Here is a 255,027-nt window from a genome sequence, read left to right on the forward strand (position 1 = left end):
TTGGGACCTCATAGACGGTGAGTGGCCACATTACCCGGGGGAGAAGTCCAAACTGTAGGCACCAAAGCTTGAGCTTCCCAGGCAGTAGGGTCTTGTTGATGTTCTCAAGACCGTCGGCGATGTCCTGCCTTACTTGCTGCACTTGATCTTTATCCCGGAGGTGTCAGGACCCGGTGCGAGAAACAGTCACTAAATAATTGGCAGAACCCAGAAGATGAGGCAGACACAGCAGTACTAGAGATGGTGGTTTAATAAAAAATAGATATCCTCCAAAATACAACGAAAAATCCACAAAGTGGTAAAAAACAGCAGGGAAAAACAAACCTCAAAAGACTACTCAAATAATAAACAAGAACAAAACCAGAGAACCTCTGGAAAATCCAACAAGAGAAAAGTCTATATAAAACAAGGCTTGGGCTGGGGCTGGGTGCTAACTACAAACACTGAGCAAGGAACTAAGGAACACACAGGGTTTAAATACTAACAAGGGAATGACTTACAGGTGCAAACAATAATTGGAGCAAGAAAAACAAAAGGTACAAAAAAGGTGCAAGGGGGACATCTAGTGAACAAAACCTGAACAGTCCTGGCCAAAACCTGACAGAATCCCCCCCCTAGGAACGGCTCCTGACGTTCCTACCAGCCTTCTCAGGGTGGAGGACCCTGAACTGACGAATGAGGTCAGGGTCCAGTATGTCCTTGGCAGGAACCCAGGAGCGCTCCTCGGGACCGTAGCCTTCCCAGTCCACCAGATACTGCCAGGACCGCTGCACCTGGCGGGAATCCAGTATCCGATGGACGGTATAAGCCGACTGGCCTCCGATGATACGGGGCGGAGGGGGAGGTCTGCCTGCCGGGATAAGGGGAGAAAAAACAACAGGTTTTAATAAAGAAATGTGAAACGTGGGATTAATTTTAAGGGATCTGGGTAAGTGCAGGCGAAAAGTAACGGGGTTCACTTTTCTGGCAACCTTAACCCTTTCATGCGTGAGTTCCAAATATCTCTAACCGTCGCCCCAGCGTGAGTTTTTTTATGCACGTGATGTTAGAACGTTCTCTCCATTCCAGAATGTGATTGATACGTAACAGTACATTTTATCCGCGCTGCCCTCAAACCAAAGCACGCAGCCTGTTTATATTTATAGGCTGTTTCAACTTCAATTTCAAATTATTTTCTAACAAGTTTTTATTTTCTAAAAACAGTTTGAATTTAGGTGTGTTCCGCCTCCTCATTCATTCACATAAAAATAGTAATTTTTACTTTTGCGGACAATTACATTTTTGGGACATTTCTGACACGGACAAAATTCCCCCAAGCACTTCCCAATTGTTTGTGCAGTTCACGTCTGCAGACATTTGCTCATCTCCCGTCAGAACATGATCTGCACACGTGTTCACATTTTCTATCTGTTGCCCTCATTGCAGTCATTGTTTTCGTTAATAATAATAACTTTGGAAATGTGTGCGTTTCTATCAAAGTAAGTGCATTATTACGTTGTAATAGTTTCTGTATGTCGTTTCTATTGTAGTGTACTGTATGTATGGAGCATAATATATTTGTGTATATTCTTTATAACCGCGGACACGTGAGGTAACGTTACTCATTTTATAACCTTTATGGTGTTATAGTCAATCGTGCTTATGTAGCTACATTATTCTATTAGCTCTGTAAAACAATGCTAATTGCGTCAGAGAAGTACTATCTTGTGTTGTATTTTGAAGCTACATGGCCTTATGACTCCCAAGTGACGCAGCGGTCAAAGGCACAGCACATCAGTGCTACAGGCGTCACTACAGACTCCCTGGTTCAAATCCAGGCTGCGTTTCTATCAAAGTAATTGCCTCATTACGTTATAATAGTTTCTGCTGTAGCTCACTGTATGTATGGATCATAATATATTCCTTATAACCGCGGACACGTGAGGTAACGTTACACATTTTATAACCTTTATGGTGTTATAGTCAATCGTGCTTATGTAGCTACATTATTCTATTAGCTCTGTAAAACAGTGCTAGTTGCGTCAGAGAACTATTAGCTTGTGTTGTATTTTGAAGCTACCCTGACCTTATGACTCCTGAGTGGCGCAGCGGTCTATGGCACTGCATCTCAGTGCTAGTGGCGTCACTACAGACACCCTGGTTCAAATCCAGGCTGTATCACAACTGGCTGTGATTGGGAGTCCCATAGGACAGCGCACGATTGGCCCAGCGTTGTCCGAGTTTGGCCGTTGTAGGCCATCATTGTAAATAATAATTTGTTTTTAAATTACTTGCCTAGTTAAATAAATAAAAAAATATGACCATGGTTTGTTTATTTGGTCTATTCAGCATAGCTCTGTTCTGCCCTGCCTTGCCCCCCTGTGGAGCTCAAAAGTTAGTTTCTTAATGCAATAAACTATTTTTTATAGCAGTGTTTATTATGTTACTTCTTTGTAGTATTGTTTTATTGCTATATCCTTATATTGTATTCTAATTAATAATTCCTCTTTCTTCTGTACTTTCAGAAACCACAAACATTATTTGACAATATCATAACTGGAGCTGGACATCTTTGGAGCAGAAGAATGAGGACAGCTTTTGTATGCTAACGTACACTCCTTAACAGTCTTACTGGATGAAAAGACAGCAAGAAAACACATATGCCAATATGTAATAGTCGTCTATTTTATTGCAGTATTGGTAGTTGGTTCAACAACTTGTTATACTAGAGGACAAAAAACTGAAAATGCATAACCCATATTTAATATTCATGCAGTGACTGAACAACTGCATTTCCCCCCCCCCCCCCCCCCCCACCTCTGAAGGCATAGTATCATGGCAGTCAGTCACTTATTGCTGCAGATGTGCTCAATAATGCTTGAGCATGTGATACTCCTCAAAGCATGGTGAAATACATAGAGGTGTATCACAAGCTAAACACATGTATTTTGTCATCTTCCTCTGCTTACTTCTCCTGGTGCCAGACAGGCAGACTTTGCAGTGCCTCCTTGTGCGACTACCTTGAGCAGCAGTTTGAGGGACTTTGCAGGGAAAATGCCGTGCAGTAAGGCGTAGGGGATTGTTTACAGCAGGACGACCCCCAGTGGATGGGCGCCGAGGGGTGTGGTGCTCCTCCAGAAGCTCTCTCATTAGGTTCTCTCTGTATTTTTGGTAGGTAATTACTTTACCTAAGAGGGAGTGGGGAGGATGAAGAAAGTTAGAGGATGATGAGGCAGTGGGTAGGTGGGTGAGATATTGTCACTATAATTGCATAATGGATTTGTATGTGAACTGTACATCCAATTACAAAAATAGCTTGTTCAGTAATCATCTCACCTGTTAGTTGGCGGTGAACTATGCTGCCATTGAGGGCAGCAGTGTCGATCAGATGGAAAAATATCTTCTTATACCACTTGGTTGTTTTCCGAGTGCATTCCACAAAGCTGTTTATCATGTCCGCCTTATCCACTGCCCCCATTTTGAGGTTATAGTCGAGCACACAATCTGGTTTGATCTTTCTCTCTCCAGTCAGGTGATCCACCTTCCCTGTGGCCGACATGGTTGCTGTATGGACAGTGGAGAGGACATGGACATCTCTTTTGTCATGCCACTTTACTGCCAGCTGTTGACCATTCTCCTGGAACTCCACCTCCCCTCTCTGCATCTTCCTGCATCCGAATCCTGGCATCCCCTTCCTGTTCGACCTGACTGTGCCACAGGCCCCTGTGCTGTTGGAGAGCAGATGCTGGAAGAGTGTGGGACTGCTGTACCAATTGTCCACGTACAAAGTGTGTCCCTTGCCGAGATGAGGAGCCAGCATGGTCATCACTACGGACCCGGACACCCCAAGCCCCTCATAATGTTTGATGTCAGTGGTGGACCCTGTGTAAACTATAATATCCTGGACAAATCCTGTCTTCACGTCGCACATGACAAAGAACTTGACTCCAAACCTGTGCCTTTTGGAGGGAATATATTGACGGAACGCCAGCCTACCTTTCCATAACATCAGGGACTCATCAATGCATAGGTCCTTGTATGGCACAAAGACCCGACCAAATGCTGATGTCAGGCTGGTTAGAACATTTCTTATTTTGTATAACGGGTCACTTAAGATGGCAGTAGCATTGTTGACGAAATGCAGGCATCGCAGCAGAACTAGGAAGCGGTCTTGGGAAAAGAGGGTGGCAAAGAAGGGAGTTGCAAACATAGGATCTGTGCTCCAGTATTCTCTTAGGGAGTTCTTCTTTACTATCCCCATGAGGAGGACTGTCACCAGGAAGGTATACATTTCACTAATTGTGGTTGTCACCCATTTAGCGAGTTTCCCCCTCACTCCTGGCTCTCTCTTCTCCTGTAGCTCCAAGGCATAGCGATTGGTCTCCTCTACTATGTCTCCCACCAGCTCCTCTGTCAGAAACAACTTGAAGCACTCTGCCTCAGTTGGAAATGGCAAGGGGCGTTGCACTCCAGACTGGGACTCGTCAAAGCAAACAGCAGGGCCAGGAGGGGTGAAATGACTGGTGGCCTTCCAGCTACCACAAAACTCCTGTACTTCATCCACTGTCGGTCTGCCTCCATCACCACCAGCATCTTCAAAGGGAACTGGTACTTCGTCAGTGGACAAGGGAAATTCAGATTCAGGGTTCTCAATGGCTACAAGGTTGGGGGCAGCTCCTCACTGTCACTGTCAGAATCTGATTCCTGACTTTCATACTCAGACTCATTGTCAGAATTTAAAAAAATCTCCAGAATTTCCACATTTGTGAGTTGTCTCCTTTTGAAAGACATTGCTAATGCTACAGCTTAGCTCACTATCTACATACATAAACAACAACACTGACTCAGAGTGAGAGGGTACGTGTTTGACTACCGGCACGCGCCACTTGTATCAATAAATCACTATCAGAAAATGTTTTGTGTGGCAATTATTTGTGTATTTACGGTTTTATTGACATGTTTTCAATTCTAGGTGACAAATCATGCATTCCGATTCTTGCACAGATTGTAATGGGCACATATTATGTGTGTAAAATATTTTTTTTTAAGGTTGTACTGATTATGATGAGCTAAGCTAATTCCAGCTGTGTAGCCATGTTTGTTGACATACAATGCATTCTGGGTTTCACGTAATCGTCTGTTTGACCAAAGATGTTATAACAAAATGAGGTGAGTAAGAGTTCACAAATTCTTTGAGGACTTCCGGAAATGAATGGTGGGATGTGAACGACGGTAGATGACACACCCCTTCAACATGCATACTATAAACAGACCAAACTCATCTCGTCTTCTCTTATTATCTTCGGTTTCTGTGAGGAAAAATGCATGGCTGCGCGCTGAAACTAATCATCGGATTACTTTCGATTTCTATAAAGTGTTTTACCTAATTATTTCGATCAATGGTGAGCTCACCCGTGATGTGATTAATTATACATAGTAATTGCTATTAGCTAATTCATATTGTAGTTTATGTCAGCCTAGAGTTAGAAAATATGACTGCTTGTGTTGGGTCAATCTTTCCTCAGTTAGCGCTAGGACTATTGTAGCCTACATTTTCCCGGTTAGGATGATTGTGTTATGCTATATATACTTCTGTGAATATCTGAACATTGAATCCAAAAAATAAACTGCTCACATTCTGGACATAACTTTGTAAGGACTGTGTTTGTGTAAATAGTTTCTGAAAAAAGTGTGGCCAGCTCAAACGCTGATTGTTGCGTCATTCGAAACTGGCCGTTCTAAACGAGCCTTCTAAATGAGTGTTCTAATCACACGGGTGTGATCGTACGCTTCAGGGACCACTGTAGAACGATCACACCCGTGTGATGGTACGTGTGAAAGGGTTAAAGGGACCGATGAATTTCTGGGACAGTTTGCGAGACTCCACCCGTAGGGGTAAATTCTTGGTTGAGGGCCATACTCTCTGGCCGAGGCGCAGGGTAGGCCCGGGACGGCGACGTCTGTTGGCTTGTTGTTGGTACCTCTGTGAGGAACGCAGAAGATTAAGACGGGCCTTCTTCCACGTAAGCCGACAGCGTCTGATGAACCTCGAGGCTGAAGGCACACTGACTTCTGCCTCCTGGTCCGGGAACAATGGAGGAGCATAGCCAAACTGACACTCGTGCGGGGACATACCAGTGGAGGAGGAGCACAAGGTGTTGTGCGCGTACTCGGCCCAAACCATGAAGGACGACCATGTGGACGGGTTGTTGGAGACCATACATCTGAGGGTGGTTTCCAGCTCTTGATTCATCCTCTCGGTTTGGCCATTGGACTCCGGATGGTACCCTGAAGATAGACTGGCAGTGGCCCCTATGAGTTGGCAGAAGGCCTTCCAAAACCTTGAGGCGAACTGGGGACCTCTGTCAGAAACCATATCTTGCGGAATGCCGAAGACTCGGAACACATGGTTAATCACCAACTCAGCCGTTTCCTTGGCAGAAAGTAACTTAGTCAAGGGAACGAACCTGGCCGCCTTAGAAAACCTGTCGATGATGACTAGGATAGTTGTATTACCATGGGACGGAGGAAGGCCAGTAATAAAGTCCAATGAGATATGGGACCAGGGTCGGTGGGGAATAGATAGAGGGTGAAGGAGTCCTTGAGGGCGGAGGTGAGAAGATTTGCCCTGGCAGCACACGGAACAGGCCTTGACGAAAGTGGCAACGTCTTCTTTTATGGTGGGCCACCAGAACTTACGCTGGATGAACTCCAAGGTGCGACCTACGCCCGGGTGACAGGTGAGGCGAGAGGAGTGCCCCCACAGAAGGACTTGGGACCTTGCTGCCTTGGGAAAAAACAACAACCGATTGGCAGGACCTCCTCCAGGGCCCGGTTCGATGGCTTGGGCTTGTTTCACGGTATCCTCCACTTGCCACGAGATCGGAGCCACGATCTTAGCGGCCGGAAGGACAGTCATGTCAGTATCTTCTCGAATGGCAGGAGAGTAGATTCGTGACAAGGCGTCCGGTTTGAGATTCTTCGACCCGGGTCTATAGGTGAGGATAAACTGAAATCGGCTGAAGAAAAGAGACCATCGAGCTTGTCTGGAGTTCAACCGCTTCGCCTGCTGGATATACTCCAGATTGTTGTGGTCCGTAAGCACTTGAAACGGTTGAGAAGCCCCCTCGAGCCAGTGTCTCCATTCCTTCAATGCCATCTTAACCGCTAGGAGTTCACGATCCCCCACATCGTAATTCCTCTCGGCCGGGGTAAGCCGGTGAGAGAAGAAGGCGCAAGGATGAAGCTTCTTGTCTTCACCCCTCTGAGACAGGACAGCTCCAACCCCAACCTCTGATGCGTCTACCTCCACCACAAAAGGTTCATCCGCCGTTGGTAGTGTCAGAATGGGAGCAGAGAGGATGCGCTGCTTGAGTCCTTGGAAGGCCGTCTCAGCTTCTCTTCCCCACAGAAACCTTGTGTTGCCATCCTTGGTTACAGCTGAGAGAGGGGCTGCCACCGAGCTGAAGTTCTTGATGAACTTGCGGTAAAAGTTGGTGAAGCCCAGGAAACGCTGAACTTCCTTAACGGACTTGGGGGTGGGCCAATCCGCTACCGCCCCTACCTTCTTGGGGTCCATCTGGACTCGACCGGGTTCCACTACAAATCCCAGGAATTGTACTCGGGAGGAATGGAATTCACATTTTTCCGGCTTCACGTACAAATGGCTGTCAAGGAGGCGTTTGAGTACTTGTCTGACATGCTTAGTGTGTTCTTGAAGGGAGCTCGAAAAGATGAGGATGTCATCCAAGTAAACAAACACGAAGATGTTAAGCATATCCCTAAGCACATCGTTTATGAGCGCTTGGAACACAGCCGGAGCGTTGGTCAGGCCGAAGGGCATCACCAAGTATTCGTAGTGACCAGTAGGCGTGTTGAAAGCGGTCTTCCACTCGTCACCGGGTTTGATCCGCACAAGATGGTATGCGTTCCGCAGGTCAAGCTTAGTGAAGACAACTGCTTCCTGGAGCAGCTCAAAGGCTGTGGCCATAAGGGGTAGCGGGTAGCGGTTACGGACGGTTATGGCATTAAGTCCCCGGTAGTCGATGCAAGGACGTAATCCCCCGTCTTTTTTGGCCACAAAGAAAAACCCTGCTCCCGCCGGCGAGGTGGATGGACGCATGAGGCCTGCTGCCAGAGCGTCCTTGATGTAGGTATCCATAGCAGCTCGTTCGGGAGGAGATAGGGAAAAGATCCGACCCCTGGGGGGACAGGTGCCCGGAAACAGGTCGATGGGGCAATCGTAAGGTCTATGGGGTGGTAGTTTGGTGGCCCTCTGTTTGCTAAATACCGGTTTGAGGTCATGGTAACACTCGGGAACTCGGGACAGGTCGATGGATTCTAGAGACTCGGGAGGGGAACTCGGGGAACTTGGGAAGATACAAGTGGCTTGGCACGTAGGACCCCACTGCTTGATAGTGCCCACAGACCAGTCGATGTGAGGGTTATGGCTGTGAAGCCAGGGGTATCCAAGGACGAGAGGGAACTCGGAACACGAGGTCAGATGAAAGTTCATCACTTCCTGGTGTTGGGAAACTGAAAGTCGCAAGGGAGTAGTGACACGAGTGACAAGTCCAGATCCCAAAGGGCTTCCATCCAACGTAGTAACCCTTATGGGGTCACTTAGAGGTTCAGAGGGACCGCCATTCTCCTTCGCCCAGACACCATCCATGAAGTTACCTGCGGCTCCAGAGTCTACCAAGGCTTGAAGGGGAAGCTCGTGGTTGTCCCAGGAAAGGGTAACTGGAATGAGCAGGCGGGAGTTGGATGGATGGGAGGAGGTTATGTTACCCGTTACAGTCCTCCCAGGCCTGCACGGGAGAGTGCCTTTTCCCTGGAGCCCGGGACACGTGGAGAGGAAATGGCCCGGTTTGCCGCAATATAGACAGCATCGCTCCCTCATCCGGCGGTCTCTCTCAGCCTGGGAGATGCGTCCAACCTGCATGGGTTCCGGTGGAGTCAGTGAGGATAAAGGTGGAGACTCGGAGCTGGGACCGATAGGAGCTAGGGTGAGAGATCTACGGTTGAGCTCTCTCTCTCTCAGACGCTGGTCTATGCGTGAAGCCAACTTGATCAGGGACTCGAGGTTGTCTGGTGGTTCCCGAGTGGCCAGTTCATCTTGGATGGTGTCGGAAAGACCCTTCAAAAAACACACTGTGAGCGCCTCGTCATTCCAGCCACTCACTGCTGCCACCGTGTGGAACTGGATGGCATAGTCCATCACGCTGCGCCGACCTTGGCGGAGAGTCAGGAGCTGTTTGGCTGAGTCAGGACCGCTGGTAGGACCTTGAAACACTCGCTTGAATTCTTCAGCAAAGGTAGAGTAGCTGGCACAGCAGGGACTTTGGGCATCCCACACAGCAGTAGCCCAGGCTAGGGCTTTTTCCGACAGCAGGGTGATAATATATGCTATCTTGGAGCGGTCGGTGGGAAACGACGAGGGTTGCAGCTCGAAGGAGAGAGAACATTGGGTGAAAAACCCCTTACAAACACTCGGATCACCTGAGAACCGTTGGGGAGGCGGCAGACGAGGTTCAGCCAGGGGGTTAACTGCCACGGGCACTTGAATCTGATGAACTGGAGCAGAAGCGGTTGCAGGAGAAAGTTGATCAGAAATCTGCTTTATGGAAGTCATCATCTCCGACAGAAGTTGAGAATGTCCAGCCAGTAAGGCCTCTTGCTGAACCAGAGCAGCTTCGTGACGTTGGACAGTCCCCTCGTGGTGGGACAGCATGGGAAAAAAGTCCTGGGTACTGGCTGCCTCTGGGTTCATATTAATGGCTCAGTGTTTCTGTCAGGACCCGGTGCGAGAAACAGTCACTAAATAATTGGCAGAACCCAGAAGATGAGGCAGACACAGCAGTACTAGAGATGGTGGTTTAATAAAAAATAGATATCCTCCAAAATACAACGAAAAATCCACAAAGTGGTAAAAAACAGCAGGGAAAAACAAACCTCAAAAGACTACTCAAATAATAAACAAGAACAAAACCAGAGAACCTCTGGAAAATCCAACAAGAGAAAAGTCTATATAAAACAAGGCTTGGGCTGGGGCTGGGTGCTAACTACAAACACTGAGCAAGGAACTAAGGAACACACAGGGTTTAAATACTAACAAGGGAATGACTTACAGGTGCAAACAATAATTGGAGCAAGAAAAACAAAAGGTACAAAAAAGGTGCAAGGGGGACATCTAGTGAACAAAACCTGAACAGTCCTGGCCAAAACCTGACAGGAGGCTTTCGTTGTACCATCTACCCAGGCTCTTGACGGTTGCTCAGACATCTCCAATGCAGAACCTCACATCTTTAAGCTGTCCCTTGACTATGGAGATGCTTCGAGATTTGCTTGGCTTGATTTTCATCCGGGCCCACTTGATGTTATCCTGCAGTTTTGCAAGTAGCCGCCTGGTGCATGCTGCAGTGGTGGTCAGTGTAGTCATGTCATCCATGTATGCTCGGATAGGTGGGAGACGAAGCCCTTCCTTAGTTCTCTCACCGCCGACCACCCATCTCGATGCCCTGATGATGACTTCAATGGCCATAGTGAAGGCCAGAGGTGAAATTGTACAGCCATTATGCCTACTTCCAAGCGCTGCCATGTTGTTGTGAAGTCAGGTGTTGTGAAACACAATTGCAGGTCTTGGAAATAGGCCTTTACCAGTGTAGTGATGGGTTCTGGTACGTGGAAAATTTTGAAGGATTCCCAGAGGAGTTCATGGGGAACTGAGCCGAAGGCACTGGCCAGGTCGAGGAAGATGACATGTCCTTCTTAGCTGTTTGGATCTGGTGCCAAATCATACTAGTATGTTCCAGGCAACCAGAGAAACCAGGAATGCCTGCTTTCTGTACAGATGTATCAATGTACTTGTTCCTTTCCAGGAAAGTGGACAGCCTCTGTGCTATTATACTGAAAAAGATCTTCCCTTCGACGTTGAGAAGGGAGATCGGTCGGAATTGACTGATGTCTGTTGAATCCTTCTCTTTCGGGATTAACACACCACCAGCCCTTCGCCATGCCTTTGGTATTATTTCCTTCTGCCACACTATCCTCATGAGCCTCCAAAGAAAGCGTAGATCATCCGGGGCGTTCTTGTAGAGCTTGTATGGTATTCCATTAGGCCCAGGAGCCGAGGCCGCTCTTGCTCGTCGGACAACGTTCTCTACTTCCTTCCATTTTGGAGGGTCAGTGTCCAGATTGAATTCTGGTGGTTGAATAGGTGGGATGTCATGTTGGATGATTATCTGCTCATGCCTTTTCGTGTCCTGGTGGACCTTTTCCAGATGTTCTTCCAGTTCTGGCTTTGGAGTTTTTAGGATTCCGCACTTTTCCTTTGCGAAGAGGTCTTTGACAAACTTAAAGGGGGTTTTATAGAACCGTGTTCTTGAGTGATCCTTCTTCCTACGAAGTTTCCTTAAGTTTTCCGCTCTTCGCAAGGTTGCCATCCGAAAATTGATGTCTACTTGGAGTAGCATGAGACCTTCTCTCTCTGCATCAGAGGCCTTCTTCCACTGCTTTCTCAGCTGTCTTCTCTCTCTGACAAGTATCTCGATCTCTTGCTGCCTCCTAGATTTGGCTGGCGCGGGTGGTGTCTTGCCACTTCTCCTTTCGTTTACTCCAAAGCGCTCTTCTCCGTAGTGGTAGATAATGTCTCCCATCCTTTCAAGCTTTTTCTCTGCTGTTCCTACTTGTTGTTCCAAGAGTTTTGTCAGGTCGTTATTGATTGTTTCCCACTCTCTCTTTTCAACAGTTTTGGGCCACTTCACACTCGGTCTGTGCCCTTTGATCTTTTCCTCTTTTAGAGGTCTCTGTGGTTGGGTGAGTTCATCCACCGGCATTTCTGAGCTTGTGTTATCCTTCTCCGTTACAGGGGTGCTGATGCTCTGCGAACTTTGGTTTGCGCCCCGTCGCTGTGCTGCATTCGACTGATTTGACTGGCTGCTTCGTAAGAAGTACTGGTCAATGCGAGGTCCCTGTCTCTGCTCTCCCAAGCACCTTTTCCTCCCTTGATGGATCCTTAACCCCCTTGCCGATGTTACTCTCTCCCAACCACAGCTGCACACCTGAAGTGTGTGTCCTGCTGCTGTTATGGTTGTCTCATGTGCTGTGTTCCTACTCGTAGTCGTTTCCGTTCCTGGGTCCGTAGCTGTGTGATCAGTCGTTGAGCCATCTTGCTCCCCAGGTCTCACAGGCTCTAGGGGTATGTTCCTTTGTTGACTTTCAGTAGCACTTAGCGGGTGTCTCCAACATACTGAAGCAGCGTCGGAGACTGCCAAAATGGGTAGCTAGCCCATGACAGCCCCAGTGGGGTCTATTCCCTCCGGTCAGGTCTATTTTCTAATCCATGAGATATTGTAATGGCATTTTAATGTCTCTTACATCTACCTATACAACCTGGTCTCAGAGCATTTCGTATTATCCTGTAAGTAAATCCGAATGACTCCATTTAGTATGATATGTTACATTTCAAATGCTTTGTACTAATTTATGGATGTCTATCATCCATTTTGAAGAAGATGTTAATAATTACATTTTGTATAATATTCTAAGATTTTGCAAAACATACAATATGTTATGAATTTGCAAAACATACAATATGTTATGAATTTGCAAAATGTATGATATGTTACGAATTCCAATTTGTTGTGGCTGATGCTAGCTAGGTGACTAGGTGGCTAACACTAACGTTAGTTAGCTGGATAACATTAGCTAGACTCTGGGTTAGGGTTAAGAGTTAGGTTAGATTGTTAAGTTTAGGATTAGGCAAGGTTTAGCAAAAAGGGATAAGGATATGTTTTAAGTAACTTTCTGTCTTATGTAACCATACCAAACAAAACATGTCATGCTAATTTTAGTGTCCCGGATTTACATTTACTATGTTAAGTCTAGTCTATGAGACTAGGCTGACATTTAAAGCTGAATTGGAAGAGGTAACTTTATTGACATAAAAACTACGATTATCAACATCTGCTACCACTAGTCTTTGTAGTATCAAGGAGGTAGTGAGAAGGTTACTGTGTCAATTTTAAAGAGGTGTTGTATAATGTACAGACAGGTGTATGTGTAAGTATGTTTTTGTAAAGGGGTTGTGTATCCTGTTGTCACAGTGGGCCTCAGAGCACAGTAGTACACAGCAGAGTCAGACAGCTGCAACCTCTGGATCGTCAAGGGGACTGATTTGGAGTTGGAATCTAGATCAGCATGAAATCTCTCCTTGAACTCAGTAGCATTGCCCCCAGTTCCAAATTTGTGCCGCATAAGCATATACTTGGGGTAGTCGTTTGCTCCCTGTTTGTACCAGAATAGATATGGACTTGGATCGTCTGTTTCATAATGACAGACAAGTGTTATTTGTCCTTCTTCAGTAGCCGTCTCAACTCCTTTTGGCTGTAACACTCTGTCTCCTCTGCATTCTGGAGAGAAATTAAATAAGTTGAAAAAGATAGGGTGTTTGATGATTTATACCCATTTAATCATTGGGAGCATATAAAGTGAGCAACTGTCTCTATTTTTCATGACAACATAAAGGGATAATTAAAGCAATGGCAGTAAGCAAATCAAAAAATTGTTATCATACCCCAACAAAATGCAGAAAGAACCAGAATATTCTTCAGCCAAGATTCCATGTCTACTGTGAGAAGGGTAGGTAAGGAGAGAGAAAACACACTTGTATGTGTCAAAAGCTTTTGAAACCACTTCTTTAACTCTGCCTTAGGAAGCATTAAGGAGGAGCTTCCACTAGGCTCTCTAAGAGTCTTACATCACACTATCAAATAGTTTTTGTAATGAGGCTGTATATCCTGTTGTCACAGTGGGCCTCAGAGCACAGTAGTACACAGCAGAGTCAGACAGCTGCAACCTCTGGATCATCAAGGGGACTGACTTGGAGTCTGCATCGAGATGGGCATCAAATCTATCCTTGAACTCAGTGGTATTTTTACTTCCAAAAGAAAAACGTCCCAGCATGAACTCTGGGAAGCCATGTAATTCATGTTTGTACCAGAACAGGTAGAGATCCTTCATATTAACTGCATCAAATCGACAGCCCAGTGTGACCTGTTCTCCCTCAGTAGCAATCACATCTCCTGGTGGCTGAATGACTGAGTCATCTCCTCTGCATTCTGGAAAATAATGTAATACACATTTGTATTAGGAGGAAAATAATCAAGCGGCATGATTGAGTGAATAAAAAAGTGTGAATCTAATACTGGTAGTATTGTACTGAAAAATATGTTTGAAAAGAAAGGGATTCGAGCAAAGGCAGTAAACAAATTAGAAAAATAATATTATAATACCGTAACAACATGCAGCAAGAATCAGTAAATTACTCAGCCAGGGTCCCATGTCTGCCAATGTGAGATCAATGGGAGAAGAGTAAAACCACTCTGATGTAGCTAGGCCGTGATGACACCATGACATCTTCCCTCCTCCTCTTTTTCTGTATTGTCAAACATTGAGAATCCTGTGACAAGCACTCTACAGAGCAAAATGTGATATTCAGCCTGGAAACAAACCTCTTCTTGAACTCATCACTATTGCTCCCTTCTGAATAACGATCTCTTCTCAGGACATACTGAGGAGAGTTCCTAGTTAACTTCTCTAGGATAGGTGGGACGGTAGCGTCCCACTTGGCCAAAATCCAGAAGGCTACCTGAAATGTTTGACCCAAGTTAAACAATTTAAAGGCAATGCTACCAAATAATAATTGAGTGTATATAAACTTCTGACCCACTGGGTATGTGATGAAAGAAATAAAAGCTGAAATAATTCATTCTCTCTACTATTATTCTGACATTTCACATTCTTAAAATAAAGTGGTGATCCTAACTGACCTAAAACAGGGAATTTTTACTAGGATTAAACATGTCAGGAATTGTGAAAAACTGAGTTTAAATGTATTTGGTTAAGGTGTTTGTAAACTTCCGACTTCAACTGTATATATAAAAACAAATACTTTTAGACTTTTACTCAAGTAGTAATTTACTGGGGGACTTTCACTTGAGTCATGTTCTATTAAGGTATATTTACTTTTACTGAAGAATGACTGTCACGCCCTGACCGTAGAGAACTTTTTATGTCTCTATTTTGGTTTGGTCAGGGTGTGATTTGGGTGGGCATTCTATGTTCCTTTTTCTATGATTTGTATTTCTGTGTGTTTGGCCGGGTGTGGTTCTCAATCAGAGGCAGCTGTCTATCAATGTCTCTGATTGAGAACCATACTTAGGTTGCCTTTTCCCACCTGTATTGGTGGGTAGTTGTCTATGTGTAGTTGCATGTCAGCACTCAGTTATTTATAGCTTCACGGTCGTTTTGTTGTTTTGTTAGTTTGTTCAGTGTTTCATTCGTTAATTAAAAAAGAATGTATTCACATCACGCTGCGCCTTGGTCTCCTCTCTTTGACGAACGTGACAATGACAATGTAGTACTTTCTCCACCACTGTCACCATGTAGACTATGATGCAAGGGTTGTCTCAAGATTTGGTCCAGAAAATAAACTTCTCACACCTGCCTGGAGTTAATCAAGTAGAAAACTGCCAGCCTCATAATCCTGCTTCTTCTAATGTGTTTCATTATTTGTACCAACTGAAGCTAGGGTTAGGGTTCATTCTAGGGTTATATTCAATTCAGTAGGTAGACAAGAATCCTGGTTTCATCTGTACTGGGCAGATGTCAGACATCGTGTATGGCGGCATGTAGGCGAGCTGTTTGCTGATGCCAACGTCGTGAACAGAGTGCCCCATGGTGGCAGTGGGGCAGTATGGTATGGGCAGGCATGAACACAATTGCATTTTATTGATGACAATTTGAATGCACAGAGAAACCATGACGAGATCCTGAGGCCCAGTGTTGTGTCAATCAACCACCATCAACCGCATGTTTCAGCATGATAATGCACAGCCCCATGTCGCAAGGATCTGTATGCAATTCCACGAACTGAAAATATCACAGCTCTTCCATGGCCTGCATACTCACCAGGCATGTCACCTATTGAGCATGTTTGGGATGCTCTGGATCGATATGTGTGCTCCAGTTCCCTCAAATGTCCAGCATCTTCGCACAGCCATTGAAGAGAAGTGGGACAATATTCCAAAAGCTAAAAAAAAACAGCCTGATCAACTCTATGTGAAGGAGATGTGTTGCACTGCATAAGGCAAATGGGGTTCACACCAGACACTGACTGGTTTTCTGATACTACTTTCTTTTTAAGGTATCTGTGACCAACAGATTCATATCTATATTCCCAGTCATGTGAAATCCATTGATTAGGGCCTTATGAATTAATTTCATCTGACTGATTTCCTTATATGAACTGGAAAAGCTTGTGTTTATATTTTTGTTCAGTGTGTAAAATAATTGCAAATTGTGAATACAAGAAGCACAAAAATAATATGCAATTGTGACAAGAAAGGGTTAAAACATAATGAATGTATATTCTGTTTGGTGGGGGAAATTATTCTACAACACAGACACCTGTAGTGTTGACATGCTGCATGAATCATTTAAAAGAAAAGGAGCAAATTGATAATTCTTTACTGACACCTATTGACTCTCACCAGTAACTTACCCTTGAAAATACAAGCAATGTCAAGGTTTCACCTTGTTGGGCAGAATGTTGAACACTAGATGGAACTATTGTATCATTATTAGAAATAGATTTGCTTTTGAGTGGTCAGAGAATAAAGACACTAGTTCTTCTGAGTGGCATTGGAAGTGGCTAGAGTCTTCAGAGGTGTAAGGATAATTAGGAGTATGAAACTAAGGTATTTGATGCAGTGCTACTCCATTCATGTAATAATAATAATGAAGAAACAAGTTAGAAATTAATAACTGATCCTGACATGAAGTTAGGGATAGAGTTATGGGTAGAATAGAGGTGTTTAGAGTTTAGGACTGTCGTTTCTTTGGCTATGCCGGATTAAGTGTTATGACATAAAATACTTTCTCTGTAATTAATATTACTTGATTGAACTAATCATGTAAATGTAATTAACTAGAGAGGAGGGGCAACACAAAATAATATTTATAGAGCTGTTATCTTCCGAATAAACTCTTAACTTGTGAGGTTACTAATCCTCTTACTGAGTGTTGCTGGGCTGACATGTGGTATTGGTACTGGTACTCAAGGGGTCCAGTTGTCCTACCGATTTATTCTGAAATGTTATCCTACAGGAATACATGATTAGAGCATTTTACTAGTTGTCTTGTAGTGACTACTTCACATGGCAAGGAATGATTATTGTTGCCATTTGTTTTGGAGGTGGACAAGTCCACTGGACTTCCTTTACGACCAGTGTGGTACACCTCAGTACTACCTTAGATGTGTTCTAAGATAATCCCCGTCTAGGGGCCTGTCTGCTCCTCACTGTTCTCAAAGGGCAGTTTACAACTAGATTTGATTTATGCTCTGGCGGCCTCGTACGGTGTTGTCCGTAGTCTCGACCCCCTCCACCGGCCTCGATAAGGCTCGTCATGGGTCTGGGCTACTATTCCCCCCTTTGTGTCTCGGGACCCCCCCACCAGCATGTGGTGTTGGTATCCGAGGCGCAAACGAAAGGTTCGGACCCTATGTACGAGATGTCAGTGGCCGCGTTATTATGAGAATGGCTGTAACCTTTCAACCAAATCTCCTGGTGTTTGTGCGTCAACACCCTCAGTGGCTGTCGAGGTCTGTCAGTCACCACCGCGTCCGCGTGTGGCAACCTCTTCAGTACCTGCAAACTGAGACGAGGATATCGGTCTGTGATATCGCAAAGTGTTTCACCAGTGGGAGTCATCGGGTCAGTTGCTGGACTGACGCCATTAGTGTCATTGTAAGGGTTGACAGTCCCCCACAAAGCGGAAGGTGTGTCATCGGAAGCAGAGTATACTCTGTGCATCAATGTTTTTCTTGCTGCGACGGCCGCAGTGCTTGCGGAAGTGTCTGAAGGGCAAGAGAAGTTCATCTCAACTACCGTATTGCATGACTGCAAGGAGGAGGGAAGTTGCTCATTCACAGAGACAGCTGGCTCGAAATCATGAAAATAATTGTCAATCAGATTGGCTGATGGAATGTGTCGAGATATCGTAATATCTCCTTGGATCGGATTCTGCACCAAGTGTTTTCTAAACGTCTTTTTCCCCAGGGGTGCTTTCGACAGATACCCCTTGTGAATGACTGCGTTGCAGCTAGCGTTAGGGAAAGACAGTGTCGTCGGTGGAGAAGGCACTGTAGCCTGTGACCATACCTGGTTGGTTTTCCAATCCATCAATGGGAGTAACCGATCCATCAAGTCTGCTCCAAGTAGCAGGGGTACAGTTTCGAGGCTGGTAACATACACAGGGTGGACGAGCAATACGTCCTTGAAGTGTAGTTTCAGCATGACTCTCAATGTGAGAGGCGAGGTAGTCTGAGTGACCCCTCGAAGTGTAGTGTCGCATTGTTCCACTTTTAACCTCTACCGCTTCTCTCTCCCGGATCCGGGATCCTCCTCATCAAAAAAGCTGACAAGCCTAGCCTAACGGGACAGGGATATCATATAATATAATTTTCATGAAATCACAAGTCCAATACAGCAAATGGAAGATAAACATCTTGTGAATCCAGCCATCATTTCCGATTTTTAAAATGTTTTACAGCGAAAACACAATATGTATTTCTATTAGCTAACCACAATAGCCAAACACACAACCGCATATTTTCACCATGTTTCCACCGCATAGGTAGCTTTCACAAAACCGACAAAATAGAGATAAAATTAGTCACTAACCAAGAAACAACTTCATCAGATGACAGTCTATAAAATTCAATTAATTATTCAGTGTATTAAAAATGGACAAAATATCCTTCAAAGTAATATTACTCCAGTCTCCAGTAATTGTTAGGTGACCTAAACTGGGATATGCTTAACACCCCGGCAGTCCTACAATCTAAGCTAGATGCCCTCAATCTCACACAAATCATCAAGGAACCCACCAGGTACAACCCTAAATCCGTAAACATGGGCACCCTAATAGACATTATCCTGACCAACTTGCCCTCCAAATACACCTCTGCTGTCTTCAATCAAGATCTCAGCGATCACTGCCTCATTGCCTGTATCCGCTATGGGTCCGCGGTCAAACGACCACCCCTCATCACTGTTAAACGCTCCCTAAAACACTTCTGCGAGCAGGCCTTTCTAATCGACCTGGCCCGGGTACCCTGGAAGGATATTGACCTCATCCCGTCAGTTGAGGATGCCTGGTCATTCTTTAAAAGTTACTTCCTCACCATATTAGACAAGCATGCTCCGTTCAAAAAATGCAGAACTAAGAACAGATATAGCCCTTGGTTCACTCCAGACCTGACTGCCCTCGACCAGCACAAGAACATCCTGTGGCGAACTGCAATAGCATCGAAGAGCCCCCGCGATATGCAACTGTTCAGGGAAGTCAGGAACCAATACACGCAGTCAGTCAGGAAAGCAAAGGCCAGCTTTTTCAAGCAGAAATTTGCATCCTGTAGCTCTAACTCCAAAAAGTTCTGGGATACTGTAAAGTCCATGGAGAACAAGAGCACCTCCTCCCAGCTGCCCACTGCACTGAGGCTAGGTAACACGGTCACCACCGATAAATCCGTGATAATCAAAAACTTCAACAAGCATTTCTCAATGGCTGGCCATGCCTTCCTCCTGGCGCCTCCAACCTTGGCCAACAGCCCCCCCCCCCCCGCTGCTACTCGCCCAAGCCTCCCCAGCTTCTCCTTTACCCAAATCCAGATAGCAGATGTTCTGAAAGAGCTGGAAAACCTGGACCCATACAAATCAGCTGGGCTTGACAATCTGGACCCACTATTTCTGAAACTGTCCGCCGCCATTGTTGCACCCCCTATTACCAGCCTGTTCAACCTCTCCTTCGTATCATCTGAGATCCCCAAGGATTGGAAAGCTGCCGCGGTCATCCCCCTCTTCAAAGGGGGAGACACCCTGGACCCAAACTGTTACAGACCTATATCCATCCTGCCCTGCCTATCTAAGGTCTTCGAAAGCCAAGTCAACAAACAGATCACTGACCATCTCGAATCCCACCGTACCTTCTCCGCTGTGCAATCCGGTTTCCGAGCCGGTCAAGGGTGCACCTCAGCCACGCTCAAGGTACTAAACGATATCATAACCGGCATCGATAAAAGACAGTACTGTGCAGCCGTCTTCATCGACCTGGCCAAGGTTTTCGACTCTGTCAATCACCATATTCTTATCGGCAGACTCAGTAGCCTCGGTTTTTCTAATGACTGCCTTGCCGGGTCACCAACTACTTTGCAGACAGAGTTCAGTGTGTCAAATCGGAGGGCATGTTGTCCGGTCCTCTGGCAGTCTCTATGGGGGTACCACAGGGTTCAATTCTCGGGCCGACTCTTTTCTCTGTATATATCAATGATGTTGCTCTTGCTGCGGGCGATTCCCTGATCCACCTCTACGCAGACGACACCATTCTGTATACTTCTGGCCCTTCCTTGGACACTGTGCTATCTAACCTCCAAACGAGCTTCAATGCCATACAACACTCCTTCCGTGGCCTCCAACTGCTCTTAAACGCTAGTAAAACCAAATGCATGCTTTTCAACCGTTCGCTGCCTGCACCCGCACGCCCGACTAGCATCACCACCCTGGACGGTTCCGACCTAGAATATGTGGACATCTATAAGTACCTAGGTGTCTGGCTAGACTGCAAACTCTCCTTCCAGACTCATATCAAACATCTCCAATCCAAAATCAAATCTAGAGTCGGCTTTCTATTTCGCAACAAAGCCTCCTTCACTCACGCCGCCAAACTTACCCTAGTAAAACTGACTATCCTACCGATCCTCGACTTCGGCGATGTCATCTACAAAATAGCTTCCAATACTCTACTCAGCAAACTGGATGCAGTTTATCACAGTGCCATCCGTTTTGTTACTAAAGCACCTTATACGACCCACCACTGCGACCTGTATGCCCTAGTCGGCTGGCCCTCGCTACATGTTCGTCGTCAGACCCACTGGCTCCAGGTCATCTACAAGGCTATGCTAGGTAAAGTGCCGCCTTATCTCAGTTCACTGGTCACGATGGCTACAACCACCCGTAGCACGCGCTCCAGCAGGTGTATCTCACTGATCATCCCTAAAGCCAAAACCTCATTTGGACGCCTTTCCTTCCAGTTCTCTGCTGCCTGCGACTGGAACGAATTGCAAAAATCTCTGAAGTTGGAGACTTTTATCTCCCTCAACAACTTTAAACATCTGCTATCCGAGCAGCTAACCGATAGCTGCAGCTGTACATAGTCCATCGGTTTATAGCCCACCCAATTTACCTACCTCACCCCCCCATACTGCTTTTATTTATTTACTTTTCTGCTCTTTTACACACCAGTATCTCTACTTGCACATGATCATCTGATGATTTATCACTCCAGTGTTAATCTGCTAAATTGTAATTATTCGATTTATTGCCTACCTCCTCATGCCTTTTGCACACATTGTATATAGATTCTCTTTTTTCTACCATGTTATTGACTTGTTTATTGTTTACTCCATGTGTAACTCTGTGTTGTTGTCTGTTCACACTGCTATGCTTTATCTTGGCCAGGTCGCAGTTGCAAATGAGAACTTGTTCTCAACTAGCCTACCTGGTTAAATAAAGGTGAAATAAAAAATAAAAAAATTACATTGGATATGTAATTGGATATGAAGAATAGCATCAATCTCACCCATATATTAAAATTGATCCCAGTAACATGCTGGTACGTGTTATTTGACACAAGTAGAGTTATGACAGAATGACTCGCCTGGTTTCTCACTGTCAGCTATAAAAGGCATTTCCTTACCTCTGCCTCAATTATGTAACACGTTCCCTTAAAAAATGGCACACAACACAAAGTACTGTACACATCCACGTGCACACACAGTGTTTTTGTAAGGGAGCTGTATATCCTGCTGTCACAGTGGGCCTCAGAGCACAGTAGTACACAGCAGAGTCAGACAGCTGCACCCTCTGGATCGTCAAGGGGACTGATTGTGTCTTGTCATTTAGCTTTGCATTGAATCTCTCCTTGAACCCTGCAGCATTGTCTCCAGATCCAATAGAAAAACAGCTCAGCATATGTTTAGGGAAGTCATTGGCTTCTTGTTTGTACCAATAGATATATGCTACATTTTAGCACTAGTGGTGTTATACACTGCTCAAAAAAATAAAGGGAACACTTAAACAACACAATGTAACTCCAAGTCAATCACACTTCTGTGAAATCAAACTGTCCACTTAGGAAGCAACACTGATTGACAATAAATTTCACATGTTGTTGTGCAAATGGAATAGACAACAGGTGGAAATTATAGGCAATTAGCAAGACACCCCCAATAAAGGAGTGGTTCTGCAGGTGGTGACCACAGACCACTTCTCAGTTCCTATGCTTCCTGGCTGATGTTTTGGTCACTTTTGAATGCTGGCGGTGCTTTCACTCTAGTGGTAGCATGAGACGGAGTCTACAACCCACACAAGTGGCTCAGGTAGTGCAGCTCATCCAGGATGGCACATCAATGCGAGCTGTGGCAAGAAGATTTGCTGTGTCTGTCAGCGTAGTGTCCAGAGCATGGAGGCGCTACCAGGAGACAGGCCAGTACATCAGGAGACGTGGAGGAGGCCGTAGGAGGGCAACAACCCAGCAGCAGGACCGCTACTTCCGCCTTTGTGCAAGGAGGAGCACTGCCAGAGCCCTGCAAAATGACCTCCAGCAGGCCACAAATGTGCATGTGTCTGCTCAAACGGTCAGAAACAGATTCCATGAGGGTGGTATGAGGGCCCGACGTCCACAGGTGGGGGTTGTGCTTACAGCCCAACACCGTGCAGGACGTTTGGCATTTGCCAGAAAACACCAAGATTGGCAAATTCGCCAATGGCGCCCTGTGCTCTTCACAGATGAAAGCAGGTTCACACTGAGCACATGTGACAGACGTGACAGAGTCTGGAGACGCCATGGAGAACTTTCTGCTGCCTGCAACATCCTCCAGCATGACCGGTTTGGCGGTGGGTCAGTCATGGTGTGGGGTGGCATTTCTTTGGGGGGCCGCACAGCCCTCCATGTGCTCGCCAGAGGTAGCCTGACAGCCATTAGGTACCGAGATGAGATCCTCAGACCCCTTGTGAGACCATATGCTGGTGCGGTTGGCCCTGGGTTCCTCCTAATGCAAGACAATGCTAGACCTCATGTGGCTGGAGTGTGTCAGCAGTTCCTGCAAGAGGAAGGCATTGATGCTATGGACTGGCCCGCCCGTTCCCCAGACCTGAATCCAATTGAGCACATCTGGGACATAATGTCTCGCTCCATCCACCAACGCCACGTTGCACCACAGACTGTCCAGGAGTTGGCGGATGCTTTAGTCCAGGTCTGGGAGGAGATCCCTCAGCCACATCATCAGGAGCATGCCCAGGCGTTGTAGGGAGGTCATACAGGCACGTGGAGGCCACACACACAACTGAGCCTCCTTTTGACTTGTTTTAAGGACATTACATCAAAGTTGGATCAGCCTGTAGTGTGGTTTTCCACTTTAATTTTGAGTGTGACTCCAAATCCAGACCTCCATGGGTTGATAAATTTGATTTCCATTGATAATTTTTGTGTGATTTTGTTGTCAGCACATTCAACTATGTAAAGAAAAAAGTATATAATAAGAATATTTCATTCATTCAGATCTAGGATGTGTTATTTTAGTGTTCCCTTTATTTTTTTGAGCAGTGTATTAACAACTCAGTGTTATCAGTCCTCCTTCTGTAGCAATCAGACTTCCTTGTTGCTGGTGAACATGGTCTCCTGTGCACTCTGGAAGACAAAAAAATATAAAGTGAGTGATAACGAAATATAAAAAAATTAAAATGAGATAGATGATGATTATATAAACCAATGAGAAAAAAGGTTCCATCATACCGAAGCAGAATGCATCAGGAACCAGCCAGATGATCAGACAGAGTACCATGGTTATACAGAACACACTGAGAGTGAATGTGAGTTACAGTAAGAGATAGAGATCCTCTCTCTCTCTTCCATGTCCATCTCAGCCTGTATATCACCATCAACTGACAGACATGAAGGAGGAGCCTGTTCAGAGACAGGAGAGATTGTAAAGAAATGTATGGGTCAATATTACCTCGTTAATATTAGATATAAGCACTCATTGCAGTACATTAGCCAAAGTGAAAAGCTCACATAAACTGAAAAGTAGGTAAAGCAATTGTCAAATACCTACATGTTCCGTGAAGTGAGTAAGATAAACATATATTTGTTGAGGTGAAAACGTACACATATTGTATTTTCTGGATTGTCAAGGGAACTTACTTTGCTGTGAAATTCAGACGGGCATCAAAGCTCTCCTTGAACTCAGTAGCAGTTCCCTTAACTCCAAACCTATCCCTTCTCTGCATAAACATGGGGTTGACATTTGCTAGTTGTTTGTACCAGAAGAAATATGGTGATTGATTAGTTGTATCAAATAGACAAGTGAGTGTTGTTGGTTGTCCTTCTATGACCATTACATCTTCCGTTGGCTGTGTTACATTCTGTCCTGCTCTGCACCCTGAAAAGAAAGATAAATATATCTTCAAAACATATATTAATAATGTATATAAATAAAATAAACAAATGCACAGAAAGAGACAGATGAACAGAGTGATGTTATACCAAAGCAGCATGCAGCCAGAACATGCAGGATCAGCCAATTTCTCATGACAAGTCAGTCAGTTTGAAGTGGAAAAGGTAAGGAGCAGAACAATGTTGATCTATCTATCACAGAGCTTTGACACCCTCTGTCCTACTGTTGATGCTTCATGTTGTTCTGTATTACATGCAGTAGTAGACCGTGGGGAGGTGTCTGTCTGTATGGCATCCTCTGATTCAGGGGTGTGTGTGCTTTGTTAGGTTGTCCCCTTCAGGTTGACTTTCATACTACACCACCAAGCTGTGTGATTTGTGAATAGGAGTAACTACAAACAATAATATTGTTGCACGTTGTCATATTCCCAAGTGTTTATCCAGCCAATATTTTAAAAAACTGCCTACGGTAAGAGAAATTGAAGACTAGTGATTGAAGGGTAAAGAATACATCTTTCTCACAGTTTTTTTTCTCACAATTGAATATGAAGACAGAGAAACACTAGACCACCTGGGGATTTCACACAGTGCAGGTGTGACCACAATTCTCTGATCTAAATTTGTATGATTTAAAATTGTGGGTTGATGTTTAATAATGATCCACAGAACAACAAAGCATTTTGTTCTGCAGGTTTTTGTACAGTGTCTTATATGTATCACTGTGTATAAAAATACTGGTTATAACAATCGCTGAGAGCACAGTAGTAGAAAGATGAATCTGTCAAGGTTAGGTGGGTTATGATCAGTTCAGTTGGTGTCCGGGAGGTTGCAGATGGTTATTTCTGATCAAGGATATGTTCACTACCGCTCTTGTATATGGCAGCTTTATACACAGCCTGGTCTCATAGACTAGACGTACCATAACAAATGTTAATCCGGAACAAAAGTAGGGTGGTTTGTCAGGTGGATAGTTGGGCATATATCTTGAATGCCTAACCACCCAAAAGTTGTGAGTTCGAATCACAACAGTGAAGAGGCGACTCCGGGATGCTGGCCTTCTAGGCAGAGTTGCAAAGAAGAAGCCATATCTCAGACTGGCCAATAAAAATATAATTTTAAGATGGGCAAAAGAACACAGACACTGGACAGAGGAACTCTGCCAAGAAGGCCAGCATCCCGGAGTCGTCTCTTCACTGTTGACGTTGGGACTGGTGTTTTGCGGGTACTATTTAATGAAGCTGCTGTCGTGGAGAATTGTCTAAGAAATATAACACTCTTACAAGAACTTGTGAATTCAATATAGACTTTAATACAAAGTAGCAAAAATGAGCCCTTCCATGGAAGGACCCTATCACAAATGTAACAGAGCCGAGCCTCTCCATGGAAAGAGACTAAATTCTCATATTACAGAGTCCTGCCTTTATAGGATTCTGTCTTTGCATAACGTATAGAGTCCCCTCCCTCTATATGAAAATAGCTTCCCTTGACCTTTCTCCATTATTTTCTTTTCATCTCAGAGCTTGCTTGTTCACGCCCACTAACGCTCATATCTGCTTTTGGTTAGGTTATAATGATGTCAGAACCCTTTTCACATCCTAAAAATAATATATATCTATCATGCTTATGTTCCATCTGTTGGTCAGTTGGCTAACACCCTCCTTTGCGTGTCCTTCTGGCATTGATATGTCCAGCTGTCCTAAGTGCCTATGGTTTTGGCCTTTGTACTCATGTTCGTTCAGCTCAATGTAATCTTTGGTATGTTGCCCTTTTCAGAAATAGCAGATGCACTAGGTGTCATCTTCTCCTCCTATTGTCCGATGGACATATGTCCTTGCTACTTCAGTATAGCATCTGCCCCTATATATATTACACTAGCTCCCACACTGCCAGTTGAGGACTTGTGAGGCGTCTGTTTCTCAAACTAGACACTCTAATGTACTTGTCCTCTTGCTCAGTTGTGCGCCGGGGCCTCCCATTCCTCTTTCCATTACTGGTTAGAGACAGTTTGCTCTGTTCTGTGAAGGGAGTAGTACACAGCGCTGTACGAGATCTTCAGTTTCTTGGCAATTTCTCACATGGAATAGCCTTCATTTCTCAGAACAAGAATAGACTGACGAGTTTCAGAAGAAAGTTCTTTGTTTCTGGCCATTTTGAACCTGTAATCAAACCCACAAATGCTGATGCTCCAGATACTCAACTAGTCTATAGAAGGCCAGTTTTATTGCTTCATTTATCAGAACAGCAGTTTTCTGCTATGCTTACATAATTGAAAAAGGGTTTTCTAATGATCAATTAGCATTTAAAAAATTATAAACTTGGATCAGCTAACACAACGTGCCATTGGAATACAGGTGTGATGGTTGCTGATAATGGGCCTATGTACGCCTATGTAGATATTCCATTCAAAATCAGCCATTTCCAGCTACAATAGTCATTTACAACATGAACAATGTGTACACTGTATTTCTGATCAATTTGATGCTATTTTAATGGTCAAAAATTTGCATTTTGTTCAAAAATAAGGACATTTCTAAGTGACCCCAAACGTTTCAATGGTAATGTATATAAAACATGTGTGGGGGGCTTGCCTGTTTTGCATGTTATTTGGCATTAATACATGACACATGTCAGTTTCCTAACAATGTAAAAAAAAAATATATATAATTGAGTTAATAAAGCCGCATACAAACATCTCTTTTTTGTTTTCTTGAGTAAGGCAGCTCCAAAATGCAGGTGTTTCAGCCTAGCTCAGTGCTTTCTGTGGTGGTGGGGCATGTCAGCAGAAAATAGGAACATTGCGTCGTGATTGGCTTAGTGTTCTGTCACTCATGGGGACCTTACGCAATCGCCAAGCTTCAGTCCTTGTTAAGGGTAGACATTCAACATTTCTGCCCTTTGTGTCCTGCCATAGAGATATATTACAAGTGCCCTTCCAAGAAGGCTCAAGGTCATTGGCCACAGAAATGACGTCAAATCACGTTATATGTACAGTAGCTTTGACTGGACTGATCATGTCACATCTTACTTTCACAATCTTAGCTAGCAGTCATCATCATTAATCAAGTCTACTTGCAAATCCTTTTAATCCTTGTCATATGAAGAGAAATAATGAAGAGAAAATATAGATAAAACGTAACGGTTTTCATCGGCAATTGGACATAAACATTACACAACAATTTGGAGATTGCAAATTCAACAATGAATGGTTTGTTAGGAATCGGTGACAGTGGCTAACTGCAAACATTGCAACTAGGAAGTAAGGAATAAACAGCTCAAACTAGGAAAATACATTTTGAACGGTCATTCAACTCGGAATTGTAAATCCGGCACCTTTCTCTTTGATGACAATATTTGCCCACGAAGGACCGCCGCGCCACTTTCCTGTTCAAACACATCACAACAACTTGAGTCCAAAAATGTCTTATGCTGCTTCATAAATGATGTAGGATGCCAGAGAGATAGGTATACTGGAAGTGTGGTGGAGGTGTTGAAGGTTTATTTTACTAAATCATGTTACGAATGTTTAGAATGTTTAGCCATATGAAAATATTCTGATATTCATTACATATTTATTTCATTTCCAAATATAAAATCTGGTCACTGGTAGTTGAACATGCAAATAACTTTCATATTAAAAGAAGGGAATATAATGGATGGAAGATAAGATCTATTCAGACGCAGGTTCTAGGGGTTCTAGGGGTCTCAGATTCAGGTTATCTGTGTTTCTATTGTCAAGATTAGTTTTTGTATTGTTTTTCTGAGGTTTCCTGTCACTGTGGGCCTCAGAGTACAGTAGTACAGAGCAGAGTCTGTCACTTCAGCAGAGGAGATCTCCAGATCCACACGGTGTTCCTCTTTTTCATGTGTGAGGGTCCATTTTGTGCTATCAGTGTTGGTTATGATCCCAGAGTAGTCCACTTTGAGGAACTGTGGAGAGGATCCAGGGTGCTGGAGGTACCATAACAGACAGGAGAGTTTAACACTACTACCCTGCATAATATCCACTACATCTCTGTCTAGAGCAATTACGTCTTCAACACTTGTACCTGTAAAAAGAAAAACATTAATTACTGAGTCAATGTAGACAGTGTACAGTAGTGGATATACTGTACACTGTCTACATTGACTCAGTAATCCATGTTTTTCTTTTTCGTGGGCACTTGTTGGGCACTTCGTGGGCACTTGGTGTTTCAAAGTGTATTATCGCTAGATTATGGTAATACCATATTGTAATGAATACTGGACAGTGTACATTCTGTTAGTACACATTCGGTTAATGGAGAGTGAATTCTTACCCACAAGTGCACAAAAACAAGACTGAATAGAGCAGCATCATAGTCACTGGGTGTTAGACAGAGACTTCTCTGTAAAATGATCTTCTCTTGGAACATTCACTCTCTGGTTGAATCAGTTCCTCTCATTACATGTTATGTATAAAACTAAGCTCCTCCTCTTGACCCAATAGAATGGGTGCATGTTGACTACACTTGATGGCACTATTGTCAAATGAAACTTGGAACTACAGAGTTGAAATACTCTCTCAGGCGATGTTAGGTTTTTGTACAGTGTTTCTGAGTTTCCTGTCACTGTGGGCCTCAGAGCACAGTAGTACAGAGCAGAGTCTGTCACTTCAGCAGAGGAGATCTCCAGATCCGTACGGGTCTTCTCTTTGTTCAGTTTACCAGAGAAGCGAGAGTCAAGAGAATCAGCTCTATGTTCAGTCCCAGTGGAGTCCAGGATGAGCAGAAGGTATTGGGGAGCTGATCCTGGAGACTGTTTATACCATAGTAGACTGTAGGCTGAGGAGTAGTTGCATGAAAGAAGAACATTACTACCCACTTCTGCATACACTTCATGTTGGTTTGGCTCGATAGTCTGCTCATAACTGCCTCCTGCAAATGGGAAGAGATGAACATTGAGTCATTTTTTTATATATTTTTTTATTTATCGTTGTAATTTTCAAAACAGAAAACATGACACTACTTTGAAAGCCATAACTTACCTATTACTGAGAACGTAATAATTGACCAGATGAACAACATGGCAGGGGTTGGAAGTCAAACTGACTAATATCACAACAGAAGCTGAATCCTCTAAACCAACTTCATCTGCAAGGTTCACAGTTGATAATTTCTGCTTAGTTTACCTACAAGCTCCACCCCAAAGTACAGTTGCTATAAAGATGCTCAATGTTTCCTCTTCTCTCTACTTCTCTCTTGCCCTCTCCTCTCATTTGTCCTCTCTTCAGCGATACTGCATCTCTCATTCCCTCTACTGGGTAGTGTAGAAGGTAGATTCCCTCCATTTTATTGTATGAATCCCATATGAAAGGATTTTTTACAGTGAATCTGGGGTTCCTGTCACTGTGGCTGTCATGGCGTAGTACTGTAGTACAGAGCAGAGTCTGTCACTTCAGCAGAGGAGATCCCCAGATCCACACGGGTTCTCTCTTCATTCAGATTATTAACAGACAGTCAAGGGTCTTAAGGTTTAGCTCTAAATACAGAGGGGTCTGAGGTGACTGTAGTGAAGAGGACAAATTGCGGTGCTGATCTGGGATATTGACGATACCATTGAAGATAGTCTATTGAGCCAGAGTAGTTACAAGACAGTGTAACACTGCTTCCCTCCATGCCATGTTCTGTCTCTGAAGTTGGTTTTATGTCATTTTCATAACCACCTACTGTAATAAAGTTACGTTTAGATAAACATTTTCATATCATGGGAATGTATTACATACTCTGTGTCATATTCAATACATGTGAAAAGATAATCAGTCATTTACATTTTTTTGAGGAAGTGCTATTTTCAAATAACACTTGACAGTTACATTGAATAAAGTAAAAGTATGTAATGTAAGACTAATACTCACCAACAAGTGTAGAGAGGAGAAACACTGGGTAGAGAAACATGGTGATGGGTGTAACAGTGTTATCAGGAGGCAGAACTGAAGACATCCCACTGTTACAGTCAGTTAGAGGAGAATCATCTCTCCACCTCTCATCTTAGCTCCTCCTATTCAGTAAATGGACCCACATTACATCAACATTATCATCTGTGATGAACAAATATGGCTTAATTGATGGATTACCATGAACATGATCTCTGATAATGTGTATGCAGATGCTTGCCTATTTCATGGTGTTACTAGTAGGTGTTAGGCTCTGATTCTCAGAGTAAGACACTGAACGGACATCATGAAAGCTTAAGCTCTCCTGTAACTATAGTGAAGGCAGATAGTCTGCTGTGGTACAGACAGTACCCTGGATCAGGTCTGCAATGCCTTTACCTCGTAACAACTAACAATAAGGTGAGAGGTAAATCCACAAGACTTTAGACTGTCTGTTAATCTGCATGAAGAGAGAACCTGTGTGTATCTGGAGATCTCCTCTGCTGAAGTGACAGACTCTGCTCTGTACTACCGTGCTCTGAGGCCCACAGTGACAGGAAACCCAGAAACACCACAAAAACCGGACTGCAATAAAGTCCTATGTTAGATGCTGGACTAAACTTGGAACATTGTTATACTCAGCAGTATAGTATCTGAGGAGTGAAAGAGACTGATTTTTACATCAGAAGTTAATGGTTATCTGTAGGAGCCAGATGGCTTTGGAATGTGTTGGGTGGACGGGAGGAAGTCACAGGATTGCTATAGGGGATACGGGTGGAGATGTTTGGATTAGGCATCAATGGGGTCTGATCCCCTTAAGGGAGGAACAATGGTTTATTACCCTACCACTTTGTCTTCCTGTCAAACCATAAAAGATGTAAGGATTGGAGAGGAGGAGTGCCTAAATTGGAGTATATACTATATACTTGTGGTGGTGATAAAATTGTTTTGTCTGAATTCTGCTGTATTGACCCTCTGGGCAGAATAAACTTGGTTAACCTTTCTAGCCCCAGCGTTCCGCTAGCGGAACTCCTCCCACATTCCACTGAAAAGGCAGAGCGCGAAATTCAAAAAATATTTTTTAGAAATATTTAACTTTCACACATTAACAAGTCCAATACAGCTAATGAAAGATACACATCTTGTGAATCCAGCCAACATGTCCGATTTTTTAAATGTTTTACAGGGAAAACACAATATATATTTATGTTAGCTCACCAACAAATAGAAAAAAGCACAGACATTTTTCACAGCACATGTAGCATGCACAAAATCAACCAAACTAACCTAGAACAAACCAAAGAAACCAAGAAACAACTTAATCAGATGACAGTCTTATAACATGTTATACAATAAATCTATGTTTTGTTCGAAAAATGTGCATATTTCAGGTATAAATCATAGTTTACATTGCGGCTACAATCAGAAATTGCACCGAAAGCACCCAGAATAATTACAGACACCAACGTGACATACCGAAATACTCATCATAAAACATTTCTGAAAAATACATGGTGTATAGCAAATGAAAGACAAAGATCTTGTGAATACAGCCAATATTTCCGATTTTTTTAAGTGTTTTACAGCGAAAACACAATATAGCATTATATTAGCATACTACAATAGCCTACCACACTACCGCATTCATTCATCAAGGCACGTTAGCGATAGCAATAGGCACGTTAGCGTTAGCGAATAAACCAGCAAAAGATATTAAATTTCACTAACCTTCATAAACCTTCCTCAAATGACAGTCCTATAACATCAGGTTATATATACACTTATGTTTTGTTCGAAAATGTGCATATTTAGAGCTGAAATCCGTGGTTATACAACGTAGCATAACGTAGCATAACGTGCTAACGTAGCATCTGTTTCCCAGAATGTGCGGATATTTCTATTAGACTCTCACCTATTCTGACCAAATAGCTATTCATAAACATTACAAAAAAATACATGTTGTATAGGAAACGATAGATCCATTAGTTCTTAATGCAATCGCAGTGTTAGAATTCTAAAAATATCTTCATTACGACATAAGACTTAGTTATGGTAAGGGAATAACCAAAACCTGAGCGCAAAGCTACTAGTACACAGTTCGACAGATATATATGAAATAGCATCACAAAATGGTTCCTACTTTTGCTGATCTTCTATCAGAATGTTGTACAAGGGGTCCTTTGTCCAGAACCGTCTTTGTTTGGATTCAGAATGTTCTTTTTCCCTCTTGAATTAGCAAGCGGAACACCCACAACATTCCACTGAAAAGGCAGTGCGCGAAATTCAAAAATATTTTTGGGGAAATATTTAACTTTCATACATTAACAAGTCCAATACAGCAAATGAAAGATAAACATCTTGTTAATCTACCCATGGTGTCCGATTTAAAAAATGATTTATAGTGAAAGCACAACATATGAATATGTTAGGTCAGAGCCAAGTTACAAACACACACAGCCATTTTTTCAGCCAACAATAGGAGTTAGAAAAAGCAGAAATATAGTTAAGAATAATCACTAACCTTTGATTATCTTCATCAGATGACAGTCATAGGACATCATGTTATATATGTATTGTGTGTTTTGTTTGATAATGTGCATATATATATAAAACAAATCTCAGTTTACATTGGCGCGTTACGTGCAGTAATGTTTTGATTCCAAAACATCCGGTGATTTTGCAGAAATACTCATAATAAACATTGATAAAAGATGCAAGTGTTTATTCACAGAATTAAAGATAAACTTATCCTCTATGCAACCACTGTGTCAGATTAATTTTTTTTACTTTATGGAAAAAGAATAATCTGAGAACGGCGCTCAGAGCACAATCCAGCCAAAGAAATAGCCGCCATTTTGCGCCAACAGAAGCTACAAAAACACTATAAATATTCACTTACCTTCGAATAACTTCATCAGAAGGCACTCCCAGGATTCCCAGTTCGACAATAAATGACTGAAAAGTTCCATAAAGCCCATCATTTAGCCACTTGTTGTTAGCATGTTCAGCCCAGTAATCCATTTTCATGACGCACGAGCAATCCCTCCAGACAAAAACTCAAAAAGTTCCGGTACAGGTCGTAGAAACAAGTCAAATGATGTATGCAATCCATATTTAGGATGTTTTTAACATTAATCATCAATAAGGTTCCAACCGGAGAATTTCATTGTCTGAAGAAAGAGCATTGGAACGAGAGCACTCTCTCTCGTGAGCGCGCACAATGAGACCGATCATTTCTGAAGACCACTCAGTAAAATAGCTCCTATGAGCCCCTCCTTTATAGTAGAATCATATAACCAGAATCTAAAGACGGTGACATCTAGTGGAAGCCCTAGGAAGTGTTTGCTCATCCATAACTTAAAGGGATATCATTTGGCACTGTTTTGAAAATCGAGTTCTCACTTCCTGTTTGGATTTCTTCTCAGGTTTTTGTCTGCCATATGAGTTCTGTTATACTTACAGACATAATTCAAACAGTTTTAGAAACTTCAGAGTGTTTTCTATACAATAGTAATAATAATATGCATGTATTACCTTCTGGGACAGAGTAGGAGGAAATTCCGTTTGGGCACGCAATTCGTCCAAAGTGGAAATGCTGCCCCCTGTCCCGAAGAAGTTTTAACTCTGATACCCTCTAAATACTCCTCATGGCTGGTTGGAGTAATATCATCCTGTAAAGTATCACATGTGAAGGAGAAGAAAATAAGCATAAGACTAAACATGAAAACCTCTTATTTTATATTTGAAACAGCCCAATATTTACGAATGAAATAATGCCAATCATTGTGGAAATTCCTTGACATAAAACCTTACTTACCAACAACTGCTGAAAACAGCAAGATTGAAGTGAGCAACATCATGGTGTGTGTGACAGAAAATGCAGCTACAGCACAGGGGTTAACTATAGATGTGTAGCTAGTGTTGGGATCCTTGAAATGTCTGATATGCAGTGTATTGTGATATGTGATATTCAGTGCACTGTGATATGTGATATGCAGTGTACTGTGATATATGATATGCAGTGTACTGTGATCTGCAGGATGTGATATGTGAAATGTAATGTATGGCTGCTGTCTGTTTGTTCTGCAACTACCTCCACTGTCAGGAGGAGCCACCTGCTCATCGAAATAGAGGTTAGTGTAGTGCTGAGGTGAGGTGACGCCCTCAATAGAAGATAGGGAGCTATGCTGTATATCTTGTTGATTGAAATGGTATTGATTGGGGTGAATAAGGACTGATAATGTGAACTTCTTTAAGTGTTAAGGTTTTGTAATCCTGAGTTGGAAAAGACAGATAACAATTAGATCTGAAACAGTTCACAATAAGGATTGTTATCCCCTGCTTCTGTACATTTGTTTTACAGTGTCTCTGGGTTTCCTGTCACTGTGGGCCTCAGAGCACAGTAATACAGAGCAAAGTCTGTCACTTCAGCAGAGGAGATCTCCAGATCCACACTTTCAGCTACTTGGTCAACATGAACTGACAGTCGAGGATACAATGGTTCCTCCTTTAAAAGTTGCAAGCTTGCACCGCGGGACTTAGAGGTACCCAGCGTCACAGCTTCAATGCTCCAGACCACCACAAGGGTGAGTTAGACCACTCATCATGCATTTGGGTCCCAACGTTTATATATGACCAGTCATATCAAGTGGTTCCAATAAAGAATTTTGACGCGAGCCACCCTTGTCTTGTGGCGTTCTTCAACAAAGATGGCAGACAAAATATTACAGTGGAACCAGATGTAATTGTTATAACGTCATAACGAGTCAAGCAAAAAATTTACAATTGAGAGGAATATGCTAGTTCATTTAGAGACAAACATTTATGCATATTTTTTTGTCATGAAGTTAATTTACGAAAATCGCTATTTAGCAAGTTATCGCTAGCTAGTGTTAGGAGAATACATTTTTTAATTTGTGTTGTTTAATGTTTTAGGGACTCCTGAGAACCAGCAAACCAGGCTGTCGTCTTGTGAAACAGTGGATGTAAAGAATCTAGCTTGCTGAAGCATTTACTGCAAATTGAATGTACAATTGTGTAAATTTGCCTTGTAATGCAGCTGAAGTAACATAGCTAGCTAACTATTTACTTGCTTATTGTGTAGTGGAGGATAAAAATAACTGTATGCCTATAGATGTGTAGCTAGTGTTGGGGTTCGTTCCTTGTTCCTTGTCAATCATTGGCTCATTGGTGAAATTAGTATTCAGACAATATCTTTAATTAAATCATTCAAAAACCTTTATTAATGCAATTGCAGACAGAAGTTGACAACAGGAACATAGCACACATGTTTCCGAGTTAGTTCTGCAAAATATAAAAGGGTCTGAGTTGTTTTATTATGCCTACAGTCAAATATCTTAGTGATGTCACTGCCTACGTCATTACCTTCTACTCATGAGACCAAACCCATGCCTACACAGCTATATCAACAAGAGTTTCAGTGTTATCTAAAAGCTCAGTAGTAAATTTCCACTCCCCAAGTTGATTTATAATTGAATGTCTGACTAGTCTCTTATCTCTTACACTCCCCTGCAGAGTTCTGTCTTCACAGTCACACATTTCTCAGACAGTTTCTTCATAAGAGGCAGAGAGACTAGAAAAGTACTGTGGAACAATATTAAACCTCATAATGTATATATATTGTTAATCTGTAGTCTATGACCCTATAAATGTAAGAAGGGAGGGGTCTTATAACTATTAATACAACATAAGCATAATCAATTATTATAATACATCAAACATTTGGTACTGCCCCTATCATGACCCCAAGGTGAACCCGACGTTTCCCCCTTTGAGACTAATTAGTCTCACAGCTTCGATCATAATATTCTCCTCTGAAATCAAATATATTAGGCAAATCCCCCAGATCCATTTGATCCCAGGGATGGCCTGCTAAAGGGAGAAACAACTTCTGAGGTTCCTGAAATGCTGGTGGGGGTGGGGTGAGTCTGTCTATACTTCCATTCCTCCTGAGTCCTGGGAAGAACCACATGAGTTGAATAAACAATGGGATTAAGAGAAACCAGAAATGTACCAGTCTCACCTTCAGCACGATTTGGATCAGCTTCCACCAACACCATCCCTCCAGCATGTTCAAGAGCAGTTATAGTCATGTTCTTAGAAACAGTGTTTATTGAAATAACATACTTTACGATGATATTGTCACATTTATCAAATAAAATCAAAGCCGGAGATAGTAGCCGTCTATAACGACAGCTTTTCAGAAGGCAATCCCAGGTCCCTCCTCGCGCTTTCCAGGAAACAGGAAATGGGTGACACGTCATGCCAAGAGCTTTTATTCCACCTCAGACCAAGATAAACACTCCATTTCTTCTCTCACTGCCTCTTGACATCTAGTGGAAGGTGTATGACGTGCATGTATACTAATACATATCATGCCCATTTATAGGCAGGCCCTAGAACAGAGCATCGTTTTCAGACTTTCCACTTCCTGGTCAGGAAGTTTGCTGCCAAATGAGTTCTGTTTTACTCACAGATATAATTCAAACGGTTTTAGAAACTAGAGAGTGTTTTCTATCCAATAGTAATAATAATATGCATATTGTACGAGCAAGAATTGAGTACGAGGCCGTTTGAAATGGGCACCTTTTATCAGAGCTACTCAATACTGCCCCTGCAGCCCAAACAGGTTAAAGTGACTAGTGATATATTTATTACATACATTTTTCCATTATTAAAGTGGCTACAGATGAGTCAGTATGTTGGCAGCAGCCACTCAATGTTAGTGATGGCTGTTTAACAGGCTGATGGACTTGAGAAAGGAGCTGTTTTTCAGTCTCTCAGTCCTCACTTTGATGCACCTGTACTGACCTCGCCTTCTGGATGATAGCGGGGTGAACAGGCAGTGGCTCATGTGGTTGTTGTCCTTGATGATCTTTTTGGCCTTCCTGTGACATCGGGTGGTGTGGGTGTCCTGGAGGGCAGTTATTATTCTTACCTACAAGTGCACAAAAACAAGACTGAATAGAGCAGCATCATAGTCACTGGGTGTTAGACAGAGACTTCTCTGTAAAATGATCTTCTCTTGGAACATTCACTCTGAAACATTGCTTTCAACTCTAAAATGACTTGTTTACAGTATTTGAACATCCCCTCTGTGTGGTTGATGCTGGTTTTTCCATTACTATGTACACAATACTAAATATTACTTTTTCTAAATTCATCTAAGTAACACTACTAGGCCAACTCTAAAAATAAAACAATGGTCTATTATCTAATCTGTGACATATTGTAATGGCATTTTAATGTCTCTTATGTCTACATTTACAACCTGGTCTCAGAGCATTTTGTATTATCCTGTAAGTAAAGCCGAACCAGTCCATTTAGTGTGATATGTTACATTTCAAATGCTATGTACTCATTTGTGGATGTCAATTTGAAAGCATACAATATGTTATTAATTTGCAAATTGTACAATATGTTATGAATTTGCAAAATGTATGATATGTTACCAATTCCAATGTGTTGTGGCTGATGTTAGCTAGAGTAGTTGACTAGGTGGCTAACACCAACGTCAGCTAGCTGGCTAATGTTAGCTAGATTAGGGGTTAGGGTTAGGAGTTAGGTTAAAGGGTTAAGGTTAGGATTAGGGGAGTGGTTATCTGAAAGGGTTAAGGATTTGGCTTAAGTAACCTTCTGTCTTAAGTAACCATAACAAACATAACATGTCATGCTAATTTGAGTGTCCCGGATTTACATTTACTATGTTACTTCTAGTCTATGAGACTAAGATGACTTTTAGAGCTGAATTGGAAGAGGTAACTTATTGGCATAAAAAATTACTTACTCTACAATCATCATTATCATTGCAATGATTATCATCATCTGCTACCACTAGTCTTGGTAGTATCAAGGAGGTAGTGCTAAAGTTACTGTGTCAATTTCAAAGTGGTGCTGTATACTGTACAAACAGGTGTATTGTCATTGTGTAGCTCAGTATGTTTTTGTAAAGGGGTTGTATATCCTGTTGTCACAGTGGGCTTCAGAGCACAGTAGAACACAGCAGAGTCAGACAGCTGCACCCTCTGGATCGTCAAGGGGACTGATTTGGAGTTGGCATCTAGATCAGCATGAAATCTCTCCTTGAACTCAGTAGAATTGTCCCCAGTTCCAAATTTGTGCCGCTTAAGTATATACTTGGGGAAGTCATTTGCTCCCTGTTTGTACCAGAATAGATATGAACTTGGATCGTCTGTTTCATAATGACAGACAAGTGTTATTTGTCCTCCTTCAGTAGCCGTCTCAACTCCTTTTGTCTGTAACACTCTGTCTCCTCTGCATTCTGGAGAGAAATTATACACGTTGAAAAAATAAAGGCTGTTTGATGATTTATACCCATTAAATCATTGGGAGCATATAAAGTGAGCAACTTTCTCCAGTTTTCATGACAACATAAAGGGATAATTAAAGCAATGGCAGTAAGCAAATCAAAAAATGTATCATACCCCAACAAAATGCAGAAAGAACCAGAATATTCTTCAGCCAAGATTCCATGTCTACTGTGAGATGGGTAGGTAAGGAGAGAGCAAACACACTTGTATGTGTCACCACTTCTTTAACTCTGCCTTAGGAAGTATTAAGGAGGAGCTTCCACTAGGCTCTCTAAGAGTCTTTTATCATACTGTCAAATAGTTTTTGTAATGAGGCTGTATATCCTGTTGTCACAGTGGGCCTCAGAGCACAGTAGAACACAGCAGAGTCAGACAGCTGCAACCTCTGGATCATCAAGGGGACTGACTTGGAGTCTGCATCGAGATGGGCATCAAATCTATCCTTGAACTCAGTGGCATTTTTACTTCAAAATGAAAAACCCCCAGCATGAACTTTGGGAAGCCATTTACTTCATGCTTGTACCAGAACAGGTAGAGATTATTAGTATTAACTGCATCAAATTGACAGTCCAGTGTGACCTGTTCTCCCTCAGTAGCAATCACATCTCCTGGTGGCTGAATGACTGAGTCTTCTCCTCTGCATTCTGGAAAATAATGTAATACACATTTGTATTAGGAGGAAAATTATCAAGCGGCATGATTGAGTGAATAAAAAAGTGTGAATCTAATACTGGTAGTATTGTACTGAAAAATATGTTTGAAAAAAAGAAAGGGATTCGAGCAAAGGCAGTAAACAAATTAGAAAAATAATATTATAATACCGTAACAACATGCAGCAAGAATCAGTAAATGACTCAGCCAGGGTTCCATGTCTGCTACTATGAGATCAATGGGAGAAGAGTAAAACCACTCTGATGTAGCTAGGCCATGATGACAGCATGAAATCCTTCTCCCCTCCTCTTTTTGCACATTGTCAAACATTGAGAATCCTGTGACAAGCACTTTACAGAGCAAGATGTGATATTCAGCCTGGAAACAAACCTCCGCTGGAACTGAATAAAGATCTCTTCTCAGGACATACTGAGGAGAGTTCCTAGTTAACTGGATGTAAAAGAAGAGATCAGGAGATGTAGTACTAGTAGTGTAGTTACAGCTGAGTGTTACCAGTCCTCCTATAGGGGCAGTAATATGTCCACTCTGCTGGTCAACAGACTCTTCACCTCTGCAATCTGAAAAAATATATTTTGTGGTTTTATAATTGTCACGTTCCTGACCTGTTTTCCTTTGTTTTGTATTTGTTTTAGTTGGTCAGGGCGTCAGTTGGGTGGGTTGGTCTAGGTTTGATTTTCTATGTTGGGATTTTGTGTTCGGCCTGGTATGATTCTCAATCAGAGACAGCTGTCAATCGTTGTCCCTGATTGAGAATCATACTTAGGCAGCCTGGGTTTCACCTGTGTTTTGTGGGTGTTTGTTCCTGTGTCAGTGTTTGGGCCACACAGGACTGTTTCAGGTTAGTCACGTTTGTTGGTTGTTGTATTTTGTAGTGTTTGTTGTTTTCCCATTAAAATATGAATACTTACCAATCCGCATCTTGGTCCGATCCATGCTCCTCCTCGTCTGAGGAGGAGAACGACTACGACAGCCGTTACAGAAACACCCACCATAACAGGACCAAGCGGATTGGAGAAGGAAGGCAAGTACAACAGCAATGGGGAAAAGAGGAATGGACTTGGGAGGAAATCCTAGACGGGAAAGGACCCTGGGCAGAGCCAGAGGAGTGTCGCCGCCCCAAAGCGGAGCTGGAGGCAGCGAAAGCGGAGAGGAGGTTTTATGAGGCGAAAGCAAGGCAGAGCGGCTGGAAGCCCGAGGGGCTCACCCAAACATTTCTTGGGGGGGGGCTAAAGGGGAGTGTGGCGAAGCCGGGTTGGATACCCGAGCCAACTCCCCGGGCTTACCGTGGAGTGAGAGGGCGTCGTACTGGTCAGACACCGTGTTATGCGGTGGAGCGCACGGTGTCCCCAGTACGCGTGCTTAGCCCAGTGCGGGCTATTCCACCATGCCGCACTGGGAGGGCTAGGTTGGGCATCGAGCCGGGTGCCATGAAGCCGGCCCAACATATCTGGCCTCCAGTACGTCTCCTCGGGCCGGCGTACATGGCACCAGCCTTACAGGTGGTGTCCCCGGTTCGCCTGCATAGCCCAGTGCGCGCTATTCCACCTCGCCGCACTGGCAGGGCTACGGGGACCATTCAACCTGGTAAGGTTGGGGAGGCTCGGTGCTCAAGAGCACGTGTCCTCCTTCACGGTCCGGTATATCCGGCGCCACCTTCCCACCCCAGCCCAGTACCATCAGTGCCGACACCACGCACCAGGCTTCCAGTGCATTTCCAGAGCCCTGTTCCTCCTCCACGCACTCTCCCTGTGGTGCGTGTCTCCAGCCCAGTGCCTCCAGTTCCGGCACCACGCACCAGACCTACTGTGCGCCTCAGCAGGTCAGAGTTGGCCGTCTGCTCAACGCCGCCTGCGCTGCTTGCCTGCTCAGCGCAGCCTGTGTCTGAACTGCCTGCCTTCCCAGCGCTGTCTGAACTGCCTGCCTTCCCAGCGCTGTCTGAACTGCCTGCCTTCCCAGCGCTGTCTGAACTGCCTGCCTGCCCAGCGCTGCCCGTCTGTCCCGAGCCTTCAGAGCCGTCCAGCCAGGACCAGCCAGAGCCGTCCAGCCAGGACCAGCCAGAGCCGTCCAGCCAAGACCAGCCAGAGCCGTCCAGCCAGGACCAGCCAGAGCCGTCCAGCCAGGACCAGCCAGAGCCGTCCAGCCAGGATCAGCCAGAGCCGTCCAGCCAGGATCAGCCAGAGCCGTCCAGCCAGGATCAGCCAGAGCCGTCCAGCCAGGATCAGCCAGAGCCGTCCAGCCAGGAGCTGCCAGCCAGCCAGGATCCGCCGGAGCCAGCCAGCCAGGATCCGCCGGAGCAAGCCAGCCAGGATCAGCCGGAGCCTTCCGCCAGCCAGGATCCGCCGGAGCCTTCCGCCAGCCAGGATCCGCCAGAGCCTTCCGCCAGCCAGGATCCGCCAGAGCCGTCCAGCCAGGACCAGCCAGAGCCGTCCAGCCAGGACCAGCCAGAGCCGTCCAGCCAGGATCAGCCAGAGCCGTCCAGCCAGGATCAGCCAGAGCCGTCCAGCCAGGATCAGCCAGAGCCGTCCAGCCAGGATCAGCCAGAGCCGTCCAGCCAGGAGCTGCCAGCCAGCCAGGATCCGCCGGAGCCAGCCAGCCAGGATCCGCCGGAGCAAGCCAGCCAGGATCAGCCGGAGCCTTCCGCCAGCCAGGATCCGCCGGAGCCTTCCGCCAGCCAGGATCCGCCAGAGCCTTCCGCCAGCCAGGATCCGCCAGAGCCTTCCGCCAGCCAGGATCCGCCAGAGCCTTCCGCCAGCCAGGATCCGCCCCTCAGTCCGGTGCTGCCCCTCAGTCCGGTGCTGCCCCTCAGTCCGGTGCTGCCCCTCAGTCCGGTGCTGCCCCTCAGTCCGGTGCTGCCCCTCAGTCCGGTGCTACCCCTCAGTCCGGTGCTACCCCTCAGTCTGTTACTGCTCTTTGGAATAGTGGGATTGACATGGAGGGTGGATATTGGGAGGAGGCCACGGAAGCGGGGGTTGACTATGGTGGGGTGGGGACCACGACCAGCGCCAGAGCCGCCACCGTGGACAGACGCCCACCCAGACCCTCCCCTAGACTTTGTTCTGGTGCGCCCGGAGTTTGCACCTTAAGGGGGGGGTTCTGTCACGTTCCTGACCTGTTTTCCTTTGTTTTGTATTTGTTTTAGTTGGTCAGGGCGTCAGTTGGGTGGGTTGGTCTAGGTTTGATTTTCTATGTTGGGATTTTGTGTTCGGCCTGGTATGATTCTCAATCAGAGACAGCTGTCAATCGTTGTCCCTGATTGAGAATCATACTTAGGCAGCCTGGGTTTCACCTGTGTTTTGTGGGTGTTTGTTCCTGTGTCAGTGTTTGGGCCACACAGGACTGTTTCAGGTTAGTCACGTTTGTTGGTTGTTGTATTTTGTAGTGTTTGTTGTTTTCCCATTAAAATATGAATACTTACCAATCCGCATCTTGGTCCGATCCATGCTCCTCCTCGTCTGAGGAGGAGAACGACTACGACAGCCGTTACAATAATACATAATATGCAAAGGTTCATAGAATGTAGAAAGGAGAAACACTATACCGTACCAAAATAACATGCTGCCAGGATAAGAAAAGTATTCCTAAGCCAATGTGCCATTATGATTCATGTATAGAGGAAGAATAGACTGTTATAGACTTTATGGTCCATCCGCTGTAGGAGTGCTGCAGTAGAGGAGAAGCTTATTGTATATTCAATTATTTAGTTAAACAGCAAGAGGGATTCCTTGTTAAATTTGATATATTTTGAAAAATGAAATATCTAATTTACATAATGTTGTCTTCTTATACAAGTCATTTGAAAATTACATTTGAGGTAATCTGACAAATACAATAAAATTAAAATATAATATATTTGTTATATCCACTGGGGATTTGCAACAAAATCAGAAAGAAAGGCACAGTCTACAGTAGCATATGGATCAGTCCAATATAGACCTGGGCTATGCTGCCCAATGCCACAAATAGTTATCCTTACTATGCATTAATACCCTCTTCAGTCTAAGCCCTGTCTTATCTGAGGGAGGGGGGTTGTCCTAAGCTACATGGAATTATTTTAAGAAGGTCATAAGAAGCAACATTTAGCTATTTGATTTAGAATTTTAAGATCCCTTGAAGTATAAAAAAAATATAAGACAAAAATATTTGAATGAAATGTTTTCTTTGGTCTTGCTGCAATTAGCCCACATAATGCATTGACTAACACTACATGGAACAAAATATACAGTAGTCTGTCAAATAAATCAAAAGGAAGTTTGTTCTGAACTGTCTGTCCTATATCTGAGACATATAAGAAAGATCAGGATTTATAATTTTTTTATGGTTTTTTTTGGTACTAAAAAGTCTCCAAATATACTGTACTTCCATTTCTTTTTCAACTGGTACCGTGGGACCTTCAGATGAGTCTTGAGGCCCGTGGGCATCCTAGACCAAAACAACTGACATATACGTTTTCGTGAGTTTCACATTTGTTCGTGAGTCTCACCTTTACACGAGGGGTTATATTAGTGTGTAGCCCAAACTGTTCTGACGCTACAGACAGAAGTTGGCAGATAGGCTGTACCGACTTCAGACGAGTCCCAAGACGCTTGTGTGGGCCATAGAGCAAAATGGACAACACCAGTGTGTTCTCCAGAGTCATCTCTTTCCATAGAGGGGTCATACTAGTTTGTAGGCCATTCGGACGCTACAGATGATTTTGTGAGAAGACCCATTAGTCTCATGGTCTGACAAACATTGTTCTAGCTCTGTAACCTTTCACTGCAGACACATCAAATATAGGGTTTTTTAAAACACTATTCAAGTCAACTGATGATTGGTTTTATGATTGAAACCAATGACTGACCCTGGATGCAACCATGATCATAATCCCTGTCTCTGCAGTGCATATTAACGTAAATGATGGGCAATGACATCACCATGCAGTGGTGTAAAGAATTTAAATATCTACTTAAGTCATTTTTGGGGGGTATCTGTACTATATGATTTCTATTTTTGACAACATTTACTTCGCTACATTCCTAAAGAAATAAATGTACTTTTTAATCCCTGACACCCAAAAGTACTCGTTACATTTTGAAGGCTTAACAGGACAGGAAAACGGTACAATTCACACACATCCCTGATCATCCCTACTGCCTCGGATCTGGCGGACTCACCCAACACAAATGTTTTGTTTGTACATTATGTCTGTGTGTTGGAGTGTGCCCCTGGCTATCTGTAAATTGAAAAAATATTATAATTGTGCCGTCTGGTTTTCTTAATATAAGGAATCTGAAATTATTTAAACTTTTTTTTAAACTTTTGATACTTAAAGTATATATTAAAACCAAATACTTTTAGACTTTTACTCAAGTAGTATTTTACTGGGAGACTTTCACTTGAGTCTTTTCTATTAACCTTTCACGAGCCTCTACCCCGGGTCCGGGATCACCCCCCACCCCCCCACACACTGATTAGCATAGCTAACATAGCTTCACAAGTAGATAGTAGCATCTAAATATCATTAAATCACAAGTCCAAGACACCAGATGAAAGATACAGATCTTGTGAATAAAGCCACCTTTTCAGATTTTTAAAATGTTTTACAGGGAAGACACAATATGTAAATCTATTAGCTAAACACGTTAGCAAAATACACAATTTCTTTGTCCACCATTTTTTCTCTCCACCAGTAGCTATCACCAATTCGGCTAAACTAAGATATTGATAGCCAATAACCAATAAAAAACCTCATCAGATGACAGTCTGATAACATATTTATGGTATAGGATAGGTTTTGTTAGAAAAAAGTGCATATTTCAGGTAGAAATCACAGTTTACAATTGCACCGACCATCACAACTCGACTAGAATTACTATAGAGAGCAACGTGTATGACCAATTTACTCATCATAAAACATTTCATAAGAATAGACAAAGCATAGCAATGGAAAGACCCAGATCTTGTGATTCCAGACAATATTTCAGATTTTCTAAGCGTTTTACAGCGAAAACACAATAAATCGATAAGTTAGCATACCACATGTGCAAACGTTACCAGAGCATCGATTCAAGCCAAAGAGAGCTATAACGTAATCATCGCCAAAATATATTAATTTTTTCACTAACCTTCTCAGAATTCTTCCGATGACACTCCTGTAACATCATTTTACAACATACATATAGAGTTTGTTCGAAAATGTGCATATTTAGCCATACAAAACCGTGGTTATACAATGAAAATACTAGCAAATCAAGGCTCAAAATGTCGGACGTCATCTTTCAGAGTGATCTAGTTTAATCGAAAGCTAATCATATACTTGACTAAAAAATACAGGGTTGACAGGAATCGAAAGACAAATTAGTTCTTAATGCAACCGCTGATTTACATTTCTAAAATTATCCTTACTGTGCAATACAGGGTTCGCCAAGTGAAGCGATAACAAACAAAATGGCGGATTATGCGTTTAAAATATTTCGACAGAACAACGATTTATCATATTAAATATTTCTTACTATGAGGTGATTTTCCATCAGATTCTTGGGCAATGTATCCTTTCTTGGGTCTAATCTTCTTTTGGTCGATAGATGTCCTCTGTCCTTCGAAATGTCCACTAACATCGACCGAGACCCCGAAACGTGACCAAAGCTTCAAAGTGCACGACAAAGAAATTCCTCAAAATCGCACTAAACGGATATAAATTGCTATAAAACGGTTCAAATTAACTACATTATGATGTTTTTAACAACTATAACGACTAAAAACATGACCGGAGAAATATCACTGGCTAAACAACCATTTGGAAAGAGGCAAGCCCGATGTCCATCTTGCGTAAGACGCGCGAAGGAAAGGACGGTACTTCCACGTTTTCTTGTTTTATAGTGGCTCTGATTGTGCAATCGACTCCATTCAAAGCGTGATGACGTACTGACACCCAGAGGAAGACGTAGGCAGTGTCGGTTTCTCCATAGCATTTACAGGCACCTTAAAACCGACCCCAGATCAGGGGTCAAAATTTCTGAAATCTGACTCCCTGTCAGGAAAAGTGCTGTAGAAGTAGTTCTGTACCACTCAGAGACAAAATTCCAACGGCTATAGAAACTAGAAAGTGTTTTCTATCCAATAATAACAATAATATGCATATTGTACGATCAAGAATTGAGCACGAGGCAGTTTAATTTGGAGACCAAAAAATGCTAATGCGGAACAGCACCCCCTATAGTTGCAAGAAGTTATTAAGCTGTCTTTACTTTTACTCAAGAATGACAATTGGGTACTTTTTCCACCACTGCCACCATGTAGACTATGACGCCATTCAGTCTCTAGATTTGGTCCATAAAATATACACTACAGTTCAAAAGTTTGGGGTCACTTAGAAATGTCCTTGTTTTTGAAAGAAAAGCATATTTTTTTGTCTATTAAAATAACATCAAATAGATCAGAAATACAGTGTAGACATTGTTAGTGTTGTAAATGACTATTGTAGCTGGAAATGGCAGATTTTTTATGACATATCTACATAGGCGTTGTTACGTTCCCCCGTTTCTGTGTTGTAGTTTGTGTATTTGAGTGTGTGTTTCAGGAGATGGCTTCCTGAATTCTGATTCCTGATTGGTCGACTCCATGGCTAATTGGAACTGACCCCACCCCCTCGTCAAGATGCAGCTGTCTCCAATTAACCATTTCTTCTGAAGCTATATAAGCCAGTGTTCTGTTGCTCAGAAGAGAAAGTAGAGAGAGAATTCGATTGTGATAGAGAGAGAATTCGATTGTGATAGAGAGAGAATTCGATTGTGATAGAGAGAGAATTCGATTGTGATAGAGAGAGAATTCGATTGTGATAGAGAGAGAATTCGATTGTGATAGAGAGAGAATTCGATTGTGATAGAGAGAGAATTCAATTGCTGAGAGCGGTGTTGGTCGGTTTTCAGGGAGCTGAGGGTTATATATAGTGTTGGTTGTTTCTCAAAGAGATTTGGTATGTACTATGTTAGTTGTTGCTGAGGGAGCTGATTGGTTATGTCTGTTGTGTTATAGGACGCACTGTTTTGATGATTGAAATTGTTTGTTATTCTGTTTCATTTGTTCCCAGGGGGTAACGGGAATGCACCTAGGGAGTGCTTAGGCAAGAGGCCCGCGGGCATACATATACCCGTAGTATATTCACTGTCTAGGCACACTAGGTAAGACCTGGGCGGACCACCCCCTGTATTTTGGTTAGGGCACCAGGTGGTGTTAAATTAGGTAAGTAGTGGGTAGGTAGGAGAGGGGGCTTTGACATTTACTTTCTTTGCTTTGGTTCCGTCCAGCCCCTTTTCCCCATATTACCGTGTGACGGAATAAATTCCTTGTAAACGGTACCACTCTCTCTGCCTTTGTCATCCTTACTCGCACCTACAGTCCATACCTTTCACTTCACGGAGAGTTTAGTTGTAGCAGGGTGTTGCGTTCCCTCTTCATAGAGGCGTGCGTAACAGCCGTACAGAGGCCCATTGTCAGCAACAATCACTCCTGTGTTCCAATGGCACGTTGTGTTAGCTAATCCAAGTTTATAATTTTAAAATGCTAATTTATCATTAGACAACCCTTTTAAATCATGTTAGCACAGCTGAAAACTGTTCTGAATAAAGAAGCAATAAAACTGGCCTTCTTTAGACTTTTTCTTTAGTATCTGGAGCATCAGCATTTGTGGGTGCGATCCGAGGTTCAAAATGGCCAAAAATAAATACCTTCTTCTGAAACTCATCAGTCTATTCTTGTTCTGAGAAATGAAGGCTATTCCATGTGAGAAATTGCCAAGAAACTGAAGATCTCGTAAAACGCTGTGTACTACTCCCTTCACAGGATAGCGCAAACTGTCTCTAACCAGAATAGAAAGAGTGGGAGGCCCCGGTGCACAACTTAGCAAGAGGACAGGTACATTAGAGTGCCTGGTTTGAGAAACGGACGCATTACAAGTCCTTACCTGGCAGCTTCATTAAATAGTACCCGCAAAACACCAATCTCAATGTTAACAGTGAAGAGGCGACTCCGGGATACTGGCCTTCTTGGCAGAGTTTCTCTTTCCAGTGTCTGTGTTCTTTTGCCCATCTTAATCTTTTCTTTTTATTGGCCAGTCTGAGATATGGCGTTTTCTTTGCAAGTCTGCCTAGAGTTAATCAAGTAGAAAACGGTCTGCCTCATAATCCTTCTAATGTTTTTCATTATTTGCGCCAACTGAAGCTAGGGTTAGGGTTAATTCTAGGGTTATGGTCAATTCAGTAGGTAGACAAGAATCCTGGTTTCAACTGACTGATATCCTTATATGAACTGTAACTCAGTAAAAGCTTTGAAATAGTTGAATGTTGCATTTATATTTTTGTTCAGTGTATAAATGAATTGCAAATGGTGAATACAAGAAGCATAAACAGAATATGCAATTGTGACAAGAAAGGGTTAAAACATAATGAATGTATATTCTGTTTGGTAGGGAAATTCTACAACACAGACACCTGTAGTGTTGACATGCTGCATGCATCATTTAAAGGAATAGGAGGAATTTGATGATTCTTTACTGACACCTATTGACTCTCACTAGTAACTTACCCTTGAAAACTTGCCCAAGCAATTTCTAGGTTTCACCTTGTTGGGCAGAATATTGAACACTAGATGGAACTATTGTTTCATTATTAGATATACATTTGCTTTTGAGTGTTCAGAGATATAATTCTGTAGTTCTTCTGACTGGCATGGAAGTGAATAGAGTCTTCATAGGTGTAAGGAAACTTAGGAGTATGAAACTAGTGTATTTGATGCAGTGGTACTCCATGTTATACTTCATTATGAAGAAAATTGTTTGAAATGAATGTCTGATCTTGACATGAAGTTAGGGTTATGGTTTTAGGACATATTCATTCTACTGCCTGTTAAAAACGTTCTCCCTGTAATCAGATGTTATAGGTTTTTGTACAGTGTCTCTGGGTTTCCTGTCACTGTGGGCCTCAGAGCACAGTAGTACACAGCAGAGTCAGACTGCTGTAACCTCTGGATCGTCAAGGGGAATGATTTTGATGCTGATTTAAATGTAGTTAAATTGAGATGGGCATCGAATCTCCTCTGGAATTCAATGGCATTATCTGATCCGAAAGTCGCCCGCCTCAGCATATACTTTGGGAACTCATCAGCTCCCTGCTTGTACCAGAACAGGTATGAATTTGTATCTAGAGTATCAAATTGACAGTCCAGTGTGACCTGTTCTCCCTCAGTAACGATCACATCTCCTGGTGGCTGAATGACTGAGTCTTCTCCTTTGCATTCTGGAAAATAAAGTAATACACATTTGTATTAGGAGGAAAATAATCAAGCAACATGATTGAGGAAATAAAAAGTATGAACTGTGGTTGTATTGTAGTGAGAAATATATTTTTGATAAAAGAAAGGAATGAGAGCAAAGGCAGAAAACAAATCATTAAAATAATATTATAATACCATAACAAAATGCAGCAAGAATCAGTAAATGACTCAGCCAGGGTTCCATGCCTGTTACTGTGAGATCAGTGGGAGAAGAGTAATACCACTCTGATGTAACTAGGCAAAGATGAGAGGATGAAATCCTTGTCTCCTCCTCTTTCTGTGTATCGTCAGCTTTTGAAATTGTCTTAACACTCTAACCTGAGTGTTTGTACAGTGTCTGAATCTCTTGTTGTCACATTGAGCTTCAGAGCACAATAGTACACAGCAGTCAGACAGCTGCAACCTCTGTATCGTTAAGGGGACAGAGCTAGATGTGAAATTGAACCTGGAATCAAACTCTTTGAACGTATCACTATTGCTCACAGTAACATATCCACTGCTGGTCAACAGCCCCTTTGCAATCTGAAAAAGTAGTTATATCAGTTTACTTATAATTTTTTATAAAAATTAATAGGCCAAGATTCAGACAAAGAGAATAGGCACTATATGTCACGCCCTCCAGGTGTTGCCCATCTTCCCCACTTATCCTCTGGGTATTAACTTCTTTGTGATAGAGGGCAGCATTTTCACTTTTGGATGAATAGTGTGCCCATAGTGAACTGCCTCCTACTCTGTCCCAGATGCTAATATATGCATATTATTATTACTATTGGATATAAAACACTCTGAAGTTTCTAAAACTGTTTGAATGATGTTTGTGAGTATAACAGAACTCATATGGCAGGCAAAAACCTGAGAAAAAATCCAAACAGGAAGTGAGAATTCTGAGGCTGGTCGATGTTCAACTCATCGCCTATTCAATTCCCTGTAAGATATGGATCTGTTTGCACTTCCCAAGCCTTCCACTACACGTCAACAGTCGGTAGAACGTGGAATGAAGCCTCTACTGTGATGTTGAGCCGGATCGGAGGTGTTTCAGTCATTGGTCTGGCAGAATGCCAGTTCCTGGTCACGCGCATTCCAAATGATATCGTCTTGCTTTCCATTACCTCTAGAGACACAAAGGAATTCTCCGGTTTGAACGTTATTGGATAGGTATGATAACAACATCCTGAAGATTGATTCTCTACTTAGTTTGACCAGTTTATTCGACCTGTAATATAACTTTTTGAAGTTTTCATCTCGAGTTCGCCTGCATCTGCGCGCGCGTTCTGTTGACTCCAACATGGCGGAGAAATGTTGTTATTTTTGAGCGCCGTCTCAGATTATTGCATGGTGTGCTTTTTACGTAAAGTTTTTTTTAATCTGGCACAGCGGTTGCATTAAGAACAAGTGTATCTTTAATTCTATGTAAAACATGTATCTTTCATCAAAGTTTATGATGAGTATTTCTGTTATTTGACGTGGCTCTCTGTAATTACTCCGGATATTTTGGAGGCATTTCTGAACATGGCGCCAATGTAAACCGAGATTTGTGGATATAAATATGCACATTATCGAACAAAACATACATGTATTGTGTAACATGATGTCCTATGAGTGTCATCTGATGAAGATCATCAAAGGTTAGTGATTAATTTTATCTCTATTTCTGCTTTTTGTGACTACTATCTTTTGCTGGGAACATGGCTGTGTTTTTCTGTGGCTATGTACTGAGCTAACATAATCGTTTGGTGTGCTTTCGCCGTAAATCCTTTTTGAAATCGGACACTTTGGCTGGATTTACAACAAGTTTATCTTTAAAATGGAGTGAAATACTTGTATGTTTGAGGAATTTTAATTATGAGATTTCTGTTGTTTGAATTTGGCGCCCTGCACTTTCACTGGCTGTTGTCAAGTCAATCCCGTTAACGGGATCTCAGCCATAAGAAGTTTTAAAGCTACTCTAGAGTCCGTGAGTTATTTACTCTGAAAAATAAGAACCTAACACATGTATACGGGTAAAAATTTAAGATTGAACCTATTTTGGTTAACTTTAGCTAGCTGTGACTTAAAAGTTGCTGTTAGGTAGACAGGTGGAGTTTGATGGCAGGCTTGCTAATGTTACTCTATGGATTAGGATTTTAGTTCATTTTTTTAGCTTGCTAATGTTAACATTACATGTCGAAACAAAAGACCCCATTTTAAAGCTTGCTGTTAGCTAGCAAACGTTAGCGGAGGTTAGATGGCTGGCTTGCTAGCTAACATTAACCTTTCACGAGCCTCTACCCCGGGTCCGGGATCACCCCCCACCCCCCCCCACACACTGATTAGCATAGCTAGCATAGCTTCACAAGTAGATAGTAGCATCTAAATATCATTAAATCACAAGTCCAAGACACCAGATGAAAGATACAGATCTTGTGAATAAAGCCACCATTTCAGATTTTTTAAATGTTTTACAGGGAAGACACAATATGTAAATCTATTAGCTAAACACGTTAGCAAAATACACAATTTCTTTGTCCACCATTTTTTCTCTCCACCAGTAGCTATCACCAATTCGGCTAAACTAAGATATTGATAGCCAATAACCAATAAAAAACCTCATCAGATGACAGTCTGATAACATATTTATGGTATAGGATAGGTTTTGTTAGAAAAAAGTGCATATTTCAGGTAGAAATCACAGTTTACAATTGCACCGACCATCACAACTCGACTAGAATTACTATAGAGAGCAACGTGTATGACCAATTTACTCATCATAAAACATTTCATAAGAATAGACAAAGCATAGCAATGGAAAGACCCAGATCTTGTGATTCCAGACAATATTTCAGATTTTCTAAGCGTTTTACAGCGAAAACACAATAAATCGATAAGTTAGCATACCACATGTGCAAACGTTACCAGAGCATCGATTCAAGCCAAAGAGAGCTATAACGTAATCATCGCCAAAATATATTAATTTTTTCACTAACCTTCTCAGAATTCTTCCGATGACACTCCTGTAACATCATTTTACAACATACATATAGAGTTTGTTCGAAAATGTGCATATTTAGCCATACAAAACCGTGGTTATACAATGACAATACTGGCAAATCAAGCCTCAAAATGTCGGACGTCATCTTTCAGAGTGATCTAGTTTAATCGAAAGCTAATCATATACTTGACTAAAAAATACAGGGTTGACAGGAATCGAAAGACAAATTAGTTCTTAATGCAACCGCTGATTTACATTTCTAAAATTATCCTTACTGTGCAATACAGGGTTCGCCAAGTGAAGCGATAACAAACAAAATGGCGGATTATGCGTTTAAAATATTTCGACAGAACAACGATTTATCATATTAAATATTTCTTACTATGAGGTGATTTTCCATCAGATTCTTGGGCAATGTATCCTTTCTTGGGTCTAATCTTCTTTTGGTCGATAGATGTCCTCTGTCCTTCGAAATGTCCACTAACATCGACCGAGACCCCGAAACGTGACCAAAGCTTCAAAGTGCACGACAAAGAAATTCCTCAAAATCGCACTAAACGGATATAAATTGCTATAAAACGGTTCAAATTAACTACATTATGATGTTTTTAACAACTATAACGACTAAAAACATGACCGGAGAAATATCACTGGCTAAACAACCATTTGGAAAGAGGCAAGTCCGATGTTCATCTTGCGTAAAACGCGCGAAGGGAAAGGACGGTACTTCCACGTCTTCTTGTTTTATAGTGGCTCTGATTGTGCAATCGACTCCATTCAAAGCGTGATGACGTACTGACACCCAGAGGAAGACGTAGGCAGTGTCGGTTTCTCCATAGCATTTACAGGCACCTTAAAACCGACCCCAGATCAGGGGTCAAAATTTCTGAAATCTGACTCCCTGTCAGGAAAAGTGCTGTAGAAGTAGTTCTGTACCACTCAGAGACAAAATTCCAACGGCTATAGAAACTAGAAAGTGTTTTCTATCCAATAATAACAATAATATGCATATTGTACGATCAAGAATTGAGCACGAGGCAGTTTAATTTGGAGACCAAAAAATGCTAATGCGGAACAGCACCCCCTATAGTTGCAAGAAGTTAACTTACATGTATGAAGTGTGTATAACGTTTGTATCTGGAATTTGTCTTTCAGCATCAGTAGAACACGCCTGACTCTCCTCCACCACTCTTACAAGGAGAATGGTCTAATGCTTTCCATCAAGAAGAGAGCTGGCCCAAGCAAGCAAATGTTACACCTGAAGCATGAGGACTTGCAGCGAGTGGTGAACTTCATCAACAACTACGCAGAGGACAATGCAATAGTATTACCAGGACGCCACCCAGGACACAAACACTTTGGTGGATAGCTGCTGCCATCCCATGTGACAAACGCAGCAGTGTGACGTCTCTACAAGGAATCTATGACAACACTTGGTATGTAAAGCATAAACACATTTTGATTATTTAATTGACCTCCAACATGATTGGCACTACTTTTATTGATCTCACATTTTTTTCTGTATTTACCAGAGGTAAGTGTAGTCAGGCTGTCTTCCTTCAGGAGAAAAATGCTGCCCCACATCTCAAGCACCAAGCTGAGGACAGACCTGTGCTGGCAGAGCCAGAGGAACAACTATCAGGTCTTCAGATCTGTCAGTCTTCCAGAAGCTGTTAAGTCAGCCAAGCTGAAGAAGCAAGAGCAGCATCTCCTGATCGTTCAGAATGAGCGGCCTGTCTAAAAGAAGATGGTTGCTGACTGCAAGACCACCTGTCAAGACCTGCAGTTGTCTCTGGGGGCCCCTACTGAACCAGCAATCAAAGACATCAGGATGCATTTCAGCTTTGATTAAACTCAACAAGTAAGCAAAATGTTGTCCTTTATACAGATTAACCCTTGTGTTGTCTTAAGGGTAAAAAATGACCCGCCACTATGTTTCAGAGCAGAGAAAAACCCCTAAATGATAGTTTTTCAACTTGAAATGTGATTACTTTTCCTAGAGTGACCCCAACATTACTAAAAGTGAAACATCGCCTTTGTTCATATTTCCATTGAAGCTGTACACCACCAGGGTACAAAGATTGTTTTAGGGTCATTTTTGACCCGGCAGTTATAACATAATTTACACACGACAAAAACCACAAAGAACAGTTTGAAAGAACAGGCCTGAGCTCCCCCCTGCACTCCTCGCAACAAGGGGAGAGGCCTTCTCATCAAAGTTTGCCTTCACCCCCACCACCACTCTAGTTTCTTACCTCCCAAAGCGGAACAAGAATGTGGTCCTCCTGAGCATACTGCACAAAACATCTGAGATCAGTGATCGTGAGGACAGGAAGCCAGCCACCATCCTGGACTACAACCACAACAAAGGAGGCGTGGACAACCTGTACAAGGTAATTGGAACTTACAGCTGCAGGAGGATGACTGCCCGCTGGCCCCAGGTCATCTTCCATAACATCATTGATGTGTCCTCATACAACGCCTTCGTGATATGGAACAAGATCAACCCTACCTGGATGCCTGATAAGCGGAACATGAGGAGGGTGTTCCTGGAGCAGCTGGGAAAGGCACTTGTAACCCCACACATTCAAAGAAGGGAGCGCCTCCCCCACACAGCAGCCTCTGCAGCGCTTGTGAAAGCTGTTCAGGGGGCTGAATCTTGTCCAGATCCACCTGAGGCTGCAGCTGGGGCAGGCAAAGGGAGAGATGCCAATTCTGCCCCACAAAGAAGGACTGTAAAACAAATCTGAGAAAAACATCTGCAAAGTCCATGTACACAAACTTGCATACTGTCCTACATGTGCTAATTAGAGTTGATTGATTTATGTTCTTCACATTTTTGTTTTGTATCTATTATCTTATTTAATTCTTATTTATTTCCATTGTTTATACACCTTGTGGGTGGGGGCAATGATAAAAAATAAAAAAAAGACTATATTTTTTGTTGAATTCCTATGTTGCCAAAAAAGTTCAAGACTGTTATTGTCTCCCCTCAATAGAATGGATTCAAAACTACTATCTGCACATTTCTGCTACTTTCTTAGTCTAGGAAAGTGCTATCTCTTGCTACAAAAAAATATGTTTACACCTATGCAGTACCTTTAGCAATAATGATAATAATAATAAACCTCTACTTCAGTAAAGAAAACAATTATGATAGGTGTGTTGTAATACAAATGAGTGGTGTCCGCTGATTAAATGCAGTTTTTCTGCATTGTGAAGAGGGAAAACCAGATATTCACAAAGTTTATGATGAATGACAAGTTGTTTCTTCATGCAGAATAGATTTGGGTTTTGATATTCAATAAACCTGCTTTATTTTAGAGATTTAGTGAAGGCGGGTAATTTATAACCCTTAGGACTAGGGGAGTATATAGAATGTTAAGACTACACAAGGGTTAAGGACATAGATGGATAGATAGATATACACTCAACAAAATATATATATATATACAGTTGAAGTCAGAAGTTTACATACGCTTAGGTTGGAGTCATTAAAACTTGTTTTTCAACCACTCCACAAATGTCTTGTTAATAAACTATAGTTTTGGCAAGTCGGATAGGACATCTACTTTGTGCATGACACAAGTCATTTTTCCAACAATTGTTTATAGACAGATTATTTCACTTACAGTGAATTATATCACAATTCCAGTGGGTCAGAAGTTTACATACACTAAGTTGACTGTGCCTTTAAACAGCTTGGAAAATTCCCGAAAATTATGTCATGGCTTTAGAAGCTTCTGATAGGCTAATTGACCTATTTTGAGTCAATTGGAGATGTACCTGTGGATGTATTTCAAGGCCTACCTTCAAACTCAGTGCCTCTTTGCTTGACATCATGGGAAAATCAAAAGAAATCAGCCAAGACCTCAGAAAACAAATTTTAGACCTCCACAAGTCTGGTTCATCCTTGGGAGCAATTTCCAAACGCCTGAAGGTACCATGTTCATCTGTGCAAACAATAGTTAGCAAGTATAAACACCATGGGACCACGCAGCCGTCATACCGCTCAGGAAGGAGACGCGTTCTGTCTCCTAGAGATTGCAATTCCAGAACAACAGCAAAGAACCTTGTGAAGATGCTTGAGGAAACAGGTACAAAAGTATCTATATCCACAGTAAAATGAGTCCTATATCGACATAACCTGAAAGGCCACTCAGCAAGGAAGATGCCACAGCTCCAAAACTGCCATAAAAAAGCCAGACTACGGTTTGCAACTGCACATGGGGACAAAGATCGTACTTTTTGGAGAAATGTCCTCTGGTCTGCTGAAACAAAAATAGAACTGTTTGGCCATAATGACCATCGTTATGTTTGGAGGAAAAAGGGGGAGGCTTGCAAGCCGAAGACAACCATCCCATTCGTGATGCACGGGGGTGGCAGCATCATGTTGTGGGGGTACTTTGCTGCAGGAGGGACTGGTGCACTTCACAAAATAGATGGCATCATGAGGCGGACAATTATGTGGATTTATTGAAGCAACATCTCAAGACATCAGTCAGGAAGTTAGAGCTTGGTCGCAAATGGGTCTTCCAAATGGACAATGACCCCAAGCATACTTCCAAAGTTGTGGCAAAATGGCTTTAAGGACAACAAAGTCAAAGTATTTGAGTGGCCATCACAAAGCCCTGACCTAAATCTTGTAGAACATTTGTGGGCAGAACTGAAAAAGCATGTGCGAGCAAGGAGGCCTACAAACCTGATTTAGTTACACCAGCTCTGTCAGGAGGAATGGGCTAACATTCACCCAACTTATTGTGGGAAGCTTGTGGAAGGCTACCCGAAACGTTTGACCCAAGTTAAACAATTTAAAGGCAATGCTACCAAATACTAATTGAGTGTATGTAAACTCCTGACCCACTGGGAATGTGATGAAAGAAATAAAAGCTGAAATAAATCATTCTCCCTACTATTATTCTGACATTTCACATTCTTACAATAAAGTGGTGATCCTAACTGACCTAAGACAGGGAATTGTTACTAGGATTAAATGTCAGGAATTGTGAAAAACTGAGATTAAATGTATTTGGCGAAGGTGTATGTACACCTCCGATTTCAACGGTATATATATATATATATACACTGCTCAAAAAATTAAAGGGAACACTTAAACATCACAATGTAACTCCAAGTCAATCACACTTCTGTGAAATCAAACTGTCCACTTAGGAAGCAACACTGATTGACAATAAATTTCACATGCTGTTGTGCAAATGGAATAGACAAAAGGTGGAAATTATAGGCAATTAGCAAGACACCCCCAATAAAGGAGTGGTTCTGCAGGTGGTGACCACAGACCACTTCTCAGTTCCTATGCTTCCTGGCTGATGTTTTGGTCACTTTTGAATGCTGGCGGTGCTTTCACTCTAGTGGTAGCATGAGACGGAGTCTACAACCCACACAAGTGGCTCAGGTAGTGCAGCTCATCCAGGATGGCACATCAATGCGAGCTGTGGCAAGAAGGTTTGCTGTGTCTGTCATCGTAGTGTCCAGAGCATGGAGGCGCTACCAGGAGACAGGCCAGTACATCAGGAGATGTGGAGGAGGCCGTAGGAGGACAACAACCCAGCAGCGGGACCGCTACCTCCGCCTTTGTGCAAGGAGGAGCACTGTCAGAGCCCATCTACTTTTTAACTCCTCGCAAGTGTGGCTTGTTTGTTCACTGAACATAAATGCTTTATTTGACAATTATGTTTGAGTGTTGGAGTGTGCCCCTGGCTATCCGTCAAAAAATATAGATATAATAACAAATTGGCCCGTTTTGTTTAAGAATTTTGAAATTATTTATACTTTTACTTTTGATTCTTTTGAAGTACATTTTAGCAATTCCATTTACTTTTGATACTTAAGAACATTTTAGAAATTCCATTTACTTTTGATACTTAAGTATTTTTAAAACCAAATACTTTTAGACTTTTACTCAAGTAGTATTTTACTGGGTGACTTTTACTTCAGTCATTTTCTAATAAGGTATCTTTACATCTGGACACTTTCTGTTTACCTGGAATTTTTCATTATTGTAGGCTACTACCACTTTTAGTCTTAATCTTTACTGCACTACTCACTATATAGCACATGACCTAGCATGTGAATCATTAAAGAGATGGGTGTGGCTGGCTTAAGAGGGTGTGAATAATGCTGATTTGGTATAGACAAAGGAGAGCTCTCCAGTAGGCACAAAAACATTCAAAGGCCCTTTTTCTCAAAAGTGAAGTACAAGATACAAGTGTATCAACTTTCAAAGCAGAATGACTTTCCCATTGTTCCTCAAAAATGCTGTGTAAGATATACCATTTTGTAGCTCTGACTCTCTACTTTTTACCAATATAAAAAATTAAAAAATATAAAAAAAATATAAAAAGAAATGTTGCTACATAGACCGAATCCAGGTAGTGAGTCACAAATGTTTGAGAGGAATGGGAGATTTGATATAGGCCGATAATTGGGGGTTTTTGAGTCAAGGTTTGGCTTTTTCAGGAGAGGCCTTATTACTGCCACTTTTAGTGAGTTTGGCACACATCCGGAGGATAGGGAGCCGTTTATTATGTTCAACATAAGCACAGGAAGCTCTTTCAGTAGTTTATTTGGAATAAAGTCCAGTAGACAGCTGGAAGGTTTAAAGGCCATGACTATTTTTGTGAAGGATTCGGGGGATACAGGATTAAACGACTTGAGTGTCTCCATTGATCCAAGGGCCTGGCAGTTATGTGCAGACTCAGGACAGCTGAGTTTAGGAGAAATAGCCATATTCAAGGAGGAGTCCATAATTATTTTTCTAATGATCATGATCTTTCATCGAAGAAGTTCATAAATTCATCACTGCTGAAGCTTGCTTCAAGGCTTGGGTATTTTCTGTATACCAGGTAGCTATTTTCTTGTTACACATTTTTTTTGTTTTCAACGGTGCGACTGCATATAGGGTATTACGCAAGGTTAAGTTTAGATCCCGGTTAGGTGGTTAACTGATTTTTGTACTCCGACATCCTTGGGTAGGTGGAGGGAGTCTGGAAGGGCATCAAGAAATCTTTGCGTTGTCCAAGAATTTAACACATGGTTTTTGATAATCCTTGGTTGGGGTCTAAGCAAATTATTTGTTGCGATTGCAAACATAATAAAATGGTGGTCCGATTATGAGGGAAACATTTAAATCCACAATATCTATTCCACGGGACAAAACTAGATCCAAGGTATGATTGCGGCAATGTGTAGGTCCTGAGACATGTTGGATAAAATGCGTTGAGTTGATGACGGCTCCGAAAGCCCATTGGAGTGGGTCTGTGGACTTCTCCATGTGAATATTGAAGTCACCAAAAAAAAAAATATTATCTGCCATGACTACAAGGTCCGATAGGAATTCAGTGAACTCAGTGAGGAACGCTGAATACGGCCCAGGAGGCCTGTAAACAATAGCTATAAAAAGTGCTTAGGTAGAATGCATTGGTTTCATGACTAGCACCACAAAAGACGAAAAAGCTGGTATTTTCTTTTTTTAAATTGAAAAATGCTATAAATTTTTTTTAGAAACACCTCTGCCTTTGTGGGATAAGCGGGGCTATGGTCACTAGTGTAACCAGGAGGAGAGGCCTCATTTAACTCAAAACATTCATCAGGCTTGGAAGTGAGGGATCTAACATTAAGTAGTCCTAGGTATTATCAAAGTCTCTTAAAAAATGACAGGGATGGAGGAGGTCTTTATTCCAGTGAGATTGCTAAAGCAAACACCGCTATGTTTAGATTTTCCCAACCTAGATCGAGGCACAGCCACGGTCTGAATGGAGAAAACTAAGCTGACTGCACTGACTGTGCTAGCGACAGACTCCACTAAGCTGGCAGGTTGGCTAACAGCCTGTTGCCTGGCCTGCACCCAATCTAATTGTGGAGCTAGAGGAGTTAGAGCCCTGTCTGTGTTGATAAATAAGATGAGAGCACCCCTCCAGCTAGTATGGAGTCTGTCACTCCTCAGCAGGCCAGGCCTGGTCCTGTTTGTGGGTGAGTCCCAGAAAGATGGCCAATTATCTACAAAATGCATCTTTTGGGAGGGGCAGAAAACAGTTTTCAAGCAGCGATTGAGTTGTGAGACAATATATCTATACTCTCTACACTTGCCAGTTTTAGCCATCTTCAGATGAGCCTTTATGTCGGTATCCCTGCCTCCTGGTAAACAGTGTATAATCGTTGGATGATTCTTTTTCAATCTAATCTTGCGGGTAATGGAGCCGCCAATGACTAGGGTTTTCAATTTGTCAGAGCTAATAGTTGGAGGCTTCAGCAGCTCAGACTGCATAACGGATGTAGGAGAGGCCTGAGAAGGCACATCCTTTGACTCCGACTCGTTGCTTAATGGGGAAAACCGGTTGAAAGCTTCTGTCGGCTGATTGAGCGACACCGTTTGAGCATGCTGACAGCATTTCTTTCCAGAAGTCTTGAGAAAATTGTTGGAACTGTGTTGGGGGATAAATACTACTATATGCATTTACTTGTGGCCATATGTTGTTTCATCCTTTCCTACACTTAAACTGCCCTTGCCTAATGATTGCGTTTTAAGCTGAGATTGCAACTCGGCTATCCTCACCATAAGATGATTGTTCTCCTGCATTTTATGAGTACAGCAACTGCAATTAGAGGGCATAAAGTTAATGTTACTACTTAGCTTTTTTGTCTGGTGGAGGTCCTAGAGAACCATGTCCAGATAAACCTTCCGGGGTGAAAAAGTTGAACGAAAGAAGTAGAGTGAGGACGAGCAGAGTCTGTCACTTCAGCAGAGGAGATCTCCAGATCCACACAGTCGGTATGAATCTAAGCTGACATGCGAGAAGGGACCGTTTTCTGGACATACCTTGATATGGTGATGAAACTCTGGTTTAGACCTAGGATACAGACTATACCACTGTATATTGTTTACAGAGCAAGTGTAGCTGCAGGATAGTGTGATGGTATCACCCTCCACACCACCTACCATAGTCTTAGTGGAATTCATGTAATCTTCAAAACTACCATCTGTCAGAAAAGGAAATACGTGGCTATTTTTGATAGTCAACTATCAAATATATTCTGGATTTGGAATTAAAATGGTCAAATTGAATGCAGCACTCACAAACAAGAACTTTCAGGCAGAGTTGAATATCTCTCTCTATAGTAATCTTTCAGTCTTGCTGATTGGAGAAAATGTTGTAGCTTTACCTACTGCCAAAGACAGGGGGTGGTGAACAACCAACTTTTTTCTGTATGTGCAATGCAATCCTTGTTTAATGTACGTAATATACATTAAAATAATGTATTTAGTTTGAACGAATCCAGACCATTCATTTTATACTGCATTATCAAGAAAAAGTGAATTAATGGCAGCAGCTAATGGGAATCCATAATAAATACAAATACAAATGTAGAAATTAAGCTAGATTTAGGGTTTGAGTTATGGCTCGGGTTAGGATTGGTCTGGGATGTGGATCAGGGTTTGGCTACAATAGAGTTCTGGACATATTAATTAATGTGCCTGTTGATAACTTTTTCCCCGCATTCAGTTTTTGTACAGTATTTCTGGGTTTCCTGTCACTGTGGGCCTCACAGCACAGTAGTACAGAGCAGAGTCTGTCACTTCAGCAGAGGAGATCTCCAGATCCATACGTTTGGCCTTTTTGTCATGATTTAGAGTGAACCCTGGTGTTTTCCCAGGCATATATTCCATAACCAGTAACTGTGGTGCTGAATTCAGATAATGTCGATACCATTGAAGATAGTTGCCAGAGGAGTAGTTACAAGAGAGAGTAACTCTGTCCCCGTCCAAAGCCAGCACTGCATCAGTGTAGGGTGTTAATACCTGTGGAGAACTGAGACCTGTAAGACATAATATTATACATGATGTAATACTCTACACACACCTTGAAAAATGAATTGATTTCAAATGCAGATTAAAGAGAAAACATTTTCAAAGTAAAAAAACATGTATCCTCATGTCTTGCATCATCTTTATATTCTTTGATTTGAAAAATAAATACACCTTAACATAAAAACACTCAGTTTAAATGAAAATGTAATTACTTACCTATCAAGTCAAAGAAGATTAAAAGTGAACAGAACAACATTGTCGATGGCAGGATGTGTAGAATAAGCACCAGCTGCTGATGAAAAGCACAGCATCAACTGGCTATAATCATCATGGTAGTATCATGTTTTATCTTGAGTCATAATCTAATCCTGAGTTGTATACTCTAGCTCCTCCTACTGACTATGTAGAATCAAACAAAAAGGTGTCATGTAGATTTGAAAGCAGTTTACAAATTATTTATGCAAGAAACTCCATTTGATGGTGCTGTGGTCAAACAAAAGATAGCAGATGTTTGTAAAACCACAAACTGACAGGTCTGTATTCTGCCAATTGCTGAGTCAGTGACTTATGTGTCACTGTGGACATTACAACACAGCAATACAGAGCAGAGTCTTTCCTCTCAGCAAAGGAGATCGCCAGATCTTCCCAAGTTTTCCCTTTATTACTTTCTACAGTGAGGCGAGGGTGCAGAAAGTAAAATAATTGTGTGGATAAATGCCATACTGTATCTGAGGTTAGATGCTAGGGATAATTTCCAACACAGTTTTTAAAAGGAGAATATATTATCATGAGTAAACCCCACCCCTGCCCTAAAATATGCATAAGAAGAGTTTATCGTGAGCTGTCAGGTTTTTGTACAGTGTTTCTGGGTTTCCTGTCACTGTGGGCTCTATGGCACAGTAGTACAGAGCAGAGTCTGTCACTTCAGCAGAGGAGATCTCCAGATCCACACGTTTAGCCTTTTTGTCATGATTTAGAGTGAACCCTGGTGTTTTTGCAATCATATGTTCCATAACCAGTAACTGTGGTGATGATTGTGGATATTGTCGATACCATTGAAGAGTGACACCAGAAGAGTAGTTACAAGAGAGAGTAACTCTGTCCCTTTCTGAAGCCACTTCTACATCAGTGTAGGGTGTTAATACCTGTTCAGAACTGAGACCTGTAAAACATAAAACACATATAACATTTAATACTTTAAAACCACATTGAAGATTGAATAAATTCTGAATGCAGTGTATGCATTTGGAATTTATTCAATCTTCAAAGATAAAAATGTTGTGCATTATCTTCACATTCCTTGATTTGAAAAATAAATACACCTAAACATAATCACACTCAGTTTGAATGAAAATGTAGTTACTTACCTATCAAGTCAAAGAAGAGTAAAAGTGAACAGAACAACATTGTAGATGGCAGGATGTGTAGAATAAGCACCAGCTGCTAATGAAAAGCACAGCATCAACTGGCTATAATCTACATGGTAGTATCATGTTTTATCTTCGTAATCTGTAATCTAATCCTGAGTTTTATAGTTTTAGCTCCTCCTACTGAAGATGTTGAAACAAATATATTGTATAGGTACATTTACTGACATCTCCACTTGATGGCGCTGTGGTCGAACAAAAATAAATCAGATGCATGTAAATCTATAACTAACTGACAGGCGACAGGTCTGTGTTCTGCTGAGTGCTGAGTCAGTGAGTTAAGTGTCACTGTGGACATCACAGCACAGCAATACAGAGCAGAGTATCTCACTTCAGCAGAGGAGATCTCCAGATCCGCACACACCTTCTCTTTGTTCAGTTTAACAGGGAGGAGAAGGTAGGGAGGTTTAGCTCTCACTACAGTCCTAGAGGCATGGAGGATGAAGAGGTAGATTTGGGAATCCTGGATACTGTTTATACCACAGTACACTGTATGCTGAGAAGTTGCAGGAAAGCTGAACATTACTATCCTCATCTTCATACACTTCATGTTGGTTTGGCTGGATGGTCTGCTGAAAACTGTCACCTACAAATGTGAAGAGGTGATGGATAAATTACAAGGTAGATGTATTTTAAATTATTAAAGATCTTGGTATTTACTCAAAAATCCAATAAACTATACATTAGCCTAAAACATGTACTTAATAGAATGACAGGAATACAGTAATTTACTAACCTGTTGCTACACAAAGTCAAATAAAAATTGTTTTTACCTACAGTACTAAGCCACACCCCTGCACTAAAAAATGAATAAGAGGAGTTGATCGTGAGCTGTCAGGTTTTTGTACAGGGTTTCTGGGTTTCCTGCCACTGTGGGCTGCAAGGCGCAGTAGTACAGAGCAGAGTCTGTTACATCAGCAGAGGAGATCTCCAGATCCACACGGGTTCTCTCATCGTTCAGTTTAGCAGTCATTCTTGGGTATGGAGGAGTAGCTTCCACTACACGTGGAGTTGCAGTGTCTGTGAGGAGGAGGAGGAATTGGGGTGCTGATCCAGGGTACTGTCTGTACCACTGAAGATTATTAGCCTTTACTGTATAGTTACAGGAGATCTTAGCTCTGCTACCCTCTAAATAATACTCCTCAGGACTGGTTGGAGTAATATCATCCTCTAAAGTATCACCTACAAGGGCTGAAATCAGTAGAATATAACAGAGTAGCATCATGGTCTATGTTACAGATCAGACATACATGTGTTATTTAGAAAACAGCAAAGCCAAAACACTGGTTTGACTTTGAAATGATAAGTAGGCATATACAATGTTGCTCCTCCTCTTTACATAGGTTTTTAAACACACCCACCAGGTTTCCTGTCAAAAAGAAAAACCTTGAGATGCACCATCTCCTGTAGGTCATGTCATGTACGTATAGAATGTGTCAGGTTAGGTTTTTGTACAGCGTTTGTAGGTTTCCTTTCACTGTGGGCGTCAGTGCACAGTAGTACATAGCAGAGTCTTTCTCTTTAGCAGAGGAGATCTCCAGATCCACACAGTTCTTCTCAGCATTCAGTTTCACTGACAGTCGAGGATCCAGACCTGGAGCCCGTGATGGAGACCCAACACCATGCAGGATAAGCAGGATATACTGAGGAGGTGATCCAGGGTCCTGGCGATACCATTGAAGAGAGACTGCAGATGAGTAGGTGCATGAAAGTGTAATATTGCTACCTGTTGGTGCATACACCTCCTCTCTGATAGGCTCAATGGTCTGACCATTACTGTCACCTACAAAATATGCAAAATATGTTATTATTCTATTATTACTCTGTTATAGATCTATTTTTAACGCATCAACATTTTTGATTCAAAATAACACCAATAAAAATGTTTATGATTAAAGTAGTTTACTTACATGCAAGTACTAAAAGCAAAATGAATGTGGGGATTGACATTTTTGGATGAAACTGAAAGTTCAAATCATAGCACACAGCACAACAAGATTTGTGTATACTAAAGTAACATCCTCCTCCATCTAGTTTTGAATGGACCATCTCTTCTCAGACCTTTGAAGCCCCACCCCAAAATACAGAGAGTTGTCAGATGAGCAGAAGTAACAGCAGACTTCTTGCTGCTGCTTGATTCACTGTCACATCCTCAAAATGCCAGGCTGCATTGAAATATGAGTACCTTAGTCTCCCTCTATTGGATATTAGATAAAACTGTGTGTCATGCCTTGACCGTAGAGAGCTTTTTATGTCTCTATTTTGGTTTGGTGAGGGTGTGATTTTGGTGGGCATTCTATGTTAATTTTTTATGTTTTGTATTTCTTTGTGTTTGGCCGAGTGTGGTTCTCAATCAGAGGCAGCTGTCTATCGTTGCCTCTGATTGAGAATCATACTTAGGCAGCTTTTTCCCACCTGTGTTTTGTGGGTAGTTGTTTTCTGTTTAGTGTTTTGCACCTGACAGGACTGTTTCGGTTTCGGTTATTCACTTTGTTATTTTTGTTTAGTGTTCAGTTTAAATAAAAAGTAATGAACACTTACCATGCTGCGCTTTGGTCCGATTCCTCTTCATCCGATGACGACATCCGTTACATTGTGTTATTTATCTCCAAATATTTTCTGGATTTTAGGGCAACAGAGTTGCTTGATGCAAGATATTAATTTATTCAACATGAGGCGTTCATTCATTCACAGCTTATGTTGTTTTCCTATTTAAACCTACAATCTAAAGTATAAATCAGCAACATCATCAGATAGCCATTAAAAATCATTTTCGGTGTATTTGTGTTTTGTCTATTCTAGGTAATGATGAAATTCAAAATGAGCTTGATAACTTTTTACACTGTTTTTTTGTTCAGGTTTTGGGACAGTGTGTGAATGTTTCCTGACACTGTGGGCTGCATGGCACAGCAGAGGAGATCTCCAGATCCACAAGGGTTCTTATTACACTAGCACTCTCTATAGTACATTAGACAAAGTGTAAAGCCTACACGTCTAGCTCATATGATATGATTAGCCTAAAGGAATTTACAATGACTTAAATGTTCCAAGAAGTAAGTATGATTCATTTATTTCTTTAAATTTAAAAAGTTGAAAAACATACAGATATTCTATTATAATTCATGTACAACCACTCATGTAACCTACAGAGTTTCTAATTCAGGTCTACTACTGTACATAAAGTATATTAAAATACGTGAACCAAAAACACATTTTTACGTGAACCAAAAACACATTTTTTGGTACCTTGCAACGACTTAGCTAACCCTTCCCCAACCCATCCACCTCGCCGGCGGGAGCAGGGTTTTTCTTTGTGGCCAAAAAAGACGGTGGATTACGTCCTTGCATCGACTACCGGGGTCTTAATGCCATAACCGTCCGTAACCGCTACCCGCTACCCCTTATGGCCACAGCCTTTGAGCTGCTCCAGGAAGCAGTGGTCTTCACTAAGCTTGACCTACGGAACGCATACCATCTTGTGCGGATCAAACCCGGTGACGAGTGGAAGACCGCTTTCAACACGCCTACTGGTCACTACGAATACTTGGTGATGCCCTTCGGCCTGACCAACGCCCCGGCTGTGTTCCAAGCGCTCATAAACGATGTGCTTAGGGATATGCTTAACATTTTCGTGTTTGTTTACTTGGATGACATCATCTTTTCGAGCTCCCTTCAAGAACACACTAAGCATGTCAGACAAGTGCTCAAACGCCTCCTAGACAGCCATTTGTACGTTAAGCCGGAAAAGTGTGAATTCCATTCCTCTCGAGTACAATTCCTGGGATTTGTAGTGGAACCCGGTCGAGTCCAGATGGACCCCAAGAAGGTAGGGGCGGTAGCGGATTGGCCCACCCCCAAGTCCGTTAAGGAAGTTCAGCGTTTCCTGGGCTTCACTAACTTTTACCGCAAGTTCATCAAGAACTTCAGCTCGGTGGCAGCCCCTCTCTCAGCTGTAACCAAGGGTGGCAACACAAGGTTTCTGTGGGGAAGAGAAGCTGAGACGGCCTTCCAAGGACTCAAGCAGCGCATCCTCTCTGCTCCCATCCTGACACTACCGACGGCGGATGAAACTTTTGTGGTGGAGGTAGACGCATCAGAGGTTGGTGTTGGAGCTGTCCTGTCTCAGAGGGGGGAAGACAAGAGGCTTCATCCTTGCGCCTTCTTCTCTCACCGGTTTACCCCGGCCGAGAGGAATTACGATGTGGGGGATCGTGAACTCCTAGCGGTTAAGATGGCATTGAAGGAATGGAGACACTGGCTCGAGGGGGCTTCTCAACCATGTCAAGTGCTTACGGACCACAAAAATCTGGAGTATATCCAGCAGGCGAAGCGGTTGAACTCCAGACAAGCTCGATGGTCTCTTTTCTTCAGCCGTTTCCAGTTTATCCTCACCTATAGACCCGGGTCGAAGAATCTCAAACCGGACGCTTTGTCACGAGTCTACTCTCCTGCCATTCGAGAAGATACTGACATGACTGTTCTTCCTGCCGCTAAGATCGTGGCTCCAATCTCGTGGCAAGTTGAGGATACCGTGAGACAAGCTCAAGCCATCGAACCGGGTCCTAAGGGAGGTCCTGCCAATCGGTTGTTTGTTCCCAAGGCAGCAAGATCCCAAGTCCTTCTGTGGGGGCACTCCTCTCGCCTCACCTGTCACCCGGGCGTAGGTCGCACCTTGGAGTTCATTCAGCGTAAGTTCTGGTGGCCCACCATAAGAGAAGACGTTACCACTTTCGTCAAGGCCTGTCCCGTGTGCTGCCAGGGCAAATCTTCTCACCTCTGCCCTCAAGGACTCCTTCACCCTTTATCTATTCCCCACCGACCCTGGTCCCATATCTCGTTGGACTTTATTACTGGCCTTCCTCCGTCCCATGGTAATACTACTATCCTAGTCATCATCGACAGGTTTTCTAAGGCGGCCAGGTTTGTTCCCTTGACCAAATTACCTTCTGCCAAGGAAACAGCTGAGTTGGTGATTAACCATGTGTTCCGAGTCTTTGGCATTCCGCAAGATATGGTTTCCGACAGAGGTCCCCAGTTCGCCTCAAGGTTTTGGAAGGCCTTCTGCCAACTCATAGGGGCCACGGCCAGTTTATCTTCAGGGTACCATCCGGAGTCCAACGGCCAAACCGAGAGGATGAATCAGGAGTTGGAAACCACCCTCAGATGTATGGTTTCCAACAACCCGTCCACATGGTCATCCTTCATTGTTTGGGCCGAGTACGCGCACAACACCTTGTGCTCCTCCTCCACTGGTATATCCCCGCACGAGTGTCAGTTTGGCTATGCTCCTTTATTGTTCCCGGACCAGGAGGCAGAAGTCAGAGTGCCTTCAGCCTCGAGGTTCATCAGACGCTGTCGGCTTACGTGGAAGAAGGCCCGTCTTAATCTTCTGCGTTCCTCACAGCAGTACCAGCGACAAGCCAACAGACGTCGCCGTCCCGGTCCTACCCTGTACCCCGGCCAGAGAGTATGGCTCTCAACAAAGAACTTACCGCTACGGGTGGAGTCTCGTAAGCTGTCCCAGAGATTCATCGGTCCCTTTAAGATTGCCAGGAGAGTCAATCCCGTTACTTTTCGCCTGCACTTACCCAGATCCCTTAAGATCAATCCTACATTTCACATTTCTTTATTAAAACCTGTTGTTTTTTCTCCCCTTATCCCGGCAGGCAGACCTCCCCCTCCGCTCCGTGTCATCGGAGGCCAGTCGGCTTATACCGTCCACCGGATACTGGATTCCCGCCGGGTGCAGCGGTCCTGGCAGTATCTGGTGGACTGGGAAGGCTACGGTCCCGAGGAGCGCTCCTGGGTTCCTGCCAAGGACATACTGGACCCTGACCTCATTCGTCAGTTCAGGGCCCTCCACCCTGAGAAGGCTGGTAGGAACGTCAGGAGCCGTTCCTAGGAGGGGGATTCTGTCAGGTTTTGGCCAGGACTGTTCAGGTTTTGGTCACTAGATGTCCCCATTGCACCTTTTTTGTACCTTTTGTTTTTTCCTTGCTCTAATTATTGTTTGCACCTGTGTGTCGTTCCCTTGTTAGTATTTAAACCCTGTGTATTCCTCAGTTCTTTGCTCAGTGTTTGTATGTTAGCACCCAGCCCCAGCCTTGTTGTGAAACATATATTTCTCTTATTGGATTTTCCAGAGGTTCTCTGGTTTAGTGCTTGTGTATTTTTGAGTAGTCTATTGAGGTTTGTTTTTCCCTGCTGTTTTTACCACTTTGTGGAGTTTCTTTGTATTTTGGAGGATATCCATTTTGTGCCTCTTGGCTTTATTTTTGGACGTGGTGGATTTTTATTCTTTGCCTGAAGATCTTGTCCTTTTATTAAACCACCATCTCTAGTACTGCTGAGTCTGCCTCATCTTCTGGGTTCTGCCGACTATTAGTGATTGTTTCTCTCACCGGGTCCTGACAAAAGTGGAGTCGCAATTCAACGGCTCAGACACGAGACGTATGTGGCAGGGTCTACAGACAATCATGGACTACAAAAGGAAAACCAGTCACATCGCGGACACAAACGTCTAGTTGCCAGACAAGCTAAACACGTTCTTTGCGCGCTTTGAGGATAACACAGTGCCACTGACTCGGCCAGCTACCAAGGACTGTGTGCTCTCCTTCTCGATGGCCGAATTGAGAAAGACATTTAAACGTGTTAACCCTCGCAAGGCTGCCGGCCCAGATGGCATCCCTAGCCGCTTCATCAGAGCATGCGCGGACCAGCTGGCTGGTGTGTTTACGGACATATTCAATCAATTCTTATCCCAGTCTGCTTCAAGAGGGCCACCATTGTTCCTGTTCCCAAGAAAGCGAAGGTAACTGAGCTAAATGACTATTGCCCCGTAGCACTCACTTCCGACATCATGAAGTGCTTTGAGAGACTAGTCAAGGATTATATCACCTCCACCTTACCTATCATCATAGACCCACTTCCATTTGCTTACCAGTCCAATAGGTCCACAGATGGTGCAATCACCATCACACTGCACACTGCCCTATCCCATCTGGACAAGAGGAATACCTATGTAAGAATGCTGTTCATTGACTATAGCTCAGCATTCAACACCATAGTAACCTCCAAGCTCGTCATTAAGCTTGAGGCCCTGGGTCTCAACCCTGCCCTGTGCAATTGGGAATTGGGTCCCGGACTTCCCCCAGGTGGTGAAGTTAGGAAACAACATCTCCACTTTGCTGATCCTCAACACTGGTGCCCCACAAGGGTGTGTGCTCAGCCCCCTACTGTCCTCCCTGTTCACCCATGACTGTGTGGCCATTCACGCCTCCAACTCAATCATCAAGTTTGCAGATGACACAACAGTATTAGTATTGATTACCAGCAATGACGAGACAGCCTACAGGGAGGAGGTAAGGGCTCTCGGAGTGTGGTGTCAGGAAAACAACCTCTCACTCAACGTCAACAAAACAAAGGAAATTATCGTGGACTTCAGGAAACAGCAGAGGGAGCACCCCCCTATCCACATCGATGGGACAGCAGTGGAGAAGGTGGAAAGTTTTAAGTTCCTCGGCATACATATCACTGACAAACTGAAATGGTCCACCCACACAAACATCATGGGGAAGAAGGTGCAACAGCGCCTCTTCAACCTCAGGAGGCTGAAGAAATGTGGCTTGTCACATAAAACCGGTAGGGATATCCTTGGGATATCCTTGTCTCAGTATGTAAAAAAAAAAATATATATATATATATATATATAATAAAAATGTAATAAAATGTATGCACTCTACTGTAAGTCGCTCTGGATAAGAGCGTCTGCTAAATGACTAAAATGTAATGTAAAATGTAAAACCCTCACAAACTTTTACAGGTGCACAATTGAGAGTATCCTGTCGGGCTGCATCACCGCCTGGTACGGCAATTGCACAGCTCACAATCGCAGGGCTCTCCAGAGGATGGTGTGGTCTGCACAACGCATCACCGGGGTCAAACTACCGGCCCTCCAGTACACCTACAGCACAGAATGTCACAGGAAGGCCAACAACAACCATCCAAGCCACTGCCGGTTCACCCCACTATCATCCAGAAGGTGAGGTCAGTCCAGTTGTATCAAAGCTGGGACAGAGAGACTGAAAAACAGCTTCTATCTCAAGGCCATCAGACTGTAAAACAGCCATCACTAGCACAGAGATGCTGCTGCTTACAGACCGACTTGAAATCATAGGCCACTTTAATAAATTGAACACTAGTCACTTTAATAATGCCACTTTAATAATGTTTACATATATTGCATTACTCATCTCATATGTATATACTGTTATTTACTATATATTGAATCTTAGCCTATGCCACTCCGACATAGAGCACAGTAGTACAGAGCAGAGTCTGTCACTTCAGCAGAGTAGTTCTCCAGATCCACACTGGTCTTCTCTTTGTTCAGTTTACCAGAGAAGTGAGAGTCAAGAGAATCCGCTCTCTGTCCAGTCCCAGTGGAGTGCAGGATGAAGAGGAGGAATTGGGCTGATCCCGCATACTGTTTATACCACAGTACACTGTATGCAGAGGAGTAGTTGCAGGAAAGTTGAACATTGAAACCCTGCTCTCCATACACTTCATGTTGGTTTGGCTCGATAGTCTGCTCATAGGTGCCACCTGCAAATGTGAAGAGATGAACATTGAGTATTGTTTTCATTGAAATAAAAATGTATTGTTGTAATTTTCAAAACAGAAAACATGACACTACTTTGAAAGCCATAACTTACCCATTACTGAGAACATAATAAGTGACCAGATGAACAACATGGCAGGGGTTGGAAGTCAAACTGACTAATATCACAACAGAAGCTGAATCCTCTAAATCAGCTTCATCTGCAAAGTTTTCAGTTGATCATTTCTGCTTAGTTTACCTAAAAGTGTATCTACAAGTTGCTTTAAAAATGTTCAATCTCTCCTCTTCTCTCCTCTCCTCTAATCTCCTCTCCTCTCCCCTAATTTGCCCTCTCTTCAGTGATACTGCATCTCTCATTCCCTCCACTGGGTGGTGTAGGAGGCAGATTCCCTCCATTATTGCTTCAAATCAAATCAAAATGTATTTGTCACATGTGACGAATACAACAGGTGTAGGCCTTACTGTGAAAAGCTTACTTTCAAGACCTTAGCCAACAATGCAGTTCAAGAAATAGAGTTAACCTTTCAGTGATACCCATCCCGGATCCGGGAGCATCCTCATCAAAAAAGCTGACTAGCATAGCCTAGCCTAACGCGACAGGGATATCATATAATATACTTTTCATGAAATCACAAGTCCAATACAGCAAATGAAAGATAAACATCTTGTGAATCCAGCCATCATTTCCGATTTTTAAAATGTTTTACAGCGAAAACACAATATGTATTTATATTAGCTAACCACAATAGCCAAAGACTCAACCGCATATTTTCACCATGTTTCTACCGCATAGGTAGCTATCACAAAACCGACCAAATAGAGATATAATTAGTCGCTAACCAAGAAACAACTTCATCAGATGACAGTCTTATAACATGTTATACAATACATTTATGTTTTGTTCGAAAAATGTGCATATTTGAGGTATAAATCATAGTTTTACATTGCAGCTACCATCACAAATAGCACCGAAGCAGCCAGAATAATTACAGAGAGCAACGTGAAATACATAAATACTCATCATAAAACATTTATGAAAAATACATGGTGTACAGCAAATGAAAGATAAACATCTTGTGAATCCAGCCAATATTTCCGATTTTTTAAGTGTTTTACAGCAAAAACACAATATATATTTCTATTAGCTCACTACAGTAGCCAAACACACAACGCAATTTACTCCCCGCGAAAATAGCTTGCACAAAACCGACAAAATAGAGATAAAATGAATCACTAACCTTGAACAAATTCATCAGATGACAGTCTTATAACATCATGTTATACAATACAATTATGTTTCGTTCGAAAATGTGCATATTTAGAGCTACAAATCCAGATTATACATTGTGAATACGTAGCATCGATTCACCAGAATCTCCAGAGATATTTTGGACACTCACCTAATCTGACCGATCTGACCAAAGAACTCATCATAAACTTTACATAAAAATACTTGTTGTATGGCAAATGAAAGATACACTGGTTCTTAATGCAACCGCCGTGTTAGATTTAGGCAGGCCCTGAAACAGAGCCCCATTTTCAGAATTTTCACTTCCTGTCTGGAAGTTTGCTGCCAAATTAGTTCTGTTTTACTCACAGATATAATTCAAACAGTTTTAGAAACTTGAGAGTGTTTTCTATCCAATAGTAATAATAATATGCATAGTGTATGATCTAGAATAGAGTACGAGGCCGTTTAAATTGGGCACGATTTTTTCCAAAGTGAAAATATTGACAAGAAGTTAAGGAAATATTTACTTAATAAACTGAAGTGAAAAAAAGTAAAATAATCTAGTCAAATCTAAAAGTAACACAAGAAATGACATAACAATAACAAGGCTATATACAGGGGCTACGGGTACCGCTTCAATGTGCAGGGGTACAGGTAATTTGATGTACTGGGCCGTACACACTACCCTCTGTAAATCAAATCAAATCAAATGTATTTATAATCCCTTCGTACATCAGCTGATATCTCAAAGTGCTGTACAGAAACCCAGCCTAAAACCAGAAACAGCAAGCAATGCAGGTGTACTAGCACGGTGGCTAGGAAAAACTCCCTAGAAAGGCCAGAACCTAGGAAGAAACCTAGAGAGGAACCAGGCTATGAGGGGTGGCCAGTCCTCTTCTTGCTGTGCCGGGTGGAGATTATAACAGAACATGGCCAAGATGTTCAAATGTTCATAGATGACCAGCATGGTCAAATAATAATAATCACAGTGGTTGTCGAGGGTGCAACAGGTCAGCACCTCAGGAGTAAATATCAGTTTACAGTTCATAGCCGATCATTCAGAGTATCTCTTCTGCTCCTGCTGTCTCTAGAGAGTTGAAAACGGCAGGTCTGGGACAGGTAGCACGTCCAGTGAACAGGTCAATGTTCCATAGCCGTAGGCAGAACAGTTGAAATTTTATTACGTTTGCAATCGCAACAAATAATCTGCTCAGACCCCAACCAAGGACCATCAAAGTGCTATAAATTCTCAGACAACACAAAGATTCCTTGATGCCCTTCCAGACTCCTTCTGCCTACCCAAGGACGTCAGAGGACAAAAATCAGTTAACCACCTAACTGAGGAACTCAATTTAACCTTGCGCAATACCCTAAATGCAGTTGCACCCCTAAAAGCTAAAAACATTTGTCATAAGAAACTAGCTCCCTGGTATACAGAAAATACCCGAGCTCTGAAGCAAGCTTCTAGAAAATTGGAACGGAAATGGCGCCACACCAAACTGGAAGTCTTCCGACTAGCTTGGAAAGACAGTACCGTGCAGTATCGAAGAGCCCTCACTGCTGCTCGATCATCCTAACTAAAAAGCAGCATTCCCCAAGTGAGGATGGCTTTCACTTCAGCAGTAATAAATTCATGAACTTCTTTGAGGAAAAGATCATGATCATTAGAAAGCTAATTACGGACTCCTCTTTAAATCTGCGTATTCTTCCAAAGCTCAGCTGTCCTGAGTCTGCACAACTCTGCCAGGACCTAGGATCAAGAGAGACACTTAAGTGTTTTAGTACTATATCTCTTGACACAATGATGAAAATAATCATGGCCTCTAAACCTTCAAGCTGCACACTGGACCCTATTCCAACTAAACTACTTAAAGAGCTTTAGTAAAGAGCTTTAGACTGTAGTGTAGAGGAGGAATTGGGGTACTGATCTTGGATATTTTAATTGGAGTGGGTCTAGGGTTTTCGGCATGAAAACTGTAATATCTTATGTTTCACCGAATCGTGGCTAAATGACGACATGGAAAACATTCAGCTGGCGGGTTATACGCTGAACCGGCTAGATAGAACAGCACACTCCGGTAAGACAAGGGGGGCGGTCTGTGTATATTTGTAAACAACAGCTGGTGCACGAAATCTAAGGAAGTCTCTAGATTTTGCTCGCCTGAAGTAGAGTATCTCATGATGAGCTGTAGACCACACTATTTGCCAAGAGAGTTTTCATCAATTTTTTTCATGGCTGTTTATTTGCCACCACAGATGGACGCTAGCACTAAGACTGCACTCAGTCAGCTGTATAAGGAAATAACTAAACAGGAAACCACTCACCCAGAGGTGACGCTACTAGTGTCCGGGACTTTAATGCAGGGAAACTTAAATCAGTTTCACCTAATTTCTATCAGCATGTTAAATGCACAACCAAAGGGAAAACAATTCTAGATCACCTTTATTCCACACACAGAGATGCGTACAAAGCTTTCCCTCGCCCTCCATTTGGCAAATCTGACCATAATTATATCCTCCTGATTCCTGCTTCAAACAAAAATTAACACAGGAAGCACCAGTGACTCGGTCTATAAAAAAGTGGTCAGATGAAGCAGATGCTAAACTTCAGGACTATTTTGCTAGCACAGACTGGAATATGTTCTGAGATTCTTCCGATGGCATTGAAGAGTACATCACATCAGGCACTGGCTTTATCAATAAGTGCATCGAGAACGTCATCCCCACAGTGACTGTACACACATACCCCTACCAGAAGCCATGGATTACAGACAACATTCGCACTGAGCTAAAGGGTAGAGCTGCCGCTTTCAAGGTGCGGGACTCTAACCCGGAAGCTTATAAGAAATCCTGCTATGCCCTGCGACGAACCATCAAACAGGAAAAGCACCAATACAGGACTAAGATTGAATCTTACTACACCGGATCCGACGCTCGTCGGATGTGGCAGGACCTGCAAACTATTACAGACTACAAAAGGAAGCACAGCCGCGAGCTGCCCAGTGACACGAGCCTACCAGACGAGATAAATCACTTCTATGCTCGCATCGAGGCAAGCAGCACTGAGGCATGCATGAGAGCATCAGCTGTTCCAGACAACTGTGTGATCACGCTTTCCATAGCCGACGTGAGTAAGATCTTTAAAGAAGTGGTTTCACAAGCTCATGACACATATGAGTGTGTTTGCTCTCTCCTTACCTACCCATATCACAGTAGACATTTTGGCTGAAGAAACTTCTGATCCTTGCTGCATTTTGTTGTGGTATGATAACTATTAATTCATTTATTTTCTTACTGCCTTTGCTCCAATCCCTTAATTTTTTAAAATATCCATTTCTGTATAATACTAGTATTAATTTTATGCATATTTTTTCCCTCAATCATGTTGCTTGATTATTTTCTCCCTTAATGGAAATGTGTATTACATTATTTTCCAGAATGCAGAGGAGAAGAATCAGTCATTCAGCCACCAGGAGATGTGATCGCTACTGAGGGAGAATAGGTCACATTGGACTGTCAATTTGATACTGTGTACAGAAATCCAGACCTGTTCTGGTACAAGCAGGGAGCTAATGATTTCACAAAGTATTTGCTGAAGCGGGCTACTTCTGGATAATGCCATTGAATTCCAGGGGAGATTCGATGCCCATCTCAATTTAACTCAATTTAAGTCAGCATTAAAATCAGTTCCCTTGTCATTCAAATGTCAATAATTAAGTTGATTTCTAAAAAGTCTTAAAAAATAAGCTTCAATCACTTTTATTAAATTTCTTCCTCTGCAGCAATGGTATCCGGAGATAGTGGGACTACTAACAAGGAGGAGTACACCCCCCAAATGAGGGTGAAACAGAGACTCTGAGAGGATGTACAACAACTAGTACATTCATAAATGACTTGTTTTAGATGAGCTTGTTGGTAATTTCCTGACCAAATCAAATCAAAGTTTATTTGTCACATGCGCCAAATACAACAGGTATCTCTTACTGAAATGCTTACTTACAAGCCCTAACCAACAGTGCAATTTTTAAGTAAGAAAATAGGTATTAGGTAAACAATAGATACGTAAAGAAATATATATTTTTAAATCTGTAAAATGACAGTGAAAATAACAGGTGGTACCGGTACAGAGTCAATGTGTGGGGGCACCGGTTAGTCAGGCTAATTGAGGTAATATGTACATGTAGGTATATTTAAAGTGACTATGCATAGATAATAAACAGAGAGTAGCAGCAGCGTAAAAGAGGGGGTTGGCGGGTGGGGGGGGGAACAATGCAAATAGTCTGGGTAGCCAATGTGTGTGGGCACTGGTTAGTCGGGCTAATTGAGGTAATATGTATATGAATGAATAGTTAAAGTGACTATGCATAGATGATAAACAGAGAGTAGTGTAGCAGCAGCGTAAAATATGGGTTGTTGGTGGTGGTGGGGAGGTAGGGGGGGCACAATGCAAGTAGTCCGGTAGCCATTTGATTACTTGTTCAGGAGTCTTATGGCTTGGGGTTAAAAGCTGTTGAGAAGCCTTTTGGTTCCTGACTTGGCACTCCGGATTTGCATGCCATGCGGTAGCAGAGAGAACAGACTCTTTTTTAGGGCCTTCCTCTAACATTGCCTGCTGTAGAGGTCCTGGATGGCAGACAACTTAGCCCCTTGTGATGTTCTGGGCCGTAGGCACTACCCTACGTAGTGCGGTCGGAAGCCAAGCAGTTGCCATACCAGGCAATGATGCAACCAGGCAAGATGATCTGGATGTTGCAGCTGTAGAACCTTTTGAGGATCTGAGGACCCATGCCAATCTTTTCAGTCTCGTGAGGGGGAATAGGTTTTGTCGTGCCCTCTTCACAACTGTCTTGGTGTGTTTGGACCATACTAGTTTGTTTGTGATGTGGACACTAAGGAACTTGAAGCTCTTAACCTGCTCCACTTCAGCCCCGTCAATGGGAATGGAGGCGTGCACTGTGCTCCGTTGCCTGTAGTCCACGATCAGCTCCTTTGTCTTGATTACGTTGAGGGATAGGTTGTTATTCTGGCACCACCCGGCCAGGTCTTTTACCTCCTCCCTATAGGCTGTCTCGTCGTTGTCGGTGATCAGGCCTACCACTGTTGTGTTGTGTGCAAACTTAATGATGGTGTTGGAGTCGTGCCTGGCCATGCAGTCGTGGGTGAACAGGAAGTACAGGAGGGGGCTGAGCACGCACTCCTGAGGGGCTCCAGTGTTGAGGATCAGCGTGGCAGATGTGTTGCTACCTATCCTCACCACCTGGGGGCGGCCCATCAGGAAGTCCAGGATCCAGTTGCAGAGGGAAGAATTTAGATCCAGGATCCTTAGCTTAGTGATGAGCTTTGAGGGCACTATGGCGTTGAACACTGAGCTGTAGTCAATGAATAGCATTCTCACGTAGGTATTCCTTTTGTCCAGGTGGGAAAGGGCAGTGTGGAGTGCAATAGAGATTGCATAATGTGTGGATCTGTTTGAGCGGTATGCAAATTGGAGTGGCTCTAGGGTTTCTGGGATAATGGTGTTAATGTGAGCCATTACCAGCCTTTCAAAGCACTTCATGGCTACAGATGTGAGTGCTATGGGTTTGTAGTCATTTAGGCAGGTTACCTTAGTGTTCTTGGATACAGGGACTATGGTAGTCTGCTTGAAGCATGTTGGTATTACTCAATCAGGGACAAATTGAAAATGTCAGTGAAGACACCTGCCAGTTCGTCAGTACGTGCCTGGAGCACACGTCCTGGCAATCCGTCTTGCCCAGTGTGCTTGTGAATGTTGACCTGTTTAACTTCTACAGGATCGGTGGGTCCCCCACAGGACAGTTGAGCTAACGTAGGCTAATGCTATTAGCATGAGGTTGTAAGTAACAAGAACATTTCAAAGGACATTGACATATCTGATATGGGCAGAAAGCTGCTTCCATCTAGTGGCCAAAATCTAAATTCAGCCTGGGCTGGAATAATACATTATGGCCTTTCACTTGCATTTCAAAGATGATTGTACAAAAAATGTATTATCTTTTACCAGATCTAATGTGTTTTTTCTCCAACATTAATTTCACATTTCCACAAACTTCAAAGTGTTTCCTTTCAAATGGTATCAAGAATATGCATATCCTTGCTTCAGGTCTTGAGCAACAGGCAGTTAGATTTGGATATGTCATTTTAGGCGAAAATTGGGAAAAAAGGGTCAGATCCTTAAGATTAACTCTGCCTTAGGAAGCATTGAGGACGAGCTTACACCAGGCTCTCTAAGAGTCTTATATAACACTATCAAATTGTTTTTGTAAGGGGGTTGTCCTGTATATTCTGTTGTCAAGGTGGGCTTCAGAGCACAGTAGTACACAGCAGAGTCAGACAGATGTACCCTCTGGAACATCAAGGGGACTGATTTGGTGATGGAATTGAGATCGGCATCAAATCTCCACTTGAATCTATCATCAATACCCCCTGGTCCAATTACATCCTTCTGCAATACATATTCAGGGTAATCGTTGGTGGATTTAATGTACCAGAAGATGGAGCTGATTAACTGGTGTTATATTTACAGCTGAGAGACACATCTTCTCCTTCATAAGCAGTCACTTCTCTCTTCAACTGAGTAACTCTGTCTGCTCCTCTGCATTCTGGAAACAAAGAAGAATGCCTTGGGACTTTAAGGTTCTATATGACATTTTTGTGGAAAATATGTTAGCCACATCATATCTAATTGATCTTTGGATGGTTCTTCATGGTCTGTGTAGTCAGATTTTTGAAAAAGTTAATTTTAAGTTTAAAAAAATGTAAGCTAGGATGTTCTATCTGCATAAACCCATTTCAACTTGGTGCTATAAGGCTCTATCTGCAATCCAATCACAAGCCTGAGCAAATAAAGACGGACCAATCAGAACACGTCTTTGCCATTTCTCTCTAAGTATGGTCTAAGCTGATCTGGCCAGCAATAATGGCATGCAAGCAAAATAACAACACTGTCAGAAGTCTTGAAGTAAATGATGTTGTCACATGGTTGTTCAGTGATGATAGTAATTTGCCTGATGATCATCATACATTTCCTAATCTATTTGATTAGGTGTTACTACTCTAACTTGGTCAAATAGTATTATCATATTATTTATGTATTCAAATAGCTACAGTTTTTTTAACTGAACATGTCTAATTCAGAAGTGTCAGATAGAACCAAGATTGACATTTCAGAGGAGTAAGGTTATGTCTGTAATTGCAACACCCTAAAAAAACTGACTTACAAATGTCTCAGGATTTTGATACTCTGCACTTTAGGTACCTTTAAGGTGATAATGTTAATGGATTATGAAAGAAGAATACATTCTAAACAGTTCTGAGATCTCGAATGTGAAAACTTTGATGCTGAATTACTTTGCCTTGCGCAGAAAGAATCTTAAAGTCCCATGGTCACAACATGTCAGGATTCCAGTGACATCAGGGTATTGAGAAAAAGATCATGAGAGCCGTAACCTACCAAAGATAAATGCAGCAAGAAGAACAGAGGTCCACAGTCAATGTCCCATAATTATCATAGGATACAAAGAGCAAGACACACTGATGTTACAATATAGAAATGGGTGTGCTCGCTTGATTCCTGTCTTAGTGGCAGCACAGGCCTAGACCATGCAGAACAGAACAGAGGGCATGAGCAAATACTGTAAACAAGTCATTTTAGAGTAGAAAGCAACACTTACTTGGTAATGTGGCCTCTTTGTGGTTGATGCTGGCTTTTCCATTACTCTGTACACAATACTGAATATTGCTTTTTCTCAATTCATCCAAGTAACACTACAAGGCCAACTCTAAAAATAAAACAATGGTCTATTTTCTAATCCATGACATATTGTAATGGAATTTTAATGTCTCTTACATCTACCTTTTTTTTTCTTCCCCCCCACAGATCTTTTGCCTGACCTTCGGCTAGCAAGGTGCCTGAGAGCTGTGACTGCGCCAAGGGTAACACAATGTGTGTTGTCTCTTCGTGTGCAGGGCAAATAAAAAGGATTTCAACTAGCAGACCGTCAGTTGTGGCAGCGTCCTAAGTAAAAGTACACAACGCAGAACGAACCACGCTAAAAAAGATCTTTCTAAAGTAGAAAACAACACTTTCTTGGTAATGTAGCCAAATTGTGGTTGATGCTGGCTTTTCCATTACTCTGTACACAATACAGGATATAATGTAGCTTTTTCTAAATTAATCTAAGTAACACTACTAGGCCAACTCTAAAAATTAAACAATGGTCTATTTTCTAATCTATGACATTTTGTAATGGCATTTTACTGTCTCTTATGTCTACATTTACAACCTGGTCTCAGAGCATTTCGTATTAGCCTGTAAGTAAAGCCAAACCACTCCATTGCGTATGATATGTTACATTTCAAATGCTATGTACTAATTTGTGGATGACAATTTGAAAACATACAATATGTTATTAATTTGCAAAATGTACAATATGTTATGAACTTGCAAAATGTATGACATGTTACGAATTCCAATGTGTTGTGGCTGATGTTAGCTACAGTAGTTGACTAGGTGGCTAACACTAACGTTAGCTAGATTAAGGGATAGGGTTAGGAGTTAGGTTAAAGGGTTAAAGGGTCACTATGATTATCATCATCTGCTACCACTAGTCTTGGTAGTATCAGGGAGGTAGTGAGAAAGTTACTGTGTCAATTTCAAAGTGCTGCTGTATACTGTACAGACAGCTGTATTGTCATTGTGTAGCTCAGTATGTTTTTGTAAAGGGGCTGTATCTCCTGTTGTCACTGTGGGCTTCAGAGCACAGTAGTACACAGCAGAGTCAGACAGCTGCACCCTCTGGATTGTCAAGGGGACTGATTTGGAGTTGGCATCTAGATCGGCATGAAATCTCTCCTTGAACTCAGTAGCATTGCCCCCAGTTCCAAATTTGAACCGCATAAGCATATACTTGGGGAAGTCGTTTGCTCGCTGTTTGTACCAGAATAGATATGGACTTGGATCGTCTGTTTCATAATGACAGACAAGTGTTATTTGTCCTTCTTCGGTAGCCGTCTCAACTCCTTTTGGCTGTAACACTCTGTCTCCTCTGCATTCTGGAGAGAAATTATATGCGTTGAAAAATAAAGGCTGTTTGATGATTTATACCCATTAAATCATTGGGAGCATATAAAGTGAGCAACTTTCTCTATTTTTCATGACAACATAAAGGGATAATTAAAGAAATGGCAGTAAGGAAATCAAAAAACTGTATCATACCCCAACAAAATGCAGAAAGAATCAGAATATTCTTCAGCCAAGATTCCATGTCTACTGTGAGATGTGTAGGTAAGGAGAGAGCAAACACACTTGTATGTGTCAAAAGCTTTTGAAACCACTTCTTTAACTCTGCCTTAGGAAGCATTGAGGAGGAGCTTCCACCAGGCTCTCTAAGAGTTTTATATCACAAAAACAAATCGTTTTTGTAATGAGGCTGTATATCCTGTTGTCACAGTGGGCCTCAGAGCACAGTAGAACACAGCAGAGTCAGACAGCTGCAACCTCTGGATCATCAAGGGGACTGACTTGGAGTCTGCATCGAGATGGGCATCAAATCTATCCTTGAACTCAGTGGTATTTTTACTTCCAAAAGAAAAACGTCCCAGCATGAACTCTGGGAAGCCATGTAATTCATGCTTGTACCAGAACAGGTAGAGATCCTTCATATTATTAACTGCATCAAATCGACAGTCCAGTGTGACCTGTTCTCCCTCAGTAGCGATCACATCTCCTGGTGGCTGAATGACTGAGTCATCTCCTCTGCATTCTGGAAAATAATGTAATACACATTTGTATTAGGAGGAAAATAATCAAGCAACATGATTGAGGAAATAAAAGTATAAACTTAACACTGGTTGTATTGTAGTGAGAAATATATGTTTGATAAAAGAAAGGAATGAGAGCAAAGGCAGAAAACAAATAATTAAAATAATATTATAATACCATAACAAAATGCAGCAAGAATCAGTAAATGACTCAGCCAGGGTTCCATGCCTGTTACTGTGAGATCAGTGGGAGAAGAGTAATACCACTCTGATGTAACTAGGCAATGATGAGATGATAAAATCCTTGTCTCCTCCTCTTTCTGTGTATCGTCAGCTTTTGAAATTGTCTTAACACTCTAACCTGAGTGTTTGTACAGTGTCTGAATCTCTTGTTGTCACATTGGGCCTCAAAGCACAATAGTACACAGCAGAGTCAGACAGCTGCAACCTCTGGATCGTTAAGGGGACAGAGCTAGATGTGAAATTCAACCTGGAATCCAACCTCTCTTTGAATGTATCACCATTGCTCGCAGTAACATGTCCACTGCTGGTCAACAGCCTCTTTACCTTTGCAATCTGAAAAAGTAGTTATATTCGTTTATTTATAATTTTTTATAAAAATTAATAGGCAAAGATTCAGACAAAGAGAATAGGCACTATATGTCACGCCCTGATCTGTTTCACCCGTCCTTGTGTTTGTCTCCACCCCCTCCAGCTGTTGCCCATCTTCCCCACTTATCCTCTGGGTATTTAAACCTGTGTTTTCTGTCAGTCTGTGCCATTTCATCTTGTTTGTCAAGCTTACCAGCGTTGTCCTGTCAGCTCCTGTCTTTTCCCAGCCTCTGTTTTTCCTCGTCCTCCTGGTTTTTGACCCTTGCCTTTCCTGACCCGCCCACCTCTGGTACCTCTGTCCCTGAGCCTGCCTGCCTGCTGTCCTGTACCTTTTCTCCACCTCTGGATTACTGAACTCTGCCTGACCCTGAGCCTGCCTGCCGTCCTGTACCTTGCTCCTACTCTGGATTATCGACCCCTGCCTGCCTTGACCTGTCATTTGCCTGCCCCTGTTGTTACAATAAACATTGTTACTTCACACAGTCTGCACTTAGGTCTCACCTTGATCCGTGATACTATACCGTACCAAAATAGCATGCAGCCAGGATAAGTAAAGTATTCCTAAGCCAAAGTACCATTATGAATAATGTATATAGTAAGAATATACTGACCACCTTTACTCCACACACAAAGCTCTCCCTCGCCCTCCATTTGGCAAGTCTGACCACAATTCTATCCTCCTGATTCCTACTTAAAAGCAAAAATTAAAGCAGGAAGCACCAGTAACTCAGTCAATAAAAAAAAGTGGTCAGATGAAGCAGATGCTAAACTGCAGGACTGTTTTGCTAGCACAGACTGGAATATGTTCCGGGATTCTTCCGATGGCATTGAGGAGTACACCACATCAGTCACTGGCTTCATCAATAAGTGCATCAATGACGTCGTCCGCACAGTGACCGTACGTACATACCCCAAGCAGAAGCCGTGGATTACAGGCAATACCCGCACTGAGCTAAAGCGTAGAGCTGCCACTTTCAAGGAGCAGGACTCTAACCTGGAAGTTTATAAGAAATCCCGCTATGCCCTCTGATGAACCGTCAAACAGGCAAAGCGTCAATACAGGACTAAGATTGAATCGTACTACACCGGCTCCGACGCTCGTCGGATGTGGCAGGGCTTGCAAACTATTACAGACTACAAAGGGAAGCACAGCCACGAGCTGCCCAGTGACACAAGCCTGCCAGACAAGCTAAATTACTTCTATGCTCGCTTCGAGGCAAGTTACACTGAAACATGCATGAGAGCATCAGCTGTTCCGGATGACTGTGTGATCACGCTCTCCGTAGCCGATGTAAGTAAGACCTTTGAACAGGTCAACATTCACAAGGCGGCAGGGCCAGACGGATTACCAGGACGTGTACTCTGAGCATGCGCTGACCAACAAGTGTCTTCACTGACATTTTCAACCTGTCCCTGACTGAGTCTGTAATACCAACATGTTTCAAGCAGACCACCATAGTCCCTGTGCCCAAGAACACTAAGGGAATCTGCCTATGCAGAAGACACATTTCAGTTGAATACATTCAGTTGGACAACTGACTAGGTATCCCCCTTTCTCTTTCCCTTTCCTTTAAATGACTACCGACCCATAGCACTCACATCCGTAGCCATGAAGTGCATTGAAAGGCTGGTCATGTCTCACATCAACACCATTATCACAGAAACCCTAGACTCACTCCAATTTGCATACAATTTGCATACCGCCCCAACAGATCCACAGATGATGCATTCTCTATTGCACTCAACACTGCCCTTTCCCACTTGGATGAAAGGAACACCTATGTGAGAATGCTATTCATGCTATTCAACACCATAGTGCCATCAAAGCTCATCACTAAGCTAAGCTGTTTAGCTGGGACTAAACACCTCCCTCTGCAACTGGATCCTGGACTTCCTGACGGGCCGTCTCCAGGTAGCAAGGGTAGGTAACAACACACCCGCCACGCTGATCCTCAACATGGGGGCCCCTCAGGGGTGTATGCTCAGTCCACTCCTGTACTCCCTGTTCACTCATGACCGCATGGCCAGGCACGACTCCTACACCATCATCAAGTTTGCCAATGACACAACAGTGGTAGGCCTGATCACCCACAACGATGAGACAGCCGAGAGGGAGGAGGTCAGGGACCTGGCCGTGTGGTGTCAGGACAACAACCTCTCCCTCAACATGATCAAGACAAAGGAGATGATTGTGGACAACAGGAAAAGGAGGACCGAGCACGCCCCCATTTTTATTGATGGCCTCCAACCGCAAGGCACTACAAAGGGTAATACGTACGGCCCAGTACATAGCTGGGGCCAAGCATGCTGCCATCCAGGACCTCTATACCACGTGGTGTCAGAGGAAGGCCCTAAAAATTGTCAAAGACTCCAGACACCTTAGTCATGGACTGTTCTCTCTGCTACCGCACGGCAAGCGGTACCGGAGCGCTAAGTCTAGGTCCAAAATAATTCTTAACAGCCTCTACCCCCAAGCTATTAGACTCCTAAGAGCTAATCAAAGGGCTACCTAGACTATTTGCAATGCACCACATCCCTCTTTTACGCTGCTGCTACTCTCTGTTTATTATCTATACATAGTCACTTTAACTCTACCTACATGTACATATTACCTCAATTACCTCAACTATCCGGTGCCCCTGCACATTTACTCTGTACCGGTAACCCCTGTATATAACCTCGCTATTGTTATTTTACTGCTGCTGTTAAATGTTTTGTTACTTTTATTTTCTATTTTCTATTTTTTATTTATCCTTTTTTACTGAACACTTCTTTTTCTTAAAACTGCATTGTTGGTTGAGGGCTTGTAAGTAAGTATTTCACTGTAAGGTCTACACCTGTTGTATTCAGCGCTGTAAGGCGTGCTTAACTTCACTAGGGTAGCGGGCAGCATTTGGAATTTTGGATGAAAAGCGTGCCCAAATTAAACTGCCTGCTACTCAGGCCCAGAAGTTAAGATATGCATATAATTAGTATATTTGGATAGAAAACACTCTAAAGTTCCCAAAACTGTTAAGATAATGTCTGTGAGTATAACAGAACTGATATGGCAGGCAAAAACCCGAGGAAAATCCAACCAGGAAGTACTATTATTTTGAAAGGCTGTTTTTCCATTGAAAGTCTATCCACCATACAAAGACTTAGGACCCAGTTCACGAGCTCCATGGCTTATTCTACATGTGGCCAGTCTTTAGGCATTGTTTCAGGCTTTTTCTCTGAAAAATGAGGAAGATACAGCACTTTCAATCAGTGGACAGTGGAAATTTCCAGACATCAGCCATGCGCCTGATCGGGAACGTGCCTTTCTTGTTTCTCTTTTCCTATTGACGAAGCTTTTCTCCGGTTGAAATATTATTGATTATTTATAACAAAAACAACCGGAGGATTGATTTTAAACATCGTTTGGCATGTTTCTACAAAATTTTATTGTACTTTTAAAAAACTTTTCGTCTGGACTTAGTGCACGTGCCATGTGCATTCGGATTACTGGACAAAACGTGCAAACAAAAAGGAGGTTTCTGGTCATAAAGAGGGACATTATTGAACAAAACAAACATTTATTGTCTAACATGGAGACCTGGGAGTGCCACCAGATGAAGATCATCAAAGGTAAGTGATTCATTTTAATGCTATTTCTGACTTTTGTGAGCCCTCTCCTTGGCTGGAAAATGTCTATATGGGTTTCTGTAGCTAGGCGTTGACCTAACATAATCGCCAAGTGTGCTTTCGCCGTAAAGCTGTTTTGAAATCTGACACAGCGGTTGCATTAAGGAGAAGTTTATCTTTATTCGTATGTTTAACACTTGTATCTTTTAGCAATGTTTATGATGAGTATTTCTGTTATTTGATGTGGCTCTCTGCACTTTCACCGGATGTTTGTTTGAGACAATGCATTTCTGAACATAACGCGCCAATGTAAACTGAGATTTTTGGATATAAATATGAACTTTATCGAACAAAACATACATGTATTGTGTAACATGAAGTCCCATGAGTGCCATCTGATGAAGATCATCAAAGGTTAGTGATTCATTTAATCGCTATTTCTGACTTTTGTGATCCCTCTCCTTGGCTGGAAAATGGCTGTATGGTTTTCTGTGACTAGGTGCTGACCTAACATAATGGCATGGTGTGCTTTCGCAGTAAAGCCTTTTTGAAATCGGACACTGTGGTTGGATTTACAAGAAGTTTATATTTAAAATGGTGTATAATACTTGTATGTTTGAGGAATTTTAATTATGGGATTTCTTTTGTTTTGAATTTTGAAGTTGTCGAGGTGGGAGGTTATCGTCCCACTTGTACCAGAGAGGTTAACTGGTGGCAGGGAAGTCAAACGCAGGAGAGCAGAACGTGGTGAATAGCCGGAGCAGTTTAATATATTAAACTAACGGCACATAAAACAACAAACACATGGGTACAAAACCCGTAGAGCACCAGAAACACATAGCACGAATAACTTACAAATAAACAATTCCCGACAAGGACATGGGGGAAACAGAGGGAACATATACAACATGTAATTATGGAATTGAAACCAGGTGAGTGTGAAATCAAGACAAAACAAATGGAACATGAAAAATGGATCGGCGATGGCTAGAAGACCGGTGACGTCGACCGCCGAACACTGCCTGAACAAGGAGAGGAACCGACTTCAGCAGAAGTCGTGACAGTACACCCCCCTTAACGCACGGCTCCAGCAGCGCGCCGACACCGGCCTCGGGGACGACCCGGAGGGCGAGGTGCAGGGCGATCCGGACGGAGGCGGTGGAAATCCCGCAGCACAGAAGGGTTCAACACGTCCTCCTCCGGAACCCAGCATCTCTCCTCCGGACCGTACCCCTCCCAGCCCACGAGGTACTGAAGGCCCCTCGCCCGACGTCTCGAATCCAGGACGGATCGAACGGAGTACGCTGGGGCCCCCTCGATGTCCAGAGGGGGCGGAGGAACCTCCCGCACCTCAGCTTCCTGGAGCGGGCCAGCCACCACCGGCCTGAGGAGAGACACATGGAGAGACACATGGAATGAGGGGTTAATGCGGTAATCGGGGGGAACCTATAACATACTTCGTTCACTCTCCTCAGGACTTTAAATGGCCCCACAAACCGCGGACCCAGCTTCCGACAGTGCAAGCGAAGGGGCAGATTCCAGGTCGAGAGCCAGACCCGGTCCCCCGGTGCGAACAACCAGGGCCTCACTGCGGTGACGGTCTGCGCCAAATTTCTGGCGCAGCACGGCGCGCTGAAAATGGACATGGGCGGCGTCCCATGTCTCCTCCGTGCGCCGGAACCAGTCATCCACCGCAGGAGCTTCGGTCTGACTCTGATGCCAAGGAGCCACAACCGGCTGATACCCCAACACACACTGGAAGGGAGAGAGGTTAGTGGAGGAGTGGCGGAGCGTTTTCTGGGCCATCTCTGCCCAGGGCACGAAATCTGCCCACTCCCCTGGCCGGTCCTGGCAATAAGACCTCAGAAACCTACCCACATCCTGGTTAACTTCACTAGGGTAGGGGGCAGCATTGGGAATTTTGAATGAAAAGCGTGCCCAAATTAAACTGCCTGCTACTCAGCCATAAAAGCTATAATATGCATATAATTAGCAGATTTTGATAGAAAACACTCTGAAGTTTCTAAAACTGTTTGAATGATGTCTGTGAGTATAACAGAACTCATATGGTAGGCAAAAATCTGAGAAAAAATCCAACCAGGAAGTGGGAAATCTGAGGTTTGTAGTTTTTCAACTCTTTGCTTATCGAATACACAGTGTCTATGGGGTCATATTGCACTTCCTAAGGCTTCCACTAGATGTCAACAGTCTTTGGAACCTTGTTTGAGGCTTCTACTGTGGAGTGGGGGCGAATGAGAGGGGATTGAGTCAGAGGTCTGCCAGAGAGGCATGAGCTGACCACGCGCGTTCACGTGATAGTTAGCTTGCGTTCCATTGCATTTCTGAAGACAAAGGAATTCTCCGGTTGGAACATTATTGAAGATTTATGTAAAAAATATCCTAAAGATTGATTCTATACATCGTTTGACATGTTTCTACGGACTGTAACGGAACTTTTTGACTTTTCTTCTGCACCTAGTGATCGCGCCTCATGAATTTTGATTACTGGGCTAAACGCGCAAACAAAAAGGAGGTATTTGGACATAAATGATGGACATTATCAAACAAAACAAACATTTATTGTGGAACTGGGATTCCTGGGAGTGCATTCTGATGAAGATCATCAAAGGTAAGTGGATATTTATAATGCTATTTCTGACTTCTGTTGACTACACAACATGGCGGATATCTGTTTGGGTTGTTTTGGTCTCTGAGTGCTGTACTCAGATTATTGCAAGGTGTGCTTTTTCCGTAAAGTTTTTTTGAAATCTGACACAACGGTTGCATTAAGGAGAAGTGGATCTAAAATTCCATGCATAACAGTTGTATCTTTTAGCAATGTTTATTGTGAGTATTTCTGTAGATTGATGTGGCTCTCTGCAAAATCACCGGATGTTTTGGAACTACTGAACATAACGAGCCAATGTAAACTCAGAATTTTGGATATAAATATTAACTTTACCGAACATAAAATACATGTATTGTGTACCATGAAGTCCTATGAGTGTCATCTGATGAAGATCATCAAAGGTTAGTGATTCATTTTATCTCTATTTCTGCTTTCTGTGACTCCTGTCTTTGGCTGGAAAAATGGCTGTGTTTTTCTGTGACTTGGCTCTGACCTAACATAATCGTTTGGTGTGCTTTCATCGTAAACCCTTTTTGAAATCGGACACTGTGGCTGGATTTACAACAAGTGTATCTTTAAAATGGTGTAAATTACTTGTATGTTTGAGGAATTATAATTATGGGATTTCTGTTGTTTTGAATTTGGCGCCCTGCACTTTCACTGGCTGTTGTCATATCGATCCCGTTAACGGTGTTTTAACGAAAAGATAACAATGAGTCTTTCCCACGATGACGACAGGTGTCTGTAGTACAGCCAGCCAGCACTTGCGGAATCCACGCAATAAAAAGGAACACAAACTTGTAAAAAGGCTAACCGCATCGTGGAATCCTTAGCAACAAAACTTTAGTTCGGATTAAAATCGATTTAATGGAAATGTTTTTCCCCTAACACTTACCTTAACCCTATAACAAACTCCTAAACTTAACCCTAACCCTAACCCCTAACTCTAACCTAGCTAGCCACCTAACTAGAGTTTCCAACATATTATACGTTTTGCGAATTTGTTACATATCATACGTTTGGCAAATTGGTAACATATAATACAAATTGTATTTCTTAACATATCATACAATATTGGGTATCTCGGATTTACATACAGAATAATATACATTTCTCTGAGACCAGGTTGTTATACAGTAGAAACTGAGGAGCCTGGTTAGAATAATGCCGGTACCAGTAAAAATCAACATAATTTCTGCTTATATCAAATTAGCAGCTCAGAATCATAGGTATTCCCTCTGTACTGATAACTTTGTGCTTTCGAGGAGTAATGTGATCCCCAGCAATCTGTCCTGTAAAGAGAATATAGAAACAAAAGCAATTAAAATAAGTTAAAAAAGTAATTAACATCAACAAAACATCCTCACTTACAAAATGTTTAAGGTTCACCTGTACAAAATGTAGAGAACATCCAGATCAAAACAGGTAACATCCTAATTCATCGACTATATGCTGGACCAACTAACTCACATAAATATGACTCCTGTAATCATATGTACAGTTTGAAAAGGATAATTCCTGTAGATCCTCCCAGACAAGATGGCGCCGACAGATAAGGCTGCCGTGCATCTAGCTCTTAGGAAACTATTTTATATGTTATTTCTTACATTATTAGCCAAGAATTGTTTTTGTGTCATTACATACAGCCGGGAAATTTATTTGGATATCTGAGTGTCGCTAACTCCCCAGCAATACCATCATTACGACCAGGAATACGACTTTTCCGAATCAGATTATTTGTTCATACCCCCCAGGGCTATTGAACTGATTCCAGAGGCTGATCAAAAACAACGCCGGTGGAGAAGAGGTACTTGGAGTGGACTTCTAGTGAGACTCAGGAGGCGCGCACACCACCCACCGCTTCCGAGTATATTACTCGCTAATGTTCAGTCTCTGGATAATAAAGTTGACGAGCTCAGGGCAAGGTTTTCCTTCCAGAGAGACATCGGGGATTGTAACATACTCTGTTTCACGGAAACATGGCTCTCTCGGGATATACTGTCTGAGTCAGTACAGCCAGTTGGGTTCTCAGTTCATCGCGCAGACAGGAATAAATAAGGACGGGTGTGTATGTTTCATGATTAACTACTCATAGTGTGATTGTGATAACATACAGGAACTCAAGTACTTTTGTACACCCAACATAGAATACCTCACAATCAAATGCTGACCATATTACCTCCAAAGAGAATTCTCTACGGCCGTGTATATTCCCCCTCAAGCCGATACCATGACGGCCCTCAAAGAACTACAATGGACTTTATGCAAACTAGAAACCACATATCCTGAGGCCTCATTTATTGTAGCTGAGGATTTTAACTTCTCACGAGTCACCAACCCTGATCCGGTAGCACCCCCCAACCCACCCCACTGAGTAGCATAGCTAGCATAGCGTCACAAGTAACTTGTAGCATCTAAATATCATTAAATCACAAGTCTAAGACACCAGATGAAAGATACAGGTCTTGTGAATAAAGCCACCATTTCAGATTTTTAAAATGTTTTACAGGGAAGACACAATATGTAAATCTATTAGCTAACCACGTTAGCGAAGGACACGATATTTTTACCAGGCAGATTCGGCTAGGCGCCCACGGCCAGTTCACATGCACAACAGATATGATATAACATCGTAAATTGGGTCTTACTATGGCTGATCTTTCATCAGAATGTTGATCAAAGTGTCCTTTGTCAAGATGAGTCGTTGGTTCCGTTCAGAATTGTTCCTTGCCCACTCCATTTAGCACAGGTACCGGTCGAGTGGCACGGATTTCTCAAACGTAAATACAATCCGACAACGGAACACCGCAAAACTCCCGGAAAAATTCAAATAATCTGATTAAACTATATTGAAAAAACATACATTACGATGATATGGTCACATGTATCAAACAAAATTCGACACGGAGATAGTTTGCATACATAACGCCAGCAAAACAGTACACAAACGCAGCTCAAATTCGAGCGATTCAGTAAACCGGAAGTTGTCGGTCACGCCAAAGAAATGGGTCCTATTTCACGTCAGTCCCAGATAAACAAAGAATTTCTCCTCTGACGTCCTCTTGACAACCAGAGGAAGGCGAATGAAGTGTGTTTCTGGTCATAGGGGGCACGACCATATATAGGCAGAGCTTTGAAGCCAGCATAACACATCTTGATTTTATGTTCTTGGTCATGGAAAGTGCTGTGGAATGACTTCTGTATCACTCAGAGACAAAATTGAAACGGTTTTAGAAACTAGGGATTGTTTTCTTTCCAATGGTATTATTTATATGCATATAGTAAGAGCAATAATTGAATAAGAGGCAGTTTAATCTGTAGAGCAAATTATGCTAATGCGAAAATAGCACCCCCTGTATTCTCAAGAGGTTTTTAACAAAGGAAATTTGCAAAAAATTAAACCAAATTTCTATCAAGAGTGCGTAGTGCGTACGGCCCAGTACATCGTTGGGGCCAAGCTTCCTGCCATCCAGGACCTCTATACCAGGCGGTGTTAGAGGGAGGCCCTAAAAATTGTCAAAGACTCCAGCCACCCTAGTCATATACAGGTAGATGATTAGAGATATGGTCAACACAATTTTCTCTGACACCTTTATACAGTAGGTACTGAGGTGCCTGGTTAGGGTATTGTTGGTACCAGTAATGGTAGATGTTACTGCTGCTTGTTTCATATGTACAGCTCAGAGACACTGGTGATCCCTCAGAGAAGCTTTTGACATTGTCTGAACAACACTCTACCCTGAGTTTTTGTACAGTTACTGAATCTCCTGTTGTCACAGTGGGCCTCAGAGCACAGTAGTACACAGCAGAGTCAGACAGCTGCAACCTCTGGATCGTCAAGGGGACAGAGCTAGATGTGATATTCAGCCTGGAATCAAACCTCTTCTTGAACTCATCACTATTGCTCCCCTCTGAATAACGATCTCTTCTCAGGACATACTGAGGAGAATCCCTAGTTAACTGGATGTACCAGAAGAGATCAGGAGATGTACTACTAGTAGTGTAGTTACAGTTGAGTGTTACCAGTCCTCCTTCAAGGGCAGTAACATGTCCACTCTGCTGGTCAACAGCCTCTTCACCTCGGCAAACTGAAATATAAATATTTTTTGATTTTATAATACATAATAAGCTACGTTTCAGAGAATGAGAATGTAGAAAGGAGAAGCACTATACCGTACCAAAATAGCATGCAGCCAGGATAAGTAAAGTATTCCTAAGCCAATGTGCCATTATGATTCATGTATAGAGGAAGAATAGACTGTTATAGACTTTATGTTCCATCCACTATAGCTGAGAAGTCTCATTATTGTGGGGCTCTGCAGTATGGGAGGAGCTTATTGTATATTCAATTGTTTAGTTGAACTGCTTGAGGGATTCCTTTTTAAATGTGATATATTTGGTACCATGAAATGTCTCCTTTAAAGAATGTTATCTTCTTCTCCAAGTCCTTTAAAAATTCTAATTTGGCAGTTGTTGTTGGCCTTGGAGAAATATATGTTATATTCAGGCCAAATTGAACTAATCTGACAAATTAAATTAAATCATATCCAGTAAGTGTTTGCAACAAAATCAGAAAGAAAGGCACAGACCACAGTAGCCTATGAACCAGTTCAATATAAAGCTGGGTTATGCTGCCCAATGCCACAAACAGTTATCTTTACTACAGTAATCATTTAAAACAGTAGTCAAGTCAACTGATGATTGGTTTTATGATTGATACCAATGATTGACAGGGGATGCATCCATTATCATCATTCCTGTCATCATAGTGCACATTAACATTAATGATGGTCAATGGCATCACCATGTATCCTATTACACATGGGTTGTAGTCTCTCCATTTGGTCCATAAAATAAACCTCTCATTCCTGCCTGGAGTTAATCAAGTAGAAAACTGCCTGCAGCATAATCCTGCTTCTCCTAATGTGTTTCATTATTTGTGCCAGCTGAAGCTAGGGTTAGGGTTCATTCTAGGACCATGGTCAATTCAGTAATGGACATGAAGCTACGGTTAGAATTGAGCTAGAGCCGACCTTAACGTTGACCAACCCTTGGCACTGTTTTTATATTTTATAGTTATTAAATGCACTCTTACAGTTAATTACATTTCTAGTGTTGATTTTATTAAAGTGTCTGTGTTGTTGTATGTGTCTGATGCACTGCTTCAGCCTTTAAAGTAAATGCCTCAAGGGAACATATGGAATTGTATATTAGCCCTATATTATATATTGTTCTACACAATTTAGTAATAAATACAGTTGACTCTGCCTGCATGCACTTTGGAAAACCACAGTCTGTTCATATAAAATAAATGCAAATTGTTAATACAAGAAGCACAAACAGAATATGCAATTGTGACAAGAAAGGGTTAAAACATAATGAATGTATATTCTGTTTGGTTGGGAAATTATACATCACAGACACCTGTAAAGTGTTGGCATGGCGCATGAGTCATTTAAAGGAATAGGAGCAATTAGATGAGACTCCACTGACACCTATTGACTCTCACTTGTAACTTACCCTTGAAAATACAAGCAATGTCAAGGTTTCACCTTGTTGGGCAGAATGTTGAACACTAGATGGAACTATTGTATCATTATTATACATAGAAAAACCTTACCACTGGACTTCATAACTGTGGAGGGCAGTCTATAGGAGGAGCACAGACAAAGAAGATCTGTCATATAACTGATTGGGACACTGTAAAGTCCATGGAGAATAAGAGCACCTCCTCCCAGCTGCCCACTGCACTGAGGATAGGAAACACTGTCACCACCAATAAATCTAGGATAATAGATCATTTCAATAAGCATTTTTCTACGGCTGGCATTGCTTTCCACCTGGCTACCCCTACCCTGGCCAACAGCTCAGCACCCCCTGCAGCAACTTGCCCAAGCCCCCCCGCATCTCCTTCACCCAAATCCAGACAGCTGATGTTCTGAAAGAGCTGCAAAATCTGGATCCCTACAAATCACCTGGGCTAGACAATCTGGACTCTCTCTTTCTAAAATTATCAGCCGAAATTGTTGCAGCCCCTATTGCCAGCCTGTTCAACCTCTCTTTCGTATCGCCTGAGATCCCCAAAGATTGGAAAGCTGCCGCGATCATCCCCTTCTTCAAAGGGGGAGACACTCTAGGCCCAAACTGTTATAGACCTATATCCATCCTGCCCTGCCTTTCTAAAATCTTCGATAGCCAAGTTAACTAACAGATCACCGACCATTTAGAATCCCACCATTCTGTATACATCTGGCCCTTCTTTGGACACTGTGTTAACAAACCTACAAACAAGCTTCAGTGCCATACAACACTCCTTCCGTGGCCTCCAACTGCTTTTAAATGCTAGTAAAACTAAATGCATGTTCTTCAATCAATTGCTGCCCGCACCCGCCCACCCGACTAGCATCACTACTCTGGACGGTTCTGACTTAGAATATTAAGCATCTTACATTAAGCATCTCCAATCCAAAATTAAATCTAGAATCAGCTTTCTACTTCGCAACAAAGCCTCCTTCACTCATGCTGCCAAACATACCCTCGTAAAACTGACAATCCTACCGATCCTTGACTTCGACGATGTCATTTACAAAATAGCCTCCAACACTCTACTTGGCAAACTGGATGTAGTCTATCACAGTGCCATCCGTTTGTCACCAAAGTCCCATATACTACCCACCACTGCGACCTGTATGCTCTCGTTGGCTGGCCCTCACTACATATTTGTTTCCAAACCCACTGGCTCCAGGTCATCTATAAGTCTTTGCTAGGTAAAGCCCCGCCTTATCTCAGCTCACTGGTCACCATAGCAACACCCACCCATAGGACGCGCTCCAGCAGGTATATTTCACTGGTCATCCGCAAAGCCAACACTTCCTTTGGCCGCCTTTTCTTCCAGTTCTCTGCTGCCAGTGACTGGAACAAATTGCAAAAATCCCTGAAGCTGGAGTCTTATATCTCCCTCTCTAACTTTAAGCATCAGCTGTTAGAGCAGCTTACCGATCACTGTACCTGTACACAGCCAATCTGTAAATAGCACACCCAACTACCTCATCCCCATATTGTTATTTATCCTCTTGTTATTTTGCACCCCAGTATCTCTACTTGCACATCATCATCTAAACATCTGCACATTGTCATCTGCCTCTATGGCCTATTTATTGGCTTACCTCCCTATTCTTCTACATTTGCACACACTGTACATAGATTTTTCTATTGTGTTATTGACTGTACGTTTTTTAATGTGTAACTCTGTGTTGTTGTTTTTCTTTTGCTTTACTTTATCTTGGCCAGGTCGCAGTTGTAAATGAGAACTTGTTCTCAACTGGCCTACCTGGTTAAATAAAGTAATAATAAAATAAAATAAAAAAAGAGACAGAGAACATCTCTGTGGTTGTGGCTGAAGAGTGAGAAGCAGTGGACGATCCACCTGGCTCACTTGGGCCTGATCAACCCGTCCTTCAGGAGGTGTAATGGGAGGCACATGCAGGATAAGAAGGTTCCTCATTTGAAGACCAGCCAGGAGCTGCAGAAATAGCTGTTTGTGAGTAAATATAAAGAAAACCATTTATACTCTACTTTCACTTTGCTGACCGCATTTAAATGTTGAGGAAGTTCTGAGAATAAAGACACTAAATCCTCACCTGAATAATGAATTAGTATACTATTGTGAAGCATAGGGTGGATGTAACTCTCACCCCCGCAGAGATACAACGGGTTCAGGGATGGAGAGAGCAGGAGGCCAAGAAGACGGAGAGTCGACGGGACGGGACGGGAAGAGGAATAGGAGGGAGAGAGCTGAGAGACGTCGCAGCCAGCAGAGGAAGGAGATAAGTTACATCCATCCCATGTTACACGACAATATGTGCAAACTTTAATTCCTTTTCATATCTATTGAGCGAGACCAAAACAGTGTAAGAGCCTTTTTATGTTTGCCTGGCCTAAAACAGACAGATACGTAGCTTTAGCTACTGTATGTTTATGCTCTTCTTAAGAGTGCAGTACATGTATTTACCACCAGAGGACCAAACCACTGAGCAGGTCCATGTTGAGAGCAATGATGTCATATAATGTATGCATACTATATGTATATGATGTGGTTAAGAGTCCTGACTGTAGCAGAATAGGAATATGCATCAAATTAACATAATATGTCAATGCTCAAATCAAATTAAGGACAGGTGAAACATTTGACTCATAAGCTTTATTTACAGGAGACATTAACATCATTCATTAGTGCTTTGGTGTCTAAAAACAAAGTAAGGGTTACACACAAGTTTAATAAAGATACTGGATAAACTCCTGCTGATGTGGTCCCTGCTGAGGTTTTGTACAGTGTGTGTAGGTTTCCTGTCACTGTGGGCCTCACAGCACAGTAGTACAGAGCAGTCTGTCACTACACCAGAGGAGATCTCCAGATCCAAATGTTTTTTCTCTTCATTCAGTTTGACAGATATTCAAGTGTTCAAAAGATCTGCTTTCTTTATAAACTCTGTACCTTTTATTTATTTTATTTTTTTATTTCACCTTTATTTAACCAGGTAGGCTAGTTGAGAACAAGTTCTCATTTGCAACTGCGACCTGGCCAAGATAAAGCATAGCAGTGTGAACAGACAACACAGAGTAACACATGGAGTAAACAATAAACAAGTCAATAACATGGTAGAAAAAAGAGAATCTATATACAATGTGTGCAAAAGGCATGAGGTAGGCAATAAATCGAATAATTACAATTTAGCAGATTAACACTGGAGTGATAAATCATCAGATGATCATGTGCAAGAAGAGATACTGGTGTGCAAAAGAGCAGAAAAGTAAATAAATAAAAGCAGTATGGGGGGTGAGGTAGGTAAATTGGGTGGGTAGTTTACAGATGGACTATGTACAGCTGCAGCGATCGGTTAGCTGCTCGGATAGCAGATTTTTAAAGTTGTTGAGGGAGATAAAAGTCTCCAACTTCAGAGATTTTTGCAATTCGTTCCAGTCGCAGGCAGCAGAGAACTGGAAGGAAAGGCGTCCAAATGAGGTTTTAGCTTTAGGGATGATCAGTGAGATACACCTGCTGGAGCGCGTGCTGCGGGTGGGTGTAGCCATCGTGACCAGTGAACTGAGATAAGGCGGCACTTTACCTAGCATAGCCTTGTAGATGACCTGGAGCCAGTGGGTCTGACGACGAACATGTAGCGAGGGCCAGCCGACTAGGGCATACAGGTCGCAGTGGTGGGTCGTATAAGGTGCTTTAGTAACAAAACGAATGGCACTGTGATAAACTGCATCCAGTTTGCTGAGTAGAGTGTTGGAAGCTATTTTGTAGATGACATCGCCGAAGTCGAGGATCGGTAGGATAGTCAGTTTTACTAGGGTAAGTTTGGCGGCGTGAGTGAAGGAGGCTTTGTTGCGGAATAGAAAGCCGATTCTTGATTTGATTTTGGATTGGAGATGTTTGATATGAGTCTGGAAGGAGAGTTTGCAGTCTAGCCAGACACCTAGGTACTTATAGATGTCCACATATTCTAGGTCGGAACCGTCCAGGGTGGTGATGCTAGTCGGGCGTGCGGGTGCAGGCAGCGAACGGTTGAAAAGCATGCATTTGGTTTTACTAGCGTTTAAGAGCAGTTGGAGGCCACGGAAGGAGTGTTGTATGGCATTGAAGCTCGTTTGGAGGTTAGATAGCACAGTGTCCAAGGAAGGGCCGGAAGTATATAGAATGGTGTCGTCTGCGTAGAGGTGGATCAGGGAATCGCCCGCAGCAAGAGCAACATCATTGATGTATACAGAGAAAAGAGTCGGCCCGAGAATTGAACCCTGTGGTACCCCCATAGAGACTGCCAGAGGACCGGACAACATGCCCTCCGATTTGACACACTGAACTCTGTCTGCAAAGTAGTTGGTGAACCAGGCAAGGCAGTCATTAGAAAAACCGAGGCTACTGAGTCTGCCGATAAGAATATGGTGATTGACAGAGTCGAAAGCCTTGGCCAGGTCGATGAAGACGGCTGCACAGTAATGTCTTTTATCGATGGCGGTTATGATATCGTTTAGTACCTTGAGCGTGGCTGAGGTGCACCCGTGACCGGCTCGGAAACCGGATTGCACAGCGGAGAAGGTACGGTGGGATTCGAGATGGTCAGTGATCTGTTTGTTGACTTGGCTTTCGAAGACCTTAGATAGGCAGGGCAGGATGGATATAGGTCTGTAACAGTTTGGGTCCAGGGTGTCTCCCCCTTTGAAGAGGGGGATGACCGCGGCAGCTTTCCAATCCTTGGGGATCTCAGATGATACGAAGGAGAGGTTGAACAGGCTGGTAATAGGGAGTGCGACAATGGCGGCGGACAGTTTCAGAAATAGGGGGTCCAGATTGTCAAGCCCAGCTGATTTGTATGGGTCCAGGTTTTCCAGCTCTTTCAGAACATCTGCTATCTGGATTTGGGTAAAGGAGAAGCTGGGGAGGCTTGGGCGAGTAGCAGCGGGGGGGGCGGGGCTGTTGGCCAAGGTTGGAGTCGCCAGGAGGAAGGCATGGCCAGCCATTGAGAAATTCTTGTTGAAGTCTTCGATTATCACGGATTTATCGGTGGTGACCGTGTTACCTAGCCTCAGTGCAGTGGGCAGCTGGGAGGAGGTGCTCTTGTTCTCCATGGACTTTACAGTATCCCAGAACTTTTTGGAGTTAGAGCTACAGGATGCGAATTTCTGCTTGAAAAAGCTGGCCTTTGCTTTCCTGACTGACTGCGTGTATTGGTTCCTGACTTCCCTGAACAGTTGCATATCGCGGGGGCTCTTCGATGCTATTGCAGTTCGCCACAGGATGTTTTTGTGCTGGTCGAGGGCAGTCAGGTCTGGAGTGAACCAAGGGCTATATCTGTTCTTGGTTCTGCATTTTTTGAACGGAGCATGCTTGTCTAATATGGTGAGGAAGTAACATTTAAAGAATGACCAGGCATCCTCAACTGACGGGATGAGGTCAATATCCTTCCAGGGTACCCGGGCCAGGTCGATTAGAAAGGCCTGCTCGCAGAAGTGTTTTAGGGAGCGTTTGACAGTGATGAGGGGTGGTCGTTTGACCGCGGACCCGTGGCGGATACAGGCAATGAGGCAGTGATCGCTGAGATCTTGATTGAAGACAGCAGAGGTGTATTTGGAGGGCAGGTTGGTCAGGATAATGTCTATTAGGGTGCCCATGTTTACGGATTTAGGGTTGTACCTGGTGGGTTCCTTGATGATTTGTGTGAGATTGAGGGCATCAAGCTTGGATTGTAGGACTGCCGGGGTGTTAAGCATATCCCAGTTTAGGTCACCTAACAGAACAAACTCTGAAGCTAGATGGGGAGCGATCAATTCACAGATGGTGTCCAGGGCACAGCTGGGAGCTGAGGGGGGTCGGTAGCAGGCGGCAACAGTGAGAGACTTATTTCTGGAGAGATTAATTTTTAAAATTAGAAGTTCGAACTGTTTGGGCATAGACCTGGAAAGTATGACAGAACTTTGCAGGCTATCTCTGCAGTAGATTGCAACTCCTCCCCCTTTGGCAGTTCTATCTTGACGGAAAGTGTTATAGTTGGGTATGGAAATCTCAGAATTTTTGGTGGCCTTCCTAAGCCAGGATTCGGACACGGCAAGGACATCAGGATTGGCAGAGTGTGCTGAAGCGGTGAGTAAGGCAAACTTAGGGAGGAGGCTTCTGATGTTGACATGCATGAGGCCAAGGCTTTTTCGATCACAGAAGTCAACAAATGAGGGTGACTGGGGACATGCAGGGCCTGGGTTTACCTCCACATCACCCGAGGAACAGAGGAGTAGTAGGATGAGGGTGCGGCTAAAGGCTATCAAAACTGGTCGCCTAGAGCGTTGGGGACAAAGAATAAAAGGAGCAGATTTATGGGCGTGGTAGAATAGATTCTGGGCATAATGTGCAGACAGGGGTATGGAGGGGCGCGGGTACAGCGGAGGCAAGCCCAGGCACTGGGTGATGATAAGAGAGGTTGTATCTCTGGACATGCTGGTCTCAATGGGTGAGGTCACCGCATGTGTGGGGGGTGGGACAAAGGGGGTATCAGAGGTACGGAGAGTGGAACTACAGGGTCCATTGCAAACCAAAACAATGATAATGATAACTAGCCTGAACAACAGTATGCAAGGCATATTGATATTTGAGAGAGACATACAATAAGGCATAAAGTGATTGCAGGTCTTGATTGGGAGAGCTAGCTAAAACAACAGGTAAGATAACAGCAGCAATAACAGGGTGCTAGTCTAACACAGCAACAACAGGTAAAAATGGCGACGACTAGGCAGAGAGGGTCGGATTAACTACACACAGATCCTGAGTTAAAGCACAGAGCCGACAGATAAAACACAAATAAACAGAATGGAGTACCGTGAATTAATGGACAGTCAAGCATGCATCAGCTATGTAGCCAAGTGATCATAGTGTCCAGGGGGCAGCCGTAGATGGAGCAGGGAGGCCTCCACTAAGCTAGCACGCGGCGTTTAAAGTTAGTAGCCCGGGGGGTGGTCTGCTCAGACGGAGGGGGTCTGCTCAGACGTGGTCGTGTCGACAGAGAATCCAGAGAATCCAAGCCGAATGGCGAAAGAGAGGTTGTGAATTGTAGAATTGTGTTTGCTAACTGGTGCTAGCTTCGTGGCAGTGGCGCTAACTGCGCTAGCTGCAAGCTAGCTGTGAGGATCAGAAGTAGTGGCTCAGGGATTACGGCAGGAATCCGGCGTTGTTGTCGAGAGACAGTCCGATGCTGGTAAATTGGTGAGTAATATCCAGGCTAATAACAGGGCTGGTGTCTGTGCGGAAGGTAAAAGCTACTAGCAGCGGCAAAAAAATGGCTAAATTAGCTTGTAGCTGATTTAGACCAGTTGTGATGGATTGGCAGGGCTCTGTGTCGGCAAAAAAAAGGTCCAGTCCAATTGGCAAAAGAGGTATTGTAGCCCAAGAATTCGCTGGTAGACCTCTTCGGCTAGCCGGCAGATGGGCCTAGCTCGAGGCTAGCTCAAGGCTAACTGGTGCTTGCTTCGGGACAGAGGTGTTAGCCAGTAGTAGCCACTCGGTTGCAGCTAGCTAGCTGTGATGATACGGTGTAATTGTCCAGAGCTTGCGTCAGGAATCCGGTGATGTGGTAGAGAAAAAGCAGTCCTATATGCTCTGGGTTGATATCGCGCTTGCAGACTGGCAGGTATTGGCCCGGTATTGAAGCTGGCTGTGTCCGAGTTAAGGGCGAAGACCGCAGCAGTGGCTAACTGACTACTAGCTAGTAGCTAGTTATCTGGCTAGCTTCTGATTGGGGTTACGGTTCTAAAGTATAAAAAAATAGCAGGTCCGTACCACATTGGGTGAGGCGGAATGTAGGAATGTATATTCAGTTCCTAGATGGAAAGTGAAATTAAAATATATACGAAATGTATACGAAAAATACGAATACTATTTACACGGGACAAGACAAGACAAAGACACATCCGACTGCTACGCCATCTTGGATTATTGAAATGTACAGGAGGAACTCTGGCCTTTGTGCTGTGTGTTGGTGATTCCAATAGAATTCATCACCCACAGTAGCTGTTCTGGTGTAGTAACAGGGGATCTCTCTAAACAGTACTCTTCTTTCTTGAGTAGAGTGAGGTCCTCACAACTGACACCTCATAGATAATGGTTTTAAAACACATACATTAAATTGCTCATCAAGTCAACACGGGACTTCTCCTCATTCAGTCTACCAGTGTGTCGTGGAGTCGTAATGGATGTATTCTGTACATACATGCTGCTTTGTTGGATCAAAAGAAGACATTCTGGTCTGGATCCGGGGTATTGACGGTACCATTGTAGATTATTAACGTTGCCCTTGTAGTTGCAGGAGAGAGTGATGTCTGTTCCTTGGAGAGCATTGACTTCAGGTTTCACTGGAGTTATTGTTTCCTGCTCCATACTATCACCTGCAACAACATAAGTATTGTCATTAAGTTCATGTAAATCCGAATTAAATTGAACGGTCAATGGAAAATATCTGGATTAGATATCCCTATCACGTAAAGACATGTAAAGAGTAAGAATATAAACTGTTAGGTATTACAACCATTTAGTTTTCAAAATATGATTTGGTTTAAGATGAGAACTCAGCACTCACCTACAAATGCAGAAAGGGAGCAACAGTAATATGAGTGACATCCTGACACAGACTAGATAAACCAACTGAGAGATAAGACAGTGAGAGAGCTGAGTATATCCTCTACAAAGACATCCTCATGGTTGCAGGTATACCCAATCTATACCAGTGTTTGACTATGAGGCCCCTCCTCTGATAACTGGATATGTAGCTCTTCTTCTGTGGTTTGTGGTTAAGGGTTTTTAGTTCCTGTTTGTCTCCTCCTCAGTTTATTTTAGACGTAATTTCTATCTGGAAATATCTAGGGAATGCTATTGTTTAATTTTCTATTTTTTAGATCCACAATACTATACCATGCTATACCATATGCACTATCTGCAAATAAAACGTATAATATAAATGTTATAATATTTGATCACTCTTGATAAGGATTAAGTTAATTTGTGTGTCAGACTGGCTTCTTTTTGTGTGACGAAGTTGTGTTTCCTGTCACTGTGGGCTCCAGGGCACAGGAGTATCAATCAATCAATCACATATATTTATAGAGACCTTTTTACAACAACAGTTGTCACAAAGTGCTTATACAGAAACCGAGCCTAAAACCCCAGAGAGCGAGCAATGCAAATGTAGAGTCACAGTTGTTAGGAAAAACTCTATAGAAAGGCAGGAAATTAGGGAAAAATCCAGAAGAACCAGACTCTGAACAGGTCAGGGTTCCATAGCCGCAGGGAAAACAGCAGACACTGGGTCAGCGGCACAACCAGGTGGACTAGGGATGACGAGAACCAGGAGTCTTCAGGCCATGTAGTCCTGAGGCATGGTGCTAGGGTCAGTCCCCACACCACCAAGGCATATCAACAGGCCACTAACTTACTACCCTGAGACAAGGCCAAGTATAGCCCACGAAGATCTCCCCACCGCACAAGCCAGAGAACAGGACGGATGGAAGAGCGCGAGAAAGCCAGTGACTCAGCCCCCCCTAATAGAGTCAGAGGCAGATAATCCCAGTGGAGATAGGGCAGCCGGCTGGGCAGAGCAAGGGTGGGTTGTCACTCCAGTGCCTTGCTGTTCCTCTTCTCACCCCTGGGCCAGACTACATTCAATCATAGGACCTACTGAAGAAATTAGTAGTCAGTAAAGACTTAAAGGTTGAGATCAAGTTTGTGTCTCAGATGGATCGGCAGACCATTCCATAAAAATGGAGCTCGCTAGGAGAAAGCCCTGTCTATAGCTGTTTGCTTAGAAATTCTAGTAACAATAACGAGTCCTGCGTCTTCTGACCATAGCATACGTATAGGTATGTAAGGCGGAAGCAAATCGGTGAGATTGGTAGGACCAAGTCCATGTATGCTTTTTAAGTTAGCAGTAAAACATTGAAATCAGCCCTAGACTTAACAGGAAGCCAGTGTAGGGAGACTAGCACTGGAGTAATATGATCAAATTTTGGGGTTCTAGTCAAGATTCTAGAAGCCGTATTTAGCACTTAGCTGAAGTTTATTTAGTACCTTATCCGGGTAGCCGGAGTGTAGAGCATTACAGTAGTCTAATCTTGAAGTGACAAAAGCATGGAATAGCTTTTCTGCATCAAATTTGGACAAAACATTTCAGATTTATGCAACGTTATGAAAATGAAAAAAGGCTGCTCTTGAAATATTTTTTATAAGTTCGTCGAAGGAGAGATCAGGGTCCAGAGTAACGCTGAGGTCCTTCACAGTTTTATTTGAGAAGACTATACAGCCGTCGAGATTCAATTTCAGATCTGAGAGCAGATCTCTTTGTTTCTTGGGACCTCGAACTAGCATCACTGTTTTGTCTGAGTTTATAAGTAAGACATATTCCGCCATCCACTTCCTTATGTCTGAAACACAGGCTTCCAGGATAGGACATTTTGGACATTTTGTTTCACCATGTTTCATCGAAATGTACAGCTGTGTGTTGTCTGCATAGCAGTGAAAGTTGACAGAGAGTTCCCGAATGACATCACCGAGAGGTAGCATATACAGTGAAAGCAATAGTGGTCCTAGAGTGGAACTTTGAGAAACACCGAAACGTACCATTAATTTGTCAGAGGACAAACCATCCACAGACAAACTGATACCATTCCGACAGATAGGATCTAAACAAGGCAAGAACTTGTCTGCGTAGACCAATTACGGTTTCGAATCTTTCCAAAAAAATGTGGTGATAAGGTCTAGGAGCACGTTGAAAGACGCTGAGCCTTGGTCTGATGCCATTAAAATATAATTTACCACTTTCACGAGTCCATTCTCAGTACTGTGATGGGGTCTAAAACCAGACTGGAGCATTTCACATACCTTATTTGTCTTCAGGAAGGCAGTGAGTTGCTGACCAACAGCTTTTCAAAAATGTTTGAGAGGAATGGGAGATTTGATATAGGCCATTCGTTTTTTAAATTTTCTGGGTCAACGTTTGGCTTTTTCAGGAGAGGCTTTATTACTGCCACTTTTAGTGAGTTTGGTACACATCCGGAGGATAGGGAACTGTTTATTATGTTCAACATAGGAGAACCAAGCACAGGAAGTTGCTCTTTCAGTAGTTTAGTTGGAATACAGTCCAGTAGACAGCTGGCAGGTTTAAAGGCCATTACTATTTTTGTGAATGATTTGAGAGATACAGGATTAAAAGACTTGAGTGTTTCCATTGATCCGAGGGTCTGTCAACTGAGTTTTGGAGAAATAGCAAAATTCCGTAATTTGTTTTCTAATGATCATGATCTTTTCATCAAAGAAGTTTGAATTCATCACTGCTGAAGTGAAAGCCAACCTCGGGGAATGCTTGGGGAATGCTGCTTTTTAGTTAACTTTGCTACAGTATAAAAAATACATTTGGGAATATTTTTATTCTCATTCAGGTTGGAAAAACAGGCTGATCGGGCAGCAGTTAGGGCTTTTCGATATTACACGGTAATGTCTTTCCAAGCTAGTCGGAAGACTTCCAATTTGGTGGAGCGCCATTTCCGTTCCAATTTTCTGGAAGCTTGCTTCAGGGCTCAGGTATTTTCTGTATACCAGGGAGCTAGTTTCTTGTGACATTTTTGTTTTGTTTTTAGCGGTGAGACTGCATCTAGGGTTTACGCAAGGTTATATTTAGAGCCCTGGCTAGGTGGTTAACTGATTATTTTACCCCAACGTCCTTGGGTAGGTGGAGGGAGTCTGGAAGTGCATCAAGGAATCTTTGGCATGTCTGGGAATTTATTGCGCAGCTTTTGATAATCCTTGGTTGTGGTCTAAGCATTTCATTATTTGTTGCGATTGCAAATGTAATAAGATGGTGGTCTGATAGTCCAAAATTATGAGGAAAGACATTTAGATCCACAATATCTATTCCACAGGACAAAACTAGATCCAGGGTATGATGCATAAGTCCCGAGACGTTAGATAAAATCCACTGAGTTGATGATGGTCCGAAAGCCGTTTGGAGTGGGTCTGTGGACTTCTCCATGTGAGTATTGAAGTCACCAAAAATGTAAATATTATCTGCCATGACTACAAGGTCCAATAGGAATTCAGGGAACTCAGTGAGGAACGCTGTATACGGCCCAGGATGCCTGCAAACAGCACAGTGGCTTGCGAAAGTATTTTGTATTTTGGGGGGTTTGTGTCATTTGATTTACACAACATGCCTACCACATTGAAGATGCAAAATATTTTGTATTGTGAAACAAACAGGAAAAAGACTAAAAACTGAACTTGAGCGTGCATAACTATTCACCCCCCAAAGTCAATACTTTGTAGAGCCACCTTTTGCAGCAATTACAGCTGCAAGTCTCTTGTGGTATGTCTCTATAAGCTTGGCACATCTAGCCACTGGGATTTTTGCACATTCTTCATGGCAAAACTGCTCCAGCTCCTTCAAGCTGGATGGGTTCCGCTGGTGTACAGCAATCTTTAAGTTATACCACAGATTCTCAATTGGATTGAGGTCTGGGCTTTGACTAGGCCATTCCAAGACATTTAAATGTTTCCCCTTAAACCACTCAAGTCTTGCTTTAGCAGTATGCTTAGGGTCATTGTCCTGCTGGAAGGTGAACCTCCATCCCAGTCTCAAATCTCTGGAAGACTGAAACAGGTTTCCCTCAAGAATTTCCTTGTATTTAGCGCCATCCATCATTCCTTCAATTCTGATCAGTTTCCCAGTCCTTGCCGATTAAAATCATCCCCACAGTATGATGCTGCCACCACCTTGCTTCACTGTGGGGATGGTGTTCTCGGGGTGTTGAGATGTGTTGGGTTTACGCCAGACATAGCGTTTTCCTTGATGGCCAAAAAGCTCAATTTTAGTCTCATCTGACCAGAGTACCTTCTTCCATATATTTGGGGTCTCCCACATGCCTTTTAGCGAACACCAAACATTCTTTGCTAATTTTTTTCTTTAACTTCTTACGGCTGAAATCCCGTCAACGGGATTGATTTGACAACAGCCAGTGAAAGTGCAGGGCGCCAAATTCAAACAACAGAAATCTCATAATTAAAATTCTTCAAACATACAAGTATTATACATTTTAAAGATAAACGTGCTGTTAATCCCACCCCAGTGTCCGATTTCAAAAAGGCTTTACGACAAAAGCATACCATGCGATTATGTTAGGTCAGCGCCTAGTCACAGAAAAACACAGTCATTTTCCAGCCAAAGAGAGGAGTCACAAAAAGCAGAAATAGAGATAAAATGAATCACTAACCTTTGATGATCTTCATCAGATGGCACTCATAGGACTTCATGTTACACAATACATGTATGTTTTGTTGATAAAGTTCATATTTATATCCAAAAACCGCGTTATGTTCAGTAATGTTTTGCCTCCATCAATTTACAGAAATTGCCACATCAATTTACAGAAATACTCATCATAAACTTTGATAAAAAAATACAAGCGTTATGCATAGAATTAAAGATATACTTCAAAAAAGTTATATTACAGTTCGTAGAAACATGTCAAACGATGTATTGAATCAATCTTTAGGATATTTTTTATCATAAATCTTCAATAATGTTTCAACCGGACAATTCCTTTGTCTTTAGAAATGAAAAGGAACAGAGTTCGTGCTCACGGCCGTGCACATGACTAAACTAATGGCTTTCTGCCAGACCCCTGGTTCAAACAGCTCTTATTCGCTCCCCCTTCACAGTAGAAGCCTGAAACAAAGTTCTAAAGACTGGTGACATCTAGTGGAAGCCGTAGGAAGTGCAATCGGACCAAACTTTACACTGTATATTGGATATCATTTGAAAAACTACAAACCTCAGATTTCCCACTTCCTGTGTTACGTCCATTGTTGGAATGAGATCAAGGTGCAGCGTGGTAGGCGAACATCTTACTTTATTTTAAAATTAACACCAAAACCCAACAAAATACAAAACGAACGTAACGTTCTGCAGGCTAATACAGCAACTAACAAAATCAAGATCCCACAAAATAAGGTGGGAAAAAGGCTGCCTAAGTATGATCCCCAATGAGAGACAACGATAGACAGCTGCCTCTGATTGGGAACCATACCAGGCCAAACAAAGAAATAGGAAAACTAGATTGCCCACCCAAATCACACCCTTGACAGTACACCCCCCCCCCCCCAAAGGTGCGGACTCCGGCCGCAAAACCTGACTCTATGAGGGAGGGTCCAGGTGGGCATCTAGCCTCGGTGGCGGCTCCGGTTCAGGGCGTAGACCCCGCTCCGCTCGCTGATCGTTCCGCCTCCGTGGAACCGGACCGTGGATCGTCGCCGGTGGCTCCGGAACATAGATCGTCGCCGGGGGAACCAGACCGTGGATCGTCGCCGGGGACTCCGGACCGTGGATCATCGCCGGGGACTCCGGACCGTGGATCGTCGCCGGGGACTCCGGACCGTGGATCGTCGCCGGGGACTCCGGACCGTGGATCGTCGCCGGGGACTCCGGACCGTGGATCGTCGCCGGGGACTCCGGACCGTGGATCGTCGCCGCAGGCTCCGGACCGTGGATCGTCGCCGGAGGCTCCGGACTGGGAACTGTCGCTGGATGTTCCGGACTGGGAACCCTCGCTGGAGGCTGTGAACCGCAGACTGTCGCTGGAGGCTCTGGATTGCCGAACCGTCGCTGGAGGCTACGGACTGCCAACTGTCTCAGGAGGTTCCGGACTGGGGGCGCTCGCTGGAGGTTCCGAACTGTGGGCCGTCTCAGGAGGTTCTGGACTGTGGACCGTCTCAGGAGGTTCCGGACTGTGAAACGTCGCCGGAACTCTGGACTGGAAACTGTCGCCGGAAGCTCTGGACTGGGAACTGTCGCCGGAAGCTCTGGACTGGGAACTGTCGCCGGAAGCTCTGGACTGGGGACTGTCGCCGGAAGCTCTGGACTGGATACTGTCGCCGAAAGCTCTGGACTGTGGAGGCGCACTGGAGGCCTGAAGCGTGGGACCGGTACAGGTGGCACCGGGCTGATGACACGCACCTCAGGGCGAGTGCGAGGAGGAGGCACAGGACGTACTAGACTGTGGAGGTGCAATGGAGATCTGATGCGTGGGACCGGTACAGGTGGCACCGGGCTGATGACACGCACCTCAGGGCGAGTGCGGGGAGGAGGCACAGGACGTACTGGACTGTGGAGGCGCACTGGAGACACAGTACGTATGGCCGGCGCAGGATATACTGGGCCGTGGAGGCGTACCAGAGGTCTGGAGCGTAGAGCTGGCACAACGCGTCCTGGCTGGATGCTCACTTTAGCCCGGCAAGTGCAGGACGCTGGCACAGGACGCACTGGGCTGTGAAGGCGCACTGGCGACGCAGTGCGTAGAGCCGGCGCAGGATATACTGGACAGGGGAGACGCATTGGAGGTCTGGAGCGTAGAGCTGGCACAACGTGTCCTGGCTGGATGCTCACTTTAGCCCGGCAAGTGCGGGACGCTGGCACAGGACGCACTGGGCTGTGAAGGCGCACTGGCGACACAGTGCGAAGAACCGGCGTAGGATATTCTGGACCGAGGAGGCGTACTGGAGACCAGGAGCGCTGAGCCGGCACAACCCGTCCTGGCTGGGTGCTCACTTTCGGACGGCAAGTGCGAGGAGCTGGCACAGAACGTACCGGGCTGTGGATGCGCACTGGAGACACATTGCGTATCTCCGCAAAAGATGGTGCCTGACTGGTCCCACGCTCCTCACGGCGACTGTCTTGCTCCAGACACCAAACCATCCACTCTACCTCATCACTCCCCTCAACTATCTCCCAATACTCCTCTTCGCTCTCAAACTCGGCCCTTGGCTTCGCCGACCAACCCGTGTTACACAGCCAGTGTAGCTGCATGTTTTGGCTGGGTATGGTTCTGAATCAGGGACAGCTGTCTATCGTTGTCTCTGATTGGGAATCATACTTAGGCCGCCTTTTTTCCTTTGTATTTTGTGGGTAGTTATCTTTGTTAGTGGCACCATAGCCCTAGTAAGCTTCACGGCCGTTTCTTTGTTTCTTGTTTTGTTGGCGACATTTACATAAATAAAGGAAAATGAACACTCACCACGCTGCACCTTGGTCCGGTCATTTCCACCTTTCAGACGAGAGTGACAATTGCATCAAGTTTATGATCAGTGATTAGTTCATTGACTATGACTGCCTTGGAAGGGAGGGATCTAACATTAAGAAGTCCTAGGTATTACCACAGTCTCTTAAAAAATGACAGAGATGGAGGTCTTTATTCCTGTGAGATTGCTAAGGCGAACACCGCTATGTTTATATTTTCCAGACATAGATTGAGGCACAGCCACGGTCTGAATGGGGAAACTGTGCTACGGTCTGACTGTGCTTGCAACAAGACTCCACTATGCTGGCAGGCTGGCTAGCAGCCTGCTGCCTGGCCTACACCCAATCTCATTGTGGAACTAGAGGAGTTAGCCCTGTCTATGTTGATAAATAAGATGAGAGCACCCCTCCAGCTAGCATGTCTCTCCTCAGCAGGCCAGGCTTGGTCCTGTTTGTGGGTGAGACCCAGAAAGAGGGCCAATTATCTTCAAATTCCATCTTTTGGGAGGGGCAGAAAACAGCTTTCAAGCAGCAATTGAGACTCTGCTGTGGAGCTCATCACTCCCCCTAACTGGGACAATTACTTGATGCTGACTAATTTTTCTGGCTAATTCACACACTGAAACTATGTTGTGCTTGGTGACCTCTAACTGTTTCATCCTAACATCGTTGGTGCTGATGTGGATAACAATATCCCTATACAGTCTACACTCGCCAGTTTTAGCCCCAGCCAGCACCATCTTCAGATGAGCCTCTATCTCAGTAGCCCTGCCCCCTGGTAAACTGTGTATGATCGCTGGATGATTCTTTTTCAATCTAATCTTGCGGGTAATGGAGACGCCAATGACTAGGGTTTTCAATTTTTCTGAGCTAATAGTGAGAGGCTTCGGCGGCTCAGCCTCCTTAACAGGTGGAGGAGGGACCTGAGAAGGCACGGCCTTTGACACCGACTCGTTGCTTAATGGGGAAAACCGATTGAAAGTTTCTGTCGGCTGAATGAGTGACACCGTTTGAGCATGCCGACAGCATTTCTTTCCAGAAGCCTTGAGAAAATTGTTGGGACTGTGTTGGGGGATTAATACCGCTATCTGTACTTACTGGTGGCACAGATGCTGTTTCATACTTTCCTACACTTAAACTGCTCTTGCCTAATGATTGCGTCTGAAGTTAGGATTGCGACTCGGCTATCTTCACCATAAGACGATTGTTCTCCTGCATTTTATGAGTACAGCGACTGTTTTTAGAGGGCATAAAGTTAATGTTACTACTTAGCTTTTTTGTCTGGTGGAGGTCCTAGAGAACCATGTCCAGATAAACCTTCCGGGGTTCAAAAAGTTGAATGAAAGAAGTAGAGCGAGGACGAGCAGAGTCTGTCACTTCAGCAGAGGAGATCTCCAGATCCATTCGGTCGGTATGAACCTAAGCTGACATGTGAGAAGGGACAGTTTTCTGGACATACCCTGACATGGTGATGAAACTCTGGTTTAGACCTAGGATACTGACTATACCACTGTAGATTGTTTACACAGCCAGTGTAGCTGCAGGATAGTGTGATGGTATCACCCTCCACACCACCTACCATAGACCTAGTGGAATTAATGTCATCTTCAAAACTACCATCTGTCAGAAAAGGAAAAACATGTAGCTATTTTTGATAGCTTTTTTGACAACTATAAAATGCATTCTAGTGTTCCAATTAAAATGGTCAAATTGAATACAAAACTCACAAACAAGGACTTACAGGCAGAGTTGAATATCTCTCTCTACTGCAATCTTTCAGTCTTGCTGATTGGAGAAAATGTTGTAGCTCCACCTACTGCCAAAGACAGGGGGTGGTGAACAACCAACTTTGTTTCTGTGTGTGCCATGAAATCCTTGTTTAATGTACGTAGTAGCATTGATGCATTTATTTTGAACGAATCCAGGCCATTCATATTATACATTCATTATCAAGAAAAAGTTAGAAATTAATAATGAATGTAGAAACGAAGCTAGAGTTAGGGTTAGAGTTAGAGTTATGACTAGGGTTAGGATTGATCTGGGATGGGATGGGGATATTAAGAAAGGGTTAGGTTTAGGTTTAGGGTCAGGGTCAGGGTTTGGCTAAAATAGTGTTCTGGACACATTAATTCATGTGCCTGTTGATAACTTTTCCCCCGCATTCAGATGTTCTAGGTTTTTGTACAGTATTTCTGGGTTTCCTGTCACTGTGGGCTTCAGAACACAGTAGTACAGAGCAGAGCCTGTCACTTCAGCAAAGGAGATCTCCAGATCCACATGTTCCACATGATTCGCTGTAGTCAAACAAAAGATAGCAGGTGTTTGAAAAACCACAAACTGACAGGTCTGTATTCTGCTGAGTACCGGATGTTAGTCCCTGAAGCGGTCCGGTCCTCGGTCCTGGAGTGGGCCCATTCCTCCAGGCTTGCCTGCCACCCAGGCTCCCGGCGGACCCTGGCCTTTGTGCGACAACGCTTTTGGTGACCTACCTTCGGCCCAGATGTTTGTCTGCCGCTGTGGTCGTACCTGGAAGAGAGCCCGGTCGGCCCCTCTCAAGACCACCTTTAGGTATCGACGACAAGGGGATCGCCTCCGGACCCCGGCTCCCCGGTATTGTCTCGGGCAGAAGGTATGGCTGTCCATCCGTGATCTGCTTCTCTGGGTGGAATTCCTCAAACTCTCCCCCCGGTTTATCCTTTCCCCATCTCCAAGGTCATTAGCCCCTCTGCTGTTCGTCTTCTGTTGGCCTGTACCCTCCGTATACATCCCACTTTTCATGTTTCCAGAATTAAACCCATGTCTCACAGCCCTTTGTCTCCTGTTTCCATGCCCACCCCTCTCGCCCATCTCATCGATGGCCAACCGGCGTACACGGTGAGGCATCTACTGAAGTTTCGACCTCGGGGCAGGGGGTTCCAGTACCTGGTTGACTGGGAGGGTTATGGCCCGGAAGAGAGGTGTTGGGTCCCCGCTAGGGACATCCTGGACGCAGGCCTCATCGCGGATTTCCAATGCCGGCAACCCGCTCAACCAGGTATGCGCCCAGGTAGGACGCAAGGTGGCATCCCTAGAGGGGGGCCCTTCTTCACCACACTGTCTGCGTGGGTGGAACATTTCAGTTTGTCAGTGATGTGTACGCCGAGGAACTTAAAACTTTCCACCTTCTCCACTGCTGTCCTGTCGATGTGGATAGCGGGGTGCTCGCTCTGCTGGTTCCTGAAGTCCACGATCATCTCCTTTGTTTTGTTGACGTTGAATGAGAGGTTGTTTTGCTGACACCACACTCCGAGTGCCCTCACCTCCCCTGTAGGCTGTCTCAACATTGTTGGTAATCAAGTCTACCACTGTTGTGTCGTCTGCAGACTTGATGATTGAGTTGGAGGCGTGCATGGCCACGCAGTCATGGGTGAACAGGGAGTACAGGAAGGGACTGTACACGCACCCTTGTGGGGCCCCATTATTGAGGATCAGCGAAGTAAAGATGTTGTTTCCTACATTCACCACCTGGGGGCGGCCCGTCAGGAAGTCCAGGACCCAATTGCACACGGCGGGGTTGAGACCCAGGGCCTCTAGCTTAATGATGAGCTTGGAGGGTACTATGGTGTTGAATGCTGAATGCTATAGTCAATGAACAACATTCTTACATAGGTATTCCTATTGCCCAGGGCAGAGTGCAGTGTTATAGCGATGGCATCGTCTGTGGATTTATTGGGGCGGTAAGCAAATTGAAGTCGGTCTAGGGTGACAGGTAAGGTGGAGGTGATATGATCCTTGACTAGCATCTCAAAGCACTTCATGATGACAGAGGTGAGTGCAATGGGGTGATAGTAATCTAGTTCAGTTACCTTTGCCTTCTTGGGTACAGGAACAATGGTGGCCATCTTGAAGAATGTGGGGACAGCAGACTGGGATAGGGAGAGATTGAATATGTCCGTAAACACACCACCCAGCTGATCTGCTCATGCTCTGAGGACGCGGCTAGGGATGCCGCCTGGGCCGGCATCTTTGCGAGGATTAAAACGTTTAATGTCTTACTCACGTCGGCAACGGACAAGGAGAGCCCACAGTCCTTGATAGCAGGCCGCGTTGGTGGCACTGTATTATCTTCAAAGCGGGCAAAGAAGGTGTTTAGTTTGTCTGGAAGCAAGACGTCGGTGTCCGAGACGTGGCTGGTTTTATTTTTGTAGTCTGTAATTGTCTGTCGATACCATAGAAGAGTTTTAACTTAGATGGTGTAGTTGCAAGCCAGAGTAACTGTGTCCCTTTCTGAAGCCACTTCTATATCAGTGTAGGGTGTTATTACCTGTTCAGAACTGAGACCTGTATGATTATGATTATAACACATATATTATGTTAATACTTTAAACCCACATGGAAAATGTAATTAATTCCAAATGCAGTGTAAAGGTAAAAAATTTAAATTCTTGGATTTGAAAAAGAAATACACCTAAACATAATCACATTCAGTTTGAATGAAAATGTAGTTACTTACCTATCAAGTCAAAGAAGAGTAAAAGTGAACAGAACAACATTGTAGATGGCAGGATGTGTAGAAGAAGCACCAGCTGCTGATGAAAAGCACAGCATCAACTGGCTATAATCTACATGGTAGTATCATGTCTTATCTTGAGGATTCATAATCTAATCAAATCAATAGATAGTATAGAATACAGTATATACATATGAGATGAGTAATGCAAGATATGAAAACATTATTAAAGTGGCATTATTCATAATCTGATCCTGAGTTTTATACTCTAGCTCCTCCTACTGACTATGTTGAAACAAATGTATTTTATATGTACATTTAATAGCAGTTTAAAAATTATTTATGCACTGAATACTCCACTTGATGGTGCTGTGGTCAAGCAAAATACATCAGATGCATGTAAATCTATAACTGACAGGTGACAGGTCTGTGTTCTGCTGAGTGCTGAGTCAGTGAGTTAAGTGTCACTGTGGACATCACAGCACAGCAGTACAGAGCAGAGTATCTCACTTCAGCAGAGGAGATCTCCAGATCCGCACACACCTTCTCTTTGTTCAGTTTAACAGGGAGGAGAAGGTAGGGAAGTCTAGCTCTCCGTGCAGTCCTAGAGGCATGGAGGATGAAGAGGTAGATTTGGGAATCCTGGATACTGTTTATACCACAGTACACTGTATGCTGAGGAGTTGCAGGAAAGCTGAACATTACTACACTCCTCTCCATACACTTGGTTTGGCTGTATGGTCTGAAGAAAACTGTCACCCGCTAATGTGAGGAGGTGATGGATAAATCACAAGGTAGATGTATTCGAAATTAGGAAAGATCTTGGTATTTACTCTAAAATCCCAAAAAAATACAGATAAACTATACATTAGCCTAAAAAATGTAGTCAAGAGAATGACAGGAATACAGTCATTTACTAACTTGTCAGAGCAGAAAGTAAAATAACTGTGTAGAGAACCATCATATTGTAGTTGAGGTTATATACTGGAGTGAAGTCCAACAGTTTTTTAAAAGATAATTTATTTTCATGAACCTACAGTAGGACGCCCCACCCCTGCGCTACAATATGCATTAGAGGAGTTTATCATGAGCGGTCAGGTTTTTGTACAGTGTGTCTGGGTTTCCTGTCACTGTGGGCCTCAGAGCACAGTATTACAGAGCAGAGTCTGTCACTTCAGCAGAGGAGATCTCCAGATCCACACTGGTTCTCTCTTTATTCAGATTAACAGGCAGTCAAGGGTCATCAGGTTTAGCTCTTATTACAGAGGGCTTTGAGGTGACTGTAGTGTAGAGGAGGAATTGGGGTGCTGATCTGGGATATTGACGATACCATTGAAGATAGTCTACTGAGTCAGAGTAGTTACAAGACAGTCTAACACTGCTTCCCTCCATGCCATGTTCTGTCTCTGAAGTTGGTTTTATGTCATTTTCATAACTGCCACCTGTAATAAAGTTAAGATTAAATTAACATTTTCAGTTGGTGGGAAATTATTACATACTATGTGTCATATTCAATACAAGTGAAAAGATAATCAGTCATTTACATTTCTTCTAGGAAGTTCTATTTACAAATGACACTTGACAATAAACAAAAAGTATGTAATGTAAGACTAATACTCACCAACAAGTGCAGAGAGGAGAAACACTGGGTAGAGAAACATGGTGATGGGTGTAACAGTGTGTTATCAGGAGGCAGAACTGAAGACATCCCACTTTTCCAGTCAGTTAGAGGAGAATCATCTCTCTACCTCTCATTTTAGCTTCTAGTCAGTAATTGGACCCACATTACAGCAACATTATAATCTGTGATGAACAAATATGACTTAATTGATGGATAACCATGAACATGATCTCTGATTATTTTGTATTCAGATTCTTGCCTATTACATGGTGTTACTAGTAGGAATTTATTACAGTCAGGTTTTTGTAGTGTTTCTGGGTTTCCTGTCACTGGGGGCTTCAGAACACAGTAGTACAGAGCAGTCTGTCACTTCAACAGAGGAGACCTCCAGATACACACGTTCGGCCACTTTGTCAACGTTAACGGTCAAAGCTTGTGTGTCATTTTTCCAAGTTTGTAAGGAAGTAATTACACATTATCAATACTGTAACTACACATTATCCTTACTGTTAAATTAATTTGACTTACCCACAAATGTAAAAAAAAGAACAAGGTGGGGCCTCCCGAGTGGATCGCAGTGCTTGAGGTGTGACTACGGACCCGGGGTCGATGCTAGGCTATGTCACAACCGGCCGTGATCAGGAGTCCCGTAGGGCGGCGCACAATTGGCTCAGCGTCATCCGGGTTAGGGGAGGGTTTGTCCGGGGGTGCTTTACATGGCTTATCGCGCTCTAGTGACTCCTTTTGGAGGGCCGGGCGCCTGCAGGCTGACTTCGGGCATCAGTTGAACAGTGTTTCCTCAGACACATTGGTGCAGCTGGCTTCTGGGTTAAGCAGGCGGGTGTTAAGAAGCACAGTTTGGTGGGTTGTGTTTCGGAGGACGCATGACTCGGCCGTCGCCTCCCGAGCCAGTTGGGGAGCTGCAGCGATGAGACAAGATTGAAATTGTGTTGCAAAAGGGGGTAAAACACAAAATATATATGTATATAACAAGCTTAGGAAAGACCTTCATGCCATTTTGAGAGTCTAATTTTCATTCTCATACTAGCTCCTCCTCTAAACACAACACAACTTATTTTTCAGAGGATCATCTGAGGTGAATGAATAACAGGAATAAAAATGCATTTTCAAATGATTTGGTTTCCATATTGATAATATTCTCTGATTTGTATAGAATTTCCCCTATTATGCTAAATGTGTTTTTACTTACTCTAAATACAGTTGTTACCACAATAGGAGGTTGTATATCCTGTTGTCACAGTGGACCTCAGAGCACATTAGTACACAGCAGAGTCAGACAGCTGCAATCTCTGGATCGCCAAGGGGACTGATTTTAATACTGATTTAAATGTAATTAAATTGAGATGGGCATCGAATCTCCCCAGGAATTCAATGGCATTATCTGATCCGAAAGTCGCCCGTTTCAGCATATACTTTGGGAAGTCATTAGCTCCCTGCTTGTACCAGAACAGGTATGCATTTGTATCCACAGTATCAAATTGACAGTCCAGTGTGACCTGTTCTCCCTCAGTAACAATCACATCTCCTGGTGGCTGAATGACTGAGTCTTCTCCTCTGCATTCTGGAAAATAATGTAATACACATTTGTATTAGGAGGAAAATAATCACGCAATATGATTGAGGAAATAAAAAATTATGAAATTAATAGTAGAAGTATTGTACAAGGAGAGTCCCTAGTTAACTGGATGGACCAGAAGAGATCAGAAGATGTACTACTAGTAGTGTAGTTACAGCTGAGTGTTACCAGTCCTCCTTCAAGGGCAGTAACATGTCCACTCTGCTGGTCAACAGACTCTTCACCTTTACAATCTGAAAAATTTATATTTTGGGGTTTTATAATACATAATAGGCTAAGGTTCAGAGAATGACAATGTAGAAATGACAAGCACTATACTGTACCAAAATAGCATGCAGCCAGGATAAGTAAAGTATTCCTAAACCAATATGCCATTATGATTCATGTATAGAGGAAGAATAGACTCTTATAGACTTTATGTTCCATCCACTGTAGCTGAGAAGTCTCATAATTGTGGGGCTCTGCAGTATGGGAGGAGCTTATTGTATATTCAATTGTTTAGTTGAACTGCTTGAGGGATTCCTTGTTAAATGCTGCCTTTCTCCGGTTGATTTAGTTTGATATAATATATCATTATAAGATCACATTCTAAAAAATATATATACGTCATGCTTCCAAATATTACTTGGAAGCATGATTAGAAGCATGAAATATCTATTTTCTTAATGTTATTTTCTCCATGTCATTTGAAAGTTCACATTTTCTGTTGTTTTGGGCCTTGGAGGAAAAAAAAATATGTTAGGGCAAAATTGAGCTCATCTGACAAATATAATGAAATCATATATCCACTCATTTGAGGATTTGCAACAAAATCAGGAAGAAGGCCACAGATCACAGTAGCCTGCTATGGACCAGTCCACTATAGACCTGTGCTATGCTGCCCAATACCATAATGAGTTAACTTTAAGATGCATTTAAAACAGTAGACAAGTCAACTGATGATCGGTTTTATGATTGAAACCAAAGATTGACAGGGGATGCAATCATTATCTTCATCCCTGTCATTTCACCGCACATTAACATTAATGATGGTCAATGGCATCACCATGTATCCTATTACACATGGGTTGTTGTCTCTCCATTTGGTCCATAAAATAAACCTCTCATTCCTGCCTGGAGTTAATCAAGTAGAAAACTGCCTGCAGCATAATCCTGCTTCTCCTAATGTGTTTTATTATCTCCTGAAGGTGAACCTCCGAGGGCGCACTGTACTGTATCATATTAAACCGTCACTGGACAAGTGTAACATCAAAAAAGTGTCGCGCAGAATCCAGGGCAATCACAAGTGGTCGAGAAAGAGTGGGGGGTGGGACCACTGACTTAACAGGACTGCGCACACCAGAACTCTGTAGGAGAGAAGTTCTTCACAAAGGTCCAGCGTTTGGGCGCAAAAGGGTGGATTCTTTCAGATCGGGCTCTAGCATAGGACTGTCTCCCTCTCCCAGAGATCGACAATCATCCATGAGTTTTGATCAGGAGCACTCACAACCGGGGACAATGGCCGGCGTTCAGGCGGGAACACTTGGCTTCCCATCTGAATCGTTGTGCGTAAAGTACGGGGAATTTTTAAAACACACCGCTGCCGCCGCAGCAGCCGCTGAGAGCAGTGGTGGGGAGCAGAGTCAGGATGATGACAGTGATGGCATTGGCAGGAGTGACATGGTGCTTTTTCCCGAGGAAAGGCTCATGGCATCAATGGCCAAATGTGACGCAGGTAAGAAACACAAAGAGCAGAAAGTGCTGCGGCTGAACATTAACGCCCGTGAGAGGAGGAGGATGCATGACCTGAACGACGCGCTCGATGAACTGAGGTCGGTGATCCCCTACGCGCACAGCCCGTCCGTACGGAAGTTATCCAAAATAGCCACTTTGCTCCTCGCCAAAAACTACATCCTCATGCAAGCGCAAGCACTTGAAGAGATGAGAAGACTTGTCACTTATCTTAACCATGGACCCGGCGTTACCGCGGCGAATACATCTGGTGCACCCCGATTGGGGCTCTATGACCAGCAGACAGGATACCCGTTCTCTGCTGGGACTCCAGACCCTTTCCATAGCAATGCAAATCTCTTTAATAAACACTTCAACCATAAACCTTGAACAGTTGTGGCTGACGACACTAACAGGGGACTTCAAGCTTCGTGCACACAACTGAATTGATGGGACCAGCGTGACTGACTGAGAAGTAACCACATTACCAAAATATGGATTCTTACTGTATATGATGATGTTATATATTTCATGGTGATTATGTATCGAAATAGCTGTTGTTTTTGCAACACCAAACGAAATGACAGCTCCATAACATGGTCAAAATGGTGAGGCTAATTTGTCTTTAACAAATTATAATGCAAGTCCAGTCTATTTATTTGACCATTATGTAGGCCTTTATTAATTTTATTCAGTTTGAATCGATGATGTTCGATGAATAAATTGTATTGGTGATATAATAGAGATGTTATGGTCTATATTTCTGCATTATATTCTAAATCGTGTATGTACAACCACACTTAACATCTGAAAGTCACAATTTATCAACAATTTATTTCCATTAATTTAAGATTGTTATTAATTGTCTTGTTTAAATTTCCCCAAAATACAATGTAAAAACTGAGCCATATAGCCTAACAAACATAAATGTTTTTTTTTCAGTAGCAAGGAAAACAATATGCTCAAACAAGGATCGGCAAGTCAAAGCCACAGTGAGGTTGTCAAACAAAACAATTAGTCTTTGATCATAGTTGATAACCTTGCAGACTCCAATGACCCCATTAAAAGAATATAGGTCACTTTTAGGTAAAAATGTATGAATACAATTACAGCCATGTGCAGGACTGGTTGGTTAGGTTTTAATGTATTTGATTTCATGAATAGTAAATAGTAAGTATCCTGTTAGTGTCTTGAAATAGGAAAGACATTTGAATGTATAACTTTAAATGGTCAGTTATTGTTATTGAAACATTATACGAATAAATATGTCATCAGAAATGTTTAGGGACCCCACCATCTAATACATAAAGCTATGATCACATTGTGCTTTACCCTGTAAAATAGTTAAACTATTGTATTCAACTACTGTACTGTAGGATACAGCTTATGTAATAATATAAGCAAGGCATAATAATAAACATTTGTATTTTATTTTAATACAAGATATGGTAATCGTTTTTAACAGCAAAAACGGCTAACTATATCTAATTATTGGCTCATTATGTCCTATGGAATAAAACAACAAAAGGTTCCTAGCTGGCAGATTCACTAGCCTTACCCACAGATGGAGCTTGCCTATATAACAAATTGACAAATTAGCAAGTCAATAACTTCTCGTGTGAATAACCATAGAGTTAACATCAGTCTATGAGAAAATAGTCAAATACATGGGTGCGTCTCAAATGGCACCCTATTCCCAATATAGAGCAGTACTTATGACCCTATGGGCCCTGGTCTAAAATAGTGCACTAGGTGGGGAATAAATAGGGTACCGTTTGGGATGCATCCTATGAGAAAATAGTAAAAATCCATATGAGCTGCATGGGGCTTAGCCCTTATTCTTCCTTTATACAGAGGTCCCCCTCTTCCTCTCTGGCCTGACGTGGTCTGTAGTAGATCTGGACGTCTGTGGCAGGGAGCAGGATACCCAGGCCAGCACGGCTAGAGTCCAGGGAACACGGCTCCTGCCCCTCCACAACCTCCATGTCAAAATGAAGCAGCAGCAGAGATAGGAACTGCTTTATCTCATTCACAGCAAGGTACCTTCCTGGGCACTTAGTGGAGCCCGAGCCAAATGGCATCCGGTAGTACTTCAGCTTCTGGCCGTCCTTATAGAAGTCCGTCTTTTCTTTTCCGTCTTCAACGTATCGGTCAAACTTGTACATCTGTTGGACGGGTAATAAATAATATGTTTCTAGTTCATTATTTTCGGGATTATTATTATTTGCCTGATCCCAGATCTTTTTATGCTCTTGCCAACTCCATTGATGTCATTGTCAATCCAAACCAAGTTCATGTTTGGCATGACAAGGAGTGACAAGGAGTTGGCATGATAGCACAGACTGGCACTCAGGCTATTATTATTTTCGACCTCCTATATTTTAAAGCTCCTTCACCCCAAAGGGGTGATATAACAAAGGGTCATATTTTATGTTTATTGCATATTCCAGGAAAGATTCCATTTTGTTCAGTCACAGATCATGGCAAGATTATCACCCATCACACCCTGATTACATTAGCATGCATGTTGTGACCTTCTGAAGGCCAGTGTGTGGATTCAATCACTCACAGTCCATGCATGCTTCTCATTAATCTAACCTGGGGACAAACACACACACACATGCACGCACACACACATGCACACACACACACATGCACACACACACACAAATAGCAGGTGGTGTGGGTGGTGGAGGGAGGCACTACAGTAGAACATACACAACTCCCAGACCAGACTAGACACAGTGAAGAAAGCCTACAGCTTCTCTAGAACGCCCACAGAATTCTGAGGTCTTCTTTACCTCTGGATTCTCGTAGATCTCGGGGTCCATGTGCATGCTCTGGGGATACAGGGAGATGATATCTCCTTTCCTCACTCCGATGGAGCGCTCTCCCTCCAGCCGCAAGCTGAAGTCCTCCTGGGCCACACGGATGTTCATGGAGGCTGAAGACAGCCGCAGACTCTCGTTTATGGAGCTCTCTGAAAACAGAACACAGAACAGTTCAGTTAGACACCATGGGTTTATGTTTTATAGCTACCAACATTGCCATGGGTTTTATTCTGGCCAATCTGTTCTTTTTGGGTTTTTTTACCTTGAGTGGCCACAATAGTACTGACTCACTACATACATGTACTCACACAGAAGAGAAAGCTTGGAGACTTGAAGGCTATTAGTTAGCAATATGAACTGCTCTAGCAAAATGGCTAAAGCACAAGCTGAGTAACCAAGTCATACATAGCTTTGTTTCCACATGTATCCATCAAGGAATCCTGACTAGCAGTGTTTCATTAAAACCATTACAATCTTAACCGAGACAAGACATATAGGTCAAAAAAGAGAGAAGATTCCAAAATGTAACTAAGGACTCATCCAACCCCCTATCACTTATAAGAACAAACAGATGTGAAACGGATATTTGACTGTCTTCCCCTGAGGAGATGAAATTGTCAGTAGTGTGTGTGTGTGTGAGAGAGAGAGCGAGAGAGAGAGAGAGCCACAGCCAGCCTAGACTAGTGGCATTTGTCCCTGAGCATGCAGTTGTCAGAAGAGATGAGGCTACAGTCAGCATGGTGGGTGCAGCAGTGTGATCTAATGTGACAGGTACAAAGTCTGGAGGGATCCTTTTGAACTGGCTTCATTACTACAATCACAGACACTGGTTTGTTGGGGGTGGGACAGGACGATTTGCCCTAAATTGTACACAGAGCCACACATAGAACACCTGCCACTATACAGTAGCAGTGTGATAAGAAGACCTATGGGTATATATGTATGCATAGTCAGCTATACAGAGGATTGGAGGGCCTCTACCATAGACAACTGAAATCTGTCTGTACTAGTTGGGGCTGAGCCAAAAAGACCACTTATTCAAATCAAGGAGGAATACAATTATACATTCTATCAGTCATAAAATGCTGAGGACAAATTGGACACTACGCAGACAGACCTAACAACGATACACCACAATTATAACCTACCCAGATAAAGTAGGCAAGAATGATAAGCCAGATATAGCAGAATACAATGAAACCTTACCAAGATACAGTAGGCTGTCCAGCTGTTCTCGGGTGAAGGTGATGTCTCGGTTGTGGTCTGCTTCTAGTCCTGAGACCTTCAGGACACAATGGATCTCCTCACGCACTACTGCAAGGGCCTCTGGGTGTGTCAACAGGTAATACATGGCCCAGAAGGTGGCTGGAACTGTGTTTCCCACCGATGCCCATAGAATGGCAAAATGATGAGCTGTGGCAGGTACAGAGAAGAGAGTCTATTAGTTAGGTTTGGGAGGTTCTGGTTGAAGTCAAAGTAGCACGTTATGTTGTAGGTGTATAGAGATGCCGCTACATGGTAATACCATATTGTTCCTACAGTTATTACTGTGTAGGTATAAGTGTATATGGTAAAGTTAAGGGTAATGTCGGGTATACACTACACAATTTCGCCACGATCTTTCCGTCCCAGACATATTTTCATGATCGGGGTGAAATCCTATGAACTTGGGCTAGGATCAGTACGTCAGCAATAATTTCCTTTATTTTGGGCAGACCTGCCTAATTCATACTTGAACATCTTTTTTGTGTTTAATAGGCTAAACTACACATTCTGTTAACATATGACCACCAAAGTGCTCTGTCTTGCAATTTGCGGTCTACGACATTTCAGATTTACATATGATAATTTTTCACAAAGAAGTTTGGATGTAAGTGAACTACTTTTTCAAAGTAATTTCAGTTAAGTAAAATATATGTTTCTTAAGGGTAGCTTTAGTGTAGCTTAACCAGTGTTGTGTATTCATGGATGACAAGGGATGCCAGGCTTCACCAAAACATTTACCAAAAAAACAAACAAAGAAACATACAAAATCATGTATCTTTCATCTCTCTGTGTTTCATAAATTTACTTCAATTCCCAAGAGGCTGAATGTATCTCACTGGAATTAACATCAAAACAGCACCCCTCTGTCTCAGTATGCGTAGCTCATCTATCTGATGCGTTCTGGTCAAAAAGAGTATGACATTGTTGCCGCCCGTAGCATTGAATGCAAGGGAAGCCAACAAGCATTTGGCCTCCTTTGATAAAAAAAGAAAACAATTATAGCCAATCAGCGTTGAGGTAAACTGAGTGAGCTCAACTGTGAATGGTCCTGATGTACCAAAAAAAAGTGTAAAGGGAAGCCAGTTTGGATTTCTCTTCACACCAATCACATCACATCAAAAGAAAAATGTCATTGTCCCTTCCCTAAATTAGCCATGGATATAGATAGGAATTTGGACTTGTGGTTTTACTTAATTCTCCGTACTGGCCAATGATTATAACGGCGATTCTGAACCAACAGTAAATTCATACATTGTGCCCCTGGTCTGAGAGGATGGATGTTCAACATGTAGCTAGATATAGTAGCTTAATGTTAACAAGCTGGCCTGGCGCCTCGTTGCCTATGAAAGGATGTTAGGCTAGCGAACAAGCATTTTAGCCAGGCAGCCTAGTACAACAAAAACTAAGAGCGTATACTGTACGAGTCATAGACCGTTTAAACAACATGAAAGACGAGGATGGTATTGGCGTTTTTCTACCAGTAGGGTAAGTCAACATGTTTTTTCTACTTGAAAGGGAAAGGGAAAGGGGGATAACTGAACACACACACACACACACACACAGAGAAATCAGTGCCATGGGACAGCCACATCCGAAATTAGTGCCACGGACAGCCATATGATATTAAGCTTACGTCGATTGGACTAAAACATTTTTTTTTACCAACTTTTAGTAGTCACTGTATTAGACTAATTATACGTGAATAGATGATGTTGAAATGTTGTAGTCGAAATGCTTCTGGAATAGTGAAGACAGCGCCTGTTTCTTTGAATCTTGCGGTAACTCTCCCTGGTTCTAAATCAATAGTTGTTTAGTAGTCTGAAAATGTCGGAAACATTAACTTGCTGGACCATGCTGTAGGTCATGTAACTGTTTGTTACATGTAATATGTTTTGTGGACTTCACCGGATAGATGTTGCTCTCCGGTTTTGTGATGAAACAAAGTTGTGGTTAAATTTGTTCTGCCATTATGTCTTCTTATTGTCTCGGCCTTAGGCCTATATATCACGGTGGCAAGGCATATTACCGAGATGGATTAACATATTCAAATGTAGGAAGTAAGGTAAAGTACATCACAGAAACATATAAATAAGCCTAGGTACTACAGTATATCGGCTGTGTATACCTGCTTTATCTACGTCTCCCATGCAGTCATACTGTTCAAACAGTGCTGCTCTTTCCTTTATGAACCCAGACGTGTTGGACCATGTAGACATCCTCTGAGGGTGGAAGTAGTTGATGAGTTTATCCCGGATGGTCTTGGTTCCTCCCAGCAAAGAGATGGGGATCCTGGCGATGAGGAGGGGGAACATGTTGTCGAACTTGACAAAGTCCTGTCGGAGCGTCACCATTCCGCTGTGTCTATTGGTGTGGGCAGGCTTGCCATACATGGTCAGGAATGTAGCCTCAAACATGACCGAATTGCAGAACTGGTACATACTTTCAGTCCTCCACTCGCTCTCCCCATCCAGGTAGTCTTTATGGAACACAAGCATGAGATTTCCCATCATGCTCTCTGTCAGGTTATCGAGGTTGTCGCCCTGCAGAAGGCGGAAGGACCTCTGGATGTGCTCGTCCATTCCGGGGAACTTGCCGCTCCTGACAGGGGGGTAGCCGAACGTCACGGGGGCCACTTGGTCAGAAAACTCATGGAAGTCCAGCTGTTTGCCATGTTTGATGACATACGGATACAGCAACGGGTTCATTATAAACGTCATGTATTTACCTGTGGAAATACGAGGACAGGATTGTATTTCAATAGACAAGAAACACGTGTACTGTGTAAAACTTTACTGTTTTAAAAGAGCATTATGCCATAAGTAATAAGCATAAGTAATAAGCGCAATAGAAAATATAGATTTTGTCAACCATTTCAGTAACATAAATTTGCTTCTTTTTGGAACTACAATATTTTAAAATCTATAATAAATCATTAGTATCCCTCACCAGCAATCAGCACAGTAAATACATCTCCATGTTGCTCCTTATGTTCTGCAAGAAATCCATGTGCATTCTTTCGAAACTCCAAAGCCTTCCCAAGGAATGGAATCCAACCATTTACAAGTGGAGGCTCCCCATCTCTCCTATAAAAGATATAAACAACATGTCATATCATCAACAAATATATGCATCCAAAATCTTTCAGGCGAAATAAGAGATAAAGCATTGATCTATTGGTTTCAGATACAATATAAATGAGATCTTATGGACAAAGGAACTGGTAACAGAAACAAGGCGTAGGCATGTGATTGAGCGTCTCCCAAACCTTCAAGCTGGACTCGTATCAGCTATCACCAACATCTATTCTCTTTTAACACATATACAGTGTAACAGACAAATACAGCAGATGCTGGGTGGCAAGGTTTAAAGGAAGAATTTAAAGACCGAGAATTGAGCACAAAGACACGACACAATCAATCAAATGTATTTATAAAGCCCTTTTTACATCAGCCGATGTCACAAAGTGCTATACAGAAACCCAGCCTAAAACAACAAACAGCAAGCAATACAGATGTAGAAGCACGGTGGCTAGGAAAAACTCCCTAGAAAGGCAGGAACCTAGGAAGAAACCTAGAGAGGAACCAGGCTCTGAGGGGTGGCCAGTCCTCTTCTGGCTGTGCCGAGTTGAGATTATAACACAGAGCATCATCTCAGACAAAATTTGATGACAGAGCATGAATCACTCCCTTACAAATTGTATCCAACTCAAACAGCTATAAATAGCTGTAGGGTTGCGAAATTATTACAAATTCTGTGGTTTTCCAAAAATCCTGGTTGGATGATGCCAGATTTCCTGCTTATTCCCCCCTGATTCCAGGAAACCTCCAACTGGGATTTCGGGAAAACCAGTGATTTTTTTTAAGGTTCCCGCAATTTTGCAACCCTAACCCTTAAGTGAATACAGATGGAAGACAATTACAAAGAAGGCAACATGGGAGTCCTGCATAGCAATATAATCGCTTAGTGATTACAGGAAGAGTAGGCTGGTTATTTTCCCAGGGAAATGTAACACTGTACATCTAACACTGCTCTGTTCACACACACACACACACACAGTCACACACACACACACACACACACACACACACACACACACACACACACACACACACACACACACACACACACACACACACACACACACACACACACACACACACACACACACACACACACACACACACACAGGTCCTTCAGAACACATCAAATCAAAGTTTAATTGGTCACATACACAGTTAGCAGGTGTTATAGCGGTGCAGGGCAATGTTTATGTTACTAGCTCCTAACAATGCAGTCAAATGTCAAATGTCAAATGTACAAAAAAACACACAGAAAAAATGGCAAGAAATCAAGAACGGCGGGCAAATCCAATGAACAACCCCAATAGCACTCTAGCAGTATCAAAATGCAATCTATACATATGTACACCGGGGGAATTTACACAAGATGAACTAAGAATGACATGTACAGCAGTACATATATTAGTTTGAGCTATGTCAAGAATCCAGTATATAAATAAATATGAAGTGTGAATAAACAAAATAAAATGTAATAAACTAAAATACAATGTACAGTAGTAGATATATTAGAATAAGCTATGTCAGGGATAGAGTATTTAAATACTGTGTAGCAGGATTACAAGATTATGTTATATTTATCAAATCAAATTGTATTAGTCACATGTGCAGAATACAACAGCAGTAGACCTTACAGTGAAATGCTTACTTACAAGCCCCTAACCAACAATGCAGTTTAAAAAATATGAATAAGAAATAAAAGTAACAAGTAGTTAAAGAGCAACAAAATAACAATAACGAGACTATATACAAGGGGTACCGGTACAGAGTCAATGTGCGGGGGCACCGGCTAGTCAATGTAATTGAGGTAATATGTACATCTAGGTAGAGTTATTAAAGTGACTATGCATAGATAATAACAGAGAGTAGCAGCGGCATTCAAAAAAAAGGGGGGGGGGGGGATGCAAATAGTCTGGGTAGCCATTTGATTAGATGTTCAGGAGTCTTGTGGCTTGGGGGTAGAAGCTGTTTAGAAGCCTCTTGGACCTAGACTTAGTGCTCCGGTACTGCTTGCCGTGCAGTAGAAGAGAGAAAGTCTATGACTAGGGTGGCTGGAGTCTTTGACAATTTTTAGGGCCTTCCTCTGACACCGCCTGGTATAGAGGTCCTGGATGACAGGAAGCTTGGCCCCAGTGATGTACTGGGCCGTACGCACTACCCTTTGTAGTGCCTTGCGGTCAGAGACCGAGCAGTTGCCGTAACAGGCAGTGATACAACCAGTCAGGATGCTCTCGATGGTGCAGCTGTAGAACCTTTTGAGGATCTGAAGACCCATGCCAAATCTTTTCAGTCTCCTGAGGGGGAATAGGTTTTACCGTGCCCTCTTGCTTGGACCATGGTAGTTTGTTGGTGATGTGGACACCAAGGAACTTGAAGCTTTCAACCTGCTCCACTACAGCCCTGTCGATGAGAATAGGGGCGTGCTCGGTCCTCCTTTTCCTGTAGTCCACAATCATGAGGGGTCCTGTGTTGAGGATCAGCGTGGCGGATGTGTTGTTAACTACCCTTACCACCTGGGGGCAGCCCATCAGGATCAGTCCAGGATCCAGTTGCAGAGGGAGGTGTTTAGTCACAGGGTCCTTAGCTTATTGATGGGCTTTGAGGGCACTATGGTGTTGAATGCTATCAATGAATAGTATTCTCACATAGGTGGTCCTTTTGTTCAGGTGGGAAAGGGCACCAAATGGTTGTTTTATGAAATAGAATAAGGTTCTTAGGACTCTCTCGCTCCCTTTCTGAGTTAACTGAGAGGAGTCTTTTGAAGCTTGATCTGGCAACTGTTAAAGAGATGGTTTCCACTCTAGCTTCCTGCAGTTAGTCTGGGCGTAGAGTCAAGGAAAATGGGTTTTGCTAGAGATAGCATGACCTGACAATGACTTGATTGATAAAAACCTAAAAGCTGGCATTCCATAGACAAACTAAGCCGGGTTGTGGGTAAAACACCATCCTGTATAGATAACCAAGGTGGCTTATGGGAGTTGAAACCAGTCTGACTAAGCATGTTTAGGTCCTATATAACATCTGCTTTTTCCTTATCAGTTAAGCACTCGGCAACGCACTTCAGAGTGTGGGGTCGACGGTTTCATTATTGCAATAATAAATCGATATTAAATAAAAATGATTGTTTGAAGAAATGACCAAGTCTCTCTCAGTACTGAATTTCCACAACAATACACAGTGTGAAATGGGAAGTGACCAGTGGTTCAATGCCTTTACAACATGGGACAGCAGAGTGGGCTGTGAGTGTGTGTTGGTGTGTATGTGCGTTACATTACATGACAGACACACACTGGACACCCCTTAAATTATATTAACTCCACTCAAACGCTAAGCAAAGAACATCCTCTCTCCTTTTTTGTGGATAATCTTGCAGTAGTGGACAGAAAACTGTAATACAAACTGAGCAGATTCAGAAAGCTATTATCAAATATTTGTTCAATGATTTTTGAAGCTTAAGGATATGGTTACCAATCAGGGTTTATTTGACCAGTTCGAGGTTGAGCTGGCGAGACATTTGCTTATATAGTCTAAAGCCACAGGGTGTGTACACAAGACTATTAGCATACAGTAGCTGAGTTAGGGGCACAATGTTACCCCTCATCTTCTCCCATATTTGCCCTATAGACACACAATGTCAGTGGGTCATTATACTGATAAAATAGAGGCAGCACTGTATGGTGCAGTATACTACAAAGTATTGTGTCATTGAAAACGAATACATAGGCTAACTGTTACCATAGATTTCAACATCATTCCTGTCCTGTACTTGTTTTTGGAAACACAAAACACATAACGTCTTATGCAGGAAAATACTGTATCTAGAGCTGACGTGGTGCAGCACAGAGCACAGTGTCCTGTGTCACAAAATAATGCATGAGAATCAACAAAACAATACTAATCTGTGCAATGTCAGTGCTAAACTAACTCATGTGTGTGCTTATCCATCCAAGGGATAATATTCCATTTCTCCTGCTAGTGTGTGGAGAGAGCTGGTCATGAGAGACGATCTGCTATTTGTGAGGCCTCAAACTGACAAGTCTCAGCCCAGGCTTGCTTGTTGTTGTGCTTGTGCCCCCACCTAGTCCACACTGCCGCCTGCCTGCCAGCCACTTGTCAGAAGCAATCAGGGAGGCTGATAGTGTCTGCCAGCAGTGAGCACATTTGGAGAGGACAGCATCAGAATAAGGGCCCCATGCGTCAGTAACAATATAACAACAGATGCCCACACTGCAGCAATGAGTGTTTATCAATTAGACCTGTCATTTGTTATACTTCACATTAAACAAAATAAGATGATACTGTATGTAGAATATGGAATCCCATTTACCTTTACTGTTGAGGCCCCATTTGCTAGGAAGTTGCAACCCATTACTAAGTAATGTTGCAATCAGCTTGCAGGGGCAACAAAATGCAATCCATAACATGTTTGTAACGCTCGTCGTTAGGTGGAAGAGAGGAGGACCAAGGCGCAGCGTGGTAAATGTTCATGATGCTGAATTTTAATGATGATCCAACAAAACAGAACACTGACAAAATACAAAACAACCAAAACGACGTGAACAGACCTGAACTTGAGAACACATAAAACATGAACGCACGAACAGGAACAAACGAACGAAACAGTACCGTGTGGCGAACAAACACAGACACGGCAACAATCACCCACAAACAAACAGTGAAAACAGTCAACCTTAATATGGTTCCCAATCAGAGACAATGACAAACACCTGCCCCTGATTGAGAACCATATTAGGCCAAACAAATGAACCCAACATAGAAACACATAACATAGAATGCCCACCCAGCTCACGTCCTGACCAACTAAACAATACTGAACAGAGAAAATAAGGTCAGGAACGTGACAATGTTCCTCTTACACAAGATCATCAACAGCAAGGTACTTCCCTTTTGCATAGATAAGAAGAGCGTGGTGGGGTGGGGAACACTGGGGATGATGACTATACTCAGCAGACCTGGGTTCAAATACTATTTGAAATAATTTTAAATACTTTATCTGCGCTTGATTGAGCTTGTCTGGCACAATTTAACCAATAGAATAGTTCCAAAACGGTAAACCCCACCATCTGGCACTACAGGCAGTCTAGACTCTAGAGCAAAAGCTCAAAGAATTCAAAAGATTTCAAATAGTATTTGAACCCACCAGGTCTGAACCTCAGTGACTGCCTCTCTGGGAGTTCACCAGCCATTGCAAACAATGCTGAAGGAAATTCCTTTAGAGACTGTGTTTGTGGCTGACCTACTTCTCACAGAGAACACAGTAGGTTTGCAGCCCAAAATGGCACCCTATTCCGTTTATAGTGCAATACTTTTGACACGGCTATTGCACGGCTCTGGTCAAAAATAGTGCACTATAGGGGCTAGGGTGCCATTTGGGACGAACACAGGGTTTGCAGTGCCATGAACTCGCAGTAACAGCAGCAAATGGAACTTAACAAGACATTCATTAACTGCATCCTACTATCTTATCAAGGGGAAGTAATAAAGGTATTTAAGATTATGAAAACTATGTTCTAAGAGCAAACAACACTGAAGAAAAGGTAAAGGACTGTTTGTTTGGATATAGCTACACTCAGTGGCATACATAGGCTACACTGTCATAGTATTTTTAACAATGTAAATCTTCGGTCTAATTGGGAAAACATCTCTCACCTATCTGGCCGTTGGCCAATGCAGATTTTATAATTCCTAAAATAACGCATTTCATTTCAGCAAATTTGTACACGTCACATTTATGGTTGCTACATTGTTACAACATTGTCACAACTTTTCACATGAAGTTGCACGTTATAAATTGTTGGCTATAGTTACACTAGTTATTAGTTATATAAAAAAAAGTTGTAACAATGTAGCTAAAACTCAAGAAACAACCATCTAGGATAAGCTGTACGAAAGAAAGTCGTATCTATTTAATTGAGGCAATCTTCTTCATGTTCTTACACAACAGTTTGGTAACCTTTGTGCAAATAATCTCTTGCATGAACGCTATACAAATAATTGTTGTGGTTTTAAGGACCTTGAACAACTATCAGCTCAAAGTGTTTAGGCGAAAGTTATATTCCTAAACAGTAACGCGAACACCACAAACTTCAAATAAACTCGGAATTCATCCACCACTTGCCTTGTTCTGCTGAACCGCACGCTGATTAAGTAGAGTGCCAAAAAGCCAAACAACAAAGGTAAAACAAACTCTAACATTTCCTTGGGAGATGATAAGACGTTCCACAATAGGGAAAACTTCGGAAAGTTGTAAATCAATAGTTGTAATCGATAGTCGAAGTTAACTGCTCTCCTTCATATTGCCACAGTTCGGGTATGGTCACGTGGGCGCGCTGTTTATGACATGACCACTATCTATTGCTAACCAGACCTGTGTTATGCCGGACGATGTAGCTTTTATTACAGGAAGTACAATCGTTCAAAGAGTTGAGTAATGAAGCAATGCTGTTGAGCAACAGTGTGAGAAAATAAATCAAACGTGGCATTCAAAGCGCAGTTCAAGACATGTTCCAGATGGATAGTTTTTTGCAGTCTCTAAATGGTAGCATTCATTCCATGCACACACACCCTTCTATCTTGTTGCTGCATATGCTCAAACAATGTCTAAATAATTGTTGCTTAGGGCCCCTAGCCTACCTGCCTTGCCTACTAATGTAAACAAATACAAAAATGAGACATAATAGACATGTCACCATCAATGCACAGTTACTGGAGGCTTGCTATCTGATGAAAATGTCCCTTCCGTTTGACTCAGATGAATCTTAACTTTATATAGGCTTTACTCTCGATTAACCCAGAACTAAAATATTGCCTAGTTTGGTCAGATCTGTCCACAAGAGATTATACAGGCTTCAACCCTTCAACAACTACCATTGATTCACCACATACTGTGCAGTATCTCATCATTGATGTCTAAGTATGTTGTGTTGTGCTCCATGTAAAATTGTAATATCCATTTCTCTATGAAGAAAGAATTACAGAGAATACAGAAGTGATGCCAACATCATACAGTTCAATGTATGATGAAGCTCCAACTGACTAAAGGCCATGGTAAACTGTAAGGGCATATACTGTTAATTTTAACAAAGTCCACACCTTCCTGAAATGCTTCTCTGTAACACCATGTCTAGACAAACATCCTTGAAAACCTGAGAAAGAATGCTTTCAGTGCCGGAAATGTACACATAACAAAAGAGCCTGTTCTCCATTGTCTCAAACAAACACCTAGATACAGATTATTAGGATTATTAGGCCTACTAATATGGCCTACTAACTACTGCAACTAATCAGGGCAGGAAGTATGTCATCAGCACACCTCATATGATTAATATAATTCAGATTAAGGTTGCAAATATTTTGCAATAAAGAAATTCACTGGTTTCCAAGAAATCATGGTTGAAAGATTCAGGATTTCCAGTTTATTCCGTCCTAATTCTGGAAATCCAGGGAATTTATTGAAAAACAAATTGCAACCCTAATCCAGATACCCAGTCTGCCCTACAGGCTCTCTATTAGCATTATAATGAAGAGCATCGATTTCAGACCATGTGCATTTATATAGTCTTATTAGAGTTAACATTGCTTGTGTCCCAAATGGCAACCTATTCCCTTTGTAGTTCACTACTTTTGACTAGGGCTCTGCACTTTGTGTCCCTCTTATCATGCTGTTTCTAGTTTCCAGGAAAGTGTCCTCTGTGCTGAGGGTGGTGAGGAGCAGTGTTGATGGTGTATTTCTTATAAGAATACATTTCTCCTCATTACAATCTGCAGTGATCTCGTCTCTCTAAATATAAATTCTCCAATAATAGTCCTGTAAAAACGTACAAAATTGTGCAGATTCAATTGATATCTCTCTCTGTTTGCCATTTGTACAGTAGATTAAGTTAATACAAGAATAGCAGGGAACATGTCCTGGCAAACAACATGACAAATCAGAACACATTCAAACACTGTTCATGTTGTTAGTGAGTAGTAATCTCTCGTCTCGTGAACAAATTCTCGTTGCCAGTGAAATGGCAAGAATCCGTCAAGAAAAACACTATTTTCACACAACTTCAATACTGCTATGACAAAGTTACTTTATCATGGCAGGTTAGGAGAATTAGGTTAAGGTTAGGAAAAGAGTTAACATGCTGACCACACTGCTCGCGTCGTGCCAACGAGCTTTGCGTTGACAAGCGCTAAAATAGAAGTCAGTTCTATTTGTGACACTGAATGCGGTGCAAGTCCTGCCTCTCCCATCTCCTCATTGGTTTATAGAAGCAGATACCCACGTGCCATCTCCTCATTGGTTATACCCACGTGGGTGATTGAAAGATGAACTGAGTTCGGTCAGTTGTCATGGTAACTATGAAAGTTAGATGCCAATCACCATATAAAGTCCAAAGAAGAAAAAGCCTGGAAGGAGGAGAGATGACTAGAAACGATTCGGTTGACCGTTTTATGTGTGGATTAATTGTCAAGTAGAGGACCTTGTGCGTTTCTGGTAAAATAACAACTCAACGTTTATATCCCAAGACAAATTAGCTAGCAACTGCAAGCAAGCTAGCTAAATTGCCATAAATGTTTAATGCTTTTTGACCTGTCCCCAAATAAATATAATTGGTTCAGAGTTTGTTTTGATATTTCAACCTGCGTGTCATGATCGAGTTTGGTGTTGGGGGACAAAATCTATTTGCGCACGATGGCGCACGCGTGCGGCCGGTTTGGGTACGGTGTTATTAGGGTTAGCGAAAATGCTCTCCAAATCTGCTACGAAAATCACTTCCGGACGTAGCTGTATCGAAGTGGCGTGAAAAGAGTATGTCCCAGTCTGTCAAGGCTCACATAGAATTTGAAGTCTTTTTAGAGAGTATTAAACACAATGTTCTCCCTCCTAAAATGAGTCAGGTGTTAATAACACACTGATACCTAAGCCTAAAAAAGAAGTGCTGCTTATCGATAACTGGCATCCAATTTTTCTTCTTAATAATGACTATAAGATAATTTAATTATTATAAGATAATAATTAAAGAAGTCCTGGATGCAATCATTGATGAAACACAGTCTGGCTTTATGAGGAACAAACATATTTCTAACAATATCAGACTAGTATTAGACATACTTGACTACCTAATAACCGAGGATAGCTTCATATTATTTTTAGATTTTTATAAAGCATTTGACACAGTAGAGCATCAGTTCCTCTTCCACTCCCTCGAGAGACTTGGCTTTGGGGATTTTTTCTGTAAGGCTATTAAGACTCTCTATACAAATGGTAACAGCTCTATCAAATTGAAATATGGCACCTCACCAAGATTTGAGTTAAAGAGAGGAATTAGGCAAGGTTGTCCTATCTCTCCGTACCTGTTTTTATTAATCACCCAACTTCTTACAAATTCTTTAAATAATAGATAAATTCTTTAAATAAATAATAGTACAAGGTATTTCCATAGCTGGTAAAGAAATTATTATAAGTCAGCTGGCTGACGATACTACACTTTTTCTGAAAGATGCTAACCAAATTCCCATATCGATAAATGTGATACAATCCTTTTCCAAAGCATCTGGTCTATATCTTAACATTAATAAATGTGAACTCATGGCTGTCAAAGATTGTGTGACACCTTCATATTATGGTATTCCAGTAAAAGAAGAACTTGCATATTTAGGCATAACCATTACAAAGGATCAGAAATCTAGAGGCTTACTAAATTTTAACCCTCTTATTTACAAAATCCCAGAAGAAGCTAAATCAATGGCTACAGAGGGACTTATCTTTAAAAGGAAGAGTCCTAATAACCAAGGCTGAAGGTATCTCTAGACTAACATGTGGCGCTCTATCTTTATATCTTGACAGTAAAATAAGCAAGGAGATATACCAGATGCTTTTCAACTTTCTGTGGAGAAACCGTACCCATTACATTAGGAAAACTGTTGTAATGAACACTTATGAGAATGGTGGGCTACATTTTCTGGACTTTACTACCTTAAATAATACTTTTAAGATCAATTGGATAAAACAATTCCTAAGAAGACCCACTTCTATGTGGAATTTTATTCCTCATCATGTCTTCTCTACTTTTGGTGGCCTTAACGTCATGTTTGTTTGCAATTATAATATTGACAAAGATCCAGTGAAACGTTCTGCTTTTCATTGGCAGGTTTTCTTATCATGGTCCTTAATTTATAAGAATAATTTTTCTCCACACAGATATTATATATGGAATAATCGGGATATATTGTATAAAAATACTTCTTTGTTTTTAGAATATTGGTTCCGAAATAATATCCTATTGGTGAGCCAACTGGTAAATGCAGAGGGTCTTTTACTCAGTTATATACTCAGGAATTCTTATCACTTTACAAGGTCCCTGTAACACCGAAAGATTTTGCAATTGTTTTAGATGCAATTCCCTCAGGTGTTGCTTTATTATTCAGGAACGGGTCAAGACCTGACCCTCAGAGCCTACCTTCCGTTGACCCTGCTGACTCATCAGGGAAAGATTTGTTTCTCTTTTGGTCCATTCAACAACAGAGCGATACGAACCTTGTTTCAGCAGGATGTTGTATCTATGTCATGCCTTATTGGATTGGATTTATTGATAATATCTGTTGGAAAAAAGTTTTGATGTTGCCACACACATACCTACTTGTTAACAAAATTAAGGAAGTTTCCTTTAAAATTATTCATAAATATTATCCCGCCAACCACTATATAAAGAAGTTTAAGGAAAACATCAACTCTAATTGCTCCTTTTGTAATGACCACCCAGAAACAGTGTTGCATCTTTTTTGGCATTGTATTCATGTAAGAAAACTGTGGCAAGACATCAGTAGATTTATAATTGAACACATTTATGAAGATCTTACACTATTGTGGAGAGATGTACTGCTTGGATTCTTTACCTACGATAGAAATAAGCTGAAACATTTTTATGTAATTCATTTCATTATTCTTTTGGCCAAATTTCATATTCACAAATGTAAATTTACAAACACCACATTTTCTTACCTTACAAAGGGAAATTGAACTGTATTTTAAGACAATTAAATACTCTACTAACAAAAAAGCTGTTAGAATAATAAGTGTATAATAAGTGTACCTTAAGGTCCTTGTGTAATGTGATATTGTACCCCCTAGCTCAATTGTCTTTTGTATATTATTTATATATACTTGTGTTCCCACATGTACTTCCTATATTGATTTGTTGTTAATAAAAATATATATATAATTTAAAAGGCTCACAGAATTATGTGTTTACGTGCAGCAGTAGTGGGAGTTGTGTAGATGGAAAAAAGCTGTCCTTGAAACAGTCTTGATATGTTCGTCAAAAGAGAGATCAGGGTCCAGAGTAACGCCGAGGTCCTTCACAGTTTTATTTGAGACGACTTTACAAACATCAAGATTAATTGTCAGATTCAATAGAAGAGTTGAAAAAAACTACTTAATGCTTTGTAGTCTAAGCTATTTAAAGTATTGATTGAGTGGAGCGCAAGCCACCATCTGGGTAGTCTTAGAAAACCAGACCAAGGCAACAGCAGTGATTAGGTTTGGAATTAATGACGGACTCTTTTGATAACTTCAAAAAATTGTTCCGGGGAGGGTCCTCCTCAGACAGACAACTCTCCTAACAAATCACATGTTTGGGTGGGCGGGGCTTGAAATGCAGTCAGGAATTGAGGGGATTTGATTATCTGGCCCGGGTTACCCCGATGGGGAGAGTTTGCACCGTGTGAAAAGTGATTGCATTTCTTTTGGAATTGTCTCTTGGACGTGAGCCAGGTGCCCCATTCAAAGCCCATTGCAAAGTTGGCTCAAAACACAAGTGACTTAGCCTAGGCTAAATTAAGCATGTGGAGTATTGAGCAGGATTCTGTGTTTTCACATGCAAAAGTGATTGCTTTAGATAAAAACGCTTTAGCTGCCTTCCCAATGAGTATTAGTTTGAACATTTGAACATATATGTTATTTAATATACAGCACCAGTCAAAAGTTTGGACACACCTACTCATTCAAGGGTTTTTCTTTAGTTTTACTACATTGTAGAATAATATTGAAGACATCAAAACTATGAAATGACATATATGAAATCATGTAGTAACCAATTTTTTTTAATTTATTTTATATTTGAGATTCTTCAAAGTAGCCACCCTTTGCCTTGATGACAGCTTGGCACACTCTAAATATATACAATATATTTGTATTTGTTTAACACTTTTTTGGTTACTACATGATTCCATGTGTTATTTCATAGTTTTGATGTCTTCACTATTATTCTACAATGTAGAAAAGGGTACAAATTAAGAAAAAACGTTGAATGAGTAGGTGTCCAAACTTTTGACCGGTACTATATGTATGTTTCTGGATGATGCACCATGCTGCCTTGTTGACAACATGACAGAGCAGCGCAGATTATTGTTTGATCTGAGAAGGGCACTCCTCCCTCACCATGTTTGCCTGTTAACGTCACGGGCCATAGACCCGGGCACCGCAGCTCAGGTTAATAGTACTCCCTCATTGTGCTGGGAGAGTGTTTCTAAACTCCGGTCCTCCAGTACCCCCAACCATACTAATGTACATTGTAGCCCTGGACAAACACACCTCATTCAACTCATCAAGGGCTTGATGATTAGTTTACAAGTGGAATCAGTTTGGGCTACAATTCAAAAGTGTACTGTTGGGGGTAATCGAGGATTGGAGTTGGGAAACGCTTTGCTAGGACAATTGGATAAGGCAGTGACGTAGGAAGGTCGGATGTCCCAAACTGACGTTCTTTACGTTCAGACATGTAAGAAGAAATATTGGTACATTGTGGGAGGCAACCTGTCTGTCTAGAGCAGCCTTTCCCAAAGTCGGTCCTGGGGACCCCAGAAGGTGCTTGTTTTAGTTTTTGCCCTAGCACTACACAGCTGATTCAATTAATTCAAGCTTAATGATGAGTTGATCATTTGAATCAGCTGTGTAGTGCTGTAGCAAAAAACTAAATGTGCACTCATTGGAGTCCCCGGGATTAAGTTTGGTTCGCTGTTCTAGAGACTACCATCCGGGTATGTATTATTGATTGATAACTCTTGGTACTGGCTCACAAACAAACACAAAGTGACAGTGATTTTAATCTTGTATCCTAAAGAGAAACTTACACTGAGTATACAAAACATTAAGGACACCTGCTCTTTCCATGACATAGATTGACCAGGTGAATCCAGGTGAAAGCTGTGATCACTTATTGATGTCACTTGTTAAATCCACTTCAATCAGTGTAGATGAAGGGGAGGACACAGGTTAAAGAAAGATTTTTAAGCCTTGAGACAATTTCTTGGATTGTGTACTGATTGTGTACTGTTTTTCATGCTCAACAGTTTCCCGTGTGTATCAAGAATGGTCCACCACCCAAAGGATATCCAGCCAACTTGACACAACTACGGGAGGCATTGGTGTCTACATGAGCCAGCGTCCCATGTAGTGTCCATGCTAAGAGGAATTGATGTTGTTCTGAAAGCAAAACGGTGGGTTGCAACTCAATATTAGAAATGTGTTCTCAGGGTATATATTTTATGAAACATACAAATTATAACCTGTTTCTTGACCACAGGTGCTTTTTCTAGGACAATAATTACTGTAACCTTTAGGACAATTTCTCCATCAACATAACTTGTCAACATAACTTGTGATGGTTTAAATGTTCAGATTGGGCATGACAAATCAATAACCTATTTACATTATACTTCACACAAACATTTCATATGCATTGAATGTAGGATTTTCACCATTGTGTAGTAAGATGTATCTTAAAAAGTATTGACTCAAGCAAATATGATGTAACAGTACTGGATGGGTAGAGCAAGCAGGTGAGCTTCCTCCATCTTTAAGGGAAACACTGAGGGTGGAATTTCAGAGTCTCCGACTAGGTCGAGGTGAAGACAAGGATAGTTCACTCAGGCCGTTTACCATTGTCTACTTAAGAGGGTGGATCTCCCATAGACATCCAATGTGATATCAGCTGGGTCTGGTCTACTTAGTTCATTGACATCCACTGAAACAGACAAAATGAGGGAGTGGTATGTCTCGCTTCATCTTCCGTCTCTGGTGAAGCTCTTGATTCACCTGGCTAGACCAAGAGGTTATGCGATGGGGTCCAGCTGAGGCCACTGTGCCACTGTGATGCAATGTAATGCACAGTTTTACAATGAAGGAGATGGGAGACCACGTTGCACCCAGTTGCTACTTAAAGGGATACTTTGGGATTTTGGCAATGGGGCCCTTTATCAACTTCCCCAGAGTCAGATGAACTCATGGATACCACTTTTATGTCTTTGCCTGCAGTTTGAAGGAAGTTGCTAGCTAGTGCAATTGCTAACTAACGTTAGCGCAATGACTGGAAGCTAACGTTAGTTAGCATTGGCTAGCGAAACTACCTCTAACTTTCTTCATACTTAACACTGAGACATAAAAATGCATCCACAACTTCATCTGACTCTGGGGAAGTAGTTAACGTAGTTTAAAGTATCCCTTTAAAGCATAGTCTACCTTGGTCAGTCGAGCATTGCATTGCGATTAACTTGGCTTCTACTTTGACTGGCAGACTTCTTTCTGGCCTCAGCAATGGTTGCCCCAAGAGGTGAAGGAGAGCAGAGGGATCTGATAGGTGCTCACCCATCCTACAATAGAAGTGTTGAATACAGAATAAAGCATCTTTCATGGTGATTGGATGTCAAATAAATCCTTGCCAATAGTTGAGAAGAGCTTATGTTGCTAGGCTAGTCCCAAATATGTATGTCCAATCACCCACATCTACTAATCATAGACCAGTGGGTCAATCTGAAGTTATAGAAAGGATGAGGGGGAGAGATAATTTGCCATCAGAGTAGGAGTGCTGATCTAGGATCAGGTCCACTCTGTCTATATAATAGTATTGTAGTATTCATTATGAATACCTTTTGCAAATTCTTAGTCTGGATTGTTCTCTTGGGTCAAAGTGGACCCTGTATATTAATAAAATAATATTAGTACTGTAAATCCATATGTACATGTACTAGCTAGCTAGCATTGTAGTAGTACCTAATATAGGATACTTGTATTAACTGTTATAGATTCATGTCATGACCATGAGCTCCTACATGCGCTCCAGTATTAAAGTTGCCATCCAGTGGCCACCACTATTCCTCCAGCCACATCTGGAACTCCAAGAAAGACAGGCTGGCAGACAGACACATACAAAGGGCCAGCTCTAGCTTTTTGGGGACCCAAAGCGAGATTTGGTTGGAGGAGGAGGGGTCCCCCCACCAAGCGGGGAAAATTGGCCGGTCGCCAGCTGGACGGTGTTTCCTCCGACACATTGGTGCGGCTGACTTCTGGGTTAAGCGAGCAGTGTGTCAAGAAGCAGTGCGGCTTGGCAGGGTTGTGTTTCGGAGGACGCGTGGCTCTCGACCTTCGCCTCTCCCGAGTCCATAGGGGAGTTGCAGCCATGGGACAAGACTGTGACTACCAATTGGATACCAAGAAAAAGGGGTAAAAGGACAAAAAAAGAAATTGTATAACCATGCTAGTTAATTGTTTCAATGGACCTTCCAAAGGTGAAATTACAAGTCAAAATTACAAGTCCTATTGGTTGTGAAGGTAAGGTAGCTAGCTAGCTAATCTCGATCCCACTCCATGGGGGTCTAGAATTTTATGAAGTAAACGCCTGACTGTATTATGGGTCACCAAAAATCCTGCTTGGATGCATTTAAGATGCATTAGTTTGTATCCATGAAGCTTCCCATGTCAGCCCAATTGATCAATAAGGAATAACACTATGTCAAGGAGGTCTGATTCGTAGAGCCTTGAAGAACACAGAATTCTCTGCAATGTATGTAAACTAATGACAACACCATTTATATTGCTCAATGACACTAATATCTCCCAATGCCTTATTAAACCGAGGAGAAAATTAAATTTGATCAACTCAAGCACACTGGCCATAATGTCAACCTGTGCATGAGAGGAAGCCAAGCAGCCTTTGCTAACGTTTCATCATAATAAAGGATATTTCTCATCATAACGGATTATTTAGTAATAATAATAACTTTCTCGTTATGAACGTGATCTTTCTCATAATAACGAGGTAATGGATTATTTTGTTATACCAAGTTGTTGAATTGTTTTGTAATAATGTGATCTTATCTTGTAATAAAATAATAATCTGAGTGGCAGCAATACACCACCATACAGTACTCATAACTCGTTTTCAGATTTTTATTTGGGGGGGGGGGGTTGGCAGGAACGGGCTTCCGTAGATCACACATCTCACCCACAATTCCTTCTACAAGAAGAAAAAAAGTCATCTTTTGAAGGGGGCCAAGGACCCATGATGCCAGTCAGAGTTTAATGAAGGTGAATTTGGTCTCCTTGGTGAGGCCGCAAGCAGTAGCGTTGCCATCTGTCACCATAATTGCATGGCAGCCGGCATCTCTGGAGAGTCATGATGGTACAGATTGGGCTCTGGCCTCCAGTCGGACCACATGCACGGAGCCAGATGGTGGTGGGCACACACACGCACACACACTCGCTTATTTTGAGTCTTTAGAGTGTACAACCATACCCCGTAGGAGCCTCACTCCTCCGTACACCCAAGCTGTTCCTCCTCCTACATACACAGACAGACAGGCCTCCTAGCTGGCATGGGTTCTGCCATGAAAGATGATTCACACATCTCTATAATCAACGTTGTTGTTTGCTTTGCATTTCTCCCAAGGCCTGGATGTACTGAATATTTAATCTGTTGTTTATTTAATGTGAGTTTCAAATAATTGTAAATGATTGTGACTTGTTTACTACTACCTACAGATGTACACTGAGTGTACAAAACATTATGAACACCTACTCTTTCCATGACATAGACTGACCAGGTGAATCCAGGTGAAAGCTATGATCCCTTATTGATCCCTTGTTAAATCCACTTCAATCAGTGTAGATGAAGGGGAGGAGACGGGTTAAAGATTAATTTTTAAGCCTTGAGACATTTGATACATGGATTGTGCATGTGTGCCATTCAGAGGGTGAATGTGCAAGACAAAAGATTTAAGTGCCTTTGAACGGGGTATGGTAGTAGGTTTGTGTCAAGAACTGCAACACTGCTGGGTTTTTCACACTCAACAGTTTCCCTTGTGTATCAAGAATGGCCCACCACCCAAAGGACATCCAGCCAACTTGACACAACTGTGGGAAGCATTGGAGTCAACATGGGCCAGCATCCCTGTGGAGGGAGGGTGTTCTTAACATTTTGAAGGAAGGTGTTCTTGATGTTAGGAAGGTGTTCTTAATGTTTTGTACACTCAGTGTATACCTTCACAATAGGAGAACGCTCCGCTCATCATGTCCTACACTGTTGGAATGTGTTCGGGAGTGAAAAGACCGAGATATTCATATTTAACGTCCGCCTTTTTTATTACAGTCCTAGCCTTTTTGTGTGATTAGAATTTTTGGTTCTTAATTAATTTGAGATTTTATGAGTTAAGTCAGTCAACTACCTTAATGTTGCTGTACCCCAGGAAGAGTAGCTGCTGCCTGTCAATGTAAATAAGAATTGGTTCTTAACTGACTTGCCCAGTTAAATAAAAGTAAATAATAAATACACATAATAGGGATCCTTAATAAATACAAATACAAACCATATTGGACAGTTTAGAGTTTAAGGGAGTTGATATGTGAGAGTTGTGTTTGTTTTGATTCATCTTGTTGTATTGATATTGTTGTTTTACATTTTGTTGTATTACATGTTATTGTGTAAGTTCATGTTGTAAGTTAGACCATGGTCTCAATGGTGACCCACCCTGTATAAATAAAAGTTATTTTCTGGAATGTGAATCATGTTGACAATGGCCAAGGAAAGATACAAAAACCCTGGAAAAGTGTCAAAAATCCCTTTACACCTCTATTAGTCAGTCACGGGCTGTTAGAAAACAGCTGGTCATCACTGACAATAACCTGCTTTCGAATGACTCCCACCCAAAACTACATCTTGGCTTGGCTCAGGTCCAATGACACTTATGGCCAAATTGATGAGGTTGAGAGGTATAAAGATTCTGGCCTCTAGTAAAATGGCCATGGGGGGTGGCTAGCTCTTGGAACAAAATGTAAATTTATTCAAGTGATACAATGTAATGCACAGTTTTACAGTACCATCTGCAAATATTTGCATTCCATTGCACTCTGGGGGAAATGAAGCATCAGCTTCACTAAGGCTATTCTAAGTAAGCCAATACCAATCTGTTAACTATGAACTACCTGGATGATGGCATGGTACTATAGTCCATTAACACACACTTACTGTAGTCACCTCAGCAGAGTCCACACTCTCTCTACAGCCTATTGACTGTCTTTGGTTCAGACACAGTAATGACTAAATAAACACACTCTGCAAGACCTGAATGGTAATCGTGTGTGTGTGTGTGTGTGTGTGTGTGTGTGTGTGTGTGTGTGTGTGTGTGTGTGTGTGTGTGTGTGTGTGTGTGTGTGTGTGTGTGTGTGTGTGTGTGTGTGTGTGTGTGTGTGTGTGTGTGTGTGTGTGTGTGTGTGTGTGTGTGTGTGTGTGTGTGTGTGTGTGTGTGTGTGTGTGTGTGTGTGTGTGTGTGTGTGTGTGTGTGTGTGTGTGTGTGTGTGTGTGTGTGTGTGTGTGTGTGTGTTCCATGCATGTTGCAGTGTGTTGCCGCCACACATGGCGAGCCCAGCTGGTTGTGGGAGGAGTGCCATATGGGTTGGGACTTCATTGGTCTGTTCTCTCTGCTTCTTCTACATAGGCTCCCCTCAAGATGAAACCAGGCATGAATGACCTTCAATGTGTCATGATCCTCAGTTTACAACATTAGCGTCCAACAGACAAGCTACAAAAAAAGACATGTATGTAAATTTGGATTAATTTGACCAACATAATAGAGGCCGGTGTTCAGTATTTGGACATTTTGTCTCTCTTGACGTTCAGATACAGGATCACATGTTGATCTTATCACTCAGATCTAAATGGTTGATGTAAAAAATCAACTTCAGGGGGAAAGATGTAATACTCTGAAAAACGGTTTATCACAACAAATCTGGAGCGCAGGACATTAAATATACAGCAAAGCTAATGAGCCATTCATTTTCCAAATAGCGATAATTACCTAATTACCTCAACTAATGATAATGACTTTAATGATTCAACATTTTGGTTAATTGATCTTGATTGATTGCATACCACCAAACAGGGAAAGGGGATAAACAAGGTAATTTAAGGAAGTGCAGGTCAGGGCTATGATGGCATTCATAGCATTGTTAAAACATAAATATTTCAAATTTTAGGCTACTCCACCCCCTCTCATATTTGCATGGTGATATATTATTTAAATACTCTGAGCTATGTGCTCCCCATACTCTAGCCCCTCTTGAAGGACACACTTGCTGTGACAGCAACAAATCATCTACAACCTCTATTGAGATTTCAGTATGGCCATTATCATTTGCTTGTTCCACCCACAGCAAGTTCAGACAGGCTCTGAGAGTTAATACCAATAATGGTGTTAGTGGTTCTCATTCAAAATAATGTTGCATGCACGGTAAGTACTATTCTATTTAGCATAGCTATATCAACGTCCTGTGGCCTCTCTCATGCCACCTCCCTCTTGTCCCTAAAACCCCCCTGTCGTAGTTTCTGTGTTGCTAGGTAACAGCTTTCAGTAGGTCTTGGCACAGGTCTCTTATACCCCTCTGACGACAAAAGTCTTCTCCTCTAGTAACTACGAATAGAGGGTACTAAGAGGAAGCCTAATACATAACAGCATTCATGCACACAACATATTGTATTGTATGGGAATAGCTATTGTCAGGGGGTACATTACCACCTTTTTTAACATATCATGGCTCTGCATGTTTCTTTCTGCTATTTTTACTGTAATATCACAAGATTAACTGAAGTATTATATTCTACTGTAATTGATTGATAATTTTGTATGACTTTTAAAACAAAACCAATTAACATTACAAAAGAAGAGAATATATATAGGCACAGTCTATATGATCAAGCATTTCTCAGTTCATCACCTCAAGCGGCTTGGTGGCAAACTGCAGTGGTGATGCAACACTGACACCTTATGTCTACTTCATTGTATTTCAGACGAAGAGGTAAGGTCCTGAATACAAGGGTAAAAAGCAGAGGCTTCCTTTTTGATTGTTCTTACAGTATGCATGGAGTGTGCTGCTGAATAGTTTGCCCATTGTTGCAATGTGAATAAAAGGGTCGCTATGGGGACGACAGCAGGCAGATTCCCAAAGGGAATCCCATTGATGATGTCACATGGGGCTTTGCTTCCTCTGCATTTTCATTGGGATTGTCAGTCAGTTACAGTCTGCCAAGACGACGATGGCATTGCTCTTTTCTGTCTGTCTTGCAACTGTTTCACATCTACTTCAATTAACTACCAACCCAACAAAATCTAAACTTGTTGTGTGGACATAGCTGTCTGAAAGTGCAAGTTGAAACACGTTTGTCTTCCAGTTGAGCAGGTTGCAGTTGAACAGCTTCCATGAGCGCTGTGTTTGCAGCAAGTCAGTGGCGAGAGCTGTAGTCTAAACCTATAAATGAGGCCCTTGGCTAAGATAGACAATAGCATAATCCTCAGTTCTGTTCTCCTCTCCAGGGCCCCACTAGTTTCAGATGTGGGAGGTTGGACATTTGCCAAGCCTATTGGGTCCAAAGTAATAGCAAGAAGAACATGCATTATGGGAAGGAGCTCTAAGACAAGGCCCTTTTGTAATGTCACAGGGGACCAACATTCTGTTTCTCCCCACTTTTATGGGAATGCAATCACAAGTGAATTATACTGTACAGTACATTAGAGGGAAGCCAAGTCAGTTGGTTTGACTCTCTTTCGATACTGATAAGGGCATTAGTTATCTACTATACAGAACATTGAAACTAAATGAAAGTGATAGACACCTCTCAGAGAAGGACACCAGTTGTCAGTAAAAGGGACATTTCATTCATTGAAACCAAACATGGTCAACATCTTTCATAGTTTATTATGTTGAATAAACTGTCATGTCCTCCATTTCAGGCAGTACCCTATCCCATCAGTGTCAATAAAATGAACAATTTCATATTTCATAGAATAACATTGGCTTTTAATATTATTTTATGTAACTCTTAGGAATCATAACTCACATCAAAAACACAATGTTGAACACGATAGTTGACCTAATAATGGTTTCTGAACAAAAAGCATGTCAATGACAAGACAAAGATATTTACATATTTCTTTGTGAATGACTTCATTGGCAACCAATGCACAGTATTGATGAGTGTGAACTATACAGTATTCGCAAATAAGATGCATGCTGCCCTGGCATGATAAACACAATCTAGTCAGGTGTGATTGTACGAGATGGGAGTCTTTACAGGATGAAAAACAAATACATGAGTGGACAACAGGACATTGCTTGACAATTCTATACAAGGATTTTTCCCCCTCCAGACAGATATTGACTTTCAAGACACACTTTCAAAAGATAACCTCTTTTGAAAGTTCTCCCACAGAGGTTGTTACCTGTAAAATAGGTGGTACAAACTGAATACTTCTTATGCTGAGATTTACTTTGAACAGTAATAAACTCAGCACAAACATTTCCCATTCATACACTAACATGCACTGATAGCATAGCTATTTCAGAGGCTGGGCAATTGATCCACTATATTGACTGAACCAGCCAAAATATTCAGAATTCTATACTTACAGATAACCCGAAACTAAGGCAGCACCCACTTGAGCTCCCTTTAACCACAGGTTAAGGACACGGCTGGCCAATCCATCTCCAATGAAATCTAACAATGTTTGTTTCCATCAACATATATTCAGAGATTATTCATGTTAGGCTTAGCCTAATCTTGGTTAAACCAGAACTCAAATCTCACGTAATTTGGTCAGATGCTTAACCATTTATGTTTATGTAGTCTGTCCACGAGAGATTTACATTTACCTTGTATTATTTTTAACGGTGTTAAATCATGCAAGACATTGGGGAAATGGCAGAGGCTGTCCCTGAAAGAGGAACAATGCTCTTCCTTAGGAAAGATATTCTAATATTGTCCTTCGAATGAGTAATACTTAACATAAAACAAGCTAATAATGCATGACACCACGTTGTTAGAGAATACCACAGTGGTCAGACTGTAAAATCTCCATGCTGTTTCTGGAGAGAAAACAGTCTCAACCAGCCACCCAGTCCTGTAAACATTTCTCATAACTCACGACAGATTCCATTAATGATTTCAGTAGGTATTGGAATTGAAGAGTACCTAGATTGGAGTTTATCCAGTGTCTACATCAGTAACCTTTGGAATATATCAAAGGAGAGCCTTACAGGCAGAATACATTTCAGAACTAAAGCTGACAGTCAGTCACAAGGGTCTCTATGTAAACAGAATGAAATGAAAGGCACGATAACTGAACACATGTTGATTACTGCATATTCTGGAACACCCATTGCCAAAAAAAGAGGAGGATGGGTCAGTTCTTGGTCTAAAAAGTCAGATAAAAAGGTAGGGAGAAAAAGACCCTTAATGCAAACACGCTTTCAGATGCTTAAAAAAAAGTGCTCTAACTACAGGAAATTAATTTTGTGGTAAAGTTTCGACCCTTTCTGATGGATCAAGTCCTAATGCTGCCACAATAATGCTCCTCACAACAAGACAATTTGGTTTTCAAAACATTTACATGTGCAGAAAGAATAGTCTAGCTCTCAATCAGAACCCTAAAGATAAGAAATAAGAATCAATTCCGGAAGCCAGTCCTTTCCCTTAATGGCTTGGTGATTCTGTATGGTGCAAGGTGGGTGTGAGATTGTGGGTGCATGTGTGTACTGTACGCATTGGAATAGTTTGTTGTTACACATTGCCTTTGGCAGTCCAGCTCTTTGGCAGCTGGGAGCCTGATTCTGTATCTGTAGTATCTGAAAAGGTGTGGGTGGTCTGGGAGTGTCACCAGTAGAACGAGCGGGACAGGAAGTTAGCTGCAGTGCCTAGCCAGCCTGCTCCATCCTGCCCTGTGCCCACGCAGGTCACAGCCTTGTCTGGCTCCTGGGACGGGCTCTCCTCCTCTGGAAGGTAGTCTGGAAGAGCCACATTCTGCTCCACCGCTACCGAACCATCCTCCGGGAATGGGATGATTACCTGAACAGCAAAAGGAAGTGTTAAATTCAATGTGCAGCATAAGGTAGATGACATTCCTGCATACAAGGTCAAGTAGCATTGTATTTGAATTTAGATTCGAATTAGATACCCAACTCCGTTCTGTCAGCTTTATCCTTGAGATAAGATAATTCCTTGATAATATTTGTAGACCAAAATAGACCTTCTCGGGGAAATCAATTGCAACAGAAAGTATATAAAACATTGATTCAACCAAGGCTGTTGTTAAGACAACAAAAACAAAACACTGGGAGTTCATTCATAAACACAAACCTCTTCTCCATCCTCTCCCCTGACCACCTGTTGAGCTTTCATTACTTCAGTTGAGGCGATGGCAGAACCCAGAACCTACAGAGGAAGCAGAGGTTTAAATGAATACCAACAACACATCAGCCATTATTCCCTCCTCCATCCCCTCTCCAGAATGTTCTACCAGGACAGCAGGTTGTCTGCCACCTTAATCTCTCTTGGACTAATCTAACGAGGCAGGCGTAAAAGAAACACATCAGCAAAGTTGACTTCTTACTGGTCCTGGCGAGAGAAAAATAACTGTCGGGGGAGGTTCTCTTCTGCACTGTTCAACAATCCAGTAAATGTGGAGGAGTTAAGATGAAGTGTCGCCTTATTAACGCAGAAATACTGGTTAATGTCCAAAAGCAGAAGGCACATCACAGGCTCTCTTTCATTTCCCCTGAAAACCGGATGTGTCAGGTTTCCGAGCACGCTGAGGGTGCTCGTGGACAGGCGTTTTACGAGGAGCAACTGCTGGATATATAATTTGGACAAATCAAGACTTTGCGGGTGTGAACCTACACCTGGCATCTTCCAGAAGGGGACTTTTGGCCCAGACACCTGCTCAAGACTTGCAGAGAGAGTTGGGTTGACCTACCAAAGGGGATCCATTCTGGTTCTGCCACTCACTCTAGGTTTATGTATCTTTTATTGAACATTTATTTCGACAGGGAGTCATGCTGAGACCAAGGTCTCTTTCTCAGATGAGCTCTGTATACACATCAAAACATCTATATACCCTGTGCACATCAATATATACATTAATAGACTAAAAGTAAAACACAATCATAGAAAACAAACATTCTTCAGTAAAAAGGTCCTCCATCAGTCTTGTTGAATTGCCCTAGAAGCACCAACTCATCCAATTTTAGAGAGCCTTAAAGATTTTTCCATAAGTAAGGTGCAAAAAATCTAAAAGCAGATTTACCTAACTCAGTGGAGTTCGAAGGGATCTCCAGAGTTAGCCATCCCTGAGACTGGTTCTGGTATCTCGTACGTCTATAAGTTAAGAATGAAGTAAGGTACGGCGGAAGTTCATGCCGAAGGGCTTTATAAACAAAAAGAGTACAATGCATCGATCTACGTGACTTCAAGGAGGGTGAGCCTACTTTCTGATACAGAATGCAGTGATGTGCCTTCGTACCTCTCCCCCCAGAACCTAATAGAGTAGCTGCGAGATTTTGGTTCTGGGTTGCCGAGATTAGACAGACTCGCCTCTGGCCTCCATTGCCTCCCTAGAACATGCTGTTGGCTAATAGGACAGACAGGATGCGACTCACCTCTGCCTTCAGGTCTGAGCGGATTCTGACGATGCACCTCTTAACGCCCATCTGGAATGTAAAGCTGATGACGCCTCGGATCTTCAACAAGGACTCTTCACAAAGGCTCCTCCGGCTCTGGAGGAGATTAATGGGAATAACTGTATAAACTCACTTTACCTCTTATAGTGGACTACAAGAACTGTCACCTGAGCTAATAGCTATTTATTGAGGCATGATGTATTACAGAACCCATAATGCTCTGTGTAACATATCCGGTTTTATCTTAGTAAAGATGTTACTGGAGCTAACATGACAGTGTCCTTATTGATACACTTATTGGTCAGTATGGGGGCACTCACAGAGTCATCCAAGCCATGTATGTGGAGGACCACTGTTTTGGCCCGCTTGTTGGTGGAGCCCAGGAAGAACTGGGCCTTACGTCTGCAAGAGGGGCCCTCCTCAGGCTTGTCTGCATCCTCACCGTTAGAAGCCTGGAGGAGTTCATAGATTTCTGAGGCCAGCAGCTTAGTCTCTCCTGGGGTGGTTGTCCTAAGGGGGGGAAAAAGATAGATTTTAGATGACTAAAATCTTTAGTTTCAACAGTATTAATGTACAGGCTCTGAATTGTGAGACCCAAGTAAAATTACAAATACAGTTTTGTAGCACTTCTAGCTGTGGCTCAGAATGTTTGTTTCTCTAATTATTATTTATTTAACCTTTATTTAACTAGGCAATTCAGTTAAGAACAAATTCTTATTTATAATGACGGCCTACCAAAAAGCAAAAGGCCTCCTGCGGGGTCGGGATTAAAAAAAAATATATAGGACAAAACACATCACGACAAGAGTGACACCACAACACTACATAAAGAGAGACCTAAGATGACAACATAGCGTGGCAGCAACACATGACAACACAGCATGGTAGCAACCCAACTGGGTCTAAGAAGATGAGCTATGTAGTGTTTGACATGAGTTTAGGACTAGTTGGATTTTTGCAACCTTGGGTCTCACAGGGAAAAAGAACAGTTGCAAAGAATACCAAATATTTTCTATTTGACAAAGATATCAACAGACAAGATGCGTGAGACTACACAATCATGATCTGGGCTTTCGCAAGGTTGAAATACTCACTTTTGCATGACATTCTGAAGACTTAACATCATCCCCAGCTCTCCCTTCATTTTCTCCCTGTTTTGACGACATTCTGCGAGGTAGCGCACAGCCTGAAGGGGACACAAGAAACACAAGAGAATACATTCACCCACAGCAAAATGACATTCCCACTTACAAGGTTAAGGAGCATGGTATTTGAATTAAGATTACAATTAGACACCCAACAACCATTTATTTGTTGTTGGGTGTAAGTAGCTAGTACACAGACTTCAAAGCAGCCCAGTCACTTCAGTAACCAGGTGCATTGACTTTTAGAATGCAATGCATCCACTACAGGGGGGCTTACCAGGAGTGCTGAGTAGACAACCTGGGGATTGGGATGGTCCAGAAAAAGGATGAGTCCGGGTAAGCAACCTTGGTCTTGAACAATAGCTCTTCTGTTCATAGGATCTGCAGCAAGATCCCTCAACTGGTTCACCACAGCCAAAGCGTCTGGCTCCCTACTCATGATGCCTCTTACAGACCCATACAAGTCTGAATCGACAAAGAGAGAGAAGATATGGAGGGGCTGACATTCAGAAACAAGTCATAAACTTTTGCTATTAAATGTATTAGCTAGCTCAATATTATACTGTAAACACAGTATGTAGCTAACGTTAGATAGTTAAATTACATCCCGCAGGGCAACATTCTGTGCTCCAATATAACATGTGTTTAGTAGATATAGATAACTAGGTTTTTACTTAGTTACCTATCTAGATAGCTAGCTGACGTGTTTGTCAGTAGGAGAATATGTGAGTTCGTTTTTATACTCGAGCCAAGGTGGATGATAGTTAACTAGCTAACGTAGTAAATAAGCAAACTCTATACTGGTGGGATTGGGTGAATGTGTTCGCTCTAGTTAATGTTGCTAACTGAATACTTTTTATGTTAGCTGCAAAGCTTGAAATATAGATACACAATTATGTTTGGCGGGCAAATACAAAAGTATTTAGCAAAACAATGGCTCAACTCATGACACATTTGACACAACCTCGCTAGTTAGCGTATGCTAGTTAACTGACATAAGCTAGCAACACAGCCGTTTACCTTCAAATAAATGCCTCTTCGGACCTGCACAATGTGCACACAGCGTCCAAGAAAGACAGCATGGACAAAATCCAACGGGTAAAATAACACAAATGTAGCCAGACGCTTTTATTTTCTGTTATTATTACATTACAAAATGTGGTATTCAGTTACCGACAAACTGGACAGGACTGTTCCAAGCGGCCACTCTGCAATATAAACGTCTCCGATTGGACGTTGGGGGCGACATGCCCACTTCACAAGCCATTCAGCTGCATTGTTCTTCACGCACCATATATTGGTGCGTGATGTCAGATGATGCCCCAGCATGCTGATTTAAGATCAGTTTTACGGTTTATATTTTAACACGGATCCTCAATGCACTGATCCTAGATCTGTATTAATGTCAGACCTCTACAAAGTAATATTTTTAAACAAAACACAGATCAAAGAGAAAGCTTAGTTATCTGTGATGTAATCATTAGTCCAAATAGTTGCAAAACGTTCTCAACTATAACGAGTTTCTTTTTGGACAAATTCAGGTAGGTCCCATAGATATCCTGTTAAATTACTAACATTTAATTCTGTCTTGGTCCCTCCCCGTTTCGTTTCGTTTGATTTAGTTTAAGAAACGTTTTGTAACATAATTGGCCTAATGAATACGCCCCAGCATCTTTAATAAAACATTAAATAAATATTTTCTCGAATTTGCAAAACACCACAGAGAATAGAACATTATTTGTAGAACTGTAAAGAACGACTGAGACTGCTTAAAAGAGAGGAAAAGAAAGCAAGCACGTGTGACAAGTTGTTTTAATGAAAATGTAACTGCAACTGGCAAGTATCAAAATATCAATTTGGCAAAGCTTTTCACAAAATAGTTTGCCACGCAAGTTTCTAGCCAAAAACGACTTACATTAAAATGGTAAACAGTTATATCAAACAGTCTTTCAGTTACCAGAAAATACATTTGTTTTGCCATAATGAAAAGCACCGGTTTTTATTCAATGTACTGAACGTCCAACCAGAGACACGATCGTGCCTTGTGTATAGAATCAAAAAACAATACCAAAAATAAATAAAATATGGAATGTTTTATGTTGACTGAGTCACTGACCAATCTACTAATGCCTAGTAATTTCCTTCCACATCAGAGGCAAACAGTCGAACAATGCATTGAGAATACATGATCCACCTTATTAAAAAACAACTGGTTTGGTCACTTAGTTTTGTGCATAGCTTAAAGGCATCCGTTGCCAGTCTTAAATGTTGCCTGTTTGCATTCTAGAAAGGGCTTCAACTCTCTAAAATAACATTGTATGTCATGGCGCAGCTCTACCAGAGGCAGACCTCCCAATTTATCTTAATAAGTAGTCATGCTGTTTATACCTTCAACACACTTAACTCTGGTCATCCGTTACTAATATGGAAGAGTGGTTATTCAAGTGTTGAAAGAATGTTAAGGTCATAGAAATAGAATCTATATTCTATTTCTATGGTTAAGGCCACACGTATGCCCCCTTTCCCCCCTAACAAAACATCAGACTATGGTTAAATCCCCAACACCATACAGGTAAAGAAATTGATTTCATACCACATCCAATATACTTTTTTTCACACAATTAGTTTCTGAGCTGACTGAGTCTTGGGTCATAAGACATGTTATAGTTCACAGTGCAAGTAGCAACAAACGGACCAAAACAGTCGTTTCAGGGCATTTGGTGTGTTGATCTGCAATCAGATGTTTGTTCAGTATGTACAGGACAACTATTTCATGTGAGTGGTTATTCACATACAGTATGTACTATTTTTTTTACAGAACCAATGTTTAATTTGTAAAATACAACACAAAGTAGATGCTTGTAAAGAGGCAGCAGTGAAGTGGGCTCTTCACATTATTTATTGTACGAGGAAGTATTACTAAGTCTGAAATAGAGAAACCCACAGAAGCTTGTCTCAATCACTCAACATGAACCTCTCTCTGAATACAAGGTTTCCTCACTTTAAAAACATTAAAACAAATTGTTTGCAGATGGCACTTTAATCAGAAGGGTCTTTTTAAAATAATTCCCTTCAGGTCTCTATTCAAAGGGTGGCATGTCAAATTAGTGATGTCAGAGCAGAACTACAGTAAAAATAAATAAAATATGAAATAAAAAACGAAATACAGCAGAAGCAACATGAGGTATCTATGTATTGCTCTATGTTGTTAAAGTAAAGGGTCAAAATGCAATAAATTAAGTTAAATTATGTGAAAAACAAAAACAGTGGTTAACCTAGATGGGGAGCATGTGGCTGAGGTGCTGTGGTGCAGGGAGTGATGGGTAATGTAGTTTTTGTCCGGTGAGGAGATTCTCTTCGCTTCCTGACACTTCACTCTCTTGGCGAGTCATGACCGTTTACTTCCCTGAGGTAATTCTTTGGAGTTTGAGTCCTTGACAGCAGAAGTACTCTGTTCCTCTGAGGCCCTACTAGTGCTAGCCTCCTGCTTGTCCCTACCCTCCTTCCAGCCTTGCTTGTTCAGGCTCAGGTGGCCCATCATGGTCTGGGACAGCCGTGTGTCGGAGAAGCGTGACCATTCCACAAACAGAGGCTCCACCACGTACGTCATAAAACCTGCAGGGGAAGGAGACATCTCTCATTCAGAGCAAGTTCTGACTAATAAATCACACAATGCTGCTAAAGTCAGGATAAGAAAACCCCAACCACAAGCAAATGTACAAATATTAAGTAGGACACATTTTAAATCATTACAAGTACAGTAAATAGCCTTGTCCGAGCCAGAATGGCCCAGAGGGCAGGAGGATCTATTGTTTCTGTAGCGTGAGGCAGCTTGACGTACACACCCTGGACAGGACACCAAATCACAATAAAATCTAAATTAATCATATGCTTATAGCGGACTTAGATTAAGAGGGGTAACTTTACCAATCTGTATATTGGCAACTGAGTTGGATTGCCTGTCACAGAGTGGGGTTACTTCAAGATGATGTTTCCTCTCAATGTCACCTGATGAAAAGAAGGATTGGTTAATACTCATTATATAAACCATACTGTCACACATGGGTGCAATCTTAATAAACACCTGGATTAATATTAAAGGGGATTAGCCCAGTACAGGGTTTCATGATATAGTACCTTGGTGGAAGAACTCCTCTGTCACTTTCTCGCTCCACAGTTTGCTGAGTTTCCACGGTCGGCAGGGGTTGCAGATGTCCGCACACTTCAGAGCTATCTTTACAGGGTCAATGGGGAAAACAGAGCGGAGACTCAGGAAAAGGACAACATATCGCTCAGTCTGTCTCGCTCTCTCCCTTTCCTCCATCAGCCTCAACCGCATGGACGATTCACTTTTAGCAACACTTCATTGCCTCTGAGATGATCTCTTAATGCCACAACAGTGGAAAAGGGCGATGGATAATACAGTTATTAATGCTCTTTTTGTTATTTGGTACACATTGCTCACCTGAAGGATAAAGTGCCGATGTCCTCCATTAGTGAGGCAGAGATCTCTCTTGTCCAAGTGTGTCCTGAACTCTGACAGATAGTTATTCTGCCTGCTGATGTCCGTGGCCAGAATCAGGGATCCAAGCCGCTCCTCCATGTTCAATCTAAATGACAACAGCATCCAATCAATATTCATTAGCACATACTAATGAAGCAGAGTCATTTTCATAAACATAAAGGTAAAGCCTTTTTTTTTACTGCAATTTTCCAATGGCAATGGGTGATTACACTGAAGTCTGAAGATACATTTAAATTAGCTAAATCGGGGGACTCCACAGTTAGTATTTCATAAACTAAATGTCTTAGTGGATGTAGATGTAGTTAAATATAGACTAGATCTGACTGCCAACAAGGGTTATGCCTAATGAATGGATGGAATTATACTTTGGAAAGAACCCTAGCTCTTCACTAATATAGCTCACTAGATAAAATACATTTAATCAAGTTAAAGAAAACATTATGAAAAACTCCAAGTGCTTAAACCTATTCATATTTTTCTACCAAGTTGTGGCAAATGAACTGCTGCAAGAAGTACCGAACACAACAATAAGTCTATGCTAGCAGTAATCACATGGATCTGATAAAACAAAAATCAACCACATTACATAAAGATCCTAATCCAATGAAAATTATTTCATGGCATGCAACAAAACAATTCAGAGTCACAGAGGATGTCCTGTCATTCTCTGTCTCCAATAACAAAACAAAAACATCTCTCCTACAGGTGCAATATATACAGTGCTTTCAGAAAGTATTCAGACCCATTGACTTTTTACACATTTTGTTACGTTACAGCCTTATTCTAAAATGTATTAAATGAAATAAAAATCCTCAGAAACCTACACACAATACCCCATAATGACAAAGCGAAAACAGATTTTTAGAAATATTTCCAAATGTATTAAAAATAAAAACAGAAATACCTTTTACATAAGTATTGAGACCCTTTGCTATGACACTCAAAATTGAGCTCAGATATATCCTGTTTCCAATGATCATCCTTGAGATGTTTCTACAACTTGATTGGAGTCCACCTGTGGTTAATTCATTTGATTATAAATACTTTGGGAAGGCACACAGCTGTCTAGATAAGGTCCCACAGTTGACAGTGCATGTCAGAGGAAAAACCAAGCCATGAGGTCGAAAGAATTGTCCGTAGACCTCAGATACAGGACTGTGGGTACCCAAGAACGAAGTGGCTTCCATCCTTCTTAAATGGAAGAAGTTCGGAAACACCAAGACCCTTCCTAGAGCTGGCCGCACAGCCAAACTGAGCAATCGGGGGAGAAGGGCCTTGGTCAGGGAGGTGACCAAGAACCTGATGGTCACTCTGACAGAGCTCTAGAGTTCCTCTGTGGAGATGGGAGAATCTTCCAGAAGGACAACCATCTCTGCAGCACTCCACCAATCAGGCCTTTATGGTAGAGTGACCAGATGGAAGCCACTCCTCAGTAAAAAGCACATGACAGCCCGCTTGGAGTTTGCCAAAAGGCACCTAAAGACTCTCAGACCATGATAAACAATATTCTCTGGTCTGATGAAACCAAGATTGAGCTCTTTGGCTTGAATTACCAAGCGTCACGTCTGGAGGAAACCTGGCACCATCCCTATGGTGAAGCATGGTGGTGTCAGCATCATGCTGTGGGGATGTTTTTCAGCGGCAGGGACTGGGAGACTAGTCAGGATCGAGGGAAAGATGAACGGAGCAAAGTACAGAGAGATCATTGATGAAAACCTGCTCCAAAGAGCTCAGGTCCTCAGATTGGAGCAAAGGTCCACCTTCCAACAGGACAACAACCCTAAGCACACAGCCAAGACATTGCAGGAGTGGCTTCGGGACAAGTCTCGGAATGTCCTTGAGTTGCCCAGCCAGAGCCCGGACTTGAACACGACCGAACATCTCTGGAGAGACCTGGAAATAGCTGTGGAGCAACGTTCCCCATTTAACCTGACAAACATTGAGAGGATCTCCAGAGAAGAATGGGACAAATTCCCAAATAAATCAAATGCAATTTTATTGGTCACGTACACATACAGTACCAGTCAAAAGTTTGGACACACCTACTCATTCAATGATTTTTCTTTATTTTTACTGTTTTCTACATTGTAGAATAATAGTGAAGACATCAAAACTATGAAATAACACAAAAAAGTATTCAACAAATCAAAATATATTTTATATTTTAAACTCTTCAAAGTAGCCTCCCTTTGCCTGGATGACAGGTTCAATGTCCATTGCTCGTGTTTCTTGGCACAAGCAAGTCTTTTTATTGGTGTCCTTTAGTAGTGGTTTCTTTGCAGAAATTCGACCATGAAGGCCTGATTCAAGCGGCCTCCTCTGAACAGTTGATGTTGAGATGTGTCTGTTACTTGAATTAATGAGATAGGGTGCATGCCAGGCAGCAGGCTGTTAGCCAGCCTGTCAGCTTAGTGGAGTCTGCCACTGGCACAGTCAGTGTAGTCAGCTCAGCTATCCCCATTGAGACCGTGGCTGTGCCTCTATTTAGGTGGGGCAAAACTAAACATGGTGGTGTTCGCCTTAGCAATCTCACTGGAATAAAGACCCCCTCCATTCCTGTCATTATTGAAAGAGATTGTGATATCTCACATCTCAAATTAGGGCTACTTAATGTTAGATCCTTCACTTCCAAGGCAGTTATAGTCAATGAACTAATCACTGATCATAATCTTGATGTGATTGGCCTGACTGAAACATGGCTTAAGCCTGATGAGTTTACTGTGTTAAATGGGGCCTCTCCTCCTGGTTATACTAGTGACCATATCCCCCTTACATCCCGCAAAGGCGGAGGTGTTGCTAACATTTACGATAGCAAATTTCAATTTACCAAAGAAAAACGACTGCATTTTCGTCTTTTGAACTTCTAGTCATGAAATCTATGCAGCCTACTCAATCACTTTTTATAGCTACTGTTTACAGGCCTCCTGGGTCGTATACAGCGTTCCTCACCGAGTTCCCTGAATTCCTATCGGATCTTGTAGTCATGGCAGATAATATTCACATTTATGTTGACTTTAATATTCACATGGAAAAGTCCACAGACCCATCAACGACTCAGTGGGTTTTGTCCAACATGTCTCCAACCTACTCACTGCCACAGCCATACCTAGTTTTGTCCCGTTGAATAAATATTGTGGATCTTAATGTTTTTCCTCATAATCCTGGACTATCGGACCACCATTTTATTACGTTTGCAATCGCAACAAATAATCTGCTCAGACCCCAACCAATCAAAAGCCGTGCTATAAATTCTCGGACAACCCAAAAGATTCCTAGATGCCCCTTCTAGACTCCCTCCACCTACCCAAGGACGTTTAACCTTGCATAATACCCTAGATGCAGTCTCAACCCTAAAAACATTTGTCATATGAAACTAGCTCCATGGTATACAGAAAATACCCGAGCCCTGAAGCAAGGTTCCAGAAAATTGGAACGGAAATGGAGCGACACCAAACTGGAAGTCTTCCGACTAGCTTGGAAAGACAGTACCGTCCAGTATCGAAGAGCCCTCACTGCTGCTCGATCATCCTATTTTTCCAGCTTAATTGAGAAAAATAAGAACAATCCTAAATGTATTTTTGATACTGTCGCAAAGCTAACTAAAAAGCAGCATTCCCCAAGAGAGGATGGCTTTCACTTCAGCAGTGATAAATTAATTTACTAATTTGAAGAAAAGATCATGATCATTAGAAGGCAAATTACGGACTCCTCTTTAAATCTACATATTACTCCAAAGCTCAGTTGTCCTGAGTCTGCACAACACTGCCAGGACCCAGGATCAAGGGAGACACTCAAGTTTTTTAATACTACATCTCTTGACACATTGATGAAAATACAGTTGAAGTCAAAAGTTTACATATACCTTAGCCAAATACATTTAAAAACTCAGTTTTTCACAATTCCTGATATTTAATCCATGTAAAAAGTCCCTGTTTTAGGATCACCACTTCATTTTAAGAATGTGAAATTTCAAAATAATAGTTTAGAGAATGATATATTTCAGCTTTTATTTCTTTCATCACATTCCCAGTGGGTCAGAAGTTTACATACACTCAATTAGTATTTGGTAGCATTGCCTTTAAATTGTTTAACTTGGGTCAAACGTTTTGGGTAGCCTTCCACAAGCTTCCTACAATAAGTTGGGTGAATTTTGGCCCATTCCTCCTGACAGAGCTGGTGTAAATGAGTCAGGTTTGTAGGCCTCCTTGCTCGCACAAGCTTTTTCAGTTCTGCCCACAAATTTTCTATAGGATTGAGGTCAGGGCTTGTGATGGCCACTCCAATACCTTGACTTTGTTGTCCTTAAGCCATTTTGCCACAACTTTGGAAGTATGCTTGGGGTCATTGTCCATTTGGAAGACCCATTTGCGACCAAGCATTAACTTCCTGACCGATATCTTGAGATGTTGCTTCAATATAATAATTTTGCATCCTCACGATACCATCTATTTTGTGTAGTGCACCAGACCCTCCTGCAGCAAAGCACCCCCACAACATGATGCTGCCACCCCCGTGCTTCACGGTTGGGATGGTGTTCTTCGGCTTGCAAGCCTCCCCCTTTATCCTCCAAACATAATGATGGTCACTATGGCCAAACAGCTCTATTTTTGTTTCATCACACCAGAGGACATTTCTCCAAAAAGTACAATCTTTGTCCCCATGTGCAGTTGCAAACCGTAGTCTGGCTTTTTATGGCAGTTTTGGAGCAGTGGCTTCTTCCTTGCTGAGCGGCCTCTCAGGTTATGTCGATATAGGACTCGTTTTACTGTGGATATAGATACTTTTGTACCTGTTTCCTCCAGCATCTTCACAAGGTCCTTTGCTGTTGTTCTGGGATTGATTTGCACTTTTTCACCAAATACGTTCATCTCTAGGAGATAGAACGCATCTCCTTCCTTAGCGGAATGACGGCTGCATGGTCCCATGGTGTTTATACTTGCGTACTATTGTTTCTACAGATGAACGTGGTACCTTCATGCATTTGGAAATTGCTCCCAAGGATGAACCAGACTTGTGGAGGTCTTGGCTGATTTCTTTAGATTTTTCCATGATGTCAAGCAAAGAGGCACTGACTTTGAAGGTAGGCCTTGAAATACATCCACAGGTACAGCTCCAATTGACTCAAATTATGTCAATTAGCCTTATCAGAAGCTTCTACAGCCATGAAATGTTCTGGATTTTTCCAAGCTGTTTAAAAACACAGTCAACTTAGTGTATGTAAACTTCTGACCCACTGGAATTGTGATACAGTGAATTATAAGTGAAATAATCTGTCTATAAAGAATTGCTGGAAAAATTACTTGTGTCATGCACAAAGTAGATGTCCTAACCGACTTGTCAAAACTATAGTTTGTTAACAAGACATTTGTGGAGTGGTTTTAACCTTTCTGGCGCAGGCGTTCCACTAGCGACCCACCTCGACAACATCCGGTGAAATTGCAGAGCGCGAAATTCAAACTACAGAAATATAAATATTTAACATTCATGACAATACATGTCATCATGATGCATTGATACATTGATGTCATACATCAAAATAAATCTTAACTTCTTGTTAATCCAGCCGCTGTGTCAGATTTCTAAAAGGCTTTACGGCGAAAGCACACCATGCGATTATCTGAGGACAGCGCCCCGCATACAAAAGCATGAAAAACATTTTTCAACCAGGAAGGTGCTCCACGAAAGTCAGAAATAGAGATATAATAAATGCCTTACCTTTGAAGATCTTCTTCTGTTGGCACTCCAAAAGGTCCCAGCTACATCACAAATGGTCCTTTTGTTCGATAAAGTTCTTCTTTATATCCCCAGAAACCCAGTTTAGCTGGCGCGCTTCATTCAATAATCCACCAGTTTCCCTGCTTCAAAATGCATACAAAATGAATCCCAAACGTTACCAATAAACTTCTCCAAACAAGTCAAACAACGTTTATAATCAAACCTCAGGTACCCTAATATGTAAATAAACGGTCAAATTTAAGACGGAGAATCGTTAGTCTTTACCGGAGATAAACAACAAAGAACGCGCTCTCATCCACGCGCATGAAAACACTACAGCCAAAATGGAAGCCACTTAGAAAAACTAAAAATTCTAGCTAATTTTTCCAAAAACAAGCCTGAAACTCTTTCTAAAGACTGTTGACATCTAGTGGGTGCTCTAGGAACTGCAATCTGGGAGGATTTCGCCTCATAATAAACATGCCAGCCATTGGAAACAGTGGTAGGCTGATTATGGTTTTTTTGGATGGTTTGTCCTCGGGATTTCGCCTGCCATATCAGTTCTGTTTTACTCACAGATATTATTTTAACAGTTTTAGAAACGTTAGAATGTTTTCTATCCAAATCTACCAATTATATGCATATCCTAGCTTCTGGGCCTGAGTAACAGGCAGTTTACTTTGGGCACGCTTTTCATCCGGACGTCAAAATACTGCCCCCTAGCCCAAAGAGTATTTATTAATGACTCCAACCTAAGTGTATGTAAACTTCCGACTTCAACTGTATTTACACCCAGTGTGTCGTCGTAATCTCTTTTGGAATCGTCAGTCCTTCTGTTGGAGAGTTCATCCGAGCGTCTCTCTCTCTGCTTCCCTGAAGTCTTCAGTACCATTCAGAAATGTTCTCATAGAATAGATGTTTCGGGGGTTGTCGGTCTTTGCATCCCAGGTTGACATCATTTCTAGCTGCAGTAATTAGTATCTAAGACTTGCTCTTATTCTGTCGGGATCGATAGTCTCAGAGTTGAACCATTTCCACCCGTGTAGCCAATGCTCCACGTGGTATGGTTAGGAATTCAACAACCATTGTAACCTTAGCGGACACTGAGGTTTTTGTGGTCTCTACTCAAACCTTTGCCCCCTCAGCTGACCGAGGTACGCGTGGTCTGAACTCAACCTGTGTCCATCGAGGTACGCGTGGTCTAAAGAGGATTTCTTCAGGAGGGTTTTTTATTCATAACAGTAGAAAAGGGCAGTTCCATGACGCCAGATCATGTCTGTGCTCACAGGGGGCGGGCCAATGACTTAGTTCAAATTGAAAGGGAATACAATTCTCTTTCATTGAAGGTTTAACATCACCTTACATCATTTCACAAATAGTTTTGTCTTTACTCATTCATTTTATACAAGAATTAGATGCAAACCCCAAAATTTAGAAATATACATATTTGGAGATATAGTCATGTGTGTTTCCTGTCCTCTCTGAGGTCACCAAATGAAACACACTCGTCATACCCATCCCTTAAGTGTCCACGGACCATTCCCATCTTCTCACAAGTGGACATTTTGTATCAAATCCTCATTTTGGGGATTTAGTAGTTCGCCATGTGAAATCCTTTGTTCTCTCTATGTGTCTCTTTCTGCATGGCCAGGAGGAGAGAGTCTCCTCCAGTAATTTACGACCTGATATAACAGAACCTGGGTGTATGGGAGAGAGTGGGAAGCTACTAGCTATACCCAAAAAGTGCCACGTCATGACAATTGATTGACTTGAACTGCAAATTCTGAGGCTGGTAACACTAATGAACGTATCCTCTGCAGCAGAGGTAACTCTGGGTCTTCCTTTCCTGTGGCAGTCCTCATGAGAGCCAATTTCATCATAGCGCTTGATGGTTTTGTGACTGCACTTGAAGAAACTTTCAAAGTTCTTGAAATGTTCCGTATTGACTAAACTTCATGTCTTAACTTCTTACGGCTTGGGGGCGCTATTTTCACGTCCAGATGAAAAGTGTGCCCAAAGTAAACTGCCTGCTACTGGGAAAAAATGTTTGAGGTCAATCTGTTTTCCATTGGTTTTCTAAGGCAAGGCCGTTTTAATAGAAATATGCGTGCAGTTCCTATAGCTTCCACTAGATGTCAACAGTCTTTAGAAATTGGTTGATGTTTTTCTTTAGAGAAATGAAGAAGTAGCCCTGTTATTTTCCTGTGTCACTCCAGGTGCACTCTAATGATTTGGTGCGCGCGACCTGGAACATGCTTTCTTTGTTTTCGTCTGGTATTGAACACAGTTTATCCCATCTTACATTGTATTGATTATTTACGTAAAAAAATACCTAAAGATGTATTACGAAAGTTGTTTGAAATGTTTGGACAAAGATTACAGGTATCTTATGAGAGATTTTGTAGTCATGTAGCGTGAGTTGGAACAGGTGTTTTTCTGGATCAAACGCGCCAAATAAATGGACATTTTGGATATATAACGACAGAATTAATCAAACAAAAGGACCATTTGTGATGTTTATGGGACATATTGGAGTGCCAACAGAAGAAGCTCGTCAAAGGTAAGGCATGAATTATATCTTTATTTCTGAGTTTTGTGTCGCGCCTGGCGGGTTGAATTATGATTGTCTGTCTTTGTTTGATGGGGTGCTGTCCTCAGATAATAGCACGGTTTGCTTTCGCCGTAAAGCCTTTTTGAAATCTGACACTGCCGCTGGATTAACAACAAGTGTAGCTTTAATTTGGTGTATTGCATGTGTGATTTCATGAAAGTTTAATATCTGACAATTCACCGGATGTTGTCAAATCGATTTGTCTTTTACCAAATAATGTGATCTTCTGTATACCACCCCTACCATGTCACAACACAACTGATTTGCTCAAACGCATTAAGGAAAGAAATTCCACAAATGATCTTTTAACAAGGCACACCTGTTAATTGAAATGCATTCCAGGTGACTACCTCATGAAGCTGGTTGAGAGAATGCCAAGAGTGTGCAAAGCAGTCATCAAGGCAAAAGGTGGTTACTTTGAAGAATCTCAAATATAAAATATATTTTGATTTGTTTAACACTTTTTTGGTTACTACATGATTCCATATGTGTTATTTCATAGTTTTGATGTCTTCACTATTATTGTACAATGTAGAAAATATTTAAAAAATATATTAAAAAAAAAACTTGAATGAGTAGGTGTGTCCAAACTTTTGTTTGGTACTGTATTTAGCAGATGTAATTGCGAGTGTAGAGAAATTCTTGGGTTCCTAGCTCCAACAGTGCAGTAGTATCTAACAATTCACAACAATACACACAAATCTAAAAGTAAATTAATGGAATTGAAGAAATATATAAATATTAGGATGAGCCGTGTCGGAGTGGCATTGGACTAAAATATGGTAGAATATAATACAATATATACATATGAGTTGAGTAAAGCAGTATGTAAACATTATTAAAGTGACTAGTGTTCCATTATTAAAATGGCCAGTGATTCCATGTCTATGTATATAGGGCAGCAGCTTCAAAGGTGCAGGGTTGAGTAACCGGGTGGTAGCCGGCTTGTGATGGCTATTTAACAGTCTGATGGCCTTGAGATAGAAGCTGTTTTTCAGTCTCTCAGTCCAAGCTTTGACGCACCTGTACTGACCTCGCCTACTGGATGATAAGAGGGTGGACAGGCTGTGGCTCGAGCGGTTGATGTCCTTGATGATCTTTTTGGCCTTCCTGTGACTTCGGGTGCTGTAGGTGTCCTGGAAGGCAGGCAGTGTGCCCCCGGTGAGGCGTTGGGCTGACCGCACCACCCTCTGGAGAGCCCTGCAGGTTTCTGGCGATGCAGTTGCCATTCCAGGCGATAATACAGACCGACAGGATGCTCTCAATTGTGCATCTGTAAAAGTTTGTGAGGGTTTTAGGTGACAAGCCAAATTTCTTCAGCCTCTTGAGGTTGAAGAGGGGCTGTTGCGCCTTCTTCAACAAACTGTCTGTATGGGTGGACCATTTCAGATTGTTAGCGATGTGTACGCTGAGGAACTTCTCCCCTTCGGTGCCGTCGATGTGGATAGGGGCGTGTTCCCTCTGCTGTTTCCTGAAGTCCACCATCAGCTCCTTTGTTTTGTTGATGTTGAGAGAGAGGTTATTTTCCTGGTACCACTCTGTCAGAGCCTTCACCTCCTCCCTGTAGGCCAGGGGTGTCAAAGTCAAATGGACGGAGGGCCAAATAAAAAATTTAGCTACAAGCCGAGGGCCGGACTGTTCGAATGTTCATTGAAAAATTTTTAAATGACGCATATAGTCTAGTGAACCTAATTGAACCTACTGAAAACCTAACAAATATATTCCAATATGATCAGATAAATAAAGCAATATTTTCTTATGGCTCTGTCAGTAATCTTTAATTTTCAACAGACACAAAAGACAAATTTCCTTTATATAAAAATCCCCATAACATGAACATTAAATGAAAGAAACCGGTATTCAAGGCACCATCAGTAGCCTATATTTTCTATTTTAGCAAAAGTGGGCTAAATTTACTTCAAAGAAAAAAACAATAATAGCAATTTTCTATCATCCACTCAACTGAAATATTTTTAAAATATAATTGGATTGAAATACAATAAAATAAAGTGCAAAAATCTATTAATCAAAAACAACACTTTGTTTAAGGAGAAGTAACATGCAGTGAAAACAAATATTAAACTTTAACTTTTAAACTTGAACTGAGTAAAAACTCTAAATATGTGATTGCACAGTAATGTTCACTTGTTTGAGGTTGAGGGTGATACTTGGTGCTGTCCCATCTTTTCCACAAGTTCATCAATGTTCGGGGTAAGGCTCTGAGCTGAGGAAATCCTCAGAATTGAGTGGAGGTGTTCAGCAGTAAGTCGACTTCTGTGTGATGTTTTGTTCAGGTTCATCAAAGAAAACAGTTGTTCACACAGGTATGTGCTGCCAAACATAGACAACGTTTGAGCAGCCTGGATGCGCAGCTGGGGCATTGTGTCGGGGAGGAAACGGGCGAACTCCGCAGCACCCACTGCCGGCATATTTTGCCCTCAGTGCATCATTGCATTGGAGGTCAATCAACTCCATTTGGAGGTTTGGTGGTGAGCTTTCCACGTCAACAGCAAATGGGTTACCGAGCAGTTCCAACCTGCTTTTTTGTGCTTCAAAGTCAGCAAATCGGCGTCGAAAGTCAGCGGCAAGCATACCTATTTTATCAGCCAACTGTGCGCTCGGGAACGCACTGGTAGAGAGCTTCTCTTTCATGGTCTGGCAGCTGGGAAAGCCATGGTTTCTGTTTCGGGTAGGTTTTCATAGTCACATTGGGAACAACATCCCCATACACTTCCTGATGAACTCAGTCACCTTGTCCATGTATACGTCAATGTTATTATCAGAGACTACCCAGAACATATCTTGCGTGAACAAAATGCATTCCGATTGGTCAGACCAGTGTTAAATAGACCTTAGCACGAGTATTTCCTGTTTGAGTTTCTGCCTATAGGAAGGGAGGAGCAAAATGGAGTCGTGATCTGATTTTCCGAAAGGAGGGCGGGGGAGGGCCTTGTAGGCATCTCGAAAGGGGGAGTAGCAGTGGTCGAGTATTTTTTCAGAGCAGGTACTACAGTCAATGTGTTGATAGAACTTCGGTAGCGCTTTCCTCAAATTTGCTTTGTTAAAATCCCCAGCTACAATAAATGCGGCCTCAGGATATGTGGTTTCCAGTTTGCATAAAGTCCAGTGTAGTTCCTTGAGGGCCATCGTGGTATCGGCTTGAGGGAAAATATACACGGCTGTGACTATAACCAAAGAGAATTCTCTTGGGAGGTAATACGGTCGGCATTTGATTGTGAGGTACTCTAGGTCAGGTGAACAAAAGGACTTGAGTTTCTGTATGTTATCACAATCACACCATGAGTAGTTAATCATGATACATACACCATCGCCTTTCTTCTTCCCGGAGAGTTCTTTATTCCTGTCTGCGTGATGTACTGAGAACCCAGCTGGCTATATGGACGGGGACAGTATGTACTGAGAGAGCCATGATTCCATTAAACAGAGTATGCTACAGTCCCTGATGTCTCCCTGGAAGGAGATCCTTGCCCTGAGCTCGTCTACTTTATTGTTCAGAGACTGAACATTAGCGAGTAATATACTCAGAAGCGGTGGATGGTGTGCACGCCTCCTGAGTCTGACTAGAAGTCCACTCCAAATACCTCTCTTCGCTGGCGGTGTCTTGGAGCAGTGTCTGGGATAAGTTCAATTGCCCTGGGGGCTACGAACAAAGGATCAAATTCGGAAAAGTTGTATTCCTGGTCATAATGCTGGTGAGTTACTACCGTTCTGATATCCAACAGTTCTTTTTGGGTTCCCGAGTGGCGCAGCGGTCTAAGACACTGCATCTCAGTGCAAGAGGCGTTACTACAGACACCCTGGTTCGATTCCAGGCTGTATCACAACCGTCCGTGATTGGGAGTCCCATAGGGCGGCGCACAATTGGCCCAGCGTCATCTGTATTTGGCCCGTGTAGGCTGTCATTATAAATAAGAATTGATAAGAATTTGTTCTTAACTGACTTGCCTAGTTAAATAAAGGTTAAATGTTTTTTTTTTTAAATACATTTACATTTCCGGCTTTATGTAATAGCACAAAAAAATGTTCTGTGCTAATATTGTAAGAAAAAAATACTGCAAAATTGCTTAGGAGCGAGAAGCAGTGTTGCCATGTCTGTCGGCGCCATCTTCCTTGTCCAAGCATGTAGCGTTATACCCAAGAAGACTTGAGGCTTTAATCGCTGCCAAAGGTGCTTCAACAAAGTACTGAGTAAAGGCTCTGAATACTTATGTAAATGCGATATCAGTTTTTTTTATTTTATAAAATTAGCAAACATTTCTAAAAACCTGTTCTTGCTTTGTTATTATGGGGTATTGTGTGTAGATTGATGAGGGAAAAATATGATTTAGTCAATTGTAGAATAAGGCTGTAACCTAACAAAATGTGGAAAAAGTCAAAGGGTCTGAATACTTTCCGAAGGCACTGTATGGAATTGCCCTGAGGGCACAAATAAAGTTGTTATAGAAGATGCCCTGTCTCTGAACTGACCTGTCTTCAGTGGGAAGGTGGGACAAGAGTGCTGACTCTCGGAGCAGGCCCACAGCAGACTTCCAGTGGTGATTCTCCAAAACTGAGATATTCTACAATGGAAAACACAACCCAAAAAATACTCAGAGTATTAAAGAGGTAATTATATTGTACATGGGCTAGATGATGTCTGATGCCAACCATTAACATGTATTTTAAAGTCATTCAACATTTTATGGACAACTATACAGTGAGGGAAAAAAGTATTTGATCCCCTGCTGATTTTGTACGTTTGCCCACTGACAAAGAAATGATCAGTCTATAATTTTAATGGTAGGTTTATTTGAACAGTGAGAGACAGAATATCAACAAAAAAATCCAGAAAAACGCATGTCAAAAATGTTATGAATTGATTTGCATTTTAATGAGGGAAATAAGTATTTGACCCCTCTGCAAAACATGACTTAGTACTTGGTGGCAAAACCCTTGTTGGCAATCACAGAGGTCAGACGTTTCTTGTAGTTGGCCACCAGGTTTGCACACATCTCAGGAGGGATTTTGTCCCACTCCTCTTTGCAGATCTTCTTCAAGTCATTAAGGTTTCGAGGCTGACGTTTGGCAACTCGAACCTTCAGCTCCCTCCACAGATTTTCTATGGGATTAAGGTCTGGAGACTGGCTAGGCCACTTCGGGACCTTAATGTGCTTCTTCTTGAGCCACTCCTTTGTTGCCTTGGCCGTGTGTTTTGGGTCATTGTCATGCTGGAATACCCATCCACGACCCATTTTCAATACCCTGGCTGAGGGAAGGAGGTTTTCACCCAAGATTTGACGGTACATGGCCCCGTCCATCGTCCCTTTGATGCGGTGAAGTTGTCCTGTCCCTTTAGCAGAAAAACACCCCCAAAGCATAATGTTTCCACCTCCATGTTTGACGGTGGGGATGGTTTCTTGGGGTCATAGGCAGCATTCCTCCTCCTCCAAACACGGCAAGTTGGGTTGATGCCAAAGAACTCCATTTTGGTCTCATCTGACCACAACACGTTCACCCAGTTGTCCTCTGAATCATTCAGATGTTCATTGGCAAACTTCAGACGGGCATGTATATGTGCTTTCTTGAGCAGGGGGACCTTGCGGGCGCTGCAGGATTTCAGTCCTTCACGGCATAGTGTGTTACCAATTGTTTTCTTGATGACTATGGTCCCAGCTGCCTTGAGATCATTGACAAGATCCTCCTGTGTAGTTCTGGGCTGATTCCTCACCGTTCTCATGATCATTGCAACTCCACGAGGTGAGATCTTGCATGGAGCCCCAGGCTGAGGGAGATTGACAGTTCTTTTGTGTTTCTTCCATTTGCGAATAATCACAGAAACTGTTGTCACCTTCTCACCAAGCTGCTTGGCGATGGTCTTGTAGCCCATTCCAGCCTTGTGTAGGTCTACAATCTTGTCCCTGACATCCTTGGAGAGCTCTTTGGTCTTGGCCATGGTGGAGAGTTTGGAATCTGATTGATTGATTGCTTCTGTGGACAGGTATCTTTTATACAGGTAAGAAACTGAGATTAGGAGCACTCCCTTTAAGAGTGTGCTCCTAATCTCTGTTCGTTACCTGTATGAAAGACACCTGGGAGCCAGAAATCTTTCTGATTGAGAAGGGGTCAAATACTTATTTCCCTCATTAAAATGCAAATCAATTTATAACATTTTTGACATGCATTTTTCTGGATATTTTTGTTGTTATTCTGTCTCTCACTGTTCAAATAAACCTACCATTAAAATTATAGACTGATCATTTCTTTGTCAGTGGGCAAACGTACAAAATCAGCAGGGGATCAAATACTTTTTTCCCTCACTGTATCAGCATTTTATCCATCAAAGAGACTAAAATAATGATGAGTAGAGAGTAGGGCTAACCACATTTAGTTGACTGGTCGATTGTTTAGTCGATAGGCTGATGGTCGACCGAGATTTCTTTAGTCGAGCAGTCACAATTAATACATTTTTTTCATGGTGCACAAGACACCTGTCTGATTCGCACCCGTGTCAGTGGTCTAATAAATTGCGGAGGCCACGGGGATGGCACAGTCCATCACTCTAAGACATGTGATACTGCAATTGTATATGTTTATGTAAAAATAATGGTGCAATCTAAATCTAATATTATTTTATAAAAATGCACTTTCTTCCGCGTTGGATATGGTAGCTGTCCGCCGTTGTGAAACAGAATCTTTAGTGCGCTGTAGAATTGGCACCTTTCCCTATGTTGCTATGTGCATAACAGCAAAATGAACTAGCATATTGGGATTGAGAACAATGCAGCAGGGGTAGCAGCAGCAGAGGCGAGGAAACAGCCCTTGCCTTAAGCCCTATTCGGACAGGATTAGTTTTACTGGGGTTGGTCAGGTAATGTAATTATGTGCACAAGCACAAAACATCTGTTATTTTAGTCCCGCCGAATCTGCCATGACAGTAATTTGTACATGGTAGGAGAGTAACAATTCCAACCAGAATAACCTACTGTTTTTTGGCGAACTCCAAGGTCCACTAATAATACTAGTCCCGTGTGAATCAACATCCCTGTGTGTTGCTCACGGTTTGAGCAAGAAAACAATAACTGATTTCATAAATTGAACATAGTGCTGTGTATAGCCTATATAGGAAGGGCCTACATGTATCAACGTTCACAGTGAATGCTTTTGTTTATATGTTTTGCGCGTATGAATTGAATATTGCCAAATGTATCAGTAAAAAATATTGCGCCTATTTAATGTAACCCTTGCTGTTAATTGATCGCAAAGCAGCATACAACTGATCTAAACTTTTGGAAATGATAAGTTCACTTTCTCATCCATAGCCTTAGAACGCATCTCAAGTGCTGTAGGCTGGGGGGCATTTTGGACGTTTACTGCGGATCGCTAAAATATCCTAATGATTATGAACAACTTCCTCAATTCAAATATTATCGCGACACTACTGTATACCAAAGATGGTTTGGTATGGTTTGAAACTTGGGAACCAAGCTCAAGTTATCAGTGTAGCCCAATTATTGCCTAACACAGCGTGACCATCGGGCTCTTTCTTGAGTCATTTGGGTGTCTTAATTATTTAATTAAACAGTGTGCTTAAAGCGTCAGACAAGCTCAGCGCATATGTAGTTGGTTTTATTCAAACACAGGGTGTGTCTGTCTATATATGGAAAAATAAGTTTAAATATATAGACCAATCGATTGGTCGAAAGAACAGGACAACTCTCGGTCGACAGCGCTTGTAGAGAAAGTGGAGTAGTACGTTATTGATCCCAGTTTGGAAAATTGGTTTTATCACCACAAGCATCAACATTGAGCCCAGAGGCTATTTTCAGTATAGGGCCTTACCTTGTACAGTGCTGCTAGATAATGGTTTGTTTTTATGAGGAAAGGCTGGTTGACACCTGGATGGTCCAGATCATGGGTGGCAGCAGCCAGCAGACCCAGCAGGAGATCACAGGAAGTCATCGTCTCAGCGAGCTGCAAAACACAGAACCCTCCTCATCAGACTCCTCATGAAGAGGTACAGTTGGAACAAACACACAGAACCCTCCTCATCAGACTCCTCATGAAGAGGTACAGTTGGAACAAACTTCTCCAGGTGTACTTGTAGGTTATTCTTTTTTTGGTCCACACATTTTGAAGGCTACAGCACTTACAAAAACCTATACATCCTTCTACAAAATAAAACACTACAAAGAATAAACACATTTTCAAAGAAATGTGAAAAGCTTAAGAGTATTGATCTGTTTTGAGGACATTCAGTTGTAGTTGAGTTATTTGTTAGTGGTTAACAGTGTAATTTCCTCTCACCTTGGGCTCCTGCAGGTAACAATACATGGCCTGAGTCACGTCCGCAGCGTGGACTGCATTGTGGTAGGGGTTCTGGCTGCGGTAGTCCTCTTGAATCATGACTAACAACAACAACAACAACATTACGTATTCATTTCATTTGGGGAGAGTTTCAACTATGCATCACCACTTCATTCAAGTAGACAATATTGGGTTTAAATAAACCCATGTCCCAGTGCAATACGGTGTATTTAATTTAATTTCAATACCTAAAAATCTTCTAAGTTTAACCATGTCCAACTGAAAGAGCTCAATTAACCCATAACTGTTGAATAAGTGAAAGGTCAGGTTGACGAGGCTGTTCCCTGTAAGTAAGCAGAACAGAAACAATGAATCAACAAATGCATAATAACACTGCAGTTTGTAATAACAGACAAGGGAAGGGACACATGATGTAATAGTCCTACTCCTTAATCTAAAACTGAACTCTAACCACATCTACTTAGTCTGACTAGCAAAACGCCATCCACAACAAAATCACTAGCAAAACGCCATCCACAATAAAATCACTAGCAAAACGCCATCCACAACAAAATCACTAGCAAAACGCCATCCACAATAAAATCACATGTCATTCTCCATCCACATTTATAGAAAACTATTATGTGATTGAACATTTTCCAAATGAAAATAGAGAGCAATACATGTCAGGGTGAGAAAATAAAGCAGGCATGCATTGCATTTGCAATTCTTAAACAGTAGAGGGCAACAATCACCTAGGAATACACCTTACCATTTGTAAGTCTATCAAAAAGGAACATGTCAAAGTTCCAGTTTCCAACCTTCTCCAGCATTAACTGAAATACATGAAGAATTATATTGGGTTACAATTATCACCTGACCAATTTTTACTCAGTGATACTACAATACTTACATATTTAGGAAGTATTGTTGCTGGATAGATTGCCACTAACCTTGGCTTGACCTGTGTAGTCATCGTCAAGGATGTAGCCTAGTGGGTTGGAGGCTGGGATGCCGCGGATGAACCGTGACGAGTGGAGGTACCTCTGAAAGCTCAGCAGCCTGCGGACATTCCTGGCAGACACAGGTCCCGCAGACTGGGGTCGGGCTGTGGAAACAAAAGCACAGGATGATTAGCTATGGTTGAAATGTACTCACTTTGCTCTAAAGCTAAGCCAAGTTTATATAGCTAACAACTTAATTAATTTCCAGGTAAGAGTAACATGATGCTTTGTTGCATTATTTTTCAAGTAGCTTTCAAGAGATGTCCATCTCCACAAACGCCAGAAGTTCGCTTAATCACCTTTTTTTCCCATAGCTAAGTAATGTTTCAAGTTGCAGTTGGCTAGCTAACTACTTCACGTGCGTTGGTGTTATGATTTAAATTAAATAAAAAAAACACCATCAGTTGGCTTTTGGAGCTCTAGAACACTGAAAGCTTTTCAAACAGTTCTATTACAGAATTCCATTCTCCATATGTGCACACAACTCTAATCTACACTCTGTACTAAAAGCAGAGCACAGCATATCATTCAGGCCAAAGTAAAAAACACGTCAAAAAGTCAATAACATTAGGGTTAATACTGTACTGTACTGTAATAACCTCAATATAGAACAAGATGCATTTCACGAAAGTTTGAATAATAACCTGTTAACTGTGAAACTTTTTGAAAAGACGAGGGTAGTGTCAAGAGTCCCAAGTCAATTCAAACAGTGACTAGCATTGACAGAGGACAAACACAAGAGGGGATTTGAGCCACCATGCCGTGGCCACCCCCACCACTGTGACTAGTGCAAAGAGGCGTGAGTGTGCAGACATGCTGCTGACACAGCAGCCCATTTTCCAGCCAGCTGGCAGCCCACCAATCTGAGTACTGCATTGTCAACGCACACTCACCAACCATTGCAGACTAGCAAGCCTCAAATGGCCTTTTGCAGCAAACCTGCATTCTAGAAAACTCTTGGAAAGATCAAGGCATTAACAAACAAAGCCAGGATTAATGTCTAATGTCTAATAGGTGATGGTCCCAAAACATTCTAAAATGCAATATTGATTGCTGGAAAGTTTTACACAGTCAGCAAACACAACACATACGATCACGTCAATAGGACAGCCAGCTGGATGGCTTCCATTGATCAATTTGTTGGAGAGACTTTGTACAATGGTCTTTTCATAGACCTTTTCAGAAGATCCAATTTGACAAGTGAATAATATCAAATGCTTTAATTTCATTAATTCAAGCACATGACCGTTTAAATGTCTTATCAGTTGAAATGATATAATCCTATCCACTACAGTATGTGGATGTGTATCTTGCCTACATTTAGATGAGGGATTGTTGAGTGTCCACTTCACATCTGCCATTTAGTTCATAAGTCAAGTTATCATACAGAGTTACATCAATCATAAGAGCTACAAGCAACAAATCATGGGTTGTAAAATGGTTCAGCTTCTTTATTGATAGAAGGGGTTTTAAGGGGTGGTCACACAATGAATGGGAGTTTTTGGTTCATACTTACAGTGCAAAGTTCGGAAATCGACATACAAGTAAGGATGGGACCCTCTTAGTTCCGGTTCAAACCCCACTTGGCTTCTGACTCTCACATCTCCTAGAAGGAATGGGAAAACACGGTCCTCAAGGTACTGGCAATAAAGAGGTGTTTCATTTAATAAAGCATTGGGCCTGCAGAGACTGAGGCTGCGCCTCAAATAGCTCCTTATTCCGTATGTAGTGCACTACTTTTGACCATGACCCATAGGGCTCTGGTCAAAAGTAGTGCACAACATAGGGTATAGGGTGCCCTTTGGGAGGCAAAGGCTGAGGCAACACAGACACAGCTGAAGAGGAAGCATGGCTGTGACACATTAGTATTCACACTGGTGTCAGTGAGCTGGAGAAGAGGCAGGCTTCTCTATTCAGACTAGATCAAAACAGACTCTGCAGTTATATTAGATAGAGTTAGGTAGTTATCTAGTTGGGAGACATCTTACATTCCTCGCCTGTGATATAAAACATCTTAAGAACTGTTAGCCATACTGACTAAGAAAGAGTACGTGTTAAAGATCCTGTATTCATAAGAGACAGGATCGTAAAACAGAAACACATACCCTTTCTTAGTTCGTATGTCTAAAGTACTATTAGACCTTATATTTACATTTTTAGAAGACGCTCTTATCCAGAGCAACTTTCGGGAGCAATTAGGGTTAAGTGCCTTGCTCAAGGGCACATCGACAGAGCCTTGTCGGCTCGGGGATTCTAACCAGCAACCTTTCAGTTACTGGCCCAACGCTCTAACCACTAGGCTACCAGCCACCTTGCTGGGTAAGATTACCCATAGATGTACTAACAAGATTAGACATGGAACAGCAGTAGAGCTATTGCTTATCTACTAATTAACAAACATGCATCAAAACATTACTTAAATCATCAATATTCATATGGGTGGTGAAAATGGCCATACGATATGTTTCAATATATATGGATTGAGAAAAATCAAGTGAATATCATACCATACGTACCGAGCATCCGAATGTAGAGAGCTGTTTGATTCTCACTGTCATAAGAGATCGCCCCTCGTCTCTGCAAGGACACAAGGAAGGGATCATTAAGGCCTCAGACACACCAATAGAGTGTGCTGGCCGAGTGCGCACCGATTTTACATGTAGAATCGTGTGAAGAATTTCGCATTCAGACGTCTACAGTGGGTGGTCTTACAAAAGCATTTACGACGCACATTTCACAGAGTTGGTAACATAATACGCAGTAAAAACAGAAACATTGAACGAACCGCCTCTCCTCCCCTAGTGACTGCTCTGCGGCACTTCTACTGTAACAGTCAGGGGAGGTGAGGGGTGCCCTTCTGCTGTGTCACATGCAGCTGTAGCCATGTGACAGTGGAGGACATTAAAGCCCTCTGCAGGACCCAGTCATTCTTTACACTTCAGGGGTCATGCAGAGCTCCCTGCAGCGAGAGAGAGGACCCTGGAGCACACAGTTTCTTCCAAAAACCAGCAAGTTTGGTAAATGAACAGAAATGCACTGTTATTCCTTGTTACTATTTCTTCCAACTCAACAAAACATTCAGATATTTTATTTCAACTCTTTGTTGTCCCAATACAGTAATCCATCTCGTCAAACTCTCAAGACAAACTCTCAATTAAATGTGCATCTTCTTGGTAAAGTAGATCATGGGATTTAAAGGGATCTGAGATAGATTCCCAGTGCTGTTGTCCAAACCCTTGACCAAGCTCAGTTTCAGCTAATGAAGCTAAAACACAGCTGGCCTGTGGGAAATTGCTCACCCAGAGAATGCTGTCTAATTAGCAGCAACAGGATGGGTTTCAGTATTGGCCGCTGGGAAATCACAAACCACATGGAGCAAAGCGAACCACTCAAATGTCACCACTCACTCACTTTCCCACCACCCAAAGATGCCTCAATGATTTTGGACAGAGCTTTTATCATTAAAGACTCAAATGATGGAACCTGAACAGGTCCCCACTGGTGTCCTAAACAATAAACAACAAAAACTACAACATTTGACAAAACTTCTAACAGTATTTATTTATGCTCCTCCCCCTCCCTTCCTCTCTTTTTCTGCTCTTCCCCTCGCCCTCTGATGCAAATGCTCTCTCAGCTCACCGGGGTGTCCCCAGATGGCATAAAATTCGAACTATGACGTCAATCTGCTCAACATATTTGCATAATTGATATTCCTCCATCAGCCAAGCCCTAGCCGCATAAGCGCTAGGGCTGTACTTATAGTCTTGCATGTGACTTTGCACTGAGTTTAGATTACAAGACCTGAAATGTGTGGTACTTGTAGACAATGTTCCCTAATTTTTTTCAGCACTGAGAACAATTCAAGTCTGCTGAATGCAAACGTGAAGGTTGTAAAAATTCTGTGCAACTTCTGGCGTGCGTTTTTTGTGAACACAGACTGTACCCGCTTTAAGTTACAGTTATAACCGTGGCCAAGTAGACTACTGTGGCTATTGAATCATAATGTAGGCCTATCAGAGTGCCCTAACATAAACAATGGAGAAAATGCATCCCATAACATTTTAACATGGAAATAGCTGTTCAATCATTCAGCCTACGGTAGCAGCCAATGTGTGGTGTTCAATGTAGGCCTCGATTCCGTGAGACTTTTGGAAAAAATATGCAGGGCTTGACAACCTGTTCATCCACTTGTCTTTTAGACAAGGAAGTGACTGAAGATTTGTTGTTTGATGAAAGAAACCACTTTACAAAAGAAAGTTATTATTATTATTCCCATACCATTATTACAGTGAATCAGACAAACTATGCTACCCTCTGCCTATTGGCTACTTAGCTTATTCAAGCCTGTCTCAAAATACAACACTGCCCCTTTAAGACAGAAAAGCATTTCTTTACCTGACTCGCTTTTTAAAGATGGCTAGAAATGCACACGTTAAGTGCTCTGTTCAGAAGCAACCACTCCCCCATTTATGACTAAAAATGATCTATAACTGGGCTACTAACTCACTTACTAGCAAAGAATATAAACAAATGTGCACACGTGGCTACATGCAGATCTCAAAACAAGCGCATCTACTTGCGACCACTCATGCTTTAAACACAGTCCAGTTCAAAGGAATGGCACAGATCCATATACTGTATGGCAATGGTCTATTTGCATATAGAGATACTGCAGCTCTGATTGGTTATGCCGCCCTGGTCTGTAGAATCATGCCTGTCAATGCAATAGAATCCCTCTCCGGTGCGTTCAGCCTACAAGAAAATCCCTTGCATACTAAGTCTTGCATAGTTAATTTTGTTTCTGTATGTTTTATTGAAAGTGGCTAATATTGGCAATTCCCACAGTAGAAGGAAACGTTGTTAGTGTTAACTAAAGGGGAAATTTAGAAGGTTGAGTGAAGTTCAATCTTGTGCAGAGCGGCTGATATTTCTTCTGTGCAGCAGTCCCGGGGGAGCCGGTGTGCAGCTAAGAGGGAACATTGCGTGTAGAGTACATTGTTTAAAAAATATGTAGAAAAATGAACAAAATCCAAAAGGGTACTTTAAAGATATTTACATATATTTTTTAGTATCCATAAATTAATGTACAGAAATTGTATTCTTTATCTAAACAGTACTTACAGTTCAGAGCACACAGTAAGTTTCAAATGACACCAAAGACTGGTTTTGTAGCATCTACAGACTCATCATTGTAGTGTCTTAAAGAAGGCCTGGATAAGGCCAAAATCGCATTTCCCAACTTTCATTTGTTATTTCTCAATAGTTATTACTCGTGGGAATTGGCCTATATGGATAGGGCTAAATTGAAAGTATGAAAAGTATATGCATAACCATGGTAGTAATTAAAAGGCAACAGTTTGGAGATAATGGGGAAATTATTAGATCAAAAGGTGAGAACACAACAGTTCAACTGACACAAGACTGAATCCAAACATTAAACTGTTGATTTTATGTGCATTTTACATTTACTGTACTTTGTTGATAACGAAATCTGAGAATACTCTGGATACATTCAGTAACACGATAAGACTACTCATGGAAAATGTGGGGTAGGTGCAAGATAAGACAAAAAAATGACAAGGGTTGGAGTGTGCTAAGTTCCTAAGCAATTTAAATACATTTTTATGACACAAAGAAAAGTCTTCAACTATATTTTACCAAATAGGGCTATCTTCTGTATACCACCCCCTACCTTGTCACAACACAACTGATTGTCTCAAACACATTAAGGAAAGAAAATCCACAAATTAACTTTCAACAAGGCACACCTGTTAATTGAAAAGTACCTCATGAAGCTGGTTGAGAGAATGCCAAGAGTGTGCAAAGCTGTCATCAAATATTAAATATATTTTGATTTGTTGAACACTTTTTGAATTACTACATGAGTGTTATTTCATAGTTTTGATGTCTTCACTATTATTCTTCATTGTAGAAAATAGTGAAACAAAAGAAAAACCCTTGAATGAGTAGGTGTGTCCAAACTTTTGACTGGTACTGTATGTATGTATGTATGTATGTATGTATGTATGTATGTATGTATGTATGTATGTATGTATGTATGTATGTATGTATGTATGTATGTATGTACGTACGTGTACACACACACACACACACACACAGACACACACACACACAGAGTGTATTTGGAAAGAATTCAGACCCCTTGACCTTTTCCACATTTTGTTACGTTACAGCCTTACTCTAAAATTGATTAAATTGTTTTTTTTCCTTCATCAATCTACACACAATACCCCAGGATGACAAAGCAAAAACTGTTTCTTGAATTTTGTGCAAAACATAAAAACTGAAATACCGTATTTACAATAAGTATTCAGAGCCTTTACTCAGTACTTTGTTGAAGCACCTTTGGCAGCGATTACAGCCTCCAGTCGTCTTGGCTATGACACTACAAGCTTGGCACACCTGTATTTGGGGAGTTTCTCTCATTCTTCTCTGCAGATCCTCTCAAGCTCCGCGAGGTTAGATGGAGAGTGTCAATGCACAGCTATTTTCAGGTCTCTCCAGAGATGTTCGATCGGGCTCTGGCTGGGCCACTCAAGGACATTGAGACTTTCCCGAAGCCACTCCTGCATTGTCTTGGCTGTGTGCTTAGAGTTGTTGTCCTGTTGGAGGATGAACCTTCGCCCCAGACTGAGGTCCTGAGCGCTCTGGAGCAGGTTTTCATCAAGGATTTATCTGTACTTTGCTCCGTTCATCTTTCCCTTAATCCTGACTAGTCTCCCAGTCCCTGCCACTGAAAAACATCCCCAATGTATGATTTTGCCACCACCATGGGATGGTGCCAGGTTTCCTCCAGACATGACGCTTGACATTCAGGCCAAAGACTTCAATCTTGTTTTCATCAGACCTGAGAATATTGTTTCTCATGGTCAGAGTCCTTTAGGTGCCTTTTGACTATGAAGGCCTGATTGGTGAAGTGCTGCAGAGATGGTTGTCCTTATGGAAGGTTCTCCCATCTCCACAGAAGAACTCTAGAGCTTTGTCAGAGTGACCATCGCATTCTTTGTCACCTCCCTGACCAAGGCCCTTCTTCCCCGATTGCTCAGTTTGGCCGGGCAGCCAGCTCTAGGAAGAGTCTTGGTGGATCCAAACTTATTCCATTTAAGAATAATGGAGGCCACTGTGTTCTTGGGGACCTTCAATGCTGCAACACGTTTTTGGTACCCTTCCCCAGATCTGTGCCTCGACACAATCCTGTCTCGGAGCTCTATGGACAATTCCTTCGACCTCATGGCTTGGTTGTTGCTCTGACAGGCACTGTCAACTGCGGGACCTTATATAGACTGGTGTGTTCCTTTCCAAATCATGTCCAATCAATTGAATTTACCACAGGTGGACCAATCAAGTTGTAGAAACATCTCAAGTATGATCAATGGAAACAGGATGCACCTGAGCTCAATTTCAAGTGTCATAGAAAAGGGTCTGAATACTTATGTAAATAAGGTATTTCAGTTTTACTTTTAATACATTTTCTAACATTTCAAAAACTTGTTTTTGCTTTGTCATTATGAGTTACTGTGTGTAGATTGATGAGGAAAAACATGTATTTAATACATTTTATAATAAGGCTGTAACGTAACAAAATGCTGAGAAAGTCGAAGGGTCTGAATACTTTCCGAAGGCACTGTGTGTGTGTGTGTGTGTGTGTGTGTGTGTGTGTGTGTGTGTGTGTGTGTGTGTGTGTGTGTGTGTGTGTGTGTGTGTGTGTGTGTGTGTGTGTGTGTGTGTGTGTGTGTGTGTGTACATATATATTAGAGGTCGACCGATTGATCGGCATGGCTGATTAACTAGGGCCGATTTCAAGTTTTCATAACAATCGGTAATCTGCCTTTTTGGATGCCGATTATGGCCGATTACATTGCAATCCACGAGGAAACTGCGTAGCAGGCTGACCACCTGTTACGTGAGTGCAGCGTCAAAAGGACTTTGTGGCTGCAAGGAGCCAAGGTAAGTTGCTAGCTAGCATTAAATTTATCTTATAAAAAACAATCTTCACATAATCCCTAGTTATCACTAGTTAACAGCACATGGTTGATGATATTACTAGGTTAACTAGCTTGTCCTGCGTTGCATACAATCAATGCGGTGCCTGTTAATTTATCATCGAATCACAGCCTACTTCAACTTCATCAAACGGGGGGTGATTTAACAAAAGCGCATTCGCAAAAAAAGCACAATCGTTGCACAAATGTACCTAACCATAAACATCAATGCCTTTCTTAAAATCAATACACAGAAGTATATTTTTTTAAACCTGCATATTTAGTTAAAAGAAATTCATGTTAGCAGGCAAAATTAACTCGGGAAATTGTATCACTTCTCTTGCGTTCAGTGCAAGCAGAGTCAAGGTATATGCAACAGTTTGGGTCGCCTGGCTCATTGCGAACTGTGTGACCGTTTGCCCAAATTTTACATAATTATGAGATACATTGAAGGTTGTGCAATGTAACAGTAACATCTAGACTTAGGGTTGCCACCTGTTTGATAAAATAAGGAACGGTTCCGTATTTCACTGAAAGAATAAACATTTTGTTTTCGAAATGATAGTTTCTGGATTTGACCATATTAGTGACCAAAGGCTCGTATTTCTGTATTTATTATATTATAATTAAGTCTATGATTTGATATTTGATAGAGCAGTCTGACTGAGCGGTGGTAGGCAGCAGCATGCTTGTAAGCATTCATTCAAACAGCACTTTATTACATTTGCCAGCAGCTCTTAGCAATGCCTGATTCACAGCGCTGTTTATGACTTCAAGCTTATCAGCTCCCGAGATTAGGCTGACAATACTAAAGTGCCTATAAGAACATCCAATAGTCAAAGGTATATGAAATACAAATGGTATAGAGAGAAATAGTCGACGCGTCATAATTCCTATAATAACTACAACCTAAAACATCTTAACTGGGAATATTGAAGAACTGGGAATATTGAACTACCAGCTTTCATATGTTCTGAGCAAGGAACTTAAACATTAGCTTTTTTACATGGCACATATTGCACTTTCACACACACACACACACACACACACACACACACACACACACACACACACACACACACACACACACACACACACACACACACACACACACACACACACACACACACACACACACACACACACACACACACACACACACAATTATTTTGTTTAGCTCTCCTGGCTGTGACATTGATGAACTAGCGCAAGCACATTTGTAGTTGCTTCCTTTGGAGCACAACCCTGCATCCTCGCCATCACACAACTACTGTTTTTCATGCAATCCAAAAGCAGCCCATTATAAATTGCAATCTGTGTCAGGTGGGCATGAATTGAAAGCTTGTTCTATTGCTAACATGACTAGTTAAGTTATAAAATACAATCTTACAGTGTTAGGCTTTCAAAAGGCAATTCTGATAAACAGATCATAATTATGGTGCGCATAGAAAGGGGTCATGAGTGCATTCAGTTGTGCCGCGGCAAATTTTCTTCACAACAACCCATGGTATCTATGACGCCATGTCATCTTGTAACTGTACGTCACACATAGTGATCATAAACGTTGACACTGTATATGACATGAGTTTTATGATATGAAATGTGAAGTGCACATTTTGACTCATGGATGTTTGGCTTGCTTGCTTGCATCAAAGCGGTATTCAAACCTCAACGTCTCATCTTACAAAATACATAGTGATCTTAATTTATAGCATTTGCCTCATTCAGACAACAAAATATTAGTAAAAGTTGTCAAATTAAGGAGGCATGGGGGCAAATCAGAACGGATGTCAGTCAAAACCCATACAGCGTATACATGTTACTGTACAGCCACTACATTCCACTTAGTACCCAAATCTGCCATTTTAAACCCGTATACGGGTAGCAGTGTAAAGGGTTAAACAGTCAGTTGTATGAACTATGAGACAAGAAAACGTGCCAAAGATTTTGTTGACACATCAAAGCACGTCTATTCCGCTTGATTATCTTTGAGAAGAGAAGCCCTGCCAAAGTTTGACAGTGTTATTGTTAATACTGGCTGCTCCCTGTGTCTGTTAGCAGAGTGTTATCCTATTGTGTTTATGTGGCAGCTAATGATATAGTATGCTGACACAGATTGGACATAGTAAAAGAATAGTGAAGTAGTACAGAGTGAAAGTAATCTATTCCATCATACTGTATGGGGCTGAATCAGTGTCAAATCAAATCAAATTATTTGTCACATGCACATGGTTAGCAGATGCTAATGCGAGTGTAGCTAAATGCTTGTGCTTCTAGTTCCGACATTGCAGTAATATCTCACAAGTAATCTAACAAATTCACAACGACTACCTTATATAAATCAAATCAAATCAAATCAAATTTTATTAGTCACATACACATGGTTAGCAGATGTTAATGCGAGTGTAGCGAAATGCTTGTGCTTCTAGTTCCGACAATGCAGTAATAACCAACAGTAATCTAACCTAACAATTCCACAACTACTACCTTACACACACACACAAGTGTAAAGGGATAAAGAATATGTACATAAAGATATATGAATGAGTGGTGGTACAGAACGGCATGGCAGATGCAGTAGATGGTATAGAGTACGGTATATACGTATGAGATGAGTACTGTAGGGTATGTAAACATAAAGTGGCATAGTTTAAAGTGGCTAGTGGTACATGTATTGCATAAAGATGGCAAGATGCAGTAGATGATATAGAGTACAGTATATACATATGAGATGGGTAATGTAGGGTATGTAAACATTGTATTAAGTGGCATTGCTTAAAGTGGCTAGTGGTACATTTTTACATAATTTCCATCAATTCCCATTTTTAAAGTGGCTGGAGTTGAGTCAGTATGTTGGCAGCGGCCGCTAAATGTTAGTGGTGGCTGTTTAACAGTCTGATGGCCTTGAGATAGAAGCTGTTTTTCAGTCTCTCGGTCCCTGCTTTGATGCACCTGTACTGACCTCGCCTTCTGGATGATAGCGGGGTGAACAGGCAGTGGCTTGGGTGGTTGTTGTCCTTGATGATCTTTATGGCCTTCCTGTGACATCGGGTGGTGTAGGTGTCCTGGAGGGCAGGTAGTTTGCCCCTGGTGATGCGTTCTGCAGACCTCACTACCCTCTGGAGAGCCTTACGGTTGTGGGCGGAGCAGTTGCCGTACCAGGCGGTGATACAGCCCGACAGGATGCTCTCGATTGTGCATCTGTAGAAGTTTGTGAGTGCTTTTGGTGACAAGCCGAATTTCTTCAGCCTCCTGAGGTTGAAGAGGCGCTGCTGCGCCTTCTTCACAACGCTGTCTGTGTGGGTGGACCAATTCAGTTTGTCCGTGATGTGTACACCGAGGAACTTAAAACTTTCCACCTTCTCCACTACTGACCCGTCGATGTGGATAGGGGGGTGCTCCCTCTGCTGTTTCCTGAAGTCCACAATCATCTCCTTTGTTTTGTTGACGTTGAGTGTGAGGTTATTTTCCTGACACCACACTCCGAGGGCCCTCACCTCCTCCCTGTAGGCCGTCTCGTCGTTGTTGGTAATCAAGCCTACCACTGTAGTGTCATCCGCAAACTTGATGATTGAGTTGGAGGCGTGCATGGCCACGCAGTCGTGGGTGAACAGGGAGTACAGGAGAGGGCTCAGAACGCACCCTTGTGGGGCCCCAGTGTTGAGGATCAGCGGGGTGGAGATGTTGTTACCTACCCTCACCACCTGGGGGCGGCCCGTCAGGAAGTCCAGGACCCAGTTGCACAGGGCGGGGTCGAGACCCAGGGTCTCGAGCTTGATGACGAGTTTGGAGGGTACTATGGTGTTAAATGCTGAGCTGTAATCGATGAACAGCATTCTCACATGGGTATTCCTCTTGTCCAGATGGGTTAGGGCAGTGTGCAGTGTGGTTGCGATTGCGTCGTCTGTGGACCTATTGGGTCGGTAAGCAAATTGGATTGGGTCTAGGGTGTCCGGTAGGGTGGAGGTGATATGGTCCTTGACTAGTCTCTCAAAGCACTTCATGATGACGGAAGTGAGTGCTACGGGGCGGTAGTCGTTTAGCTCAGTTACCTTAGCTTTCTTGGGAACAGGAACAATGGTGGCCCTCTTGAAGCATGTGGGAACAGCAGACTGGGATAAGGATTGATTGAATATGTCCGTAAACACACCAGCCAGCTGGTCTGCGCATGCTCTGAGGACGCGGCTGGGAATGCCGTCTGGGCCTGCAGCCTTGCGAGGGTTAACACGTTTAAATGTTTTACTCACCTCGGCTGCAGTGAAGGAGAGCCCGCAGGTTTTGGTAGGGGGCCGTGTCAGTGGCACTGTATTGTCCTCAAAGCAGGCAAAAAAGTTGTTTAGCCTGTCTGGGAGCAAGACATCCTGGTCCGCGACGGGGCTGGTTTTCTTTTTGTAATCCGTGATTGACTGTAGACCCTGCCACATACCTCTTGTGTCTGAGCTGTTGAATTGCGACTCGATTTTGTCTCTGTACTGAGACTTAGCCTGTTTGATTGCCTTGCGGAGAGAATAGCTACACTGTTTGTATTCGGTCATGCTTCCGGTCACCTTGCCCTGGTTAAAAGCAGTGGTTCGCGCTTTCAGTTTCACGCGAATGCTGCCGTCAATCCACGGTTTCTGGTTTGGGAATGTTTTTATCGTTGCTGTGGGTACGACATCGTCAATGCACTTCCTAATGAACTCGCTCACCGAATCAGCATATTCGTCAATATTGTTGTTGGACGCGATGCGGAACATATTCCAATCCGCGTGATCGAAGCAGTCTTGAAGCGTGGATTCAGATTGGTCGGACCAGCGTTGAACAGACCTGAGCGCGGGAGCTTGTTGTTTGAGTTTCTGTTTGTAGGCTGGAATCAACAAAATGGAGTCGTGGTCAGCTTTTCCGAAAGGGGGGCGGGGGAGGGCCTTATAAGCGTCGCGGAAATTAGTATAACAATGGTCTAGTGTTTTTCCAGCCCTGGTAGCACAATCGATATGCTGATAGAATTTAGGGAGTTTTGTTTTTAGATTAGCCTTGTTAAAATCCCCAGCTACGATGAATGCAGCCTCAGGGTGTGTGGTTTCCAGTTTACAAAGAGTCAGATAAAGTTCGTTCAGGGCCATCGATGTGTCTGCTTGGGGGGGAATGTATACGGCTGTGATTATGATTGACGAGAATTCCCTTGGTAGATAATGCGGTCGACATTTGATTGTGAGGAGTTCTAGATCAGGTGAACAGAATGATTTGAGTTCCTGTGTGTTGTTATGATGATCACACCACTTCTCGTTAATCATAAGGCATACCCCCCCGCCCCTCTTCTTACCGGAAAGATGTTTGTTTCTGTCGGCGCGATGCATGAAGAAACCAGCTGGCTGCACCGACTCCGTTAGCGTCCCTTGAGTTAGCCATGTTTCCGTGAAGCAGAGCACGTTGCAATCCCTGATGTCTCTCTGGAATGCTACCCGTGCTCAGATTTCATCAACCTTATTGTCAAGAGACTGGACATTGGCGAGTAGTATGCTAGGGAGTGGAGCGCGATGTGCCCGTCTCCGAAGCCTGACCACGAGACCGCCTCGTTTTCCCCTTTTTCGGCGTCGCACAGGGTCGCCGGCTGGGATCAGATCCATTGTATTGGGTGGAAGGCAAAACACTGGATCCGTTTCGGGAAAGTCATATTCCTGGTAGGAACGATGATGAGTTGACGTTAATCGTATATTCAGTAGTTCCTCCCGACTGTATGTAATGAAACCTAAGATTACCTGGGGTACCGATGTAAGAAATAACACGTAAAAAAACAAAATACTGCATATTTTCCAAGGAACACGAAGCGAGGCGGCCATCTCTTTTCGGCGCACACACACACAATGCAAGGGGATGGAATAAGAATATGTACATATGTACATGTAAATATATGGATGTGTGATGGCCGTGCGGCATAGGCAAAATGCAATAGACTAAATAAATTACAGTATATACACATGAGTTAAGTAATGTAGGATATGTAAACATTATTAAAGTGGCATTATTTAAAGTGACTAGTGATACCATTATTAAATAAATTTATTAAAGCAGCCAGTGATTAGAGTCTATGTTGGCAGCAGCCTCTCTATGTTAGTGATGGCTGTTTAACAGTCTGATGGCCTTGAGATAGAAGCTGTTTTTCAGTCTCTTGGTCCCAGCTTTGATGCACCTGTACTGGATGATAGCAGGGTTAACAGGCAGTGGCTCGGGGGGTTGTTGTCCTTGATAATCTTTTGGCCTTCCTGTGACATAGGGTGCTGTAGGTGTCATGGAGGGCAGGTAGTTTGTCCCCGGTGATGCGTTGTGCAGACTGCACCACCCTCTGGAGAGCCTTGCGGTTGAGGGCGGTGAAGTTGCCGTACCAGGCGGTGATACAGCCCGACAGGATGCTCTCGATTGTGCATCTGTAGAAGTTTGTGAGGGTTTTAGTTGGCAAGTCAAATTTCTTCAGCCTCCTGAGGTTGAAGAGGCGCTGCTGCGCCTTCTTCACCACGCTGTCTGTGTGGGTGGATCATTTCAGTTTGTCCATGATGTGTACACCGAGGAACTTAAAACGTTCCACCTTCTCCAGTACTGTCCCGTCGATTCGGATAGGGGGGTGCTCCCTCTGCTGTTTCCTGAAGTCCACGATCATCTCCTTTGTTTTGTTGACGTTGAGTGAGAGGTTATTTTCCTGACACCACACTCCGAGGGCATTCACCTCCTCCCTGTAGGCTGTCTTGTCGTTGGTGGTAATCAAGCCTACTACTGTAGTGTCATCTGCAAACTTGATGATTGAGTTGGAGGCGTGCATGGCCACGCAGTCATGGGTGAACAAGGAGTACAGGAGAGGGCTGAGAACGCACCCTTGTGGGGCCCCAGTGTTGAGGATCAGCGGGGTGGAGATGTTGTTTCCTACCTTCGCCACCTGGGAGTGGCCTGTCAGGAAGTCCAGGACCCAGTTGCACAGGGCCGTGTCGAGACCCAGGGTCTCAAGCTTAATGATGAGTTTGGAGGGTACTATGGTGTTAAATGCTGAGCTGTAGTCAATGAACAGCATTCTTACATAGTTATTCCTCCTGTCCAGATGGGATAGGGCAGTGTGCAGTGTTACAACGATTGCATCGTCTGTGGACCTATTGGGGCGGTAAGCAAATTGGAGTGGGTCCAGGGTATCAGATAGGGTGGAGGTGATATGATCCTTGACTATTCTCTCAAAGCACTTCATGTCATGTCCTGACCTTAGATATCTCTGTTTTTCTTAATATTTTGGTTAGGTCAGGGGTGGGCACGCTAGTTTTGGGCACGCTAGTTTTGTATGTCTAGGGTTTTTGTATGTCTAGAGGTGTTGTCATCTAGGTGTATTGTATGTTTATGTTGGCCTGATATGGTTCCCAATCAGAGACAGTTGTTTATCGTTGTCTCTGATTGGGGATCATATTTAGGTAGCCATTTTCCTTGTTTGTGTTGTGTGATCTTGTCTATGTTTAGTTGCCTGTCTGCACTAGTCGTATAGCTTCACATTTCGTTCGTTTGTTGGTTTTGTTGTTTTTAGTCATTTAGTTTAGTTACCATAGCTTTCTTGGGAACAGGAACAATGGTGGCCATCTTGAAGCATGTGGGGACAGCAGACTGGAATAGGGATTGATTGAATATGTACATAAACGCACCAGCCAGCTGGTCTGCGCATGCTCTGAGGACGCGGCTAGGGATGCCATCTGGGCCAGCACGTTTAAATGTTTTACTCACGTCAGCCGCGTTGCAGTAGAGCGCACAGTCTTTGGTAGCGGGCCGTGTCGGTGGCACTGTATTGTCCTCAAAGCGCGCAAAGAAGTTGTTTAATTTGTCTGGGAGCGAGACGTCGATGTCCGACTCATCCTATCTCTAGTTTATCATCCTCAATTCAAGGCAGATACTGGCAATTGCACAAACAGCAGGGTTGTAGTTTATGGACAGACACAATACTACTACATTACATACAGCCTAGGCTTTTGTTTAAAAAAGCTAATCTAATATGAACTAAACAGACAAAGCAGTATATAAAAACCTTGGTTTGAAGGCGCCAGTGTTTACACCAACAACGCCAGTGTTCACACAAATCAGTTCTGTTTATGGCAGCCAGAGCCGGGGTATATCAGGCTCTCACAGGGACGGGGGCTGTTAGACAACCAACCTTGCCATGCCCATATGTGCTTCACACAAGCTATCCAGACAAGCAACTGGCATCTCCCTTCACATGGCGCTATGTGGGCTGTGTCAGGCCCAGCGTGCGTCACTACCGGCTTGCCTCGCTGCACTCCAAACACTGTGGCGTCTGTCAGGCTGGGACGGACATATGCCTCCATCCCTCATGCCACTCGCTCCTGTTAAAATGCTTGACATTCAATGCTACATTCACAAGTCAACACATGACTGGTGCTCACGATTCTGGGCCCGTATCCACAAACCATCTCAGAAAAGGTCCTATAATATTACCGTTAAATCAACACACTCGTCACTACCATTTAACAACGCTTTGGCACAGTTTGGCATCCAAAAACTTGACGATAATGTTGCATAAAACATTTGAAGGGTGTATAATTTTAATTCAACACAAAGTTAACATTGGCCCTCGACGCTTTTAATTGCCCAACTTCTAGGCATATTTTTTAACAACCTGTTGCAAAGGCATAACGTATGTTCACTTGTGAATGAAATAACATGTCGGTTAATTAAATAATTGAAAGAAAAATGACATGATTTATTACCATATGTGGTTATAAGTATTTAGGCATATCATGTGAAATAGGGCTAGTGTGAAATCATTTTCAAAAGCATGTAGGATTGATCAAATATAAATATCAAAACATTCTTTCAACAATTCTAAAGCAACTGCATGTGACACAGTAACCACTGACACACTGCCTTTTTCTATTATCAAGACATTCGCTGTTAACTCTTAACTGGTTAGGACACCCCATGAGGTCTCCTAAATATCTGTCGACTAGGTGGGACTCTTATGACCAAAGAGGCTTCATGCATAGCTTTTATTTTTACCCATAAGAGTAGGAGTAAAATATTTTCTGCTCAGACGATTGCTCTCAATGCAATCTTCAATGCAAGTGGACTGGCTTCATAATTCAGTAAATCTCAGTACGTCATTGTGATTGATTCCATGGTTGTCAAAATTAAATCAGACATTTGGTATTGAACATCCTTTAAAACATCACACAGTGGTACAGTGTTGTGAAAACCCAGCAAGTTTGGTGAATGAACAGAAATGCAATGGTATTCCTTGTTACCCATAATTTCTTCCAACTCAACATTACACTCAGATATTTTATTTAAACTCTGTTGTCCCAATTCAGTTATCCATCATAAAACTCCTAAGACAAGCTACACATGGCCTCTGCTATCAAGACCTCATATTGTAAGCCACCAATAAAATAAGCCAAAAAATAACTGTGCAATGTACACTATGTGCAGTATATGTTATGTCTTGTGAAATGGATGATATGTTTATGATTCTACTCTACTGCTAAATCAATAAACCTATAAACCAACTACTACTTCTGCTACTAATATTACAATATGATAAATCCATTTGAATTCAATAACACCTTCACAGCATCCCTTTTGATTTAAACAAAACTTTCCATATTTGATTTCCCATGGAAGAAGTGGTCAGAAAGTGAGTTTACCAAAACATTCAAGAGATAAAGGTGTTTAAAGTTGACCCATTTTGCATACCCCACCATACCACGAGACATCCATGTCTTCATCACTGGAAAATAGAAACGGTAGAGATTGATATAATTTAAACGCTTACAAACAGGGTTGTCAAACTGTTCTTATACAATTTATGTCATTTATTAAGCTTAATTGTCAATTATCAAAAAATGCGTAAAGTCCCATTTTTCATATTCTCATAAATTGTAGCTTAGACCCTATTTTATATAATCTGAGGTTTTCGTTTTGTGCCCACCATCAGTTGAGACATAACATGCTCTTGAAAACAGGGTGGGTGTCATTTCAATCATAGAAATATAATCCATAGAATGGACCTATCCCTTCAGACCACTGCAACTTGGTATGCAAAATGGGTCAACTTTGAGCACCTTTATCTCCTGAATGTTTTGGCGTTCAGGTCCAAAAGTTACTTTCTGACCACTTCTTCCATGGGCAAACATGCATGGAAATGTTTGTTTAAATCAAAAGGATGCTGTCAAAAAGTAATTGAATTCATATGGATTTACCCTACTACAACAACTATAACTACCACTTCTTACATACACAAAAATCCCTGTCTTTAACTTTGACCTATAATTAAGATGGTAGTCAAACTCTCAATACAAACTCACAATTAAATGTGCCTCTTCTTGGTAAAGTACGTAGTTAATGGTATTTAAAGGGATCTGTGAAAGATTCCCAGTACTGTTGTCCAAACCCTTGCCCAAGCTCAGTTTCAGCTAATGAAGCTAAACACAGCTGGCCTGTGGGAAATTGCTCACCCAGAGAATGCTGTCTAATTAGCAGCAACAGGATGGGTTTCAGTATTGGCCGCTGGGAAAATCACACAAACCACATTGAGCAAAGAGAACCACTCCAATGTCACCACTCACTCACTTTCCCACCACCCAAAGACGCCTCAATGATTTTGGACAGAGCTTTTATCATTAAAGACTCAAATGATGGAACCTGAACAGGTCCCCACTGGTGTCCTAAACAATAAACAACAAAAACTACTCATAACAATATTTTACTTCAATCCAATGTGGTATTCTGCTTATGCTGTATCATTACCAAGTCTTAACTGTCCCTGATGAAACCAGTCAAAATAAAAACACCTTCAAACTATCAGTCCCTGAAAATAGCAGACATACTGTACACACCATCACAATGTGAGCTCATAGTAACTCACCACACCTCCTTTCCTAGTAAGGCAGTAAACAGACACACAGTCATCTGTCTGCGCTAGAGATATCCTTTTCAAAGTCAAATCAACTCAGTGTTGATAAAGAGGCAGTTTACCTAGTAGTCCAAACTGACTGTCTGCTAGTGTCAGAGGACCTACCTTGTGGGAAATCCACCTTGTTAGAATCATAACTAAGGACCAGATCAGTACAATTCCCATTGGACCGTGTGGCTGAGGATCATACTCCCTCTCCCTGGATGTACATGCGTGTTTCTGTGTCGTGGGTCCAGCCCGGATAAATATTAGCAGACAGGCAGACGAAGGACAGCTCAAGGCACAGGCAGGCAGGAGGGGACGGACAGAGAGTAAGCAGAGCCTTGTGCAGCTGTCTTAGCTCCAGCGCTAGCTACCTATCACCTGACTGACTGCCCAGTCCTAACACTCCTGGGACTGCCTGACAGACTGACTGGCTGGACTGGACTGGCTGACTGACTGCCAGTCGACCGAAGGGCTGGTGTGAGGGGCACACACCACGCTCTCTCCCTTCAGCCCCATATGGACGGATGGTGTTGCACTGTGGCAACGGCCAAACACCATCATAAACACTCTGACACAGAGAAGGGGGGGTAGAGGGGACAAGGTGTACCAACATTACTACACCTCAATGTCACGTTATTCATGACGTAGGGGTTTGAGAAACCAAAAAGGTCAGAAGGAGATGACTGCATAGCCTGGCTTCAACAGTATGTGTTCCTTGCTAAAGGCATGGCGGTTTGGGGAGTTGGCATACAGTACATATGAATTGTCAATATGAAACATGGGACACACACTGACAGAGATATCCTTTTAGTCAAATCAACTGTGTTGATAAAAAGGCAGTGATACCTAGTAGTCCAAACGGACTGTGTGCTGGGGTCAAATGACCTACCTTCTAGGAAATCCCCCTTGTTAGAATCACAACCAAGGACCAGATCGGTACAATTCCCATTGGACCTCCCAGCAGAGGATCATACCAGTGTTCTTTCCCTGCACTTAAGGTACATATATTTGAGTTTGCCACAGCAACACGAGTCCTACAATGTAAAAACGTGGGTTCTGCTGCCAAGATGAAGACAAAAGGTTTATACTATGAGAAATGATCTCTGATAATAAGCCCAAATTAAACATGAGGGGAATGAGATCACTGACGTTCCCAAGTCTCTGTTCTACTATGCACTTAACGTCATCAGAACAATGTGGCTCCTTTCGCTACATAAACTTAGAGAAAGATTCAGTTATACCATTAACATAAGTTACAATCTTACACAATACAAGTCAGTCTGGCAGATTGTTGTAGGAAGAGAGACAAAGGGAAAAGTTTCTCTGAGACGCTCTGGGTCTGTAGCCTTGAATAAATGCTGTCCCAAAAGGGGTTAGGTATGCCCTCATACTCAGGCAGCGCACAGCCCGAATTAGACCCTCAACATACGTCGACATCACAGCTGATAAGTGTGGTGAACGGGGACCAGAAATAGACCACCATCACACACCATCATCAGGCAAGGGCCTCAAACCAATGGCACAGGAAGTCTTGTGAACTCAACACACACGGCTTGGGAAATTGTCATCCTCCATGCATCAACAGAGTTCCTGCAAGGACAGCTACGCAAATAATTCCACTCTAAAATCTAGCTAACAGGACACTTGGGATGTTTCCTGATTATTCCCTCGACTTCAGTGTCATTGAGGGGCCACTAATACACTAGTGGTGAAGACAGTTTCGATTTCTCTACGATAAATGCCTACTCCTAGAAAATATTAAAATGACAAACATCAGACCTCAGTGTTAAACATGACATATTTCAAAAGGTTAGTTACTAGAATTTTTTTATTAAAAAAGATTGCAGACATTTGAAAGCAGGCCTAAATATCAACCAAATGTCAGTTGTAGAGTTAACTTCCTCCTTTTCCATTTGGTGGAAATGGGAATATAAAAATTAAATGTGCAGTGTCCTACAAAAACAGGTGCATGCAGAGCGACTGTGTAAAATAAGCTCTTTCATAGATAATCCATTTAAGACATACAGGGGATTCAGAAAATATTTAGACCCCTTGACTTTTTCCACATTGTTACGTTACAGCCTTATTCTAACAATTCCCCATAATAACAAAGCAAAATCTAAAGCAAAAAGTTTAGACATTTTTGCAAATGTTTTAAAAATAAACTGAAATATTATGACAAAGCAAAAACTGTTTTTTGACATTTTTGCAAATGTATTAAAAATAAACTGAAATATGACATTTACATAAGTATTCAGACACTTTACTAAGTACTTTGTTGAAGCACCTTTGGCAGCGATTACAGCCTTGAGTCTTGGCTATGACGCTAAAATGTGTATGTGACCAATAACATTTTATTTGATTTATTTGGGAAGTTTGTCCCATTCTTCTCTGCAGATCCTCTCAAGCGCTGTCAGGTTGGATGGGGAGCGTTGCTGCACAGCTATTTTCAGGTCTCTCCAGAGGTGTTAGATCGGGTTCAAGTCCGGCCTCTGGCTAGTGTAACAGTATAACTTTAGTACGTCCCCTCGCCCCGACCTCGGGCGCGAACCAGGGACCCTCTGCACACATCAACAACTGACACCCACGAAGCGTCGTTACCCATCGCTCCACAAAAGCCGCGGCCCTTGCAGAGCATGGGGCAACACTACTTCTAGGTTTCAGAGCAAGTGACGTAACTGATTGAAACGCTAGTAGCGCGTACCCGCTAACTAGCTAGCCATTTCACATCCGTTACACTCACCCCCCTTTCAACCTCCTCCTTTTCCGCAGCAATCAGTGATCCGGGTCAACAGCATCAATGTAACAGTATAACTTTACGTTGTCCCCTCACCCCGACACGGGCGCGAACCAGGGACCCTCTGCACACATCAACAACGGTCGCCCAAGAAGCATCGTTACCCATCGCTCCACAAAGGCCACGGCCCTTGCAGAGCAAGGGGCAACACTACTTCTAGGTTTCAGAGCAAGTGACGTAACTGATTGAAACGCTAGTAGCGCGTACCCGCTAACTAGCTAGCCATTTCACATCCGTTACACTAGGCCACTCAAGGACATTCAGAGACCTATCCTGAAGCCACTCCTGCGTTGTCTTGGCTGTGTGCTTAGGGTTGTTGTCCTGTTGGAAGGTGAACCTTTGCCCCAGTGAGGTCCTGAGTACTCTGGAGCAGGTTTTCATCAACAATCTCTCTGTACTTTGCTCTGTTCATCTTTCCCTCGATCATGACTAGTCTCCCAGTAGCTGCCACTGAAAAACATCCCCACAGCATGATGCTGCCGCCACCATGCTTCACCGTAGGGATGATGCCTGGTTTCCTCCAGACGTGACGCTTGGCGTTCAGGCCAAAGAGTTTAATCTTGGTTTCATAAGACCTGAGAATATTGTTTCTCATGGTCTGAGAGTCCTTTAGGTGCCTTTTGGAAAACTCCAAGCGGGCTGTCATGTGCCTTTTATTGAGGAGTGGCTGCCGTCTGGCCACTCTACCATAAAGGCCTGATTGGTGGAGTGCTGCAGAGATGGTTGTCCTTCTGGAAGGTTCTGCCATCTCCACAGAGGAACTCTGGAGCTGTCAGTGACCATCGGGTTCTTGGTCACCTCCCTGACCAAGGCCCTTCTCCCCGATTGCTCAGTTTGGCTATGCGGCCAGCTCTAGGAAGAGTCTTGGTGGTTCCAAACTTCTTCCATTTAAAAATGGAGGCCACTGTGTTCTTGGGGACCTTCAATGCTGCAGAAATCCTTTGGTACCCTTCCCCAGATCTGTGCCTCAACACAATCCTGTGTTGGAGCTCTACGGACAATTCCTTTGACCTCATGGCTTGGTTTTTGCTCTGACATGCAGTGTCAACTGTGGGACCTTATATAGACAGGTGTGTGTCTTTCATGTCCAAATCCTGTCCAATCAATTGAATTTACCACAGGTGGATTCCAATCAAGTCATAGAAACATCTCAAGGATGATCAATGGAAACAGGATGCACCTGAGCTCAATTTCGAGTCTCATAGCAAAGGGTCTGAATACATATATAAATAAGGTATTTCAGTTTTTTATTTTTAATAAATTTGCAAACATTTCTAAAAACCTGTTTTTGCTTTATCATTATTGGGTATTTCATGTAGATTGCTGAGGATTTTTTGTTATTTAATCCATACTTTCTGAAGGCACTGTACACATTGGAAAGCCTACAAAACCACATACCATCTGTGCCTAGTGGCGGTCCAGCAACTAAGGAGCCGATTAAGATTGAGTAGGCAACCTGGTCTCTTAGACTAAACGTAACATAGGAAAAGTAAATCCTGGACATTCAAATTAGTATGATATGTTACGTTTAGCATGGTTACATAAGACAGAAGGTTACTTAAGGCAAAAAACGAAAGGAGGATGGTTGGTCGGGGTTGATGGTTTTTCGCTTTGTCATTATGGGGTACTGTGTGTAGATTGATGAGGATTTAAAACCTTTTTTTTAATCCATTTTAGAATAAGGCTGTAACGTAGCAAAATGTGGAAAAAGTCAAGGGGTCTGAATACTTTCCGAACGCACTATAGATAATATTCCACATAATACTTTCCAGTTGAATAATGTGACGACAACAAACTCTCTCATACTGGACATGTCTCTGTCGACATCCCAAATGGCACCCCTTTGCACAACTTTTATACAGGGCCCAAAGGGCTGTGGTCAATAGTGCACTATATGCAGAACAGGGTGCCATTTTTCGACATAGCTTCTGTTCCATAGTCACTTGTGATGATGATAAAGCCATCTGAGTGCTGGAAACAGCATAACACAGGTTTGTTTGTTTTTCCAGCTCATCATGTTTCTGGCAGGTTGGGGAGAGCTACAATAAGATATTAAGACGTGTCCTAGGCCCTCCCATTCAAGGATTTACAAGGCATTTCTTTCCGAAATCACCTGTGAGCTTTGAAGAGAAGACTAGTTTGAAAGCATGTGTGAGCTGGATTGAAAGAAGACTAGTTTGAACTGTAATCCAGGTTTGGCATGACACAAACAAGCAAATGAAACTGGTTGGAAAAAAAGGTCAGAAGACAAACATTTCTTTATCAAAGGACAGATTATTAGGACGAAACCTGGGCTTGTGTTTAGTATCAGCTCTTAGGCCTCAAAGCTGTCAAAATATGCAAATTCAGACTTCATGCAAACTAAAGTTGACCATATATTCAAATCTGACAGGACACTCGTCCACAAACAGTATGACAGGTAAATTTACCTGAAGCTCGAACAAGGCTATCCTATCAAGCACAAGCCCGTGGAATGCATACTGTAACATGTAGCGTACTGTAATCTCCCCCCTATTTTGCATAGAACCTTAGGGTGTAGGCCGACAAAACTAAAATGACAATTGCACTGAAAGGTGAAATAGCCTATGCAAAAGCTGAAATGACCAATATCAATGTATATTTTCAGAAGAACTTAGCTCTGGGATGGGTAACTGGCGACCCTAGGGTGTTGGCCCGCGGACACATTTCCAACCATATGTTTGTTTGTTTATTTATTTAACTCTTCTAGGCAGAGTTGCAAAGAAAAAGCCATTTCTCAGACTAGCCAATAAAAATTAAAGATTAAGATGGGAAAAAGAACACAGACACTGGACAGAGGAACTCTTGCCTAGAAGGCCAGCATCCCGGAGTTGCCTCTTCACTGTTGTCGTTGAGACTGGTGTTTTGCAGGTACTATTTAATGAAGCTGCCAGTTGAGAACTTGTGAGGCATCTGTTTCTCAAACTAGACACTCAAATGTAATTGTCCTCTTGCTCAATTGTGCACCGGGGACTCCTACTCCTCTTTCTACTCTGGTTAGAACCAGCTGGTGCTGTTCTGTGAAAGGGAATAGTACACAGCGTTGTACCAGATCTTCAGTTTCTTGGCAAATTCTCACATGGAATAGCTTTCATTTCTCAGAACAAGAATAGACTGACGAGTTCTGAAGAAAGTCTTTGTATCTGGCCAATTTGAGTCTTTAATCGAACCCACAAATGCTGATGCTCCAGATACTCAACTAGTCTAAAGAAGGCCAGTTGTATTGCTTCTTTAAATCAGAACAACAGTTGTCAACTGTGCTAGCACAAATGCAAAAGGGTTTTCTAATGATCAACTAGCCTTTTAAAATTATAAACTTGGATTAGCTAACACAACGTGCCATTGGAACACAGGAGGGATGGTTGCTGATAATGGGCCTCTGTACGCATATGTAGATATTCCATAAAGAATATGCCATTTCCAGCTACAATAGTCATTTACAACAATGTCTACACTGTATTTCTGTATTTTGTACCTGTATTTCAAGGCCTACCTTCAAACTCAGTGCCTCTTTGCTTGAAATCAAAAGAAATCAGCCAAGACCTCAGAAAAAAAATTGTAGACCTCCACAAGTCTGGTTCATCCTTGGGAGCAATTTCCAAATGCCTGAAGCTACCACGTTCATCTGTACAAACAATAATACGCAAGTATAAACACCATGGGACCATGCAGCCGTCATACCGCTCAGGAAGGAGACGCGTTCCATCTCCTAGAGATGAACGAACTTTGGTGCGAAAAGTGCAAATCAATCCCAGAACAACAGCAAAGGACCTTGTGAAGATGTTGGAGGAAACAGGTACAAAAGTATCTATTTCGACAGTAAAACGAGTCCTACATCGACATAATCTGAGAAGCCGCTCAGCAAGGAAGAAGCCACTGCTCCAAAAACCACCATAAAAAGCCAGACTACGGTTTGACACTGCACATGGGGACAAAGATCGTATTTTTTGTCCTCTGGTCTGATGAAACAAAAATAGAACTGTTTGGCCATAATGACCATCGTTATGTTTGGAGGATAAAGGGGGAGGCTTGCAAGTCGAAGAACACCATCCCAAACGTGAAGCACGGGGGTGGCAGCATCATGTTGTGGGGGTGCTTTGCTGCAGGAGGGCCTGGTGCAATTCACAAAATCGATGACATCATGAGGTAGGAAAATTATGTGGATATATTGAAGCAACATCTCAAGACATCAGTCAGGAAGTTAAAGATTGGTCGCAAACGGGTCTTCCAAATGGACAATGACCCCAAGCAGGAATTGTGAAAAACGGAGTTTAATTGTATTTGGCTAAGGTGTATGTAAACTTCCAACTTCAACTGTATCAGTCAAAAGTTTGGACACACCTACTCATTGTAGAATAGTAGTGAAGACATCAAAACTATGAAATAACACATATGGAATCATGTAGTAACAAAAAAAAGTGTTAAATCAAAATATATTTTATATATGAGATTCTTCAAAGTAGCCACCCTTTGCCTTGATGACAGCTTTGAACACTCTTGTCATTCTCTCAACCAGCTTCATGAGGAATGCTTTGCCAACAGTCTTGAAGGAGTTCCCACATATGCCGAGCACTTGTTGGCTGCTTTTCCTTCACTCTGCGGTCCAACTCATCACAAACCATCTCAGTTGGTTTGACGTCGGTTGATTGTGGAGGCCAGGTCATCTGATGCAGCACTCCCATCACTCTCCTTCTTGAAGAAATAGCCCTTACACAGCTTGGAGGTCAAATCAATTCAAATCAAATGTAAAATCTTCTTACATCAGCTGATATCTCAAAGTGCTGTACAGAAACCCAGCCTAAAACCCCAAACAGTGACTATGCATATATGATGAACAGAGAGTAGCAGTAGCGTAAAAGAGGGGTTGGCGGGTGGCGTGACACAATGCAGATAGCCCGATTAGCCAATGCGCGGGAGCACTGGTTGGTCGGCCCAATTGAGGTAGTATGTACATGAATGTATAGTTAAAGTGACTATGCATATATGATAAACAGAGAGTAGCAGCAGCGTAAAACGAGGGGTTGGGGGGAGGCACACAATGCAAATAGTCCAGGTAGCCATTTGATTACCTGTTCAGGAGTCTTATGGCTTGGGGGTAAGCGGCACTCCGGTACCGCTTGCCGTGCGGCAGTAGAGAGAACAGTCTATGACTGGGGTGGATGGGGTCTTTGACTATTTTTAGGGCCTTCCTCTGACACCGCCTGGTGTAGAGGTCCTGGATGGCAGGCAGCTTAGCCCCAATGACGTACTGGGCCGTATGCACTACCCTCTGTAGTGCCTTGCGGTCAGAGGCCGAGCAATTGCCGTACCAGGCAGTGATGCAACCAGTCAGGATGCTCTCGATGTTGCAGCTGTAGAACCTTTTGAGGATCTCAGGACCCATGCCAAATCTTTTTAAGGTCCTGAGGGGGAATAGGCTTTGTTGTGCCCTCTTCACGACTGTCTTGGTGTGTTTGGACCATTCTAGTTCGTTGTTGATGTGGACACCAAGGAGCTTGAAGCTGCTCCACTACATGAGAATGGGGGCGTGCTCGGTCCTCCTTTTCCTGTAGTCCACAATCATCTCCTTAGTCTTGGCTACGTTGAGGGATAGGTTGTTATTCTGGCACCATCCGGCCAGGTCTCTGACCTTCTCCCTATAGGCTGTCTCGCCTTTGTCGGTGATCAGGCCTACCCCTGTTGTGTCGTCTGTAAACTTAATGATGGTGTTGGAGTCGTGCCTGGCCATGCAGTCGTGGGTGAACAGGGAGTACAGGAGGGGACTGAGCACACACCCCTGGGGAGCTCCAGTGTTGAGGATCAGCATGGCAGATGTGTTACTACCTACCCTCACCTCCTGGGGGCGGCCTGTCAGGAAGTCCAGAATCCAGTTGAAGAGGGAGGTGTTTAGTCACAGGATCCTTAGCTTAGTGATGAGCTTTGAGAGTACTATAGTGTTGAACGCTGAGCTGTAGTCAATGAATAACGTTCTCACATAGGTGTTCCTTTTGTCCAGGTGGGAAAGGGCAGTGTGGAGTGCAATAGAGATTGCATCATTTATGGATATGTTTGGGCGGTATGGAAATTGGAGTGGGTCTAGGGTTTCTGGGATAATGGTGTTGATGTGAGCCATTATCAACCTTTCAAAGCACTTCATGGCCAGGGACGTGAGTGCTACGGGTCTGTAGTCATTTAGGCAGGTTGCCTTTGTGTTCTTGGGCACAGGGACTATGGTGGTCTGCTTGAAACATGTTGGTATTACAGACTCAATCAGGAACATGTTGAAAATGTCAGTGAAGACACCTGCCAGTTGGTCAGCAGATGCCCGGAGCACACGTCCTGGTAATCCATCTGGCCCCGCAGCCTTGTGTATGTTGACCTGTTTAAAGGTCTTACTCACGTCGGCTACGGAGAGCGTGATCACACAGGCGTCCGGAACAGCTGATGCTCTCATGCATGCCTCAGTGTTGCTTGCCTCGAAGCGAGCATAGAAGTGATTTTGCTCGTCTGGTAGGCTCGTGTCACTGGGCAGCTCGCGGCTGTGCTTCCCTTTGTAGTCTGTAATAGTTTGCACTCCACAATGCCATCGGAAGAATCCCGGAACATTTTCCAGTCTGTGACAGCAAAGCAGTCCTGTAGTTTAGCATCTGCTTCATCTGACCACTTTTTTATAGACCGAGTCACTGGTGCTTCCTGCTTTAATTTTTGCTTGTAAGCAGGAATCAGGAGGCTAGAGTTGTGTTCGGATTTACCAAATGGAGGGCGAGGGAGAGCTTTGTACGCGTGTCTGTGTGTGGAGTACAGGTGATCTAGATTTTTTTTCCCTCTGGTTGCACATTTAACATGTTGATAGAAATTTGGTAGAACTGATTTAAGTTTCCCTGCATTAAAGTCTTCGGCCATTAGGAGCGCCGCCTCTGGGTGAGTGGTTTCCTTTTTGCTTATTTCCTTATACAGCTGACTGAGTGTGGTCTTAGTGCCAGCATCTGTCTGTGGTGGTAAATAAACAACCACGAAAAGTATAGCTGAAAACTCTCTAGGCAAGTAGTGTGGCCTGCAATTTATCACAATATACTCTACTTCAGGCAAGCAAAATCTAGAGACTTCCTTAGATTTAGTGCACCAGCTGTTGTTTACAAATATGCACAGACCGCCCCCCTCGTCTTACCGGAGTGTGCTGTTCTATCTTGCTGGTGCAGCGTAGATCCCGCTAGCTGAATATCCATGTCGTCATTCAGCCACGATTCCGTGAAAGATAGGATATTACAGTGTTTGATGTCCTGTTGGTAGGATATTCGTGATCGTACCTCGTCTAATTTATTGTCCAATGATTGCACGTTGGCGAGTAGTATTGACGGTAACGGCAGGTTTCCACTCGCCTTCTCCAGGTCCTGACCAGGCATCCGGCTCTTTGTCCTCTGTACATGCGTCGCTTCCTCTTGCAAATAACGGGGATGTCGGCCATGTGGGGTGTTTGGAGAATGTCTTGTGCATCCTCCTTGTTGTAGAAAAAATCTTTGTCTAATCCGAGGTGAGTGATCGCTGTCCTGATATCCAGAAGCTCTTTTTTGCCATAAGATACGGTTGCAGAAACATTATGTACAAATTAAGTTAAAAATAACGCAAAAAAAACCACATAATAGCACAATTGGTTGGGCTCCGTAAAACTGCTGCCATTTCTTCTGGCGCCATTTTTCCTACACATTATTGAAAACCCAATAATGTGTAGGAAAAATGGCGCCAGAAGAAATGGCAGCAGTTTTACGGAGCCCAACCAATTGTGCTATTATGTGGGTTTTTTTGCGTTATTTTTAACTTAATTTGTACATAATGTTTCTGCAACCGTATCTTACGGCAAAAAAGAGCTTCTGGATATCAGGACAGCGATCACTCACCTCGGATTAGACAAAGATTTTTCACCGACTCGGCGTCTCACAAAGACACGGTTGGAACCAAAAATCTCAAATTTGGACTCATCAGACCAAAGGACAGATTTCCACCAGTCTAATGTCCATTGCTCATGTTTCTTGGCCCAAGCAAGTCTCTTCTTATTATTGGTGTCCTTTAGTAGTGGTTTCTCTGTAGCAATTTGGCAGGTAGCCTAGTGGTTAGAGCTTTAGGCCAGTAACTGAAAGGTTCCTGGATCGAATCCCTGAGGTGACAAGGTAAAAATCTGTCGTTCTGCCCCTGAATAAGGCAGTTAACCCACTGTTAAGAATTTGTTCTTAACTGAATTGCCTGGTTAAATGTAAAGAAGAAAATGTGACCACGAAGGCCTGATTCAAGCAGTCTCCTCTGAACAGTTGATGTTGAGATGTGTCTCTTACTTGAACTCTGTGAAGCATTTATTTGGGCTGCAATCTGAGGTGCAGTTAAATCAAATGAACTTATCCTCTGCAGCAGAGGTAACTCTGGGTCTTCCTTTCCTGTGGGGGTCCTCATGAGAGCCAGTTTCATCACAGTGCTTGATGGTTTTTGGGACTGCACTTGAAGAAACTGTCAAAGTTCTTGACATTTTCCGGATTGACTGACCTTCATGTCTTGAAGTAATGATGGACTGTCGTTTCTCTTTGCTTATTTGAGCTGTTCTTGCCACAATATGAACTTGGTGTTTCACCAAATAATGCTATCTTCTGTATACCACCCCTTCCTTGTCACAACACAACTGATTGGCTCAAACTCATTAACCTCTACCACTTCTCTCTCCCGGATCCGGGATCCTCCTCATCAAAAAAGCTGACTAGCATAGCCTAGCCTAACGGGACAGGGATATCATATAATATAATTTTCATGAAATCACAAGTCCAATACAGCAAATGAAAGATAAACATCTTGTGAATCCAGCCAACATTTCCGATTTTTTTAATGTTTTACAGCGAAAACACAATATGTATTTCTATTAGCTAACCACAATAGCCAAAGACTCAACCGCATATTTTCACCATGTTTCTACCGCATAGGTAGCTATCACAAAACCGACCAAATAGAGATATAATTAGTCACTAACCAAGAAACAACTTCATCAGATGACAGTCTTATAACATGTTATACAATACATTTATGTTTTGTTCAACAAATTTGCATATTTGAGGTATAAATCATAGTTTTACATTGCAGCTACCATCACAAATAGCACCGAAGCAGCCAGAATAATTACAGAGAGCAACGTGAAATACATAAATACTCATCATAAAACATTTATGAAAAATACATGGTGTACAGCAAATGAAAGATAAACATCTTCTGAATCCAGCCAATATTTCCGATTTTTTTAAGTGTTTTACAGCGAAAACACAATATAGAATTATATTAGCTTACCACAATAGCCAAACACACAAATGCTTTTATTCACCGCAAAAGGTAGCTATCGCAAAAACCAGCAAAAGATATAAAATTAATCACTAACCTTGAACAACTTCATCAGATGACAGTCTTATAACATCAGGTTATACAATACACTTATGTTTTGTTCAAAAATGTTCATATTTAGAGCTGCAAACCGTGGTTATACATTGTGAATATGTAGCAACATTTCCCCAGAATGTCCGGAGCTATTTTGGACACTCACCTAATCTGACCAAAGAACTCATCATAAACTTTACATAAAAATACTTGTTGTATGGCAAATGAAAGATACACTAGTTCTTAATGCAACCGCCGTGTTAGATTTTTTAAAATAACTTTACCATAACAAACAGCTTGCGTTATAGCGAGACAGCGCTCGCCAAAACGGCGGAGAATAGGAATCAACATTTTCCACAGAAATACAAAATAACATCATAAATTGTTCTTACTTTTGCTGAGATTCCATCAGAATCTTGTACAAGGAGTCCTTGGTCCAGAATAAATCGTTGTTTGGTTTTAGAATGTCCTTTTCTTCTGTCGAATTCGCGCCACAATGCTAGCCAATGTTGATAACGTTCCCATTTTCTCTCGACGCAAAGAACGGAAAACTCCAAAAGTCCCAATAAACGTTGAATAATCTGATAAAACTCGGTTGAAAAAACCTACTTTACGATGTTATTATCACGTATCAAATAAAATCAGAGCCGGAGATATTCGCCGTGTAAACCGAACGCTTATCAGAAGACAATATCGAGGTGCTTCTCGCGCCTTGGTAGACAAAGGAAATTCCTGACCTGCCACTCCAAAAGCTCTTGTTCGACCTCAGATCAAGCTAGACACCCCATTCCACCTTCCACTGCCTGTTGACATCTAGTGGAAGGCGTATGAAGTGCATGCATATCGATAAATATAAGGCAATTGAATAGGCAGGCCCTGAAACAGAGCCTCGTTTTCAGATTTTTCACTTCCTGCATGGAAGTTTGCTGCAAAATGAGTTCTGTTTTACTCACAGACATAATTCAAACAGTTTTAGAAACTTCTGAGTGTTTTCTATCCAATAGTAATAATAATATGCATATTGTATGATCTAGAAAAGAGTACGAGGCCGTTTCATTTGGGCACGATTTTTTCCAAAGTGAAAACAGCGCCCCCCTATTGACATGAAGTTTTAAGGAGGAAAGAAATTCCACAAATTAACTTTATCAAGGCACACCTGCTAATTAAAATGCATTCCAGTGACTACCTCATGAAGCTGGTTGAGAAAACGCCAAGAGTGCAAAGCTGTCATCAAGGCAAATGGTGGCTACTTTGAAGAATCTCAAATATAAAATATATTTTGATTTGTTTAACACTTTTTTGGTTACTACATGATTCCATATGTGTCATTTCAGAATTGTGATGTCTTCACTGTTATTCCACAATGTAGAAAATAGTTTTTTAAAAACACATGGAATGAGTAGGTGTGTCCAAACTTTTGACTTGTACTGTAGATATATTCTTTGGGGGGGGGACTCAGTCAGGGTCTCAATTTCAAAATTTGGTTGTGAATCAGCAGTTTTTCTCTTTCTCTCAAGGTTGCCCATCCCTGACTTAGCTAGAGACAGTACCTGCAATCTAATACTATGTTGTTGCTGCAGAGGACAGACAATGCAATGTACATGTTCAGATGACTGTTTTTCAGTCAGATCAGATGCCTTTGATGTGGTTCAACTATGGACACACAATCACACAGTCACAGGGGCTTTGCCTGTCATGTTTAAACAGGCTCTCTAGTCCTACCCGCATCACTCATACAGCATCATGACACCTCTTGACGTCACTGGCCCATTCAACAGCAGTCTCCTTATCTCCATCTGCATCATCCTGTATTATTCATAAGGTCTAAATATCTGAGCAAAGTTTAGTATGCACACACCTTAGACAGCCATATCTATTAACTACAAGCTAGTCTGATGAGTAGCCCGGCTGGCTGGCTACATGACTAGACAGCTAAAACAGATTATTCACTTCCACAGCAGATGACATTCTGGCGTGCTTCTGAAAAAATGCATAGCATCTGCGTCACTGAGCGACTCAGGAAATACCTGGACTGTAATCTTCATTATGCTGTAGCTGTACAGTAAGTCCATTGCAGCGAACGACTCGGTGTTTGAGGTGCCTTGACATTTAAAATCTGAATTGTATCCATCAATCAAGCAGACAGACCAATCAGGTTTATTAGTCTGGGCTATTACTCTAGGGCAAGTAAACCTTGCATTGCTCAGGTTTATCCCATATCAGTTCTAGTGGGCTGGCTGACTCCAGCGATGTAACAAAAATAATGAAGCTAAAAGAGGAGGAAAGTACAGGACAGATGAACTCTCCCTTAGCTTTTGTGTGGCCTGTCCCCAAAACACATGCAGTCTCTAAACTGTAAAAGAAACAAGAGCTAAAACTGTTCTAAGGTGCTTCACAAATTCAAAGTATCCCCATGAATTGTGGCACTTCAGTGTGGAAAGCAGCCTGAGCATCTCCACAGTCCTTCCAGTGCGTTACCTGTAGTAAATCCAACTTCAGAGGGTGTGTGTGTGTGTGTCTGCACTGGATGGGCCCTTCTCTTAATGGAACAGACCATGAGGTCTGGCTCATGGAGGGCCATAAAAGACAATCAGCAATATAGGGGAAAGACAAACAGTCTGGACTGGAGCATTGTGAGGGGTTCATAAACTAATCACAGACCCTTACTGGCCTCTCACAGAACACAGAGTGATGCAGGGCTGTTAAGCCTGCAGGGGAGTTGGAGGTGAAGTGTGAGGTAAGGACCATCATGTCATATCTACCTCATGAATAGTTCCATTTGCAATCTTATTATGTAAACATATAACAATTTAACCTCACTTTGATCGAGTATGAATATGAAGAGAATAGCTCTAATAACAGAAAACAACTTTATACAATGATGATGTCTCAACTAAAAGAAAGAAACCCCTCAGAAACTTTTAAAGGGATACTTCGGGATTTTGGCCATGAAGCCCTTTATCTACTTCACCAGAGTCAAATTAACTTGTGGATACCATTTTTATGTCTCTGTGTCCAGTATGAAGGAAGTTAGAGGTAGTTTAGCATTAGCGCTAGCATTAGCGCAATGACAGGAAGTCTATGGGTATCGACAGGAAGTCTATGGGTATCTGCATGTTAGCAGCACGGCCGATTAATTAGGGCCAATTTCAAGTTTTCATAACAATCATTAATCTGCATTTTTGGTTGCCGATTATGGTTGATTACATTGCAATCCACGAGGAGACTGCATGGCAGGCTGACCACCTGTTACAAGACTGCAGCAAGGAGCCAAGGTAAGTTGCTAGCTAGCATTAAACTTATAAAAAACAATCAATCTTAACATAATCACTAGTTAACTACACATGGTTGATGACATTACTAGTTTAACTAGCTTGTCCTGCGTTGCATATAATCAATGTGGTGCCTGTTAATTTATCATCGAATCACAGCCTACTTCGCCAAATGGATGATGATTTAACAAAAGCGCTTTCGCGAAAAAAGCACACTCGTTGCACCTTACTATGAACATCAATGCCTTTCTTAAAATCAATACACAAGTATATATTTTTTAACCTGCATATTTAGTTTAAAAAAATTAATGTTAGCAGGCAATATTAACTAGGGAAATTGTGTCACTTCTCTTGCGTTCACTGCAAGCAGAGTCAGGGCATACGCAGCAGTTTGGGCCGCCTGGCTCGTTGCGAACTGTGTGAAGACCATTTCTTCCTAACAAAGACCGTAATTCATTTGCCAGAATTTTACATCATTATGGCATGACATTGAAGGTTGTGCAATGTAACAGCAATATTTAGACTTAGGGTTGCCACCCGTTTGATAATATACGGAACGGTTCCGTATTTCACTGAAATCATTTCGAAATGATAGTTTCCGGATTTGACCATATTAATGACCTAAGGCTCGTATTTCTGTGTGTTTATTATATTATAATTAAGTCTATGATTTGATATTTGATAGAGCAGTCCGACTGAGCGGTGGTTGGCAGCAGCAGGCTCATAAGCATTCATTCAAACAGCACTTTCCTGCGTTTGCCAGCAGCACAGCGCTGTTTATGACTTCAAGCCTATCAACTCCCGAGATTAGGCTGGCAGTACTATAGTGCCTATAAGAACATCCAATAGTCAAAGGCAGAGTTTCTTAAAGTATGGGTCGCGGACCTGTTAATGGTGGCTTGCGACGTAAATGTATAATTATTTCATTAATTACTGGAATTGATTTGGCCAAGTGCAACTGCGCTCTCTGTTTACCAGCGGTCTCTGCTCAGTTTGGTAGCTGGGAGAGGGAGATGCCTGTGTGCTTCGCGGTTTACCTGATCTTTTTTCTGCAGTTTTCTTGAAGATCACTCTGTGACCCACACGCTACAGCGCTATTGTTCAAGCCACTGACTTGTTATTCCCACTCGCCATCACTCACCGCTGTCATGAAATGGACTCATGCTAGCCACAAGTTCTGACTGAGCTCAATCGTCATGAAACGCAAATACAGCGATGACTTTTTGTCTCTTTCATACAAACTTTGAGAAAAAACAAGGAGCGCCCACAATGTGTTTTGTGTGGGGAAGTGCTTAATAACGAGTCTCTCAAAACGAACAAATTAATAAAACAACACATCCTGACCAAACATCCAGGCACAACATGACAGTAAACACAGTTAGTTATTTCAAAACAGGGCAGAATGCTTCAGGAAACAGTGCTTCGAAAGATGAAAAGTAACTAACAAGGCGTTGTTGTCATTTTATAACAGGTGATGATAGGCAGAAATAAGGGAGTACTATCTCTCATAGTAGTAGATGGGAGTTTCTCTTTCAAACAATCCCCTGGCCTTGTAACGTTACACAGCTAATAGCTAATGTTAGCCAAAGCAAGCTAACTAGCTACTGATAGTGCAACCCTAAGAAACAGTACAGATGAAGATGAAAAATTCAGGCGTACTGTACATTTTACTGTAGAAATTGTTGATAACAAGTCTAGGTTGGAACTGTTGCTGTTACAAGTAATAATTTGTATTCTGAACTGGAATAAACTGATTGAAGCAAGATGCTTTTTGAGATAAACACTCACACAGTTCTGGGTTGCTCATCTGCAGCAGGAAGTGGTCTCCTGCCTGACTGAGAAAGCAGTAGATGTTCTGATCCAGTTTGGCACCACCCTCATAAGTCAGGGTTCTCAAGTACAGAAAAAGCGTCAATGCTGAGCATTACATCAGTGTTGCACTGTCACTAACTGAGCCCAGAATAGACATGCTTGTTGAAAACTTCAACCAGCCACACACCTCTCATTAGGACTGTGTGTATGTGTGTGTGTTTTCTGGTCTACATCTGTGTGATGTGATCAATCAGTTTATTCCAGTTCAGAATAAAAAATATGTATTTTAACAGCAATAGTTCCAACCTAGACTTTCTATCAACAATAATGTATACAGTAAGATGTACAGTAGGCCTGATCATTTTTAATCTGTAGTTACCTAGGGTTGCACGATCAAAAAGCCTTGTGTGTATGTGTTGTTAAACATCTGTGTGATGTGATCAATCCGTTTATTCCAGTTCAGAATTAAATTATTTATTGTAGTTTAACAGCAACAGTTCCAACCTAGACAGGTATGTAAGAGTGTTTTTAATGGGGAAAAATAAACATGAAAAGATTTATGGGTATTTCAGTGTTATTTGTTTTTGTCTATATTGCATTTTTTTAAGCATAAGGGCAATGAAATGTACCAATATTTACGTATAGTTGCATATTTTCCTAAGCTTGGGTTCCAGGAAAACACAGAATTTCTCATTTGGGTCCCAGGCTGAAAAAGTTTAAGAAACCATGGTCAAAGGTATATGAAATACAAATGGTATAGAGAGAAATAGTCCTATAATTCCTATAATAACTACAACCTAAAACTTCTTAACTGGGAATATTGAATTCTCATGTTTAAAGGAACCACTAGCATTCACTCTCTATACCATTTGTATTTCATTAACCTTTGACTATTGGATGTTAAGGCACTTTAGTATTGCCAGTGTAACAGTATCGCTTCCATCCCTCTCCTCGCTCCTACCTGGGCACGAACCAGGAACACAACGACAACAGCCACCCTCGAAGCAGCGTTACCCATGCAGAGCAAGGGGAATAACTACTCCAAGTCTCAGAGCGAGTGACGTTTGAAACGCTATTAGCGCGCACCCCGCTAACTAGCTAGCCATTTCACATCGGTTACACCAGCCTAATCTTGGGAGTTGATAGGCTTGAAGCACAGCGAAGAGCTTCTGGCAAAACGCAGAAAAGTGCTGTTTGAATGAATGCTTACGAGCCTGCTGCTGCCTACCACCGCTCAGTCAGACTGCTCTATCAAATCATAGACTTAGTTATAACATAATAACACACAGAAATACGAGCTTTAGGTCATTAATATGGTCGAATCCGGAAACTATTATCTCGAAAACAAGACGTTTATTCTTTCAGTGAAATACAGAACCGTTCCGTATTTTATCTAACGGGTGGCATCCATAAGTCTAAATATTCCTGTTACATTGCACAACCTTCAATGTTATGTCATAATTATGTAAAATTCTGGCAAATTAGGCGCCCCAAACTGTTGCATATACACTGACTCTGCATGCAATGAACACAAGAGAAGTGACACAATTTCACCTGGTTAATATTGCCTGCTAACCTGGATTTCTTTTAGCTAAATAAGCAGGTTTAAAAATATATACTTCTGTGTACTGATTTTAAGAAAGGCATTGATGTTTATGGTTAGGTACACATTGGAGCAACGATACGCACCGCATCGATTATATGCAACGCAGGACACGCTAGATAAACTAGTAATATCATCAACCATGTGTAGTTAACTAGTGATTATGATTGATTGATTGATTGTTTTTTATAAGATAAGTTTAATGCTAGCTAGCAACTTACCTTGGCTTCTACTGCATTCGCGTAACAGGCAGGCTCCTCGTGGAGTGCAATGTAATCAGGTGGTTAGAGCGTTGGACTAGTTAACTGTAAGGTTGCAAGATTGAATCCCCCGAGCTGACATGGTAAAAATCTGTCGTTTTGCCCCTGAACGAGGCAGTTAACCCACCGTTCCTAGGCCGTCATTGAAAATAAGAATGTGTTCTTAACTGACTTGCCTAGTTAAATGAAGATTAAATAAAGGTGTAAAAATATATATATTATTTTTTTAATCGGCCAAACCGGTGTCCAAAAATACCGATTTCCGATTGTTATGAAAACTTGAAATCCGACCTAATTAATCGGCCATTCCGATTAATCGGTCGACCTCTAGTCTCGACCCCCTGGGTCGCTCCCAGGTGGTGAAGGTAGGAAACAAAATCTCCACTCCGCTGATCCTCAACACTAAGGCTCCACAAGGGTGCCTTCTCAGCCCTCTTCTGTACTCCCTGTTCACCCATGACTGCGTGGCCATGCACGCCTCCAACTCAATCATCAAGTTTGCAGACGACTCTACAGTAGTAGGCTTGATTACCAACAACGATAAGACAGCCTACATGGAGGAGGTGAGGCCCTCGGAGTGTGGTGTCCAGAAAATAACCTCTCACTCAATGTCAGCAAAACAAAATAAATGATCGTGGACTTCAGGAAAAAGCAAAGGAAGCACCCCCCTATCCACATCAACAGGACAGCAGTGTAGAAGGTGGAACGTCTTAAGTTCCTCGGTGTACATATCACCGACAAACTGAAATGATCCACGCACACAGACCGTGTGGTGAAGAAGGCACAACAGCGCCTCTTCAACCTCAGGAGGCTGAAAAAATGTGGCTTGTCACCGAAAACCCTCACTAACTTATACAATTGAGAGCATCCTTTCGGGATGTATCACCGCCTGGTACGGCAACTGCACCGCACACAACCACAGGGCTCTCCAGAGGGTGGTGCGTTCTGCACAACGCATCACCATGGGCAAACTACCTGCCCTCCAGGACACCTACAACACCTGATATCACAGGAAGGCAAAAAAGATAATCAAGGACAATAACCACCCGAGCCACTACCTGTTCACCCCGCTTCCATCCAGAAGGTCAGCACAGGTGCATCAAAGCTGGGACAGGGAGATTGAAAAACAACTTCTATCTCAAGGCCATCAGATTGTTAAACAGCCACCACTAGCACAGAGAGGTGGCTGCCTACCTACAGACTTGATATCAATGGCCACTTTAATAAATGGATCACTAGTCACTTTTATAATGCCACTTTAAGAATGTTTAAATATCTTGCATGACTCATCTCATATGTACAGTTGAAGTCGGAAGTTTACATACACCTTAGACAAATACATTTAAACTCCGTTTTTCACAATTCCTGACATTTAATCCTAGTAAAAATTCCCTGTTTTAGGTCAGTTAGGATCACCACTTCATTTTAAGAATATGAAATGTCAGAATAATAGCAGAGAGAATGATGTATTTCAGATTTTATTTCTTTCATCGGATTCCCAGTGGGTCAGAAGTTTACATACACTCAATTAGTATTTGGTAGCATTGCCTTTAAATTGTTTAACTTGGGTCAAATGTTTCAGTTAGCCTTCCACAAGCTTCAAGTCCATAAGTTGGGTGAATTTTGGCCCATTCCTCCTGACAGAGCTGGTGTAACTGAGTCAGGTTTGTAGGCATCCTTGCTCGCACACGCTTTTTCAGTTCTGCCCACAAATTTTCTACAGGATTGAAGTCAGGGCTTGTGATGGCCACTCCAATACCTTGACTTTGTTGTCCTTAAGCCATTTTGCCACAACTTTGAAAGTATGCTTGGGGTCATTGTCCATTTGGAAGACCCAAGCTCTAACTTCCTGACTGATGTCTTGAGATGTTGCTTCAATATATCTACATAATTTTCCTACCTCATGATGCCATCTATTTTGTGAAGTGCACCAGTAGCTCCTGCAGCAAAGCACCCCCACAACATGATGCTGCCACCACCGTGCTTAACAGTTAGGATAGTGTTTTTCGGCTTGCATGCATCCCCCTTTTTCTTCCAAAAATAACAATGGTCATTATGGCCAAACAGTTCTATTTTTGTTTCATCAGACCAGAGGACATTTCCCCAAAAAGTACAATCTTTGTCCCCATGTGCAGTTGCAAACCGTAGTCTGGATTTTTATGGCAGTTTTGGAGCAGTGGCTTCTTCCTTGCTGAGCGGCCTCTCAGGTTATGTCGATATAGAACTCGTTTTACTGTGGATATAGATACCTTTGTACCTGTTTCCTCCAGCATCTTCACAATGTCCTTTGCTGTTGTTCTGGGATTGATTTGCACTTTTTGCACCAAAATACGTTCATCTCTAGGAGACAAAACGCATCTCCTTCCTGAGCGGTATGATGGCTGCGTGGTGCCACGGTGTTTATACTTGCATACTATTGTTTGTACAGATGAACGTGGTACCTTCAGGCATTTGGAAATTGCTCCCAAGGCTGAACCAGACTTGTGGAGGTCTACACATTTGTTCTGAGGTCTTGGCTGATTTCTTTTGATTTTCCCATGATGTCAAGCAAAGAGGCACTGAGTTTGAAGGTAGGCCTTGAAATACATCCACAGATACACCTCCAATTGACTCAAATTATGTCAATTAGCCTATCAGAAGCTTCTAAAGCCATGACATCATTTTCTGGAATTTTCCAAGCTGTTTAAAGGCACAGTCAGCTTAGTGTATGTAAACTTCTGACACACTGGAATTATGAAACATATAAGTGAAATAATCTGTCTGTAAACAATTGTTGGAAAAATTACTTGTGTTATGCACAAAGTAGATGTCCTAACCGACTTTCCAAAACTATAGTTGTTAAGATGAAATTTATGGAGTGGTTGAAAAACAAGTTTTAATGACTCCAACCTAAGTGTACGTAAACTTCCGACTGTATATACTGTATCCTTCAATATCTATTCTATTGTATATACTGTCTATTGCATCTTAGCCGCTCTGTCACTGGTCATCCATATATTTTATACTTATATATTCTCATCCCATTCCTTTTCTAGATTGTGTGTATTAGGTTTTGTTGTGGAATTTGTTAGATATTTGGTTTTGTTGTGAAGTTGTTAGATACTGATGCACTGTCGGATCTAGAAGCATAAGCATTTCGCTACATCCGCAATAACATCTGCTAACCATGTGTATGTGACCAATAAAATTTGATTTGGACTAGTTAAAAAGTTTACTTTGCCATCTTTACAAGTTATCCAGAGCTGTTGGAGCCATACAGAAACACTTGTCAAAAACTGTCTTGAACGCATGGCATGAAAAACAAGGCCTCTACTGTGCAATGTTGTCAACAGCCCAGACCAGAATACATGGAATATTGTGGTTCACTTTGAGACAGATGAGCTGTTTTGGTTCACTTCAATCAGCTTTAATGGATCAAAACCTCTTTGCAATACAGATAAGGAGAGCTTAAAACATTAGTACAATAATATCACGGTAATGTTTTCATTGGTCACATTATTGGGGCTGAGGGTTGTTTTACCCAGGTCAAGTCAGGCATCTAAGAGACTATGATAAAGATTTATAAAGATGACAGATCAGTCCACTGTGAGCATTCCTGTGGAAGGGTCAACTTGATCAATATGATGCGACAACAATTGTGATAACAATTAATTTGGTGGGCCACTAAAAATGTAAACAGATAAAGGAATATGGCTTCTTTGTTTCCATCAAAATATATAACTATACAAATATTTCCTGGCAGTAAGCACAACCCCAATCTTGATTTGATAGCTGAAAATGAAAGCATCAAATTGTTTTTGTTTATTCCCCAGATTGCTATTTCCCTTGCTCTTACCTTGGCCAGCTGTCTTGGGGCAGGTCCACCAAAAAAATAAGAATTGGAGCTGAAGCTAATGGCTCCCCTGCGGCTGAGAACATGTTTAGGAACCGGCCTGTCTAGAGGCAAAACCGGTAACTGATAACATACTTCCATTGAACAGTCAATGCTCGGTCCAGCTCAAATTGCAATAAAAAAGCAACATAAAACGCATATAAAAATGTGCATTTAAGCTGCTGGCACAACTGAAAATGTGGTAATTCCAATAACAGTTCCACTTCCCTTTATTTGAGTCGAATAGATTTATTGAGTGTAGAAGAAATGGGTTGTTCTCTGTTTTTATGCATCAAACTTGCACGTCACGTTATCGATAGCAATCCAACTGCTCTAATATTGTGTTCCAATATCCATATTTTATCCATTTGGATTTTTCACCATTATTCCCCTACTGAACTCAAATCCGGGCCTGAAAACGGAAAGGCCTCTTTCTTTTTGGTATCTCTGTAATAAATTGCTTCCTCATATTTAACAATATATATATATCCTTGTTTAATGGGGACTGTGCACGCCAAAGCAATCAAAACCAGACGATGAAAACGTAGACGGAAAAAGTATTCCGAAAATAAGAGCCTTCATCTACAATGTTATATAAAAAGGATATGTACAACTAAATGTGTATTTATTCTGTCCCTGCTTGAAGTGGTGGTAGAGAAAGTATTCTGTACGCATTCAGTCCATTTTCACCGCGTTGCTGGCATAGATTACCGTAGCGCACAGACTGTCCATGTAGCAACACGGGGTTAATATGGGTTCTTCATGACCGTACACTCCGAAACAAATATTTTACCATGGGTCCAATAATTAACAGTAACAACAAAGGCTACAACGCCACCGGAGTCCGTGTATTTCCTTTCGCTGACTCTACCCTCTTCCCAAACATAAATTCCCACCAGAGGTAGGTGGAGCTGTCGACTATCTAATACGCCCTGTCTGAAACGTCCAATTGGATTTATCTATGGGATGTTACCCTCTTTGTGATTGGATGTATAGGAACTGCTCATATAATACATAGAAGTCTATTGGCAGCATGAAAAGCGCAGCGCTCTCTCGTCCCATTTTGTCACTGTAGTACGGTGGTTCCCAACCAGGGGTACTCGGACCCCGTATTTGATTGTGTAGGTCTTGTTTGTTTACTTACTATCACAGATTATCCTATCCCCAGATGACCCTGTCACAGATATAATGCATTTATACGCTACATAGGTTTTCTTATATTAAAATACCAATTGTACAGTGTAAACTATTTATTTATTTAACCTTTATTTAACCAGGCACGTCAGTTAAGAACAAATTCTTATTTACAATGACTGCCTACCCTGGCCAAACCCTATTCAGGACGACGCTGAGCCAATTGTGCACAGCCCTAAACTACAGGTAACATGATTAGTGGATTATTGCAGAGATAACTGCTGTATCAGTGGAGAACAGAATGTAAATGTGGCTTACTTTGTCATGATATGTATAGACCTACTTTGGAAGAAATCTAAATCAGTTACATGTTAGTCTGGACACATTTTAGTTGAAAACTATTGTTTTTACTTGATGTGTATCTTTATTGCATTGTTGTTCTACATTGTTCAGATTCTAAAGGAAGTCTAGAGGACAGCCTAGATGGAGTAGGGGTGAGGAGTATAGGCAAACCTTCTTAAAGGGGCAATCCGCAGATTAATCAATAACAAAGCGGACACCCCACCTCTGTTTTGGTAAAAAGCTGAGGGATGAGCCTGGAGAAATGTAACCATTCTTAAATTCATAGACAGAGCTATTGATGCAAGGACTGACCATCCAATATATCAAAATTATAGTTTTAAATGTGTTGAGGCTATACAGGGTTTGTTTACATTTAAATTGTTTACAAACATTGGAGTAAAACAAGCTTATATTTAGGGTTCTGCTGGGGTACGACAGTTGAACTAAGCTCATGAGTCATGTATAAGTTATATTTTTCAAGATTCCCGAGTGGCGCAGCGGTCTATGGCACTGCATCTCAGTGCTAGAGGTGTCACTGCAGACCCTGGTTAGATTCCAGGCTGTATCACAACCGGCCTTGATTGAGAGTCCCATAGGGCACAATTGGCCCAGCATCGTCCGGGTTTGGCCGGGGTAGGCCGTCATTGTAAATCAGAATGTGTCCTTAACTGACTTGCCTAGATAAATAAAGGTTAAATAAATAAACAAAAAAATCTATGAGTATATATAATAAATTCATAAATCCAGACATGGATGTGGCAACTGCAGATTGGCCCTTTAAACAAATATGTCATTTGCAGAGAGTAATTTGACTGAAGCCCTTAACACAGGATACATGCCTGACAGAACATTAAAAACGTTGTCCCCTTCCTAAATGGCACCCTATCTCCTATATAGTGTACTACTTCTGACCCCTGGACTTTGAGAGAGAGAAAAAGCCTCATCAAACCATGAGCTCATGATAGGACAGGGGAGGTGTTATTTGGTAAAGTAACGTTGTGCTAGTCATGCATGGGAGCTCCAGGCCAGCAAAGGCAAGCTATGGGGAAAGGATTTACATCTGCAGCTAAACTAAGGTACAGTGCTGATGCTGCAACATGAACTCACCACATACAGTACAGACCTTATGGCAGCTAGCTTGTATCAAGACAGATAGAGGAATCAAAGAGAAAAATAACACCAACCGTGTAGGTACTCCATTTCACAAGCAAAATGTTGTTGCACATTTTTAAGGATTCTTTAAATGGATGTAAGATGTGTTTACACTAATACACTTTTCTACATCATTTCATGTTCTCTATGATTGTAACTGAAGCTTTACTACACCTATTATTCCAACGGCCAAGTAAAAGGGTATTCATTTCAATTAATGACTTCCCCAACACAGTGTTTTCACCACAGACTAGTCCCAGCGTAGACATGCTTTTCGTCAGCGGGACCCTTGAGGAGCCAGCCAGGAAGCGACTAATACAGCACAGGTGAGTCTTCCATCTGGGTGTTTCCCAGGAGGCCCACACTCGTGTGTTTGTTTGTTTGTTTGTTTCTGTCTGTCTGTCTGTCTGTCTGTCTGTCTGTCTGTCTGTCTGTCTGTCTGTCTGTCTGTCTGTCTGTCTGTCTGTCTGTCTGTCTGTCTCTCTGTCTGTCTGTCTGTCTGTCTGTCTGTCTGTCTGTCTGTCTGTCTGTCTGTCTGTCTGTCTGTCTGTTTGTGTCTGTACTGAATGCTCAGTCACCACCATCACATGTCATCCCACAGGGAGGAGTCCAAATAACAATTATGTCTCAGAGATTAGCAGAGGTGACCTCTAATCAGAATCAATGACAGGGTTTTTTTTTCTCCCAAACTGTCAGAGGACAGTTCATAAAACAGGAAGGACTAACTATTCACTCCTCCTGCCATATGTTCACTTTATCAGCCATATGTGTTCTCATCAAATCTGATACTTTATATGTCTAATCAAATCTAAACACATCTTATTTGTCACATGCGCAGAATACCGTGAAATGCTTACTTACAAGCCCTTAAAAACAATGCAGTTTTAAGAAAAATAAGAGTTAAGAAAAAAAAGTACAAAATAAACTAAAGTAAATAAGTTACACAATAAAACAACAATAACAACAACTGGGGTACCAGGACTGAGTCAATGTGTGGGGTTACAGGTTAGTCCAGGTAATTAAGGTAATATGTACATGTAGGGAGGGGTAAAGTGACTATGCATAGATAATAAACAGAGAGTAGCAGCAGCGTCAATGCAAATAGTCTGGGTAGCTATTTGAGTAATTGTTCAGCAGTCTTATGGTTTTGGGGTAGAAGCTGTTAAGATGTAACTGGCATTGCATTATATGTACAACGTTATATTGCATTACAATTTTAAAAAATCCAAGTTCTTCAGTGCCTCCAGACTGCAGTACTGTAACAATACACAAAACATTCCTGTGAGTTTGTCACCACCCTGCGATGAAAATATGCTATTACATAAAACAGTGACAGTAAGCTACAACAAACCTTTGCAAACTGGAAAAAAGTTGTATTCACAACTATCCTCCCCTACCCATTTCCATGAACTACTGTGGCCCCAACTACTGTGGCACTATTTCCTATGATATTGTGAATGTAGGCCCTACCTTAAAATATTTTCATTTTGAACAGAAATCACAATATTTTTCCTCAATAAGAGTTACAAATTTGTTCACTACATCATAAATAACCATTGTACACATAATCACTTGATGGTGTGATCTTTGGGTGGTCAAAACACCTGTTCAACTTGAGATGATAACTTGAAAAGTAAACCTGTCATGTGAACTTCATGTCAACATAAACCTCTTGTTTTATCAACCAGATACAGAAACTATGAAGTCATCTCTCCATATTGATTCTCGACCCCCAGTCCCTAGTCATAGTGATTCTAAAGAAGAGCCCTCTCCAGCATCTTGCCCTCTGTTCTCTCAGACCCCTACCCAGGAGTTGTCATGCCTACATTCAGTCACACAATTCAAGCAGCAGACTGTGTTGGCTGAAACCTGATCAAGGCTACACAGGAGTGTATAGCAGGCCCATTGGTGGCCTGTGAAACTCAAGCCCTCTAGTTTCTGAATGTTTTATTTCACCGTGTATCAGGTTTAGTCTGACAAACAGTAGCTAGCAGTCCACTGCAACTCCATCATTACCATACACCTCACCAGGTAGACAGAGGACTTTAACTGAGGACTTTAATACTGTAACGAAATAAGATGGCTACTGCAGCATAATATTAGAACAAGGAAGCCAGGTATCTATTTTGTGCCTTTGGATGATAATTTCTTGATTGTGCATTTCTTTGCTGTCAAATATGAGTTCCATGGTTTGACTGAGTGTATTTTTTAAATAGTTGTATTGGTTTGAATCTAATTGACCCTCTTTCTCCAGCAGGTAATGGTTGTAGGATGTCTGAACCAAGGCAGCGCTCTCTGTCCACCTCAGGGGAGTCTCTGTATCAAGTTCTGGGGCTAGAGAAAGGCTGTAACCATGATGACATCAAGAAGTCCTACAGGTGGGAATTGACAACAAAGGCACCAGCAGTTCACAATGATCAATCAATCTATCTAGCTATCTATCTATCTATCTATCTATCTATCTATCTATCTATCTATCTATCTATCTATCTATCTATATATATCACATCTACACTGACTGTACAAAGCATTAAGAAGAAAATAAAATAACATTTGTCACATGCGTCGAATACAACAGGTGTCGACCTTAAAATGAAATGCTTACTTACAAGCCTTTAACCAACAATGCAGTTCAAGAAATAGAGTCAAGAAAATATTTACTAAATAAACAAAGGTAAAGAATCAAATTAAAAGTAACAATAAAATAACAATAACGAGGCTATATACAGAGGGTACCGGTACCGAGTCAATGTGCGGGGTTACAGGTTAGTCGAGGTAATTTGTACATGTAGGTAGGGGTAAAGTGACTATGGGGGTTAGGGTAATTAAATAGTCCGGGTGGCCATTTGATTAATTGTTCAGCGGTCTTATGGCTTGGGGGTAGAAGCTGTTAAGGAGCCTTTTGGACCTAGACTTGGCGCTCCGGTACCACTTGCTGTGCGGTAGCAGAGAGAACAGTCTATGACTAGGGTGGCTGTAGTCTTTGACAATTTTATGAGCCTTCCTCTGACACTGCCTAGTTTACAGGTCCTGGATGGCAGGAAGCTTGGCCCCAGCGATGTACTGGGCCGTACTCACTACACTGTGTAGCGCCTTCTGGTTGGATGCCGAGCAGTTGCCATACCAGGTGGTGATGCAACCAGTCAGGATGCTCTCGATGGTGCAGCTGTAGAACTTTTTGAGGATCTGGGGACCCATGCCAAATCTTTTCAGTCAACTGAGGGGGAAAAGGTGTTGTTGTGCCCTCTTCACGACTGTCTTGGTGTGTTTGGACCATGATAGTTTGTTGGTGATGTGGACGCCAAGAAACTTGAAACTCTCGACCCGGTCCACTACAGCCCCGTCGATGTGAATGGGGGCGCGTTCGGCCCTCCTTTTCCTGTAGTCCACAATCACTATCTATCACATCTATGTCTATCACTATCATATCACTATCTTTCACTATCATATCTATCACATCTAAATCTATCACTATGACATCGACACTCAGTGGCCAGTGTATTAGGTACACCACCCTGTTCACGAAAATGGTTAGCTTCTACAGACAGTGAGTCACATGGCTGTGGCTTGCTATGCAAAACAGGCAGACAAGCATTCAGTTTCTGTAAGATTGAACGTTAAAATGGTCAAAACGAGTGACCTAAGCGACTTTGAGCGTGGTATGATCATCGGTGCCAGGCGTGCTGCTTCCATTATCTCAGAAACGTCCGGCCTCCTGGGCTTTTCTCGCACGACAGTGTCTAGGGTTTACAGAGAATGGTGAGACAAACAAAAAACATCCAGTCAGCGGCAGTCCTGTTGGGCGAGTACAGCTTGGTGATGAGAGATCGAAGAAGAATGGCAAGAATCGTGCAAGATAACAAGCAGGCCACAAACAGGCAAATAACAGTGGTGTGCAGAACGGCATCTCGAAGCGCACAACTCGTCGGTCCTTGTCGAAGATGGGCTACTGCAGCAGACGAACACACTAGGATCCACTCCTATCAGATAAAAACAAAAAGAAGCAGCTCCAGTGGGCACTCGATCACCAACACTGGACAACTGAGGAGTGGAAAAACATTGCCTAGTCCGACGAATCTCATTTCCTGTTGCGTCAAGCTGATGGCAGAGTCAGGATTTGGTGTAAGTTGCATAAGTCCATGGCCCCATCCTGCCTGGTGTCAACGGTACAGGCTGGTGGCGGTGATGTAATGGTGTGGTTCATGTATTCCTGGCACACGTTAGGTCCCTTGATACCAATTGAGCAACTTTTCCATCCCACAAAGAATTCTGGTTGTTCTGGAGGCAAAAGGGGGTCCAACCTAGGGTGTACCCAATAAACTATCACATCTACACTGAGTATTAAGAACACCTGTTCTTTCCATGACAGACTGACCAGGTGAATCCAGATGAAATCTATGATCCCTTATTGATGTCACTTGTTAAATCCTCTTCAATCAATGTAGATTAGGAGGAGGAGACAGATTAAAGAAGGGTTTTTAAGCCCTGAGACAATAGACATGGATTGTGTGAATGTGAATAGACAGAAAGATGTAAGCACCATTGAACATTTTTTGGTAGTAGGTGCCAAGCGCACCGGTTTGTGACAATAACTGCAACGCTGCTGGGTTTTTCACGCTCAACAGTTTCCCGTGTGAATCAAGAAAGGTCCACCACCCAAAGGACATCCAGCCAACTTGACACAACTGTGGGAATCATTGGAGTCAACATGGGCCAGCTTCCCTGTGGAATGCTGTCGACACCTTGTAAAGTCCATGCCCCAACGAATTGAGGCTGTTCTTAGGGCAAAAGGGGGGTTGCAACTGAATATTAGGAAGGTGTTCTTAATGTTTTGTACACTCAGTGTATATGTATCATATACTGTATTCCACATGAGATGTTGGGAAGAAATTATGTTATACTGTAGACACTTGTACCAGGATGAATCACATTTTCCATTGCAGTGCTAGGAATATGGAACCAAATATTACACTTTTAACTAAATGTAGTACACTGTTAGTGAAATTGTCCAAATACTTATGACAACTTCAAATTGGGGTCTATATACATAAAGTTCTTTCATTTCTAAACGGTAAAACCGATATGTACGAACATACCCTCAAATTAAAGTTGACATTCTGTGATGTCGCTTCATAAAAAATGCTGGAGTATAGAGCCAAATTAAAAGTGTTATCTTCACTGTCCAAATATATACATAGGGGAGTGTATGTGTTATGCCCCTATGACCTATTTTGTTGGAAATGGTTGCTGACATGCCATTAATAAATGCAGACACGAATAACCCCTAATGATATTCATGTTTTATATTCTCTGAACTATATCTTGAATGAATTAGCCATTTTTATGAACATCACTATCTCTGAAGTAGTTTATAATACAAAAAAATACATTTTCAGAGAATGTTCGCTCACCTCATCAGACACCACATCTCCTCTGTGTTGTCTTCTGCCAGACACTAGATGGGGGCAGTGGATCAAATGGTACATTAACTAACCTATACAAACAAGTGTGTCTAGATATGTCAATGAAATACCAGCCAGAGAGCGGGCATAGAGCCTCTATCTTTGCACATTATCTCTCATCCAGTTTCTGAAACCACAAGCGAGAGGTTCACCAAGTTCTGCTGTCCATTTTCTACCCTGATTTTTGATATTATTGTGTGTTCATTGATTTACTTTTGAATGTCTTTCAGGAAATTAGCTCTGAGGTACCACCCGGACAAGAACCCTGACAACCCAGAGACGGCAGAGAAATTCAAGGAGCTCAACAGCGCCAATTCCATTCTGTCAGACGTCACAAAGAGAAACATCTATGACAGCTACGGCTCCCTTGGCCTTTACGTGGCCCAGCAGTTTGGAGAGGAGAATGTCAACACCTACTTCATGCTCTCTACCTGGTGGGCTAAGGTGAGCCTTCACAATCATAAAGAGTCCCTGGATGATTTGCTGTGAGTCCCTGCATGTGTGTGTGTATGTCTGTGTGTATGTCTGTGTGTGCATTAGTTCATGATGGCATGTTGGTTTGTTTGTGTTGTGTTAACCTATATCTCTCTCCGTTCAGGGTCTCTTTGCCCTGTGTGGCGTGATAACGGGGTGCTACTGCTGCTGCTGCCTGTGCTGCTGCTGTAACTGCTGCTGTGGGAAGCTGAAGCCCATGCACCCCGCAGAGGGAACAGACAGCTATGTTTCCCCTGAAGACCTGGAGGAGGAGATCCAGTACGACATGGAGACTCGTGAGGGAACACACACACACATGCACACACACACACACACACACACACACACATACACCCATAAGCACACACAGGCTCACGCACACAAGCATTTCACACTTGAGGAGGGCAAGAGGCAAAGGGAACAACAACTCATATAGTTAAAGTGTACGGCTTGCAAGCACCAGTAGACAGATGGTCCCGTCACACCACTAACACACTTCACAAGAAGGAACTGATGACCAATGCCCACATGGTAAGGTGAGCTTACTTTACACCAACATGGAGGGAAGTGAAAGTTCATGACTACCGCCCACATACACAACAATGTGTGACCAGACTTAAGAAACTCACAGCTACCCTTGCCGCTACGATTTCAACAGCACAATATTCATATAACATCCATTTAGGTAAGCTGATGGAGAAAAAAATCCCTGTTTATAAATTACAATTCTCACTGTGAATGTTAGTTTATGACATGTTCAAAAATGTATGGGAAGCAGTGTAGCCAGATAAATAGCTAATTATTTTCGACAACTCATAAATTATGGGAAGTGAAGGAGCAATTATGTACAATGTGTAAATGTCTCCGCGGTTTCAACAACAAGTAGATGTGCTAGATTTGTGTTGATGCGATACATCCTTCTTGTGCCAGTCAGAACCATTTCCTATAACCTCTTAGGAAAATAATAGATGAACAAATCATTTCTAAACATACCTTTACATCTTCTGCAAACAACAAACAAACTAAACATACCGTTAAATAGCAAAGTTTAACATCAGTGTATCCCTGAACAGAATGAGAGAAAATACCACAATAAGAAGGACAAATGTATCTATGCTGATCATCTGATATTGTAGGGATTTTCTGTGTCGTTATTCACACTGTTGTCTAATCCTAGATGTGGACACTCCGGTTGTGCACCAGCCAACTAATTCCAGTGAGAAGACACAGTTGATTGGGGATGGACACCGAAGCTACACCTGAACTTGGATGTCTATAAACAGTAGCGGCACTAGACTACATAAACACTACACAGCCTATTTCTATGTCAATGGCTGTTCCCACACTCAAACCCAATTCCATTGTCTGGAAATCAGTGCTTTTGGTTCTTTTTATTCACTTTTCTTGATTTCAGTTTTGGGGTTTTCATTGGATGTAGTTGATGTCATTGTTCCCCTGCAAAACCAATCCACCATCTCCATTCACTGAACTAAACACTCTGGAGTGCATTGGTTTGACTTGTCACCTACAGTACACTACAGACAGCTCAGGTGGAAAGATTACGTGTATGTATAAAACACAACTAAAGTATTTGGTCGAAATTAAATGTATGATTTTATCTATCTATACAGTCAACATGAAATGGTATCTGATTATTTTGGTATGAGTGTGGTATATATTTGTTTTAAGTCTTCATCCTGAGGAAAGGTTCTGAGTCAGTGGGACTGCGGTATTACTTACAGTATCAGCGTAGTGTAATTACTTAATTTATTTTAAAAATTAGGCGACCAGTGTTCCGCAATAGATCATGTTTGTCATTGGCAGGTGGACTGGAGTCTTTTAACATTGATTTCAATCATTTCGTAGATGTAGGCTAACTTGCATGTTTTCCACAAAAGCATTCTTGCATTATAGTGCAATTTTCTCAGATTGACAACTCTAAACATAAAATGAAGTTATAGACCGCTATTCAACAGTCTTGCCTGTGTTTGTTAGAAAGGCTCCACCCGGGGTGAAGTCTAGACACAGCTCTAGGATCATTTCCCCCTCCCCCAATCCTAACCTTAACCATTAGAGGGGGAAATGCAAAACTGACGCAAGATCAGCGGCTAGCGGCTATTTCAGCCTACTCTGTTTAGTGGAGGTATGGGCCCACCCCTTCCTGTTTCAGAGGTGGTAACAGCTGGACTCCCTAACCCTTCTCATGACATTTTCATATATGGGCAAGTAAGCATGACAACCCTTGACGTGGGGGTTTCTAAAAACAGCCTGTGACACTCAGTGGATTGCCAGCTAGGGAGCAACGCGATCCGTTAGAAGAAACTTTGAGGACCGCAACGAGCGCCTGAGCAGGCCCAGTGACTCTGCATTGTTCAAAAGGAGTAGACATCTTTGATATTTGCCAAGTCAGTTCTTTAGGGATTGGGGGACCATTGGGGGACCATTTGTTGGTATCCCTAAAGATCAGTAGTGTTTTTGTTTTTCCACTGTGCAATGAGTATCTCTCTGGGGTATTCACATTCCACAAAGCAAAACAGCACCATGGACAGCTTGGAGAAACAGCTCATTTGCCCTATCTGTTTGGAGATGTTTACCAAACCGGTGGTCATTCTCCCTTGTCAACACAACCTTTGTCGAAAATGTGCTCAAGATATTTTCCAGGTAGGTTGGTTATTATACAGCTGAACTATTCACTTTTAACCTTTACTGCTGTCTTTTGATGGGCTATGTAAAGTTACAGGTTTATCTCTGTCATAAACCATTCATAGACATGTACAGCATTCTGAAATTGTAGTGAAGGTATTGCTCATCCTTCAATTGTCACTGTTTAATTACCACTTATTTGGTAATGTTGAAAATAAACAAAAAGTGTTTTGTCAACATGTATACCTCTTGACCCATGCCATTTCCCGATTCATCTAGCACATAAGTTCAGTAACCAATGCAAATACTACTAACCTATATCAGACAACATTAGGCCTATATTTAAAAAAAATCCATGACCGGCTTTATCTAACGCCATTACTGCTGTCCTGATCTGTGTAGGCCTCAAACCCTTATCTATCGACCAGAGGAACCACTGTGACTTCAGGGGGGCGTTTCCGCTGCCCATCCTGCAGACATGAGGTGGTCCTGGACAGGCATGGTGTCTATGGCCTCCAGAGGAACCTGCTGGTGGAGAATATCATTGATATGTACAAACAGGAACAGGAGTCCTCAAGGTGAGGAAATAAAGGCCTCATAAGAGAAGACAATGGGTCTAAAAAATGGGTCTAAAAAATGGACCTAAAACAATGGGTCTAAAACAATGGGCCTAAGACAGGCAGAATATCATTGATATATACAGCAGTCCTCAAGGTTAGACACTGCATGCCTATTTAAAATGATTGCGGCAGACAATCTAGTCAAAGGCACTCAGTAGTAGTCCCATGTATGTCTGGCCCATTAGACATACAGCAAACCACCACACCAACAAATCTGGACATCAAGAAGACTACATATTATCCAAAACAACATATAGAATGAATATGAATACTACTGATGGGAAATGGAAAATGAAAGGAGAATATACAGAATGTACAAAACATTAAGAACACCTGCTCTTTCCATGACATAGCTGAATCCAGGTGAAAACTGTGATCCCTTATTGATGTCACTTGTTAAAATCCACTTCAATAAGTGTAGATGAAGGGGAGGAGACGGGTTAAAGAATAGTTTTTTAAGCCTTGAGACAATTGAGACATGGATTGTGTATGTATGCTATTCAGAGGGTGAATGGGCAAGACAAATGTTTTAAGTGCCTGGTAGGTAGTAGGTGACAGGCACACCGGTTTGCGTCAAGAACTGCAACGCTGCTGGGGTTTTCACGCTCAACAGTTTCCCCTGTGTATCAAGAATGGTCAATTTCAGTTTAATCCACCAGAAAAAAACTGAACAAATAATACAACAAATATTGTGGTTAAACTAATACTAATATATTTTCTAAAAAGCATACATTTTTTATTACCTTTTTTTTTTTTAAAGGAACAATTTTGTAAATGATATCATGAATAGGACTGGTGGAGTTAAGTCACACATGCAGCTACCATATGGAAATGTCTGCTCTACCCAAAATTACAACTAACTAATTGCAGCATTAGGGCAAAAATGGAAGAGGAAAGTGGAAGGGGGAAAAAGTAGGGAACTTGTCTGTCGGCCCTGCATTAAAGACCATAATTGGTTACAGAAAATTGTGATAAATAAAAAAGCATACCAGTTTCATTTAAGGACCAAAATATTGACAGCTGTGCCATATACAGTTGAAGTCGGAAGTTTACATACAACTTAGCCAAAAACATTTAAACTCAGTTTTTCACAATTCCTGACATTTAATCCTAGTAAAAAATCCCTGTTTTAGGTCAGTTAGGATCACCACTTAATTTTAAGAATGTGAAATGTCAGAATAATAGTAAAGATAATGATTTATTTCAGCTTTTATATCTTTCATCACATTCCCAATGGGTCAGAAGTTTACATAGACTCAATCAGTATTTGGTAGCATTGCCTTTAAATTGTTTAACTTGGGTCAAACGTTTCGGGTAGCCTTCCACAAGCTTCCCACAATAAGTTGAGTGAATTTTGTCCCATTCCTCCTGACAGAGCTGGTGTAACTGAGTCAGGTTTGTAGGCCTCCTTGTTTGCACACACTTTTTCAGTTCTGCCCACAAATTTTCTTTAGGATAGAGGTCAGGGCTTTGTGATGGCCACTCCAATAATTTGACTTTGTTGTCCTTAAGCCATTTTGCCACAACTTTGGAAGTATGCTTGGGGTCATTGTCCATTTGGAAGACTCATTTGCAACCAAGCTTCAACTTTCTGACTGATGTCTTGAGATGTTTCTTCAATATATCCACATATTTTTCTGACCTCATGATGCCATCTATTTTGTGAAGTGCACCAGACCCTGCTGCAGCTAAGCACACCCAAAACATGATGCTGCCACCCCCGTGCTTCACAGTTGGGATGGTGTTCTTCGGCTTGCAAGCCTCCCCCTTTTTCCTCCAAACATAAGAATGGTTCTTATGGCCAAACAGTTCTATTTTTGTTTCATCAGACCAGAGGATATTTCTCCAAAAAGTACAATCTTTGTCCCCATGTGCAGTTGCAAACTGTAGTCTGGCTTTTATATGGCAGTTTTGGAGCAGTTGCTTCTTCCTTGCTGAGCGGCCTTTCAGGTTATGTCGATATAGGACTCGTTTTACTATGGATATAGATACTTTTGTACCTGTTTCCTCCAACATCTTCACAAGGTCCTTTGCTGTTGTTCTGGGATTGAGGCTCAAGGACAACAACATCAAGGTTTTGGAGTGGCCATCACAAAGCACTGACATCAATCCTATAGAAAATGTGTGGGCAGAACTGAAAAAGCGTGTGTGAGCAAGGAGGCCTAGTAACCTGAGACAGTTACACCAGCTCTGTCAGGAGGAATGGGACAAAATTCACCCAACTTATTGTGGGAAGCTTGTGGAAGGCTACCCGAAACGTTTGACCCAAGTTAAACAATTTAAAGGCAATGCTACCAAATACTAATTGAGTATATGTAAACTTCTGACCCACTGGGAATGTGATGAAAGAAATAAAAGCCGAAATAAATAATTCTCTCTACTATTATTCTGACATTTCACATTCTTAAAATAAAGTGGTGATCCTAACTGACCTAAAACAGGGAATTTTTACTAGGAGTAAATGTCAGGAATTGTGGAAAAACTGAGTTTAAATGTATTTGGCTAAGTTGTATGTAAACTTCCGACTTCAACTCTATGTATATGTATTTACGTATGTATGTATGTATGTATGTATGTATGTATGTATGTATGTATGTATGTATGTATGTATGTATGTATGTATGTATGTATGTATGTATGTATGTATGTATGTATGTATGTATGTATGTATGTATGTATGTGCAAACAAATGTATTGGGGATTGGAAGTGATGCAGACAATTACATTGATGGAAGCTACAGTCTATCTGCAAAAAGAACTGCAACACTGCTGGTGTATCAAGAAGGGTCTACCACCCAAAGGACATCCAGCCAACTTGACACAACTGTGGGAAGCATTGGAATCCACATGGGCCAGCATCCCTGTGGAACGCTTTCAACACCTTGTAGAGTCCACACCCCAACAAATCGAAGCTGTTCTGAGGGCAAAAGAGGATGCAACTCAATATTAGGAAGGTGTTCCTAATGTTTTGTACATGCAGTGTATATTTGTTTTTGTAGAGCACTATTGTGAAATCAGGTTTGACTCATGGGTGGCTGGACAAGTAGCCTGTTAGTTTGAACTATTTTTATAATGTAGGCCAGTGAGGCAGCAGTCAGTTAAGAGAGGCCTATTTTTATTGCACTTTGAGCCGTACTACATTTTCTAGACGTCAATATAGTATATCTTCTGCTTTTAGGAGGGATAGACACACAAGTACTTCACAAAAATAGTTGACCTTTTGCAATTATGTTAGCACAGCTGACAACTGTTGTCCTGATTAAAGAAGCAATAAAACTGGCCTTCTTTAGACTAGTTGAGTATCTGGAGCATCAGCATTTGTGGGTTCGATAACAGGCTCAAAATGGCCAGAAACAAAGAACTTTCTTCTGAAACTCGTCAGTCTATTCTTGTTCTGAGAAATTAAGGCTATTCCATGTGAGAAATTGCCAAGAAATTGCCAAGAAAAAATAGTACCCGCAAAACACCAGTCTCACTCTCAACAGCGAAGCGGCGACTCCGGGATGCTGGCCTTCTAGGCAGAGTTGCAAAGAAAAAGCCATATCTCAGACTAGCCAATAAAAAGAAAAGATTAAGATGGGCAAAAGAACACAGACACTGGACAGAGGAACTCTGCCTAGAAGGCCAGCATCCCGGAGTCGCCTCTTCACTGTTGACTTTGAGACTGGTGTTTTGCAGATACTATTCAATGAAGCCGCCAGTTGAGGACTTGTGAGGCGTCTGTTTCTCAAACTAGACACTCTAATGTACTTGTCCTCTTGCTCAGTTGTGCACCGGGGCCTCCCACTCCTCTTTCTATTCTGGTTAGAGCCAGTTTACACTGTTCTGTGAAGGGAGTAGTACACAGCATTGTACGAGATCTTCCGTTTCTTGGCAATTTCTTGCATGGAATAGCCTTCATTTCTCTGAACAAGAATAGACTGATGAGTTTCAGAAGAAAGAGTCTTTGTTTCTGTCCATTTTGAGCCTGTAATCAAACCCACAAATGCTGATGCTCCAGATACTCAACTAGTCTAAAGAAGGCCAGTTGTATTGCTTCTTTAATCAGGACAACAGTTTTCAGCTGCGCTAACATAATTGCAAAAGGGTTTTCTAATGATCAACTAGCCTTTTAAAATTATAAACTTGGATTAGCTAACACAACGTGCCATTGGAACACAGGAGTGATGGTTGCTGATAATGGGCCTCTGTACGCATATGTAGATATTCCATACAAAATCTGCCGTTTCCAGCTACAATAGTCAATTACAACATTAACAATGTCTACACTGTATTTCTGATCAATTTGATGTTATTTTAATGGACAATTTTTTTTGCTTTTCTTTCAAAACAAGGACATTTCTAAGTGACCCCAAACTTTTGAACGGTGGTGTATGTTTTCAAAATACAACTTCTGTCACTAAATATACACTGTAGATTCCCTACAGAATATGTATCTACAGTATCTACATGTAATTTACTTACTGTAACTACATTAATGATAGTCTCTGGAAAGACGTCATCTGCTCTTGCTATTTTTGTGTAATCAATGTCATGTTATTGAGTATATTGCAGCGACAAAATGAATACAATTTTCACATGGACACGTTGTTTGAATCGGTGTGAAAAGCACAGCTCTGGGTACCAACAGTGTGGTAATCAATTAACCATGGTTTACATAACACAAGTGGGCTATTAAAAACAGTTATTCCAAATGTTAACATACTCTTGGTTGCCAAATAAACATAAATGACAAAGTAATGGCTATTCTGACTTGCCAACATTCCACGAGGAGAAAGTCTGTCTGTACTACATTGTTTTATTTACTTTTAAGTGACATTATTATGGCTTAAAGAGAGACACTTAGTCTTTGAGTCTCAAAGACATCGTTTTTGTGACTTTCCAGTGTGACGGACGTTACTGTGCTTGTTTAACAGTATAGCTTCCTCGCTCACAAACCCCGGTTAACTCGGTTAAACCAGGGCTGTTGAGTTTTTAAAAAGGTCACAGGGAAGTCTTTACCAAATGTGTAGTGTTACAGTCTTAGAAACAAGGGTTCCAAAAGGGTTCGCCGGCTGTCCCCATAGGAGAACCCTTTTTGGTTCCGGGTAGAATCCTTTTTGGTTCCAGGTAGAACTCTTTTTTTTCTAAGAGTGTATTAAACGGGATCCCCTAAGTATGACTGTAACCTGTACTGTAGCCCTCTGGTTCAATCTGCAGCAGCAAGCCTGAGCCTGAGCCTGCCAGGTGTGACCAGCCCATGTGTGAGGAGCATGAGGAGGAGAAGATAAACATCTACTGTGTGACGTGTGGCGTGCCCACCTGCTCTCTCTGCAAGGTGTTCGGAGCCCACAAAGACTGTGATGTGGCCCCACTCAACACTGTGTTCAATAAGCAAAAGGTTAACTTATTTATTTTACATGTACTGTCTATCTCCTTTTTAATAACGATGCTTTACAGGTATACACTCTTAGCACTGTTTTTTCTATTTAGAATCTAGGTAGAACCCTTTTGAGTTCCATGTAGAACCCTTTACATATAGAGTTCTACATGGAACCCAAAAGAGTTCTACCTGGAACCAAAAAGGGTTCTTCAAATGGTTCCGCTATGAGGACAGCTGAAGAGCCCTTTTAGGTTCTAGATAGAAAAAAAATGAAGAGTATCATAGTTTGTACATACAACGACCTTCTTTGTAAAATAATGATGAACCTCCTCTGTGTGTGTGTTCCAGACTGAGTTGACTGACTGTATAGCCATGCTAGTCGGGAACAATGACAGGATTCAAGGCATCATGAGTCAACTGGATGAGACCTGTAAGACCGTTGAGGTGAAGCCTTCAACCTTTTCTCCTTTCTTATGTTTCATCTATAACAGCATTTACACATTGTATAAAACTGCAATAATATTGATGGGAAAAATGTATTGTTTATTTTTATTCACCCTAATTTTGACTTCTGACAATATCTATGACCCAGTTATCTGTCGGCTCGACCTTACAGTACAATCATGGCTGTCTTCCAGGAGAATGGCAGGAGGCAGAAATCCAAGGTGTGTGAAAGTTTTGATCACCTTTATGCCATCCTGGAGGAGCGGAAAGGGGACATGACCCTGAAGATCAACGCAGAGCAACAGGAGAAACTGGACTATATAAACAGCCTCATGAGGAAGTATAGAGAGCACCTGGAGAACATGGCAAAGATCGTGGAGACAGGGATACAGACAATGGAGGAGTCAGAGATGGCTACTTTCCTGCAGGTGATGACACACTTTTTTTTGTCCAGAAGGGACAAGAATGGCCTTTATCTACAAAGATAACAAATTACTACCACATAAAATAGGCATCTGAAATTCTGCATCAGTGACATATCAATATTATATAAAGTTATATACCATGTCTAAATAAAAAGTGTTAACATGCTATTACAAACATGTTGTCTTCTGAGATGTCTTCTGAGATTTCTTCCCAGAAAACATGTTGTGCAATGTATTCTAATGTTTCGCATCAGAGCTTTCTGAGAACATTATTCCTTTCTCATCTTTGCTCCCACAGACTGCAAAGCCTCTTCTACAAAAGTGAGTACACATACACGTTTGCCAGTTTTAGTCTGTAGGGCTGATCTGTAGAACAGTGTACCTTTGATCTCTCTTTGTCCACCAGGCTCGTTGCAGGTACTAACATCTCCAACCTGGACAAAGTGGAGCGTGGCTATGACAACATGGATCACTACGCAGCCAACTTTGAGCGGGAGAGGAGGGCACTGCTCACCATAGACTTTGTGAAAGGTAGGGAGTATAATGAGTATTATGAGTACACCACCGCCGGTACACTCTCTTCACCTCCCTTGGCATTTCAATGTTCTTTCACAATGTGACCAAAATCACTTCTTCCAGTGCCATAGAGACTGTGTTAACTGATGACATACAGTAAATAACAAGAACAAGATCAAATAAAAACTCAGTAGAAGCACTTTCCAATTATACAATAAAAACAAATCTTGTTTTGAAATCTAATTATTGTTCAGATGATGAAGATGATGATGATGAGTTTGAAGATGGAGAAGAGGAAGTAGAAGTGAGTGGGGTGACAGGGGTGACCCGTACAGAGGTGTCTCCTACTGCTGCAGTGGCGGCAACGGTTGGGGCCAACCCTCCAAAGCCGCAGCTGACATCACCCCCACACCTGCCTCAGAGACCTACTGAAACCCTAGGCGACACCGCTACACTGGCCACCCCACAGGCCCCTGCCCATGTAACAACCCTGGTACAATTCCCATCCTTAAACCCAACCCCAACTGCCAGCGCACAGGCCCGCGCCACAACCCCAGTCCACTTCCCAACTTCAACCACAACCCCAGTCCAGTTCCCAAACACAACCCCGGTCAACTTCCCATCATCAGAGCCACCGACACAGGTGAGAGAAACATTTGTGAAACAACTACAGCCTAGCCGGGAGATTTACTGTAAATGTCTCAACATAATAAATTATATAATAATAACAATACATGAGCCGTGGCTAACTCCATTCCAGCAGCCGTCTTGTAAGGGCCTTTAAAGAGAGTGTGTATTTCTCAAGTAAACCCCTCGCGCAGTGACAGTCGATGTCACAATTGAGTTCACTAACCGTATGGTTATTGGGCGGCAGGTAGTCTAGTGGTTAAGAGCGTTGGGTCAGTAACCGAAAGGTCACTGGTTTGAATCCCCGAGCCAAGTAGGTAAACAAATCTGCCGATGTGCCCTTGAGCAAAGCACTTAACCCTAATTGCTCTGGATAAGAGTGTCTGCTAAAGAAAATCTAAAATTAATATTGCTTGACTTTAATCTCTTGCCCTCTGTACGAGGAAGAAATGGTTGTTGAAACCAGTCAATAACCAGTCTGTATCAGAATATTCCAGTCATTGTTTAAAGCAGCTGTGCTCTGCTCAGCTCTGAGTTAGCCTGCATGGAACCTGGCCTGTGTTACAGAAGTGGCTTTCACCTCAGCAGGAGGCTTTAATGATGAGACACCTGCCTGCTCTCTGGTTGCCGGGGCACTGCGTGTGAGGGGTGATGTAGGGAGGGGGAGGCTGCTGTTTTCATTGGGATAATTATCAGCCACTCTGTTACATGTCATCACCATTGAGTTCATTTACATGTGGAGTGCTAATTTGAATGAGCATATAGTTCACACCAACATAATCACGTGGATTCAAATTAGAAGTGAAAAGCCACCTGGAACAGTTTGTATTCATTCCAGAGGGGGAAAGAATTGGCTCGGATGGCCTACTGCTTGATAGAGGCGATTATCATAAAGGGTCTTTGTGTTGTAACTGTGTGTGTGTGTGTGTGTGTGTGTGTGTGTGTGTGTGTGTGTGTGTGTGTGTGTGTGTGTGTGTGTGTGTGTGTGTGTGTGTGTGTGTGTGTGTGTGTGTGTGTGTGTGTGTGTGTGTGTGTGTGTGTGTGTCTGCATAACCTAAAATCATCACCTCATGTTGCATACAAGAACACTAATAATCCTGAATAAATAAAGCTGGGTTGTTTTGTTTCTTCACAGGAAGTATTTGTCTATGTCACAGTTGCGGCTTTGTTTATTGTACTGCATCAGTTTTGGAGACTGATGAAGTCTACAATTATTGAGCGTTTGTGTCGGATATGTTTATTTCTTCATTTGGGCACTCACTAATACTTAAGCAGTCAATCTATAACACTTAAAAGGTTACCTTTAGATTGAAAACATGAGAAGCTTCAATTCCGTGCAATGTTCTTTTATCAGGTCAAATTGCTGTCTGCTATTGTGTACTCTGAGGTTATTGTATTGGTATGATTATGGTAATTCAGGACATCATGTTGATTGATACAGGAAATCATGTGGGCGTGGTTGTGGGTGGCTATTTGTGTGGTGAGATAAATATATATTTGTATTCGTATTTGAGATACGAATTTGTATTTCGTATCTCATAGTAGCTCTTTAGACTACAAAATATTTGATTTCCTTAATGAAAATTGTGTTAAATTAGTGCTTTGGATTATGAAAAAAACAAATATTTTCCACTCAGAATGTCAGAATTGTTCCTTTGTTTTAGTTCATTTGCATGGACATGCCGACATTTTATAGATATCAGAAATATGTCTATGTACTCTGTCCAAATAAGACTTTACTTGTTCAGTATGCATTGCGAGTAATTTGATCCCATTTAGAAACCCCATTCTGAACAATTTACTATTTATAATTTGAGTAGCTTCGCAATAGTTCAGTGACACAAGGGACATCTAATGGTTTTGCTCTGTTTTTCACAGATGTCCTCTGATACGGGATCAAGTCAGCAAAACACAGATGACAAAGATGGATCCAAACACGTCTTCTCCTTTTCTTGGCTGAACAACCAGAAGTAGATTATCATCTTACCTCAAGACTATACTGAAATTGTTGTAATACTCCATTGTTTTGATTGAGTCAGCATCCTGCTGCAGGAACGGTTTAAATAAGTACTCTGTTACCGTTGAATAACTGTAATTTATCTGTAAATGCTCTCTAGCACTTACAGTATATTCGTCATACTGTGAAAACAAACGTCATTGGGCTGATCTCTGACTTGAGAAAACTGTGCGTAATTTGGCACACCTTTGCGCAATAGATTTACGCGCCAGTCAGAAGAACAGCCGGAATGAATTTATACACTCAATTTAGGCTACACAGCAAGCAATAAATGTAACTTTTCAACTTTTTTATTACAAATATAAATATTAGACATTCTCTTGCACAACAAATGTGATTGGTTGCTCATATTGTATTTTATTATCAAACTTTAACCAGTTGTACAATGAGAGGGAATTTCAGAAAGAGAGGATGAATGTGTGACTAACAGTATATACAAAACATGTTATGCTTGAATATAAATTAAGACAAAGGATATTTGTTCAGTTTCAGCATGTTTGCTATGTTTGCTTCTCATCAAACAATGTAATAAATATACAGGGAATTACAACTCGATTTTACAGCTCTCGTTTAAATAAATACAAATTATAAATAAAATAACGAACGTTAACCAATTAAAGAGTAATACAGAAATGGAATAGTACCGTACACTTTGCAAGATGTAAACAAATTATTTGGCAAATGTGTTTCTAACACTTTCATTTCCCGAATATGTCCATCATTTTTCGGTTACTATTTGCCTGCTGTGCTAATTGCTCGGCTCGAGCCATTTCTAGAACTTCCCTCAGCAGGTGGAACGTCAGGTCCAAAGAGATCGGTGGCTCTTCGCCCGGCCCGGACCTCTTTCCTATTTCCATGGAATCACCCATCTGGTTAGCGTAGCTGTTCAGAAACCGATTGATGTCACCGACTTTACCTTGTAGAAGGCGCTGCGTGAGCTGAAGTTGTAAAGCCCTGTTGACCGTTGTTGAGGGCGCAGCAGCTCCAGGAGCTGTGTTCGGCGAGGAGGACTGGAGCGAATTTTGATTGGAGTTGTCTAGCCGAATGAAGTACTCCTCTCCTAGTCGCAGAAGAATAGGGAGTTGCTGTTGCAGCTCCGCCTGTAGATTGTGGGATGGATGGACCGCCCGGGGGGTTTCAATAGCTCTACATTCATAGCGAGGTTGGAAGGCACCAAGTAGAGCCACGGCGAAAACGAAGACATTCACCTTCATCTCAGGAGATTGGGAGGAATCTGAGAATTAAATGTAGGCTCATTTTTATCATGTGCATAATCACAATTTAATTAATTAAAGTGAAGATGCATGTTAAGTAGCCTAGGCTGGGAGTGTCCCTTTGACAAAAACTTGTATTTTCATATGCCACAAAGACTGATTTTGTATTTTACATGTATTTTATTTGCATTGAAAAACAATAAAAGCAGTTGCTTATGTTGTAATTGCTTATTTAACTATAATATGTTATTTAATTACTTTTCAATTCCCTTTTATGTTAACTATGTCCACCTCATCGAATAATATTATTTAATACTGTATACAAGTATTAAGTACTGCATTTTATGGTAAATAGGCTACATTTCCATCAATAATTAAATGATCTGCACACAACACCACAACTATTTCCTTAAATTAAACAAAAAAATGAAGTGGTTGTCAAATACCTGAGTTTAACTGTGACAGAAGATGTTTCTGTGAAGTTGTTATGAAAAGGATATCTCTTCTACAATAATTGTGCCTTCCAATGAACCTGCAACAGTGCGTTTTCAAAACAGCATCGAAACAAGACTTATATATCATAGACCTGAGGCCATCATCGCGCTCTGACATGAATCATGATGGTCTGCGCAAGCGCTAATGTAAAGAAGTCAAGGCAACACCTGAATATGAATGGGGAGCATCCCTCAGTCCACAATGGTCCCACAATGGGGTTAATATCAGATGAGTCATAAAGTAATTGGGATGTGTTGTTTTCTAGAGTGCCATTGTTCAACTAACTATGGATGTGGCCTTGCTCCTGAATGAATGAAAAAATGAATGATATGGACAGTGGTACAGGGTTAATAGTAAAATGCAATCATCAACTTCACCACCACCATTATCACCACCACCACCATCTTTCTGATACAGATTTTTACCCATAACAAAGCAAGGAATTCGTTTTGAATGACTCAATACTGTTTGTTCCAAAGTGGATGCAAAGTATTACATACTGAACAAATGCAACATGTTTCATGAGCAGAAATAAAAGATCCCAAAATGTTCCATATGCACAAAAAGCAAATTTCTCTTTAATTATGTGCACAAATTTGTTTACATCCCTGCTAGTGAGCATTTCTCCTTTGCCAAGATAATCCATCCACCTGACAGGTGTGGCATATCAAGAAGCTGATAAACAGCATGATCCTTACACAGACCCATAGGCGGAAATCCCAGGGGGGACGGGGGGGACACGACCCCCCCATCCTGGGAGAAATATGATTTGTCCCCCCCAATCTATCACTGTAAACATAACTATGTAATTTCAATAATATTAATAATACGCAATGAAAGCACTTGTGCTGATTATAGACACTTAATAGCGCGTTTTAAGTTTCAAAAGATTGCGACCCCCCCGCCCTTTGCCTCACAATGGTTTGATCCACTGACAGTTTTTTAGCTAGCAAGGTAATAGAGGGTTCGTATCTACTGTCCGAAAGGCACTCAATGCATGTAATTAACGTGAGGGTAATCCAGTCAATCGCACCATAGCGATGTTTTATGTTGGCAGGATTCACACACACTATAGCTGAATTTGCAGAGCTAGCGCGCAAACTAAAGCAAACATTAACTATCAAGCTAGCTAGTACCTATTCCATTTATGTGGCGTCGTCAAAGATGGAATCTTTGCTATCGTCAGTTTATTCCAAGATCAGCATGCAGCTGAAGTGCTTCAAAGTCCCTGTGATAAGGTTAGCGACAAACTGAAGTCCAAACTGAACAGAACTACACTCTCTTATACCATTGTCTTAAATATATTTAATGGTCTCGTTGCAAAAGCTAAATTGTCGCTAGTGAACTTTTTTAAATTTTATTTTACCTTTATTTAACCAGGTAGCAAAGATTATAGCAAACACCACAGAAACGGAATTTGTGCTCGCTAGCTTTACAAATTCAGCTATTGTTGGAAGCCAGCCAATATGAAACAAACTATATTAAAAGTCCAAAAGGTTGCAGCATATGTTGTGTAAATGTGTGTGTGTGTGCTGCTAGACCGGCCAGCCAGCCAGCCAGGTAGAAAAATGGCAGAAAAAAAGTAAAAAGACGGACATCAGAGTATTTTTCAGTACACCAAAACGCAAAGTAAGAACCCTAGCAGCCTAATATCTCAAAGACTAGCTGATAAAATGTTCATAAGAAAGAAGTGAAATGCTAATGAAAATGTTTCACAATGATGTCATTAGGCAGAGCAGGCAACAGATGGCACACAGACAGCAGAGCTGTGGACAGATATGCAGGGACAGACTGGCAGAGACAGGGAGTCTCAGGTAAGTTTGTTGAGTCTTTGTTTGGCAACTTTATGAAAGGTTCTCAATTTTTTTGACTTGTAAAATAGGGACACAATTGGAAAATGCCATGGATACCCCCACTCTCAACTTAAACTGGTGACTGAACCAAGATTAGTTTAAGGCAATGTTATTGCTGTTGTGATTAATTGTGTAGTTTTGGGTACCGGTAGTTAGGAGTACGGCAAACACCTTATTTCTTTTCTAGGAGACAGACTGAGTCAGTGAGGGTGGTGAAAGGGAAAGAGCCAAAGAGAGAGACTTCAGAGGACAGTGTCACAGCCACGGCAGGACCAGGTGTCACCCATGTTGCCAGCAGCACCAGTATAGGGGACAGTGGCACAGCATTGTCCAGTTACCTCAGTGATGACACAAAACCATATCAGCCACACCCACAATTTGTAGAACCGCAAACTCTTGCCAACAGAGTGTTGACGTTTCAAGAGAGATGGTTTTGCGATTTTCCTTGCTACATTATAATCCATCAATAAAAGGAGTGTTGTGTTTTCACTGTAACCAAGGGTTTTCAAGCCAGCCATCTTTTGGCCAAAGAGCAGATGCTGCCTTCATTAGTGCAGGATTTAGGAACTGGAGAAAAGCCTTTGAAAAATTCACAGCACATCAAAACTGCCAAACCCACCACCACTTTGTAACTGTAACAGCACACCAGCTAAATCCAATCAGTGTCCAGTTATCCAGCACGTGGGGTAAACAGCAGGAGGACGCAAGGCATTGCTTGATGAAAATTGTTAGTTCGGTGCGGCATGTAGTAAGACAGGGACAAGCCTTTAGAGGCCACACGGATGACTGTGGGAATTTATACCAGCTTTTGAAACTTAGGACAGAAGAGGATCCCATTTTACTGAAGTGGTTAACAGAGCGTACCACAATGTACACAGGCCCCAAAGCACAATGAAATTCTGAACATCATGGCCAATACAGTCATTCGAGGCATTGCAGCTGAGATTAGGTCTCTTCCGATTGTACAATTTTCATTAATTGTTGATGGTACTCAAGATGTCTCTGGTGCTGAACAGGAGAGTGTCTGTCTGCGTTATGTTGACCATGACCTTGTCCCTCACGAGGGGTTTATTGGGCTATACAGGGTGTCGGAGACAACAGGCGAGGGCATTGTGAAAGTGGCAACTGAAGTGTTGTTGAGGCTCAATTTGACCATGTCTGTCTTACGTGGGCAGAGTTACGATGGTGCCTCAAACATGTCAGGAAAATACACAGGTGCACAGGCAATTGTGAGGAGGCAGCAGCCATTAGCCCTCTATGTACATTGTGGAGCACACAGTAAATCTGATTACATACACAGGCTGGCTGCTCAGCCTCCCCACTGATCCGGGATTCCCTTTCCTGGGTCCATCAGTTAGGTGTCCTCTATGGCCAGTCAGGAAAGTTTAAGAGCATGTTTGAATCAATTTCCACGTCCAAAGATACAAATCGGACCACCCTGAAACCCCTATGTCCAACAAGGTGGACTGTGCAGAATACTGCTATTAGAGCTGTGCTAGGGCAGTATGAGCGGGTACTAAGCAGCCTAGAGGAGATGGCAAAAACTGCATCCAAGACAGCTTCAACTGCCAGTGGCTTATTCGAGCACTTCAGCAAAGGCAAGACTGTGTTGGGCCTCACACTTGCCTCTGCTGTTCTTGGAGAGCTTGAATGTCTAAACATTTCACTGCAGAAGAAAACTCAGGCTGTCTCTGGTATGCAGGCTGCAGTCGAGTGTGTGCGGTCTTCTCTTAGGGGCAAGAGAAATGACGAAAGCTACCTTGCACTGTATGAGAAAGCAACAACATTTATTGACTCCATTGAATCCATTGAGTGACACTCAAGACAATTTGCTGGCAAAGCAGTGGATCACTATAGGGCAGAATTCTTTTAAGTGTTGGATGGTGTAGAGGTTCAGTTTGGTGACCGTTTTGACCAGGACAGTCTAAACGTCCTGCAAAAGTTGGAAAGAGCGCTTCTCACGGGGGAGTTGGATGAGTCTCTAGATCAGTACCCAGAGCTGAACATAGATTCTCTTTCAGTGCAGATCCCTCTCTTTCACAACAAATACCCCTGTAGCAGCAGTGGAGAGGCAGCAGAGGTCCTCAGGAGGCTTCCAGTGGAGGTGCAGGGGTTGGTTGACCAAGTTGAGGTGCTGATCAGAATTTTGTTTGTGGTGCTAGTGTCTTCATGTGAGGCTGAGAGGAGTTTCAGTGCACTCCGCAGGTTGAAGACTTGGTTACGGGCTAGCATGGGCCAAGAGAGACTGAACGGCGTAGTTGTCTGTAATGTACATAAAGACAGGCTGGACAGTCTCAAGAGGGAAAATATCTGCCAGCAATTTGTTGGATCCATTGAAACCCGCAAACATATGTTCGGTTCTTTTGTTCAGTAGTGTGTATAGCAGTGGTTCTCAACCTTTTTTTGGGTACTGGAACCCCTGCATATTTTGAGGCAAGGCAGGCAAGGTTTTGAGTGGTCCTCAGGGACCTCCGCTCTATATTATATGTAAACTTACTGGAAACCCAATTAGTCCATGGACCCCTGTTTGAGAACCCCTGGTGTAATTGATATTTGTTCTTTTGTTTAGTAGTTTTTAGTACATGACAGTACACTTAAAAATTATTTATTTCCTGTTATTTTATTTAAAATTGAATTCTTTGTGTGACATACTTGTCCATAGCTGCTGTTTGAAGAGTTGAGACACTGACTGAAGGATATTTTGTTTGATTATTTGGGTTTTTCATTGAAGTAGTTATTTTGCTTTTAGAACTGTACTTATTTTAAGCTTTTTGTTCTTGTAAAGATATTGTAAAAAAACTGCAAAGAAAACCACCTAAGAAAGCTAGAACCACAGATAAAAGAGAGTTCGAAAAAAGCACTAGGCCTACTTCTTTGCTAGAAGAACAGCTACTGGGGTTAGGCTATATCAGCTGATCATTGCTAATGTAGGGTAAACAGCGAGTTAGCTAGGCTATGCTGTCAAAACAGGCTAACTACTATAGTATTTACTGACAAACAGTCAACCTGCAGTTGCCCACTTCCCTGTCCCTGACTGTGAGACAAAACATTCTAACAATTCAAAGTAACCTACTGGTGTTATTCATTTCCAACTCACCGCCTCGAGCCAAGTCTGGGACCAAAACGCTCATCAACAGCTTCTACCCCCAAGACATAAGACTGTTGAACAATTAATCAAATAGCTAACTACTATAGTATTTACTGACAAACAGTCAAACTGCAGTTGCCCCTTTCCCTGTCCCCAACTGTGAGACAAAACAGTCAGGGACCCCTACCACTGCTGCTACTCGCTGTTTATTATCTATGCATAGTCACTTCACCCCTGTACCCCCGCACACTGACTCTGTACGAGTACCCCCTGTATATAGCCTCTTTATTGTTATTTTATTGTGTTACTTTATATTATTTTTTACTTTAGTTTATTTGGTAAATATTTTCTTTACTCTTCTTGAACTGCACTGTTGGTTAAGGGCATTTCTGTTGTAAGGGCATGCACTGTTGTAAGTAAGCATTTCACCGTAATGTCTACACCTGTTGTATTCGGCGCATGTGACAAATAAAGTTTGATTTGATGCTTGTCCAGTCGTCTGCGCACTGCTGTGCTTGTGGTGGAAGAAGGGAGGAGGAGGGGACTTTTTTCAAGATGGAATAAGTTCTTGAGAAATGATCTAGTTTGATAGGCAATTCAATGCATTTAACGTTACAAGAGAGAATTGAGACTAAAAATAAAAATAAAAGTTGCCTAATTAGTTCAAAAGAGCACTTTTTTAATAGGAGGGCAAAAGGGAAGGTGCTCCAGAACCCCTAGCGCTTTATCTGTGCACATGCCTGGTTATGGGTTTAGGTCAGCCTAAAACCCTGGCATTATGCCAATAATGCACAAAGTGTAGGTGTATGAAGTTGACATTTGAATGAACAGTCCACTGGACTGTAGAAGTGGGAGAGCATGGCAATCCGTTTTCATGCTTACATAAGAAACATTATTTGAGCTCAGGCTATGTAACACACTTTTTCACTAAGAATTATGTTATAAAAAAATTAGGTCATACATCCCTTCAAGGGCCAAGTTTCACTAAGATCATAATTAGAGCTGTTAAATGTTTCTCTTCCTACAATAAATAAGTCCAGGGTGCGTCCCAAACGACACCTTATTATCTATACTTCTTTTGATCGGGATCTGGATATCCATGTTCTATCAAATAAAATAAAATATATCATATAAAATTGTATTTGTCACATGCGCTGAATACAACAGGTGTAGTAGACCTTATCATGAAATGCTTACTTACAAGCCCTTAATTAACCAACAATGCAGTTTTAAAAAATGTAGTTAAGAAAATATTTACCATGACTATTGACTACAGACTATTGATTCAGCAGTTACAGTCATATTAAAGATTAATTGGGAAAAATGACTGGAGATACAAACAGTTGTTCAAACAAAATGTTCCACTGGGTCCAGGAATGGAAATAGACAGGAATATCATTAGTCAAGGCAAGTGTATTCGTCATAAGCACAGGATACACATGGTAACCAGTACAATGAAATGCTTACTTGCAGGTTCACCTCTCAACAACGCAACATAACAAGAAAATAAATAAGCTCAATGGAATAAAAATAGAGTACATTTAGCAGAATTTAAATTCAAGAAAGTCACTCAAATAAATGCACAGTAGGATATTTACACATGTGCCAGGGAGGGGAGGATATGGAGGAGGATGTGTGAGTGAATGTGTGAGCGAGTGCATGTTTGCTAAGGTGCGAAGTGTCAGCGCAAGCCCACTGCGCACACACTGTTTTAATCAATGAAATTACGTTGAACCAACGTGGAATAGTTGTTGAATGACATCTGTGCCAAGTGGGAGGAGATTGTTGGTGTGCAGGTGGTCGGTCCTGGTTCAGGTGTTCAGCAGTCCGATGGCTGTCTAATTAAGTCAGTAAATGACTAGGAGTGTTTCTAATTCATCATCTCTGCTTTCTCCACTCAGCCAATTCATCAAGATGTGAATTTAATTCAATGCCTCTAAAAAGACAGAAGATGCGTTATGATGATTCACCAAAATATGATCTTGGAATCAAATGTGTGTCTATTGTACATGTATTTGAAATAACTTAAGGGAATGCAGGACACATCCTCTGGGATTTGTCTGTTACACTCCCACGGTTTTAGGGGGTCATGCCTTTGGTCCACAGTGAATATTCTAAGTGAGATCTTTGAACTTTCTCATAACTACAAAAATAAAACAATGCCGTCAGCTTCATTCACATTTTGGCGAAATCTGAATCACAGGTAACATTGGTCTATTTTCAAAAGCTCATCAAGATACAAGATGGAGTTAAGTTGCTCTACCAATCCATCTCCAGAGCTAGCTCATTATACAGTTCTGTTCCCATTTTCCCAGAATTATCCAATGGATGAACCATGATGGGAGGAATTTTATAGGGACAGTATATTGAGGTTATAGTCTTTGAAATGCATTCCTGTAGGACAGGGTTAGGAGGAGGATGCACACAGGCATGCACGCACACATACCTCTGAGAGGTCACTCCACCAATCAGGCCTTTGTGGTAGAGTGGCCAGATGGAAAGCACATGACAGCCCGCTTGGAGTTTGCCAAAGGGCACCTAAAGGACTCTGACCATGAGAAACAAGATTCTGTGGTCTGATGAAACCAAGATGAAACTCTTTGGCTTGAATGCCAAGCGTCACTTCTGGAGGAAACCTGGCACCATCCCTACGGTAAACCATGGTGGTGGCAGCATCATGCTGTGGGGATGTTTTTCAGCGGCAGGGATTGGAAGACTAGTCAGGATCGAGGCAAAGATGAACGGAGCAAAGTACAGAGAGATCCTTGATGAAAACCTGCTCCAGACGACAGGACAACGACCCTAAGCACACAACGCCGCAGTGACTTCGGGACAAGTCTCTGAATGTCCTTGAGTGGCCCAGCCAGAGCCCGGACTTCAACCCGATCGAACATCTTTGGAGAGACCTGAAAATAGCTGTGCAGCAAGAACGGGAGAAACTCCCCAAATACAGGTGTGCCAAGCTTTTAGCATCATACCCAAGAAGACTCGAGGATGTAATCGCTGCTGAAGGTGCTTCAACAAAGTACTGAGTAAAGGGTCTTAATGCTTATGTAAAGAATTTATAAAATCCTGTTTTTGCTTTGTCATTATGGGGTATTGTGTGTAGATTGATGAGGGGGGGAAAAAAAATTCATCAATTTTAGAATTAGGCTGTAACCTACCAAAATGTGGAAAAAGTCAAGGGGTCTGAATACTTCCCGAAGGCACTGTATGTGTAGCTAGCCTAGTGATGATTACAACATAGATAAGACATGTATTTGGGTATTTCTAATCCTCTCACAAGATTAACAAACAGCTTTTAAAACACCTGTTTGATATTGAGAGATTCAACAATATATGGAAATGTGTCCTTTTTTTGCTTTGTACTATAATGTGTGAATAAATATTGATTTTATGCAATGTTTACGGGCATGGTCAGAATATAGAAAATATTGCGGTCAATTCATCTTTTGTATGTTCCTCATCAACTTTTCAGTTGTGCGATTTATCCACAGGCAGTATACATAATGTTTTATTGAAGACTTTATTTTTGTGGCTTTAATTTCAATAATTTACATGCGGTCGGAATCATAATTGTGTTGTTAATGACAAAACATACATATACATCAACAGCTGCTGGTAGGAAAATGGATGAGCCCCTAAGTCCCTGAAGAGGTCATTAGTGGAGCTCATCTGTATGGTGAACTTCAAGACGACGTCCAAAATGGCACCTTATATTCCCTATTTAGTGCACTTCTTTTGACCCAGGGCCCATAGCCATTTGTGACATATCCTATGTTTGCATAAATATAGCTATTTAGGGTAAACAAGGTATAGTGATTGCATGAATAGGCCTTTATGAATCGGCCTATGAATAATTTGTCCGTTTATTTCATGATCAGATTTTAATGATGGTAAAAACAAATCAATGCTTTCTGCCCTTTCCCTCTCCTGTGTCTGATGCTGTGTGTGGTGTGCTGCCTTATCCCTGCCACTCTTTGACCTTTATCGGCCAATGAGTGACTGATGATGACAAAACGCCCAAGCTCGCTCTCATTGATTTGATAATGCTAATTGTAATGGACCTCACAAGCTTAAATAGCTCCACGATTGGGTGATCAAAGACATCACTTGAAATGCAATACAGGCATTCGTGCACTTGTAACTGAGGACAGACTTTGCCATACAGAATACACCATACACATGTATTAACAGAGTTCCCCTATGGAATACATATAATATACACTAAAGTATTCAGAACAACATATAGAATGAATCTGAAACTACTGATGGGAAATGTAAAATTAAAGGAGAATATACAGAACGTATAAAACATTAAGAAGACAAGCTCTTTCCATGACTTAGACTGACCAGGTGAATCCAAGTGAAAGCTATGGTCCCTTATTGATGTAACTTGTTAAATCCACTTCAATCAGAGTAAATCAGGGGTTCCCAAACTAGGGGTCAAGACCCCATGTGGGGGTTGCCTGATATGAAAACAGGGTAACGGGAGAATTTCCAAAATCATGGTACATTTTTTAAAATATATATATACAGCTGAAGTCGGAAGTTTACATACACCTTAGCCAAATACATTTAAACGTTTTTCATAATTCCTGACATTTAATCCTGGTAAAAATTCCCTGTCTTAGGTCAGTTAGGATCACCACTTTATTTTAAGAATGTGAAATATCAGAATAATAGCAGAGAGAATGATTTATTTCAGCTTTTATTTCTTTCATCACATTCCCAGTGGGTCAGAAGTTAACATACACTCAATTAGTATTTGGTAGCATTGCCTTTAAATTGTTTAACTTGGGTCAAACGTTTCGGGTATGAATGTTATGAATGTGTCTCCCTCTGCCATATGGACGTACGGAATGATACATCCACTGTTCTATATTAGATACACAGAGAGCAACTGGCGGCAAAAGAGTTGAGAGAAGAACTCGGAGATACGCAACAGGTAACTTCGATTGTAAACTACTGTTCGCAAAACTAAAGTGCATTCGGAAAGCATTCAGACCCCTTGACTTTTTCCACATTTTGTTACGCACCAGCTTTATTCTAAAATGTATTCAATTGGGTTTTTTCCATCACCAATCTACACGCAATACCCCATTATGACCAAGCAAAAACAGGTGTTAAAATTTTTTTTGCCCAATTTTTTAAAATAAAACAGAAATATCACATTTACATACGTTTTCAGATCCTTTACTCAGTACTTTGTTGAAGCACCTTCGGCAGCGATTACACCCTCGAGTCTTCTTCAGTATGACGCTATAAGGTTGGCACACCTGTATTTGGGGAGTTTCTCTCATTCTTCTCTGCAGATCCTCTCAAGCTCTGTCAGGTTGGATGGGGAGCGTCACTGCACAGCTATTTTCAGGTCTCTCCAGAGATGTTCGATCGGGTTCAAGTCCGGGCTCTGGCTGGGCCACTCAAGAACATTCAGAGACTTGTCCCGAAGCCCTCCTGCGTTGTCTTGGCTGTGTGCTTAGGGTCGTTGTCCTGTTGGAAGGTCAACCTTTGCCCCATCCTGACTAGTCTCCCAGTCCCTGCCACTGAAAAACATCCCCACAGCATGATGCTGTCACCACCATGCTTCACCGTAGGGATAGTGCCAGGTTTCCTCCAGACGCAACGCTTGGCATTCAGGCCAAAGAGTTCAATCGTAGTTTCATCAGATCAGATCATCTTGTTTCTCATGGTCTGAGAGTCCTTTAGGTGCCTTTTGGCAAACTCTGAGCGTTTTTTCATGTACCTTTTACTGAGGAATGGCTTCTGTCTGGCCACTCTACCATAAAGGCCTGATTGGTGGAGTGCTGCAGAGATGGTTGTCCTTCTGGAAGGTTCTACCATCTCCACAGAGGAACTCTGGAGCTCTGTCAGAGTGACCATCAGGTTCTTGTTCACCTCCCTGACCAAGGCCCTTCTCCCCCGATTGCTCAGTTTGGCCTGGTGGCCAGCTCTAGGAAGAGTCTTGGTGGTTACAAACATTTTCCATTTAAGAATGATGGAGACCACTGTGTTCTTAGGGACCTTCAATGCTGCAGACATTTTTTGATACCCATCACCAGATCTGTGCCTCGACACAATCCTGCCTTGGATTGTTTCTATCTCATGGCTTGTTTTTTTCTCTGACATGCACTTTCAACTGTGGGACCTTATATCATGTCTGATCAATTGAATTTCCCCAGGTGGACTCCAATCAAGGTTAGAATACTTATGCAAATAAGGTATTTCTGTTTTTAAATTGTATCAATTAGCAAAAACCTGTTTTCACTTTTTCATTACGGGGTATTGTGTTTAGATTAATGAGGAAAAATAATAATTGAATCCATTTTAGAATAAGGCTGTAACGTAACAAAAGATGGACAAAGGGAAGGGGTCTGAATACTTTCCAAATGCACTGTGTTGAGATATGGGATCAGAGCATGACAATGGTTATCGAGGGGGAGTGTTGGAAAGATTTTTCAAATTGAGAGAGGAACTGTTGTCATTCGCAATGGAAGTAAAAAAAACAGACTTTGTTGACTTTCTGTTTAATGAAAAGAAAATGTGTCTCCTTGCCTATGTAAACAGACATATTTGGGAACCTGAACGAACTGAACGCAAGCATGCAGGGGAAATACAAAAATATTATACAGATGAGTGACCGAATCAGTGAAATCCATTTGACTGTGATCCTGACTTAGTTGGCATGCCGGCAAGTGAAACTGAACAACTGATCGAACTGTCCCCGAATGCTGCAGACAATGTCACTATGGAGGAGTTTTGGTTCCTGACTCAAAGGGAATACTGTACTGTCTCCCTCCGAGCATTACAACTCATGCTACACTGATACAGTGCTTTCGTCTGCATAAAAAACAAATATCGATCCAGGTTGGATGTGACAGGAGAGATGAGGTGCGCACTGTCGACCCCGCCCCCTGACTTTGAGAAGTTCTGATGCGACATGCATCAAGCACAACCATCTCATTAGTAGTGGTTCGATAAGAGAAAATATGTCAAATTAATTTGCAATTGACTGTCATAGGCCCACAGTAAAAAATATATGATGGTGAGGTGAGAAAACAATCAGAAATACTGTTTGAATGTTTTGCAATTGACTGCCATATCCCCAATTAAAAATGTAAGCATTGGCTGTTAATTACATGTTTTTTTCACATGGTTGGGGTCATGGGAATTTTAAGATATCAAAATGGGGTTGTGGGCCGAAACTTTTGGGAATCCCTGGTGTAAATGAAGGGGAGGAGACAGGTTAAAGAAGGATGGTCCATCCCAATGGACATCCAGCCAACTTGACACAACTGTGGGAAGCATTGGAGTCAAAATGGGCCAGCATCCCTGTGGAACGCTTTTGACACCTTGTAGAGTCCATGCCTCGACAAATTGAGGCTGTTCTGAGGGAAAAATGGGGTGCAACTCAGTATTAGGAAGGTGTTCCTGATGTTTGGTATTCTCAGTGTAGGCTACTGCAATATGTAAAATAATGCTACGCAGTACCCACTTTACTGAGCATTATAAATGTTTTAACAATCTAAGACATTCATTCTTTCTGCATTCAAACACGTTTATTTTTTTCAATGGATAAATTAGGACGTCTCAGAAAGGTGTATTAAACCAAACCCCTTGTCTTACAACCTTTGACCTTTAACCTTGACCTTTAAGCCAGGAGTCTAATTTAGATTAACACAACCACAGGTTCCTGATGTTGGTAAATTGATGCACAGGTCCCTTCATAAGACATACAGTGGCTTGCAAAATTATTCACACCCTTGACATTTTTCCTATTTTGTTGCCTTACAACCTGGAATTCACATACATTTTGGGGGGGGGGGGGGGGTGTATCATTTGATTTACACAACATGCCTACCACTTTGAAGATGCAAAATATTTTTTATTGTGAAACCAACAAGAAATAAGACACAAAAACAGAAAACTTGAGCATGCATAACTATTCACCCCCCCAAAGTCAATACTTTATAGAGCCACCTTTTGCAGCAATTACAGCTGCAAGTCTCTTGGGGTATGTCTCTATAAGCTTGGCACATCTAGCCACTGGGATTTTTGCCCATTCTTCAAGGCAAAACTGCTCCAGCTCCTTCAAGTTGGATGGGTTCCCTGGGGTACAGCAATCTTTAAGTCATACCACAGATTCTCAATTGGATTGAGGTCTGGTCTTTGACTAGGCTATTCCAAGACATTTAAATGTTTCCCCTTAAACCACTCGAGTGTTGCTTCAGAAGTATGCTTAGGGTCCTTGTTCTGCTGGAAGGTGAACCTCCGTCCCAGTCTCAAATCTCAGGAAGACTGAAACAGGTTTCCCTTAAGAAATTTCCCTGTATTTAGTGCCATTCCTTCAATTCTGACCAGTTTCCCAGTCCTTGCCGATTAAAAATATCCCCACAGCATGATGCTGCCACCACCATGCTTCACTGTGGGGATGGTATTCTCGGGGTGATGAGAGGTGTTGGGTTTGT

The 255,027-nt window shown here is 42.2% G+C and overlaps 8 protein-coding genes, 1 long non-coding RNA gene and 1 gene segment (V, D, J or C); 4 read left to right on the forward strand and 6 right to left on the reverse strand.

Annotated features, from left to right (window-relative positions):
- Positions 1 to 2,320: 2,320 nt before the first annotated feature.
- Positions 2,321 to 4,617, reverse strand: LOC139550817 (piggyBac transposable element-derived protein 4-like). The gene is made up of 2 exons (XM_071361992.1): positions 3,316 to 4,617; positions 2,321 to 3,167 (listed from the first exon to the last, which is right to left on the reverse strand). The coding sequence occupies exons 1-2, from the start codon at positions 4,268 to 4,270 to the stop codon at positions 2,848 to 2,850; spliced, it is 1,275 nt and encodes a 424-aa protein (XP_071218093.1). The 5' UTR covers positions 4,271 to 4,617; the 3' UTR covers positions 2,321 to 2,847.
- A 67,673-nt stretch (positions 4,618 to 72,290) lies between these two features.
- LOC139551263 (T cell receptor alpha variable 8-6-like) lies at positions 72,291 to 79,240 on the reverse strand. The segment is given in 2 exon segments: positions 72,291 to 72,604; positions 79,096 to 79,240. Coding segments are annotated over 2 exon segments (459 nt in total).
- A 41,824-nt stretch (positions 79,241 to 121,064) lies between these two features.
- Positions 121,065 to 122,237, forward strand: LOC139550821 (class E basic helix-loop-helix protein 22-like). The gene has a single exon (XM_071362003.1). The coding sequence runs from the start codon at positions 121,249 to 121,251 to the stop codon at positions 121,885 to 121,887; it is 639 nt and encodes a 212-aa protein (XP_071218104.1). The 5' UTR covers positions 121,065 to 121,248; the 3' UTR covers positions 121,888 to 122,237.
- A 671-nt stretch (positions 122,238 to 122,908) lies between these two features.
- cyp7b1 (cytochrome P450, family 7, subfamily B, polypeptide 1) lies at positions 122,909 to 135,096 on the reverse strand. The gene is made up of 6 exons (XM_071361993.1): positions 134,811 to 135,096; positions 128,541 to 128,677; positions 127,720 to 128,319; positions 125,535 to 125,741; positions 124,299 to 124,477; positions 122,909 to 123,662 (listed from the first exon to the last, which is right to left on the reverse strand). The coding sequence occupies exons 1-6, from the start codon at positions 134,885 to 134,887 to the stop codon at positions 123,333 to 123,335; spliced, it is 1,530 nt and encodes a 509-aa protein (XP_071218094.1). The 5' UTR covers positions 134,888 to 135,096; the 3' UTR covers positions 122,909 to 123,332.
- Positions 134,054 to 147,791, forward strand: LOC139550822 (uncharacterized). Of its 3 annotated transcripts, none has more exons than XR_011670140.1 (3): positions 134,054 to 134,176; positions 142,031 to 142,177; positions 147,449 to 147,791. It is a non-coding gene; the product is annotated as an uncharacterized lncRNA (long non-coding RNA). The 3 variants fall into 3 exon arrangements; XR_011670138.1 differs by lacking the exon at positions 147,449 to 147,791 and adding an exon at positions 143,762 to 146,510; XR_011670139.1 differs by lacking the exon at positions 147,449 to 147,791 and adding an exon at positions 143,800 to 146,510.
- A 1,891-nt stretch (positions 147,792 to 149,682) lies between these two features.
- On the reverse strand, positions 149,683 to 156,259 carry LOC139550820 (armadillo repeat-containing protein 1-like). The gene is made up of 7 exons (XM_071362002.1): positions 155,624 to 156,259; positions 154,881 to 155,068; positions 154,553 to 154,644; positions 153,779 to 153,968; positions 153,438 to 153,554; positions 152,140 to 152,214; positions 149,683 to 151,848 (listed from the first exon to the last, which is right to left on the reverse strand). The coding sequence occupies exons 2-7, from the start codon at positions 155,040 to 155,042 to the stop codon at positions 151,657 to 151,659; spliced, it is 828 nt and encodes a 275-aa protein (XP_071218103.1). The 5' UTR covers positions 155,043 to 155,068; positions 155,624 to 156,259; the 3' UTR covers positions 149,683 to 151,656.
- A 138-nt stretch (positions 156,260 to 156,397) lies between these two features.
- LOC139550819 (high affinity 3',5'-cyclic-AMP phosphodiesterase 7A-like) lies at positions 156,398 to 219,581 on the reverse strand. 7 transcript variants are annotated; one of them, XM_071361997.1, is made up of 13 exons: positions 218,656 to 219,581; positions 179,279 to 179,339; positions 178,279 to 178,368; positions 176,712 to 176,866; positions 176,531 to 176,594; positions 176,007 to 176,102; positions 175,759 to 175,859; positions 175,294 to 175,425; positions 171,943 to 172,034; positions 159,069 to 159,213; positions 158,741 to 158,837; positions 158,531 to 158,611; positions 156,398 to 158,218 (listed from the first exon to the last, which is right to left on the reverse strand). In XM_071361997.1, exons 1-13 carry the CDS (start codon positions 218,791 to 218,793, stop codon positions 157,992 to 157,994), a joined length of 1,479 nt encoding a protein of 492 aa, XP_071218098.1. In that variant the 5' UTR covers positions 218,794 to 219,581; the 3' UTR covers positions 156,398 to 157,991. The 7 variants fall into 7 exon arrangements, with proteins under 7 accessions (XP_071218098.1, XP_071218097.1, XP_071218095.1 ...); XM_071361996.1 differs by having other exon boundaries at positions 178,279 to 178,365; positions 179,270 to 179,339; XM_071361994.1 differs by having other exon boundaries at positions 179,270 to 179,339.
- Positions 219,582 to 220,983: 1,402 nt separating this feature from the next.
- LOC139550826 (dnaJ homolog subfamily C member 5-like) lies at positions 220,984 to 228,890 on the forward strand. 2 transcript variants are annotated; one of them, XM_071362006.1, is made up of 6 exons: positions 220,984 to 221,243; positions 221,569 to 221,645; positions 223,574 to 223,697; positions 227,012 to 227,225; positions 227,380 to 227,551; positions 228,433 to 228,890. In XM_071362006.1, the coding sequence occupies exons 3-6, from the start codon at positions 223,591 to 223,593 to the stop codon at positions 228,516 to 228,518; spliced, it is 579 nt and encodes a 192-aa protein (XP_071218107.1). In that variant the 5' UTR covers positions 220,984 to 221,243; positions 221,569 to 221,645; positions 223,574 to 223,590; the 3' UTR covers positions 228,519 to 228,890. The 2 variants fall into 2 exon arrangements, with proteins under 2 accessions (XP_071218107.1, XP_071218109.1); XM_071362008.1 differs by lacking the exon at positions 220,984 to 221,243 and having other exon boundaries at positions 221,446 to 221,645.
- A 559-nt stretch (positions 228,891 to 229,449) lies between these two features.
- LOC139550824 (E3 ubiquitin-protein ligase TRIM63-like) lies at positions 229,450 to 241,339 on the forward strand. The gene is made up of 9 exons (XM_071362004.1): positions 229,450 to 229,916; positions 230,301 to 230,476; positions 235,718 to 235,898; positions 236,229 to 236,324; positions 236,519 to 236,752; positions 237,048 to 237,070; positions 237,156 to 237,280; positions 237,520 to 237,908; positions 239,771 to 241,339. The coding sequence occupies exons 1-9, from the start codon at positions 229,749 to 229,751 to the stop codon at positions 239,864 to 239,866; spliced, it is 1,488 nt and encodes a 495-aa protein (XP_071218105.1). The 5' UTR covers positions 229,450 to 229,748; the 3' UTR covers positions 239,867 to 241,339.
- Positions 240,608 to 241,123, reverse strand: LOC139550825 (corticoliberin-1-like). The gene has a single exon (XM_071362005.1). It carries the CDS (start codon positions 241,121 to 241,123, stop codon positions 240,608 to 240,610), a length of 516 nt encoding a protein of 171 aa, XP_071218106.1.
- Positions 241,340 to 255,027: the final 13,688 nt, after the last annotated feature.

This window comes from Salvelinus alpinus, chromosome 23 (assembly GCF_045679555.1).
Source record: "Salvelinus alpinus chromosome 23, SLU_Salpinus.1, whole genome shotgun sequence".
NCBI lineage: Eukaryota > Metazoa > Chordata > Actinopteri > Salmoniformes > Salmonidae > Salvelinus > Salvelinus alpinus.

Bases quoted from the DNA above. Each gene is read 5' to 3' on its own strand.
- LOC139550825 (XM_071362005.1), bottom strand. From the start codon at position 241,123: ATGAAGGTGAATGTCTTCGTTTTCGCCGTGGCTCTACTTGGTGCCTTC.
- LOC139550821 (XM_071362003.1), top strand. From the start codon at position 121,249: ATGAGTTTTGATCAGGAGCACTCACAACCGGGGACAATGGCCGGCGTT.
- cyp7b1 (XM_071361993.1), bottom strand. From the start codon at position 134,887: ATGTTAGAGTTTGTTTTACCTTTGTTGTTTGGCTTTTTGGCACTCTAC. The intron at 124,478-125,534 runs GTAAGGTTTCAT...TTCTGTTTTCAG, and splicing joins GGACAGCCTACTGTATCTTG to AGAGCTCCATAAACGAGAGT. The intron at 123,663-124,298 runs GTAAAGAAGACC...CCCGTCCAACAG, and splicing joins AGATCTACGAGAATCCAGAG to ATGTACAAGTTTGACCGATA.
- LOC139550817 (XM_071361992.1), bottom strand. From the start codon at position 4,270: ATGTATACCTTCCTGGTGACAGTCCTCCTCATGGGGATAGTAAAGAAG. The intron at 3,168-3,315 runs GTGAGATGATTA...ACTCCCTCTTAG, and splicing joins AGTTCACCGCCAACTAACAG to GTAAAGTAATTACCTACCAA.
- LOC139550826 (XM_071362006.1), top strand. From the start codon at position 223,591: ATGTCTGAACCAAGGCAGCGCTCTCTGTCCACCTCAGGGGAGTCTCTG. The intron at 223,698-227,011 runs GTGGGAATTGAC...AATGTCTTTCAG, and splicing joins GACATCAAGAAGTCCTACAG to GAAATTAGCTCTGAGGTACC. The intron at 227,552-228,432 runs GTGAGGGAACAC...GTCTAATCCTAG, and splicing joins CCAGTACGACATGGAGACTC to ATGTGGACACTCCGGTTGTG.
- LOC139550819 (XM_071361994.1), bottom strand. From the start codon at position 218,793: ATGGAAGTATGTTATCAGTTACCGGTTTTGCCTCTAGACAGGCCGGTT. The intron at 176,595-176,711 runs GTTAGTGGCAAT...CATGTATTTCAG, and splicing joins ACTACACAGGTCAAGCCAAG to TTAATGCTGGAGAAGGTTGG. The intron at 176,103-176,530 runs GTAAGGTGTATT...GCTTACTTACAG, and splicing joins TTTTGATAGACTTACAAATG to GGAACAGCCTCGTCAACCTG.
- LOC139550824 (XM_071362004.1), top strand. From the start codon at position 229,749: ATGAGTATCTCTCTGGGGTATTCACATTCCACAAAGCAAAACAGCACC. The intron at 235,899-236,228 runs GTTAACTTATTT...TGTGTGTTCCAG, and splicing joins CTGTGTTCAATAAGCAAAAG to ACTGAGTTGACTGACTGTAT. The intron at 237,281-237,519 runs GTAGGGAGTATA...ATTATTGTTCAG, and splicing joins CACCATAGACTTTGTGAAAG to ATGATGAAGATGATGATGAT.
- LOC139550820 (XM_071362002.1), bottom strand. From the start codon at position 155,042: ATGAGTAGGGAGCCAGACGCTTTGGCTGTGGTGAACCAGTTGAGGGAT. The intron at 152,215-153,437 runs GTGAGTCGCATC...CTTCCTCTGTAG, and splicing joins GCTCAGACCTGAAGGCAGAG to GTTCTGGGTTCTGCCATCGC. The intron at 151,849-152,139 runs GTTTGTGTTTAT...TTTGCTGTTCAG, and splicing joins GGGGAGAGGATGGAGAAGAG to GTAATCATCCCATTCCCGGA.